This window comes from Myripristis murdjan, chromosome 6 (genome assembly GCF_902150065.1).
Source record: "Myripristis murdjan chromosome 6, fMyrMur1.1, whole genome shotgun sequence".
Classification (NCBI taxonomy): domain Eukaryota; kingdom Metazoa; phylum Chordata; class Actinopteri; order Holocentriformes; family Holocentridae; genus Myripristis; species Myripristis murdjan.
The window spans coordinates 21,750,190-21,966,877 of NC_043985.1; the positions used below are offsets into that span (position 1 = coordinate 21,750,190).

The following is a 216,688-nucleotide window of genomic DNA, read 5'->3' on the forward strand; positions in this document are numbered from 1 at the left end:
ATAGATGAACATACCAATTATAATGAAACGTGTTCAAAAAAAGAAGTTGCCATCAGCCTTCGTACTGAATATGCCAGTGGTTTTGATTTCACTTTGCTTTTCCCTGTTCAGCACTAATGTTCACATTGCCACAGAAAATGAAACAAGCAAAAAATAAAATTATTCAACACCAGCTTTTCCACTAAGAGGAGGAGTGCGGTGTCACCGAGATACAAGATGAGAAAAACAAAATGCAAACTGAGATTTCACCAGCCAAGCTATCCAGCATCCAAACTGCATTGAGAGGAATTTGCTTAGCGCTGCAAGGTACCAAACAGATGGTGGAAGAAAGAAAGTAAAAAAAAAAAAAAAAAAAAAGTAAGGGTTTTCATAATTGATCTAATTTTAAAAGAGGCAGACTGTTCGCCCTTTGTGACACAGTAAGAAACACTCTTCAAAGCCTCTTGTCGCACAGTAACACTTTCAAAGTGAACAAACTGCTGTTCTTCTCACGGTTTTAACTTTAGCTGTATCTTAAATGCCATACAGATCATAGGTAGTTTTCTCAGCCTCACTTTTCGCCACCTGGTTCTACCCACAATTCATTTTCCACATTGTCCTTATTCCACTAAAGCAGGTGTATTCACTGCACTGGTTTGAGATGACAGCATTTAGTGATAATATATGAGCCAGCCGTTAGCCGGGTATGAAATTCATTCTTCAAACAGAATGTCACTATTCCAGAGGCAGGATCTATACAGGGTATTTTTGTCAGCAACCTTAGTTAACAATGAACACCAACAGGCCTTTGGTGGCCATCCATTATTCTCCATGTGACGCATCATAGACAGTGAGCTGCAAGGCAAACTATTGTACGTTAAGTCCTGGATTTCTTTTGCCTTTTATTGTGTTCTACACACTACACATTGAATAAAGTTTAATATATTCTGACAGCATGATTCTTACTAATCTCAAATGGTGGATTTATGCAGTTAAAATGAACTTCATTTCAGAAGGTGCTCTTGTTGTTGTGCACTTAAGCAGGAATGTTGCCTGCGTCTTGTTCATGTATGTCAAAGTATACCGGTACACTTGTGTTTAATGTGTATTGATGATACATGCACCATGTGCACCATTTCTTTAAGGCCTGGGAATAAGCCATAAGATTGTATATGATTATCTGTTTAGCCAGATTGCATCAGCTTTATGAAAATGTAGTTCATAAATACTAGCTGTTTGATAGTGCTAATTAATTTTCCAACTTAAATTTATCCAACCACTTTTGATAATTAGGATTACTGTGGCTGCTAGTGAGCAAACAGGGAAAAAACATCAAACCTTCTGCATAATTTTTTTATACAACATGTGTATAATGATGTAGGAGCACACCATGGACATAAGGATGCCAGATAACACAACTTCAGTCTGAGGGTATACTGAGGGTGCAGGGACATGCCATGCTTTTAAATGAATTCACACCTGGGAACTGAAGCTGGAAACCAAGCTAGCTTTCATCCCAGAGAGAGATTTGTTGTACCCAGGATAGTATACTGTATGTGTGACAGCTATGCTCTAAAAACTAACAAACAAAAAAATCCTCAAACTGCACGGTTCAAATGCTTTATGCAGCACTTTTGTGAGTGAATAGATTAGGCACCAATAACACGGCAATGTGTGCGCATTATAGCAGCAGGCAGCTGGGAGCCTGTGGTTGCTGGTGAATATTTGATGAGAGAATGGATCCTCTCCCTGGGCAGGTTGAGTACAGTGTGCATACTGACACACACACACACACACACACACACACACACACACACACACACACACATCCACACACAAATGTGGTGGTACAGCTTCTCTGCTGTTCCACACCCTAACGCCAGGCAGGTGCCAGTGAAGGTGATATTAGAGTACAGTATACATCTCACACATGAAAAGCACACCAGAAAGTGATGCCTCTATTCTCCCTTCTCTCCATCTCACGGAATAATTGGGACACACACCCATGCACGCATACAAGGTCATCTTTTCTTCTTCACTGGTGTCTTTTGAGGGGAATACTAACAGAGGACAAGGACAAGTGTGCCTGTAAATCCAGCAAAGAAGACTGATTATCCACAATACACAGAAATCATTAGTATATTCATATTCACATAAAAAGTTAATCATTTTTGTTGCACTCAAAACTTAACAAGTCTTAAGTTGCTTACGGAATAATCCAGAGACATAAATTCAATAATTGTTTTTCATAAGGAGTAGCACCAAAAAAAAAAAAAAAAAAAAAAAAAAAAAATTTACACTTGTGACTGAAATTCTCTCAGCCAAGCCTCACGGGATTAATTACGGAGTCATATCTTCATAGCAACACAATGTGAAACTTTTTTTTAGTTTAATGGTGCATTCATCTAGATATTGTGGAACAATGTTGGGGACAACTTTGATTTCTTTGAGGTTCGAACTGAATGTACACTGGGAGTACAGTGCATGCATGTTGACTGAATAACGTTAACCTCTGACACTGTACACTAGCAGGGCAAGAGTCCTTGGGTAGTCTAAAACCCCATCTTCTTTTACACCTCTTCAATTATATACAGCCTGCTGTCTAGACCTTACCACTGCACCTCTCCTCTCCACAAACCTTCTAATATCCATCTCCCTGCAGAACAGCAATCAACACAACACTCCAAACACAACAACAATCTTCCGCTCCATTGCCACAACTGCTTTAGCTATTGCTATTTTGTGGTATAGGGTAAAAAAAAAAAAAAATCATTTGCATCTGTTTCAGTGTGTTTATGTCACATGGTCCAAATGCTGATTTCCAAGGCTCTGTTACTCTACCATGTAAAGGGAGGATTGGTGCTAAGAGCACACCATAGGATGTGTACACTTTCCATTTCCTCTAAATGCAGGATATTAGACACTACTAATGGCTACAAATGTCAGATAGGTCTGTCCAAAGAAAGGGCAGCTAGGATTTCCAACTCAGGACTTTTGCCACTACCACCATTACCGCAAGCATCGATTTGATATTGAAGCAGCAGCTGCACAACCTACCCCTTCCTTTCTTATTTAGAGCATAATTAAGAGTCCATTTCCCTTTGACCTCTCCTCACCCCTACCCCTCACATCTGTCTATGACTTATTTCTCTTATCTTTATAGTAATTCTTAATTTAGCACCCTCCTCATTCCCACTATCAGAATGGCTGTATTCTTATCCTATCCACTCCTTCTGTTTTAATTTCCACCCTCTCCCATCCTCCTCTTCTTTTCCACTCTGCCTGCCTCTGATCGTCCTAACTGTTGATCAGCACTGATTTCCAGCTCACTCCTGATTTGCGGGAGGATTAGGGGGCGTGGATCGTATTATCCTCAGAATTCACCAGTGAAAAGGGAGGAGGGGAAAGGGGTTGTGAGAGCAGAGAGATAGGAAAATGGGATGTGAAAATAAGGAGGATGGTGTTGAAACTGAAAGCTAAGGCTGTACTGAGGTCTTGGTGCACTCTGTTCCTTTAAGAGTATTTTTAGTATGGCAGATAGCAGTGGTCACTTGTCAGGAAAACAGATGATCTTAGGCGGCATGAAAGCCTTGTGCAGCGTCCTCACATGATGCTGAGTGATAATAGGGAGGGAGAAGGTGCTGCACAGTCCATTCAGCAACAGACAACAGGCTGGCAAGGTTTGGTAACTCTACCTGTATATTATGCACATTCTGGCACACATATCAGTCAACTCAGGTTATGTTTATGTATGACAAAGTGCAGGGCTGCATCCCTCCAGAAATAACCAGGGCATCAGTAAAAATGGATGCACTGCCATACTTCATTCTCTTGTCTCCACTTTTTTTTTTTTTTTTTTTTTTTTTAATTTAAAAGCCAAGCAATCAGACAAGATGGACAGTTAACAGGATGCCACAATATCACTCCTTTTGTAAATCCCTTATTCTTAAACCAGATTGTCAGCTAAGTAGTTTCGGTTCAAAAGACATGGATGTCTTTTTCTTTTCTTTTTTTCTTTTTTTTTTTTTTGGTCTCACTAGGCCACTGGAGAGTAGTGTTGTGGGTCCATATTTTCCCTCCTCGGGGCAGATATGTAAATTTAATGACGCTGGCAATGTGTGTGTGATCAGGTTACTGTATAGATTACATGGTGACCCTGCCGAACACACAGGCACACAGACCTAGAGACCCAGAGAGCACAGCCACACACCTCAATGCAGGTCACTACTTCACACGGCTCCCGTGCTGCTCCGGGGAAAACCATGCCGGGAAAAAACTGCTTTGCCTTCCTTAAGAGTCAACGTCAGAGGTGGGTCACCCTTGCAAAGGCAATTTAATCCCTACTGCAAATGAATTTGAAACAAAGCATTTTTAAGTGATTGGATGCTGTTTTGTTGAAGTTTCATCAATGAGAATTACAGCTGTGGGAGTTAGAACTCCTAGGCTGCATCATGCTCCAATGTTTCAACTTAATTAAAATGGCTGAGAGATAAGTGCTGCTTCTGAGCTGTTAGTTTGTGTTTGAGAGAGCGACAGATACAAAAACAGAGAGAGCGAGAGAGTGAGAAAGAGAGATAGTAGGAAGAGGGGGGGCGTCAGGCAACACAACAGTGCTGAGAGGAATACAAATGTGTACAAATGAAATGTCTTTCTGCTTGTGTATGCTTGAGTGAGCAGAAAAGGCACTGCTGCAGAAAAGAGAGCCATGAAACCATGTGGTCAACAGTCAACAGTTAGACAGGACAGACCCTCTGTCTGAAATGATGATGTATTTGGAAAATAGTGTTCACAGCTAAGTAGATTAATAGTTATGATAAATGAACTCCAATTTTGTCCCTATGGAAATAACTGCCGATTTAAGATATAATGTGCAGGGTTTCATTTGTATGCTTCACTTGCTGTAGTGCAAAGTGCAAGCAGAAATGATGCAGTCAAGCTTTAAGGCCTTGGCGCTGAATGGGTGATTATAACACTCATCATGAATGTTCACTCAGCTGCAATTGTGAGATCATATCACGTTTCCTGTGTTGAAGCTAAAAGCCTTACTCTACCTTTTCTGAATCCTGAAACAAATACACACATAATAGCCTGGAATTACGAAGTCATGTGACTTGAAATGTGAATGTGGAAAACCCTCTGAAACTCACAAAACCGGCTACTGGAAAGACTGACACATATTTTTACAAGGTAGTTGCAAGCTCAAATGTGCCATTAGCACTGCTAAAGCACACCACTGTGCAAGGAGTAAGGAGACTGATTCTAGTTATTTCTTGGCTTTGCTGTTCTTAGCAAAGCTATTTTGACCATACATTGGTGAAGGGTAATATTAAAAGGCTTTTATGGGAGATTTTGTCTCAGTCCCTCATGTGAATTTCCCCTCAGCATATTGAATATGTGAGCACACAGCTCATTCTGGGGTTCTTCTCTCAATGAGCAATACTCCTAAGGTCTATCATATTCCATCTGAATCCGGTCTAGCATGACTAAAGAGTGTGTGGGAAAAAATACAATGGTGACAAGTCTGATAATGGAGAAAGATATCATTAAACTGACAAGCTAAGTGAGAGAGAGAGAGGTAAGAACTTGATGGTACTGTGTTTGTTGATTGCTTGCTGAATTGTCTTACATGTTACAGGCTGATAAGCATAGCTCACTTGATTGTCTGACACCGAAAACGCTCACCACGCACATACTTTTGTAGACGGTTTTTCAAAGCATCTATTGTCCTCTGATTCTCCTGTAAAATTACAAGCCAAACAGCCACTATTATTCACACTGTATTTTTCTTCTTCTTCTTCTTTTCTTTCTTTCATAACCTACACAAAATATACTTTTTATCACTGCCTGTGTGAAAGTTCCTTTCTAATTCACAAATAACAGTAAGAGGATAGCAGGATCATCACTCAAACAAGATGTGATATTTTGAACCACCAGATTGTGTGGACGGGGTAAATGTAAGCAGCCCTGGATTACTTTAGGATTTCTGTCTTCTGCACGGATCCACAGCAAAGCAACAGCCTATACGCCCAGATGGAGATTGTGCTGATGAAACTATCCAGTGTGTGTGTGTGTGTGTGTGTGTGTGTTTGTGTGTGTCCTCAGTGAAGCCAAATCCGGTGCTTTCCAAAGAGAGACCCTCGCATCCTGCTGCTCACACATCACACATGACGTAACTATTCCTCACACCCACACACCACTTGCTCTCGTTCCCTCCCACACACTTCCCTCTCACGCACACACACACACACATACCACATACATGAGTAGGAATGAGTCTGCTCTGTGCAAATCTGTATGAGTGTATATGTGTGCATGTGTGTGTCTGGATAAATCCCTTCCCTTGATGATGCAATAGTCAGCACTGGTGAATTATCTCTGTCATACCAGATGAGTGGTCTGTGCTGGTGAGACTGACCTCTTGATTTTTTTTCCCTCACAATCTCGTGTTGCAGTAACTTCCCTTTTCATGATCAGCTGGAGCAGGAAGTTTGTTTACCGTCAACAATTTCACCAAGAAGGTTTGAATCAAACATATTTGTAATGGACTCATTCGACTGGATATCCAGCATGGGATTGACATAACTCTTTTCCTGGAATTTTCACCTCTAAAGAGCTGAATAATAGACACTGTGATGGACTGGTGACCTGTCAAGGATGTTTCCCTGACCTTTGCTTCATCCATGCTGGGATAATCTCCACATCTGACAACCCTGAATAGGAATAAGGGGGTATGGATGGATAGATGAATGTATTAGACACTAATATATTTCAAAAAGGAAATTGTACCTAAAGAATCATGGCTTGACCGTGGTGAGACGCCACTACTGTTTGTACTTGTATCAAGTCTATTCATCTGCCTTGATGAGTAGGGACGAAAGACGGCAGCCAACAACAGTTTCTCATCACAGTGACAGAGGCATAGGATAAGATAGTCCAGATTGTCTCTTTGCATCACATCTGCTCTATGGCAGAAAAAAAAAAAAAAAAAAAAAAAAAAAAAAAAAACTCCTGGGATAAGTGCCAGAGTAACAGGGCCAATGCAAGAGGAAGAGAAGTTAGGCTAGTCAGACTAGGGAGTCTCCGGTGCTTTGGGGCCTGCAAGTGTACTCTTCCTACAATTGTACATCTTCATTCTTCCTTCTAAAAATTAGAACAAAGCTGCCACACAGCCTCTTAACAATCTTTCAGTTCAGGCCCAAGAGGAAATGTCTTGCCAACTAATGCACAGCAGTGCTCCAGTGAACATTTTGCCCCGTCATTCATACATCAGTATGAACTCACTGACCAGTGAATTTGCTCAGACATTGTTGAGTTATTGTGATCACAGCTGAAGGTGTATGAAGCCAATTGCGTGTGAACAGACTGTGGATCAGTGTGAATCAGAGTGTTTAGTGAAAGTTAATAAAAATCTGAGGTTGGAAAATAAGTGAAACTGACATGCAGAAGGACAAATCAAAAGGAGATTACCTTAATGATACAGATATTTATTTATTTATTTCTTGCTGGCGTGGTCTGTCATGCAATCTTACATGTCAGTGCATTCATATTCACATTTAGGTTGTCTGCCAGCTTTTAGACAGGGCTCCCGAGCGAGTCAAGTGTTTATTTTTTGTAAGATGGTTGATCCGTCAGGGAGTTTGTAGATAATACTGCCTGGAGAGCCATTGGGCATGGACTTTGTAAGCATCCTCACAAAGCCAGGGGGGACAAATGGTCAGCTCTTTGAGTGATGACCTGAATTCACATGCAGCTGCACTCTGCGTTTGTACTGTGTGTGTGTGTGTGTGTGTGTGTGTGTGTGTGTGTGTTATGTAGGGGGTTACATGGGTACATTTGATTCAAAGATTAAATCGGCTGGTGAATGTCATTTGTTTGACTTTCCAGTGTTTTTGTGCATCAGATTCTGAGGCATTAAGCCTACATTTTCATGAAACTAAAGTTGTGCTGTTTTTGTTAGAATACGCGATGCAATCTCGGAATAAATCCAACTGGTATCCCTCTGTGGCTCAGACGGAGCTGAAATCACATAATCCCACAGTCACTACATTGACATTTCAAATGCGTCAGCGGTCGCACAGAAAATGGCAATATTTTCCGCACGAGGGTGAATCTTAAGGTCTTCGCCACAACACGTGACTCTGGGGAAATAAATCGCCTTGTCCCCTTTAATTTCAATTTCCGTGCGTGATATATATTGTGATCACCTGTCAGATGCGGCGCTTGCGCACTGGTGCGGGAGGCGGAGTGGATGCTGATCGCTGTCTCTCCGCTGCCCCGTGCCCTCCATCCCTGGGCGATTAGACAGAAACGGACAGGGGATATCCGAGGAGACTGGAGCGAGGATGGGGAGATAGATCTGCTACTGCTGAAGGTATAATTTGCGTCAGGTTTACTGGAATACCCCGCTGTACTGTTTGACATTGTGACCGTGGAGGGTGAAGGATGCTCGGCTGCAGGATGGGAGGAGATGAGCGGGGGGACGCGGACACGGAGCGGATAACAGATGGTACTGGGGGGAATATTGCCGATGACAGGGCTTTGCTTGGTTTCCACGATGATTTAGGATGGTTTCAAATCATTCAGGATGGTTCAACAGTTATTATTCCGAAATCAGTCAAGGACACGCAAATGTGGTAATGTGGCTTCTACATGTCAGCTCACCAGAGCGTTTGACTGCTTGTCATCAGCTCGTCCCCTCTGCAGACTGACATGATGTCCGGTTTAAAGTGATTTAATTTAATGCATGCACTTCTCTGGATAAATCACGATGAAACCCTGTGGTTATATCGTGTCCACCTAACCCGCCGTGGACCAATCCTGATTGTAGTAAGCTGGTTGTAGCAAACGCTGAAAACAGCTGCTGTGGGCTATATCCAGAGACAAATGCTGACCAAAGTCACAGGCCTACATTTTCCTTCATGTGGCTTCTTAAAACAAAATATATCAGCTTTCACTCCTCATGCGTTATTTGACGGGTCCCTACCCGGATGTGCCTGCAGTTCTTCCAGAGAAACCGCTAGACTGATGGTGTTGACTCGTCTTGTAAACACGTTCTGCACGAGATTTCTCTCTCCACGATATGTAAAAGGTGTCTGAGTGACAAGAAGAAGGCGATGGGATTAATCAGGGGAAAGTACATGGATCAAGGGGATGGAAAACATGTTAATGGCTTTCTAGACCAGATATTCTAGCTTGAATGGTAACTTGAATTGTCTGTGTAGTAACCCAGTCTGTTGAGGGCAGCGTCCGCCTCCTGTATTGGTTTGTATAGTGTTGGTGGCTGAGCGGGATCTCCGGTTTGAGGAAGTATAACGCTGAGATCAATAAAGCGACTCTGACCCTGTCCATGGTGCTGAAAGCAACAGTCGGAGCGGAGTAAATCAACCCGAGACTCAATCATTAGTGGCTTTCTCTAATTAGATGGGACAGTTACGGTGCAAAAGATGTTAGCCGAAAGTAAAATTTATTTTTTAAGCACTCTGGTATGCCACAGACGTTGTATATTCATGTATCCTCGCACCTCGTTTATAAAATGTGCCGGTAATGAATTCAAATACAGACATAAGCATATTTCAAAGAGGAGACATGTAGAATTAACCATATGATAGGCTATTACATAACGCACCGATGCTCTCACATGCGGGGTCATAGTGTAGGTTGCATTTATTTGTGAGATCTACATTTAACCAATTTGCGGTCTCAAAATGTATGAGGAATATCAGAAAAAACAACTTTGGAAAGCTGATTCACCATATTATGTTTCTGCTGTTTTATTCATTTTCAAGTATTCTACTGCAGCATGTTTTCATTTTGTGTACGAGTCAGACAATATTTTAAAAGTGGTTTGGAAATTCTCACGCTCTTTCTCGTTCACCCTCCCCCTCTTCTTGTCATCTCACACTACTACCCTCTCCCCCTCACCACTCTACTTTTCTGTTTCTCTGTGTCTCACGCCTGTAGGAAGTCTGATGTAGATGCGGAGCCAGAGGAGAGCCCAGGGAGCAGCAGCAGCACTAGCAGCAGCAGTGGGGCTGTAGATGCCCTCTCCTCAGCCCCAGCCTCAGTCCCTCCTCAGGCATCTGTGGGAGAGAGAGGACAGACAGGAGATAGCTCCTGCTCTGTCTCCGATAGTCCTGTAGATTCCACCTCCAGTGAGGAGGAGGAGGAGGAAGACGAGGAGGAGGAAGAAGAGGAGGAGGAGGGGGAGGAGGAGGACGAAGAAGACCCTACTATGTTCTCCTCTAATTTCCTTAGCGGGGCCAACCCCCTGAGTGCTGTGTCCTCTGCAGTGAATAAGTTTAGCTTATTTGGAGAGGATGGGGAGGGGCATCAAAAACAGAAAGCGCCTCCCAAGGAGGGAGTGAAAACATCTGGAGAACAGCAGCAAGGACCAGGCTCTGGAAAAGGCCCACATCAACCTCAGGGGCCCCAGAAGTCAGGCCAGGCTCCCCCTAAGCAGCAGACCCAGGCCCCTGCTAAACAAGGAGGACCCCAGCTGCAGGGGAATGGACAGACAGGACCCCCAAACAAGCCTGGTGGGCAACAAGCTGCTTCCAAGTCTGCACCACATCCTGAAGGCCAGCTTAAAGATGGACCACAAAAAAATCCACCCAAGGGTCCAATGCAGCAAGGTTCACCTAAACCTGGATCTGAACAACAGACATCAACTAAGGGTGGAGCACAACCAGAATCTACAAGGAAATCTCAACAACAGGTTCCCCCTAACACTGGGACACAGCAACAAGGGTCCACAAAGACTGGGCCACAACAAACTGGACCACAGCAAGGCTCACCTAAAGCTAGACAGCAACAACAGGGTTCACCTAAGGTTGGAGTACAACAACAGGCTTCACCTAAAACTGGACAACAAACACAGGGCTCACCTAAGGTGGGGCCACAGGGCTCCAGTAGGACTGCACCCCAGCAGCAGTCTTCGGGTAAAGTCCCTCAACAGCAAAAGCCCAAAGGACCTGTCCCAGCTAGCCAGGCCAAGGCAGGGTCTACATCACAGGGTGCTAACAAAGCTCTGTCTCATTCCAAAGGAGAAGCTAAATCCCTTTGCCCAGTGTGTAACATGACAGAACTCAATATGCACACCAAGGAGCCACCCAACCATAACACCTGTACACAGTGCAAAACTGAGGTGTGCAGTCTGTGTGGTTTCAGCCCTCCAGACTCAGGTGTAAGTAGATCCTTAATCTTTCACTGTATTTATGTGTTACACTTTTTTATTATCTTAAAAAAAAACAAAAACAACAACAACTCATCTTTACACACTATTGTTTGTCTTTTTTGTCCACATTTGTTTATGTATGAGTTTTCTATGGCTTCCATTTGTTTCTATCTCACTGACAGCTGTCAGTTCTTTAGCCATTGCAAAGACAAATTGATTGGTCATTATATTGACTTGTGGTCACCACTGCAAGTCTATTGAAACAACATGATCTTATTTAGTGGCAGTTCATTCAGCATGAAACCTTACTGCAGTTAGAGGAAAGTTGTGGATAAGATAACATAACATAACATAGCACAACATCCAGCTGATTGTTTAATCTTGATTATATGAAATAAATAAACAAATACATGAATGAATTAAACAAACAAACACACAAACATATATACTTATGACTATATTGTTGTTCTTATCTGTGTCTTTAAGGCCTCAAATTTTTGTTTGTTATTACTGTGTGTGTATGTTTTTGTTGTTGTTATTTCTTATAATTACAATATAGCAAAGTAGTTAGTGATTTGTAAGACTTTGTACTTTTTTATAGAATTTTATTTTTCTTATTTTATCCATATATTACTTTGTATGCCACTGTTGTTTTATGAACTGAGAATGACTAAAATCCCTTTTTGGTGCACTTTGTATATTCTTTTAGCACTGTAATCTGTCTAACCGTCTATCCATCTACCTCTGTACAGGGTAAGGAGTGGCTTTGCCTTACCTGCCAGATACAGAGAGCTCATGGAGCCGCTGAATCCCCAGGACCTATCACAAAAAAAACCCAGCCCTCACCAAACAAAGTGTCTGCTGCTCAAAAGCAGACACCAACTCCTGCTGCATCCCTCAAAAAGGACATCTCAGCACCAGGTTCACCTGAGAGGACAAAGTCTACATCGGCAACAGTGCCAGCCAAGGCTGAAGCTGCTAAAGTACCAGAAAGTCAGAAACAGGCCAGCCCAGCTCCCAGTCAGAAAATGCCACATGAGAGTGGAAGAACAGGTCCTCAGAAACCATCAGACCAGACCAGTCAAACTGCACGTAAGCAAAGTAATGCAACTGCAGCTCCAAAACAGGAGTCAGGAAGCTTTTTTGGCTTTGGTGGACCTAAAACTCAACCTGACACTGCAAAGCCTACAGAGTCAGTGACTGGGAAGATGTTTGGCTTTGGTTCCTCTATCTTCAGCTCTGCATCCACATTGATAACCTCAGCTGTTCAGGATGAGCCCAAAACTACACCACCAGTTTCTCCCAAACTGCATCCTGCAAAAGAGTCCAAATCACCTGCTGCTCAGACGCAAGGGCAGGAAAAGAAATCAGAGCAAGCGCAACAGGCCAAGGCTTCTCCATCAGCAATGCCCAAAGTGGACAAAGTTACATCAGAGCCTCGAAAGGCAGTAGCAACCTCCCAAGCTGCTTCCAAGGCAAGTCAGTCCACCTGTCCCCTTTGTAAAGTGGAAATCAACATTGGTTCCAAGGATCCTCCAAACTACAACACCTGCACTGAATGCCAGAATACAGTCTGCAACCAGTGTGGATTTAACCCTATGCCAAATGTTACTGGGGTAAGACACTTTTTCTGATATTGCATGCGCACACACACACACACACACACACACACACACACACACACACACACACACACACAAGCAACTATACTCAACTATATTCAAACATTCTTTGACATTCTTTGACATTCTTCCAAACAAAACAAAAATCCGAGCCCTGTGTCCTGTTCCTTGACAAAAAAAAAAGGGTTACATATTTTATTCTGTTCTCGATAAATGATGTAAAAATACTATATTTGTTAGGTGTGAGAGAGTATAAGAGTTACTGCCGATATATTTATCTTCAGGTCATGCACACACACAGTCACACCTCTCCTGTAGGAATTGTCTCGTAGGGAATACCACATTGGGTGCTGCTTGAAATGGACACTGCATCTTCTAGGTTATCTTCGGCACAAAGGACTTGACATTTGACTCTGTAATTCAATGCATAGTGTTAGTAGGCTAGTTTGCCAAGGACAGTCCAAGACTATTTGATCCTGTGCTGCTGATATGTTCTGTTGAAACAAAATGGCTAAAACCGTAATACACGAAGATGAGGGAGATCCTCTAGTAGATCCTGCAAATTTATCTGTGAAAGTGGGAATTCTAGCATGTGTATTGTGGACCTACCACTGCATCATCAAGTTTGATTTGTGGACTTAAATAAATACATCACACAAAGAACTGCTGGATATTTTGGCAAATTTTACAACAGCATATCCTCCTCACCTTCAAAAAAGATTTATGACAACAATTAAGATTACATGATGTGGATGATTTTCTTGCCATTTACCAGTGCCTGGGATGCACTGGTATCATAGTGACACTATACAGCACAATAAGCAGTCCCTCAAAATGAAATAATGACCACAGCTCTAATAGGCATTTAGCCATTTCGTCTCTGTAGAGAAAAGTATACACAAACAAACAAACTTCACACAGTAGAAAAATGACATTACTTGTATTTCAGAGACCTGAAAATTTCTTGTTGGTCCAAGAGAACTATAAATTCTCTGAGCATAAAAAGGAGGCTTCCATGACCAGCTCAATCTGTTTAATATGATGTCAGAGATTGGATCTTTTTATTAGCGTCACTTGGCTTAATACTCTACAAGGAAAACAAGCCGCAGATGATTTTTTTTTTTTTTTGCAGCCCTGTAACAACAGATTTTTTAAAATGGTTTTATTAAAAAAAATGATTAAATAAATGTAGTGCAAATGTGATTCATAAATTATCATTTAGAATGTTGTCAACAGAGACAACAGTTGGCAGAAGCACACAAGGATCAACCTAGGAGATTTGTTTCTAGCGCTTTAATACAGCATACTGTATAAAGATTACAGGTGCCACATCAGTCCCAATATTTGGATGCTTTGATCAAAGAACATCCTTTGTCCCTGTACTGACACCAGCTAAGTTGATAAAACTGTTCGCTGAAACAGAGTCTACATATTCTGTATACACCTGACACAGCAGCTGACCCCCCACCCCCCCCCCCCCACCCCCACCCACACACACACACACACACACACACACACACACACACACACTATTTTCCAATATAAGACATGACATTTTATTGGCTTTCATTGTAGCCTTTTTACTTTAGAGTTTATGTAAGATATTGCCAACACTGCAATTACATGTATTTATACTTTGTTTTGTTTGTTTGTTTATGTTAATTTTAAAGGAAAAGAAGTGGCTTTGTCTAAACTGCCAGGTGAAATGGGCTGCCGGAGGAATTGAACCTCCTGGACCTCCACTAATGAAACCAATGGCTTCATCCAAAAAAGTCTCCACACCACAAAAAGACACAGATTTGGCCAGTGCATCAATAAAAAAGACAAGTCAATCGGAGCCTGCATCACAAAAAACCTCTGCACCAGGTTCCCCTCAGAGAAAACCGTCTACACCAGCAGCACAGCCAGCCAAGACTGCAGCTGCTATAGAACCAGACAGTCAGAAACAGGCCACACCAGTTGCTGATGAGAAAACACTAGACCAGACTAGTCAGTCTGGACGTAAGCAGAGCATAGCCACTGCAGCAACACAGAAAGAGTCAGGAAGCTTATTTGACTTTGGTGGTCCTAAAACCCAGCCTGATCCTGCAAAGCCTGCAGAATCAGTGACTGGGAAGATGTTTGGTTTTGGTTCCTCCATCTTCAGTTCTGCATCCACATTGATAAACACAGCTGTCCAGGACCAGCCCAAAACCACACCACCAGTTTCTCCCAAGATGCCTGCTGCAAAGGGAACCAAATCCCCTGTTACCCAGAAAAAAGAGCAGGATAAGAAAACAGAACAATCCCAGCAGTCCACGGCCTCTCCATCAGTACAGCCCAAAACGGTCAAAGCTCCATTACAACCTCGAAAGGAAGCAGCAAGCTCCCATGATGCTCTCAAAGCAGATCAATCGACCTGTCCACTTTGTAAGGTGGAACTCAATGTGGGCTCCAAGGATCCTCCTAACTACAACACCTGCACTGAATGCAGAAACATTGTCTGTAACCAATGTGGATTCAGCCCTATGCCAAATATGAAACAGGTAAGATAAGATTGATTTACTTTTTTTTTTTTTTTTTTTTTTTTTTTTATTTCCACTGTTACATAACATGATAAAATGCCATTCATGTATGCAACATATAAATATACACATCCTCTCTTTAACTTAATTGTGTAAGTTAATTGTGTATGTATATATATGTGTGTGTGTGTGTGTATATATATATATATATATATATATATATATATATATATATATATAAACACACACACACACACACACACACACATATTGTGGTGTAAAATAATTTTAATATTGATTTGTTTATTTGTTTACTTGAAGTATAATTAATATCTTTTAAGAAAATAAAAAAAAAAGAATCCCATGGTGAGGCAATATTGATTAAAATGTCACTGATAAACTGATTGCATAATTTCAGGAAAAGGAGTGGTTATGTCTCAACTGCCAAATGCAGAGAGCACTAGGAGTATCAGAGCCCCCAGGAACTCCCATGATGAAACCACCGGCCTCACCAAATAAAGTCCCTACACCTGTTACTGCTCAAAAGAAGGATAGTCCCAAATTAGATGAATCTCAAAAGAAAAACACTCCCATGACCTCTGAATCTCAAATAAAGGAGACCTATGCTCCAGGCTCCCCCCAGAGGAAAACATCTAGTCCAGCAACACTGGCCAAGGATGAGGCTGCTAAAGGACTTGGAATCCAGAAACAAGCCAGCCCAGCTCCTGATCAGAAAAGACCACAAGAGGGCCAGAGCAAATCAGGTCCTCAGAAGACACCAGATCAGAGAAGTCAAACTGAGCCTGAGCAGAGTAATGTTACCTCGGCTACAAAACAGGAGTCGGGAGGCTTTTTAGGCTTTGGTGGTCATAAAACTCAGCCCACAGAGTCAGTAACTGGGAAGATGTTTGGCTTTGGTTCCTCCATCTTCAGCTCTGCATCCACTTTGATAACCTCAGCTGTTCAGGAGGAATCCAAAAACACACCACCAGTTTCTCCTAAGTTGCCTACCAAAAAAGAGACTAAACCATCTACAATTCAGAAGTCAGAGCAGGATAAGAAACCAGAACAACCTCAAAAGTCCAAGGCTGATCCATCACCACAAGCCAAAGTGGACAAAGTTCCATCAGAGCCTCCAAAGGCAGTAGAAGTCTCAGAAGCTACACTCAAAGAAGGCCAATCCACCTGTCCACTCTGTAAGGTGGAACTCAACATGGGCTCCAAGGATCCCCCAAACTACAACAAATGTACTGAATGCAAGAAAACTGTCTGCATCCAATGTGGATTTAATCCAACACCAAATGTGTCTGAGGTAATAAAAGCAAATAGTTTATATTACTTGTTAAGAAAAGGACAGCTTAATTTCCACATAAAACCATATGCATTTTTTTTTCCACATAAAAATATGCACGTTTACTTTTAAATAATTTGAAACGTCAATTTGAAATGTTGAATACAATGAGACATTATATCATTGCACAGTCTTGCTGCATTAACATTACTAATTTTATATTTTAACATTGTCAGCTGATTGTATGCAGGTGTTATTTTATTTTAATCCATCATTTCTTTTGTAGGTGAAGGAGTGGTTATGTCTTAACTGTCAAATTCAGAGGGCTCTAAGTACATCTGAACCACCAGGACCTCCTGTGAATCCAACACCTGATAGACTTCAAAAAAAGGATAAGTCATCACCAGCTTCCCCACAGAAGACACAGTCTACAATTGCAAAACAGGGAGCCCAGGAACCTACAAACGTGCCAGAGACTGAGAAAGAGGCAACCCTAGCTCCTGGTCAGAAAACACCACAGAAGATCAGGAGGATATCAGATTCTGAGAAACCACCAGAAAAGACAAGTCAAACTGGAGTAAAGCAGAGTAATGTCACCCCAGCTGCAGAGCAGGAGTCTGGAAGTTTCTTTGGTTTTGGTGGTCCTAAAGAGACCAATGCTTCAAAAACAACAGAGTCAGGCACTGGGAAGATGTTTGGATTTGGCTCCTCCATCTTCAATTCAGCCTCTACTTTAATAATGTCTGCTGTTCAGGACGAGCCCAAAACAACACCACCAGGTTCTCGCAAGACGTCTATAGCTGCCAAAATTTCTCCTAAAAGTACACCACCAGTTTCTCCCAAGATGTCCCCAGCAAAAGAGCCCAAAAAACTTGTTGCTCAGATACCAGAGCAGGACAGGAAACGAGAACAAACTCAGCAGCCCAAGACGCCCCCACTAGGACACGAGAAAGTGGACAAAGGTCCATCAGAACCTACAAAGGCAGCCATTGACCCCCTAACCACTTCTAAGGGAGGTCAGCCCACTAGCCCACAAGTAACAGCCTCACAAGCTACACCCAAGGAAGGCCAATCCACCTGTCCACTCTGTAAGGTCAGCCTCAACATCAGCTCCAAGGATCCACCCAACTACAACACCTGCACTGAGTGCAAGACCACTGTCTGCACCCAGTGTGGATTTAGTCCTATGCCAAATGCATCAGAGGTAAGAAAAGAATAAATGTGTTTGTGACAAAAAGAAAATTGTAATTGTGAATCCACTTATAATTATTATATGTATATTTGAAAATGATTCTGTTAAGATTTTGTTTTATTTTTTCTTTTCTTTTTTTTGCTTGAACTTTCTACTGTGTAGAACTGTAAAAATATTCTTCTCAAATACTAAAAGCACATAACCCGGTGTCGAATACATTGCTGTTTTAGGTGAAGGAGTGGCTCTGCCTGAACTGTCAAATGCAAAGAGCATTAGCAGCATCTGAGCCCCCAGGGCCTTCCACATTGAAGACCCAGGCATCACCCAGTAAAGCCCCCACACCAGCTGTGGTCCAATTGAAAGACACTCCCAAACCAAATGAACCTCAAAAGAAGACCACTACAGCAGAACAAAAGAAGCAGGAAACCTCAGATAGAGTCCCCCCTCAAAGTAAACAGTCCATATCAGCAGCACAACCAGAGAAGGTTGAAACTGACAACAGTCCAGGAAGTCGTCAACAAGCCAGCCCGAGTCAAAGTCCTAAAAAAACACCTGAGAACAAGACATCAGAGCCCCAGAAACCAGCAGACAAGCCAAGTCAAACTATACGTAAGCAGAGTAATGCCACCCCAGCAACACAACACGAGCCAGGAGGCTTCTTTGGCTTTGGTAGCCCTAAAGCTCAACGTGATGCTGCAAAGTCTGCAGAGTCAGTGACTGGGAAGATGTTTGGCTTTGGTTCCTCCTTCATCAGTTCTGCATCCACTTTGATAACTTCCTCTGTTCAGGACCAGCCAAAAACCACACCACCAGTTTCTCCCAAGTTGTCTCCAGCAAAAGAGATCAAATCCCCAGGTGCACAGAGGGCAGAAAGAGAGAAGAAACCAGAACAAGCCCAGCAGGCCAAGGCTTCTCCATCAGGAAAGACAAATGTGGACAAAGCTCCACCAGAGTCTCCAAAGCCAGCAGCCACATCCCAGGCTGTTCTCACAACAGGCCAGAACACCTGCCCACTCTGTAAAGTGGAACTCAATTTGGGCTCCAAGGATCCTCCCAACTATAGCACCTGTACCGAATGCAGAAACACTGTCTGTAACCAATGTGGATTCAACCCTATGCCAAATAAAGCAGAGGTAAGACTAGAGAGTATTATTTTCACTCAATATTGTAAAGAGCTGCACATGATTCACTACTTTACTTGTATACCTATCTCTTGATGCTATTTCATAATGCTCAGATTATGTGTGTCTTTGTCCTTAAGTGGTGTAGCCAAACATGGAAAAAAACAAACAAACAAAGAAAGAAACAAAAAAAACTAAAGCTACATTAAAATTAAGCACTCCATCCTCAGATGAAATAATATTGTAAATTCAAGTATACTGGCAACCAAGCAGACCAACACAAATCAACTCTAAGTCATGACTGGGGTCATGAGACCAGTGCCTTAAGTTTTTTTTTTCCCCCATGGGTTCACCTACCTTTTTCACCTGCTTCACTAAAGAGCACCAAAGCCATCAGAGCCATGCAGTACTTGCTTCTTCCACTGTAAACTTATGTATGTCATCCTCTGCCTGAAAATATTAAATATTTTCATGAAGCTACTGAATTAAAATAGAAGAAAAATCCCAGTGCACAGTAAGACAGGCTTAAAAACATGTATTAATAGTAGCAGGTTACTTTACAATAACCACAATGTTTAAATTTTCAGGTGAAAGAGTGGCTGTGTCTAACCTGCCAGATGCAGCGAGCCCTGGAAGTATCTCAGTCCCCAGAAGCCATCTTGGCACCACAGACACCTGCAAAGAAGGATATCAACAGTTCAACTGAATCTGACAAGAAAGTGTCTTCAGCATCACACTCACCTCAGATGAAACAGTCAGTAGCAACAGTACAGTCAGCCAAGGTTGAGGCTGCTAAAGAGCAAGAGCATCAGAAACAGGCCAGCCCAGCATCCAGTCAGAAAATGCCACATGAGAGTGGAACAGGTCCTCAAAAATCATCAGACCAGACCAGTCAAACTGCACGTAAGCAAAGTAATGCAACTGCAGCTACAAAGCAGGAGTCAGGAAGCTTTTTTGGCTTTGGTGGTCCTAAAACTCAACCTGACACTGCAAAGCCCCCAGAATCAGTGAGTGGGAAGATGTTTGGCTTTGGTTCCTCCATCTTCAGCTCTGCAAGCACTTTGATAACCTCAGCTGTTCAGGATGAGCCCAAAACTACACCACCAGTTTCACCTAAGTTGTCTGCCACACAGGAGATCAAACCATCTGCTGCCCAGAAATCAGAGAAGGATAAGAAACCAGAGCAAGCCCAAAAGCCCAAGGCTGATCCATCAGCACAAGTCAAAGTGGACAAAGTTCCACCAGAGCATCCAAAGGAAGTAGCAGTCTTGGAAGCTGCACTCAAGGAAGGCCAATCTATCTGTCCACTCTGTAAGGTGGAACTCAACTTGGGCTCCAAGGATCCTCCAAACTACAACAAATGTACTGAATGCAAGAAAACTGTCTGCAACCAATGTGGATTTAACCCCATACCAAATGTTGCAGAGGTAAGTGACACATAGTGTAATCATTATAAATGATGATAGCAATCACCAGTTGAAACCCACGTGTGTGTGTGGTGTGTGTGTGTGTGTGTGTGTGTGTGTGTGTGTGTGTGTGTGTGTGTGTGTGTGTGTGTGTGTGTGCGTGCGTGTGTGCGTGTGTGGGTGGGTGGGTGCATGTGCGTGTGCGTGTGTGTGTGTGTGTGTGTGTGTGTGTGTGCATGTTTTACAGAGTCCAAATGACATTTGTAATATCAATTCAGACACATCCATTCAAAATCGTTCTTTTTTTTCTGTATTTCTGTAGGTGAAGGAATGGCTGTGTCTTAGTTGTCAGATGCAAAGAGCTCTTGCAGCTACTGAATCCGGAGAGCCTCTCCTGACAAAATCCCAGGCATCACCCAACAAAGTGTCCACACCTGCTGCTGCCCACAAAGAGACCACTGCCAATCAAAAGAAAGACATCATTTCCACACTAAAAGCAGAGGACATGCCAGATAAAACTCAAAAGGACAGTCCAGCACCAGGTGTACCACAAAAGAAAGAAGAAGTCTCACCACTATCTCAAAAGGATGATGGCACCACAGCATCAGCCCCTGCCTCATCACAACCAAATGAGACTACAACTAAAGCCTCATCCTTGCCCAAAGACACCACATCTGGTTCACCCCTTGCCAAGCAGATTCCAGTCTCCACTTCACCTCAAACCAAGGATTTCACTCCACCAAGCTCCCCAGCAATTAAAAAAATATCAGACAAGGAACCTTCAGCAAAAGAAACAAAATCTGACCAACTGGTTAAAGCCCCCGATGATGTTCAGCCCTCAAACCAACCTGCAATGCAAGAAAATAGCCTTCAGGACGCTGGTAAAAGCAATATAGTGCGGCCTCAACAAACACCAAACCAAAAATCCGACGCTCTTCAAAACCAAGATCTTCACAAATCTCCACAACAGTCTCCAAAACATCAGACTCTGTCCACCAAATCTGCTCCTCCAGAAGCTCAGCCAACAAATCAGGAGTCAGGGAGCATTTTCAGCTTTGGCAGCCCAAAATCTAAGCGTGCTGCATCAAGTGCTGAAGCAGTAACTGGAAAGATGTTTGGCTTTGGTTCATCAATTTTCAGCTCAGCATCTAATTTGATAACATCTGCTGTTCAGGAGCAGTCCCACATCACACCACCAAGTTCTCGTAAGATGTCTGCCCCAGCACAATTTTCCCGCAAGATGTCTACAACAGCACAAATCTCTCCAAAATCTACACCCCCAGATTCTCCAAAGATACCTTCTACAAAGGAGTCCAAACTACCACTTGCCCAGAAATCAGAGCAAGACAGGAAACCAGAGCAACCCCAGCAATCAAAGGCTCCTCCATCATTACAGGCCAAAGTGGACAAGGATCCATCGGAGCCTCCACAGGAACTAGCAGTCTCCAAAGCCAATCCCATAGCACAGTCCACATGTCCACTCTGTAAGGTGGAACTTAACATTGGCTCCAAAGATACTCCCAACTACAACACCTGCACTGAATGCAAGAACACTGTGTGCAACAAATGTGGATTTAGCCCCATGCCAAATGTAGCAGAGGTAAGCAAACTGATCAAAACTGTGCTTGATGTAGAACAATTAAAAAAAAAAAAAAAAAAAAAAAAAAAAAAAACACAAAACAAAACACTAACTGCAGCATGTTTAATTAACAGGCACCTTAATTTAATACAAATATTAGCTTACTTTAGCTATGCCTATTGACCATAAGGAAGCAGTATTTATTTTTTTATTTTTTTTTTTTTCATTTTTATTTTTTAGGATATAGTTTGGGAAAGATGGCACTGTCAAGCTGATTCAGTGTTAAGTGGTTTCCACATTATTCTCATTATTCTAAACAATAAAAACACTGGTGAACCTTCTCCCAATGTGTTACATCTGAACATAAAGTATATTTGAACAAAACTGAAGACTGTCTTAAGAATGCCATATTTTTATTTATTTATTTTATTGAACAATGGTATTAACAAAATTCAAAGCATTAAAATATTGTTCATTATTATTATTATTGCTGTTTTATTTTAGGTGAAGGAATGGCTATGTCTCAATTGCCAGATGGCGAGAGCTCTTGGAGCATCCGAGCCCCCAGGGCTTCCAATGATGAAAGCCCAGCCTTCTCCAAGGAAAGAGGCTCCTGTACCTGCTACACCTGAGAAAAAAGAAGCCCCAGTGTCAGTTCCTCCACAGAAAGAATCAAGCTTACCCAAGGATGAGCGTATAACTTCTGCCACAGTCAAAGAACCGCTGACGCCTGGATCACCGAAGAAGCAAGTTTCTCCTTCAGCTCCTACACAGCCTGACAAAACTGTTCCATCAACTATCACACAGAGTGATGTGACATCTTCTTTAAAACAGCCTCAACCACAGAAGACCACACAGTTAGGCCAACCACAACAGCCCTCTGGGGGGACACCAAAAGGACAACCAGGAATATCCCAGCAACAGACTCCAAAAGCTGAAACTCCTCCTACTAAGCCTGCTCTTCCAAAAGATGATTCTGCTAAACAAGAGTCCGGCAGTTTCTTTGGCTTTGGTGGTCCAAAAACACAGCCTACTCAAAAACCTCCAGAATCTGTGACTGGGAAGATGTTTGGCTTTGGTTCATCCATATTCAGCTCTGCATCCACTTTAATAACCTCAGCTGTTCAAGATGAACGCAAAACCACACCACCAACTCAACGTAAGATGTCCACAACAGCCAGTGTTTCTCCTAAAACCACACCACCGGCCTCTCCCAAAAAGCTTCCTGCAAAGGAAACTAAGCCACCTGCTGGTCAGAAAGCTGAAGAGAAGAAACCAGAGCAACCTCAGCAGGTCAAAGCTCCTCCATCAGCACAGGCAAAAGTAGACAAAGCTCTATCGGAGCCTTCTAAGGCACCAGCAGCCACACAAGATGCACCAAAAGAAGGCCAGCCCTGTCCACTCTGTAAGGTGGAACTCAACATGGGCTCCAAGGATTCCCCCAACTACAACACCTGTACTGAATGCAAGATTACTGTCTGCAACCAATGTGGATTTAATCCAATGCCAAATGCAGAAGAGGTAAGTCAATCTATCTCCTAGGATTTTGTGATTGTTGTGAATTGACACATTTTCGTTTATGGAAGGTAAAGTAAGGGATCAATAATTATTCATTAATTTATTTATTGTGCCATTTTACTACACTTTTCATCATTGTTAACTTGTTTATGTGATAAGTTAAACTACTTTAGTATTCAATATGTTGCAATATTGCATGGTTTAAACAGGTTTAAAGGTTTAATCATATGCTAATTTGGATATCACTCACTTTATCAGTCATGCATTACCAGTTATTTTCAAGAATGCCAAACAAAGGCAGTTATCAATATGTAATTATACAGTACTTGAATAAACTCTCCAATCAGAACATCTGTGATGCCGAGGAATAACTCCTTAAGACACAACAATTGGGTGAACTCCTGTTTAGAATTTTTCCCTATGGTCATCTCACCATGAAATGCTAAAGTCAGACCCTCAGAATTTGAGAAGAGATTTTATAATGGAAATAGTCATGAATATATTTTATGATCAACATAAGTTATGAATGAAGAAGCCTGATGTCCTATTGTTTTTTTTTTTTTTTTTTTTTTTTTTTTAGATTAAGGAGTGGCTTTGTCTGAACTGCCAGATGCAGAGAGCTCTGGCGGCATCTGAACCCCTAGGACCTCCCAAAATGAAACCACAGCCCTCGCCAGCCAAGGTTCTCACACCTGCTGTCCCTGAAAAGGAAGATACAACATTGGTCCAAAAAGAGAAGTCTAAAGAATCTCCAGTAGTCAAAAAAGAGGTTACTCCAGCAGCTATAGACAAAAAGGAGACCCCTACAACTGAGGCACCAATACCAGCTGCAGCCCAAAAGGGAGACAAACCGGTACCAGGTTCTCTGCAAAAGACACAGGTCCTCACAAGTAAAATGGCTAAGGATGAGCAAGGACAAGCCCAGGATGTATCTAGCCAGAAGCAGCCTATGGCAAAACATCCACAAGCGCAACCTTCACAATCTCCAAAGCCAGAAGTAAAGGCAGGTGCTGTGAAACAAGAAACTGGAAAACCACCACAACAGCCTTCAAAAGCCGGGATCTCTCCAGCCAAAGCACCACCAGCTCAGCCTGCTAAACAGGAGTCAGGGGGCTTTTTTGGTTTTGGTGGTGCTAAAACACAGCCAGCCACTGCAAAGCCAGCAGAGTCAGTGACTGGGAAGATGTTTGGTTTTGGTTCTTCTATTTTCAGCTCTGCATCCACTTTGATAACTTCATCTGTTCAGGACCAACCCAAAACCACACCACCAGTTTCTCCCAAGTTGTCCCCAGCAAAAGAGATCAAATCCCCCGTTTCACAAAAGACAGAACAGAAGAAACCAGAACAACTCCAGCAGGCCAAGGCTCCTCCACCTGGACAAGCCAAAGTGACATCAGAACCTCCAAAAGCAGCAACAGCCATCAAGGCTGAACCCAAGGAAGGCCAATCCACATGCCCACTCTGTAAGGTGGAACTGAATGTTGGCTCCAAGGATCCTCCTAACTACAACACCTGCACTGAATGCAAGAACATTGTCTGCAACCTTTGTGGATTTAACCCAATGCCCCATACTTCAGCAGTGAGTAAACTATTTCATTATGAATGGCATTTTCATGCTGTTTTTAAAGTATTTAATGTGTTTTGGTCTTGACTATGAATGCAGTTTTTATCCCACATGATCAAGTTTTAATTTATGGCAGGTCATATTATTACTTTTGTTTAAGCTGATGAGAGCAACAACAGTTGAATAACCCAATTGAGATTTTGTTAAAACAAGCTCAGTGGGAAATTGTCTTTTCAAATCATCCTGTCTTTACAGAGTAAGAACGTGGTCCTTTTGACCAAGGTTATTCACTTTAAGGGCACTAGTTGTGTTTTTAGCAAATGACTAGTTGTAAGTGGCAAATGACTAATAATAACAGCAGACTATGACTTCCTGCTCTGGCAGGTCTTTATTCATGCAGCTGTGTGTGAGCTATGGCGCAAGCTAAATTGTATCTCAATTTTATGAAACCTCCTACATAGTTTCCTTTTCAAAGTAATGATTCTTCAGTGTTAAGGATGAAAAGACGTATTCTTAGTCAGAGATTTAATATTATTATAGTAACTATATTATTACAAGAGGTATTATCCAGGCATTTGTTTCTATCAAAATGCCATTAGCTGGGGTACATAAGACAATACATTGCTTTTTACTCAGCTGTTATTTTGATCATTTTGAAAACAACATGGATTTTAAGTGTGATAGCATAATAGATTAAAGGAAACATCTATACAATGAAAATATAAGGAGAACTTGCCTGAATAGCTTTCAAAGTGTGCTTTAGAACAGAAGTTTAGGTGCTGTTGTAATCTTTTTTAATCACTGATCCACTTTGAGGGGACTCAAAGTGAATAACTCACAATAATGCAGGCTATGAGGTAGCTGACTGTTGTAGATATCCCTCCAAAGGAGTGGCCTGAGTGAATGTGACATTACATAACAACTCATGATAGGTGTGCTTTGGCAGACCAGCATTGAAAATGTATTAACGTGATTGAGGGTTGTGCAACAGCATTAGTGAGATGGGATCTGCTGCTGTAGCAGACCAAGGACTCTCAGCCCCCCATGAGAGATAGGAGATGGCAGAGTCCTGTGATATGCCAATAAGCAGAGGTGAACCGGATTATGTTCAACACAACACTGTGATAGTACATTATAGCAGCACACATTTCCTTTGTGGCCATCTGCTCTCTCACAGTTCAGCTGCTCCATGCATATCAACAGTTGTCCCTTTATTTTACCCAGTATTGCAGTGGTACGCACATGTGCCTGTTTTTCCGATTTCACAGGCAGCATATTGTTTTGGATGTGCAGATTAGATTAGAGTGCATCATTAAAAAGAAAGAATATGTGAGTTATTCACATGAATAGTTAAAACACACAAAACACAGTGCTGTTATGCACAAAAACAGAATGCACCCAGCTCCTCTTGAGTTCAGCCCATCTTGTTCCATGCCTGTTTAGACGGCTGATGGAGTGGAGCATAAATGAGTTTTCCATCATGTTCAGTTTGCAGTGTGGGAGCCTGAACTTTTTTCTGATGGTAGCAGCTCCAACTCTGAGTGGAGGGGAGGAGAGGTGTTTGTTATTTTAGGAGCCAAGCACAGAGTGGTTGAGATCTATCTTGGAAGCCTTGGATTATGGGTTTGCCGATGACCTTAGAGGCCATTTTGAGCAGGTTTTTCACTCTGACTCTTGCCTGTACCATTACACTGTTGTACCACACAGTGATGCAGTCTGTATAGTGAAGTAAAAACAAGTGGTGCATTTCTTGCCCAGCCCTAAGAGATCCCACAAAATGCAAACATTGCTGTATTTTAATATTCACAAAATCCATGTGGGAAGGGTGTGGTTCACCTGTATCCCCCAGGTATTTGTAGGATTGCATCTTCTGTATCTGAATGGGGATGCTTACTGGGTTGCAGTTAGCATTATATCTTGGGTCAAATATAGGGACGCCCATCAATGTATGCCTGCTTGCCCTCCCATATATTGTTGTTCAATTATTTGTGAATTATCTTCCCTTTGTCCTTGTTCGTGAATGCAGTTTTCTTTTCCTTTAGCACATTTTTGATGTCACCTTTTATGTTGGGCTTCCTGTTTGGATATACTTTCACGTTCTTTGTGGATATTATTCCTTCATTCATTCCTTCATCTTTCCATATTCATTCCTTCCTTCATGTAGTCAGTGGTAAGTGTGACTTTGTAGTCAGTGCTGTCCATTCCATGGAGGACCTCCTAATCTATGCAGAGGTAGCTGGCCTTCAGTGCCTTGTTGCCCTCCTCTGACCACACCTTGACTGTGTTCTCCATAGTCTGTTGCTCTACAGCTTGGTCTTGTAGACTGGGATAAAGAGGGTGTTTTTGTTTTGTTTTGTTTTGTTTTGTTTTGTTTTGTTTTGTATAACACTCTTCCAGAATGTTATTCATTCTAGTGGTGCAACTGACATCTTGTTCAAAGGCTGGCATTGACCTCCTCAGACTACACTAGTATATACTATATTTCTCCTTGGGCTGAAAATGAACAGTTTTCGTGGCAAACATTTTTGTTGAATTTTGTAAAGACCCAAGAGTTAAAGACCCAAGTAATTGCCTTTTTTGTATTTCATGCAAGCTTGGTCTTCTAATGAATCTCTATTGTTTAACAATTCATCTAGTTGCTTAAGTACACTGAAAATGTGTATGCATGTAATCTCTGGAGTTAGATAAATGCTTCCATCTGAAAGCTTAAAGCTATGGTTTTGAAAGGTCAACAATTTATTTTAAAACTTTGAAACTAGTTTTAAAAGTTGGAAAAAAAATGTAAATATTTGCACAACTGCATTACCACTGCATTAGTCTTATGAATTGTTACCCAACGAAACTGTAAAACTTTATACACAAATCTGCAGAACACCTTTCATAAAGGTTCAGTGCTTCATTTTGAACAGGGACGGCTTGCGCCTTGTGCTTCGGGAAAGGAAGGGACATTTTTGACATTCTAACACAGCGTTATGCTAGCTTGGACTGTTTGCTGGGATTAAAACTTTTTGTCCTGCCTCTGAATACCATTGTCCAATCAGTGTCACGCCATGATACGTGGAGTATAGCTGGTAGGCCAGCCAGCGTTGTAGTCACATTCAAGGCCACGGTCAACATGATGAGTGCTAACTCATCCCATCGCTTCATTAAGAAAAAAAAAAAAAAAAAATCATTTGTTATAGTAGTCATAGTAGTCAGGCTGCATGACAACGGCTGAAGCTGAGGGATGTCTCTCAACCTTAAAAAGAATCAAAACATTTCTGCAAAATGCAATGGGACAGGAACTTCTGAATGCACTGGCCATGCTTTCCATGGAGATGGAACAAGTTAAGAACATGCCTGAAATATTATAACTGAATTTGAATCTATCCTGTAATCTATATGGGTTGAAATCTATGAATATTCATATTAATAATAATAATATTGGATAAACATCAAATGGAACAATTAAATGGTTTAAAAACTGTGCATGCTAATGCTATCTAAAGAGTAGCAATATCACTATCCTTGTTCAGTGGGTCCTGTTCATTCATCAGAATTTAATCTGGGACACTGAACCTGTGTGTGCAAGAGCTATTGTGTAGAGGCTTAATGTGCCAGGGCTTTATTGAGACAAGCCATGAATTGGGAGGTTCACATGTTACAGTCAGCTGGGAGGCACATGGAAACACATAGGAGGATTGTGTCGATAGTTATGCATGCCTGTCATTGTGCTCCAACCTCTTTCATAGGGCTGAGCATAAAGTATTGAATCGGCTCACCGTGGTTAGCAGAGCACATGCATGTAGATCTTCAGTGCATTGAGAACGAGATCACTGGCTAAGCCAATATAGCCCTGTTAGAGACTTCCACAGGTGATCACAGAAGTAGAGTTACTATGCGTAACTATCATAATGTCAGGCCAAGTCTTCTCTAAATTGACTGGTTAAAGCATTTTTTCGCTTTTTTTCACATTCATTGCAGTAGTGTAACATAGTCAACAAAACTAACGCAATTACCACAGTGCATTTTAAGTGTTCATAGCATCCAGTGTGCGTACCAATTTAATAATGCCTCATGTCAGCTCACATTGTTAGTCATATTACCGGAGGCCTTTGAATTAGGTCATCTTTGATGCTAATATGTTAATAATGTGAGACATTTTTTTTTTAGATCTCCACAAAAAGGATACAAGCTCTGTCACATTAAATCTAAAAAGGTACAGTTGCATTCATAGAATTTATGTTACACTAATTCATTTTTGGCAATGGTAAAAAGTTTCTTTAATGGGTATTAGAACAGCAAGTTTCTTATTTACATGCTCCTGTATGTTGAGTGAACACATCATCACATACATCTCTACTGTACCTGAACAACTGAGGAAAGATATATTTGTCTTTATCTTCTTTATTTTTGCCCAATTCTGCATCAAAATATTCAGATATATTTACCACACAGCTCAGCCCAAGAGGCACATCATTATACAGAAATAATGCTGAAAGTGATGTGGCGCTTATGCAATTGACACTCCTCACATCTTTCATGGAGAGCACAGAGTGAGAGCCTTAGGGTAGGGGTTGGATGGGGGAAGGGACAAGCATGGATGATTGCTGCTGTGTACAACACAGATTCATGCCTCTTAAAAGCTGAGGGAAGCAGAAATAGCTTGGCCGTAATGCAGACAATGGATGGGATGAGCAGCCATACTCACTGCTGTCCTACGACATTCTTTTTTCTCAAAAAATTACGCTTGCCAATACTCCAGCATGAAAAATGTGTGGTTTTTACAGTGAGTAGGAATGCAGAAATGCCTTTTTCAGGATTTGAAAAGGACTTGCATGGTTAGAAGGCAGAGGATAGGAGGGCACTTTAGGGGGAGTGAGTGCCAGCAGCAAGTCTATCCATTTTCCCCTCTCCTGTTCTGCTCCAGCTGATGTTATCAAAAGCCTGGGAGTGACTGTTGTCTGATATCTAGGGCACACGTGTATCGTGCTTTGCCAGCCAAAGCTGTGCATATGACAAACTAAGCACTATGATTGAGAGACACTAGGTGGTAAATTGATAATAAAGTAAGACTCTCAAATACTGGTGGCTAAATGGTAAAGGTACTATGCTTACCAATCTAGCTGTCAAGATTTTTGAATGCCTTACTATTGAGATGACCTTGGAAACTTTAAAGCAATTGCCAAACATTTTACACAGCTTCCATGAGTAACTGATTCATCTCATGGCACATAAACTCTGACTGCAGGCCAATCAATCGGCATTTTCATCTAAAGTCTGTTGTGATTGAAGTTGTAATAAGCCCTAAACTCCTTAATATTCCTCACCAAGGCCAGGCCCGTGTAAAGACAGCGATGGGCTCTGCTGTAGGCCCTAGACAGCCACAGACTGTTGGCACTGTGATATGGAGAGGATGCACTCTGTTACACCTAGTGACAGTGTTAAAAATAGTCGGTTTGAGGCAAGCACAGCGTACCTGCTGCATCCCTACTCTTATTTCACAGCCTTGAGCAATAAGGCACTAGTATGGTCCTGGTATAGTTTGAGCTAATATTGATTAGGCTAATGCTCTGCTCCTGATCCTGCCTTGAGGGAAAAATGAAATAGAATTTATCAGAATGTGACACACACAAAAAAAGAAATTTTTTCATGTGTATTTATTGCAGATATTTTCAGTTCTGTAACAGTACAGATTAGTGTAATAATCTATCAGCTATTTTCAGTACAGATGATGTTTCATGTCTGAGGACATTTGAAGGGTTGTGAGACTCATCCTTCAAGCTGCAGTGATCCCTTGCAAATGAGGAAGTGACTCCGGTTGCTATTTTAATACTTGACATGTCTGTCAGAGAAGAGGGAATGGGATCTCCCCTCTGTGACCTGGCCTTGTTGGTGCATCTCCCAGTGCAGCATATCAGAGTACTTTCACTTTTCATGCATCCCCCTACATCCACCCCATCTTCATCACCCTGGCTTCAAAGGACAGTTTGCACAAGTGTCATTTGTTAGATTGGAGAGAGCATAGTGTGCAGTTCCTTGTCTTTAGAATGAAGCACTCTGCTCATTACAGATTAGTGGGTCAACATCCTCTATTATCAGAGGGCTTGATTTATGAGGAGTTCTGCTCTGTGGGGGCTGCTGAAAGCCAAGTATATTAGCCAGCTACAGTAGTTGCCAATGGCGTCTGCCAGAAAATCAATAAGCAACCTACCAGCTCCAGTATCAACAGAGGGGCAGCAGTGAAGGCAGCCTCCGAAATACTGATGTAGTTTAGAGCCCAAAGGCCATCCCAGATATCCAGTTTTTATGTTCCAAAATGCAAATTTCAAGACCACTAGGATGCCCAGTAAGTAGTGCCTTCCAACAAGATGTAGCTTTGTCCAAATAATGCAATACAAGTGGATGTTTGTGCACCGAAATTTCCCATTTGATATGCAATATATCTTTTTTTTTAAACATCTCATCTGTAGTATGTAACACCGATGCTGATGCTATGGACTGATTTCCGCTGTCATCTACTATCCATTAAGACACTGCAAAAAGTCTTGTATATGGATGTACATGTATGCATCCTGTATATGCAGATACAAATAAAAGATTCTGTTTTAATTCATCATCATCATCATCACCATCATCATCTTCATCATTATCATCATCACCATCATTATCGTTTAAAATATAACTGTTTGTTTTAAGGTGAGCCTGTGTACAGAGCTTTTACCTGACATGCTGGTTGAATGCAGGGTCTTTTGCTGTGTCTCTGTGCTGTGAATAAAGTGAACTGGCCAATAGAGTTCAGCAGATCCCGCCTCTTGTGACATGGCTGTGTGTCAGCAACACAGCTATCCTGACTACTGTCATTGGAAAGGTCTGTTAATCCAGCTCACAGGCTAATCATGGTGAGCAGCCTCTCCCACAGCTCTCTGCTTGGAGCTCCTGCTCTTTACTCATAAACAGATTTAATTAGACAAAGGGATGATGGCTACTTTCCAGACCTTGTGGCTCTGATGCAAGGCTCCAAGACCAAGTCACTGTGAGGCAGACTGGAGCTGTAGGGGAATGTGATGGCACTGAGTCTTTCTGTTGACGAAGATGATTTTAGTGCTTTAATATATTAGATTAGATAAATTTAGATTGAGACAAAGATGTAGTTACTATATTATTTCTCCTTCTCATTTGCTGTTTTTGAACAAATGCATAGTGTAGTTGTTTGGTGGCCAGACCCTACTGGTGCAGGAAAAACATAATGTCATGCCGAAGGAAACAAAAAGCCAACCAGTATTTCATGTGATTAAGGTTCAACATTTACAACTCAAAAAAATATGTCAACTTTTTGGGAGACTGGCCCGTCAATTTGCCTGTTAAATGAAGAGAACATATACACCAAAATCTTCAATGTGTCCCTGGTCTGTCATTCACTCCAGTGCTCTATACTAATGCTGACTCTATATTAACTCTTCAGCATACATTATGGTATTTGAGTGATAGCATGTGACTTGAGAAAATATCAACTTTTTGCCTCTAAAATGGGAGGTAACTGTGAATGGTACACAGTTAATTCTGTACAGACACTGATCAAACTCACATAAATAGGACACAAAAATAAAATACTGTTTTGAACTAGCAGGAGGTGCTTTCGATCTTTACAGGTTTTGAATGTCACTGTTTATGCTAAACATAAACTGTGACATAACTTGTGGATGCAGTGGATGATGGTTGATCACCTGAAATTGTTCCAAAAAAAAAAACTCACAGCTGCATTGAGCTATGTATATTTAATTTTAAAGTTTAGGAATATATACAACAAAAAACACTGACACTTTTTTTTAATCACTCTGAGATAATATTGCAAGTCACCCACCATCACTTGACACAATGGGTCACATAAATGATTTTAGTGTCTACATGCTCTCATCCTTTAACAGATAATGTGTCAAAAATCTGGCACATGCTTTCAAGACTACCCCTCTATATGTGTAATGTAGAACATGTTGGCGTGTTTGTTTGGCATCATCTTAACATATTACACAAAGTTAAGTGCAGACCCTTCATTTGCATGCTTCTGTAAATACACTCTCCATCTGTTTTTCTATTTAGGCTATCAGTGATAAAAGGTCAGTTATCATAATCAGCCTTGAACCAGTGCTAGACCCGCACCTGGAGAGGTGTTAGGAGCAGGGCCATATTTAGACAGGAGCTGGGGGAAAAGAGACCAGGTAGAGCGAAGGACTCAGGAATGCATGGCCATGGCTCAGCCATCTGTGAACACTGCTGTTTGATCTTTCTCTCTCATTTTTTCCTGATGATTCCTTTCAAGTCTGTCCTCTTAGACAGAAGCAGGATTTGAATTAAAAAATAAAATAAAATAAAACAAGATAAAACATTGGGTTTTCATGAATGTGGCAAAGTTGTTTTTTGAGAATCTTGTGGTTCCTAAGGAACTTGGGAAATGTTGCAATGTGGTTATTTTAAGTATAATTCATTCAATTCAAATTCAGTTTAAATTCATTTATTTTTATCCCGGCCAGGTTTAGCCTGGAGGGGATCATGCATTCAGTCAGGTGTGTGTGTGTGTGTGTGTGTGTGTGTGTGTGTGTGTGTGTGTGTGTGTGTGTGTGTGTGTGTGTGTGTGTGTGTGTGTGTGTGTGTGTGTGTGTGCGTGTGTGCTGCTAATTCCACATACACTGGGTCTGTCAGCCTAAAAGAAAAACTATGCACAGTTTCCACTACATGATGAAGAACCTCTCATCGTACATTATTACTGATTCAATTGATACTTCACTTTACATTCAATTGACAAAATTACTCAAAATCACTTAAGACTTAGTACTCTTCAGAAAATAAATAAATAAATAAATAAAATAAAAAATCTTAGTCTCCATCAACAACAGTTTGAATTTGGAAATTGGAAGTGGCTAACCAATTGAAACAACAAACTGAAAAATCTTAACATCATATCACTGGAAGATATCTCCAGAAACAATACACAAGACCACACTGCGATAAATGAAACATTCAGGCATTACTACTACAAACTATATACCCTGACCATGATAAAACATCTACTGGAACTTTTTTGGATACTTTTCTGAGGAATGTCTCCCTCCTGAAACTCTCCACAACCCATGAAAAGAATTTGGATGAACTGAGGAAAGCAGTACTACTCAAGGCTAACAACAAGTCCCCAGGCTTAGATGGTTGCTCAGTAGAATTTTATAAACTTTTCTGGTCCCTTCTTTCACCCTTCTTCTCCAAAATAATCTGAAATCTCCTATAGATGTAAAATTCTGCACTGTATGAATACTGCCCTGATTAGACTTACCCTTAAACCAAAGACCCTACACACTGCTCCAAATGCCATCCTATTTCTTAAATAAACACTGATGTTAAAATTATAAGCAAAGCTTTAGCATTAAGACTGGAATCAGTAATTCCATCACTTGTGCGCCCGGATCAGACTGGTTTCATCAAAGGGACACATTCCTCAGAAAACATGCTGAGATTATTAAAAATAATACATCTATATAAAACAAAACTGATACAGCAATTAAATAACCTGCTATTACTTTAATTCTAGATGCTGAAAACTTTTCACAGGGTAGGCTAGCCTTTTATCTCTTCATATCCTTAAAAATTTTGAGGTTTGGCAACTACTCATCAAATGGATAAAAATTCCATATAACAGACCTTCAGCATCTGTCTTCACCAATGAACAAGTATTTAAATCATTCAACCTAAAAAGAGATACTAGACAAGGATGTCCATTATCACCATTACTTTTTGCACTTCATAGAACCACTTGCCTCAGCCATAGGATAGAATGACAGCATCTCAGGCATTAAAATCAATTTAACCATCATAAAATCAGTCCATATGCTGATGTCTTCTTCTTACTGTATATGTAACTAATCCTTCAGCCTCCCTCCTGTCAGTCCACAATCTGATTAACAGCTTTGGCAAGATTTCTGGCTACTCCATTAACTGGTCTAAGTCCAAGATTCTGCCTCTAAGTCATTTTGACTGGGATGCTGAGGTTGGAGACCCTACCCTATAGCAACAGGACTGGATCTACACTCTACTGAGTTCACTCTTCTAGTTCTACTAGAGACTTCATCATAAAATATAGTACAAGCACATATATAATGCATGTCACAGAAGAGTCATAAGACTTGACAAGTAATACATACATTAGGTCTCACTCACTCTCACTGCATTACATACATAATGAGCTAAAAGTTAAAGTGTCAGACCATATGGTTGGAGGAGCTAGGCATTCAGAAAGCAGATGGAGGCAGGCACAAAGCTGGACAAGACTAAGAGGCAGGCTCCTTTCTACTTGTTTGTCATTATAGCACCAGCATAACTCTGTAGGTGATTATGCTCATAGGCTAAAAATGAAAGAGCATTCTGGTTAACCGCTACTTCATGTAAATAGCAAGGGCTATGAAGCTGCTGGTTGGTGGTATGGTGATGATAGACATTTTAGGACTGTGAGATCCTACTGTATTTATGATATGGTTATTTACACAGTAGTGCCTTTGAGAATTGATTTAGTGTCTAATTCCACTGTAATCTATTATGGAAGCAATGATTGACTGATATTTTGTTTTCTTAATTAATATAGTATTTTCACATAGTATGGATATGAATGTATCATGTTTCAACAAATAAGACATAACAGATTTTGAAACAGCTTTTAATCCAACCTGGAAATACACTGGCATTAATCCATTTATCATCAGGGCTACAGGGCTGACATCTATCAGTGCACGTGAGAGGCCGCTGATAAGGCCATTGTGTTGGCTGTATAAGGTGATCAGGAAAACATGAAGTGCTTTACTGAAGTTTCTGATTACCAATTAATTGCCTGATTGCCCTCAATAGTGACAAGACTTTGCTGATTAGCATATGTATGAGACAGGAGCATTTCTGGTTAGCTGTGATTACATCCTTTATGAATGTCAGAAGAGCAGGAGGTGAAGGATGTGGTGGATCTGTACCACTGACAGATGTTTAAGGCAGGGGCTGACAGTTTCATCCAGTAACCATTTCACAAAGTCTGTAGCACTGTTTTATTAGTTAGTTAGGGTTACACTGTAATCTATATTATGGTAATATTGAACCATAGATTTATTGGGTTTCAGGCCTCCTACAGCAGGGTTGACTGAGAGAGTAACAGACTTTTTTGTGTGCTTACAGTTTGATGTTTCTCCAACTCGCAGTCAGTCTCAGTGAAGCAGAGCCTGTTTTCACACAAAACTGATGCTTGTATGATTAAATAGTTGACACATGAATGTTATGAGCATTATGTGCTATGTTGTTAACGGTCTGTTCATTATTACCAGGAAGTAATCTCAAGATTATGAGATTACTGACTGAACCAAGCCCAACAAAAATACTAGAATTTATCTAAATTGTAGTCAAAGTTGGAAACATCAGTATCAGTTTAGTCTGGTAGGTTGAGAAATGTTTCTGACAATTATGACTTCATTTGTAATCTTTCATGAATGAAGTGATAATTTGTACATTCATTCTGTAATATTATTTGTTTTCATTTGTTTTAGTAATTTGCATTCTATTTGCATTCTGTTAAATATACATCAGTGGTCAAATCCTTTCAATAGCAATTGAGTTAACTGGGCTATTGTCTTGAGGTGTTGCTGTTTTCCACAATCTTAGGATAGCATGAAAGGAGATATTTTCATTCTCTAACAACAGCACTTAAACCATTTCAAATCATTCTGTTTTTATTGTGATGGCCTTTGTTGGAATGGTTTGTTTTGCTCTCCAAAATATTTAATCTATATATCTAATTTAGTGTAATTAGAATATTTTGTTAGCTACACCTCTGTGATGCAATTAACCCAAAAAAGGTTTGAGAAAAGAAATCAATCATTGGTAGGAGAGAAATATTTTGGTAAGTCATCTTTGACAACAAATAATGTTGTTGCTTTGCATATATGTTTTGACAGTGTATGTGCAGATGTCCCCTTTGTGCTGGTCTTCCTGTTTAGTTGTGCTGTCATGACATGACATGTGAGTGTGGATATTTAAAGCTTGTTTCTGAGAATGCAAACAAGATCCCCAGCACAGCTGGACTGTAAGTGCAGGCCAAAGCCATGGTATGACAGAGGGTAGATTACATCACTCACTAAAGCCCTAGTCAGCACGTGTGCATGAAATATTATTCATTTACGTCAATGGATTCTGGACCAGCACTAATCTCAAAGAGAAAAGTGGTCTATGAGCGTGTGCCCGTGTGTGTATGTGTGTGTGCGCACACGCGCGTGTGTGTGTGCAGTGACACATAGATACTTGTCCTGTGTATAAAGTGAACATTTAAGTATGCACATGTTGCCCACATGCTTCCATGAGTGGCAAAAATGTGTGTAGATGTTAACATCTCACATGCACAGCAATTGAAAGTTGGCGCTATTCAGTAAACGGTGTATGTGTGCAATGTAATCTCCTCCTCTGCCCAGTGTATTCAAAGTCCTCTCCCCAGCTCTGCAGAGGCAGGCGCATTGCTGTGATTTGGTCTGCTAAGATGCTACAGGCTCACTGCTTTATCTGTTGACAGACAACGCTTTTTTCCTCGTGCTGAACTGTCCAATCTAAATGGAGCTTAGATGTAATAGGAAATGTTTCTTCAGAGGATTAAATGTTAAAAGTAATAACATTGGCTCTAAAATGTGATAAGCTTTTTTGCAAGGTAAGCATTTTTTTTCTTGCTCACGAGTGTCATAAGTTGTAGCTTAATATCGGTGAGCATGTTTATAATGGGGAGTGCATAATTACATAGAACATATGTATGATGTTTTGTAAGTGCTTTGGATATTTGTTGTCAAGTAAGGACATCACTAGATGAAGATTAAATGTGGGTTACTTTGAGTGCTATGGTATTAATCTGCGCAACAGACTGCATTGCACTGTAGAGTGACTTTGTTGTCTATACCAGGGGATGATGGCCTTAGATGGCCTCTAGAGTAAAACAATTGTAGCACCTATTATTCACTACACACTGCAATACCTAATTTCTTCATATGTTCTGATGTTCTGAATGTTGTTTTACTTTTTTTTTTCTTTCTTTAATTATTCCTTGTATAGTGTGATTCCTAACCAGCTGTATATTTATGTGATTACAGAAGGAATGGCTTTGTCTGAACTGCCAGACACAGAGGGCTTTGTTGGGACAACTCGGAGACTCAGGGAAAATGTCCCAGCCTTCAGTCATGCCTGCCAAGCCAGAAACCCAGCCCACACCTGCACCCACAAAGGCAGAGACCACACCTGGCCCCACCAAGGCAGAACCTACAGCTTCGCCCCCAAAGACAGAGACCACACCTGCCCCCACCAAGGCAGAGCCCACAGCTCCACCCCCAAAGACAGAGACCACACCTGCCCCCACCAAGGCAGAGCCCATAGCTCCGCCCTCAAAGACAGAGACCACGCCTGCCCCCACCAAGGCAGAACCCACAGCTCTGCCCCCAATGACAGAGACCACACCTGCCCCCACCAAGACAGAACCCATAAATTCACTCCAAATGGCAGAGCCCAAACATGCACCCTCAAAAATGGAACCCATAGCTCCATCAGCAGCATTCTCAGCCAAACCCAATACATTTGCCATGGCACCTATGCAAGAGACAGAGACATCAAACATTGAAGTCCCAAAGGCAGATGTCCTCAAGTCAGTGACAGTAGAGGATAAAGAACTGGCAGTTAAAACGGAGCTGCATGTGACAGAGGTTCCTAAAGCTGAAGAGCCCAAGCCTGAGTTACCAAAAGCCCAGGCTGAAGAGGATGTAGCTCCCCCAATCACTGCAGAGGCAGCAACTGCTGGAGTTTCTTCAGAGACTGATTTGAAGCCTTCTCAAGCTACGGCAGAATTCTCTGCCCCAGGGATACTTGCTAAGGAAGTACAGTCCGAAGACCACATCAAACTGACAGAGTCAACAAAAGAATTACAAAAGCCACTTGAGGTGAAGCAAAAGCCACCGAAACCACAGCCAGTGGTGGATCTAGAGCCAGCCACACCACAAGTCATAGCAGCTGATAGAAAGGAAGTGGCAGCTATGTTGATTAAAAATGTCGAAGACACCTCATCTCCACAGCCACAACCAATAACCACTAAGAAGATCGTCATAAAAGTAAGAACAACATATCTATAATAACGCAAAAACTTTGAGTATTAATAATTTCTAACTTGATAGCATTATAACTTACATTAAGTCACTCTGTGATTATTGCTCATCTCTTGGCTATATCCTCACTACATTACAAATCATTGAGTATAATAGCTTAAAAATTAAACAAAACAGATCACTAACTTCAGTATTGACAATTCAGGAATGTACTGTTCTGATCATAATTTATATAACAAAATGACTTTTAAGTAGTTCAACATTTAATTCTTAATCACACTACAAGTGAATGTTTTGACTATACACCTTATCCACTGTGTATACTATGTGATGAAATCGTTAGCGTCTTCTAATTCATTACACAATGTAAATTGTATGTGATGCTCTGATGCTTTCTCTTACAAACAGTTAGCATACCCTGCCTAAAATGAAAAATACACTAAATCAGAAAAAAAAAAAAAAAAAAAAAAATCTAGTCAGGGTGAGCCCTTTTTAGAAAGAGACATTTGATCAAAAGCTGGTTTGGGTTTATGGATGCAGACTATAGAACTTAGTTTGGGAATTCCCACAGAGTTTTGTTTGCCAGGTTTGTGACCTGGTAACTTTTCTCCTGAGAGACACCAAAATTACTGTCCATTAGCAATAAAATAAGAATGTGAGAATCAGCAGTCTGTGAAAGCATGGCTCAAGGCACTTGTCAATGAATACATCTTTTGACATTGCAAAGATGGTTATTTGAATTCAAATGTGCAAGGCATACATTACAGTTGAAACAGTATTTCATTTACTTAAATTTGTTTTGGATGTATATGTCTATTACCACTCTGTAATAGTACTGATTCAGCATGAGCATTCACACAGAATCCCAATTCACATATTAAAGAAATGATAGACCTAATGCTATAGTTGACATCTAGACATTAAATGGCTAGACAGATGATTGTACTTAGGTTCCATGCATGACAACATAGTAAATTTCTTTGGTGGTTAGCTATTCTACTCCAGCTGTTCCAGAAACTGGAACTGTCTGGAATAATTTTTGAGAACAGACCGAAGACAACTACATCAAATAACATGCTGGGAGCTAGCTACCCAGCTAAACTGTTTCACTGTTTACTCACTAGGCCTAACTAGTAAGTAATTACTAATTTATTGATGAGATAAATTAGTAATTACTTGCACATGCATACACATGGTCATGACATTCAGTAGTTTGTGGTTAGTTGAGTTTTTTGCTCATTTATATTCTTGTTTTCTGTCCATTTAATGTGGACTCTATCTTACATGCATGTGCTACAATTAAATCATGTTTGCAAGAAGGCTTCAGATAAGTAGTTCAGCATTTAAGTGTGCTGTTTTATGTATAAATGTTTTATATTTTTTAATTGCATATTATTACATGACAGTGGGTTCTTACAGATTACACCCTAGTTAATTGGTCTCTTAACCTCTTGCCATTCTATTCTGACATTTTCAATATTACAATGACTAAGCCAAGATGGTGTTACATTTTGTGCTTGTTAACCATTTATCAGGCATAATATCTCAGACACCACTAATTGGATTTTAATTGGACAAACTTGGGGGAATGAGGCATCTCATAGGGGAAGCTACTTCTTTTGTTTGCCCATCCATGTGTCTAAGCAATATTTAAGATACCACTGATCTGTCATTGATGAAATCTTGGAAAATGATGTCTCACCCCACTTCATTCCAGCATTTTCAAAAACATTGTGAATGGCCAAAGGGGCAAGCCACTTATCCAGGTCAAAATAAACTGCCATGTACATTTACTATTGCTTGCAACATTCATGAGGGACAACAGCTTTAATGTTGCCTTTTTTCTACTCTCTTGTAGGAAGATGATAAAACTGACATGGAGCCTGCAAAAGAGAGGAAAGCATCCCTCCCTGCTACCAAGGTCACAGAAAGTCAACAAGCCAAACTGGAGAACACAGCTGTTTCTCTGACAGCCTTTGAGGCTAAAGCCGTGGCACAAGAGTGTAATAATAAGGATCAACCCCAGATTTTACCCATATCACAAAAATCTCAGGATGTTGAGAAAGCTAGTGATACTACTATGACAGATAAAACAATAGATTCATCCATGCCAGTGAAAGATGGGGCTAAAGCTGAGAGGAGGCGACTGAGTTTCCAAGCAATGGAAGAGAGCAGTGAAAGTGAGCTCACACCCTCACCTCAGGTTCAAAGGAGGAAGCTGAAGGTGAGCACCATCTCATCTAGCAGTGAGGACATCAAAACTGAAAGTGCTGACTCCTCTATGGAAGATGAAGAGTTCATCCGCAAACAAATCATGGGCATGGGGGGTGAAGAGGAAATGTCACTCTCAGAAGATGAAAAAGAGAAAAAATTGACATATGAGGAAGGAATAAAAGAGGCTGAGTTGGATAATGTTTTGACGACAGCTCAGCCACTGTTTGGAAAAGGTGGCACTGATAATGAAGACAGTCCAGCCAGGAGAGAATCACTCCCAAAGACTACAGCCACTGAAGATGCTCCTGAAACTGTGACCACCACTGTTTTCAAAAAAGCTATTCCAGCCATGAGACAGAGACAAAGCACTGATGAAGATGTAGAAAGCATGACTGAATCTCTGTCAAAGGGATCATCTAGTGTTCAGGCATCTAGTTTCACTGCAGGATCTTCACCCACATCAGCCTCATCTTTGGAGGAGGATAGTGATAGTAGCCCCAGTCACAAGAAACAAACAGAGAAACAGCATCGCAAAGCTAAGCACAGGCAGCCAGGCCAATCACTCCCCACCATTGAAGACTCCTCTGAGGAGGAGAAGACGAGAGAGGAAGACTTAAAAGAACAAGAAGCTTTGAAAGATGGTGACCAGTCAGAGAGAAGGAGCTCCAAGAAGTCTAGGAGAGACAAAGATGAACCTGTGTCACAGACAAGACAAGACCAACCACTTCCCTCACCTGGTAATCTGTCTCCAATTGAGGATGCTTTCCTAACAGAGGAGCTGAGACAGGCCAAGGTGGTGGAAGTCAATAGAACATCTGGTTCAGAATACTCTGCTAGTATAGAATCAGAATCAGAGTCTAGGCAAGCTGTACAGAAGGGAGGAAGGCCTTCACCAACAGTGATACCTTACTCTCCACCTGATCCATTTGAGGTGACAAATACTGTGACAAAGTCTTTGAAGAGTGCTGATGAAGCATATGAGGCGATTATTCAGAAGACTAAAGCTATACCAGGAGAGAGTCCCCCTGATATTGAGCCCCTGTACGGAGGAATGGCAATAGAAGACTATCTTTATGAGTCCTTGGTTGAGGAGCCTGAAATTAAGATAAGTGAAGCTGAACCTGTTGAACCCTGTAGGGACACTGGCTCCGAATCCATGAAAAAACTCAGATCTCCTGAGGAGGTTTATGAGGAGATGATGCAGAAGAAGAGAGAACTAATGATGATAGAGCAAGAGTTTCAGCAGGCCCAAACTGCCATGGAATCTTCACAATTAGGGGCTGTAGTTGCTCTGCCATCCTCAGTCACTGAAATTTGTGTAGTAACCATGCCTACAGAAGAGGTATCTGTCACTGCAGAAACTGGGAAGTCTGTGCCAGGCACTGAAATTTCAAGTGAAGTGCCAATGAAGAAAAAGAAAAGGCCAGCTCCACCACGTCCCTCTGAACCTCCTAAGCGTCCTGAAGTAGCTGTTGTTCCTAGCACTCCAAGTGGATCTATAGGTTTTGTTAGGCCAATGGTTCCTCAAGATCCTTCACTCAGAAGGGCACTGTTCCCTATACCAGACCTCAAGATTACCCAGTGTTCATCAGGGGAGGAAGAGGATGACAGTCTTGCAGAGGAGTATGGTGTTGGTGTTTCCTCTGACATTACACCTAGTGATGATTCTGAGACTAAGGAGGAGCCCTCCATTAGTCCGCCATTGTCTGAAACTGCTGATATGGAGCCTATTAGTGTGGTGTGTGAAGTTCCAGAACCGAAACCTATTCCTACCCCAATTTCAGCACCAGAACTAACCACTACTCCTCCTCCAGTATCACCAGTATCCCCTCCAACTTCACCAGCAACTCCAGATTCCAGTTTAGCCTCCAATGCTACATCTTCCTCTTCTTTCCAGGCTCAAACACCTCTTTCATCAGATTCAACCCCACTGTCTACACCAACACCTCCAACTTCAGCTACAACCCAACCACCACCTGACATCTCTCCGCCATCAATTGCAGCAATTGCAAGTGTTTCTCCTACTGAGGGCTCAGTCTGTGCTCCTACTCTTGCCACAGTTGTAGTCACAATACCAGATGTTGTGTCTGACCCAAACAAAGATCAAGCAGCTGTACCAGCTCCAGTGGAAGCCCCTACAGCTGAAACCCCAACTCCAGATGCAGCACAGATATCTTCCCCTGCAACTACTGTGGTTCAAATGCCAGACTTGGTGTCATCTCCATCTCAAATGTCTGCTGAGGCCCCAGCTTCTATGCAGGTCTCAGCACCAAGTCCAGCACCTGTTGTAGTCTCTGTTCAACACACAGTCACACCTACACCTGTTGCAGCATCAGTTGCTCCAACACCAACCCAAGCTGTTGCTGCTGCTACAGCACCATGTCCTGGTCCAGTTACAGTTCAAATGCCTGACCTGGTTTCAACTACATCTCCTATCATAGCTCAAATCCCACTACCAGTCTCTGCTTTCATAACAACCCCAGCTCAATCCCAGGCCACAGGTGTACACTCAGCTCCTGTTCAGTCAGCTGTTCCATCACCAACTCCAGTAGTGGTCCCAGCTCCAGCTCAAGTAGCCCAGGTGCCTTCACCAGCTTCAGCATCAACTACTGTAGTCAAAAAGAAAGTCCCGCCACCACCTCCTCCTCGATCTACTTCAGTTTCTCTGTCGGACAGTAACACAGAGCCCTCACATATCAGAGCTGTCCAACATGTTTCCCCTACTGTGGCCACTACCGTAGCTATGGAAACTACAGTGGCTGGCCAGCCAATGCAGTCTGTAGTTGTGGATATACAGCCACGAATGGAAGACTTGCGACGTGATAATGCTGCCGTACCTCAAGTGGTGACCCCAACCAGACAAGGACATGTTGTCATCATAGTGCCCAGTGTGGAAAACATGTCTGTGCTTGGCCAGACTACACAGGATATTGCTAGCACAGTGTCAATAGCTCCCACTGTTCCTTTGACACAAGTCAGTCAAATGGTTGCAGGCCCTGTGGTTGTGAGTGTTTCTCCTTTTCCCACTGCTGCCACTGGTGTATCTAGCACAGATACAGTCTCACTATCCACCATGGTGTCAGCAGTTCCAGTTAGAGTTTCAGGTCCCATAGTTCCTCCTAAACCAGTGATGGTGGCAAAAGTTGCAGACACAGTAGAAGATACACCTCTACCTCCACCCACCACTTTACCGAAGCCGGCTATTCATTCTAAGCCACCTGTTTCCATTTTATCATCAGTTCCCACTGCTGTCCCAGTTGCTACTGCAACAGTGGCACAAGCTTTTGTTTCAACAACCAGCTGCAGTCAAGCGGTCAAGCCTCCTCCACCCATACCACCTAAGCCTGCATCCATTCCAGCTGGGCTGGTTTTCAGTCACAAACCAGGGGAAAGCGTCAAACCACCTACCCCTCCTGTGGTTCCCAAAGCTGCAACACTGCCGAGGACCAGGGAACCTCCAAATGCTCTATCACTCAGTTTGACCCGACCTGTAGAGTCTAAGATGAGTGCGACATCTCCGAAATCTCCTTTATCTCCTAGACATGCAAAATGTTTGCAAACCTATGTGGTGATAACCCTGCCATCTGAGCCTGGCTCACCAACAGAGGGTATAACAGTCCAGGCACCCGTCAGACGAGGCTCCATCCCATCCACAAAGGTTTCAGGAATAAGGATAACACCTTCAGAGCAGAAAACACCCACTGAGGCATTCTCAGCTCAGGCTACAGTTAGGAGAGCATCAGTCCCCACTGTTAGGCATCCACCCCCAGTAGCTGTGGCTCCAACTGTGGCAAGAGAGCAAGTAACACCCTCTGAGACAACTGATGCTAAAGCCCAAGCACAAGTCCAGTACATGGCTTCAGCAGTGCACCCGCCACAGTCTGTGGCTGACATCATGGCAGTGTCATCAAGTCAGGACACCCACATTCAGGCATATAGTGTACCTCTTCCAATCAAGAAACCATATGTACCTCCAGTGGCTCAACAACAACCAACACTGCCAGCCATCCAGCCACCTCCAACTATGTCTGAAGTAATCACAATGCCTCGAGAGCCAGAGATTCCTATTCAACCACTTGCTGTCCAAGTCACAACTAGAAGACAACCTATAACATCTGTAACTCAGCATCCAGAAACAGTGCCAGATGTCATGGCACAAGAGGTTTCAGCTGAAATATCAGTCTCTCAGCCCCCAATATCAACTGAAACTGTACAACCATATTCTGTGGCAGAAGTTATCATACCACTGCAGCGTGATGTACCTCCAGAGGCACTAATTCCTCATGTTAGGACAGCTTCAGTTTCTTCAACTGTCCTGTCTCTACAGAATGAAGCTGAAGTAGTAATGTTACAAGCAGAACATGATATGCCTACTGAAGGTATTACTGCTGAAGCAGTTAGTGTCTCACCAGTGCCTCAGTGCATTCTTGAACAACAGCCACTTCCAATAGTTGATGTTGTGACCCTCTCTTTAGAGAACGAGAGGCTTACAAGGCTCAGCAACGCTGACACTGTTGTTGAAATTCCACCAGTACCACAATCTGTTCAGCCACTACAAGCTTTGCCTGAAGTCATTCAGCCATCTATGCAGCAACCACCTTTTGCAGCTGACATGGTCACCCTCCCTATAAATTATAAAATACTTGCAGAGGCTCCTACAACTGATGATTCTGTTGTTAGAATGCCATCTGTACCAGCAGTGGCTCATCCTCCACCTTTAGTTGCTGATGTAACCTCAATACATGAAGTAGTTAGGGTGACACCAGTACCTGCAGTTGCTAAAATAACGCCAAGTCCTACAGTTGCTGAAGTAGCATCACCTGTTGTGATGGAAATAACACAAATGCAAGTACCACCAGAAACATCCACTGTTACTTACATTCCACAGGTCTGTGGAGCATCTCTACCCTCAGTTATCCCACAGTCAGCAGCTCTAATGGAGGTCATTTCATTGCAGCCTGAACGTGAAACAACCACTGATGTTACAATAAAGGAAGCTATTATGAGAAGAGCTTCAGTGCCATCAGGAGTGATGCAGCCTCCGGCAGTGGCTGAGGTGGTGGCTTTCCCACCGCAATATGAGATGCCAGTTGGTGTTGTTACCACTGAGGCCACCACTACTAGGAGGAGAACATCTGTATCTTCCACAGTGCAACCAACAAACACAGCCAGTGAAATATTTATCCATCCCTCACAGTATGAAACACCCACACAAGTTGTTACAACTGAAGCCTTTGCTACTACCAGGAGGGAGTCCATAACCATGCAACAGCCACTTCCTGTGGCACAGGTAGTACATATGCAAGCTGAAAAGGAAATCCCTATAGAAGTTCATGCTGCCCAAGTCCCCTACAGAAGAGAATCTGTACCATTAGCAGTACAACCACAAGTACTAACTTATTCAGCAGAGTATGATAGCCCATTGGAAATAATAACCACTGAGGCCTACACCAGGAGGACCTCTGTACCCACTGCCCCCGTTCCCACTGTCCAGGATATACCACAGTCTGTACCTGTGGCTCCAGTTACCATCACAAAAATTCAGCAGGAGTCAATTGAGAGTCAGGAGATTCGTGGACCAGAGAAGGTGGTCTCCAGTATGAGCCACATGTACTCCTCTTCTATCTCCACCTCAGGTCAGCCTCCTGAAACAATGCCAAGCTTGGTTACACAGGTGGTCACTACTGAGGTCCAGAGGACCACTGTGTCTGTTGTTCATGAAAGACTACCACAGGTTCCTTCACCTAGTGTAGCAATCACTATACAACCAGACATTGCTAAAGTTCAACCCCTTCCAAAACAGAATGGGAAGGTAATCTACCCAGGTGATGTTATTGATTTACGAACAATGAAGGTTGGTGTAAAAATGACTGACCAAGGCATGGACTTGACACCCCCTGAGTCATGTCGGCAGTCTCTATCTGGTGATTCTAGTGGACGGCAAATCACAGCAGTGCAGCCTGAAATAGTAAACCTCAGTGCAGAAGTCACGCCTGCCAGCACACTGTCTGTTGTCACTGACAGTATCACAATAGTCACCTGCACAGCCACCATTGCTTCATACAACAACACTCTAGCAGAAAAGCCTCTAGATTTGCAGGGCCATGTCACCTCATTGCCTCTGCCTCTCACCACATACAAACCATTTGAACCTCTAGCACAGATTGTATACAGGCCGGTCAATTCCCAGCCTGCAGTCAGTGCTTTAGCATCCACTGCTCAGGACATACCCATGAATCTCTCTTTTGGAGCTCTCGCCTCCCCAGGAGGTAAGCAACCAGTGACTTTGGCCCCAGCAGCTATCACTGATGGAAGTCCCATCCTCTCACTAGAGGCCACGGGGGCCATGGATCTGTCCAACTATAGACCAATGAGGGCTATGGTAACTTTGTCCGGCACAAGTCCAGGAGTGGTGACCACTGTGGTGGAGGATGATGGTACTCCAGTCGATTTGACGGCTGGAAGGAGAAGTGTCTGCTGTGATGTCATCTACAAGCTACCTTTCACAGGAAGCTGCAGAACACAGCCCCCAGTCACCACCCAGCCTGACAGCTTTAGCTATAGAGATGACCACTACAAATTTAATAATGCTGGAGTGTATGGTATCAAAGGCATGAATGGTATCACAGCCCCATTGTCTGAGACCAACCTGACAGAGTCAGGACTGTTCCCCTATGAACCGAAGAATGAGTATGATTACCTCAATGGATCTTCAGATGGAGCTATAGACCTCACTGCTGCCAGTATTTCTGCTGGTGAGTATGGGAGAATTGCTGTATGTCTGTATGGAATTTGGCTTGCATTACCTTTGTGCTTGCTTCATGGGACTGTATAGAGAGATTTTAAACCTTGAATTATGTTATTACATTAAGTGCCCACTCCATTCCCACTCCTGCGATAATTAAATATTGACAGTTGAATGTTTTACTTTCTGATTTTTTTTTTGTTTATTTTGTTTTTCCCCCCCCTTTACGTTCAATAATCACAAAAAGTTTAAATCCTCTGTAGCATAATTTGTTTGTTTGTTTGTTTTTAAATATTTAATTTATAAATTTGCATGTTTTCATTTATTAATGTGCCTATTTTTTCCTTTCTCTCTCTTTTGTTTTCATACAGATGCATGTGTGTGCCTGCGTGTTCTTCCTCAATATTTTGGTTATGCATCATGCTAGCCAAAATGACTGCAGATATGCATGTATAATGGATTTCTTTTTAAATGCAAAGCGCATGACCTTTACTTTGACTTATATGTATAGATATATTTCATACCGTCATATATTTATCAACTAAAACCAATACTTCGGACTTCTTCTGGCAGGTAAAGCTCTAGACTACACAAGCAAAGGCACTGGAGCCTACGCTGGGATGACTACTGCTCCATACTCCCAGGCTCCTGCAGCAGGGTTTGGTGTAAATAGTGTCCTAAAAACTTCAGATGGAATAGTGTACTCCTCTGTAACAGCCCCGGTGCCATCAACGTACGCTATTACCACTCAGCCAGGATCGATTTTTAGCACCACCTTACCACCAACAACAATGGTCCAAAATCAGACATTGCCACACCCGTATGGTTTCATTCCCACAACAAGTCCAGGTCATATTATTCCTTTTGACACAGGGCTGCCTAAGGAGATTCTTCCCACAGCTTTGGCAGACATCATAACAGGCTACCCTGACATGTACTCAGACACCACCCTGGAAGCAATTGCTGCCTCTCTAGATGCTCTAGCTTCCTCCCCTATATTCCCTGGTTTAGATAACACTAAGATGGCTCAATATCAGATGGAGAGGGAGTTCCTGGAGCTGGAGAAGCTTAAGCAGTTGTGTCTTGCTGAAGAGCTTGAGTGGGAAAGGCAGGAGATCCAGCGTTACCGTGAACAAGAGCAGCTGATGGTACAAAGGGAGCTTGAGGAGCTCCAGGCCCTTAAACAACAGCTCCTCCTGCAGCAAGAGGAGGAGCACCATGCCCACATGGTGGCCCAACAGGAGACCTATGCCCAGCAGAAAGAACAACTGGAACAGATTCAACAGCTCCAACTGCAACTCCAGCGCCAACTAGATGAACACTATGGTAGCACTGGTACTACAGGGAATCTCTTAGATGCCAAATATGCAGGGGTAGGGGATAGTGGCCAGTACTGGCCTGTTAAGGATGAATCTACAACTCCTTCCATTGGGATCCAGTTAGAAGTAGGTCAGGATCAGCTTCAGTTGGCTAAGAAGCTTCCATTTGTATCTAACCAAGCTGATCAGGACACAGGGAAGAAGATAATTGATAGTGGGGTGCAGACAGATGATGAAGACTCAACAGATAAGCAGTATGTGGGACGGAGAAAGAGAAGCAAGAGGAATGCTGATAGCTGTGCTCAGTCTGATGATGAGGACCAGGATGAGTGGGATGCACCCACAAGGGCTAGACGCCGCTCTCGAAAACATAGCAGTGATGGGAAACACAGCTCCAAGGTTTCTAGCATTGCTATCCAGACTGTAGCAGAGATCTCTGTCCAGACTGATCACTCTGGAACTATCAAACGACCTAATGTGCAGATGGACACCAAAGTGGAAATTGTGAAGCATATCTCAGCCCCAGAGAATTCCCAGAGAGGAGGCAGCCTGAGCTGTCAGACAGACTCAGACAGGAGGCACACACCCATTGAGGTGGGTTATAGCACACACCTGACAGCAGATGTCCCTTCTAAATCTAAAGTTATCTACTCTCCAGTCTCTCCCCGGTCTCCTGAGAAATCAGTGGGAGGTCAGAGGATGCTGACGGCTGATCCAAACAGATTTTCCTCTGGCCCTCGGACGCTAAAGGCAGGCCAGAAGTCTCTATCTGACCCCAAATCCCTCAGTCCTACCACTGAAGACAGGATGGGTGGATATCACGCCGACAGCTACTCTGTAAGTCAATGCAAAATATAGACTGCAAAAATACAAACCAACACACAGTTTTTTTTTCTGAATGATGAAAATAGCTTCTATAGAAAAGAATAAATTAACATAAATTTCACTGAGTCCTCAACATGATTAGGGAATTGTATGTAAATTTCATTGTGTGTTTAATCTTATAAATGTTTAATCTTCACTTAATGATTTACACTTTCCCATAATTTTGTACTATATTCTAGGGACGTGGCTCTCCCTCTGGCACGGGTAAGAAAGTAAAGCGGACTTTACCAGACCCACCTCCTGAGGATGACTCTCTGACAGGTCGGTCAGGCTACAGCACCAATTCTGCTCGCCGTCGTCTTGCCCGCAATACAACGATGGCCCGTGCCAAGATTCTGCAGGACATTGACAAGGAGCTAGATCTGGTAGAGAGAGAATCCTCTAAGCTTCGCAAAAAACAGGCTGAATTGGATGAAGAGGAGAAGGAGATAGATGCCAAGCTGCGGTAAGTTTTAACATACACAGAATATAGGATACAGGCTCAAACTTATCCAGACCAATGACATCAATTCATTAACAGATACATATACGCTTTAATGGCTCAAAGTCCATGTTATTGAATCTTCCCTGTCAAACAATCATAATTCCTAATTCATCTGCATGATTCACCTCTCACCTTTCCACTCTGATAGCTTATGGGCTAAATGGCTGCCACGACATCACTCAGTGAGACCTCTCCATACTCACACATAGTAAAAGGTAGTACTGTGTGAGCACCCGGAACATCATTTGCCTTTTTGGTTGTTAAGTTAATAGAATCATTAGTATTTAAATCATAAAACATATGCATCCTTTTTGCTCATTACTGTAGATACTTGGAGATGGGTATCAACCGGCGCAAGGAAGCCTTGCTGAAAGAGAGAGAGAAGCGAGAGAGGGCCTATCTCCAGGGAGTGGCTGAGGAGAGAGACTATATGTCTGACAGTGAGGTCAGTAACATCAGAGAGGCCAGGGGTGAAGGTCTGGAGAGGCCTCGGACAGCTCCACAGTCTGAGTTTGACCAATTCATCCCTCCACAGACGGAGGCTGACTCCCAGTACAACACATTAACAAGTCCCTACTCCCACTATTCCCAGTTTGTCCCACAGACCCAAACCACCAGCCACTTCTCCCAGCAGGGCCTATACCAGCAGCAGTCACTCTACCACCAACAAGTCTCTCCTTATCAGAATGTTCCAACCCTCTCCCTCTCCCATGCCCAGGCTCAGCCTAGCAGCTACCAACATGCTCTGCTGTTACAACAAGGAAAGCAACGACAGACGACTCTGTCTGACCTGGAGCCGAAGATCACCACAAACTATGAAGTCATACGAAACCAGCCTCTGCTCATTGTACCAACTTCAACAGAAAGTGGCTATGGGGTGGCCCACCTAGGGGGCAAGTATGGCAACTTGGACTTGAGACTAGGGCTAGAGGAGAGGAGCATGGCCTCTAGTCCGATGTCAAGCATCTCTGCTGAGTCCTTCTACGCTGATATTGATCACCACAATGCCAGGAACTATGTGCTGATTGAGGACATAGGGGAGCTTACTAAGGGCTCTGCAGGGCTGGGTACTACAGGCCTGGGCTCTGGGTTCAACCTGCCTGATAAGGAGTTGTCCAAGGCAGATAGACTGCTCAGGGCAGCAGAGGTCAGGCGCACCGCTGAGGTAAATACTGTATACATATTTTTCTTCTTTTTTTCACTTTCTATCTTTATTCTTAATGTAAATTGACTATACATGTCATAAACTGCTTATTGTTGAAATATGTGTAAAACAAACAATAAGAGTGGTTAATTATTGTTGGTTATGATTTTTGTTGTTTTGAAAACAGTTACTAATTTAAATCAATTTATTTTTGCCTTTCAGGTGGCAGACTTTTTGGGCTCATCTCGACTGCAGGGTTATGGTAAAGGAGAAGATGACACCATGGAGGAGCCCTATGAGCTGAAACTACTTAAGCAGCAGATCAAGCAGGAGTTCAGGCGTGGAACTGATGGACTAGAACACCTTACAGGCCTGGGCATGTCCCAGTATCTCCCCAGTGACACCAGCTTTCGTCATTTCCCCAAAGGTGAAAAATACAGCATTGGCAGGCTAACCCTTGAAAAACAGGCTGCAAAGCAACTCCCTGCAGCTGTGCTTTACCAGAAACAGGTGAAGAACAAGAAGGCCCTCATAGACCCTAAGGCAATCACTAAATTCTCCCCAATCCAGGAGAGCAGGGATCTGGAACCTGACTTTGGCAGCTACATGGGCTCTGGAGCCTCCTCTGTGACCAATCTGGCTGCCCGGGCCAGATTGCTGCAGGATGAGATCACCTTTGGGCTTAGGAAAAACTTATCTGAGCAGCAAAAATATCTTGGCTCTTCCCTGGGGGCCAGCCTGGCTGGATCTCTCAATCTGGGCCACACCCTTGGTCTGGGGCCCACTATTAGGTCTTCTGTCCAAGATGATGGCACATACCCCAGTGGCAGTCGCTCCCGACCCTCATCACGCCCCTCCTCCCGCCCTTCATCTGTCTATGGCTTGGATCTATCCATGAAACGAGACCTGTCCAGCTCCTCGCTTAGACTGAAAACAGAGGGAGAGGTCTTGGATGCAGCATTTGCCCCTGGGGTAGCCAGAACCAAACCAACCAGTCTACCCATTAGCCAGAGCCGGGGTCGTATCCCCATTGTGGCTCAGAACTCTGAGGAGGAGAGTCCTTTGAGCCCGGTGGGGCAACCTATGGGCATGGCTAGAGCCTCAGCTGGGCCTCTCCCTCCCATCTCTGCCGACTCCAGGGACCAGTTTGGATCTAGTCATTCCCTGCCAGAGGTACAGCAACATATGAGGGAGGAATCTCGGACGCGGGGCTATGACCGAGACATCGCTTTCATCATGGATGACTTGCAGGGGGCCATGTCTGACAGTGAAGGTAAATGGAGCCTGAGACTGTCGCAGCAACTCGGCTCTCTGGACCTGCTTGTCATGCATGCTAATGCTGAGTGTTCTTACTGACTTTCTGCATCGATTGGTTCTTTTTCAATCATCAGCACTCCAGATAATTGTTGTTGGTTGTTGATTGCTCTATTTTATTACTCTTCTATTTTCCTCTCACACTATATAATGTTTGCATGCTATTCTCTTTCTTTCCATGTCTTGCTCACCAATACATAATACTCTTGTCTTGAGTTTATGTATGTCATTAATTACTTGTATCCATGTTTATTCTTTGTTGTCATTAGCATGTGTCTTTGTTTTATTTTACTATAGTTTAACTTTCTTTATAGTTAAAAGGTTGCTCTTATTGATACTCAGCTCAGCTCTCAACTTAACTAACTCAGTGGTAACAGAACTACAGTTCACACAGTCTCATTCATAAATTTTGTCCATATTACTGCAGCCTTATTCACAGTGATAACCCAAGTGGACAGCCTATGAAAATCTACAAGTTAATTAAACGTTCCATATTTTACACTTTCCCTAACTGTCCACACCTCTTTGCAAGTTCAGTGCACTGCCTATTAGATATGTCACTGTGATGGCAGAAAAAAGCCAAAATTCTACCCAAAATAACTCTGTAATGTAATACAAAAGGTTGGGGCATGTAATTGGTTGAATAAAGCTGAGAGCAGTTATTCATAAACTTACTGGCAGGGCGAGAGTGGTCGAAGAATGTTTTCTAATTCATAAATGTGAATTACCATTCTAAATATACAGTTAACCAGAATAAGTGGTATTTCTGATTTACAATTTACAATTATTAATAAACCCTAAATTGTATATGACTGGACATAGGTCTTCAACAACATACAATTGAGGAGAGGAGTGAAAATATAAAATATAGAGTTTAAGTAATAATTTTTCCACGTACACACAAAGTGCCTTATAAACACAATAAAATAATATCACGTCAGAATATGCAGGTTTGAAAGGCTACTGTTTTAGTTACTGATAACTAAAAGCAGAGTTTGCAATGCTGTCATGACCATCTGGAAGCTGTCTCAGCTTTGGTAAATGGTAAAGGGCACTTTGCAACATGAATGTTTAACAGGGAGTGTCTGGGGGCACTATTTTGTGTTTCCTAGTACAGCGGTGGAATTTTTTACATTTTGGATGGTCATTTTGGTGTATTGGTTAAGGTTAGTGTTAGACATAAGTTGAATGTGAGTCGATAAGAAATTCCGTTGCTGTACACGGAAACTCTCAGGACACTCAATTTCTCCTCTCCACCCTTTTGCTACCACTCTGCACAGCAAAATAGTTCTTTGTGAGAAGTAGGTCATTGCTTCTGAAAACGTATATTTACTTTTCCATGACAACCTTACAGCTACTGTGGAGAACAATTCACTGGCAGCAGCCATTTTTAAAGGAATACTGCTGAATCATGGTGTCTGGATATACTATAATTGTTCTGGAGATGCAGGCAAGGCATTCAGTCTGAGCAGCTCTTTCTCTCCAACTCCTAGCTAGTCAGTGACACATCTGCTGATGCAAAAGTAGTCTACTCTTAAGGAGTTTACACTTAAGTCTATATTGCAATGCAATTGCTCTTTCTCTCGAGGATTAATGTGCAGTAGTACACTGTAATAGTTCTGAGATTATAGTGGACCATAAATTTTAGATCTACACTTAGCACCATGTTATTGTGTCTCAGTGCTATGTTTACTCAATGTCTTATTCTATCTTTGATTTTCTATATCTGCTTTTGATTTTGCATCTGTGCATGTTGTGCAATGTTTTCATTTTCGATCTCAATAAAGTGAATGTTTTCTGCCTGTTGGTTGTTGCTGTGGATGTCTTCCGTTATGTGAGATGTCCATTTCTTCATGTGATTGACAAACTTGACATATACTCTCTCCATCTCCTTTCTGGGGCGTAAGGGTGGGATTGATACTGTTACATCAAATATACAATGCTAAGAACTGTAGAGCTATACTGATTTAATGTCCAGAAGGAATTTTGTTTTGTAGATATAAATATACATATCAAAAGTTGGTTCACTTTTCTCAAGATTTGGTAATTCCTGATTTTATGAATAGTCAGGTAAAAGAGACACTGCAAACAATACATTATGAAAGGATAGAGGAACTCTAATTGGCAAAACTAGCATGTTGCCTCATTAGGGATAAAATTCAAGTTTTTGTTGTTTATAGTATTATCTGATAAGCATTAATACAATGCATAATTATGAAACCATAAGCAAGAACAACATGCTTAGATTGCATCTTGAGTTGTTTTTCTTGACCATTTACAAAAATCAACGTAGAGAATCCTGATGAGAAAATGATATTTGTCCTGACCACACATAAGAGTGTCCATCTGCCTTGATTACAGCACTAACTGACTCCATGCTGGCTTTGAACAGAGATGAAACCAGAATCTTTCATGAAAGTATCAGACACGGTAGAGTATCTTACTAGCTCAGTTCAAAACCACCTTTACTCTTCTACTTCTATGGCTCAGCTTTATATTATCTGGCAATTGGCTTTGTATTTTTAATTTATTTATTGTTTCCCCCATTGATAATCTGTATATTTTTAGGCCTCTCGTAATGTTTCTCTTTTGAAATGTTAAATGTCTGGCAGACTAATGTCAAACTTGCAGTAATGCACTAACTACTGATTTAAATGCATGTGCTGAAGTATATTCGAAATGCCAACCTAGCCCTTAGTACAGATGATGTAGTCTGTAAGATTAATGGACTTGTGTTGAACATATTTCTGAAAAAAACATACATATAATTTTGTATCCCAGCTGGAGGCCCAAACTGGAATATAGAAGGTGAGACAGCATTCCAGCTCCCATGTAGGTACACAGAGACTGTATGCCTCCATTCTGCACATCATGGTTCTGAATGATCCACCTCTCTGGTTGGTTTCGTAAGCATACCAGACTCATTCTGGAATGACCCACATTTCAATGGCACCGCACACAACACATGCCATTTAGTAGGTCTCTAGTAGATGACATATCAGACCCATTCTGGAATGAACCCATCTTGATGGTACTGGATATACTGTATGTGTCATATAGTGACTCCAATTATACATCATTCTGGAATGACTCCACATCACAGTGGCTCTGTAAGCATATCAGATCATTTCCAGTATTCATGTTCATGCACTATTGCTGAGATTGCAGGTAATCACATGTGCATATTGTGCGATCATGCATAAATGTTACCACAAAAATAATAAGTCTCAACATAATGAGTGCATCCTTTCCCACTGACAGTGTAATTAGATCACTTTAATAGTACAAAGAGAAACTTCCAGTGCTGAGCACACTCAGTCCTTAGTGATGATCTATAGTATTGCAAAGTGATGACTCACATTTTGAATGTACTGTAATGTAATGTTTTACCTGGCAGGCTGAATTGTTAGTATGGTTTGGGTATTTTCTTTTTCTATACATTTATTAAGTGTGGTAGATATTAAAACTTTGGCGCATGACATGGCAACAGCCTGTGATCAAAAGAAGCAGATTAACCATGCATAAGAATTGTTCTATTTAACACAAGCTTCACCTTCTAAGGGGGCTGTTTTTCTACTTGGGGAGTAGAGCCTGATGATAGCCTCTGCTGTGACATGATAAGTCAACAAGTCGCAGGGCTGCTTGACTGTCAGTGTGTACACATGAGTCAGTCAGGGTCAGTGCTCCTTTCTTTCACTTGCAAAGGAAAGGGAACTAACCTCATGTTGTATCCTATCATTGCTTAGCACTCAAGTCTAACAGCATAGCCAACTCAATGATGAGTTTCTTCAGTGTTACTACACTGTAACAAAACAATCACTCTCACACCTGGGTCACACTGTCTACCTGAGCAGTGCATGTGTACCGTGGAATCTCTTGATTTTGGTAACAGATTAGAGCCATGTGTCTCAGATGCCCCTTGAGCCTTGCTGAAGCAGCGTGTGAGATAAAGTTTTGATGTGAAGCCTATTTTCTCGGCATGCAGATACTTAATTCATGCAAGTGAGGGATGTGCAAGTACCCTCTCCAAGAGGTGTTGGAGAGAAGAAATAGACCGAACTGAACAATTGAGTGGGTCAGCATCCATTTTTTCTACACCATTTTAGGAAAACATTTTGGTTTGTAGCTTGAAATGATGGATTGCGTTTGAGTACCTTGGATAGTCTATACCACATCTGCAGACAATTCTGTGTGCATCACACTGTCCTGTTGAGGAGCCACACCTTGAGGTGTTGGTCCAGAGAAGGCATCACTGGAACTGCTCCACTTGCCTGTGACCGTGCTGTCCAAACATAATAAACTGTCCACAAGTCCACTGTCCACAGTTACATATTTCTGCATACCACAGAACCATCATACGGTACAAAGCTACCAAAGTAACCATCAGGCAGGCAAGGTAGACATCAAGTCTGATGGAACAGATCGCTCGCTGAAACTCAGCTGGTTGTAGCCAGATATCAGTTACAGCAGGGAGGCTTATTAAAATAAAAATTAAAAAAAAAAAAAAAAAGCCCAGACAGTGGCAGGACCTGCCAACAGGCTTTGCTATCATCCAGGCTGGCTGATCAAGGATGCCAGTGGGATTTCCCCATGATTCTCAACAAGCTGCGTTCCTTGCCTTCATGTGCTGCCTGGTCCATGTCAGCAAGCTCCCCATTCTCAACACTCTCGCTCTCAGGGCGGTGGGAGAGAGGGCTTCAGAACAACTGCATTCTGTTCCTCCCCATGTCGAGTACAGACAGAGGGCAGCACTGTGACAACAAAGGTTCTCAGTGAGAGCTCATTGCACTCAACACTAAGCCTAAATGGCCTGCAGAGTGTGGACTGATGGTTAGACCACCTATGCTGGGCTCCCTCTCTGTACTATAGAGCAGCTTCACCAGGGAGTCAGACTTTCTTACCAAAGAACCACTGACATACAGGCAGCTGTTGTTGCCAAGTTTACATACCAGAACAAGTGAACATACAAGCATCAAACTGAAACGCAAAGGCAACAAATGTACATCAATATTCACATAGGTATTTGCCATACATAGCAATTTCTCTGTCTCATCTTTTCAGAGACAAACACTAATCAAAACCAGTGTGCAGGAAATTATAAGATAACAGTGAACAAATGTTATTTGCAAAACTGTGGTAATACATTACATTTTTACATTAAGTATTACTCAACATGTTGTTATAGCAGGAGAACTAAGGGAAGTATACATAAATTCATGAAGACAGGTTATATTCATGGTTACAAGGTAAGTATTTTCATTAATCACAAACCTAACTCTATAAGTAGCTGTTTACTCGATTATTACTATCCTAAGCTAAGTATGTAAATAAATTACATAAGATAGAAAACATAGGTAGAAAACAGTTAACTTTAACCGGTAATTTAGGTTTGATGGCTTAGATCAGTATATCATGTGTGGAGTGCAAAAAGGTATTTTTCTCTATACAGAGAAAAGCAAAAAGTATATTTTACAACTTGTAACAAAACAAATTAAATGCTTGCAAACCATAACAAGCACTTAACATAAGGACAATGTCAACTCTAACATCAGTTGTGAAAAAATGTTTAAACAATCTTTACACAGAGCATGGCATACCATCTTACAGGATTTTAAGAGTTCACACAAAATGCAATATACATTATCTCTTTCCTGCAGTGTGATCTTTCTATCTAGATGTTTTCTGTGTGATTTGGCAAGGTTCCCAGTCTCCCGTGTTCTTCGTCTCCAACACAGTGGACTTGATGGACATTCATATGTGGCACTCAAGCCATCAAAAATTAACATGAAAAAAAAAAAGCAAAAGCTCTTTACAAAGACAATGACATGGATACCTTGCATAATGCATGGCTGTCAAGTGTGAAGAGCTTCATTGAGAAGTATTTCCTGCCGAAGAGCCTCCTTTTTGTGGGGAAAGGGCCTTTAAGGCATCAACTTTAAAGTGTCATTCATGCAAAAATCCCTCTGAACATATCTCCTTGCATCACTGCCAGTCGCTCTGCTCATCTTTCGTTGCTCTCTACAACTCATACATGGAAACAGTGGACAAGGGTGTCACCAAAGATATGGGCTTTCATGCAGCAGTCTATCATGTCACTTTTCTTCTCACTGTTTCAGAACCACTCTGTGTTCTGTCTTGACCACAAAGCACTGGACCAAGTGTTAAATGCCCCTCTTGACAGGAACAGGCTCTTTCCAGAACTTTGCAACAAGCCCCAAGCTATTACAAGTCTGTTTGTGATATTCCTTTATTATATTCAATTGAATGACAGACTATGTCATTGTGATCTGGCTTTCTGGGGTGGTAAAAACCAAACGATGCAAGATACCGGCTTAGCTTTCTAGAGGATCTGTTACAGGACAGGGTAAGGCAAAACCTGGGTCAGGCCTGTTTTTTCCTTTATTTGATTAAGTTTAAAAAGACACAGAAGGAGAGATCTGCTACATTGTACTCATGTTGAACCCTGAGCAGGACATCATTTTTTTTCTTGTGAGTTGTCAGATTTTTTGTTGTTACAGCGCCCCAAATTATGCATCAACTCCTGCCCTTTCTGCTTTGATTGTGATTTCTTTCTGGCTTAAAGAAGATCTGGTTTCCGCTGCTTTGGCCTTTGATTGTGCCATGCCTACAGCTATTATTGTTCTTGAGCTGATGGGTGACTCTGATGACCGTGATGAGCATGATGAGTGTGAGCACACATAATGTATTTCCAGTCGTTTAAGTCAGTGTCACAATGAGCTTGAAATTCTGCTGCTTGATGGCCTTCCTCTGACTCGATTTCTCTCTCGGTGGTTAATAATGAATGGATGAGTTGTGACACTCTTGTAATTTACTGCAGAAAGATGTTTCTTCCACTTGAAGTGCTGCGAACAAATCCTTTCACTATGCTGACCTCTTTGCCTGTGCTTTAGAGCAATTCATCCAAATACTTAAATCCTTCTATCAAATTTTTGCATAAACAAACACATTACACATCACATATACACATTACTCAATATATTTTTATTGTAGGAGAATTTACACATATAGATAGAAAATCATTAAGAAGAAATGTTTCACTCAATATTACAACATAATTAGTGAGTATAGCGGTAAGTATTGCGGTGCTTATTCTTAATTAGTATGCATATAAATAACGATGGGTATTAAAGTTAAGTATAAAATGTATGATTATAATAAGCAACTAATTCATTTTGCTTACTACGTAATACATGTGTATAGAATGTACACTTAACATTCACTGCAAATAGCAGTGAATTAAATGCTTGTCAAACATAAAAAAGTACTTGACATAATTTGTGGACATAGTCCTCCTTAACATCAAGAGGAAAAAACTGTTAAAACAATCTTGATGATAGAAGCTGTCACACTGTGTAGCAGCACAGACATCTAAAACACAAGAACTGAATATTCAATTCGCAGTTTAAAGAAGCACTGAGAGATGACAGAAACAAGTCCAAATCCTGATTTAAGACATATAAACTGATCCACTAATTAAAACTCCATGGCACCGCTTACGTTAATCTCTTGCTTAACACAGAGATGACATGGCACAGGCAGCAGAAATGAGGATGTTGAACGAACAGTCCACTCAAAAAACAAAATTAGCTATTTCCTCACCTACCCCTTGTGCAATCTATCGATCCAGATATCTTCTGTGTAATTTTGAGAGGTTTCCAGTCTGTTGTGATATTCCATGTCTCCCGGCATCCCAGTACAGTGGGGCTGGATGAGTATTTCTTTGTGGAGTTCAAATCTTCAAAGCTTTACATATGAAAAACTCAACAGTACCAGCTCCTTCCCCAGGCAATGACAGGGATATCCATAATCGTCTACAGCCCTTGGAGCAACAATTTCCTTTAGGAACTATTTCTTGCTGAAGAACCATCCATCATGCTCTATTGCTTTGTACTTGTATAGACAGAGTTTGTTGATTTTGGAAGAAGCCATTGCTGTTGAATTTTTATAATGTACATTTTTGATGGTTTGTCCTTTTCTGTATTTTAGGTGAACTGTTCCTTTAAAAGAATGAGCTCTTTTAGTGAAGATGTAAGATGCTTATTGTTATCAGCATAACACTGATGCATATGCACTCCCTTAGACACTGAACCAGCTACTCATATCTGCCTCTTCTGCAAAGATATGACAGAGCACAGAAGCTCTTTGCAAGTTGCCTGAGCAACAAGACTAGCCGACGGTGAACTTGACAGTGTGCTCCATTGAGCCGGGCTGATTGTTCAAATGTGTCACAGTTTTGCCCATGATTGCTGCATGGGTTGGAGCCTAGCAAGAGAGCCCACTGCTCTCAGTACTTGAAGTTATGTGACTGGTGGAGAGAGATTTCTGAGAGACACAATGTTTCACTCGTGCAGAGTGGAGACAGAAAGTGGGCAGGATAACAGAGGAGGACACTGTCTGGGCAGAGCAGTGGAAAGATGAGAGGTCATTGTCATTAGCATCATCCAGGATTCGGGAATCAGTTACCCTTATGTCTCAGCTGGGATGGCTGGCAGTAGAAAATTAAGACTGAGGGAGACTGGCCAAGTCTGGGAAGGCCCTCAGTGTATTCTGCATCACTGTTATCACATTCCCACTGCAGCTCTGGGAAGCAGAAAAGGCTCTGGTGTTGCTGCCCCTGCCCCTCCACACAAAAGACCCTTAAAGTCTGTGCATTCCAGCACGCCGAGAGCTCGCAAAGAACAATGGTGGTAACCAGTCCAACACACGTCAGGCATTTGAGTGTCAAACAATGCAATCCTCAGCAATGTTGTCATCTTCACATACTGAAGAAACATGGATGTAGAGCAGTGGTAAACTCCCGTTCTATAGGGCAAGACGCCATAGGGTAACTAGATGAGTGGTTAAACAAACAAACCCTGTTAGCAGGTGGAGCCTGTGTGAAACAGAACATTCAGGTATTAGAATACCATCCCTAAAACGTATTCAATGTAAAATTCATGAGGAGCTGTGGAGCTGTAGGGAGGATTCATGTAGCCTAGCACTTCTTGAAATATGTTAGAACTACAGTACAAGCCACAGTGGACGGTAAGAACTTAGTGTGGGTAGGCATTATTTTTTTTCTCTCTCATCTCATCAAAACTTATTGTGGAAAGAAAGAACAACATGATCAAAAGAGAAGAACAGAAACATGTAATCAGTCATGATAAAAAATAAAATCTGCATTTCAGTGTTTTTGACTGAGAAGAACAAATGCTGACCCAATGTATACTATAAAATGTCAGGTTTTGTTTTTGACAATAACGTTTCTAATATGACATGTATGAATAGGTGAACCCTCATTCAGACGGGGAGCACTGCATGACATCAAAAGCATGCAAAGCTGATTAAAATTCTCTTGAAATGCATTCATTCTTCATTCAGTGTTTGTAGTGATCATTTGATCTCACAACAGCTATGGATAGGCTGGAACAAAGTTTATGTGCCTTTGCTTTCACCTATCCAGTCAGGACAGATCAGAGATCTTCCTGCAGCTGAGAGAAAGAAGGGATGGATGTGTGATGCACTCTGTAACTCATACTAGAACCTGCATCTCCATCAAAGCCTGTTGGCGAGATTGGTCTCTGCCCAAGCCAAGCCTTGTAGGCATTACTATGGTTAGAGCAGAGATAAATCAAGCTATCAGGGTTAATGATGTGTTCTTGTGTGCAAGTTTTTAACCAGTGCCATGTCTTGTGTAGCTTACCATCTGAGGAGAGAGGACACAGACTGGTTTGATAAGCCAAGAGAAGGACGCCCACAGAGTGGTCACATGATGGACAAGAGACAGGTGAGATCCACGCTAATGCATTCCACCTCAACCTCATAAGTACTGTAAACACCCTTATTCTGGGATGTCTTTGATCATCATGCTGTAAATTCTCTTAAATCTTTCTCAGATGAAGCTGGTTCCTTATACCTTCCCTCACACTCGCATCAAACTTCAGAGAGACCTAAAGGACACCAGTGTGTCAGGTATAGAAATAGATAGATAAATAAATAAATAGGCTAATGGAGAATACATAAACAACATGGACACATGGATTTGGTTTGCTAATGAAGAACTCTATGCTTAATTTTTTCCTCAGGGAATGGTCTTGGAATTCGGGTGGTAGGAGGAAAGGAGATCCCAGGGAGCCGGGGAGAAATTGGAGCCTACATTGCCAAGGTTTTCCCTGGTTGTGTCGCAGAACAAACGGGAAAAATTGTAGAGGGTAAGACGAGGATGAGAAAAAGATGTGGTAGCCCCTCTAGCGACTAAGAAAAACAATGAGTAAATCCAATTTGTTACATGTTTTTGGCAAGTTGGTGCTTGTTATAAATTTTAAGCATGGAAACAGAATATATCCGGAGAGCAAAATGCAAAATTACATTTGGATAAAAAAAAAAAAAAAAAAAAAAAAAAAACTATATATGAATAACCTAAAGATTTATGCTGTTCCCTTTAAAAAAAAAAAAAGTGGATGTTTTCATTCTGTTAAAATTAAGTTGTTTGAGGTGTAATCTATTGATTTTGCTAGCAAGATATACTACTTCTCAGTGCAAACTCTGGGGAAAGAGTCAGATTAATGGTTTAAGCAGAACTCTTAAGACGATTATTAATATCAGGACATTCTAGACCTTCTGTGAAATTTCGTGCCTGAATCATTAAATTCCAGATGAAGATGTGAGAGGCTGCTGTAGCCATCTGTGTTGTGGTCTGTCATGTCTCATTCCCAAACACTTCACATCCCCACACGGACGAAGCCTGTCAGCTCACCCTGGCCCTCCACAGGACTGGGCTGCGTTAGTCATTAGGCTTTATTTAGCATCCTTAGAGACACACAAATGCACACAGACAGGACAGGCACACACACACAAACACACACACACACACACACACACACACACACACACACACACAGCCCTGGACTGTAATCCAGCCCAGCCCTCAACAATCGTGTGTGGAAACGCATGAGCCCCTGGCAGCGGTGTCATGATGCCTTAATCTTAAAGTTATGATATTATCCAGGATATCACAATACCACTGATGTTGAGGTCTATGGTCAACCTGCATAAACAAATGATAGAATGATAGAATTAAAAAAAAAAAAAAAATGTAACCAACTGTCTTAAAGCACCTTAAATCATCTATTTCATGCATTTTTCCTTAATATTAGGCCTACTTTACTAAAAAGTTCAAATGATAGATTTTATAGGATTTATTTGCTGAGCTTAGGCAGAGAAAAGCCTTGATATTTATGGTAATTCCTACAGTTCAGGGATATTTTTGAGGGTAAAACTGTTTCTGCACAGGCTCTCTTCACTGGTGATTCCACCACAAAGGATTCATGACTTTATATCACAGGAGGAATGAGCCAGTCAACAACAGTATTTCCTGACAGTCTGATGTTACACTACTTTATTTATTTATTGTCTTGAAATACAAATAGGAATGGTTAGACTGGGTTCTTGTGTCATATAAAACCAGATTAGTTGCAATAAAGGAATAGGATTAGTGGTCTGACTGGCTGTATTTACAGTCTAGAGTATGCTGAACTGTATTTATGTAAATGTAATGTTTATGTTTTGTTGAAACAGCTGCAGTGGAACATGCCTTCAGGTGCATTAAGAAATAAAGACATGAAGAATAAAGGGAATACAGGAGAGAGAGCTGGGGAAAACTTAAAACGAGTATTGGCTCATGCAGAGGTCTATTTAAAGCCTTTATTAGTGGACTGTTGCTATAAGCCACCAACTCTCAGTACTTGAATGATGTTTGTGTTATGTTGGAATGGACAGAATTTCTGAGCACTGCATTCACATTGTGAGATCTATTGATGAGGTGATTTTAACACTGAGTTGTTCTGACTGTCCTTTGAAAAACAAGCTTTTAAATATGTCATCCTGCGCAGACAGCATCTCAAAAAACAAGAATCTCCACTTACAATAGTCTCTCAGTGACATTTATTGATCATATTTTTTAAAACCACTGTCAATTCATGCACTAAAGCCATGTCTGTCCCGACTGGTTTTGGTGATAATACTAAATCATACTAAATCTAGAAAAGGCTGAACCCAGAAAGTAACCCCAAAGGTAGTTTACAAAAAGAACATTTCAGTGTTTCTGTGTTGACTCATTTATAATAAATAAATAAATAAATAAATAAATAAATAAATAAATAAATAAATAAAAATACTTTGCACATGATGATCCTGAAACAACTCTTATAGTATTAATGGATTCTTTTGCAAGAGAGAAATAAACAAAGAATGTTTGTCCCAGAAACATATTGCAAATAAGCAACACAGTCAACAGCAAGGAAAATAAACTATTTGACAAAAACAGGGTTGTAAAATTTAAAAAAATAAGACTGCAAATACTTAAGTTTTAAGAAAGTGAGCATTTTTAGAGATACCTATATTAAAGATAATGATATTAATTTATTGCCTTGTTGTCACAGCAGCTGATGAGTTACTCCATAAGCAAAAGTCTAATCTGAAGGCCAGGTTTCATTTGTGTAAGTTGAGCCTCATGCAGCTCGTACCTTGGAATGGAAGTTTGAGTTTGCTGTGCGCTTCTAAATCTTCCCTCAGTACTTTTCCCTCTGACATGTCAGTGTCTTTACAGTGGTAAAGATGGTTTGATGATATGCTTTCTGTGTAAAACTGATAACAATTGCATTTTAGCTCATATCTAAAACATGTATTGTCTTGCATCTGTATGTTTGTGCTGTGATCAGCTTCATGACTTCATAACAAAATGCAAGTATATGCTACTATACGTAGTTTGTGCATACTATTTCATTTTTTATGTTGTGTGGACCCCAGGAAGAATAGCTGTTTCAATTAATGAGAGTCCACATGAACAATAAACAAACAACAGACATATTAATTTATTCCTTTGTTATGATAGCAGCTAGTAAATTGCTTCATAAACAAAAGTCTAATCTGAAGATAGCTTCATTTGTGTAACTGAAGCTCATGCAGCTTGCACTCTGAAATGAAAGTGTGAGGTTGCTGTGTATTTCAGCAGTTGTGGTTTTCTCTCAGCACTTTTACTTCCGACATGCTTGTCTCTTTACAGTTTAATGGTTTGATGCTCTGTTCTCTGCTGCAGCAGTGTAACTTGTAATCCAACAGAAAAACAAAATGGGATATCAAGCCATGTTTAAGCTTTTCAGCTGACTGCGCTACAAACTGGAGCATTACCTCGAATTTGAGAGGATGTATGAGGCACCATGCAAGTTTGATAGCTAGAGAGGTGACATGTGTTTGCCCACAATTTATAACATATTGTGTGGGAATTGATATCTCCCTTTTCTCTGTTTGTCTGCCTGCTTGTCCTTCTCTCACCACAGGAATGCAGGTGTTGGAGTGGAATGGAGTACCCCTGATGGGAAAGACTTATGAGGAAGTGCAATGCATCATGGGCCAGCCATGTGCTGAGGCGGAGCTCTGTGTGAGACTGTGAGTCACAACTGTCATCATTCATCCCTCTGGCCCACTGAACCTCCTACATGCTTAGTAGCAATATGGTGACTCTGCAACTCCCTACGCTGCTCTCTTCCTCTCCTCCCTCCTTTCCCTCCTACCCATTCCACACTCCATCATCCAATAAATAGGATATCACTGTATGATTTTGATTACTACTAAGCTACACTGGTTGATATGCCATGTTTCAAATTTCCTCTGTGGATCCAAACAGCGACCTTAATATGCTGTCTGACCCTGAGCACCCACAAGCCCTGGAGCACCATGTCCAGCTTAAGGCTGGTATGTACAAGGAATTGTGAATATGTAAACACCAGCCTGCGTGTGCATGCATGCATGTATCTGTGTACCAATTATGTGTATACATGTGCATTACCATGTTTGTGTGTCTCAATAGGTGGCCAACGCTCTCCTGGTGTAGATCCTAAGCAGCTGGCTGCAGAACTACAGAAAGTCTCCCTGCAGCAGGCTCCTGGTGTGGCCGGGACAGGGCTTGGGCCTGGGGGGATTGGGGTTCTCTCTGCGCTGGAGCGTTCAGCCCTCCTCCACTCGGGTACTGGATCAGCCGTGTCCAGTGGTGTGCCGAGCCCTGGCCAGCCTGCCTCTCCTGCCATCAACAAAAAACAGAGGCATAGTGCAAAGGTAGTGGCTTTAATTTGTTAGCATGCCACCTGCTGGCTTATTGCAGACACTTGCTAAAGTTGTTTGTACCAAATATTCAATCATACAATGTAACTTGTAAGAAAGACACGGATAATGTTAGGGCATAATGATGAATCCATAAATCCATTTTAATCCACAAGGTATGGAACCTCTGCTGTGGCTTCACCAGTAATAACTCATACAACATTGCAAAGGAAGGTCAAGGTCAAATGATGTGGCTGCTGTGTTCATCACAGAAATGTGGCTGGTCTGTTATTATGGAAAATGAAAACGGTGTGTTTCAGTGTATGTTCATACATGTGAGAGCATGTGTGTCTGTGTGTATACATATATAGTACGTGTAATATGTGGTTTAAATTAAGAATTCTTCAAAGGATGTACAGTTGAAACATAAAACACAGATTTGATAAATAATGATATAAAATATGAACAAGAGGTTGAACATATAGTTGTACACTGCAAATCCAGATATAAATACAGTTTAAAGTGGTTTTATTTCAAGTACAAATCTATTTTTAATTATCTCCCAGGTAATTGATTAACCTTCTCAAACTTCACTGAAAGACTTTTCCAGTCTATTACCCCACTCAGATAGTCAAATCTCTCCTGAGGCTCATAGTTCCAGTGAAAAAAATCTTTAGTGTCTTCCCTACAAGGACAACCCATTCATTCTTTGCCTTAAAATATATACACCAGAATGGAATCAGAGCATCACTTTCTGATAGCTAAACTCAAGGAGATGGCTGACCTGTTGAACTTTTACACTGCAGATCAGGGTTGAGTCAGTTTGTCCATCTATTTTGCTAATCATGGGTCAAATAGTTTAACATCAGTGCACTCATTTTTTTTTTTTTTCCCCTTAGCCAACCGATGTGCTGAAGACACAGCCTCATCCTATCACTGGAGAAATACAGGTACAGAATACACTTCCTCCAGAAAGCACAGTACAATCATTTTCTCAGCAGTTACAAAAGCAATGCACAGTCTGGCAGTTCTGTCTTTCTTATGTAGCCTCTGTGCTCTGTGGCTGTCCACTCTGCTTTCTTTAGCTCCAGATCAACTATGACAGGAACCTGGGCAACCTGATCGTCCATGTCCTGCAGGCCAGAAACCTGGCCCAGAGGGACAACAACGGCTACTCTGACCCTTTCGTCAAGGTCTACCTCCTACCCGGGAGAGGGTGAGCGCTGAGTGTGTCTGAGTGTTCACTGTCTGTCTTCCTGCTTTTCTGTCTGTCTTGTTTACTCTTCCCGGGTTCCTTTCAGACTCCCTATTGACTGTGGTGTACTGAATTAGCTGATTCCCTGTGGGTGAAAAATGAGATAAAATTTGTGACTATTCAGTTTATTTATCCGCATTTCATTGCTTAGATATTTAAACTTAAAGCTATGTCGTGAGAATATATAACAGCATATTTTTTAACCATGTAGTATCTTACTCCATTATTTCATCAACATTATTCTGAGTTTTTTGTGTTGTGGTAATGCACTGAAGCTCTGCCCACATTTGAGTGAATGGCTCTTTTAGTGTCATCCCCTAGTATCAACTCCCAGGCTTCCTCTAGTAATACCTCCGTGCACTGCTCTCTTCCTAAGAGCCTGTGAATAGCAGGAGGAAGGATCGATTTGGCCGTTATCTGGTCTGTAACAGTATCTGCTCTTAGCTAATGGCCCTATCGGACCTGTTTACAAGACTATAAGCCTTCTCATCCTACACACTCTGTAGGCTGGACAAGTGCTTTCATTCACCTACAGTTTCATTCTAAGGAGGCATTTTAAATGTATGTTTCACATCTGAGAATTTGAGCGCACAACCACAGTGTACAGTATATCAAGGGTATATATTTGGGATGGTGAATTATTTATTCACCCATATGCCAACTGCTTAGGCACAAACAGCAACGATACACCCTGAAGTGATGATTGATTATGTCAGCTTTCTCTTCTTTATTGCCTTTCCTTTTATCTCTTTGGGCTTCTCTGACTGTTTTTGTGTTTTTGCTTTTCTTGTTTGTGATATCTGCCCTCCTCTCCCTCTTCTGGACTGCCTCAGCCAAGTCATGGTTGTCCAGAATGCAAGGTAGTGTGGTGCTGCTCTTTGCTTTTAGTTTTTATTTATTTATTTTTTCCCCAACACCTAAGTGGTTTTCCATCCTTTCATCCCCTGTCCAATTATTATCTGTTCTATTTCATGATAAGAAACAGTGGCGGTTGGCATTAATTTATCTAGGTGGGGCTCCTCATCTAACCTCTATCGTGATTATAATGTGAAAGGTTTTGTAGTGTGTGTCTGATGCAAATAGCCTGCCAGTAAAATGGATCCATCTCCTGTCAAATGCACTGTCAGAGGTGTACAGTGAGCTCACATTCAGTTTGAAAAAAAGCAAATGTGATTTCTCTCATTACAGATATAAATTCAAAATGATCAGTAATAAAACAGCTACGCTGCGCAGTTTTGTTTGACCTGTCAGCTCACCCCTCATGTTTATAAGCTCATGAGAGTCTATCTATCTCGATGGCTGCAGAAATTATTCATTTGTAGTGGCCGTGTTTATCAGAAGTTGACACATCAAAGAAACAGGTCAGTCACCCTGCAGAAAAAAAAGCAACAATGATGGCTGATTTACTGATTGTAAATCAGCCATCTATAACAGACATACTGGAAAGTATAATTAGAACAGCAGCAAAAGCATCATCTGGAGAACATATAACCAAATTCACGTTTATTTATAGTCCAAAATCCCTGTTACAGTTTCAAAGGGCTTTACAGGTTTGTTTACAACAAGCAAAATCGCTGCTGACGTAACACTCATGCTGGGAAAGGAAAAACTCTGCAAAAACCCACAGACGATAGGGAAAAAAACTGAGAAAAAATCACCACCATGATCAAGTAATGCTCATAAATGACATACAAACAGACATGGCAAACACACAGTCAGGACACAGGATTTCAAACATTTATAGTACTTTTAATAATTTTGACTTTTAGACTAGCTATACTAGTGCAACACACTTACCTTTCAGCAACTAACAATAGCACCTAACCAAAATCACCATTTCCAGCGAAATAACCACAGCAAACGGTGCAATGGCCGTTCTACATCATTTAACTTCTGTGACAATGAATAACATTTGGTTGGCTACAGTCTCCCATTTGTGTGGCTTGAAGGATTAAATTATGAGTGTGCCAGATGTTGTCGCCCTGTGTAGCCCTTTCACACTCAACAAAGTAACAACTATTTTATTTTATAATTGTTTTATTTATGTATGTATGTATTTATTTATTTATTCTGTAAGTTAAGGTGGGGCGACAGCATATTGTCCTCTATGGATCAACCGCCACTGAGTCACAAAAACTGTTTCTTTCAGGTCTTCTCCTCTCCTTCTCTTCTCTTTCTGAAATAATCTGTGATTTGATGGAAGCAATGGCAGTCTAAGTAGGCTGGTTCAAACAAGTTTTCTTTACAATTTGTTTGGAGTCTGACCTTTTTTTCCTCTTCATTTTTTTTACCTGTTTCTGCATTCTCCACCACAGGAGTTGAATCATTTTACAACCATCTATTTATTCCACATTTATTGAATATAGTCACAGTTTGGTGGCCATTTGCCATGGGTCGGGCAGGGAGGAGAGATATTGAGTTGACTGCCAACCTCTCTGAATATCATGATTTCTCAGTGCTGATAACAAGAGAAGGACCAAGTATGCGCAGAAAACCATGAACCCAGAATGGAACCAGACTGTCATCTACAAGAATATTCACCTTGAGCAGGTATGAAATGACTCTCTCTCTCTCTCTCTCTCTCTCTCTCTCTCTCTCTCTCTCTCGCACACACACACACACACACACACACACACACTCACACACAGACATGGAAACTTTGACTCGGCTGTGCTCATATGTGCTGCAGGCCATTCTGGGTAAATGTGGATATTCTCATTTGGATTCTGTCCTCGTGGGCTGCTCTCAATGTCCCTATGTAGCCTCTTATCAACACTCCCAGGATTCTGGTTAACAACCTTCTCTTCTGCTTCCCTCACAGTTTCAACACAGACAGACTGACTTTTGGTCATTTAAACAATGAGTGATAGAAACTTGGCAATTATGTGCCTGCGTGTGTCTGTTTTTCACTGGGTGTGTGATTGTGTGCACTTGTGCATTTGCTTGTGCGTCAGTGTGCATCATATGTGACAGAGGCATCCATGTTCAGCCCAGTGGTACCATCTGGGCTGTAATTATGACACAGGTTTAAGTGCAGATGCAGTGGCTTTAGTGCTCTGAGAATAGCGGCCGCCTGTAAAGGCAGAGGATTCATTGGCTCCTCTGGGGCTGACTAACATTAATCACGTCTTTCTCTGTTGGCCTGGGCAGCATTTTAAAGGCTTCTGCATCATTCATTTGCTCACTCAGCCCTGAGATCAGTGTCCTTCTACACATTCCCATACACATGTATACAAACTGACTGCATACATGCGCACACTCCTGTACATGCATTAAACACACCATAGCTAATGTAGCTCCACTGTGCCAGCTCAATGGTATACCTAGGTTTTATTCATGAGTTGCACACATAGTGCACCTAAGCTGCCACCCGACACATGAAGACACACAAGCAACTGTCTAGAAAGAAGAATTTCTGTCCTTTAGATCGAAATGCACCCACAAAAACTTCAATCAAAGTATCTGTCCTCTTCCCTTCTATACCCTTTTTTAAAATTCCAGTTGAAGAAAAAGACGCTGGAGGTGACAGTGTGGGACTACGACAGATCTTCCTCAAATGACTTCCTGGGAGAAGTGAGTGCCTCTGGAATCTGAATTGTGCAGTATCAAATGTCAGATGCATTTAGCATTTATTATCACACCCTAAAGCCTTCTGTTGGTCTGTTTGACCAGCTTTTGCATATATAAGCAACTGTTATAATCATATCACTTCCTTCCCAAAAACTCAGAAGTCAGTGTTTGTTTCATGCCTGTAATGTGCATAGTGAGTGATGCTTTTAATGCCACATGCAAACAGCATGGTAATTATGTAGTGTGTCATAGTGTTTGCACACACACCAAACTGTGAATTGTCTCACCTACCTTCATTCACAGTGATATTTTTTTTCTCTTTTCATGTGTCAGTTAGATTTTTCTGCTTATTGTGAATGGCTGGCTTGGCTTACAGTGTCTGTATAATGTGTCCATCCTGTATTCACAAAACCTTGCATCTTTTTTTTTTCTTTGTTTGTTTGTTTTTCCTCCCCATGTCTCTTCCTGTCTCTGTCTTGTGTGCATGTGTGTGTGTGTGTGTGTGTGTGTGTGTGTGTGTGTGTGCGTTTGTTTGTCAGGTGTTGATCGACTTGGCAAACACAGCCCAGCTGGACAACACTCCTCGCTGGCTGCCTCTGAAGGAGCAGAGTGAGAGCATTGAGCACAGCAGAGCCCATCATGCTGCTCAAGGCCCTCCAGGGTCTGGAGCTGGTCAAGGTCAGGGCCAAGGCCAGGGCCATATGTCAGGGCCTGGGATGGGGCCTGGGCAGGGTTTGGGACACGGTCAAGGGCATGGGCAGGGTGAGGGCAGTCATGAATCACCTAAGAACTCCGTTATCAAGAGCAGGAGCCATGGAATATTCCCAGATCCAGCCAAAGGTAAGAGATTTCAATTAAATTCACTTCACTTTATTGGCCCGACAAAATCAACATTTGTGTTGCCAAAGTGTAACAAGGACAAGAACAGAAAAAGATGTAGTTCAACAAAGAGTAGATATCAAACAATACAGCTATCACAGTTTCACTGCGGACACAAATATGAATATTCATTAAGAACTGAGAATCCCCCTACAGGTCTGTTACTGGAACTTTGTGCTTGAAACCCTCAATTACTCATACACAACATACATTTCCATAATTTGCCTCAATGAATTAATTATGTTAGTTAATCTGAATTGCAACAGTGTTTACTTAGCTTAGCTGGTTTGGTTTGCTTTCCTGCCAGAAACTGTAATTTGAGGGATGGTCACAGAGTTGTCATAGAGATAGAGCCTGTTGCCATGGAGAAAGAAATACTAATTATTTTGTGACCGCTGTAATTACACTTCATGTGTATATCACACACTACAAGGGATAATGGGAACCCCTATGCAGTAGAAAATACAAACACTTAGAAGAAACTGTGGTGATATTTTATGTGATCCTAATGTGTATCTTTCTTGTCACTGGTATGAAAGTAATTGGCTCTTGATTTGGCTGAAATCATTGTAGCAAATTGTATCAGTTTATGAATAACAACTGGATTTTTGTCCTCATTCTTGTATTGCATATTAACTTGATACTGTGTCCATTTGTTTTTGTTTTTTTTATGATGTGACACTTGTATTTATCTCTGTGTTTACTGTTTACTGTTGTAACAATGTTTATGCTGCCCTCTTGGGCCAGTTCACTCTTGGAAAATTTTAATCAAAATGAGACTTTTACCTGGTTAAATCAAGGATAAATATATAACACCCCTCTGCCTCTTCTTCCCCCAGACATGCAGATGACACCTCTGGAAAAGTCACACAGCAGTCCAGGCAGCTCCAAGTCTTCCTCTGATGGCCAGCTGCGCTCCCACGGCCCCTCCCGCAGCCAAAGCAAGAGCAGCGTCACTCAGGCCCACCTTGAGGATGCCGGGATAGCCATCGCTGCTGCCGAGGCTGCCGTGCAACAATCCCGCCTGCAACCAAGTAAACCCCGCCCCTACCCATAACACGCTTCCTGTGATATGCTTCCTTCTTCCTGCGCATGCCAACATTTTTCGAAATCTTTTGATGAAACCTGCCCTACCATTTGTTCACTCCTTAACGGTTTTCCTTTGCCTTCTGCTTTCCTCATCTGACTGTTTTCTCTGAGCACAAAATGATTTGTTTTGATAAATACTCTTAGATTAATTTGCGCTTGCTGCAGGTGTGATAAATTCTCCAAAAGTAAAGTCATAAACATAAACCTAAGGCAGATAATGAAGTTAAATAATTGCAGCACACTGTAAATCAAAACCTAAACTCAATATTAAACTTTTCTAATCTTACCCAATCTTATTATCTAATTATTCAGTCTATAAATCTGAAATTACTTATCTGTAAATATTGCATTATATTATATTACTGCATTAAATATACTAACCATTTGTTATCTTACTTCTCTCTAACGTCACTCTGATAGCTACAAGGACATCATAATTTTGACATAAAGCAGTTAGACTAAGCTACGGCTACATCAGCAGTGCACACAAAATCACTTAAGCAGATCGATTTTATCAGCAACAAATATAGTATTCCAGAGCCCTTATCCCCTCCTGTGTGTCTCAGTGGACTGTGCATGTGCCAATCCCAAGCATATGGTTTCTACAGACCCCCAGTGTGGAGATCTCCAAACCCAAGTTTAGAAACCAAGCAAGGATGGCAATCACTCACACATACCCATGGGTCCTATTAGCCTGGTTTACATAATGTAATTCTTCTTTATTAATTTAAGTCCTACTCTTGAGCATTGTGACTGAAAGATAAAGATAAAGCGCTATTGTCATCCCTGAGAGATGTTAGCCCAGTGCCATAGCTATTTGAGCATGCACTCTCAGCTTCCCTGGCTACCAATCCCTGGCCACTGAGGACATTGTGATGCTATAGTCTCTCTGTGTGTGTGCATGTGTGTGCCATCTGAACCCTTAGAAAAGTCAAGAAACACACACAGAAGGTGAGGCACACTTGCTCCCCTCCCTACCCAGCTCCTATCCCACTCCCACACCCTAAAACAAAAGGGACACAAACGTGGTGTGAGACTGACCAATCAAACCAGGAAACACAGACACACCATGGGGTTCAAAAGGCAGCAGGAGTCTCACCCTACACTCACCGGCCAGTGAGACTAAAGCGGTCAGCTAACCATGAGAGGAACAGAGGTGTCAAAGGGAAGGTGAGATAACAAAGTAGAAATATAATGATAACTAGTATTAAACCTATATCATTAGCCCTAATGCAATAAAACTATAAAGCAAAAGATAAAATGACCCAAAATTAAATCAAATATGACTAAATGTGTTCATAAAATCAGTGACCAAAGTAATGAATCTGTTTCTCATTTAATATTGTTTCATGTCCTTCAGTCTGTGATGTTCTGTGTGTGTGTGATTTTTTTTTTTTTTTTTTTTTTTTTTTTTTTTTTTTTTTTTAAATCATTGTCATTGTTACACTTATTGTGGCTGGATTAGGGGTTTCCAACACTTGTCAGCATCCTGCTGAATTTCATTCTTTCCACGGACTGTTTGTCCTTCAAAGGGAATCTAGTTGCTAGCTATTGCTCATCTTTTTAAAGCAAATATAAAGCAGTGGACACTGTGGCCATGAAGCCAAAGAGGTATCCACCCTTAGTCTAGACAGAGACACTTCACACATACCCTGAACTAATCATTCTCTTTCATAGTCTGAGTGTAACTCAACAGCAGCCAGGAGCCAAGGACAAACAAATGAGTCTGTGAAAGAGCACACACATAGACTCAACATGAAATGTACCTCTGATCTGTATTAAAACCCAATGACTCTCATTCCTTCCAGTGAAGGAATCTGCAGTTATCATTATGGGTTGACTGATGTATTGTACTGCAGTGCTAGATGCAAGGACAAACTGCCATCTAAGCTGATCTGCAGCCCCTGCCCCCAAGTGTGCTGTTATGCCATGGTCAGTCAAAGTTGTGTGTGATGGACAGCCCCAGTCTCAGTGAGTGATGGTCAGGGGTGTGAAGTGTTTCAGTCTGTTCTGTTAAACATGCATGTGTCTGTGCTAAAGGTTGTGTCAGTGAAAAACAGTGTGGTCGCTGGTGTTTCCATGTCATTTCCTTTTCACAAACACACACAAAAGCATCACAGAAGATATTAACTTTTTGTAAAGAATAGGCATATTCTTGGCCACACAAACAGGGACCAATCTGTAAATGTATATTCTGAATATGCAAACAGCTTGATTTTGAAAAGATCATCCACAACAATCCTTTTCTCGAGTTAATCTCCTTTGCACATCTTATCTTAACTATTTAATTCTGTTCTCCACCAATATTTACTCGTTCTCCATCATTTCCCTCCACTCTTGCACCTGCAGGACCAGGACACCGGCTGGGTGATGTCTCAGGGTCAGTGGTGCTGTCTGCCCCCAGCCTGGTGGGAGATGCCTATGGAGGCCTAGATGGGGAAGAGGCGGCTGGCACTGGAGTGGACAGTGCCATTTTTCAAGTGCCACGCATGTAAGGGAATCATGGACTCATTTCAATATATTGTATCTGGCGAATGTTAAAGGCTGATTATAAAGAGCATTTAACTGTGAAGCTCATTGACTAGAAACACCAAGGTGCTGAAAAAGATATGTAAGACTAAGCAACAGAGAGTTACTTCTTGTGGACTTTGTTGAAGGTGTATTTATTAATTAAAACTAACATGTATGCTGCCACTGGCATGCGTGAGTGGTTTTTATTTTGTTAGGTCAATCATGTGTGCAAGAAGTTTGTCTTTTCTGAAATGTTAAAGGCTGGCACTGATGCTCGGTACCACTCTATGTGATTTGTGTAATTTATTCATTTCTTATTTCACAGTGGAAAGCCTATGCCTAACGGCACGGACAACAGCCGTCTAGGGCCCCCAGAAAATGAAGGCAAGTGACACGGAAATTTCAGTGGGATCCATTGTGAATGCTGTGAATGTCTCGAGGCTAGGAAAGACAAATACAGGGTGTCGACTGTTCTCTTATTTGATTGTGAGCCTCCACCTGCTGGGCGTTCTCTAATATGACAGTCAGAAGGTTTCTTTTTTCTTTTTTTTTTTTTCTTGTTCGCTTTCCTGTTCCACAATCGCCTATTTAACTACCTTTAAACCTTGCACTCATGATAAGTCTATTCAGCTGTGGTGCTAAGTGCCCTGCTAAGTGTTTACTGTCAATGAACAATGATTTACCCCACATAATGATTTAAAGCAAGGCATGTATAACAGGAGACAAGTGAATGTCACACTATCTTTCCCTCTGTCATAACTATATCTAGGTTTCATGAAGCTCAGGTGTCACGGGCCTCTCTGCTGTATCCAGTTTCACGTAATAACAAAGAGCCTCAGGTCACCTTAGGCTGTAGCCTGGCAGCCGTTACACACATGAGGGTCAGCAGGTCACTGTCACGGTGCCTGACAGCTCGGGTGCTAATTAAGAAAAAGAGCTGGCATTTAACTCAGCATGTCCCGGTATAACCATTAACCTTAATTATCGATAAGGACAAATAATGGTTTATAAAGTGAGATCTTTGTGAAACAATAGAGAAATACTGATCACTAAGCTTGTTTAAGCCCTCGTCAATATATAACAAATACACATAATTTAGCCAAAAGACACCCAAATAAAGAAATACAGCAATCCCTAATCCATATTTTTAATAATGACCATGTCTCTCTCTCTCTCTCTCTCTCTGTTTAGGTGGTAAGACCCAAGTAATGGGGGAGATCAAAGTGGCTCTTAAAAAGGAGGTGAAGACAGAGGGGGACCAGTTGGTCTTGGAGATCCTCCAGTGCAGAAATATCACCTACAAGTTCAAGAGCCCAGACCATCTACCAGGTCAGGAAGTGTGAATACGTTTATATGCACTTGTGTGTGTGTGAATTTCGGCATGTCTCTCTATTGCCTTTAATAGCTTGTAACACCGGTAATCAATGTCCTTCATTTGTCTGTTTTGTTTTCAGACCTGTATGTGAAGCTGTACGTTGTGAATGTGGCCACACAGAAGAGGATCATCAAGAAGAAGACCCGAGTTTGTCGACATGACCGGGAGCCATCTTTCAATGAGACCTTCAGATTCCCTCTTAATCCAACTGGTCACTCCATACAGGTACAACAGAAGCCTGTGATATGCTGAGGCTAGCTGTGAACTGGGCTTTATCTGTCTTGCCACCTGCAAACCATCTCACACCTGTCCCACACCAGAAGCGAGCGATAACTTGACAGTATGGCCTTGGGAAGTGGGAGTCATAGTCACAAAAACAGGACCCAGTCATGTTGCATTTGGGAGTTTACTTATTTTCCCATTTTCACCTGATAAAAATAAGCACCCATCTAGTGTGAGTAAGGTTAATTACTTCAAATTTAAATCTTCACAGTTCCCACCCATGCCTCTTTTTTGTCCAGGTCCTTGTAACTTGTGCTGGAAACATTATAGAGAGGCAGAGACTTCTCTACTGGCAAGATAAGCCTCTCTAGATCAATTGAAGGAAACAACTAGCTTTTTTAGTTTAAAAAACCTGATGCTCACTGCAAATTTGGACATCTTTACTGAAACTACTGGCTGCTATTTATTTTTTCATGCCACCCCTCCTCCCGCTCACTTGCTCGGTGTTCAGTGTCATGTACCACTGGTCTAGTTTTGATGAAACTGGGAGACATGATGCTCCTTCATGCTGTGTTTCAGCATTTAAAAAAAAATAATGATTGACCTAACTGGGGATTCAAAATTCCAGGTCAAAATTCTTCACTCAAACATGACATCTAAGACACTACTGGCCTGATTTTGACAAAACTTGGAAGGATCATAAATTTTAGTTCTATGTTTTTCACCAATGGGCCTGACAGTTACACTTCAATCAAAGGTCAACATTTCCTATCATTACATTAAAAAAAAAAAAAAAAAAAAAATCCACTGGATGTACAGAGAAACAGGGACATAAATAAAAAAGAGACTGAAATAAATAAGATAAAAAAGATAAATAATTAATATGTCAATATTTATTGATTTATTGATTTATTCATTCATTCATTCATTCATTCATGTTAAACATTTGCATATTTTCAGCACATACTGAAAGGTATGTTAATCAAACCCCTTGTGGGTTGTATGGTCCCTGACTCATGATTGGTTGAAGTATTTGAGTGCTTAAATCTATTGCTTTTGTCGCGCTCTCACAGTGTTTACATTGTTAACAAAACAAAATAGCTAGCCAGCTCACTAGTAAGGGCAGGAGTGATGGCTCAGTAACGGCAAATGAAAGCTAGGAATTTGTCATGACTGGTAAACAAAGCGGAAAAAAACCATGTCCCATTTTTTTACGGCTGAGCATTTAGTCAAGTGAGCTTCTACAATGAGAGCTGTCTGCTGGCTTATGGAGCAGTCTGGGAAATTGCCTGCCTCTTGGATTATGCCTCACACAATCCTCTGAAAGTGGTCATAAGTGGGTGAACCTTTTTAGAGAGTGCTATTTTCGTTATTATTCTTTAAAGTTACAATATGACACGAGCCAGCTCCCTTATTATGCTCACAACAAAATAAATCAAACGGTGTCACTAAATGCATAAGTGACATATAAGTGGATTTAATTTGTATTTGTAGATATAACATTTTCACCTCTCAGGTTTTAGATTATTCATTCATTTATTTCCCCTGTTTTCTGTGCTTTAAGTTACTGAATAATTGATTGACCAGATTGATCAGATTTGATCCTCCATACCCCATTGACCTGATTTTGAGAAAACTTGGAGGGACGATGTATCTTGTTACCAGCTGGTTCGGGGGCTGTCTGCATCATTCGTGGGGGATGAGATGTTTATTTGCTTCATCTGTCCAGTTTCTCAGATGGCATGAGTCCATGACCTGGTAAAGCCTGGACACTCAAAGTGACAGTCATAACAGAATTAGTAATACATGACAATCTGCTTCTCTGTCCCTGTGCATCCAGCTGTTCCTGGTGTCCAATGGAGGAAAGTTCATGAAGAAGACTCTGATAGGGGAGGCTTATATCTGGCTGGATAAGGTGGACATGAGGAAGAGAGTGGTGAGCTGGCACAAGCTGCTGGTCAGTTCCACTCAGACCAACCCCTGAGCACCACATCAGATGTGGCCAACAGGCATCGATTAAAAAAAAAAAAAAAGGTGAAGCCAGACTGTTCTTGTTCAGAGAAATTACAAAAAAAGATGAAGATGAGAAGGAGAAGGAGAAGGGGAAATAAACAGGATGTGAACAGGTATCCATGTAATTTACTTCCTCAGTTTATATGTTCAGAAAAAGGGAATTAGATTCAAGTATCATGCCAACTGTATCTTGATCAGTCTGACACTGCCAGCGCACACGTTCACCCCCGGCCCACGTCTACAATTCTCTGGCTGTGGACTTTGCCCTTGGCGTGCAAACACCACAGCAGGCAGTAAAAAGGACTCAGCAGCAATATGGCTTTGAGAGCAGTGATGTCACCATGGTTCCCCGTTTACGATCCACATATGACTTTTTTTTTTTTTTTTTTGGTGCTGTGCCACTGAGCTAACACAACTCAGAACGTAGGATACAGAATTATGAACCTATTAAATCAACACTGTTCGACATTGTGTTTTCTTCATATGAGAATCATTGTTGCAATTCCCACATGATAATCGTGATGTATGTGGATTTGTCCATCAGTGGATCTCAAGTTTTCAATGCTGAAGGATTGCGTCATGTATTTTGTATAATACTCCTTGAGTTTCAAGTAAAAAATAAAGACGGCGTATTGGATTGTAGAAAAGAGCCAGAAAGTTGATTTTGGCTATAAAATGAAGATAAAATGTACAGTGCTCAGATTGTAGATATCACAGGCAGATTATACATCATATCAGAGAGTCACACTTTACAGTGTGATATTTATATAAGATACAGAGATTTCAGATGTAGAGTATATCTAAATACTATATGTAAGAGCTGTCCTCTTTATCAGTCACTGTCTGATAGATTATATATCATGAAGTATAGACATATATTCTCTTTCAGGTTGAAGCTGTGGATGGTGCACTGACAATCCAGTAGGCTACTCTTGTCTAGGGTGTTATGCAGTCTTTTTAGCTGTTATGTGAATGTGGACCTAAAGGAGTGCAAGGATATTCATGACAAGTAGCTTCTTTGGTCCTCTGATCACACAGTGTTACACCACTAAATGTTCTGTGGAGCTTCGATAGATTTAAATTTTAAAGGTCAGGTTCCTTGTGAGAAAAATGCCTGTCTTATTGGTATGCTACGACATGAAGCAGGTTGGAATTACAATAAAATGAATGGTATTTTGTGCTCTAAAGCAGATTCTCATCAGCCTAAAGCACATGCTGTGCTGAATGTTACAAGCCAATCGTAGAGGATGACAAGAATTAATCACATTTGTGTTGTTTGTAGACCATTTTACTTTTAGACAGATGTAGTTGTTGATAGTATGTTAGTATTTCCTTCTGTGTAGCCTATCATGTAATTACGCTGCTATTCTGGTTTGGGATGGGTATGTAATTCACACCAGTTGTGTCAAAACCACAGGTAGATGTTCAGCTGTCTTTACCTCAGTGTGACGGCACTTTGTTTTTCCGTGTGTTCACATTGTCACCCCTGGTCTGTGTTATATCTCAACAAGAATTTAAAAAAAAAAAAAAAAAAAATGAAGGAAAAAAGAACACAAAATAAGTACTCAAATGGCAACTGATCTTGTCGGTCAATTGATGGGATTCTGGTGTGAGCGCTGTAAGCTCACTAAAGCTGTTCTGCGTCAGTGAATCCAGTTGCAACCCAGTGAACCAGCCTCTTTCACTGCCTGTGACCAAAGCGCTCGAGCCCACTGGGGTTCAGTCATATTCTTCAACTGAGGGCAGAGGAACATGTCAGTGCTCACGGGGCTATGGCCCAGTACTAGTGTAGAGTGGGATACCCCTTTATTCATCTATTAATGTGTTTTTTGCCACCATATCTACAATATGAGACCAACACTATCAGGTGACCCTCAGATCTGCTGTTAACGTATTTAGGTATATCACAGGGCTGATGCAATTTTTTTTTTTTTTTGTATTTTTTTTTTTTTTTCTAATAAAATGGAGGTAATAGAGGAAACAACAAACACAGACCTTGAGTCAAGATGTCACTTGACTGTTATAGCAAAGTAAAAAAAAAAAGAGAAAAAAGAGAACATATATAGGAAGAGACATGGATGATGTTATAGAAAATTATTTTGTTGTGCCAACCTTGACTTTTTTTTTTTTTTTTTTTTTTTTTTTTTTTTACAAACTTGTTGGTTCCTTTGAGGTAATTCTATGCAACATATATGTGTTTGAATGCATTTTTTTGTCTTAATTAAATATATCTGTGAGCATACGGTCGGAAAAATGTGTATCTTATAGAAAAATAATTTTAATTTGTACATCATTGAAGGAAAATATGAAATATATTAATTTTTTTACTGATTTTAAAATATATTGATGTTAACATGTACATGGAGCTCGTGTACTTTAGTGTTACATTGTTTATTTTTCTGTCTCGTTTCAAGTGTCATGACATGCAGATTCACGTGCTTGTGTTTCTATGTTGAAATTAGTTGAATCATGGTGTATGTAGTGGCAGAAAATACTGTAGTGTGCATTTTTTATCTATGTGACAAAAGAAAAAAAACAAACAAACAAACAAACAAACAAGCAAAGCACTTGGGGTTCCTAAACACAATGCACAGTCTGAGGAGAAATCACCCTTCCTATGCCATGCTCATAGTCTACTGAACAGTCTGTGTACAAAATACGGTAAATAAGACATTCTTCTTTCAAAGCTCATTCATGACTGTTTAACCCCTCGTGTGTCATTAGACTCCCGTCATGCTAACTACTGTTTGTTCGGACCAGATGTTGCTTGTAATCGTGAAAACAATCCATTTGTTGTTGTTCTGAGGGTGTGAATGTGACTCGAGTCATTTGATCTGTGTACATAGTGTTTATTTTCTACAAAGATTGAATGTTTATATTGTCCGAGGTTTGAGCATGTGAGTGTCAAAAAAAAAAAAAAAGAAAAAGAAAAAACACACAAAAGACATACCACTATAATTGTACAGCAATGCGTGTCTATAGTTGTATAAGGGGAGTTGACAGTGTAATCAAAATGTGTGCCGTCAACCAATGACTATCTGTGCAACCATGTCGAGTAAATGGCTGAAACAACACAAAGGGAAAAAAATCTATTCAACTTCAATAGTTGTCTGAGACTTTCTGTTTTGGATGTTGCATGTTTTGTTGATGGTTTGTCAGTATATTTTGCTTCCAGATTATGTTTAAAAAGAGACAGAATATGTATAGATTTATCTGTATGCTGACTGTATAGAAATATGCTTGTAAAATTGTCTTGTTTTTCACTCAGTGTAAAAACAAAGAATCTAATGTTATGGTTTTGTGGTTGTACACAGGATGTGTTGAGATATGCAAATTGTGCTGTAAAAATCGGCTGTTTCCCCTGAGTCTAAAGAATAAATATTAAGAAGAGCTTATATTCCACATGCCGGAGTCAGCTTGGTTTTGTTCTGTATTTTTTGAGGAATGCACAGCAAACAAGTTATATGCATATTTTAATCTTTACAAAGTGACTTAACAGCCTTTTCACAAACAAGTGCAACTTAGTTCAGGACCCACCTTAAATTCATGGCAGAAGGTTTCCCATAAATTCAGCTCCTATTATAGCGCAGCATCCAAAATAATTGTCAAATGGTGATGTTATTGTAGTGCAGCTTGCTTGCCAGTTGGCGACTTTTGCACAGAGTGGTTTGTGGTCCGTAAAAACAAGTGAAAACTAGGTAATACTACAGTTTCAAGATTGCCATCTGTTCCCACCACCTGTCTGTGAACCTGACTGAACCACGACATATCAACTGATATCAACTACACAGTCAGCTGTGGCTTAAAAAGGGCACAGCGCCTGCAAAACACACCTGTATAGCCTATAAGGTGTGGCTGTATAATCACATAAGATTGCATTTCAAATGCAACTATGTGTAAGCATTAATTTCCTAAAAGACAATATGTAGACAGTGCAGCAACAGTAACAAAACCATGACAACAGTGAGTGTTGTCTATTTCAGCATTTAGGCCTGCATATTGAGCAGCCTTTACCACGTAAACATTTTCTTCTCCCTTTTTCTTCCAAGAGAATACACAAGGTGTGGGAACAATACGTAATTCTATCATAGCTAAAATCTTAATTTATCTTACTAACTCAAAAACAAAATGAAAAATGTAGGGTAATTTATCTGAGGTAAGCAGCAGGGTGGAAAACCATGTCTCCCTCTGTGTGTGGCCTATTTAGTTTGTTTGTTAGGGAAAGGGCAAGTTGGTGTGGAGGAGGTGAGGGGGCTCTGGGCTTTCTGTACATTAGGGTAGATTTGAGTATGAGTCATGGTACTGCTGAATCTTTAACTCCACATAGGGTTATAACTAGCTGGCATAAAGTCTATGCTTATTTACAGTGTTGCCAGGTTTTTGTGTGTTGTGCAAAAAGTAAGCTATTTTTAAAGAAAGATGGAGAGAGAAAGTGAGACATGAGGGATAGGCTACCTGACATGAGTACCTGGCAACCTTCAGCCTGCACTACACAGCTGTCGGCTAGAGGCAGCACAGGCAGCAACTTTTGTTCTGCAAGGTGAAGCTGGCAGCAGGGTATTTGAATAAAACAGTTTGTATTAACGGTTAAAATATTAGTATTAAATGATTCAAACATCACGGCATTAAAGAAAAGCCTCGTTGTCTTGTCTTCACTGGATAGAGCTCACATCAGTGAATTTCATTTTTAAGTTTTAAGTGTAAGATGTTTGCTAACTTGTGCTGATTGCTTAAAAATCATGGTTTTAAAAATGCCACCCAAAAAGAGGACATGGGTGGATGAAATCAGGAATTAGGAAAGTCCCGGATGCAGCAGCTGGACCAGCACAGAAAATACACAGGCAGGTGGAGCTGCAGAGTCTCAGGTGAACTCTCTGGCTGTGAGATCATGAGTTATTGGAAATAAAAAAATAATAGTGGAAGTTTATGAGAAAAACAGGCTAATGTTTGAGCCGTGCTGTGGCTCTGTCATGAATGCACTATGGAAGCTACTGTTAAAATACTTTGGAAGAGTGCAAATTCATTTCTTGGTTTGATTTAGGGAGGCTTACTTACTTGTGCTGTACTGTACTTTGTCTCCATCACACATCAACTCATTGTATCACCTGCAGGACACACCAAATCTATCAGGACAGCAGACAGGAGAGAAAGTGGCTGGAGCTATAGAGTCTCAGCTGAGATCTGACACTGTTTTAGTGATCAAGTATTTTACTCTTCTTTGAAGTACACAGAGGTAGGAATGCAATATATTTAGAATATTGGGCGGCATAACTTGTTGTTTAAATAGTCTCTATCCTGTTGCTGTGATTCATATCCATGAGGCAGTGAGTGTGAGATTGACCAGGAGGCAAGAGAGGATAAGTTAATCTGAAGTGACAGGGACACGGGGAATGAGCCAAACCAGCCTGAGCCAAAATGCACTGAAGTACAGAGACTTTCAAATATCCATATTTTGGGCAAGCTATGTAAGCAGATATATACTGAATAAAGTGAACATTTGCAGAATCAAGCTCTTCATGTGTGTATGTTCACATGTGCATGTGTGTGTGTATGACAGAGAGAAAATGAGTGTGAGCATGTACACACACACACACACACACACACACACACAAGCATACAACTGTGCGTATTCTGACAAATGGCTAAAAATGTCCCTACCAATGCTAAATCCAAACCTATGCCCTTGTTTTTGTGACGTGACAGAAACTAAATTAAAGTATGGCTGTGCCAGGTTACAGGTAATGTTGCCTTTCGGCAGTGAGCTTTCCCCCCCTTTTTAACCTTTCTGTAATTACCTCTGCCAGGGAGGTGAAATCTCTGACAGGGGGTTATATGATCGCTCCTTTTTGGCCGTCAGCAGGATGACTCAGAAAGTACTGGACAGATTTGCACAAAACTTGGGAAGGTTGGTCAGAGGCCAGCGAGGAAGTGATTAACTTTTTGGGCTAATCCAGGGGCAATGGACTTCACAAACTTCTGGCCCTTGTGTGTGTGTATATGCATTTGTAATATCAAGTATTAATAATTAAGAAAAAATAGGACAGAAGATTTAACTATTTTATCTAGCATGTCAGGGAACTGGGAAATTGAAACAAAAGAGACAAAAGAATATAACAAACAGAAAAAAAATGAAGAAAATATGGCAAATAGAGAAAAATTTAAATTTGCTTCACTGACATGACTTTTCACCATCATTACATGGAGGCAGCTAATTATTGTGATTTCATTGTATCACCTCCAGATGGCAGTATCTTCTACCAAATAATCTCAAGGTTTACAACTGCAGCATACAGCACAGGCATTTGCATACATTATTACATTAGAGATGGTTGCCATTCATATCCATGAGTGCGGGTGGCTTCGTTGTCTGGGTTAAATATCACTGATAGTCTGCTTTAAAAATGGGATTTTCTGGGCAGATGATTTGGGGCGTATTACATTAAAATAAATATCTTGTATGCTATTTAGGAAATCCCATGTTCTATGGTTGTATGTTGTAAGACATGATATTCCACGCTAATTAATTTTATATCAAATGTATGGAGGAATTGTTGCAAAAATTATGGTTTACCACAAATTAAATTAAATTAATCTTCCTGCCATTAGCAATAGTGGTGGTAGTGTGGAACTGTACGGACTTGATAGAATATACTGATGCTGTCAAGTAGGCATTAGAGTTACACTGTATGTCTATCTTTGACAGATGTAATTACTTTTTTTTTTTTTCTGCTCTCATTCTGCATTACTTTCACCGTGTGAGGCAAAGAGTTGTTGGAGTGTAGCAGCATGAACATTAGTCTGACACCTCTTAATGTCTAGACGTCAGTGTGAGATGCTCCTGTTAAATAAGAAAGTTTTGGATGCTATTATCTGCTGAGAAGTCCTTCATCTCTCCATTTTTCCCCCCAACACTCTATACTCGGCCATTATATTCCTCATTCTAGTCCTCATGTTTCATTTTCTTTTCCTCCTCATATCACTAAGGTGCATCTGTCACCTCGCTGGAGAGAATGAGTGTAAGAAGTATGTGTGAGAGAGAAGGTAAAGAGAGTGATGTGACAGGAAGTCAAGGGGTGAGAACAGAGCAGAAACCACGGGGGAGAAAGCAACAGTCAGAGCAGGGCGAGAGGTGGGGATGAGAGAAACAAAGAGAGTGGGGGAAAAAGAGAGGAGGGGAGGGGCAGAGGACAGGAGAGATGGTGTGTGGTTGCCAGGCAACGATTGATAACCAAATCCCCAAGCATCCCGCTTGTGCTGCCCTGCCCTCCCTCCAGGCCTAAAATCTCTCTCTCTCTCTCTCTCTCTCTCTCTCTCTCTCTCTCTCTCTCTCTCTCTCTCACACACACACACACACACACACATGCACACAACACACACACACACACACACACACACACACACACACAGAGTAGGTTTATGCTCTGATTACCCTGTTATTCAATTGAACTGTTCAGACTCAAATGATGACATGAGCCATGCCGTATTTGTTTACCTCCTCTGTTGCAGAAAATACTCTTCACTATACCATCCGTGGCAGGTGGCAAAATATATAATCTTGTAAAATATGTATGATTGATGGCACTGAGAGAGACTGCATTTTAACTGAGTCTCTGTCACTTTTCCCTTTCTCAAAAGACTGTGCGTTTTCCATTGAAAGTGTGAAATCAATAGGTCTATCACCGTGGCACCGGTTCCTGTGTGGAATAGTTTCTCTGCCTGCTGTCACTCACCCTTCCAGGACGACAGATAGAGACTGACAAAGACTGTGCCATCAAAGCCAGGAAAAATTTCCCCTGACTCTATAGGGTCATAGTGTAGGTTGAACCGAGTGTGCATCTGTATTCAGTGAATGAGTGTGTCTGTTACGTTTTTCTTTCTTTCTTTCTTTCTTTCTTTCTTTCTTTCTTTCTTTCTTTCTTTTTTTGTATAAAGCAGAGGTTTAGAAACACTTTGTGGTTCCAAACACAAAATAACACCCAGAAAGAAATATCAAATTTTTAACTCTGCACACACATTACAGCAAAATACCTTTTCCCTGAGGAATATTACATAAACCTTAGTATTGCACTGGAGGTATAAATACCCTGAATTAGCCAGTGTGATACCGGTCACTATAAACTCACCTTTACTATCGCAGACACATGAGAAGCCTCTAGGAATAGTAGTGTTTTTTTTTTTTTTTTTTTTTTTTTCGAGGGCAAGAGAGAAAGGAGGGGGAGGGAGGGGAGCACGAGAGAAGTAGAGGTGGATAGAGAGAAAGAGAGAGAGAGAGAGAGAGAGAGAGAGAGAGAGAGAGAGAGAGAGAGAGAGAGAGAGACGGCCTGAAATATCCAGCCCCAGTAGCCTACCTGTTAGAGCGCTGGATGGCCGGTTGATCAGATTAGAGGTGTCAGGGTTGGTTAATCTCTCAGAGAGCGACACACCGCTACTCACGCTGCCTCGGCACACCGCTCTCATTCAACGGTGGCGAGAAGGAGCAGTGCTGAGCGCATTTGGTGTTGACGCGCGTCGGGGAATCTCCCCCCTTTGACAATGGATACCTGCAGGGTACGAGCCTTGGTGGTTCTGGTCCTGTTATGGCAGGACGGGTCTTGGGCATCGCAGTTTCCGACACAGCTCATGTAAGTAGCCCGTAGCCTAATCCTATTTCCAACATATGTTCCGGTTTGCAGACTCCTCTGTACAAGTGCCCGCTGTTTGGAGACAAGTGATCGCTTATGCGCCATGTATTGTGTGTATGGCTGTATAGGGGGCTACGTGCGCGCTTGGGTGTGAGTGAGTAGGGAGGGCTGGTCATCTCCGAGATGGTCAAATCACAGATGCTCATCTTGTGGATACATTTGTTTGACGGCATATGATACTTAACTGTACCCCGGGCGTGCTTTTCCTCGAGACGGTGATTAAATTTAGTTACCCTAATCAGCTGTTACTCGCCGGTAGACCGATGACTGTGGCCACGGACCGCTGTGACAGCTCTTCTATGAACTTGTTGAGAAGAGTTACAGCAGCTTGGCTTGCATTTATATCCTTGAAGCGTAGCAAAAGGGGGGACAATAAAATAAAATAAAATAAAATAAAATAAAATAAAATAAAATAATAATAATAATAATAATAATGAATACAAATCAATCAGCTGGCCCAGTAAAACGAATGTTCCTAACAAAAGCTGTTCCCTTTTCAGCAAGGATTTGTACGGGATTTAATTTAAAGTGTGTCTTATTATAGTGTGTCTGTAGTGAGTAATTAGTTTGTATCTTCATTCCTAATGGCGTTTTTTTTTTTTAATTCCCAGTGATATTACTGTAATATTCCTACAGTGTGTCTGTATTATTCCTATAGGCACTTTTTGTTCCCTCAGTTAAAAACATTAAAATAATGTGTGGTGCTTAAATTACAAACAAGCCACAGCTCCCCTTGACTTTTCTGCCATTACAGAAAAATTATCATTAGTTATTAGGTGTTCAGAGTTATCAGGTCTTGTATATTTGGCATATATAGGAGACTCCACACAAGGTCCTGTTGGAATCCTGCAGATAAACCGCACAGGGTTTTTGTATTATCTACCTGAACACATCCCTCTAATTCAGAGCAATACTGCAGCATTACCGCACAAATACTCTCTTAACCAGTATTCTGTTGCCCAGCAACTTACCTGAATGTTATCACATTATAAAAAAGTCACATCTTTTATTTATTTAAATAATACTTGCTTTTACTCAAACTGAAAGTTTTCAGTGTCTTGTAAATTCACAACCATGGCTCTGAAGAAACAACACACACACACACACATACACAAGTTAATGAACGTTAATGGATTTCAGAGGCTATAATGTTTCGATCCTGATAGTGATGTTTGCAACTAGCTGAAGTGGCCAGTGTTATACTGTACCGAGAAAACCTGGAGACAGGGCAGGAATTTGAACTAGGTAGGCAGTCTCTTCAATTGGACGGCAATGTGTTTGATCACTGAAATCATTTTGATTTATGTTGGAAATGATCAACATGATTTTGATCTTATACATAAACAGAATCTAATTAATTTCCACTGGGAGTCCGACTTTGAACAGTGCCATTCCATTGGTCCGAAAGCCCATTATTCCGACGGCCTGTTATCCTGAAAACAAACACTCATTGCTCCGAAAATACACACTGTGGAGTGTTGGAGTTCAGTGACTGCTGCTGTTATGCCGAGTTTTACATCTTTGCTCAAAAATGCATCCACCCCTATTTACCCCCTTAACCTGAGGAAACATCTCCCTAAATTTAGGGAGTGGACATTTTTCAGACTGCCTGGGTTTCAGAATAATGGACATTTGTTTTGGGGATAACAGGCCATCGGACTGATGGGCTTTCGAACCAATGGGGTATTTTTCGGACAATTGGGGTTTTGGAATAATGGGTCTTCAGACCAATAGGCAGACCCCATTTGTACTGCAGAAACTCGCTCTGTTTATCAAAGTCACAACTGCTCTTCTAATATTTGGTTGAGTAAGTAGAATAATGCAATAGGAGTTGAAACACAAGGATCCGGTGTTGCCATGTAGTGCTGAAGCATTTGCTTTAACAGCTAAATACAATGACACCTACAGCTAGACAAGGGACATACAGCAGTATCTATAGTTCAGCAAAGACAAAGGAAATTGACTAGATACATCATGGAATTCATTAAGTACATTATACTGGATTCCACTGATCCCTCAGATTATAATACAGATTATGCTTATGATTTTAAGTAGATAATCAGTTACCTATAATTACATTTTGAAAGTAAAATAACAAACTGCAGAAAAAAATGATTATATAAAAGCAGGTATTAATATTAGAAAATGTTTGCAATCAGATGCTTTCATTCTGCCTTATGAACCTAAGTAGCTCTGTTGTTCCAATAATTACTCGGGGGGCACACTATAATTGGATGCAACGCAGAGAAAGTCCCACTCAAAATGTCTGTGTCCTTGCAGTAATCCCAGTTTGATTCACTTTGAATAGTTTTTCATCGGTGGTGTTTAGTAAAATTCAAAGCTGCTGAATTGGTTTGTTGTCTGTAACCACTGCATTAAGTGTTTTGATTATATTGTGTTAGTTTTTAAACATGCTTGTCCAAGAAATGCATTCCTTCAATGAGATGGTGTTACATGGAAACGTGTGCAGGACCCCCAGACCAGCTGTCAGGCTGTGGTGGTGGATAGATCCGGCTTACCAACTCTTTTGGTAGTAGAAGAGGATGGTAGAGTTGGTATTTGTCCAGCAGCTAACTGTTTTCTATCCTGAAGCTTCTTACCGCACTATCAGCACCATAAATGGACTTTTGAAAAGTACAGACTGAATTTGCGTCAGCTAACATCAGCTCTTCCCGAATGTAACAGTTGTTGTGGTTGCTAGAAATAAGTTTAAGCAGTAAGTATACTTTTACTGCCAAGGGAATGCTGTTTTGAAAGTCTAGAACCACCAATTAGAACCATTCATCTATGAAGCTGACTCAGTAACACATAATAGGTCTATTTTACATCTCCAAGGAGAGGCACAAATCCCCTGCTGTGGAGCTAGTCCCCCAGCGGGGGTAAAAATGCAGGGTAGTATCTGTATTATCTGCTTAAGCAATAAATCAACTGTTTCGATAATAATAACAGGAAAAAAATGTAAAACTATGAGGCTACAAATCTTAACTTGAAGAAAGGGAGAGAAATAGAGAGAGAGGTTTCCACATCTAATCATCAACCCTTTATCAGACCAAAAAGGATCTAAAGCAAAAAATCTGCTCAATCACTATATCAGAAAGAATTTTTGTAGGTTAATGAGTCTCCAATGAAGTGTGTCACAAGCCCTATTATCCCATAAAGGTTGCCAAACAGCTCAATAAAAACAGGGGAAAAAATACATACTGTATATTTGGTTATCCTTACCCAAGTCATTGCATGTTGCACATAATAATAAAGGTATACAGGAAGGGTAACAGGGTCATCAAAATACACTTACCAATGAATACTCTTACCAAATATCATAGCCAATCATCACATTTCAAGATATCTTGCGCATAAAGTTCACATTTTGGCTTAAAGGTGGCACTAAAGGAAAGGCTGTGAGACCACCAAAATTGACAGGGTTAATTCTCGAAGGTGAGTATGAATACGCTCACCAAATGTCATGGCTATCCAACAATAGATTTCAAGAAACTGTAGGTTGTCCTTGAGTAAAGTGTTGAACGGACATGCGGACGGATGGAGGGACCAGTCGACCAGCTGGCTGACACGGCCATCCTTAGAACAAAATGAGTTCATGTTAAGATCACAAGTGGAAGGGTCCAGAATGTTGAAGGACTGTTTCTCAATTCTCACAGACTCTTCTAACTCACTGGTACATTAGTCACTCGTTTTTTTCACTTGCTGAATTTTTCACTGACACTATCAATCACTTAACCTATTATCCTCATTATAAGTGAGGCACAATGAAAGCTACAATCACCACTTTATGACTATCAGACAAAAGATTATTAAACATGACTTGTAGCTTGTGGTTATGCTGTGTAATAATTGTTAAGTATCACCCCTCTTTTAATGTATAGCTTAATGTGATTACATTGTGCATAACATTACATCATATCTTTCTTACTCAAGAAAACAACCATATTTCCCCAGTTCAGGTTCCTCTCCCACTGGGTCCTCTTCTTCCTTGACCTTGACTTCCTGCCTGATGTCCTGTTCTTCTCTTCTCTGATGCCACAAGCAGAGAAAATATTGCCATCACCTCTGTTCAGCTGCCATTGCAACAGCTTCTCCAACTGGCATGCCAGTGGTCAAGCAGGACGGGTCCTGACTTTGCAGATTCTGCTATTTCGGGGTCTGCTGGGGTTGAAGTAGTTGGAGCCCTTGGCCTATTCTTCCAGTTATTGGTCATACAAGAGGGTAAGATATGTCTGGTGGTAGGAAAGAGAAGATATACAGTGGAGGAAATAATTATTTGATCCCTTGCCGATTTTGTAAGTTTGCCTATTTACAAAGAAATGAACACTATTATAATTTTACTGGTAGGTTTATTCCAACAGTGAGAGATAGAATATCAAAAAGAAAATCCAGAAAATCACATTATATAAAGATATAAACTGATTTGCATTTCACTGAGTGAAATAAGTATTTGATCCCCTAGCAACCATTAAGAATTCTGGCTCCCACAGACCTATTAGATACTCAACTAATAATAGATACTAATCTCAACTTGTTACCTGCATAAAAGACACCTGTCTCAACTTGTCACCTGTATATAAGACAGCTGTTCACAGAATCAATCAATCAGACTCCAACCTCTCCATCATGGGCAAGACCAAAGAGCTGTCTAAGGATGTCAGGGACAAGATTATAGACCTGCACAAGGCCGGAAAGTGCTACAAGACCATAAGCAAGAAGCTGGGTGAGAAGGAGACAACTGCTGGTGCAATTATTCGAAAATGGAAGAAACACAAAATGACCATCAGTTGACCTCGGTCTGGGGCTCCACGCAAGATCTCACCTTGTGGGGTATCAATAATCATGAGAAAGGTGAGAAATCAGCCTACAACTGCACGGGAGGAGCTTCTTAATGATCTCAAGGCAGCTTGGACCATGGTCACCAAGAAAATCATTGGTAACACACTATGCTGTAATGGATTAAAATCCTGCAGTGCCCGCAAGGTCCCCCTGCTCAAGAAGGCACATGTACAGGCCCGTCTGAAGTTTGCCAATGAACACCTGAATGATTCAGAGAATGCTTGGGAGAAGGTGCTGTGGTCAGATGAGACCACAATTGAGCTCTTTAGCATCAACTCAACTCGCCGTGTTTGGAGGAAGAGAAATGCTGATTATGACCCCAAGAACACCATCCCCACCATCAAGCATGGAGATGGAAACATTATGCTTTGGGGGTGTTTCTCTGCCAAGGGGACTTCACCGCATCGACAGGAGGATGGACAGGGCCATGTACCGCAAAATCCTGAGTGACAACCTCCTTCCCTCCGCCAGGACACTGAAAATGGGTTGTGGATGGGTCTTCCAGCACGACAATGACCCAAAACATACGGCCAAGGCAACAAAGGAGTGGCTCAAGAAGAAGCACATTAAGGTCATGGAGTGGCCTCGCCAGTCTCCAGACCTTAATCCCATAGAAAATCTGTGGAGGGAGCTGAAGCTTCAAGTTGCCACATGACAGCCTCGAAACCTTAAGGATTTGGAGATGATCTGCAAAGAGGAGAGGACCAAAATTCTTCCTGATGTGTGTGTATACCTGGTGATCAACTACAAAAAATGTCTGACCTCTTCACTTGCCAACAAGGGTTTTGCCACCAAGTACTACATCATGTTTTGCTAGGGGATCAAATACTTATTTCACTCAATGAAATGCAAATCAGTTTATGTCTTTTATATTAAGTGATTTTTTGGATTTTCTTTTTGGTATTCTATCTCTCACTGTTAGAATAAACCTACTGTTAAAATTATAGAGTGTTCATTTCTTTGTCAGTAGGCAAACTTACAAAATCGGCAAGGGATCAAATAATTATTTCCTCCACTGTATAGAGGAGATTTATTTTCATATGGAGGTTGAACAGTGGAACAGTGGCGTGAGCTTTGCATAGCTTGAGCTAGACAACATGTCTGGTCTTTTGACAATGGCAATCGCTTATACATTAACATTAATATTACTGAATCTATATTGAGGAACCACTCAAACTGAATGAAATCAGTTATCCACAATCCCATGCTTTATCAAAAGTGAGATCTCACGTCATTAGAAAAATCTTTTCAGTTTGTAATCATGGGCTTATGCTGGTTGCAGTCAGAAAAGGTTCAGAAAATTGAGCAGTTGGACCATAAATATCCTTGCACCATAGCTTTCCAGTATACCAACCTGAACTGCAAAGGGTGATTGTTACTTTAAGGCTGATAAAGTTGAGTTGGTCAGAGCTTGGACCAAATACTTTCCACTGCATATCAAGGCACATATCTGCTTTAGTAACTGGGCCAGACTGAGGAAGGACTGAGCTGGCCACTTGGGTGTTACTGTGTAGTCTACAGAGTGTGTGCAGCACACAGCGGGTTGTTTTGGTGCATTACTGTTGGTGCTTTGATGCCACATTGCACTAAGCTGTCAGGATCCAGATTGCTTCTGTCTTTGCCTCTGTAATGATGTGTAATTAGACTGTAGTTCAACATCACCGTCCACTGAGAGACACTCTGTAGGTCAACTCATTACTCTCTCTGGCTCTAAAGTGATGGTATCACAACATCTCTCTCTCTCTCTCTGTCTCTCTTTCTATAGCTCTCTCACCCTTTCTGTCTTTCTCTCTGTTGCTGTCTCTCTCTCTCTCTCTCTCTCTCTCTCTCTCTCTCTCTCTCTCTCTCTCACTCTCTCTTACTCTCTTTTGCTTTTCCTGTCTTTGAAAAACAATGTAGGGCAGTGTCTGACCCAGTTGCCATTTGTATCTGTATGTGTTTCTGTTTACATGTGTGTGCGTGTTTTTTCTGTGTGTGTGTGTGTGTGTGTGTGTGTGTGTGTGTGTGTGTTTAATTATCCAGCGCTCTACCAGAGGCTACAGTAATCACAGCTCAACAACCAGAGCAGAAAAATTTTGCTGTCTCAGCTCAACAACAAATGACTTTATCACTGTTTGAACATTTCTCTCTGTTATTCTAGCCATTATTACCTAACCTAACATTATTACCTATAGCCTGGTAGCAATAACATAATGAGCATCACTGCACTCTGTGTGGTAATTTCTATGTGTGTGGAGTGTGCAAAAGACTACATATTTAGGTCTCTTTCGCATGAAGTGATCTGGCTTCAGGTGGATTAACCGTGACAGGCTGAGGCCAGGCATCACTTAATGTCATGGCATTTATGAAGCCCAGCCATTAAACTAGGTTGGAACCTCAAGATGTGGTTTAGAATGCATGATTTAATGATGTGCAAGTTACCTGTAAAGAAAAGATTTATCTTCATGCGTATGAATAATCGTAAGAACCCAGACATCTGATGGTTTAACGCTTATTTAAGCAGGCAGTTTGACTAAGAACACATTTTCCCACACGACTGTATCTACAGAAACAACGTTGGGGCGTAGCTGCATCATTTTCTATTTAAGGTCCTTTGCTGTATGCAGTGAGTTGAGAAGTGTGTTCTATAGCCAACACTTACATTTCTGCAAATTTATTTTGGTTAGAGCAGTGATTATCACCTACTTTGGCTTGTGAAACTTAAGATGGATGCCTCTTTTACCTCCTCCAGTAAGAGTCTGCATATTCAGAGAAGTTAACGGTTAAACTGAGGAATGATTTTCCTTTCCTTTTTTCCTTCCTTTTTTATTATCAGAGGAGATCTAGAGGCTGGAAACTATTCACTATTTCACAAGTAAAAAGCAAAAATCTGAGAGAATTTGAAAAACAGACATTATAATAAATTTGTACAGTGTAAATGTTTTTTTTATATTCTATCTCATAAATCATCCTGCAATTCCCCTAAGTTATCTTGTAGCCCTCTGGGGTTGCCAAACCACTGGGTTAGATGACTATGAAAGACTTATAGATATGCTTCATTTTTTTTTATGTGGGATGCCAGCTTCAAAGCCTGGGGAAAATGATAACCTACTTTGTGTGATATCTGAGGATTTTTTGGAATATGTTTGTCATGCCCAAACTTCAACATGATGTATGAATGTGTTTTGCAAGCCCATGTGGGCTGGGCACCAACTGTGGAGTGCATGGCATGCAATACAGTTATCAGACAGTCACAGAAGGTTTGCACACATTCACGACTAATATCTTTCCAGTTCTACCAAAATGTTCTATGTGATTCAAACTGGCAAAGTGGAGACTTTCTGGTCACAAGCCCATGTGTCCAACAGGCTACCACTACTGCTATTAAGCTTATGACAAACAATGTGGGCTGCTACTGAACCAAGCATCTGCACCCTTGTTCTACAGAAAGAGATGCAACCAGGATGAATATGTTTTTTTTTTTCTTCCTCTTATTCTCTCTCTCTCTCTCTCTCTCTCTCCCTCTCTGTCTTTCACACACACACACACACACACGCGCGCGCACACACACACACACACACACACCACACACACACACACCACACACACACACACACACACACACACCACACACACACACACACAACCGTTAATATGATCAGCAGAGAGCAGAGATGGGAGGTTGAGTAACATCTGCTCTAGGGACTATAGAGCATCTCTGATCATATCATAGCCTCTGCTCATTACTGTGTTACACTGACAAACACACACACACACACACACACACACACACACACACACACACACACACATACATGCACACACAATCAAATGCATCCTAGGAATTCAGTATCAAGTAAGAATTGGGATGAGCTATTCTGCAGATCAGACACTGTTATTTAGCCTTTGACAAAATATTCTGGAGAGATTTATTTAGGAAAAAGAAGTAGTGCAAAGTCTGTCATGCACATGCAAGCACAAGCACAAATACACATGCACACACACACACACACACACACACACACACACATGCACACGTACACACACACACACACACACACACACATTATTGGTTTTTTAGTGCCTGAGACTTTTTGTTACAGAGATTTACAGTGCATTAGATTGCATAGAAGCTAAACTCTGAAGAGACAGACCTCTGCTTCTCTGAATATGAAGTTCCTGAGAGTGTGCGCGTGCACACTCACCCACCCACTCACCACACACCACACACACACACACACACACACACACACACACACACACACACACACACACACGACTGGTGAATGCTTCAGGGTTTTAGAGCTTAGGCATTCAAGGTCTGCTGAAATACCTTGCATTTAGTCTGCTGTTTGTCTCTCTTGGGACATGAGAGGATAGGACAGAAGAGAGGAGAGGAGAAGAGATGAGATATAAGACGGGACTGGAGAGGCGAGGAAGAGAAAAAAGGAAAATGGATAGCAAAAAGCGGAGTAGAGACCAAAAGGAGATGAGGTGTGGCGTCATTCCAGTTGTGTCCCCCAACAATATTATCTTGGCAGTATTTCTTGGACAAGGTACAAGGCAGGAAAAAGCAGGCACTATAAACTGATTGTTTGGACATTTATTATGTTGCTGTTTCTCAACTCAGCTTTTTTATGGAGACATCATATGCAGTGGTAGTCAACATAAAATTTCACCATAATGCATCTATCCACCACTACTCTTGTAGCAGCCATTTCAGTGTTTTATTTCCCAGTGTTATAAAACAGGATATACATACTGTAAAGCAAAACTCATGCTGCTTAAATGGTTGCCACCCTTGTCATCTACCCCTGATCTACCTGCACCCCTGTCAGCTAAAAAGACGAAATTACTGTTATTTTCTGAAACAACACCTTTTTATGGCTCTAAATCACAGCGGCAGTACAGTAAAAGAGATGGACTTCTGTGTTAGTTTTCTTTCAGACTGCCATAAGACTCTGCCAAAACTCAGTCAGCACTGTTGTCCACAACCCCTTAGCCATCTGGCCAGGGGAATTAAGGGATAGCTTCCGAATTATGTCTGACCCTGCTCTAATACTTCCACCTACCCTCACTTTCCCTAAACAATTTCACACTGTGCAATCCGTGCTGCTATTTCTTCTCTTGCAAATTGCCTCATTCTTTCTCTACAACTATGTATTTACTCTGAATTCACCCCATCCGCTATAGATTTTTTTTCTCCCCTGATGCTTGTTTCCCATTTCTGTTCTGGCTTCTTGATCTTCTGTACCTCACTCTTTGCTTGCATCTTCCCACCTCCCTCAGTCGCATTGAAAGTCAGAGTAGATGCCTCGCACACATAACTTGAATTATACTCATTACGTTTGGAGCCTACGTGCATAGCTGCCGTAAATGACACATTTTTTGGAATAGTTTGTAGTTGTGTGTGTCTCTGTGTGTGTGTGTGTGTGCCAGTTTATGTTTGTTCCACTGTGTGTGTGTGTGTATGTGAGTGGAATATATCTCTTAGCCACTAGGGAGTCTCATGGCTGGGTCTGTCTGAGTGTGAATGCATGGCAATGAGAGCATCTGTATCCCACTCGAAACCCCTACCAATCTCATACAATATTAATGTCACTGTGCATGTGTGTGTGTGTGTGTGTGTGTGTGTGTGTGTGTGTGTGTTTGCATGTGTGAATGCATGTATGCGCATTTAGGTGAATTTATGCATCCGCATGCACAAGAGTATTTTGCTTCTGCACGCCTCTCATACCTGGTGCGCCTCTAGATGGGTCCAATTATTCTAACAAGCCACCGTGTCACTTACTGCCGTTAGCCTTATATCATTCTCATTCTCCTCTCACCCGCCTTCATCTGTGGACAATGTCTTCAGGTGGCACAGAGTAATACAGACTATGCTGTTTTATCATGCAAGCTGGTAGCTCTTTGCACTCTGACAAGACGATTGGAGAAAGAAGATGAGATGAAGGTGTCATCCAGTCAAGTGTCAGGAATGGTATCACGTGTCTGGACGTGATGGCTGACCTGCTGGCTGGGGAGCTTTTTGATATGGAGAGGAGCACGTCTGTCCTGGCCACCTCCCACCTCTCTCCACACCGGGCCTGTCCACTCACATCACTGTCACTGCCAGCCACACCTGGTGACACTTACCACATTGGATGACTTCATGTTTGAACTCTCAAAAAGTAATCTTATTGGCTGACACTGTGATCGAACCCAGTGACACGTGTGTGATTGGATGACATTGTGTTTGTTCCCGGTAATTCAGGCTTGATTGGTTGAGGCTGTGCTTGACCTGTCAGAGTGATCTTATTTGACTTTGTTTGTTTTGCCGCCGCATGACAGGATGGCATGATTGAACTTGTTAGACGCTATATGTCAGATAACATGATTGACAGTTCGATTGAGCTGTGCGGCGCCTTGTGTTCCCTTCTGCAGTGATAAGATCAGAATATTATGATTGGTTGTTTGCATTCTTTTGTCCAATAGGATCAAAGAGTGGGTGGATCAGATGCAGAGGGAGCTGGTCAACCTGGCGGACACGGCCAGCGCTGGGAAGAGTCTCACGCAGGTAGAAACACTCAAATATCACATACATATACATAAACAATAAATTAGAGAAGATATTCACACTTTACACTTTACAATAAGAGGACAACAATTAACGTTAGTTAATGCCATAATAAACATTAAGTAACGGGCAATAAACATTAAGTAACAGTTAACTAATGTGTCTAAGAATCATATACTAATGCTGTTCATGCTAAGGTATTAATTTATATGTTATTTAAGGGTTATTGTAGATATTATTAACATTAGTAAATACCATAATAATCATTAACTAACAGTTAATTAACCATTACGGTATTAACTAATGTTAACTAACGTTAATTGTTGTACTCTTATTATAAAGTGTTACCGATATTCTAAATTCAGGTGTGTTACACCTAAAATATACTAGTAACAGTGTATCAGGGAGGTTGGACATTTCCTCTTGTTTGTTCTGTCTTAGTTCGCCTTTGTATGTATACATGATTATAAATGATATCATTCTTCTTTAAACAAACTTCCGTCTGACCTTCAATGGGCTGTAATGTGAAATAAACTTTTTTATCTGCAACCAATCATTTATTTAATCACTAATTTTCTCTGTGGCCATAAAAAATATCTCATCTCTTTGTAGATTTTTCTGGAAAACCAAACCTGTACAGCGTGGAGCCAAATGATGCAGAGGAGCTGGTTGCCAGAGCAGCGAGGAACATCGAACAGCTGCTGCGGAAGAGGTCTGCCGCCCTGAAGGTAAGACTTACCCCACTTGGAGGAAAAGACCATCAGTTACATTTTTATAGTCCTGGTTTTAAATCTGCAATGGGTAAGATTTTTATGTGATGTAAATGTCAAAATACATCTGTCTTACCACATTAGGGCTGGAACAGAAAATAAAATCCCATCCAGACCTTGTTTAGATACCATAGCTTTGTCTAATTTGCTGAAATTAATCTTTGCGAGGTTAGGTGTTTGGTCACTGGCAGGAAAACGTCTCCACCTGCAGTACAAAAAAGAACAAATCAAAAGTTAACACACAAGTCACTCCTGAACAGCAGCAAGGAATTGCTCTGTGGGGATTTGTGAGTATAAATACCATATTCTCCAAAACATAACAAATGTGTTTTAAACGAGTATTTGCTCCTTTAGAAATGTTCAGTGTTACTCTGATGTTTCTAATAGTCTTCCTAAAGTCATGGAGAACATCTTTTCACCAGGAAATAGCTTCTCACCACTGAATTTAGATGAGGAGAGGGCAGATTTTGTTTGTTTTTCTCAGTCAGTCTTCTTGTGTTATTACTGATTGTCACACACACAGCTACAAGAGAGGGAGTGTGTGTGAGCATGTGTGTGTGTGTGTGTGTGTGTGTGTGTGTGTGTGAGAGAGAGAGAGAGAGAGAGAGAGAGAGAGAGAGAGAAAGAGAGATACACTTTTAATTTGTGATGGGAATAATCTAATAACTTCTTTTACACGTAGTTCCACGTATGTATTTTTGATACTGTATCATGCATAAAAAATCTGTGGTATTGCTACACTTTAAAATTACATTACAAATCAATATTCAGCAATACTGAACATCAATCAAGCCAGGCAAACAGCATTCATGTTCTCATACATTCACATTTTTGTGGCCATTTATTGGCTTACATATACTAAAGAATGTTTAGGATTTTTAGAAGATTATCCTAGTGATGTAGTACCTATTTTATTTATTTGTTTGTTTGTTTGTTTGTTGACATATTTAAACCACAAAGAGCACTGTAAACCCCACAAAATATTATAGTGCTTTAGTCAAACTCTGGCAAAAACAGGAAAATAAACTGGATGCACTTAGTTTCAAAAGATTCAGTGACCACGCGGAAATCGGTTGTAACAGGACCTCCAGGCCTCCTTCATGGCATTTGTGCTTCCTGCAAGGGAAAACAAACATTAGGTAGTTGCTGAAGTCAAAACATTTGGTAGCTAACTTAATAGCAAAGTACACAATGTCATGCCATAATGATAATATGTTGAATGCCACCTAGCTTAAGTCAAGAAATACCCTTCTCTGAAACCCCAAACCACATAACTTTAAATTAGTGAATGTTGTAATGCAGGCTCAGCAGATGCAACATACTACACTGTAGATGTTTGTGGTGCCACCAAAACTTGTGTGCACCCCTCCAAAAATGTATCGACAAGAGCAAAAGAACTGTAATTAATCTTTGGCCACTTTGTGCTTCTTGTTTATTTCCACTGATTGTGAAAAGAACATGGAGCCACTCAAAAAAAGACAAGCTGAAAGGTTTGCAAATATGTTCCCCTGTACAACACCTCATCCCCACATTATAAATTCTGCCAGATGTCACTGTGAAATGTTGTTTGGTGGAAAATATTCTGAACACTAGTTTAGACACTACCCAATCTGTCCAACAGTGGACTTTTCCGAGAATGTTAAAAATATTTTTTTTCGTGCTTTTTTGTGTACATCTTTTTAACATTGTAATATAAACTAATGTTGTGGCAGTCAACACACAGACCCACCAATGCAGAGTTGCAGAGTTCATGCTTGCTCTGTCGGTGCAAGCACTTGTGTAGTGTTGCTGGAGCTGCACACAGAACTATAAATCAGCCTTTAATCTCTCTGATATATCATAATATGGCAGATTGTCTTGCCGGTGGCAATGGCTCAGAGGCAGTTTGCTACAGGTTTCAGTACAATATGATGTCACATGCCCCAGATTGTATTATTACTATATACTTATCATTGTAAAAGGACAATGTGGGCTAGAGCAAGCTCAAAATATGCTGCAAAAGATTTCTGCCAATCAAAAATGTATCCAGCATGAAAAAACAAACAAACAAACAAACAAAAAAACAAACAAACTAAAGTAACAAATTCTATTTAACTAATACAGCACTGAACTCTAGTTTTTACAGTGGCACAACAGCAACTTTTACAAGTATAGACTGTTTTTTTGCAAGAGGCCTATCTGTGATATGCAGTGTTTTTGAATGTTGCGTTTTGTGACGTGCCAAGTTTTGGTCATTTTACAACAGAAGGACAGCATCTCAGTGGAAAGGAGATACGTATGAAACAGAACTGCTTGTGCAAAAATATAGATAAAAGAGACAATTTATATGAGAGTGCAAGAATGGTAGAGGAAGTGTGTACACAAAAGAAAAAGGACTCAGATCTCTGTTCTGCAGTATTCAATGCGATAATGAGAGCTTTGACCCTGGGGAGGTCCCCCCCCCACTCCCCTCCCCATTTGAGAAGAACTGGGTCAGAGACACTCGGCTATATCAGCAGTTTGAACTGTTTTTATACATACAGAGGGAGTTCACTGCACCCCTTACACTGCCTTTATAAGGCATTGCCATTGTTTTCTTATTAGTAATGGAGAGGTAGTGTTTATGGACACTCATAAACACATCTCCTTCCAAGTGTCTGCCTTGTGTATATAAAGTAAACACCATGGTGTTCTTATCATTTTTCCATGTACTGTGCTGATGCCATGAGATGCCTAAGCAGCAAAGGAGAATATTGACCCCAAAGCTATATTAGGGCTTATATTTTTCCCAACAAGTACATATGCTCTTAAAAAAAAAAAAAAAAGAAAGAAATGAAGTGAAAAATGGTCAGGTAACTAAGTTTATTAACAAACAACTCATTACATTATACTGATTTTCCGTGTGTGTATGTGTGTGTGTGTGTGCTCCTCCTTATATGTAATTATGATGTGAAGTGGAGGATGATGGAGGTAGAAGACCCTAGTGTCTAGACACTAGGCATGGGCCTTAGAATATATATTTCAAAATGTCAAAACAACTCTTTTTAAATAAAATATTGCAAGAACTTTTAAAGGTTTTTTTTTTTTTTTTTTTTTTTCCAGCAAAGCACTGAACAACTTTTGGAACATTGGAACAGTTTTTTTTAAAATACTGACACTATTTTAACAGATGTATTGGTTCTGCAATACAGTTTTTTTTGTTTTTGTTTTTTTTCTTTTTTACTTACTCTGTGTGTGTGTGTGTGTGTGTGTGTGTGTGTGTGGTGTGTGTGTTGTGTGTGGTGTGTGTGTTTGTGTGTGTGTGGGTTGGGTGTGTGGTGGTGTGTGTTTGTGTGTGGTTGTGTGTGTGTGTGTGTGTGTGTGTGTGTGTGTATGCATGCGTGTGAAGGGGCACATATCTGTGCAATAGCACTTATTACCAAAACTGGTCCATGCCTACTAGACGAAAAAGGATTTTGGTGCTCCAGCTGATTCTGTCCGTCTGGCATGCTTAGAGGTCATCCAGCGAGGAGTGGGGTCCTGTGCCAGCATGGTCCCTCACAGGCCATCGTAGGGCTTGTCCTTGGCATTGTGACTGACCAGGATTTTCAGTCCCTGCCACTCATCCTGGATTGCAGCCATGAAGTGATTTTTCAAATATACAAACATAACATTGTCTCATGGCAATGCAGTGTCAGATAAATTCATACCTCTGTAGAGACTCCTGAAATGCCTCACCAGATCTGCCACACTGTCATCACACAAGGTGATAAGGCCGGTCATTGTCTTCTGGCCATGTGTCAGGTCTTAGCACTCTGAAAGACTCCAGTGGGGTCTTCCTTCAGCAAACCACCAAATCTGACTTAGAGATCATCCACACCAATGTTGATGATTGTTCTATTGTGCAACAAATACATACAAACATACACACATAGATCACTGATCACTTACATCCTAACAAACTCTCATCTTGACACACCTGGAATGTCCTCTAATCACCCTGCTGCCATGCTGTCACCTTTTCCAGCATGCCACCTGCCTTTGCCCTAAACTTTAGTGCATCCAGTCTGGTCACTGTTTTCCTCAAGTCTGATGTGGCTTAGGGGAGAATCAGGTCATTCCTTTGCAGGAAGAGGCTATGTGAGGATAGCTCCTCAAACAAGTCTGAGAGAAAATGTCAGAATACACACAAGAGTGCTTTTTCCATTTCCCTCTTTTTATAAGTAGTGAGTAAATAAACACAGAATAAAAATGTTAAAATTGTATTCCTCAACCACATGTCAATTATTTGATTCTGAAAGTACATTTGAGTGTTGATCCTAATTTTTGTTTAAAATAAGTGGAATTAAATTTACTGAGCAAAACTGACCTTGAACCCTTGAACTTCTGCTCCTGTGGACACTATGGCCAGGTGCTCCATGTGCAGAACAGCAGCGTATTGGCCTTCACCAGTCACAATGTCCATGCTACAGGAACACTTCGAGGGCTCTGTAGACATGGCGATCCAGCGAATTCTCTTGACATGAGAGGGTTTGCAAATATCCACACCAAGCTCTTGCCTGAGATCATAGAGATTTTGTTTGGATTTTCTGCTGAAGTGATATGGCTTACAAATCAGATGCAAAGGATTGTACACAATAGACACAATAGACTATAATGAGAAACAACTTAACAATGGCACAGGAGTACTCAAGTGTCTGTTGTCTGACCAGGAGGCTGACTGGCTCCCCATATTCCAACAAGAGCATGTAGAAAACCTTGCATATGCTATATGGTATATCAGTGTTTCTGTCTATTAGAATGGCTAGATATTTTATGGCTTTCAGGCTCTCATTATGTCAGCCATTTCACTGATCATCTCTGCACATCTTACATTATTGTTGTATGTGAGATTGTCAACTCTATTAACTCTTTTTTTGTGGAGTCTGATAAGCAGCCCAAATTTGAAGACAGGTTCTTGATTCGCAATGAAGTATGCACTGTTTATCTTTATTTTCAGCCGCCTCCTCCTCTTCTCCTCAGACAGCAACACTTGATTCCTCAAGGCTGATGACACTGTCCTCACTGAAAACACTGTCAGGCAGACTAGTTCTATTTTGCCTGCGATTTGCATGATTCAGTATATTATCTGATTTAGACAAAATGTGTTTTAAGTCATGTTTAGTGAAGCTACAGAGAACATTTCTCCATTTCTGTGCGCTCAAGGTTGGCAAGTATGCTGATGACTGTATGCTTTATTCAGTCAATCTTTATTTAAATCAATCAATCTTTATTTAAAGTGTAAAATCACCATGTGACATGGTCTCAAAACACAATTTATTGCAACATGATATGTCAAAAAAACATACATAGATGAGTCTGGGTCAGTGCTCTCATCAGCTACCAATTGAAAGGAAACTAACCTCTTGCTGTCCTCCATTAGTACCTTGCACTCAGGTATAATGGCATTACCAACTCTGCGGTGGATCTCTTCAATGTTGCTACACTGTAAGACACCATCACTTAAAGGTGGTGACCATGGTCATGGTGATCATGGTGAACAACTATGGTCAGAGAGCATTCTTTTGTACACACACTTAAACACTAACATTATCTGATGTAAGGAAACACTTGTAACCACTGATCACTGATTCTTCACTATTTCCTCTCTGTTTGTTTGTTTTTGTTTTTATTTTGCATTATGATGTGACTTTGTTTTTTATGTGCTGCAGAACAGGGACCTGCTGCAAAACAGTTTTAACTTAGTCAGACCAGTAAATTGCGACACCTGTAAAGTTAATTTTAATATTTCCTGTAAAATGTAGTCAAAATGAAAATTAAATGAAATATATTATAAGTCCTAAGACAAACAGATCCTCCGCACACTGACGCAGACTTCACTTAAACACTTTATTTACACGCCTCAGCGTCTTCGAAGACGCTGAGGCGTGTAAATGCGTTGTTCTCTCTAAATAAAGTGTTTAAGTAAAGTCTGCGTCAGTGTGCGGAGGATCTGTTTGTCTTAGTTTGTTGCAAGTTCCTGCTGCCTTCCAGCACCTGTCGACCTGTGGCTGTGCGAGGAGTTTGCACTGATCACAATATTATAAGTCCTGTTTTTTTTAGATTCTGAAAATCATGATTAGTCAGATCATGTGTGACATTAATGAGTGCAGCATTTCAGCCTCAAGTTTAATCAAGTTCATCTCAAAGCATTGTGGAACACTTAGATGATCAACCGTTGCTCTCCCAAAACATAGTCAGTGGGATTTACCATTTACCGTTACCATTTTCTCCATTGCATGCCAATATGATCACCGCCTTCAAGCCACGTTCTGTGTCCCCAGTTGAGCACAGACCCGCAGAAACAGCCAGACATGTCAAACAGATAGAATTAAACATGCAGGGTGTCCACCCTCACACAGCTGTACAGATCTTTTCTGCACTTACTCTACTGAATAAGGCTGACACTGTGCTTGTGTAGAATGTGCCTTTATAGCCACTGGAGGGTCTGTGCCCACTGATACATAAGCTTGTGAAACGCCTTCACAAAGCCAGCTGGAGAGCCTCTGTTTTGACAGGGGTTTTTGCAAGCCACTTTGTCCCCACAGCACACAAATACTTACTGTGTCCATCTCAGTGTAGCTCTGTAGAATTTGATAGCCCTTCTCCAGCAGGCCTTAAAGAATAGATCCAAACGAACATTTCACTAGGCCAGTATCCCTTACTTTAAACTAATTTTTGAAACCCAACCATTTTGCTTTAATGCCAGTCAGTGCATTCTAGCAGCTCTACCCTGAGATTTAAGCTTGGTGCTGAGGCAGCTGGAGTGGTGTCTGCAGGGATTGACAGTAGTAATGAGGAGCATCAGGCAGTACTTCACAAGTTAAGTGTCTGATGATGCTGTCCTCAGCAATGTTGTCCTCAGGCATTGACGAAGAGTGTATGCAGCATTTGACATTAACTCACCCTATATATACTAAACAAGTCTTTGGGTGAGCAGGCTCATCCTAATTGAGTGTGAACATTTATGAAAAAAAAAACAGTGAGCTAAGACAAACTAGATAAGTGGTTAAGACAACAGAGCCGCCTGTTAGATGGTGAAGCCTGTGTGCAATAGAACCAAGTGATAGTAGAGAGAGATGCTGTGTGTGCTGTTGTGGTGTGGATGGGAGTTCACACAGTCATGTGACACGCTGACATTGATCACTTCTCATTCTCAGTTGCCTTTGTGTGTCTCATCCTCTCTTACCTCTGTGAATAACCTTAAGGAACACTGATATTGGATTCTTTCTTCTAAGATGTATGGATGGGAGTATAAAGGGACGAATGGGAGATTGGAAAGAGGGACAGATACTTGGACATGTTGGATGCAGTCTGAGGAATGGATACACTGAATGTAACAAGATGGGTGTGATGGATGCAAAGGCCCACTGAGAAAGAAAATAAATAAATAAATAAATAAAATATAACTCAGATTGGAAGGTTTTTTGAGTCTCATGTGGTATTAATACAACTAATATACTTTGAGTTGAATTTTTAAATGGCATCACCCCTCAAAAATTTCTCATAAAAGACTTTATTTTTATATTTATTTTTATTTTATTATTTAGTTAGTTGTTTTTATTATTCCTCCTATGTTTCCATCTATCTTTGCTGACCAGTTTTCCAAGTCAAATGAATGCACTTGGCTCTAAATTTTATTGGACAGAATAAAGGAAAAGACTCTTCAGCTGGGAGTTCCTTTCTTGTTCAATGTCTTTGATTTAAGGTAGGGAGTGACTCTCTTGATGTCAATATAATTGGAGATAGCCTAAGGCTATTTTGAGCCGCTTTCACTTCTCAGTTCTCAACTACTTTCAAACTTTTATCCTCTTTCTATCTTTTTCCTCCTCTTGTTTTCTCTCTCCTTTGCTCTCTCTGTCTCTCTCTCTTTTTCTCTGTTTTTTTCTTTCTCTGTGTTCTCTGACTGGGTGATGGATGACCTTTGAAAGGCTGCAGTTTACCTAGTTACTGGTGTAGGAAAGGTGTGTGTGTGTGTGTGTGTGTGTGTGTGTGTGTGTGTGTGTGTGTGTGTGCATGAGCGCACAATATACATTATTAATGGGTACTTACTGGCACACTGTTGGGGGTAGCTGATTCTTTATCAAAGCATTTACAAAGAATACCAGACCTGATCTCTACAGGATGTACACACGTACACACTAACTTGGACACACATGTTTTTCCCTCAGCATGTAAATCCAGCAAGAGCTAACAGTGGAAGGGATTGAAGGGGAGAGAGAGAAAGGACGACTCTGAAAAACTCAATATTGCCAAAAGTAGTGAAAGTGTCTGAAGTGCCTGAGGCTACATCCAATTACTTTGACGCCCCACCACCCCAGCACCTCCTCCCCCACCACCCCTGCCCTCATCACCACCTTCCTCTCCCTTTGTCTTGCTTTTACTGTAATTAAAACAGTAATTATTGATGCAGATCTGTTAATGCAAAAGGCAGAGTGATAAAACACTGGGGACAAAGACACATGCGCGTGCACATACACACACACACACACACACACACACACACAAACAGTGCAGAGGGACGTGTGTCCTGTAGAGTTTTAGTGGTGCTGGTTGAGGTATTACTCTAGGTGATGTTTCAGACTGGCCCATTAGTCACTGGATAGAGCCCTTCACCTTGGGAGCGGAGAGGAAATTGCACCAACACCCACACTCAAGCACACATACACACCTGATGCAGATTGTTCAAACAAAAGCCAACAAACACACTGGATGTAATGATTGCTGGTTGTTGGTAAAGAGAGAAAGGCAATAGTATGTGCACAAAAGCTGGATGTTTTGTGTGTGTGTGTGTGTGTGTGTGTGTGTGTGTGTGTGTCTGTGTAAGAGCAAATGAAGAGTTATCTCCCAAAATGAGATAGCCACCTTTTGAAAAATGTGACACCTAGACTGACAAAATGATTGCTGCCGTGATATGCAAATACAAGTTGCTGTTGAATAATGTTTGTGCTACTAACTACTAACTGGAAGCCTTTATTTATAAACTAGGAACATTTTATAGGATGTAATTATCTGTGTTTTTAAAACATATGTGGCCCCTTTATTAGGTACACCTGTACAATCCAATACACCTGCTCTGCCATAAAGTTTCCTTTTCTGATGCCTATAATGCTCAGGTTTTCTTTTTGTCACAGTAATAGAGGTGTTCATTCAATTCTATATTTGGCATTGAGGTCATAGTTAGCACTGCTGTTGTACTGGCTGTTTCTACTGTTCTATCTTCTTAATGTAAATAAATAGGGAGGACAAAAAAAATAGAAACAAAGCACCTCAATATAATGTAGTCCAGCACAAGACCTCTGCAAAATACAACCTAAATGATAAACATATAATTAAATGTACACATTCTCCACAATGTCAACAAAAACTGAACATTATAAACTTTGTTAAAAGGTAGAATTTATGGCAGAGCTGTTGCATTGAACTGCATTAGATTGTAACAGTGTACCTAATGTTTTGTTTCATTTTGTTATTTTTCCCAGTTTTGATACATATATTCATCTCTTGCAATGAACATGGACTGCATAGAAACTTCCTTATTTGGTCATTAGTGAACACATTATGAAACATGATATGTGTTTGACTGTTATTCTTGTGATATGAGATATGTGTTTGATTAGGTGACTGTTTAATGCTGTGTGTGTGTGTGTGTGTGTGTGTGTGTGTGTGTGTATGTGTATCTAATAGACTGTGTGTGCCCCAGGTGTTGGGCTGTACTGTTATTGCAATTTCTGATCTGTTGCCTGCTGTCACTATGTTATGTTAATGAGCACAAGATGTGATATGACGTGTGTGTGTGTGTGTGTGTGTGTGTGTGTGTGTGTGTGTGTGTGTGTTTGTCAGTGTAATGCAGTAATGAGCAGAGGCTATGATATGATCAGAGATGCTCTATAGTCCCTAGAGCAGATGTTACTCAACCTCCCATCTCTGCTCTCTGCTGATCATATTAACGGTAGACAAGAAGTGTGTGTGTGTATGTGTGTGTGTGTGTGTGTGTGTGTGACAGAGAGAGAGAGACAGAGAGACACCAGGGCAGATGGGGAATTCTAACTAGACTCATGGTAGGCCAAGGCCGAGTGTTTAATACATCATGAGAAGAAATCCAAACTGTGTTGGAGGATAACAGATGTGATGTGATGCAATCCAAATTTTTTTGTTGTAACATTTTCACTGATGTCAATATGCTGGTTTTTAGATTTCAATAGCTGATTTTACAGACAGTTGTGACCTTTTACTAGTAACAGCCAACAGTAGTAAAATGTGTTACATTTAGCATTTTCCCTATAACAATATGTCAGTGTTACATTAATTGAGATGCATTGGTTTAATTTCTGTAAACAAATGAGACAGAGGTACAGAGACCCTTATCTCACATCATTTGTGTAGCTAATAGAGTTTGATTCTGTCCCAAATTTTCAAGCCCAACCCATTTTCCAATTTTCTGCACAAACCCAACCTGAACCTTGAAAATATCAAATTTTTCCCGTCTCTTAACAAATGTACTTTGAGCCACCATAGCCTATTATAGGATTTAGAATAAGTTATCAGACAGACCACCAGCCTATAGGAAACTGCAGGAAACTGCTGCTCACTGCTCTCTGCCTCTTCCCTCAAATGGTACAAAAAAAAGTCAATATGTGCACCACTCAGCCCAAACCCTACCCGAACCAAGCAACAAAGAAATTAGGCCTGAAGTGAACCGACATAAATGTTCAGCTCCAGTGTTAGTTTCTCAAAGACTACTTGTCTCATGACTCAATTTTTTTCCTGCTGCTTCTACTTCTCCCTCCATTCCCTTGTGTGTGTGTGCGTGTCTGTGCGTGTGTTGCCTTCTCTTTGCTTTACTGAACAAGATAAATGGCCTGTAAGTGATTCTTCCATTGGCCTATAACTCATTCCATCTTCTGAAATTGTGATGAATTCTAAAAGTTTTAGATCCATTTGCACTGGAACAACAACAGCTCCCTCCCTGTTTTGTGCTCTTAGGGATTTAGTGCTGTAAAGCAATACATCAGACATCCAGTGAAATCTGAACCAGTGGCAAATGTAAAATGCAGTATGCAGTCCGATAGAGGCTGCAGATCTTCTTGGTGATTATCTCATTTAATTACAGTAATACTTGTTTACAGGCTCAAAATGAAAATGGTAATGATTTGTTGATTGCCACACATAGCACTTTAACAGCATCAAGACTTTGTCTTTATAATTGACAGTTTGCAACATTTCTTTTAACTGCTCAGTTGCTGTTGCTGTGTCTGACAAACTTTCAAAGATGGAGCCAAATCTGTCGCTTCTTTTAAGTCCTCTCTCGAAACCTATTTTTACTGGAAAGTTTTTAAACAATGTACTGTACATAATGTTCTGTTTTGTTTTATTCCCTTTGGTGGTGCATGGATTCTCTATCTCTTTTTTTTTTTTAGGAGAACTTATGATCAGAGACTCTGATGAAGATGCAGTTAATACCAAAATCCTCATTGTACCTTAAATAAAAGGCTTAATCTGATTGTGTTGCTCCAGTGACCTCCCTTTTTCAGCTGCAGCTTTTTTTTTTTTTTAAACTTTTCTTTTAAACTTTCAAGATGGATGGTACCACAGATGCTACTCTTTGCTTCAGTGGTTCCCTGACAACACATTTTTACCGTCTTAAGATCTTATGAAACATCAAACTGCTGCAACAAAAGCTGTACTCCAGTACTCTCAGTGTGATGCTGGATCACTGTCGTTCTCGCTGTCAGAGCAGCAGTGTCATAAGAAGTAGTGGCCTAGAGGCAGATAATAAGCAAGTGGATCGGCTTGTCTATCATTATTTCATAAATGGCCAGTTGTTACTTTTGAGGATGCCCATGAACCCAATTTCCCCTCGGGGATCAGTAAAGTATCTCTGATTCTGACTCTGTAGGGATCAACATTTACTCCCTGATTTAAATCAGGCGCAAAACTGATTCACTAACAGCTGACATTTAAATGAGCTCCATGGCATTGGCAATTAGCCAATTAGAAATCCAGATTCCTGATTTAAACTGGAGGATTGCAATATGCATGGTGTTCTTGTTATAAGGTATAAAACAAATTAGATCATATTGGTTCTGAATAATCCAATCCAAATGATTAAATATTTTGAGTACTTTCTGTTCGAAGATGGCCCACAATAATTAGATTTTATTTTAAATAATCCTAATGGCGAAGAGGCATTTCATGAAAAAGTCAGAAGTAAAAAATCTCATATCCCTCAAGCCTTGATGTCCTCATCCTCCTCCTCCTCCTCCTACTATTCCTCTTCCTCTGCATCATCATCCTCATCATCGCCCTCTTTGCATTTATCTACCAGTGAATACTGCGGCAGAAACAGTCATGATGCCTTCTCTTGACTGTACAGCAGCTCCACGTGTGCAATTGAGGAAGCGGAACCACACCTTAAAATGTGCATTCTACCACATTTCTGGTTCTGTCGTGGCATTCAGAAGTGTCAGCAGACAGGAGTGTAAGGTGTATGTTTAGTCTCCTCATGAAATGAAATAAAACATCTTGAAATCAGGTAATAATGTAATTAAATCCCTACCTCTAATTAAGGGGGGGGGTGCTTTGTAAAGTCATGTAATGGGAACTGACGTTGGAAACATAAGCCTCAGTAGGCTATTAATAAATAATTTTCATGTGTCATGTAAATTAAAACATGGTTTCACTGGGCGCAACTGCTTTTTCTTTAGTAAATCAGGCGTAAGGAGCTATTGTATCATAATAATTTGAGTTATTCCCTCCATCATTTTTGTGCTTTCTGGCTTGCACACCTTAAAATACATATTCATCAGTTCGAAGGTGCTAAATGATTGTAACCTGATGTCCACCTTCAGTTACACTCACAAAATCAATCTGTGCACCTTTGATGAATCACAACTGTACCTTACTTTTTACACACGCAAAGCCTGTAGCGGCGCCGCAAATCTTCGGAAAATGTCAGGGAGCACACCTTTATTGAACATTGTGTGGTGTGTGTGAGTGTGTATATTGGTTTATGTGACTTTGTAAGTGAGTGAGGGCAAAAGAGTGAGAAGGAGCGAAAGAGACAGGGAGCAGCTGTAGATTTACTGTTCCCATCGGAGGGTTTGGCCTCTGAGAGAGGCCACATGGAGCAGCACTGCTCTCCCCAGGGCTCTTACAGCTGCAAATACCTCCGCTCTCTGTGTCTCTCTACTGCTCTCTCTCCCTTTACCCCATCTTACCTCCTTCTCCCCCATCCCTCCATCCATCCACTGTCTCTCCATGTCGCTCCATTTTTCTTGTTTCCTTTCCTGTGGTGTTTACCTCCTCCCTCTCCGTGCACTCCACATGCACTTTTCCACTCTCTTCCCTTCCCTTTGTGTCTCTCCTGTCTTCCCTCCCCCATCTCCATCTCTCCAGATTTTTCCGCACCTTTCCTTTCTTTCCACTCCTCTTTTCTTATCTCTGTCTCCTATTCCCTCTTCCTTCCTCTATTCTACCTTTCTCTGTCTCTTTCTCCATGTATTTAATACACATCCACACAGGAGGGTGCATTTGACTGTCCTAACTAATGCACTGCCAGATAAAATCTCCATCTTCCTCCTGCTGAACGACCCCCTCTCATCTCCCACCCCTCTCTCTCTTTCTCTCTCTCTTCATCTATTCCCACTGCTCAGCCTCATAAGCTAAGTTTTAATGAGATCTAGGAACACTGTGATCACACTGAGTGGGAGTATTGTTTCTCTCTCTTTGGAGTGTCCTCATAAATCCATCTGCTCGTAATTCATGTCTTTCCTCGCTTCTTCTGTCAGTCTCCTCTCTCCTCCGCTTGCCATACCCACCCTTTCACACCTCCTCCCCTGTACTGCCTCGCTATCCCTTTGAGTTGGGGCTCATTATGGTGAATAGATAACCAGCAGTTGAGCATGTGCACACGTCAGAAAAATAAATAAAAAAAAAAAAGAGGAAGTAAGATAAGAATGGGTGTGCGTAAATGGTCTTTTAGGGTGTTATTACTCTGTTGTGTATTGCTTTGTTGTCTGGGGTTGAAGGCAGTATGCTGTGAATGGGCCATTGATTTCAGGCCTGTGGAGACTTTAGACACACATGTACACATAAGGAAACACACACACACACACACACACACACACACACAGAGTCTGGGAGGCTCTGTGAGGTTTAGCAGAGCCTGTCTCATCTTCCCTTTCTATCCTTTAAGCTGTGCTCTGCTTTCTCACTAAATGCATGGTGGGCTGCTGGGCTGCCCTGGCAGAATGACAGCTAAGACTGGTGAGAGCAGGGCAGAAATAACTCTCTCTGGGGCTAGCAGGTAAGATTCTAATGCCATCCAATACTCAGGCCAGCCTAAACGTTTCTCTGCTCTCAACTGCTGCAGCATAATGATCTCATACATCAGTGCGGGTTGTGGAAGGCACATGAAATGTGAAATACAATATTATGTGCCCTAACTGGCTATTGGTATATTGATGTGCACCACAGTTGTTGCAGTTATCATTAGGTCATTTTTAGGTTTAACATGTACTGTATTTAACCAACTTGGATCAGCAATGCTGGCAGCAGACAGTATTGGATGTTCTAATATATTGCCCCTCCCAATATTAGATATCATGATTCATATTTAATTTCTCCTCTTGCTCTCTCCTTTCATCAAGCTGCAGGCGTAATCGCTGCATCCACAGTTTTAGTGCTTCTAAACTGGTTAGAGATGGTTAACTTTAGGCATGGGTTTGCTCAGGTTAAGGTGAAGGTGTGCATCTGGGCCCGTCGGAAATAATTTTGCTGTTTCAGAGCCAATTTCAGCTCTGTCTAGAATTTCCGGTCCAACACTGTGGTGTTCTCTGCACCTGCAGTTTCATGCATTTCTCTCCTTTTGCTCACTGAACCCCCCCATCCCTTCATCCTATCTTGTCTCTTGTTTCTTTATTTCTCTCCTTCTCTCTATCCTCCTTAGTTTTATCCCCCAGCCTTTTCTCCTCTCTGCATCCCTCCTTCCCCCATTAGGGCTGCAGGGGAGTGGTGGCTCTCACCAGGTTTCCCGTGGTCATCCAGTGACAGAGTGGACTCATTATAGTGTGGAGTTTGCTTATTTATCCTATACCGAGTGAGAGGGAGACTAATGAGCAGTTAGATCAAGCATGCTGTGGGGATTTTGTTGTGCGCTCCCATTAACCAAACGGTTGTAGTGCTAAATTCGTGCCTTTCAACACTGAGAACTGACGATGGCTTTTAATCAACTGGCAGAGCTGGCAACTTGCAGTCAAGCAGTAATGAACTGTTATGCCAGTTTAGAGTGGTTAACTGTCAGTCAGGAAGCCGTCTCATCTAATCAAGGCTCCGTAGTCTGTAGCAAATTTGATCGCAGTGTTGCTTTCTTCTTTGGATAACCTGGTAACCTGTGTGTGCATGTACGAACGCGACATAGAGATATATAGACAAGGAAAAAGAGAGACGTGTAATTAGGTATCTTTCCTAACACACCCCTCCTCTCCCGCCCCATATGTCCCCGAGGGGAGAGAATCCTCGTCAAAGCCCTGTCATGAATTTTTAACAACACCCTCGGTCTGCTCTCTTAGGAGGTATGTGTGTGTACTTGTGAATGTGTGCATATGTGTGTGTGTGAGAGATGGCTATTTAGCCGCAAAATGCACGTTGGATATTGCCATATATTCTTCATTTATGCCACACACAGTACTGTGATGTGTAGAGCTATAACTTAATAGTCGTCATGTATCATGCGTTAATACATTTTACAAGATTAGCAGTGCTGAGGGGAGCGATGATGCACCAAAGGAGGCACATACATACATATCCATAATCAATATCCATATGTTCATGCATGAGCGCATCTGTGTGTATGTGTGGTGTTCCCATCCATTATGCATCTGCGACCCTGAACAGGTTTTGAGCGATGGTCTGGATTAAGTATGTAAGAGTGACCTCCACACCATTAGTTCAATGACGTGACATATTACATGAAGTGACGTTACATTGACATTAACTGACATTAGACATTACCTCAATGACAAGACTTCATGCACTTGGCCTTTTCAGCAGGGATATGAATTGCTCCTCCTGTTTGCCCTCAGGTATCATATTATTACAGTCTTAAATCTTCTCTTGCTGTTTTGGCTCATCACACACTTATGGCATAAAACACGCAGTACCAGCTTTTTGTTCAGGAAGTTGTCGGGTTGTGATTAGCTGCTGGATTGAATAATGAATGAAGAAAAAAAAAAAAGCCTTGTATAGGACCATCCTGTTCCATCTGGGATGTCTATATTTCAGTTTTTTTTATCTCCAACTTCAAAACACAAGATCAGAGGAGATTAGAGAACCGCAGTGACACCATTTGTGAAGGGTTAAATCCTTTTGGTGCAAAGGTGGTGCTAGCACACACACACACACACACACACACACACTTGCATGACCAGCACATGATTTCAAGCAGAATGGAGCCACTGTCCTTGAGTGCCTCAGAAAAAGGGCCTTAGAGTGGTGAACAAGAAGGCTCATATCCGTAGGAATTTTGTGGTTCGGAATCAGATGATTTTCGGTGGGAAAGTTATAATGATGTACTTGATATTTCGAGGTCCTCAGAGGAATCAAGGAATTGTAACAATTTGTTAATGGCTTCCCCTTCCAACGTGATTCTCCAGCCTGAACACTGAACAGGCCTAATGATGGTGGCTAGTCTTAAATGCTTAATGACTCAGATCCCTTTATGATCGCTGTTTTGTGCGTATGTCTGTGTATGTGTGTGTGTGTGTGTGTCTGTGTGTGTGTTTGTGTATGTGTCTGTGTGTGTGACAGAGGGTATATTTAGCTGCTGACAGCCAGTGCAGAGGAGGTGGAGACAGGTCTGGAACAGAGCCCGGGACTTGAGGCCAAAGAGATGGGATTGTTGATCGAGAATGAAACTACTGCAGACAGCATACACACACTCACACACACACACACACACACACACACACACAATATATTTATAATAAAAAAGCACAAAATAATATGTACTACGGACACCCTGTCCAACTATTTCTCATTCACAGATCCAGTACCAGATCTAGTGCTATACATTCCTACATGAACTACCTCACATATCTCATATCACTTCTGCATTTCTATATCATCTCTGATTGCGGATGTACCTCCAAACACACCCCTGCAATGGAGTGAGTATCCTGGAGGCTGCTGTAACCTTGCTGTTGTGAGGGAAGACACTGTCAGACAGCTGGGTTTTTGTTTAATGCTGCCCAGAACAGATCCCTGCCTCAACACGGCTCTCTTTACCCAGACTGTACGGTTAGAGCAGTGCAGAGCCGGACCAGGCCCGACTCAGGTTTGATCTGTGTGGAGCCAGGGATATACACAGCCTTGTAAATTAGTGTTTTTTTCTGTATGTGTGTGTGTGTGTGTTTTTTTCTCAGCATCTCTCTTGTGATATCTTTGTTCTTTTACTCTAAAGCCCTTTCACTCCTTCATATATTTAAGTTTTCATCGGGATTCTCAGTTTTGTCCTCATTTGCTGGAAAAGAAACCAATCAAAAGAAACAAAGAGACAAAAACAAACTGGCAAAAGAACACCTCTACTAGATGTGATATTGAAGCCCTAAATGTAATGCACAGTAGAAGAGCGAAGTGCCAGAGTATCCTGGGCAACACAGATCAGCCATTTCACAGTGTAATGATTGAACACAGGTTTCAGTAATGGGCTTCTACCTCCCAAAAGTGAAATTGTGAAACAATCATTATAGATTTGTGCCTGACCTGTCTGCTCAGTATAGCCATGGTTGCCTGTGCATTTGTATGCAGAGTTTGGTTTGTGTATGCTCTGCTTGTGTTTGGCACTGTGTCTTGCATTGCTTTTGATGTTTTGATGATAAAGTAACTTCCCAGAATCTGACTAATGAAGTATTACGGCTACTACAATTCTGTGCACGTACTGTTATGTTCGTGTGTGTGTATGTGTGTCAGAGAGAAGTGCACAGCGGAGGTGAGGAGATTTAAATTTTATATCAACCTGATATTTAGAAGTCTCTAGCTTGATTGACAGCCTCTCAGATGGTAATCCCTTCCCTCTTGACTTTATTCAGTGATGTGCTGTTCCTTGCACTGCTGACCAAAGGATTCTCTTTCCCTTTTTCTCTTCATCTCTGTCTCTGTCTCTCCCTCTTGCTCTCTCTCTCTCTCTCTCTCTCTCTCTCTCTCTCTCACACACACACACACACACACACACACAGTAACACACTATTCTCTTGTCGTCAGTACAACCTTTTCATTCTGACATTATGACACTCCGTGGTGTGTCCTTTAGCGAGCAGCGCTATAAGACCATGATAGCCTTGTGGTTTGAGCTGTGCAAGTGAGACCATAATTATTTCTCTGTTTCTGGGATGGTCTCCACTGTGCCTTTTAACGTATTCTCTTTTGCTCAGGTTTTCTATAATTAGACTGAAGCTGTGGAGAAGGCGTACCTTGTGTAGTTTCCACTCTAAATCCCTGTCATATTTCTCTCCACAGAAACTGGCCACAGCTGCTGAGAAGTTCCAGATGGAGCATCAGTGGAAAGACGAGTTTGAGGTAACAGACGGAGAGAAACACGTGCACACGCATACACACACACACACACACACACACAAAGAGGTATAGGCATGCATGCACAAATGCATGTACTTCTTTATGCACACACTCATATTTTGTACACACACACATACACACACACAGCCGCAGTTTGGATTTGCAAGCCATGAATTAATTTCAGTGTCTGAAACAGGTTCAGTCTGTTTTGCATCTGTATGCCATTAGCAGTGATTAAGCTCCATTAGAAATAGGGTTATTGCACATTATATGTTAGGGTGCATTATAACTCTCATTCGTTACAGATGGCCTCTGCTTCCTAAGAATCACAGTTGGAGACAATTAAAATATGCAGTAAAGCGGTGGTCAGGAAAAATGCCCATCGCAGAGACAGTTATGGGCATCTTAGCTGTGAATTAGCATATTGCTTTCTCAATGGAAAGGAAATGCATCCCTTGAGTGCTGTAAATAGCTGTAGGCACATAGACACAGATGTAAAGCGGACCACACTGCACACTCAGCTTGGACTATAAACTCATACAGTATTAATTTGATCGGTTTGCACAGTCCATAATCTCCATTCACACAAAAAAGGAAAAATAAATAAATAAATAAATAACCAAGATAGTAACCTGTCAGGAAAATAAAGAATTATCTTGGAACTCTATTAGAAAGTGTGTTGATTAGAGAGCAGATGTTATGCTTCTCTGGGCAAGATCTTAGCACTTAGCATTTGCTGAGCGCTTTTTGTGTCTCTGTGCGCGGCTTGTTTATAGGATGACGACATCGCCTACTACAACGCAAAGGACAATGTGAGTGTGTTTTCTCTTTCCACCCATTTCCTCTCCTTTCATTTGAGCTCTGGCAAACACAGATGTCACACTTAGATGTGGACTAGTAATGAGGTCATGCTACATGGCACCCTTTCTCTCACTTCCACCTTCTCTTTTCAACCCCGCTCCTCCATTTTCCTTCTCCTAGTCACCACATTTATGTCTGCCCCCCCGCCCCGACACCCCCCACACCCATTTCTGTCTTGCCTCAGCCTTTTTCTGCACTCCTTTCTCTATTGCCTCTTCCACAGGCTTTTCTTCCTCTATAGCTTCCTCTCCGTCATCCCTCCTCCCACCCTCTCTCAGGTGAAGAGGTTTCTGCCATGTTTCTCCTCTAATTGACAGATGAGATGTATGAGCTGGCTACACTGTTGCTTTATTAGGAAGCAACTGTTCGCGTGCTCTCTCTCTCTCCCTCCCTCTCCTTCTTTTGCTATTTCTTTCTCCACCTCACTGCCTTGCTCTCTCTCTCCCTCTCTCTACCCCACATTTTTTCCTCCATATCTCATCCTGCCTCTTTTCATATATCTCCCTGTCTGTAGCTCTCTCATTGATGTAAATTGGTGAATGCACGGTAGGAGTTATAAATCTCCACAAGGGGCATAGGCAATCTGAGTGTCTCCTGTTATTCCACCAAAGTGAAAATGATAAGGAAAAAAAAATATATATATATCAGGCATCCAGTTGATGACGCAGTTAGATTTCCTTAGGCAAGGTGGGAGGCCGTAAAAAGTGCAGAAATAAAGGTATCATGTAAGATTTAGTAATGCTGTATTTTGGGCTCCGTGTTTTTGAATAAACCCTTATACAGCACTTACAAGAGGCTGTGTTGTTTTTTTTTTTTGTTTTGTTTTTTCAAACCCATAGTCAGCACTGCAGTTTTGTGTATTGATATGTTTTTTTTTGTTTGTTTGTTTTTATTTTTGTTTTTGTTTTTTTATTCCAGCTGGAAGCAAATGAGACAGATGGGAAAAAGTACAGGATCCGACCAGACTTTAAAGAGGACCCGTTATTTAGACGGCTGACTGATCACAACCACACAGCTGTCCACATACCCACCGACATCTATGATGGCTGTGAGTGCAAACTAAAACACACACACACACACACACACACACACACATTTTTAGACACATACACAGAGGCCAAGACATACATGTAAACCACAAATGTGTAACCATGGATACAACTGACACAAGTCGATATGAAATGCTATTCACAAAATGTGTTCCTAACAAATCTGACTGTGAACAAAGGTTAAAAAAAATGGTACAACCTATTAACATTTGTTTTTACACTCCTCGTGTCCTTTGGCCTAGCAATGTGTCCTTGGGATGTGAATGGACTGCAGTCGCTCTCATGGAAATGGATTGTTGTGGGCAGTCAGCCTTTGTCAGACATAACCAGCAAACATGAGCAAGGCAGGATGAAATAATTTCAGTGCCTCTGAATTGCAGGAATTTTTTAATAGTCCTTTACACATTTAAGGGAAAATCTCCCTTTTCTTCTTTTTTGAGTCATTTAAAAAATATTTTTTTAAATTAAATCAGATTTTGATAGCAGTATTAATTCATGTTTTATTATTATTATTATTATTATTATTATTATTATTATTATTATTATTATTATATTCATTTATACTTATTTGAAAAAGTGATTAAGCTTAGTTCACCATTTTTTTTATTTGTGTGTTTGTTTGTTTTAAAAATGGACACCATTAAATGCATAAATGTGGTGCTGCTATTGGATTGGATTTATTATTTCAAACTATGCTTTCACACACTTAAAAACCACAGAACCAATGATATCGATGACTAAGAAAAGGCTGGTGCTTGTTACATTATCGGTGACTGCACGGCACAGATTTTGAGCTTTTATAAGCAAGTCATGTTGGTGTTAAAACAACAACAGCAACAAAACAGAATATGAATGCTTACACACGTTGAATGTTCATGGCTTTGAAGGTTATGTTGACAAATCTAGATTGAACTGTCAAAGATCACAGGAAAATCATGTGTGCATTCTGTTATAGAGTGGATTTGCCCTTGTCATAAAAGTACGTTTATGATTGTTTCATCATTATGTGGTGACATTTACCTAGAGAGGTTTAGTTTAATTTGATTCTCTCGAGTCTCTCTGACATTAGCCCGGCTCACATAAAATGGCATTGACTTAAGGATGGTCTGTTGAATGGTTTAACCATGACCTGAATTATGCATAGTATTTGAAAAGTTTTCTTTTTTTTTTCTTTTTTTTAAAACATTTTAGGCTTTTAGGTGACACTTTATCGAGAATGAATTTCAATGAAGGCTCCAGTGCCTTGCTCAAGGCCGCTTCAACAGGATACATGGTTCATGCTGGGATTGAACATGAATCCTATTACAGGACAGTTTTTCTAACCACAAGGCTACCCTGCTGGCGCTTTGCTTGTGTTTGTGTATTTATATCTGTGTCTCTATGAGTCGCAGTGTGCGTGTGTGTTAGTGAGTGCGTAATTATATATGCAGTAATTAACGTGCAGTGGGATGTGGTGCGTCAGCAATCACTTCGAGCGATAGGAGGATGGAGTGACTCCTTCAGCATGGCTCTCAGCCTGCTGGGGAACCGTCTGGCCCCAAGGTTACACACTTCACCTTTCCACTGACCCCAGAGAGAGGGCCAGGAAAGGGGATGTGATGGGCAGACACTGATGTCAGCTTCAGTTATGTGCAAAATTGCAAGCCCAGTTTATTACCATGAGTTTGAAGACGCAGTGACTTTGTCATTTATTTTTTTTTCCTAGACAATTCTCTGGCCATAATCTGGGCTAGGTGCCATGACGCCCCCCGCTCCCTCTTTCTCAAGGATGCTGTTTATTGGTAGCCTGTAATGAGTATGCATAGGTATACTACTGGGACATGTCCAGGGCTGAGATGAGAGCAGCTATAGGTGTGTATACGTGTGTGTGTGTGTGTGTGTGTGTGTGTGTGTGTGTGTGTGTGTGTGTGTGTGTGTGTGTGTGTGTGTGTGTGCGTGCGTGCGTGCAAGAGAGAGAGAGAGAGAGAGAGAGAGAGAGAAAGAGAGAGAGAAGTGAGAGCACGTGCCCACATGCCTGCACTCATACATACAGTAGACACATACATACATACATACAGGAGTATGGATTTTGTATGCCTGGAGAAAAAATCAGAAGAAGAAGATTCATATGATATTGAGGTTTCAAGTCTCCAATTTGATCTCAACCCTATAAATGTTCCAGGAATAGCCCATGCTCAGCCGGAGAAAATTGGATTTTCTGGGTAAAGTGGGCGGCAAGTTTATGGAATCACCTTCCATAGGCAGCAGTACGCCGTGTGTGAGACCAGCGTGAGATAGGAAACTGACATTCAGATGACAGAAAGCTTGCAATAACATTTACTAGTCCAATAAGGTAGATTGAGCATTTGACAGAGAAAGAAGGAGAGAGAGACAGGAAGAAAGAGAGCAAGAGACAGGGATAAATTGATGGTTTTTATCCATTAACTCACCCACAGCTTTTCAGGCAGCTAGAAATTCGTATATGCAATATGTATGACATCCCAGGGCTAGACACCCATCATGAAAATTCATTTTGAAAAGTATATACATGATATTGCTTGCCTTCAGGATATTATACTTGCACAGTTTTTCATAGCCAGTGGGTCAAGGCTCAGCAGCAGGTTGGTGCTGAGTCTGTTGTGACAGCTCCATGGCAATGCACCCTTAATAATATCTCACCAGGTTTCTATAAGTTTTGACAGCACCAAAACTGATTTTATGCATGTTCTAAGTGCCACTTGATGTCCTTTGACAGATGTATGCAGCTTTCTCCTACCCAACTTCCTGAAACAGTCCGTAAAACACCTACAACTCATGCAGAATGCTGCAGCCTGCCTCGTCTTTAATCTTTTCAAATTCTCATGTCGACCCCGCTCCTATACTGCCTCCATTGGCAGCTTGTATTTAATTCAAAGTCCTGAGTTTGGTGTACAGAATCTGCACCTCCAGGCAAATGTCCAGCTCTGTACACCACACTGTTCTGTGTGCTCTGCCACTAATAATGCCTTCCCTGCACCAGGCTCACTTCCTAATGGTAGACTGACCTTCCCAAACCAGCCAGAGCAGCAGGGTCAATCCCCGTCTTTTATCATACTCTGACAGATCCTCACGTCATTCTTTCCACTGAATGAGTCCCTCTCTACTCACCGTGCTTTCTGAAAATATCCCTTCTAGCCTGCTCTCTTTATTTTTTTATAACTTTGCCGAGCCATTTGCTCATCATTGTTTATTGGTAACAGGAGCATCGTCAGGATGTTAAGGCCCTGACCTTTGCACTCCTTATTGTTAGCTGCTAGTAATTTTGTAATGCATAAAATAAAACTAATTCCTCTTTTGCATTCATGGTCAGTGGTTCTGGATAAAGCACTGTAAATGAAACTGTGATAATGAACTGCATTTCAGTGAAATTAACACAGAGGTCTTTGTCAGAAATTAGCGTGTCCACAGTTCCCTTGAATAATACTGTAGCTTCAAATGTCCTTGCCTACACCCTGTGTTCATTTTTAGCTCATTTGACGACTGGGAATACCATATATTGAAGACCATAACATTTTACATGATAGCTACTATGTACTCCTGTGTTAGATGGGTGAATAGGATCTTAAATCATTCAGTTTTACCAGTTTAAAAAATATATCTTTCATGTCCAGGGTCAAATTTAAACTGAGGAACATTTGTGAATTGAGGAGCGTTTAAAAAATGAAATAGAGCCTGTTCACTGAAATGTTCCAACATCCTGTTTATTGACATTTTGAGCGTAGAGGATCTTTATCAGGACAAATTTTAGATATGGGTGCCACCCACATTCTGCATCGCGAGTCATCAGAGAATATCACGGGGAGGGGCAGTACATGATAGATTTGTATGTACTGTGTTACTGTCAGTGGTTAAAGAATACTGGTTTAGCAAATATGTGATCAGACACAACCACATGCAAAATTATTTACACTGTCCACTTAAACATATAAATCTGCACTGTATGTATAGGAAGATATAAAATATCTAAAATCAGTGTGGACAAATCTAGCATCTTGCTAGGAAGAGCCCTGAAGTTGTGCATGCCACCAGCTTATCGACTATCAGCTGCCCCATCCAAACAGCAGGTCAGCTGATCAGTGTCGGCTCACTGATTCACTGGCCGCATTCAAACACATCAGCGAGGTGCTCTTCATAACCTGCAGCTCATACTGTGTCCATTATTCCTGCCACTGTTACTGTTGACTGTTATTGCAAACTCCCCCAACAACCCAAACCTCCTCCTGCTACTATCTGTACACAGCAAGTGTGTAAGCAATCTCAGAAATATGTCTGGTTTTATGTTATGGTTTTCATATACGTCTACTATGCCTTGGGAGTTTTTTTATTGCATTGTGCTACCCACAGAATCCCTTGTGTGATGCTTGGATTCATATGGCGAGCATCCTGAAGAACAGAGCTCTTTCAACCAAATGCATTTGTTGCAAGAATAAATGGTCCAACCTCCTTGGACATTAAGTATTTCTAATGAGCTCATCTCATACATGAAATTACAGAATATACCACTTTGGGAATTTTAGTATTAATTCCTATAGGAGACACGGGGTCCAATTTATAGTTCCTATTGAAGTAGCAGTCTGATGGGTTTTCACCTGTTCTAGGTCTGTGTATTTTAGGGAGGACTCATTGTGTTTTACCTTTTTTGAACAGTTTAATTCAAACATATCATGTACTGCCTCTCCTCATAACATTTTTTGCTTACTCTGTATAGCAGTATATACTGTATGGGTGTGGTGCACTCAGGGTGCACTCAGCATATGTTTGATCCGAGTAAGAGCCTCAGGGCTTGAAATGTTGTCAATAAACGGAGTGTTGAGCATTTTGGCACATCTATTTCTCAGTTTAGTGGATTGCATTTTTTTTCTGGTGTTTTCCAGCCTGTTACCAAATGATGAGCACATTCTTTGATGCTGTAAAACATTCTGCATCAGGTATGAGCATTTGAATCAACACTAGTGTTTCTGCTGTGATGATGTCTTCTGTTGTGTGTGGTGATTTGTTTGAAAGAGGGAGCTCATTAGTTCGGTGTTGTCTTTAGTGGAGCATAACCTAACAGCGCAGGGTTCATGTCATCCTTTTCTACACTGAGTGCAGCATATGGGGGAAGAGTAACTTAACCCTCTTGAAAGCACAATTAAAAAAACAATGCACTCTTTAGTGTTCCAAGTCAAGAAAAGCTAATCCACGATGTATTTGTCAGCGAATTATATGGTATCCGTGATATCCCATAGAGATTAAGTCATCATTGGGTGTAGATTTAGTGTGGCATCAAAGCCATGCTGACTGCAGCCAGGGAATTCATTAGTGTCAGTGGCAATATGGGCGACAAGAGAATATTCTCTCCCTTATGAAACAGCTGTTGAGCTGAGCTTATTAAATATTATTACTAACTCAGAACTACTCAAAACCATTTGGCAACATTAAAAAGCAACATATTGCTTTTACTGTGGAGGTTTTCTTCATCTTTTTCATTACGTGGTATGTCCATGAGCTGTATATAAATATGTAAAATATATATTTATATATATGTGTTTCTCAGTCTTACCTGTCATTCTATTTGAAAATCTTACATTTTCTGTCTATACATTCACAGTTAGTAGTTTTCTCTTTATCTTACAAGGTCTACGGTGTCATTATTTGCCCTATTTTCTCCTCAAAATTCTACACTTAATGAGGGAGATGCATTACTAAGTGAATACACATGCACGCACACTCACATGCACGCACAGGCACGCACACACACACACGCACGCACAAACATGGACTCCTGGCAACTGAGGCTTCATTAACTCTCCCCTCTAGAGGCATGTATGCAAATGAACAGTGTTTGCTGTGCACATCAATGAGCCACGTCACACTCAATACAGGGCACCAATCTATCTCTCGCACGCATGCGCACACATACACACACACACACACACACACACACACAAACACATACACACACGTACAGACATGCACACACACACACACCCCAAGTGTAGTGGGAGACAAAGAAAGAAAGAAAGAAAGAGGAGAGTAAAGTAAGAGCAGAGTGATTGAGAGGCGGACACAGAGAGAAGATAGAGTTGGGGCGTCATGTGCTGTGTCTCCATCCATCATAGTGAGTGCACTGTGACGATAGTTTGGGCTCTGAGCTGTCTAGGTGCTGTGTCATTACATCCATAATGCCTGTTGCCTCTCACAACACATGCCATCAATCACACGCGCACACACACACACACACACACACACACACACACACACACACTTACATAAACATACAGACACATATTCACAGATTATCATAGGTGTTCTAGGTGAAATTTGAAATTTGTCAGTGCAAACCATTACCTTGCAGGATACAATTATCCAATACTTGACGCTGTAGACCCTTGTGCTGCTGGGTGTGGTGGTCTAATATTTGCTCATGGGTCCCAGTGGGTGAATAGGATGACAGTGAGCAGGGCCTTTGTCTGAATCTTAATGAATGTTTTCATCTGAGACGTTCACATATCTTTGACACGCTACAATGCTCTGCTAAGCTGCTCTGTTGTTAACCCTGATTGCTGTCATTGAACACACGCACACGCGCACACACACACACACACACACACACACACACACACACACACACACACACATACACACACACACACACACACACACACACACACACGTACAGTGCTTTGGAAAATCAACATAAATCTGTTTAAGATGCCTATGCAAAACTACATTACCCTTAAGCTTCTTCAGCCCTCCCTTTGGTGGGTTTGTCATCACAGATATACGCTGCTTTGTTTGAACCCACAGAACTTTATTTGAAATTCTGAACATTTTCTATTTTATCGGATGGTTCACCCATAAAACCTTGCATCTCAGTTTTGAATATTTCATTCAATGTAAGTGTGTAGTATACAGTATGTGACATTGTTGTGCAAAATGATTTTTTTTTTCCTTTCTTTGAAACTACTTCAGGGGAAATTTAACAGGGAGAAAAGGGCTTTAAGGGTTTTGCATCACTAGTCTGAATTACTGATAAATTACGTGCCTATTCCATGTTTTATGTCAGCTGAGTCAACCCACAATTTTGCATATAGTGCACCTGTAATATCTTATTGTTATTTGCAGTTCTGCTCAGGTGTGTCATAGATGATCTCTCCTTTCCAGTTTCCACATGATATAGATATTATATAGATATTGACATTAGGTGTGTGTGCTTTTGTGTGTGTGTTTGTCTGTGCTTATCTAGCCACCATTGTGCTGAACGAGCTGAACTGGACAGAGGCGTTGGAGGATGTGTTTAAGAAGAACAGAGAAGACGACCCCACCCTTCTCTGGCAGGTGTTCGGCAGTGCCACAGGGTTGGCTCGCTACTACCCAGGTAAAGAAAAAAAAGAAAAAGAAAAAAAAACATCTGACTCCTTCTGACCTTAAACACAAAGGAAAATCCCAGACTGATTATCTGGCTTTTGTGTGTGATTGTTTATTTATGTATCTGTCATATCACCCAGTTGTGTTTTTCTGTTTTTTTGTTATCAGATCTGAGGTCCCAGAGTATTTGCCTCACTCAATACAGCATGCAGCTATTAATCATAACTACAAACAGCCAGGGAATATATGCATGAGTTTGCTTTGTTCGCACAACACTGGGCACATAAGCTCAATAAATAATCTCTATCGCAGGCCTTGCACCGATCTTGTGTGTGGTGTCATAGATATTGTCATACTGTCTTTAAATGCGTTCGTGTAGTGCTGCTCTCTATTGCGAGTGTTTTCTCTGCCAAGCTATTTCTATTCATGAGATTCTCTGTCATCATAGACTCTATATTGCATTATGGGAAAAGTTTATGTGTAATATTCATGAATTTTCATTGGCCCTGAGTTTTCGCCTCTCTGTTCCCATTTTTTACCTCTTAGCATGCATGGTAGGCAGTCACTCACTCTCACACTGGCTTGCTTTCATGGCTCCCCTCACTGATGGCACACAGATAGAAAGCCAGTGATTATTGTCAAAGCAAGTGGATCCGGTCCTCTCCACTTTGTGTCTGAGATGAATATTTTATCTTATTTTCCTGCTATTTACCTCCTTATAAATAATTCCAACTAGCATGAAACATGTTATAATGTAGGTGGTGTAAAAAAGATTGTAAGACTCTATCAAACAAAAGCCAGTGTCATAATTAGATAAATTTAGGGCTAAATTGTGGCCTTTTGTACCCACTCAGTCTCACTGTCTCAGGCGTTTGGTTTTGACATTGTCATATTGCTGAATATGTGTAGATCAACATGTTCGTCTAATGGTCAGTGTTGTGAGTGGCTGTTTCATAAAGTTTCATAGTTTGATCTGTATTTTTTTTCCTACTGAGTACATGTTCAAATCATAAATATTTTGGATTTACTGACACAAAGTGATATGACTTACTTGCTCCTAGTGATGTCAATGCATGGACATGTCTCCATGGCTGATCCCGTGGTTGCACTTGTGGTTAATTACTGAAGCAGGCAGGTAGAGCTCAAAAAGTAGCAGTCCACAGGCTTCCAAAAGCCTTGCGAAAATTTTTGAATCATCTGCAATAAAATGCAACAATAACTAATTTATTCCAAGTCTCATCGCTCCCATTGGACAAACACTATCTTGGAACTATTTTGCTAAGTAAAGATTGCTGCTGTATTACTACACACTGGAGCCTCTTTACCTACCGTATATCACCGCAGCTATCACTTCTGGGGGAAGAGGAGGAATTTGAGTTGTTCAGTAATAAAAAGGTATTATTCAGTGAACAAAATACAGCATAAGTGTAATGGCAGCATTAAGCATGGAATTGAATAAAATGTTGTTGTGGTATGTTGTTGTGGATGGTTTAAGTATTTTATGTTTTTTTGTTTGTTTGTTTTTTCTAAAAATATTAGTTGATCATTGACTTCAGGGTTTGTATGCATGCTGGAAATCCTGGAAAATGATTGAATTTGAATGTGGTATTTTCAAGGTTTGAAAAGTGTTTGGATTTTCCAAAAAAAAAAAAAAAAAAAAAACACTTTCAATTTCTGGGTCAGTGACACATTTTGAAACTTGAGACTTGAAACTGTATTTTGTTTTTAATTTGTGTCCCATCTGTAGAATGCTCTCAATAAATATCCTCTTGGCTGTTTGTTGCACAGTACCATCCGATTTAATTTAAGTTCAAGTTCTCTCAACTCTCTCCTATAACTTTTCTTATCATATCATATTCAATTTACCACAGCCATAAGGTGCTGGATCACCTCACAGGGATCACCTCGGGAGATAATGTCCATGCATGATATAACTAAGAGTCAAGTGAGTCATACCAGCTTGTGTCAACATATAAGAACTATACCTTTAAAGTCAACGCATGAACCTTCTCCCCAAGCCTCACCGTGGATGGATCCTCGCAAGACCCCTGGTAAAATTGACCTGTATGACGTACGCAGGAGACCATGGTGAGGGAAATGGCACAAACACACGTACAAGCACAAACATAGTTCATCAGCATTGGTTTTAAGTTACATTAAATATTGATGCATTACAGTACATAAAGCATAACAATATGAGTACATAAAGCTAAATGAGCTCAGCTTCAGAGTTCTTTTCCATTGGGCCTAATGCGTCATATTTTTCATCCCATTACTTTTGGATTGCTTTCACAGGCACTCAAATATCTGCGGAAAATGAGGCATGTTGTTCATCAGTCAGTTTGCAGTAATAAAATACAATTCTCTTTCTTTGCTATAAACTTAAAATTTCATGCATAATTTACACACAGAAAAGATTACAGTAATAAGAGTGACACCACATCTGCTATCTTTGTTTGATTTGGGCTTTATGACAACAGGAAATGGGTGATAGAATGAATTCAGCTGTCTGGCTTTTAGTAGATGTGTACATAACAGTCTGGGAGAAATATTTCTCTAAGTATTGTCTTCAAATTGTGCTTGGTGACTTGGAAACATAACCTATTATCTCAAAGTAATATGATCATGGAAGTCAAAGTCATGCTGCTGATTTTCCCCAACTCTGCTGTTCAGTGTGTGTCTTTGTGTGTGTGTGAATGTGTGTGTTTGTGTGTGTCTCTCATTCTAACTTGTGTTCGTATTGATTAATATCCATCTAGGTACATCCAGGGAGCTGCCTCACCCAAAGATATGCTAATCCTCGTGGATGCGTGAGTTACTTGATAACCTTATCCTCCATTGATCCGTAGCCCTGTCCTATCTCAGCCAGTGATTTCCCCTGATTACAATGCATGCCCTTATTTTCTACTTTTGTCAGATAATGTTATGTATTTCCCAAGGCAGAGAAGCCCTAATTACAGCGGGTAAGGTCTCACAGGAGGGTGACTGAAACAGATAGATGATGGGAGGTATGTCTTGTCTCGCAGGAGTGGGAGTGTGTCTGGCCTGACTCTCAAACTGATCAGGACCTCTGTCAGCGAGATGCTGGAGACTCTGTCTGACGACGACTATGTCAACGTCGTTTATGTAAGTATTAATATCGAGTGCTGGGTGGGCCATTTGTGTGGTGAAATGAGAGGAAAGAGACAGTGAGAAACGGTGCGAAGAGCAATTCAGAATGCACACACACACACACACACACACACACACACACGTGAATGAACATGCGCTCACCCATTCATGTACATTAACAAATGCGAATGCAGGCACGCATGAGAATACACACACACACAGATACGCACAAAGACACAGAGGTAAGGCAGAGAGATGGATGAGAAGTAATGAAATATGGATTTCTCGCAGGCTGGCCACCCTGAAACAGGCCTTTAATGAAATACCCACTGCTCTATTTGGTGGCCAGGATTAAAACTCTGCACCAAATGCCCCTACCTCCTTACCTGTGTGTGGCAATGTGTTTGAGAGTATGTGTGTCTCTCTCTCTGTGTGTATGTGCATTCCCATTGCCCCAAAAGGGATTAAATTTCCCCTGCCCTCTGACTAGAGTGCCTAGTCAGTGAACCCAGGGAAACACTCATCTATCACCCTCTCAGCCTCTCCATCACTTTTTCCTTTCATCACTCAGTCATACAGTTACTCTCAGTGTTTCACCATATCCTCCCATTCATCTCACCATGTCAATGAATGGTTTCCCCATACCTCTGTATATCCTTCTCCTCTGCTATACACACTATCACAACTTCCCTTTATTCATCTCCCCACCTCTCTCTTTTCTTCACCCTCCAATATCTTCTGTCTCTTTCTCTTCTTATGCTCTCTCATTCTCTGCCCGTCTATTCTAGGCCTTCCACGCTTGTGATTACACTCAGAAAGAGGGTATTTGTGTGTGGTGGAGATGGCCGCCTGTGGAGGTGTTTATCAAGATGGGTCCTTACAGAGATTGGAGTTGTCTCCATTCTCCTAGCACAAAAGCGAGCCGTTCAGACTCCCCATTTCCCCTCCCTGGGGATGCTTTGTCTTGGACACAATGTATTCTGCTTCACGGTGGACTTCTGATTCTGCACAGATGTGCAATTATTGGAATCTGTCATGGAGCTCGGTCTGTGCGTGGAAATGTGTGTGTGTGTATACGAAAAAGAGATGGGACAAAGAAGACTAGTTTAAAAAGTGCTGTCCCCCCTTTTTTCTTGAAGAACTTGCATTGTCATTTTTTTCTCCTGACCTTCCAAAGTATGATGCAGCTGGGAGGAGTGTGGTGTGTGTGTGACCCGCTAGTCAGCAGCAAGGCGCCTTGCATGTGTTGCGGGTGTTTAATTGTCTTCCCACTCAGAAGATCAGTCCAGGAACTGTAAACAATAGGCGCTACCTTTTCTACCCCCAACAAAACTCATTATTCTTTCTTCAGCCCTCTGTCAGTCTCTCTCTCATTCACTCAGTCGCACACACACGCACAGACACACAACTCTATGCCCTGAGGGTGTTGTAACCTGACACTAAATCATTAATCTCTGATATTACCCATAAATCCTTCCTCATTAACTGTAGCCCAGGGACTGAGTTGGCATTTGGTCATAGAAGATGCTCACACACTTCCTCAACAGCTGTGGTAGGTCAGAGGAATGCTGATGGCGGTTCCTTCCACTATATTTCTGTCTTATTGCCTCTCTATCCCTCTGTCTTTTTGTCTCGATCTCACTTGCCTCCTTTCCTCCCTTTTGCCTCTCTCTCTGTTTTCTCTGTCTACCCCCCATCCCCCCACCCCCATCTCTCTCTCTCTCTCTGTCTGTCTGTCTGGTCTCATTCTCCTTCCTTGCTGCGCCTCCATCACTTTTATCCAGTGAATTCAGCCATGTTAGTCGGTGTCAGTGCTGTTAGCCAGTGTCAGTCCAGTGGGCATAGTGGGATATAACAGAACCAAACCAGAGTAGCACGGAGTCCACTGGGATTAAGACTTGGAGATTAGCCCTCTCTCCTGTGTCATCGCTAATCCATTCCCAAAGCCTGGACCATCACACACAGAGATACAGGAGCTGCTGTAATAGGATCACAAGGGAACAAGGGAATTTGCACTAGATTGTATTCGCATTTGCCTGTAACCATCAGCACACCCAATAGCAGTGTATTTTATTTCATAAAGCAAGAATATGCTTTTCAGAAACTAAACGATGTGTATTTTTTGTTGCATAATTGACTCTTCTAAGAAATGATACTAATTAGTGTGTGATTGATGTGTCACACATATGGCAGTTCAATATTTTTTGCAGTACATCAGACACGCACTCGCGATATCTTGCTTTTAAACCCCGTATTCACACCCTCCTCATTTTCTTTTTCTGTCCCTTTTCCTCTCACTTTCTGTTCCTCACCTTCCCACACTCCCCTGTCACCTTCCTCTCCTTTCCTTTTAATAGATTATGTGATAAAAGATCCCCGTCTGGTCTGTGTTTGCAATTATGTGAGCTTCCTTTGTGTGCGTGTGCGTGTGTGTGTGTGTGTGTGTGTGTGTGCGTGTGTGTGTCTGTGTGTGTGTCTCCTTGATTCAGTTTTTTTTTTTTTTTTTTGGTTGTTGTTGTCAGACCAGAGACCAGAGCCATAGTGATATTGCCTTCCAGTCCAAAAGAGACGTGTATGTCTGTTATTGTCAGTTTGAAAGGAACTTCAAGGCTGTCAGGCTCATTGCAACACACACACACACACGCATACACGCACACACACACACACACACACACACACACACACACACACACACACACACACAGACACTCACACACACATATGGTCAGGGTTCTTTTCGCCTCCCTGCTTGTCTCTGTAGATCAGTGTTTCCAGCCTCCCCATTGGCCATCTCACAGAGACACATTGATTAGTTGAGATCGATGAGCTGTGGTATTGTTTCAGAAGAGTTCTGCAACACAATAGTGGTTCTGGTTCAATCTGCTGTCCCATGTCCTTCATACACCATTATTACATACTCTATTCTATTCTAATCTATTCTATGCTGCTCTATATTCCACATTATAATATTGGTGTTAATTATTTTCATGTTAGTGTGAGGGCTGTCTGTTGACACACACCCAATCTACCATGCAGTTATTCAGATCTTTTAACAATGAATAGATGTAACATCTGCTGACTTGGAGCCCAGCTCAAAACCAAAGGGGGGTAATGATATGCAGTGTTTTGGTTAATTATTGTTAGGCGTGTGTGAGTGTTTGCGCGCGTGTGAGTGTATTCATGTGTTTTGTGGGGTGGGAATGGGGTGGGGGGGGGGGGGGGGGGGGGGGGGGGGTCTCACCTTTAATAAGATGATGTTGCTGCCTAAACTTGTTCTAATATTGTGGAATCTTGTTTCCATGGGTACCAGATCATTGAGCTCCTAGGCTGCAGAGCAATTAGTGGGACTTGATGAATGTGTCTGTTTACCACTGCCTGATAATAGCCAAGGCCAGCTGTGTGTGTGTGTGTGTGTGTGTGTGTGTGTGTGTGTGTGTGTGTGTGTGTGTGTGTGTGTGTGTGTGTGTTTGCGCGTGCGTGCATGTACATCCTTGTGGGAGTTATATAGAAAACCTAGCCTAACCTTGTTGCATATTATTTGTATACATAAGCACATTTATTGTAATTTTGAACAATTTGCAGGTTACAGCTCCTTGTCTCTGTTTCCCAGTTCAACACCAGGGTGAAAAAGACGGCGTGCTTCGACCATCTGGTTCAAGCCAACGTGAGGAACAAGAAGCTTCTGAAGGATGCTGTCCAGAACATCACCGCCAAAGGAATCACAAACTACACAAAAGGCTTTGAGTTTGCTTTTGAGCAGCTCTCTGTAGTAAGATTACATTTTTTCGCTTTTTTTTTCCCTTTTCTTTTGCTCATGCAAAAATATGCCATCATATTATTCTTCTAAACATGTTCGTTAAACTGAGAGGACTGAAAGGGCTCGAACAAGTCATGAATGAATGAGTGTTACCTGTGATACTTTCATATTTTCCAGCAGCAGAATATTATCTTTCACTGCCATCTACTGGTTGAATATGTTACCTCATGTTGCCCTAATAAGATTGTCTTAGCATACTCTCTCCTTAAAACTGTTTCAGATTCACTGGAGTGGCAAAAGCAAAATTGTTTGAATGAAGTTATATTGCAATAAGAGGCTGCTAAAAGTACCATGATTCAATGAGAAAGTATCAGTTTTTTGCAGAATTGTAGTGTTATGGTGTTGTGTGTATTTGTGTTGGGTCTGGTTAGATAAGGACTGCTAATGGTAAAAATGAATCACATGTTTGCTTTGACTAGACAAATGTGAGTAGAGCCAACTGCAACAAGATTATCATGCTGTTTACTGATGGAGGAGAGGAGAGAGCTCAGGCCATACTGGAGAAATACAACGCTGACAAGAAGGCAGGTTAAACACACAAATACACACACACACACACACACACACACACACACACACACACACGCACATACACACACACTGTGGTTTTAACACAGTAGAGTGAATTGTTTGCTTTCATCTGTGGATGCGCTCCCGTCATAGTTTTTATTAGACTCAGCTTTTGGGAGCTCCCTTTGGATTTCAACTTCCGTTTGCATATCCTTTTTACCTAAAAGTTTACACAGATGGGAGGCAGATGAGGCTTCTTTTTTTCTTTTCTGCTTTTTTTTTTTTTTTTTTTTTTTTTTTCTGTGTGCCATGGGAGGCAAAGGCCCTCTGCAACACGCCAGTAATTCACAAACAAGGTTTCTGGAGGGTATAAGCAGGTTACACACATACTTAAGCATCAATCTTGAAATGGCATATTAAAACAAGCAACAACCAACAGCGGAAAAAATGTGGATTGAGAGTAATATCACATACTAGTAATACTTAATAGAAGGGCTGTTGCCTTTTTTGAAAAGTACATCACATGTTTCCTCTGCATTTTTTCGGCAATATAACGCAGAGCTGAAAGCAAAGACCTGTTGATTAATCCCCCGAGGTGATTTATTCAAATTTAACATGAGGTGATGATCAGGTTAACATTTCCCCAGATCTAGTTAAGATAGTTGTATTGAATCACTTGCGCTTGTTAATGGGAAGTCATACTGTGTTCTCCTTCACTGCAGCTTTATCATTGGATAAGTAAATATTATTTGTAGGTATTTTGTTGGTAAGGTGTACATTAAAAGTCTTTTTTTTTGTATTATCATTTTGATGTTAATAAACACACAGCTGAATAACTACTAACAGCAAAATTTACCCTGTTTATTAACATTTAGTTAATCATCTGTTCAGCATGATGCACAGTACAAGATAAAATGATATGGGGAAACAAAGAAATCCTAAAGAGATTGGAAGTTTTTATACAAGATAGGGGACAAAAGGATGAAAAATATTACAGTTTCAAATATAATGAAGATTCTGCTTCAGCAGTGTCCCAGGTCAGTCTGAATAAATGCTGTTGGATGTGCTTCTGTTTTCCAGGTGAGAATCTTCACTTTCTCTGTTGGACAGCACAACTATGACAAAGGACCCATCCAGTGGATGGCTTGCTCCAACAAAGGTACATCACCAATCACAACAGATATCAGCACAGAGGACTACTGTTTGTTGATTACAGAGCATGTTCTTTATATAGTTGTGCTCCATAGTATACTAGGTCTCAATATTGCTATTATCATTTTAACCTACATAGAGGACTACATCAGGCGTATTCTGACTTCTTGTCAGCAGTCGTGACTGAATCTGTCCATCACAAAAAAATGGATTGTGTGTGCAGAATATTCCTTAGTAGCTTAGAAGTCAAGGCTACCTGATCCCAATTCACTCCCACTGATGTTCAAAAAATGTGAAAAACAGCTCTGTGAAATGTGAAAGTTGCTGTACAGAGGTAATTCTATCTTGTTAATACTTGAACAGCTTGGTGCTGCCCTGTGAGCTGCCAATCACAAGCACTCACAACAAAGCTGAAGAGCGCTGTTAAGTAGAATTTGAATGTGCCCAGAAAAATCAATTCCTCTCAAATGTGCAGATTTTAACAGGGGCCGGTACCTCACAGCTGTGAGCTGTTGCCCCCTGTTGTTAAGATAAGGTAACATAAGATAACATAAGATAAGAAAAGATTGTTTTATTGATCCCACAGGGGCAAATTTAGTTGCTGTATTGGTGTACAGCTGTGGTCTGGGGTATAAGCATGTCATAAATGATAGTATGTGACAATCTATTCACTCTTCCAGGTTACTTCTATGAGATTCCTTCCATTGGAGCCATAAGAATAAATACACAGGTGATGTTTACATATGTTATCCATTTCAGCATCCTTTATTTGTATCCTATACATTCAGTGTGCCTGGAAGTGTTAGTGTGGAAAATATCTTGATGGTGTTACTGTGTGTGATTCAGGAGTACCTGGACGTTCTCGGAAGGCCCATGGTTTTGGCAGACAAGCAGGCTAAACAAGTCCAGTGGACTAATGTCTACCTCGATGCTCTGGTATGACATCACTTACTCCTGTGTCCCATTTCACCAACCCCTTTCACCAATTCAGTGACCTTTGAAGATGCAATCAGTAATATTTATGTTACCTAGAGCACAAAATGACCATAATATATCAGCAGGGGTTTGCAAGTGGTGATCAGTGGTAATCACTCCACTGTTATCTCGATGGCTGACAAAAATTCAAGTTTTAAAACTGAATACCCAGCCTGTACTGTTTTGTTTTGGTAGAAGTCCTCTGTACTGCCAAGGTTTATGAACAAAGCTCATTTGCAAGCTTGTTGCAGCTTGTTGCAAGTAGCAAAGTGATTAAAAGTATTAGGCAGCTGAAGTTAATTAGCTATATCTACAGCTTGGACTGCTAGGCATCTTGGTTGAATAATAAAGGGATATTTTCCTTCTTTGGTAGACATTTCCAAATGACAGCCTGTAGAACATATGAAACGCAATTTCATATGTTGCCACTAGGTGTAACTAAAGAGTCCATATTACTGATTGTTCCTTTAACTTTCCTATTGTTTTGTCTTTTACTCCTCTCAATATAATGACATGAGTGTTTCAGCATGGTAAGGTATCAAGAGTATCAAGAGTTTAAATTATATTATATTTTTTGTGTGTGTGTGTGTGTGCGCGTGTGTTTTCTCCATCAGGAACTGGGTCTGGTCATCACTGGAACATTGCCTGTCTTCAATAAGACCGAGACGAGAGATGACAAAAATGGAGAGGTGCAGTACATAGCCTACATTAATTAGTGGGTAGGGTCAAAGTGTGAGTCCTTGCATATGTTCCTCTCATTGTTTTTCTGTCCTACTTTCTCTCAGCACCAGAATCAGCTGATTCTTGGGGTAATGGGGATCGATGTGTCTCTGAATGATATCAAGAAGCTCACACCACGCTTCACAGTGAGTTTAGCACCCACATGTGCCTTCTCTAACACATTTATCAAACCAAGTTCTGTGACTGCTCAGTTGTGATATCCTTGCACAGTGTGATTTTTTTCCCCCTCTGGAGCAGTTAGTGAGTGATGTGATTCTATTAGATGTGTCATTCTGTTTTGACATCTTTCTGAAACCATTCACAAATTAAAAAAAAAAAAAATACTAATAGCTCAACACCTTTTTGCTTGCAAGTGTTTTTAAGACAACTGATGCCAGCTCACCATTACACACACACACACACACACACACACACACACACACGTGTGTGTGTGTACATGTAGATATGTACATGTACATGTACGTGTTAGATATGTACATGCCAAGATGTGGTACTTCTGCACATGAAGAGAGTTTCCTCCTTTGCTTGTTGTTTGTCTCAGATTGGCCCTAATGGATACTACTTTGCCATTGATCCCAATGGTTATGTGCTACTCCACCCCAATCTCCAGCCAAAGGTATGGCATGTGCCCCCGTGCATCATTTTATTTGACTCTGCACATCTGTCTTGAAGAAGAATCACATTATTATTCTGAATATTCCACTAACTGCCTGGATAAGACGTGTAGACTGTATTAGTTTCCCACTCAGCGAATAATATGCAGGCCAACAGATGGTCCAGGCTCTCTTCAAACTTTTCCATGTGCCGTCACCTCATCAATCTTTGTAAAGAGAATTCATTCTCCAGTTAGAGTATGATTTGATATCATCAGTCCTCAGAAGTCAGCTAAAAGGTCTCTCATTACCATGTGAGATACAGTATAATAGTTATGGAGACTTGGCAGTCAACTGGCATATATGTTTTAGAATGAAGCACAGAAATAAGCTCTGTGGCGCACAGTACAGATAAAGCATTTAAAAGTGGAACAGAAAGCCTAAAACACAATTCACATTTGTTCCAGCTTGTGACCATGTCATGTTATTGCTTGAGCTATGTCAGATATGTTTTTTCTTTCGTGTTCATAAAACTAGATTAAGCCATTGGAAGTTCACTGGAAGCATATGAATTCTTGTTTTTCAACATTGTACTGGTTTTATGATCATAGCGGGTGTGTTTACATGCACATTCATATTCTGTTAATGCTCAAGATATTGAAATAGCTCATTTATGACCTGGCACATGTATATGCAATATTATATATGTTAGCCAGGATTAGGCTAGTATTCAGAATATTATTTGACATGTAAATGCCCTCAGTGAAGAGCTTCTTTCCATATGTCTCATGTGTAGCCTAACACTTCACCGACACACTCTAGCTATAATAAAATATCAGTGTTACCCACCTTTATGCTGCATGTCTTGACCTACCAAAGACCTCCAAGCGTTCCTACAGCCTGACAATGAAATGTTACAATACCTGTAGCCACTGGCAAGAATTAAGATGCAACCCAGTAGGAATTGGCCATGACCCGGCACGGGGTCACAGCCACCTTTCAGTACGCCCCCACCCCAGCTCACCACCCTCAGGCCTAGGCAAGCTCTGACAGGCTGTGGAGTGGCCATGTGCTGCCCAGGCCTGAGTTTTATGTTTAGAGTCGTTCTGCTCTGAGGGGGCCTCTCTGGATCTGAGAGGTGGATCCCTGAGGACACACACTCACATCCCATCCATCCAGCCACAGCTCTTCACACTCTAATCCACAAAGACACACACTCATGGATCCAATCTCTTCACCCAGGCTGGGACACTTAACCCTGACCAATGCAGCACACTCTCAGCCAGTATGTGTGTGTATGCGTGTGTGGCTGTGTGTGTATGAGTGGATGTGTGGATTGTTGTACATGAATGTGTGTTTCTGTAGTAAATGTGCACATGTGTGGTTGTTTTTAAGAAAATACCTTAAAGGAAGATTTTCAAAGAAGTTTGGGAGTCCCAAGTGTATTTTGAATATGGCTGACTTCTGTGGTTGTGACTGTTGAGACAGGCCTTAACCTCTTAAACCCCCCAGTGTGAAGTCAATTCTGAATGACTGAACCACCCCATGCACCTTTCTATGATCTTTCTACTAGAAAAGGATCCGTAACAGGAAGCTCAGGGTCAATAATAAATACGCTGTCACCTTCCATGAGGTGAGACAAAGTAGAGCTAGATTGCAGAAATAGCTATAATTAGTTATACTAGTTACAGTAGTTATAGTAGTTATAGTAGTATATTGTCTATATATTGATGCTATAGATGGAATTCCAAATAGAAATAGTCATCATCATAGGTCCATAGTTGCCATTACTTCATCTGTTGCCCCTATGATTACTTTTATGTTTGTTTCTTTGTTTGTTTATTGGTTTGTTTTGGGGAAGTGTCCAAAAAACAAAACAAACAAAAAAAAGCAAAAAGCTCATTTGTTCTTGTGTGTGTGTGCAAGATGGTGGTGCAGCTGCGAGGAAGTGGCAGATGTTGGTGATCATTTTTTTCTCAGAAATTAGCCGGTCTGTCAGTCTCTCTTTGTTTCACTTTGTCTGTCACTGTCACTGTTCCTCTCCCTCTCACACACTTATTTGCATGCGCACAAACACACATTCAACCTCCACTTTCAAGGATAAAGATCAGGGAGGCTTTTGTTGTGAAGTGTAGGTTTATGAAAATAGTTTAGAGTGCAGATCAATACAGCATGTGGATGTGAGATTATGTTATGTGGTTGATAGTACTGATATCATGGCTAATTATTCAGTCTTGCAAAAGTCCATTTAAGCCATTCACATTCACCTGTGGCCTCTACTAGTATACTTTGTAGTGCACACACACACACACACACACACACACACACACACACACACACACACACACACACACACACTGTTTGACAATGCAGAAGGGCATTGTCAAACTCTCTCAGTACAAGGCAGCCTTCTTGTGATACAGCGTTCATTTTTTTCCATCAACCCTCGGGGCGGCCTGTGTGTGTGAGAGAGGCTTTCATATGGAAGTGCCAGCTGTCAATCACTCATCGTCTGATTGGCTCATCCAAATAGGGGCGCTTATGAATACTGATGGTGACCTTGGGCCCTTTGAACATGTTGCCCTCTCTTTCCTTCTTAGCTCTTTCTGTAGTTGATTACGTTTGCACAGAAAACACATTTCCTATTCATCACAGAAATCCTCCTCTCTCACTCCAGCCTATCTCACTGAGTCTTCTCCCTCCCCCCATCTGTCTTTCTTTCCCGTCACATTGCGTTCTTTTTCTGTCACTTTTTTTCTGTTTGCTATCCTCCCTACTCCCATGTTCACATTTTCATTCTTTTCACATTCTCTCGTTTTTTTGTGTGTTATGTGTGTTTGATGTTTCACCCTGTGTTGCCAGTGTTGTATCTCTTGATCTTTTATTCTTTCTTTTCTCATTTTCATGTTGAGATGCTTCATATTCGTCATCTCCCTTTGCTGCTCCATACTTCCTTTCATTAACCATCAAATGTAAGACGTTCAACTCTGCTCATTTAATTCATTCATTAATTTATTGTTTTCCTCGTCCATATACCGATTCACACTCCCATCTTGTTCATTTTGAAATCACAACTTGGGCCTTTGCTGAGAAATGAAAATACAATTTGCAAGATCCAGATGGTGCACAAGGTTGTGTCCCTCCTTCCCTTCCTTGGAAAGCTGAAATACATATTCATTCACTTTCAGAGACACTTTGCTTGCATATGTACAAATAAAAACAGGGAGCGCAGCATCTGCTAGACACACTGTGTATCAACACCAATATGCACTTACTGTGTCATCCAAAGTTTGTCTTTTAGAAGGGAGTTAGTGAACTTTCTCCGTAAGGTCTGGTGAACAAATGCTCTGGAGGACAGACTCATATCAGATTCCATGTACTGCTGTTTTATAGAGAACCACTATATTACTGCTACCATTTTATACCGCCATAAACCCACTCAGACGTATAGGATTTTTAAGAGACGACATTAATAGGGTCTAGTGTCAGTTTGTATCAAATCTGATTCATCTGGGTCTAGTATCACAGATCTCTTGTCAAGAAGCTATCATCTATTACCTTCTATTTTCCTACATGCTGGAGTTGATTAGATCTGGGGGGTTAAGGGGAATGATTGGCATTGGTTCTGAACACAACTGGACATTGTGGCTCAAATAAGTAACGTCTACTTCATTTATTTGATTGAACTGTGCTAGGAAGATGTGGAGTCTTATTTCTCCCTATGGCCGATTGCCACTGTAAGCACTCAGCCCTGCATAACGGCAGTTAAACGGTCTGCTGCCTTTTGTAACTTTTTACTGTAACAAATCGGCAGGCTTCAGATAGACTGATACGAAAGCAATTTATGGCATTGTAACTTTTGTCTTCAGCTAAGTGGCTTACATAAACCACTTGAGCTTGTGATAGATCTCCAGTAAAGGGCTTTTTTTCCTGTTTTGTTTACCTTGTTTATTTCTAACTTGTTTATCTAATGACTAAACTGTTATCATTCCCCCAGAACCCTAAATTCCAGGAACCTGTTACCCTAGACTTCCTGGATGCTGAGCTGGAGAATGACATCAAAGTGGAGGTATAGTACACATAAACAGATGGGGCCATCCACTCACATGCACATACGCACACATATCCACACTCAGGCAAAGGTACAAGGGTGGATGAGCTCAGCCAGGTGCTAAATGTCTCATGTCTCCTCATAAAGCCATCATCATCAGTCCCCTTGTGTGATTTACTTACTGCCACTGACTAGTTATGACACAGACGGTTTTCATATCAGTGGATACTCAATGAATCAGACCCAATGAGACTGAGAATTTACTCTTATTCTCTCTCTTTCTTTCTCTCTGTAGATTAGAAGAATGATGATAGATGGTGAGACCGGTGAACGGACGATTCAGACACTGGTGAAGACTCAGGATGAGGTAAGAGAGGATATAAAGCTTATATAGCACACATATCTTAGGTGCCCAAGACCTTTAGTGTTGTTATGATCCGTCTGCAGAAGTCTCCCATCTAGCTGGCCTATTCTGCACCGGTGTTGCAATGTACCGTAATTTGCTACATCACATTTGAGCTTTGCCCTCCCTCTGATAGGGGATTAGCATAACTCTCTATCTACAATGAAATATTGCATGCAGTTATGCATTAAAACATGAGACTTGTATGACAGCAATATTAGCATACTGCATCTCATCACCAACATTAGATGTGGCAACACTGCATTTCTCCAGTTAGTTTAAGCCTCTTGCCTGCAACTGTTTTCCTCAACATATTAAAAGTGTAAGTGTCTATTTAAATAGTTAATATGTAAATTGTCTGGATCAGTTGTTTTCAAAGTGGGGTCCTGGTACCCCCGGGGCTTCCACATGGTCATCCTCAAAATAAGGAATAGCTTTATGTCACTACAATTTAATCAATTAATAATTTAAGGGATTGTTACAATAGAAAACAAAATGAAAAATGAAAAAAAAAAAATAATAATAAGTAAAATATAAATTCTATATCAGGGTATCTATAGCAACATTGCCTCAAACCAGGGTCCAAAAGTGAACTAAATCAAAATCTGGAGCTGCTAGTATTGTTCCTATGTTGTGAAACACTGCATAACTATCTTGTGAACAATTCTGAACATCAATGTCTCATGACAGAGGTACATAGATAGAGGAGTCAGGACCTACACCTGGGCACCAGTCAATGGAACAGATTACAGGTGAGTCACATGGGCACAGTAGTACTGTAATATTATCCTATGGGTCATAGTACTGTAACATCACTGCTGGCTCTAAAGAAAATGTGCAATGTCCTTACTGCTACTGAGAGTTCTCTAGTCGGTGGAGGACACCTTTTAAACCAATAGGGGTCACTCTCTATTTTCTAACATATTATGGTCTGAAAATTGTTCAGCTCATGCTTGCCGAATAGGTACTACATATGTAGTAAAGTAAGATTTTTTTCACTGTTTTTCATTGAATATGTTGAACAATGTGTATCTAATGTGCATTTGCAGTTTTGTCATAACATTTTTCAAATTAGCTTTTATCCATATCTATATGTGTCTATCTATCTATCTATCTATCTATCTATCTATCTATCTATCTATCAATAGATAGATATTCCAAATATTAGAGCAAATTGTACTGTGTTGCTTTAGCAAAATTGTTCTTTTAATTTTCATACCTATAAACTTTTTTTTTATTGTATTTATCTTAAATGTCTTAATATCTGACACAAAAGGTATTTAAACTACAAATTGGACTGTACCTAACAGAAAGCATGTGCACATTTTGTATTTTAAATTTCCATTGAAGTAGAACTTCATTGACTTTCAAATTTCAGAATAAATCACTCTCCCAAACAACCTCCATCACTAGAGTTGACTGTTGATTGTGATGTTTTATTTTTTTTCCCCAGCCTGGCCCTTGTTCTGCCAAAATACAGTGAACACTTCATTCAAGCTAAACTGTCGGAAATCAAACAAGCTATGTGTGAGTATAACATATGCCATCATGTTGACACACAGCCACCAGTGTGCAGACAAATTAATGGGAAGTCATTTTAAAATGAGCTCTCCATTAAATAATGCACACTTTCTCAGGACTGTATCCTTGAGTAGCTGCACTTACTTTCTAGCACTTGCTCCTAGCTGGAACCGCTCCTTTGAATGCGCTCCACAGATCAGTGGGGCTCTACAGTTCTTTTCTTTTGTAGTGCAACCCGCTGGTCAGTTGCCCTGCACTCCCACACACAAGTATACATGCTTTCCCTCTCCCAGCCCAAACACTGGCTCTTTTGATCTTCCTCTACTTCTTGCTCTTTCTGTTCTATCTTTTTCTTTTCCCCTGATTTGGCCCTTCTCTTGGCTTTGGAGAGGACAAAACCTCCCTTACTTCCTCCCCTGCTCATTATCGCCTCTCCCACCAAACTTTTTTGCTGTACCCTGCCCTTTTTACTATGGTTCAGTTGGCCAATTCTATATCTCCACCTTCCTCTCTTCATCTTTTCTTTCTGAAGGCTAGCACAGGATAACACCACAGCGGATAGCAACTCTCTCTCACTCTCTCTCTCTCTTTCTCTCTGAGCTGTAAAGCTGTCCTCACCTCTTTCTCTTTCTTCCTCCTAGTGCCCCTCACGGCCTCCCTTAATTCCTTCTCCTCTTCTCCAATTTAAATGATTTTTCCCCTTTGGTTGTTCTTCCTAGGCTATCTCTTTGTGTGTTGCAGTCTGCCTTCTTCTACTGACAGCTCTGAACGTAGCTAATAGTTGCTCATAACTCTCAAGGAGACAACCAGTGCATATACACAAGCAGGTGTGCAAACAATCATACTTATTTCTATGCATTCCAACTTGATTCTGATTCAAGTTACTCTCCCTTGTGTCTCCTCCTGTCCTGCTTCTATGTTGGAAACGTACAGCTTCTCCTTGGGGCAAGTAGTTGCTATTCTGTCTTCTCTATATTTCCTGCTACGCAATGCTTCCCTTTACCATGCTGCACAATCTTGTCTGTCCTCCTGTTTATTTTTGCATGATTACATGTCATATATATACTGTGTGCATGCATGTAATGTATTGCAAATGGATGGATAGATGCTAAGTTGCCTGTGCGACTGAATGAATGACTCTTGTATGAATGCTCAGTGATGGCTTTGGAGATGGATGCATAGATGGGTGCTATGATCAATGAATAGAATTAGTAGAAAAATACTGTGTTCAGCATATAGCCATCTGGCTTTAGCAATTTTTTTTTTATAACTCTGATGTGATGCCATGAAGCATAAATGGCTGATGGAGCAGTTATTTGAGCAGATGAGATTTTGACTGAATGTTTCTGCCTCTGTATCATTCCCTCTCCACCATAAAGAGTCTGTCAGTGTGCCATAAAGGCTGTCAGAACGTTTACAGGCCTGTTAAAGAAAGTAACACACCATGCCTGGCTGCCACAGACTCTGATAGGGAGAGTGGGACACTAAAGATCTCTGTGCAGCCATCTAGAGTTTCACTCTGGAGCCAGACTTCCAATACCTCAATTCATCTCACGGCTTTCCTCCAGTAGGTGGTTCCTGCAGCCACTTGTCCTCTTAATGCATTAGGGATGTTTCCTCGCCAAAGATGTGATGGATGAATTCAGATCTTTCATCCACATAAACGGAATCCTCTGTGTTTAGGAGACTGAGCTATTAACGATGTTGTATTAGCCCAATCCATCTGTGTGGGTGAGAGATGGTGACAGACAAGTGCGGATCAGGCAAGAGGAGTAAATATGGTGTAGAAAGCAGTTGGCCAGAGAGACACCCTGCCCAGTCTATAGAGAGATGGAGGGACAATGAATCTGCCTGTTATGTTTTATGTGAAGGACATTGTTTCATCCTGCACCAGATTTCCATGACCCCATTGAAACTCAGCCCTAATAGGTTTTGCAGGCGGCATAGCACGACTGCATACATTTTAATGGCAATGTCCAAGATGTCTTTATAGTGAATGATGGTCATTGATGCTTTTATGAGATAAAAAAGGCTAGGCATGGTTTTTGAACGAAATCCAAAGCCAGAGACAACAAACTGCAGAAGAGAGCGCCATTTACTTTTAATTGTGTGTCACTGTGAATGTTTTTTGAACATACTGGCTCCTTGCTCAGCTATGTTCCTGTCTCCCTCTGGTCACTTCCTATTGTGCATTTCCAAATGCATGTGTCTACAAATCTCAATAAGCACTCTGTTACTGTTTTTCAGCATGATCTACTTTGGGACATATTTGCTTTCATCAACACAGTTGCTAAGACCTTGCTCAGTCATGTGTTAGACCAATGGATGGCAGATTCTTTTTATCACATTTTTCACTCTGACTCTATAATTCCTCTACCTTCTCGTCCTCTCTCTCTGGGGTCACAACAGTACAAGAAGGCAAGTATTTCTTGGCTCCTTATTTTCTCATGCCTTTCTACTGTAGCTCCATTCACACTTTCTGCATTTATCCAGCACCTCATATCTGTCCAGCAGTATGTGTGTTTGTGTGTGTGTGTGTGTGTGTATGTGTGTGTATGTGCGTCTGTGTATGTGTGTGCGTGTCTGTCTGCACATGCATGAGCCTAGTGAAGATAACTGCACCCCCAAACAGATACTCACTGTGTGTGTGCTACTGAGTCCATGTATTTTGACAACCAGCATTTCATAAAATTCAATACAACCATCATGATTAAGTTATTTGAATTCATAAATCACTCTGACAGGTAGCGCAACCACCGTAATGCTGTTTTGACATTTTGTATATGTAGATAACAGCTTTCTGAGTACCAGAGTAATTTCTACGATCATGTATTATGGAATATGCCACGATATGATAAATGATGAGCCTAAAGCTTGTTTGTTATGTTTTCAAAAGCCATGGAAACTATCCAGCTGGAGAATTTTGATGAGTTTGGCCACACCTTCATCGCTCCCAGGTGAGTGACCACACTATAGTGCAACACTGTGGCAGTGTGCAGAGATCATTATGGTAATGCTGTGTACTGTCTCTTCAGGGAGTACTGCAAAGATCTGAAGTTATCACAAAACAACACCGAGTTCCTCCTTGACTTCAACGAGTACATTGACAGGAACACTCCAAATGCATGTGAGTCATACATCATTTTTTTTATTATGATTTACTGCATACGCCTTGGTTCTAATGTCAGCTTGCTGCAGGCTATATATCAGGTATCGTAATGCCACAGGCCCACTCAAGGTCACCTAAATCAATATCACTTGCATCATTATGGGAGTGAAACTATTTGTGTATGTATGCATGCATGTTTTGTTTTGCTGTTAGTCGGAGTCGATTTTCTCATTCTGATATCATGATGCTCAACCTCTAAAGGTCACAGCGTGAGTTTGATTATTATGGTCTAAGCAGGGTGACATCAGCCTGATCGACTGGCTTTCCTAGAAGCCTGATGTGGTCATGCTCCACAGTGACTCATGATGTTTGATGCTGTCATCATCTAATGGAATCTTACCCCTAATACCCTCTGACTAATGGATCAAGGTATCTTTGATCCATGTTATCCAAGGTCAAGTCATATAACTGAGGCATTAATGCCTTTCTGGCTGCTGTTTGTGCAGCGTGCCCAATTTTAATCAAGGAATGCTTATGAAAAATTATGGAATTAGTTTAACCTCTTCAACTCCGCCCCTCTCACAGGTGGGTTTTTCATTGCAGTGTGGCCGAGCTTTGTTCAAATCCATAGAAATGTATTGTCAGTTTTAGTGGAGATCTCAAATTTTCCAAAGATAGCAAATATGTACCACTCATTAGCAGGGGAATTTGTGGAAGTGTGTATAAACTGATGCGTAAGACCTTTAGATATGTTCTATTTGATGTAACAGTACAGCCATAAAACAATGTCATCCTGGATTTGATTATTTCGCTTGATATAATTGTGATGTTGATTTAATGAAGCATTACAACCAACAAATTCTGGATATGTCTGTGGGTTTTATGTTTTTTTTCTAACTTTGAAACTAAGTTAAAGGGAACCTCAGAGTTCAAGGGGTTGACAAAATTCTTTGGAAAAGCTGAGAAAAGATCCTTCCTCAGCTGCAAGGGTTATTTGATTGTCAACTCAAGTGTTAGAGAGCAACTTTGCTCATACTTCTAGTTTTTGAAAAGATCCTCCCCTGACAGTACAGGTTGAACTCATTACGTCAGCAGCTTCTCTCACCTAATGCTCCACCAGCCAATCCCTCACAAAACATTTCCTACCATTTGACTCTAATGGTTGCTCAGTGGGGGCCTACAAAACAAGCTTCACTGCTGAATGGTTTCCTTACAAGTTCCATGAGACCAACCTGCTGTATTTTTTTTAACCTCCTTTGCCTGGGGAAAGGATTTACTGTAGCTGAACTGCTGATTTGCCTGCTCTTCTTCAGCCTCCTACTTCACATTCATGAAACTCAACATTCACATTTGAGCCTGTTCAGAACTTACTACTTGGTATTCTGTTGGCCAGCAAACAGCTCCACTTGAGCAATTATGGGTCAAGTGCTTTGCTCAAGAGCAACCCAGCAGTAGTGCTCAAGCTCTCAAATTCTAGAGAGGATTCATTTTCGCTGCCCAAATGGTGGGACTTCAGCTTCAACCTTCCGGTCACAATGATAATCTATCCTTAAGATACCATTGCTCCCATCAAAACACTTCAAGAGTTTTAGAGTGATGCTGAAGTGTCCTTCTTAAAGTGTTCCTTATCTTGTTTAATCTGTAGGCAATGTGTCCCTGGTGAATAGGCTGATCCTGGATGCCTGGCTGACAGCTGAGCTGGTGAAACTTTGGAGGGAGCAGCCAGTGTGAGTTCACAGCCAATTTGTACTGCACTACACACACTGTGGGCTTTGTTTTGAGAAATGCAAATAAGAGAGTCTCTTATTTTACCTTACATCATAATTATTAAAGAATGAATAAATAAATAAATAAATCTCATACATAAAAATCTCCACTGCATCCATACAGTGTTATACCATAGGCTTTGCTTATTTCACACACCATTTACTGATTAACTGAACCATATTTGTTTCTGCTCTCTCTGATTTGATCATGCTAAAAAAAAATGTAAAGTGATGAAAGAAAGGCACAAAATGCATAATATACTGTGCATTGCCAAAACATGCCGCTTTAAGAAGAAAGTTATTAAATTAGTCTGTTTCCCTTTATGACAATGTGCTGATAATCTGTACTTAGATTTTTTAGATTTTTTTTTTTTTTTTTTTTTTTTTTTTTCACACTTGATACAGACCAGCACATGCAGGCACCAACACGTACTATATATATAGGCTAAACTTGCAAACTCGTCCAATATGATGATCTTCTCCCTCTGTCATTGCGTTTGATGTTTGATTGGTTTTGTTTTCCATATTCTCAGGGAAGGGATAGCGGCCAGGTTTGTAGCCACAGATGGAGGGATTACAAGAGTTTATCCGAGAAGGTACTCTCCTTTCCTACATGTCAATTTCAGTTTTAGTCATAACTTGACACTGTATGTTCTGCACATTCTGGCAGCTAACTGTGATCTAATAGTGTAAATGCGTGAGATGAAACTGGATACAGACTCTGATACTCTTAAGTTGAGTTAAGTTTGGCTGCTTTTCTCACCTGTTCCACTGGGTTATTTTCCAGAACATGAAGGATTAAACATTTTCAAATGAACTCCCAGAGCTTGCCAGGCCAGTGCGGGTCATGGTTCAAGTCCACACACCCAGCAGCCAAAATGCAGATCATTTTCCCCAATTTCCTCTTTGCTACCTTCATCTGTGCTGCACTCAGCCTTTCCATTTGGTTAAAATACAGCATTCCAATTGGAAATGAATGGATATTCCTCTTGACTATAAAACATGAAATACAATCTCTTATTATTTTTGCTGGATTGCGTCCATTTCATATATCCATTAATTTGGGTGTGACTCATGTTTTGATGACTAAAGTTTGGCTATAGATTTGAAAGTAAATTGCCCAAATATATCTGCTTCAAACAGATTTTGTCAGTGGTTAATGCCTATAATGGTCCATATATTATTTTACGTGAGTGTGCTAACGCTTTCAGCGCTGGGGAAGAGTGGACTGAGAATCCTGAGACATACGAGTCCAGCTTCTACAAGAGGACCCTAGACAATGAAATTTATATTTTCACCGCTCCACATTTCAATAGTAAGTTTCCCTATAGGTTCATGTGTTCGTGTGTGATTTTGTGTGCGTGAGCATCTTCGGTGTGGTCTGGCACTAAGCCCACCCTTCTTTCTCCCTCTGGACATCGTTCCAACTCTGCTGCCAGTGATCTCACTCCTGAGGCCTCTCTGATACCATTCTCTCGGTCCTTCTCCTTCTCCCTCTGTCTTCCACAACTCATCCCCACCCACTCCACCTCTTGCCCTGTGCAATCCCTGTTATCTCCACTGATCTTTCTAGCAGGCATTAGGACAAGCCAAACTCTCTTTTCTGTAACTTAGCAGTAGTTATACTTGAGTGCATTAACACATGTACTGGCTTCATGGAGTCCACTCACTTACTGTAGTGCATGAAATGCAAGTAGATAAAAATGTAAGGAATTTCCTACAATCAGGTTCAGACTCTTCCAAAGTAGTGCAATTCAGATGTGTAAATGTTCACTGCCATGCCATGTACATTTAAACCTGAGTTCATCACAATTGCCATGATTACGGTTTCTTTTCCCTCCATTGCAACAGAGAGCAGGGAGCCTGGCTCTGAGCTAGGTATCGTGGTAAGCAAGGCTGTGGATCTCAGCATCAATGAAGTTAAGCTGAAACCAGCAGGTCAGTCTTCCCTGCACCACAGATCATGAAATATACAGTGAAAAAAAGACCCAATAACCATTCACTGAAGTAGTATCTTTCCTATTTTTTTACTATTTTGCGGTTTATTTTGTAGTGGTTGGAGTGAAACTCAACGTCACATCCTGGATGAACACCTTCATCAATGCAACATTAAAACTGAATGTAAGTCTTGTTTGTAAATTTTCTCCACCACTGTATTGTATGCACTCACAATCATCATTGTTCTTTACATCATACTTTTTGTTGTATAAGTGGACAGCATCTTATTGTTTGTACTGTGCTTTAATTTCCCTTCAGTGTAAGGAGGAGATCTGTGGGTGTCTGAGGAATGATAAGGTAAAGCAACAAAACTCCTTTTTTACAGTAGTACTTTTTTAATTCACCATATGTCAGAAGGCAGGTCTGTTTTAACTTTGTGGAATCCCATAAAAACAAATCCTCTTACAGCCTCAACATACGTAATGAATTATAACATGTGTACGTGCCATGCTCTGTCTGTCTAGATATGGACAGCTCTTTACTTATATTAAATTATGGTCTGTGTTCCAATAAATCACTGTCACTGAGGAAGTGATGGGGAGACGTTAGTTCAACAGGTGGGAGTACAGAGCAATCGTACAAATGTGGTACAGGACCATGGAAAGAGCTTCAGTCTAAAATTAAATCTTCACGATTTGAAAAAAAATCTGACACTGACACATTTACTTTAACTGCATACATATATGATAAAATGGTGAGGTCGTGTTCTATGTATTTCTTACTCTTGAAGACTGAATAATTTGTTTTCAAAATAGACTAGATAATAATAATACAAATAATAGAAAACTAGTCAAATAATTTATATAAGATTTATGATTTGAATTTTTTTAATATGACTATTTGTTTATCGCCTTGCTCTGCAGCATGTTGACTGTGTGATCCTCGATGATGGGGGTTTCCTTCTCATGTCCAATCAGGATGAGTACATTACCCAGGTGAGTCTGCAGCATTAGACGTTCTTCTCTACTTATCTTAGTTTGTCTATTTTGGTAAGGGTCCCTATCTGTTGGCTATCCCCAAATGATCAGTCAAGGAAAAGTTATAAATCATCAAATAACATAAATCATGGTATGACAAAGTATATATTGTCAGGAAAGTTTAAATCAAAGTCTTTGCCTGTGATCACATTTCCTGCCTCGCTTTACTTCCCTCTATACCTGGCTCCTCTAACCTTTGCCACAGCAATCCATCAGTCACTTCTAGAGGTCACATAAAGGGCTTATGACTCAGCTAAGTTATGAGCATGGTGTGTTGGCTTGGAGCTGTTTCAAAGCTCCTGTAGGACAGTAGTACATCCATGTCTCCAATAAAGAAAAACACTAGCCACTAGAGGAGGATCAAAGGGAAGATCTTCATGGGTTTCTAATCAGTCATAGTAACTGTAGTGAAGTGGGTCCCTGTGTGCGCAAGCGGTCATCTCCGCTATGATAACTCCACTGTTACAGTTCCCTGTGTGTCAATGAGAAGATATACAGTGAGTTTGGAAACATTTCACGTCAGAATAGGACATCTGCTGTTTCACTTTTGACCCTTTTTACTATCATGCAGTCTTAGGTTCTCCAGGCATACAAAGAAGCATCCTCCAATGTTCTTTTCAGATTTGCAAAAGATACATTTTGTACCTGATGAGATTAGGATGTATATTTTGACTGTATTTGTAAAATCATCATCACTCTGGCCTTACAAATTGACTGCCTGTGTTTATCTTTCTTTGTGTGTGTATGTGTCTTTGTGTGTGTTTGTGTGCCTGTTTGTGTGTCTAGATAGGTCAGTTCTTTGGTGAGGTGGACCCCGTGGTGATGACCAATCTGGTCAACAGCTCTCTGTACTCCTTCAACAAGACCTATGACTACCAGTCAGTCTGTGACCCTGAGAAAGACAGCAAGGCTGCAGCAGGACCGCGCTCTGTCTATGTGGTGAGATACTCACTCATACAGCCGCTCGGGCATTTTGAACTAGGGTTCATGATATGAGTTGTTTAAGACCAATACTGTTATTGATATATATATATCAATATACTGTGCGTTTTTTTTTTGTTTGTTTGTTTGTTTGTTTGTTTGTTTGTTTGTTTGTTTACTGATTGCTCTTTTAATCAATGAACAAAATTAACAAAGAATATTGCCAATGCAAAATGAGATGGGAGAGATGCAATCAAACAATATTAAAATTCTTAAAAAGGAGCCATAGGATAACCTCGCGCATATCTTTGATTAAAGACATGGACACATCAATATCTAGACAGATATCAGCCTGATATATTGATTAACTAATAAATAAATAAATAAATAAATAGTCAAGATTATGATTGTACTCACAGTCATGCATTCACTTTTCTCATGATTGTGCTATCCAGATTTTTTAAATTTGAACTCTCCATGACTTTCTTCTGCCATTTCTCTCCAGCCTACCATAGCAGACTTGTTGAGTATTGGCTGGTGGGCCTCCAGCGCTGCCTGGTGAGTGTGCAGGTGTGTGTGTGTGTGTGTGTGTGTGTGTGTGTGTGTGTGTGTGCATGTGTGTGTGTGTGTGTGTGTGTGTGTGTGTGTGTGTGCGCACATTTGTGTATTAGAGTGGGAGTGCATTTGTACTTTAGGTTAGGAGTTTCTCTGGGAGTGGGTTTATGTGCTGTCAAGGGACTGACTGACTGGGTCAGTCTGGGACAAGGGCAGTTATATAACAGTACAGCATCATTTCCTGTATGACTGTCCACCTGCATTATGGCCTGCTTTTTAAAATAGATACATCCCATGACATTTTCAACAGCAATGACTCTCGCGTTAGACAGATGTCTGCTTGTTATTAAACAATATTTGGCCGTTGAATGTGGATTAGTTAAAGTGGTGTATGCTCCACTGACTCATTTTGTCTGACTCATTTTATCTTTCTCATTCTCTCTGCTTAGGTCGATACTCCAGCAGCTCTTCTTCAGTCTCATGTTCCCCAACCTTCTAGAGGCAGGTGAGTAACAAAGTGCTGCTATCAGATGAAAACCACAAATCTCAGGAGCTTAGAAAAACACTGGACCCTGTGCTTTTTCCAGTTTAACTGATTGGTTTTGAAAGGTTTTCATAAAACCAAAGGTTGTATATCTTTTTCGACAAAGAGAGGCTGAGAAAGTTAAAGCAAGAAATTCACCAAAACGACAGGGTTTTAACATGACAATGGCGAAACACCATGATCATGTAAACTGCATTTCACATCCTTCCATGTATTTTAATTTCAACTCCTCCTTTCTTCTTTTTTCCTTATCATGCCTGTTCTACACCTTTACTCTTCCCTCCAGTGGACTCAGGGGAAGAAGAGATACCAGATACCATGTTTAAGGAGAGCTGCATCACAGAGCAGACTCAGTACTTCTTTGACAATGAGGACACTTCCTATGCAGGTTTAATGGACTGTGGGAACTGCTCCAGGTATATGTGTGCATGAGTGTATGTGTATGTGCCTGTTAGATTGCTCGCACGCTCATGTATGTGTGCATTCACGCTATATATGGGTTTTGTTGTTCAAACAGAAGATTTCCCTCCTCTTATCGTCTTCCTGGATAAGTGTTCATCCTTGGGTTTAATGGTCTGCAGGGATTGGTCCAGGATGGTGTTAGTTTCCTGGTCTCTCTCTGTTTTTCAGCCTGATCTCAGGCAGCTGCTGTCTGATGGTTTTTGATCAGACACAGATTACCTTGATCTGTCAGTGGACGGAATTGCAGAGCAAAGCACAAAATCTCTTTTATCTGACTTTCTTCCGTTGGTGCTTGGCTATACTTCAAACTCATTGATACGGCACATTCAGGGAGCACTGGACATTTACTTTACTCTAGCCTCCCTTTGTGTCAAATCAGGATGTCAGGCAGGTTAAATATGGCTACAATTACTGAGTGTTATGAGCACCACGTGCCTGGTGCTTTACTCTCCCACGTTAACGACTATAGACACAGAAACTTTAATGACCACAATAAAAACACCAGTCCATAAAGCAGAGGAGAGGTGTGTGTGTGTGTGTCTGTGTGTGTGTGTGTGTGTGTGTGTGTGTATGCACACATGCAAACATACTTATGTGTGAGCATATGTATGTGATGTATGTAAACTCTAAATGTGATTTATCATTGTAGGGTGTCGTTTCCAGCTGCACATACAATTATATTATCGCTATAACCCGTATACCCATAATACAGACTCATTATTTGACTGATTGTATCTTAGTGTCTGTGTCTGTGTGTGTGTGTTCACATCTGTGTGTGTGTCTGTGTTTCAGGATGTATCGTGCTGAGAAGCTGCCCAACACCAACCTTGTGTTCCTGATCGCTGATGCCAAGGCGACATGTTTGTCATGTGACACCAGACCGCTGCGACAGGCTGAACAACCCTGTATCCTTTCCCTCAGCTCGTAAAAAAGCAAACATAGACATGCACTTCCTTTATACTCTCCAGCCCTCCATCTATCACCTGCATGACTGGGGGCTTTAAATTTGGGATACAAGGACGCACACCCAAAGAGTTTGCTGTGGGTCCCCAGAATGTTCACAGGTGAACAGTAAAACAGATGCACGGCATATGAATGCTGCTCTCGTGTTACTCCCGGATTGGATTTCTTTGTTTAAACTCATCTGGGCTGCATGCTGCCATCAGGTTGGATTAAGGTTAAGGGTAGGTGTTTGTGTCTGTGTGTGTGCGTGTGTCTGTGTGTGTGTATGAAAGAGTGTGTGTGTGCACATGCATGCACAATCTGTTTGACAGATGTGTCTTGAATGTAGCTCCCTGCTGGTGTAACAGTTAAGGTGTCATCATCAGAGGCTGCCATGGGGTAACAACAGGGGCCTCCAACTCAATATGTTGTTAATGAGGACACACACACACTACCTCAGCAATCCAAACCCATAGAAAGATAAGGATGAATTTAAACATCTTTCTTAGAGTACATTGTCACTGTATTGATAGCTATGAGCTATTCTGAATTACTAGCTATTAGATATTAATAGCTTAGATTAAATTTAATAGCCATTAATCAAGTCCTCTGTTTTATGGCTGTGATTTATGCTTGGCTTCACATTCAATCATGCAGACTTATGGCTGAGACTGCCTTATTGACTTCTTTATCTTTCTTGGATATTAGTAAAAGTGCAGCAAGTAAATTGAACCATTTAATAATTCATCTCCATTCATACACACACACACACACACACACACACACACACACACAAACACATATGATAAGTGACAGAAACTGTACTTTGCTGACGGGGAGAAAAAAAAAAAAAGAAAAGAAAAAAAAAACACCAGTAGTAATTGTCATGATTACCTGCAGCCCACTCCACCTGCCATGTTTGATAAAGATTTCGATGCGTCTTGCAGATCTGTGCTCAGAGTATCTGTACCCAGAGCTGATGGGTTGAAGCTGCGTAAGGCTTTTTCAGCAGGAAAGTCCGAGTCAGCTCATTTAATTATCGCCATTAAAATTGTTAAATGTGCTCTTGTGGTGGTATGGTGCTTGCGATGGACTGTGTTTTCCTGAGTGTGTGTGTTCAGCTGAGGGACCAGATCCATGCGAGCTGGCTCAGAACCCCAGATACAGGAAAGGACCGGATGTGTGTTTTGACAACGATGAAAACGTAAGACACAGCCACACATGTGCCTTTTTACAGGGGATACTGATGGAAACAGCTCTATTAGTGAAGCTTCACAGTCGGCCCCTATCAACCTGTCTGGTCTTCATCAGCATTGTGCATTCTTGCATGAATTCATAACCACATTTGCTGCCTTCTCTTCCATTTTGATTCATCTTTGATTTATTCATTTTATCACCTGCTGTTGCTCATTTTGTGTGTCATAAATTTTGCATGCAATTCTCACTGCTTTGTTTGTGTTTCTCTCTCACTTTATATCATCTTTTTCACTCATTATCTTTTCTTGTTTCATGGCTCTGCATCACAATGGCTGCTGGTCTTGTCCATCATGGTAGGATGAGCCCTTGTGTCCAATCAGCAGAGGCTCTGGGTTGAGTCCCACACCTCTCTTGACACTTCTGGTGCTGGTGCTGAGCACAGGGTTAGTGTCCCGACACAGCCCCATTTCTGGCTGGTCTCAACCAGACAGCGCAATGACATGAAACCCCTCTCGTATGGAGTTTCATCTCTGCTTTCTCCATTTTCTCAGCTTCCTATCACCATTTCAATACTGTCGACCAGTACATTCTTTACCATTGCAAATTGAAAAGTATGATACTTCATTGATCCCTGTAGGGAAATATTTTTTTCTTGCTTCCCTCCACAGGGAGGTCAGAAGTCAAGGTTAACGACAGAACAGCACTGGGACTGATAGAGATTCAGTGTCTTGCAGTACACTCTAACAAGGCAGATGTTAGCTGCCATTGGGCTGGAACCTGCGTTATAGACTCGAAAGATGGTCTGCTTCAGCACTAGGCCAGCCTGTCATCAAAATACTAATTGTTTCACTGCATTACCTCAGTCCTAACATCCCAACTTGGCCTGAAAGTTGTGACTGCTGTATTTGGATAAATATGTCTGGGGTTAGCGCCACACTTACTCGCCTTAGGAACATTCAGAACCATTTTCTTTTGTTTATTACTATATTATTAGCCAGTTTGATGACAAAAGTAATCATCTATGATCAGTGATGTTTGGATGTTTTGTTTGGATCTATGCCTCTTCAGTCTATTTTACAACCATTCAAGGCCTGTCCATCTAAGATACACACATCTGCATGGGTCACTTTCAAATCCATAAAGTGACATACAACCAGCCGCAGTGTGCCAAGTTAACATGTTCACTGTAGGTTGCTCACTAAGGCTGGTCCACCTGAATTATACTCAGGTTCCCTGACAAACACAGATATTTACCATTGCTCACATACTTTTACATATAGTAATATTTTTTTATATCATACCTGCGCAGTTGAATCAGGTGTTAAATCAGTCTGATATAAACCGTTCTGTGGGTGATAACAGTCCCAGAAAACTGGGGGGAAAAGATAAATAAAATAATAAGAAAAATATGCTGGCAACCATATCAAACTGTTTAGTTCTGATAAATGTTTTTTTTTTTGTTTGTTTGTTTTGTTTTGTTTTGTTTTTACTTAAAACAGAGATGAAACCAGTTCAAAGTCATCTTACTTTTTCAGAGATTTGTCACTAATTTTCAATCTGTGTTTCAGCCACAACATAATTTTTAAAATGGAAAGCAGTATTCTTACAAAAATATTACGACAGCATCTTTTTACACTCAGACACATTAGCAAACATGCCTCTATAGCTTACCTCAAAAACAACATGTTGTAGGTTCATGGTGCTCAGTCCATAAAAAAGGAGCAAGGTAGAGAAACTATGGGTGAGAGCATGGCATCACTTCCCATTTTGAACAGTTCATAAGACATCTAAATATTTAGAGTGATATTTCCCATATCTTTGTGAACTCAGCCTTTCATTTTGATATCAAGGTTTAGATCACACAAACATACAGACCACTGGTTCAAGTGTGTGTGTGTGTGTGTGTGTGTGTGTGTGTGTGTGTGTGTGTGTGTGTGTGTGTGTGTGTGTGTGCATGCGTGTGTGTGTGTGTGTGTGTGTGTGTGTGTGTGCGTGTGTGTGTTTATACTGAAGAGGGTGGACTGGGAAGCAAAGGGAAGGGAAGGAATGGCTGAGGAAGTGGATGAACAGAGAGTGAAAGTAGGCCACAGCCCTTTCCCCCCCTCCTTCTGTCCCATTACCTTTCTCTCTAACTATGCATAGGAAGAGAGTTTGTGTCCAGGCCAATCCATTTTCTCACTGGGGTAAACAGAGGAAGCTCCACATGGCTTTCCTGCCCTTTGAATACAGAACACTCCTACCTCCTCTGCCTAGGCTTAGATGCATGCACAGATATCCTGAACACTGCCATCAAACAGAGAGCGGCTAGACACACACAGGCAGGTACATGTGCATACACAGTCATGCACATAGAGAATAATGAGGTCTAAGAACACCTTTATAACTTAAACAGGGCAGTTAAAATGACAGTCAGGCAAATGCAAGAGGAAGTACTTGATATGGTTTAATATGATAAAATATTAATGATATGATACAGCACGATATGATACAATAAATTAATTTTAATCACACTTGTGTCTATGGTGTGTTAGTAATCGTGGTAGTAATAGGAAAAGCAGTAGAGGCATGTAATATGCTACGATTTACCTAACTGATTGACAACTGATCTGTCCAACAGGAGGATGATTCTGACTGTGGAGGCGGGACCTGCTTAAGCCCCACCCTTTGCCCAATGCTTGGACTCCAACTGCTGCTACTATGGCTCATCACATCATTGCAACACTCATGACCTTTACATACACCCACACTCACACACACACACACATACTAATCATCATCTCGTTTCACAACCACCGACCCAGAGAGCACACCACACTATCATCCTTTTCAGGATGTATGCAGAACATTTGCTGCAAGACAGTTTTTTTTTTTTCTTTCCTGACAGACAACCACATCAGCAACTCTTTCAATGTCATCACTGATTTGTTAATTCACTGCCAGTATGTAAGAGGAGCTTTTCTCCCATTCTCCAATGCCAAAGGGTGCTCATTCATCTCTTCTTTGTCAGTTTCAAGGATTGAAAAGCATCTACTGGGCTCAACTGCACTCGATTCCATGGTATATTACTTTATACTATCCTATGGTGCAAGAGTAAGAGCTAACCAAACCCTTTAATTCTGCCTCATCTGTTTTTCAGTGATTTATTTGCCCTTAGTCAAGGGGAAGATGAAAAGTTGTCCCACTATGCCAACTGAATATTATTCAAAGACTGTATGTTCACTGACAGCAATGATTTGTGTAGTTGTCGATATTGTTTGTTGCTTATGATATATGTTGCATATGAAACAGTATGCTGTATTCATTGTTCATATAGGCAGTCGATGCCCCTATGGAAAAAATCCATTTTGTTTGAGTGTTTTTTATGTATCTACCTATTTATCTATTTCATTTTTGTACTCGAAATCAACTAGCATTTAGTGACTAGGTAGGTGTTGTAGTGTAGCAGCATGTGCTCGGTACAGAGCTGAAGACAACACCGGTACTCTGACACCAAAGCTCTAGACAGTACCAAGGACCATACAACTACACATACCTACAGCAAATATTCTACAGGCTAGGCTGTATCATGAAAATCCTTAGATGTGGGTGTGCATCAACAGGCCAGGCTCAGTATTAGCCTTTATTCAGAGACTAATGGGTACCACTTTACAATAAGGCCAGCCTTACAAAGGGTTTATGAATGGTTGATAATTAGTGTAGTAATTTGGTTGTAAACACTTTATAATCAAGTTATAACACAGTTTTATACATCAGTACAGGCTCACTATTTGGCAAGATCAAGTTACTGCTGCACTGCATCTATTTTGTTGTGTCTCAGCTCTTGCTAGTTGCATAACTCACTTCATCCTGTCCCTTTATCAGCCAGCCATCCTTGGTGTCTGCATCAGTGTCTGAAAACTGTGCTATATCTTGTTTATAATTATTTATTAATTCTTTATAAAGTGTTTACAATCTTATTGTAAACCATTAATAAATCCTTTATAAGGATAGCCTTACTGTAAAGTGGTACTAAATATTGCTATAATAGACTGGATATGGGAAACATTGTCTGGCTCATGTATTTAAGGTGGTCTAAGTTACCTCACTGAGAATTGTTGTGTTGATTAAAGCAAGAAAGCACCAGTATGAACTGATGTAGATCAGAACCTGTTAGAATAGCACAACTCCAAACATGTTTGTACTTGGTCTGACAGCTTTGGTTGTCCTTGATTTGATGCATCAAATTCCCAGTGCCTACGTAGCTTGAATAGTCTGTCTGGTATTTGAATGAAACACCAGTGCATCACAGTTGTACTCTCATGTATGCTTCTACAATGGTGTTCGGTACAATAGCAGAAAGAGTAGCCCTTACAGTAATATCTTAAGTTGTCAAAGCTGTGGGCCAAAATAGCAGTTAAGCAAATGTTTCTGCCCAGACAACAATAGAGACATTCATCAATTTTGATTGCGGAACTGGAATTTAAAACCTGGACCAGACGTGAGCTTGTGTCCCAACACTTCTCTTTAATTAGTTGTCCTGCTTCTGTTCCCTTTCTGGATCACCAGACTCAGGAGCCCAGATGACTTGTGAATGAGATCAGCATATCAAAACGACTGTTTCTTTGTTTTATTCTCCTCCTTTTGCTTGTTTCTTCCTGTGTTGCTCCATAAGTGCTGTGAAGCAGGCACTGAAGGCTCAGTGTCGAAATGCTGCAATGTATTGGGATGAGCTTGTTTTGTGTTTGAACGCTGCCTATGCCCCTGGTCAACATCAGGACCTGCTGGAGAGGACTTTGATACCATTGCAACTTTGCATAGCCTTAGCTTTCCCATAGGTCATACAGGTCACACAGTGCATAACGCCACAGTTTGTCTTTTTTCAAATGACAGGTCAGTCCTCTCCACCATGTCCTCATGGTGACCTGTTGGTGCTGAGTGTTCAGGTTATGCCTGTCTATCAGAGTTGTGTGTTAACTTGTGTTTTACCCCGAGGGTCCCGTGTCTATGTGCAGGCATGTGCGTGTCCCTCTGATATCTGATTGTGCTTTAATACATGAATTACTCTTTTGTGGAATTTGACAAGCCTGAATAAATTTTGTATACATTTGTACACTAATACTATTTACTGTATAAAAGAGAAAAAGAAAGAAGAGAAATAATGTTTATAATATGGTGTTGATTATTGTGCAAATATAATATATTCACAATAAAAGTGTTGTATTGTTATGACCCGAGGTGCACCTCTTTGTTCTGTCACGTCCTGCCGGTTCCGCGGGCTCCATCCCGAGGTCAGAGATCAGACCAAACATGCCATAATATCCCTCCTTTAGCCAGAACAAAGCAAGACCTCTGCTGAAAGTGAGAGGAGTATCTGTGTTTCTGTCTGTCTGGGTCTCTCTTTTTCTGTCTCTGTGCTTGTGTGTGTGTATGAGAGTGTGTGTGTGTGTGTGCCCTACTTGTTTTATCAGAAAATTGGCCTGAATAGAGGTGAATAGAGGGGGGCAATTCACTTATTTACTTTAAATACTTTGGAATTATGAGATTGTTTTTTTAATGTTTTTTTTATTGTTATTTAATGTATTCCATATTCAGGCTTAATGAAAAATCTCTGCAAAACTAATGTACTTTTGCTGTCAGTTTTGCATCTGCCAGTGGAAAAGCTGCAGACAAACAGAACAGAGCAAAGTGTAATTACATTTAGTCCCCAGTAATAAAATGCAAAATGTACATCAAATCATTTGTAATGCCTCTGCATGAACTACAGCCATTTTTTTTTTTAATGGAATGTGATGTTAGCATACAAAGACACCCATTAAGTTACACAAATGAGTGCATGCAGCACACACGCGCACACACATGCACACAATGATTTTGTACATATGCCTATACCCTGGAGCATACCAAATGGCTCTTTTAAAAGAACCATGAACTAGTTATTTCCTGTTTGTTGTGGTCCTACTGACAAATGCCTTCATTTTGGCCTACTGTAGAACACACACACACACACACATTTACACATACACTTAATGAGATGGACTAGGGGGACAGAATCTCCCTCTAGATGAAAGACTTGGCTGTATGAATGATGACACAGCGTAGCAGACTTTGTCCCAGTGAGTACTGATGGCGGTCTCATCCCTGTGTTTCTGATTTTGGGATGCCTCTGAGATGCTTATTAACACAGACAGTCCTGCCAACTCCTGCCCTGAGCAGGAGCAGAAAGCCAGATGCTCACACCATCAAGCCCGGGTTACAGCATGGTGTATGTATGTGTACTTTACTTGATGGTATTTTTGTTTATGTGATTGTAATCTCAGGATCAATATGACCACAGTTTTGAGTGGAGAGGTTAAAGGAGTTTGTTGTTCTTGGCGATGGTTCAAACTGGGAGGTCTACGTATGTGTCTTACACGGCGATACTCTAAAGGGGAGGTTGTAACGGGATACCCTTGTAAGTGGGGATAGGGTCACCCTTTAACATGCCTGGCTTAAGATCTTACAGACGCGGGAAAAAGCAGGGACACTTTCGACATCTCTTTTCAATTTGCATGAACGACTTTTGTGTGGAAAAAAGAGCGAGAGAACGAAGGAACTCTATTTTGAATAAAAGTGCCATTATTAATCTGTCTGTTCTGACTTAATATTCGATTTCGTTCAAGATGCCGATGCAATTATTCTGGTATTGTTTGAAGTCAAACAGAACAATGACAGATGCATAAAGGCATTTTCTTTTGAGTGAAGGGTGCCTTGGTTCTCTCCTTTTTTATTCTTTTGAAAATCACATTACCAAAGACCACTTACCAAACACTTTTTTGATGTCTTACTGCTGCAGTACCATATACTCAGTTTTTTGAGTATAAATTCTCTTCTTTTTCCTCCTCTTGATGCAGTGCACTCATTTCTGTAGCTAAGCAAGCTAGACCTTCCTTAAGGCAAGGCCACTCTTGAAGGAACATTTCACACAATGTAGCGTCCTTAAAGCTGGAACGGTCTGACTCATATGTGGGTAAGTTAAATTCAAAGATATTCAACTCTGCAGGTCCCATCAGTAGGCTCTTCATTATAAATGCACTGCGCTTTGTTCAAACCCACACACTGTTTTTTTTAAATTCTAGTGGGGATCCAATGGTTTCCCAAGGTACCAAATATGTCCTGCTAAATTACAAGGAAATGTCTATAACATGAGTCACAAGACATCTAGATATTTCCTGTTTGATGAAGTGGTGCTGCCATAAAACAATATTTGGTTTGGATATTTCACTGAAAATAAGCGTGATATAGCATAAATGAAGTGTTGCAACCAGCAGAAACATAATATGTAAATGACACTGTTGTACACGTTTTTTCACTAATTTTGAAGCTACTTAAAGGGAAATTTAAGAGAAAATCATGTTTAATACAAACTCAGATGTGCAATCTACATCAAAAGTCACTCCAAGACTTGACTTGCTTTAGATGTGGCCGACCATCGCACCATGAGTCATCCCCTGTAAAGTTCATGAACATTGCTTTGTTAGTGATATCTTGTTGAGTACAGTAAGCTTCTACCAGTGTATTCTATTTCGGGAACATACATGCATCTCAGTGATATTTTGATTTCACTAGCAGCACTAAGTTTAGCAACAAAACTCCCTGCAGCCGCTTGGTCATATCACCCCAGGGCAGTCAACCCTAACATGAATAAACTTCCCTGATTCTGGTAAGTATAATTTTCTGGACAGTTGCTGCAACCTTTTTTACAGGCGCCATTAGTTTTTCCAGTTACTGACGAGAGAGACCCTTCCCGTAAACAGTGACGGAAAGGTCACACTATGTCCCTGAGTGTGACCTGTGGTATAAAAACAGAACAGGACAAGGTCACCAGGGTCAATAGGCTTTATGTGTTCCTCTGAAATCCTGTTGAAAAAAATAAATAAATAAAAAATAAACAATTCCTTAAAATATATTACTTTGCATTACAGTTGGAACAGCGATAACAAAAAGCATATAAGTAAATGTTTAGTTGAATAACACCTTTACAAAGTGCTTCACAGAACAAAAGGAACAGCAGCAATAAAAAAACAACTTAGAGGAATGAAATCAGATATAAAACTTTAAGAAATACTGACACACTCACATACTGACACAATAAAACCTGAAAACACATAAAAAAAATAAAAATAAAAAAAAGGTTGTTGCTGCCTTTGTGCAAATGATCTGTTTGAGTCTGGGTGTGTGTTTCTGTGTGAATGTCTCTGTATGTGTTTATGAAAGAAATTCTCTCTTCCCAGACTGGGATCAAATAGGGTTTTGTAGATAATTCTTTATGTTTGTATTAACCTGCATGGAGCACCAAATGGGTGGGCTTCGTCTCAGCAGGACAATACAGATAGCGTCAAATAAGTTGTTAATCACAGACTTATACCTTCCTGTGATTGTTAAAACATTTTTGGCACCTGATCTGACAAACCCCACTCATCCAGCCACGGCCGGTCAAAGTAAACCATAAAATGTTTTTGCAAATATTATTTGTACCAAATATGGTGAGAAAGAAAGATAGGAGGAATCACACTGTTACAGTGGAATATTGCAAAATCATTTCTCACGATACTGTGTCTACTCATTTACCCTTTGCGTTGTTTGCGAACTTTTAATTTGAGCTTGAGAATGTGTACTGTGCGTTGTAAGTATATTATGCAAATTCAGATTTAAACTGGAATGAGAATGTTTAAATAAATACCCAACAACACTGTATATTTCATTAGTCTACCCAGGTGTTTAGAAGTTGGCTGTATTTTAAGTTCAATTTATACTTTTTTGGTCAATTCTTACTAGTATTTCATGTATCATGATACTGATTGTATTGTGGCCCCTATTGTTTCCAAGATTCAAGATAACTTTATTTGTCCTGGGGGAAATTTGTCTTGTACATAAAGGCTACCACAAAAGAGTTACAGAGACAGTGTACATCCAAAGGCATTAAGTGTATTGTGGAGTCCTTGCCAGTACCCAGCCCTATTAGACACACTGAGAATTAGAAAGAACGTGAAACTCAGGAAATGCCACAGGCTTTTCCAAAGCCATAAACATGACCACAGAACTCATCTCACTAGATTGATTTCTCTCTCTCTCTCTCTCTCTCTCTCTCTCTCTCTCTCTCTCTCTCTCTCTCTCTCTCTCTCCCTCTCTCTCTCTCTCTGTCTCTCTCTCTCAAAACCAGAATGTAGGTGCACTGTGTGTGCATCGGACTGTGTGTGTGCTCACTGTGATTGGCAGGCGTAACACAAGTAAAACTCTCTCCAGGTGAACAGTCTCAACGGGACACATTCCTTTCCAACCCAAAATTGGGCTTGATTTGTGGATTTTCTCTCTGTTTGGAGTGGGGCCTAACACACACTTTAACTGGTAACATGAGGTGTTAGATTGGTGGGGGGGCACCCGCATTTGCCAAGCTGAGGAGAGTTAGGTATTTTGTTAAGCCCCTGTGTTAATGAATTTTGTTAGAAGTTAATACAAAAATTAAACCATAATTACGCTCTGTGCTGTGTGTGTAAGTTGTTTTCTTTTTTCCAGAACCTTTCCATGATCCATGCACCATCATACAGCCCACAAAATGAGAAAATAATTGAGAGAGAGAGAAATAAAAACAAGATAGATCAACAGAAAGAGAGACAGAGACAGAGAGAGCGAGAGGGAGAGAGAGAATGAGTCACCTGGTTATGGTTGCAGGCACACAGCAGTCATCAGTCTGGTGAGTGTTGTGCCACTGGCAACTGTGTTACGAAAACCCTTTTAGTGTGGGGGGGAATCGGGGTAAAACTTTACCAGCTGCTACTAAAGCCCCCGCAGAACATGTTTGTGGAGGTGCGCGTGTGTGCGTGTGTGTTTATGCATCAAATTACCTTTGTGCGTGTCTGGCGAATCGTTCAGATGGACTCTAAAGACTCAGGCTGCATGCTGCCCCGCCTGCTCCACACCATGTTCACCGTCAACACACTAATTACACGTATGAGGTCTGACACTGACACATATGGGATGAAATGTACCTGCTGCCCCAGAACAGCTTTTTCCCCTCTCCATTCTTTTATTTTGCCCTCCCCCACCCTCCCCTGTGTGTCTCCAGTTCTACGTGAGTCATACGGGGGTAAATTAGCAATAAGCAGCAGACAAGACAAGCTGACTGCTAGCAGATGTGTAAGAAGTGAGGAAACACAGGTTTTGGCCTCTATTTTAAGACCTCTTCTCCCCTTTCCCTGCTCCTGAGGCAGGGTTTGGTTTTCGCTCTTGGCTGCGTGTTGTGGCCATGCAATAGTTATTCTGCTGAAGTGATGGATGCTTGGAATTTTACAAAGTGAAGCACTGGAGGCCAACTTCCTTTGAAAATAAATAAATAAATAAATAAAAAATTGGATTGTCTGATTGCGTGTAAGAAAGATGTTGAAACATTATAATTTACTGAATGCCATCAAGAATTAGGCTGAATCTGATCCAGCGCACACCAGAGCAACAACAAATTTAATTCGCTGTGGGTGGCCAAAGCCAAATTTTATTTAGTGGAGTTCTAATGGTGTCCCAGCTCTTATTGAGGTCACACTGGAACGTATAGGTACCACAACAGGTTGCCTCCCTCAGGAAAGTTGTTTCACAAATAAGCATCTTTGTCTGACAGCCAGACAATAATGGAAGAGTATTTCCTATAGAATCTATACGTTGTGTATGTAAACATGATATATTTAGTTGTGTAGGTGTGTTTGTGTGAGTGTGTGTCATATGCTGTTGCGATGTACTGACATATACTGTCAAAGGGACTGTCACAATGGGGTGTGTGTGGGATGCTGATGTGTTTGTCTGACGTGCTTCATGCGCTCTATGCTAAAGGATGTGTCATTTAAACAGTTATGGTTTGTGTGGATATACAAACTCACCAGGCCATTCTGTCCATGAATTGTTCCAAGGTTCTCTCTGAAACGTTCACGTCAACACCCATAAACACAGGAGCAGGGAAGGACAAAAGGCTGGATGAGGAGCGCTGCTGCCTGTGTAAGGGACTGGGTCTTTGCTGGATACACAGAATATGAAATGCTCAGTGTGTGTAAGTTCCAAAGACTGTGAGCGGTGAATTATGCGTTTGCATGTAAATCCTTACATCTTTATGTTTGCGTGCATGACAGTTTTCTCCTAAGGCGATACAATGGAAAATGAAATTCAAAGAAATGTGCAACAGTGAGCTGCTCTGTTGTGAGAAACTGAATATCCACTGTATGTTTCTAGGCAACACGTACACTACCGTCCTGCTGCTTTTGTCTTTCCACTTCCGGCACAAAGAGCGTCTCCAGTCTGTCAGTTTTGAATGAAAAAGCGCAAGCCACTTTTTAAATTCTTTCTTTTCTCTCTCTCTTTACACTTAATTTTACCACAAGGACAATGAGCTGAGTAGTTTTGTGCATACATGAATTCTTTATTTGTTTTGGGATTATTCACGCCAGCTATTATATTTGAGTAACTTGAAGTACAAACACAACTCCAAAACTTGACACAATACTTAAGGTCAATAGACATAAAATGTTTTTCTCTGTAATCTTTTACGCCCCAAAATCTTTATTGACAATGGCGTCATCAGAGTTCTAATAAACCACATTTACTTTACTCAGGAAAGTCATTTTTGGTCATTTTTTTGGTGGATGTGTCTGCTAATGTGCAACTTACAATAATGAATAGATTAAATTTCCATTTTTACATTTCTCTCTGCCAATTCTCGAACTTTTTTTGGGCGGGTTGCAATCTGGACATCTTATGACAATATCCTGAGACAGGCAGACGGTATGCTCTTTACATCGACATTATTTGAATTTGTTAAAAGGGTTACACTGAAGTTCTGTCATTCACAATGACACCATAGTGGAAAAATAACGCTTTTTTCACAAGTTTTGGCAGACAAGCCGTGTTTTAAAATTCCTTGTGGGGACTGAGTGTGTCTGCTTGTAGTTTATTTGTGTTACCCGTAACTGTCAGCAGGCTTTAATTACGAGCGGTGACTACACTCTCATGCACTGACAACAGGAAGTTTGTGTTTGTTTAGAGGAGGATGTCTTGACACAGTATCTGTGTTTACAGCATCTAGGCCTGCCACTGTCATCACCAGCCACATCACTGTCACACACGTATGCACACACTCACACACACTGACTGTCACAGACACATACACAGCCACAGCCAAAATGTTTTCCTTTCCTCATTAGAGTCAAATACCTGCACCACCTCTTCTCTGTGCTCCCATAATTCCCTGTCTTAGTCATTTTCCAATTTCCTTATCTTTCCCTCTCTCAGCAAAGCCATCACATTGCCCCCTGTTCCCTCCATCCATATCGCTCCCTTCACTGCTTTTTCCATTCCATTCCACAGTATCTCTTGTACATTTGGTCATGTGGCTGAAATCTAGTGGAGGAGAGCGTGGGCCGATCATGGGGTCACCATGAGGTCCTACTAATTTGCTGCAGATGAAAACTCGCTCATATGGACACACAGACAAACTGCAAAATCTAAACTTTAGACAAGTCATGTAATGTCAAATTCAGCATTAAAATTTTGCTTTTCTTAACGCAACTGGAAAAAAAAAAAAACAAAAAAACAGATGGTGGGATATGATATTCCCACTTGTTTCCAAGCTAATCAACTTATTTCCAGACTTTTCTGATCTGCCTCATTCTGACTTGTTTCAACACACTTGTTCCCAGAAAGAAATCCAGAAACAAGTGAAACCTCATTGAAAACAAGTGTGATTACTTCATCTTACTGGAAGTTTTTTTTTTTTTTTTTTTCATTTCTTTCATGAAAAACAAAATTTTCAGGACTGAATATGAGGCGAAATTGCGTGTAAAAATCGAGGTTTATTTTCCTGTACACGCCTACACAAACACACATATGTACACATGCAGATGCATAAAAGACCTCCTGCTAAGTGTGCATGAAATCTACAGTATGCTTACACACTTCCACACACTCGCATGAGCCTTCATTGCACTCCAGTCACTTCTGCTTTACATTGTTGCTCCATGCAATATCCAGCTCTCTCACGAAGCTCCTCTCACTGCTCCTGACACACTCTCAATTTTATCTCCTCTTCACTCTCCATATCATCTCCATCTCCCACTGAACTTCCTCCTTCCATTACCAGCTGCATGAAGATATAAGTTTCTGTCATTAACCAGTCACAGATGTGGGGAGTCTTGAATGGTGACGGCACTCATATGAGCGAACAGTGGGCTACCGATTCTCTCTAATTTCCATCTCATATCAGAGTAGATTTTAGATTTCAGACGCAGAGAAAACACCCACTGGATTCTTGGAGAGTCAGTAATGAGACTGCGGTGATGAGGGTTTTTTTTGCAACTTAAAACTGGTGAGTGTTATCCAGTCATCTGCTGCTCGTTATAAGCATGCATGCATGCATGCATGTGTGTGTGGTGTGAGCATATGCGTGTGCATGTGTCTTGTGTCTGAGCATTTGATGTGTCTGAAAGTTTGATGCATGTTTTCTTATACGTGTGCGAGGTAGGGAGAGGGGATAGAAAAGAGAGAAAGAGAAAGGGGGAGAAAGAGAGAGAGAGAGAGAGAGACTTGCATGTTGTCGTAGTGAAAGTATCTGACTCATGGCTGATTGTTTATTATTGCGAATGACTGTGCGGTTCCCCCTCAGGAAGCCACAAGAGTGTTAGTCACTGAAAAAGAGTGAAGACATAGATGGAGTCTGTCTTCTTCTACATATCTATCCATTTGTCTCTGTTTTGGTGTGTGCACATGTGTGTGTTTGAAAAACACTGGGAATCCACAAATAAATCCCATCAGAAGTCATTTAGTCTTATATTCAGTCTTAAAATTGTGTTTTTTGTCAAAGCAAGGGGGATGATATAATCCCATTTGTTTCCAATGCAGTTACAGGATTTTTTTTTTTTTTTTTTTTTTTTTTTTCTGGCAACAAGCATAAATATGCTGAAACACAACTGAGCATGGCAGATCAGACCACAACTATCAAGAAAATGACACTTGATTATAAAAAGTGTGGAAACAAGGCAATTGACAAAGAAAAAAACAAACTGTGATTATCTCATCCCACTCATCATCACTTCCTTTAAAAAAAAAAAAATATATACTGAATCTGATGGAGATTTTTTGCAGTGTGCTGGGATTTCTATTTACTGAGTAGCCATAAACAGCCTCACAGGAGGAATGGAGCGGCACTGTGTGTTTGCTGGATCGCAGCAGTTTAGAGAAAATGCTGAGGCCAGCTCTGACTAACAAGTGTCACGTCTCCTATCTCATGCTGTCATCGCTGGAAATAGAGATGACACTCACAAGATGGATTGGGATGTCTTGTCCACCCCACCACTCCCCACCCCCTCCCTCTTGTAACTTCACCTCTTATCTGACACTGGAGGGAAGAAGGAAAATAGCATAAACAAACACCCCCCCTCTTTCTGACCTCCCCACTGGGTTTCCCCTTGCTGAAAGGGGCCTGCCAATATATCTGTTTCATTTCTGACCCTGATGTGCTGCCAAGTTGTGCTTGTTGGTGATCTTAAAAAAGATGAAAAAATAAGATGGAGTGGGATGCTTCTGTGTGAGACAGGCAAGGACTGAAAGAGAGGGGGGATTGGGGGTGGCAGCAAAAAATTGATTATAATCCTTAAATTTTTCTACAGGGACTTATTATATGTCTATGGTAGTGAATGTGCAGTGTAACCTTGTACTATTCCATTTTTCCCCCTTTTTTTAATATATTTTATGGTGCCATTTAAACATTCCTATAATAATTCCTGCAGAAACCCATAGTTTGGCAGGGGTATGTTTTACAGTAGGATAGGTAGTATGCAGTTTATTAAGGGATTATTGCTAATGTTTTTTTTTTTTTTTTTTTTTTTTTTTAAGAGAGGCATACACGGAGTGGGAGGGCAAAGGGAGAGAAAGGTAGAGAGGGGAGAGGGAGAAAGTAATGAGAGAGAGAGAGAGAGAGAGAGAGAGAGAGAGAGAGAGAGAGAGAGAGAGAGAGAGAGAGAGAGAGAGAGAGAGGCAGGCGAGGAAGTACTTAGAGAGGAGACGCATCATCTGTGCAGTGGTTGAAGCAACATCTCCAGGTTGCTGCCCGACAGCACAACAAGCAGCGTCTCAGTTGTTTGTCAAACTGTTGTTCCCCACCAGCGACACAACGATGTGGATTTACAAGATCATCTGCGGACTCTTCATCATCTCTTGCTCTGGTAAGTTTGGTGGAAACTGTTTGCAGCTGCTTGTTTTGCTCTTTTACAGGCTCGTGTGTAGTGGTGTTCCTCCTTGAGTAGCCTATCATGCATTGGCTTGCGCTCCGTTTACAAAACTGACTGTCATCCCATGAGTTTATAGTGGCCTTATCTTACTTTATCGTATTCTTCTTAGCTCCTATGGTATCTATAATATTCCTGCTGCGCCCCTACATGATTTTAGGCATATTATTTATAGTGCTGTGATATTTTTACAGCATCCTTCTATTAGAGGATTATTATATCTTGTTAAAGCTCGTTATAGCAAGATAGTCCCTTTGAAGTGGTGTGTGCTGTCACAACACAGTCGACAGAACATTTCTTAAGTATTAGCCGACTGAGTGAATTTCCAACATTATTAATAAGGAATGAAAACAAGACTCCACAGAGCCGATGAAGCGAGGGCTTTTCATCTCAACTCTTGCTGTAGTATCGTCGCAACATCTCTGTGCCAGAACGCATTACGCCGCATAGGGACGCATTAAAATGTAATGTTTGACTGGAGGATCATATGAGTTAAATTCGATGATCAAGTGAACAGATATAGCCCATTCTCTCCCAAATGGCCCGTATTAAAATCTAATTAGTGATTCAGTCGCCCTTTAATCCTACCAGAGAGCGATTTCGCGCCTCATTGCTCTTAGGCACTCAGGCAGGGAAACTGTCGAGCCGGTGAAGTGAAGTTGAGGGGCGGACATGACCCTTCTGACCCTCAGTTTGCATCTCCAAACAAGCAAAAGCTGCAACTGCAGCATTCAGTTTCTCCTTCAGATTATCCAGTGTTTTCATTGTCAATGTGCAATCTATATACTTATGTAGCAAACCTTCCAGAGCCATTATGCTTCCGTTTTAGATCTCTTTGATGAAGTTTGTTGGTTTTGCTCTTGCATTTAGAATTGAGTACACAATGGGCAGAGTTTCTGCTGGAATGGGTAGGAGGAGGAAGAAGGAGGAAGAGGAGGAGGAGGATGAGGAGGAGGAGGAGGAGAGTTCTCTCTCTGAATGTCTAACAGCCTCTCTGATTTTGCAGAGATACGGAGAGAACCTGCCAACAACAGAGGCAATGTAAAGGCACAGCACTGGTCCTGTGTTAATATGTGTGGTCAGTCTTGGTCTCGTTGGGCAAGTTGCTAAGGGGACAGTGATAAATGACTGCATCCCATTAGGTCCTGTAGATTAATAGCAGTCAAAGCAGGCTAATTAACACATTGTAATGCTGTTGCCCAATTGTTCTCAGTCTAGCTGGGCTCATTAGCAGACCAGCTAGACTGCATCCCCCATACCACAGAGGTGTAACATACTCAGGTCTTTCTCTGTGTATGCAGATTTATATATTTGTACGTGAAATCAAGTGATTCCTTTCTGTAGTAGAGATGAGTTTTCTGAATATTAGACATGTTTATCATGTTAGCCTTGTTACAGTTCTTAATCAGAAAGGCCAAAGAGTTAGAACCTGCATGACAACAGCCATGTGTCCTGTTGATGTGCCCTTGTGTAAGAAACTAAAAGCCTACATTATAAATTGTAAACAGCTCTGAATAAGGTAGGTAATTTATTTTTCTATGTGTCATGCTCCAAAAGGTACCCAGCCTACATGGGCGTACACGACACTGCAAAACGTAACAGACGAGCAATAAAATACTGAGAGCAAAAGGAGAACTATAATACTCCTCAATGCATGTCAAACAATGTCCAAACCAAACCAAATATGAAGACAAGTCTGCTCCACAGACATCACAGCTTTGAAACATAACTTTGGCACATCTGAAGCACCGACTGTGCCTTTAACACCTTTAAACATAAAGTGTCCTCATACCCTGTTGTTAAGCATTTAACACAAACTGAGCTTGATGAAACACATTGTCGGTAAACAGGTACTGTAGAATGAGGCTTGGGCCGATGTCTGGTAATATCAAATAGTGATATTTGTGGCCATATAGGATATATTCTGCACTGTCAACAATACAGACTTTTATTTCTGACTACTTATTTTATATTGTTTCATTTATTTTCTAATTTTTAATAAACACTGAGTTTAGGAGATTTTACATGAAAGAAAATGAGACCAATACTGAGAGGTAATTGGGGGATAATATTGACCACTATGATATTTTGACGGGACAACCAGTCATTAATATATTTCTGTAATCGTGTATCAGAAAGCAGAAGAAATGCACTCCAGGACTACCAGAGGAGTGACGGCGTCCGACTGGTTGTGCTGTCTCCTGATGCCTCTCACCTGACCAAAAGCAGGAAGTTGACCATGGCCAAGTGTGCCAGAGCCTGCAGCCGCAACAAGAGGCTCCCCTTCACCTGCAGGTCTGTCAGCTCTTACGGCACAAACCTTTCAGCACCTACGTTCGTTTAGCACTATGGAAGAGCAATTCCTCCACCACATGGATGGCAATTTTGATATTCGTATGTAAGATGTCAGACTCATTGTCAAGTGATGCTCCCTCAGTAGGTATGTTTGTCACACTTTGATAGTGCTCTTCACATGTACTTTGCTGTTGTACCCTTCTGCTTCATCAGACCTTGGCTGGTGTGCACAGTTATGTAACATCTTAGCATAAGCTGCGTAGAGTTTTCTGGTCTGCCTTAGACAAATTGCTTTGATTAAGGAAGTTTAGAAAAACTGACCATCATGTACGTCACCCTTTCCCGCACCCTCTTACTGTCTCTTTTCCTTTCCTTCCTCTCTCTCTCTCTCTCTCTCTCTCTCTCTCTCTCTCTCTCTCTCTCTCTCTCTCTCTCTCACTCCAGAGCGTTCCTCTATGATCATAAAAACAGGAAATGCCAGTGGCTGTCCTTCGACAGGAACTCACCAGGAGCCCAGAGCCAACAGGACTTCAACTACCAACTCTATCAGAAGAAAGGTGCCCCCCACTGTTTAGCAGACAGTGAAGCTGTGTTTTCCTTACGCCGCATCTCTCCGTTATGAAAACTTGCTTTGTCTCACTTCTAATTAGATGTGAGCTACAATTTCAAACTTTTTTAGGAGAACGAGAGCTCTTTCAGAACATATATACAGAGAATTTGATGATACTCAAGTACAGTGCTAAATTTCACAGGCGCTTCATAATGATGACACCCGTGAAGAGGAAGGTGATGCAGTGTTTATTGGGTTGCTGTGCATTATGGTCAACCTCTGTCATTAACGGGTTTTGTGCAAACACTGGAACCTCACCCCCCCCTTTCCCTGACTGCCCATAACAGCAAACATGCAAGCTGTGTTGCCTTGTTTTACTGGTTCCAAATGTTTTGCAGAAGATTAGGAAAACAGATTTGGATTTTGGCTTTGTCACATCCTTGTTAAGCTAAGTATTATAACTGAACATCTCCTTCTGTCTGCTTTCTACATCATCCCCACTGGCTCTGTATACACAACACTGTGTGATCACGTTGTTGGCTCATGTCACTCTCTCACTCTGCCTGTCTCTCTGTTTGTCTCTCTCTCTCTGTCTCTGTCTCTCTCTCTCTCTTGCAGACTATGTGAGAGAGTGCATTGTGGGTACAGGTCAGAGCTACAGGGGACGGAGGTCGGTGACAGTAAGCGGGATCCTGTGTCAGGCCTGGGCCTCTCCTATTCCACATGAACACAAGTACGACCTCAATGTGGTTTTCACTACCCGTGCCTACATAAACACTCTGAATTTTTACAAGCTGAAAGATGTTTATGAATCGGCTCACGTCCCTTTATCTCAGTCATAGGAAACTAACAGCGCTGTCATGTTCACCGGTGGTTCTTTCTTACCGTAAGCAATGTGTTAGTGTTGCAATTAGCTGGTAGCAAAAGGCCAGTGTGTGTTTATGTGTGTGTGCGCGTACGTGATATATTAGGGGTTGATTAGGCTCTCGGGAGTAGTCATTCATCAGAACTGATATGCTCTGACCTCATTGCAGTGCTTTACAGAGTCACTGATCATTTCCTGCCATGGCCTGCTGTTTATCTAGCTGTGTGTGTGTGTGTGTGTGTGTGTGTGTGTGTGTGTGTGTGTGTGTGTGTGTGTGTGTGTGTGTGCATATGCATGTGTGTTTCAGGGGGATTAGGATCATATCTAATATGCAGCTCCTGGTTAAGCCTTGGGTTCATCCCCTAGCGAAATTCCCAGATTATGCACATTTTTCAACTTGTCATACTTAATACCCTTTTAATAAATTATCCAGCCTTCAATAGTAAACAAAGCCAGTTAAGTGGAGTTATAAAACAAAATACATAAACTGATGCAGTGGAATGACTACTAATCTGTGTGTGTGTGTGTGTGCCTTAATTAATGTGTTAACTACATAGTACAAAAATGTCCAGCTCCTGCCAATGGGGTGAGATAATTCCACTTGTTTCCAGAGTAGTTTAGCAGTTTCACTTTTCCATAAGTGTCAAAACCTTCAAATGAGGGAGAATTGGTCAGAGACTCCATTATTATCAAGAAAATGACACTTGATTCAAGGTAATTGTATAATGAAGCTGAACTAAAAAAAAAAAAAAAAAAAAAAAAAAAAAAAATCTCTCCCCATTGGCAGCAGTTTTCACTTGATTGAAGAAAAATACATGCACACACACCTTACCTTCCAACTTTCTATTCTTTGTTTCTTGTGCCATTTCTTTCCTTCTATCATCGTCCATTCCCTGCTGCACAGAGGTAATAGTATGTCTTTGAAAGGCTTTGTAGTGAGTTGTCACTGTAGCACAAGAATCAAAGAGACCAATGTACGTTTAGACCTCCAGTGAACTTGCTTTATCAGACTGCTGTGAATGTCTCTGTAGGTCAGCTAATAAAAGCCAGGCGGTTTGTATGCGTTATCAGTCAGCTCACAGGCATGGGAAAACCCGAAATTACAGATACACACACACACACACATGCGCAAGAACAAATTGCATCTTTATCAGTGAAAGCTTTCTCCCTCTATTGTGATTGCAAAGACCTTCTCTTTTCTAATTTACTTGTCATTTCCCACTTGACTGAAAGACCACTTCTGAACTCCGTCTTTTCATCATTATTTGGAAAAACACAATTCGACTGTAAGACTACACCATGTTCGTCATCACAACCGGTGGCCGCAGCCATGTGCTTGCCCGATGTAGAAAAGATATGACTCATGTGGAGATTTATCACCATGTTTACACTACATGCAGAGCCAGCCTCATGGAAAAGTAATGATGCCTGTACATGGATTCTTCAAAGAGTCCATGAGTCTCCATCAAACTTTCTTCCTTCTTCCAAGGTTCAATCCTTTTGAATCTCCATAGTGACTGTGGTTAATTTTCACTGGTTATGGACAGAGGCAGGTTGCAGCCCTCAGCGTCTGGCAGCAGCTCTCTCAAAATGAGCGCCGGATTCTTGATTCTGTCAGTGATAAAAGAGCCAACAGAATCTGTGGCCTTGGGCATTTTTGCAAGTGTGGTTGCTGTGCTTGCTAGCTAGAATTTTTTGGCAACCAGGCCTTGTACATGTGTCTGTTTGCGTAACTGTGGCTTTTTGCCTCCTGACAGATTCATGTCAAAGAGGTACAGGAAGAAGGACCTCAGAGAAAACTACTGTCGGAATCCAGACAACTCCACCGTTGGACCATGGTGTTTCACCACTGACCCTCGCCCACACCTCAGACACCAGGAGTGTGGCATACCACAGTGCTCACAGGGTAGGCAGCACTCTTGCTTTCACACACACACACACACACACACACACACACACATACAAACACACACACAAAATGTATCTGTTTGTATGTAAGTGGACATTCATCTTGAAATAATGCCCATTCCACTTTGCAAATTGCTTCGCCAATTGTGGCTTGATAGTCTGGTCTGAGCTGCAGCAAATTAGGCAATCACACACCGCCTTGCACTAAGTGATGTTGGCTCTAACTGCGCCGGGCTGTGTGTGTGTGTCTGTATGTGTGTGCGTGCACAGCACAGATTTTTTTTTTTTTTTTTTTTTTTTTTTTTTTTTTCTGAGGCACGCCAGCTGCAGCAATTTCCAGGTGTGTGGTTCAGTTTATGCTGTCCCCTCTCATTCCATCAAGCTGCAGTTTTGTAAATGGTTTGAACCCAATGAGGCTGGTGTTAGGACCTCAGAAGAGCTTAATCCCCCCAACCTCTCCTATGGATAAAATGCTAGCTATTTTACATGGCAATCCCAATGGTGCTCATACACAGCAACCATTTGCTTAGAGTTATAGGCCTATAAATAAAACTCTTATATTTATCCTGTCAGGATGAGAGAAAAGCACTTTCCCACCAGTGTTTCAGCCTCAATGTTATATCACACAATATTACTGTCAGGCACTGATCTCTCCCTCAAGAAGGGGATGATAATGACCTCTGTTATCTAATCCCTGATGATTCATGCTGTCAGTGGGGATGTTCCCTGTGTGTATGACACTGGTTCATGTTAATGAGAGAGCATGCTGTGGTTTCCCGATGTGGATTACTGTTCTGATAAGACAGAACGGGAATCCACGTCACTCTCCAATTCACATATTGGATCCCACTGGGCTGTCGCAAGTTGCAAAATGGAGCTGATGACTTTTTTTTTTTCCTTTTTATTTTGATAAAACACATGTATTTTGTTCCAAATAAAAATGACTGGAAGGGTTTATCCAGAAATTAGCAGGATTTAATGGGAAACATACACACAGACACATAAACATGTGCATGCATATAAACACAAATACACGCAGGCCATGGTGCAAAAGGTGCTCTGTCATGGGAATGGCGGACTCATAAACATCTGTTTTTAATCTGGATGCTTTCTGTTGTTTACACAGGACAATGTGGGCTAAACACCATTCTAGTCAGCTAATGTTACCTTTTCTACATCAAAGACACCCTTATCCCATTAGCTTGACATATACTACATGCTACCATACATTAAGTGCCTATGTCTATAATGTAATTTCTGTGCCTAAATTGGGTATGTAATAAAGTATGTCTGTACTTAAAGGAAAATTCCAGCCTTAAACACATTAACACAATTTAAAACCTTGGCATGGTGATTTACATTGTGTCTCTGGTCCTGTTTGATCTTGTGTTATTGCTATTTTGCTCTAACAAGACAATAGTTAGTCCACTGACATGTCATGGAAAAAGTTTGCAAACTAAAACAGAGGCGTCACCTGTCAGGTTTTAGTATCAGCCCACTATGTGAAGAGCTCCGGCTTTGTCAACCAAGGAGCTAACTTATTATTAACTTACTTTACTTGGCATCTTTTAAAAATTCGAATAAAGTAATTAAATGTAGTGCTGTTAATCATTTTGTTAGAATTGTTGTGGCTTTTAAAATCATGAATGTGTCATTTTGAAAGAAAAAACCCTTGTGTTCCTTTTATTTATTCAAATCACAAATATTTTCCATGTTGCATCCCTAGCAAAGAGGAGGTAGTGAATTTTACTCAAAATTCCCAGGGTTGATTTGTGTGTGTATGTGTATGTGTATGTGTGTACATGTGCATATGCTTTACAGTGGAGTGTGTCCACTGTAATGGAGAAGATTACAGAGGACCTATGGACCACACAGAGAGTGGAAAGGAATGCCAGCGCTGGGATCTGGATGAGCCACACAAACACCTGTACCATCCCAAGAGGTAACACACACACACACACACACACATACACTTAGAAACATCTGCATACCCACTCACAGTGCAATCTGCATGCTCAATGATATAGACGCCAGCACTCACAATGTCATACATAATGCAATGGCAACTGCATGGCTTATATAACCATCAGCTCATAGAATGCTTTCATATGGTTGTGGGGAACCAACTCTAATTTTCTATATTTGTGGAGTCCACATTACTCTCTTTACTGGAGATGAAGTGATTTGGAATCAGCCAGCGTATCTGTCCCTGGAGAAATGCTATCAGAGTGTAATGTGTAATTGTATGTTTTTAGCTGGGCTACACTGAGAAAACACCTCATTTTGGCTTAATGGGCCTGAATTCCTTAACGCTCTCAGCAGAGCATAGAGCAGACTCATGTCCAGCCTGGAGATAGGTTTATATCTATTTTAACTAGGCCCGATCTTTGGATAACATATTAGTATTCCTTGCATGATCTGTGCATGTGTGTGTGTGTCTGTATTGATGTGTGCAAGCGTGTCTTCCAGCTAGTCAGGAGGCAGGTGGTCTGGATTAGTGTGGACTCGTTAACACATCCTTAATCATCCCAGTGTTTGTATAAACGAGGTCCCAGACTGCACATAGCACTAATGTAATGAGGGGGTCCCACAGCCTGACACTGTAGGCCTGCTGGAGGATGCAGGCCTGCAGGGATGGGGGCTTTGGGAGGAATTTGAACACCTGTAGTGGTGCAGCCTGTTGTCTGCTGCATTCCCTCGAGCTCTGTGCAGATTCACAGATGGAGACGATGCAGTATCCTGGTTATTGTCTGTAAAACATTTCTTCACTGTTGCTCCATAGTCTCCATCTGCAATCCTTTGTAAAATAAATAAATAAATAAATAAATAAATCTCTTTTCAGGTTTCGGAGGGCTTAAGGATTTATGCTGCAATTAGTTTTTTGTGTCAGTTTTACTTCAAGACAGAAATCTGTGCTGTGTGCTGTAGGTCCAGGGGATAATTTATGCAGTAAGGGTGTGATTATTTGGCTGAACAGTGATTCAGCTCAATTCACAATACACTAATAGGCAATTTGATTTAAGAACAAGTTTTATTTTTTGGAACAATTCAGTTCAATTCAACTTTGTAAACCATGATCCCGTTCAACAATTTTATATCCATTAATAAGCATGTGCAATAATGTAAGACTATCCTTTCTTCTTTGTGGAAAAAAATAGGGCAACAGAGTGATTCATTCTATAAAAAGAACTCTTGGCAGAAAGTTGCAATTTATTTTTTTTTTTTAGATCACCACAACAATAATCTTTTTAAAGGGATCATGAATGATTGGAAAGCATTTCATGAATGTTTCTCTTTATTGCTTTTTGCAGATCGATTCAGTTGAATTGGCAGAATTTATTATTGATGCATCAATGCAGTAAATCAGTCTTTATGCAACATACGTTTATGATTGGTTTCCACTGTTGTGGCTACTGCCCTGTGCAAGATACCCAGAGCAACGATGCATTTTGCTCTTTTTGCAGGTTTTTTTCTGGCTCTGAGCTTGTTTTTTTGTGTGTTTTGTATTAGGTACCCTGACAAGGGCCTGGATGATAACTACTGTAGAAACCCAGATGGACGCCACAGACCCTGGTGCTTTACAACAGACCCACACACACCCTGGGAGTACTGTAACATCAAAGTCTGCGGTAAGTACGCAGGCACGTGTGTTTTTGTGCGTGTTTACGTGTCCAGTGAAAATCTGTGTGTGCATTTGTACAGAGGCATTTGCATGCATAAGGCCCCTTTTAGTGCAAAGTATGATCGAATGCACAAGAATTTACAACTTTCAGTATCTTTCACTTTGCCAGGTGTCTCCCTGTCATTGGGTCGTGCTGCAGAATATGCACACACTCAGACGCACACACACAGTCCTTCTCTGCGGTTTAGTCCTCTGTTATGTCTTCTCTAACAGCTAGAATGTTTATTTTCCTCCTGCACCATTGGCTTGCTGTTTGTTGTTCTATGCCAGCTCTTACGTGTGGTGGTCAGCCTGCACGGGGCTCAGTTACTGCTGCACATAAACCTCCTGTTGGAGCCTCAGACACAACATCAGGATCGCTCACACACACACACACACACACACACACACACACACACACGCTACAAGTAGATCGCTCACATTACACTTCAAACACATACAGAGTTGAGAGAGCAGTATGAGTACTGTGTAAGAGGGGTGTCTGTGTGTGTGTGTGTGTGTGTGTGTGTGTGTGTTTGCGTGCATGGGCGTGCCTGTTGGCAGGGAGTTTTTGCAGTTGTTGTAATGTTCAGATGTATCCAATATGCTCTTAAATGCAGCTGAGTGTTTTGTACATTTGACTGCGACAGAGTAAGCCGTCAGCTATGTCCTAGTTGACCCCATTATCAATATAGAGGTGAGACAGCTACTGCGGTCTTCAGGAATAGAAAACAGAGAGAATACTTGTGTTGTTGTTGGGCTCAGCTTCTCTCTCCTGAGTCTGCAACTGGCCCGCTTGCCTGCTAGAATCATCAGCAGATCTGGCACCATGTTTACTAGATGGCAGTCCTCCATGTGGGCCCAGTGATTCACTGTTCCCCCTGCTTTCCCTCTAAAAATTGTCTCCCGCCCCCTGCTCTCTCTCTTTCTCTTGGGTTCTCTCTCTCCTTCTTTCTCTCTTTCTCTCTTTCTCTCCCTCTCTCTCTCTCCGTCTCTCTGTCACTCTCTCATTCTCTCCCTCTGTCTCCCTTTCTGATATGGGAGTTTGTTGGGAGCAGACCAAGTTTACGACCCAGTTAGTCTTAATCAAAACAAGGCAGAGAGGAGAAAGCAAAAGACAGAGAGAGACAAAGTGTTCCTTTGTCCAGGCTAGCTGCTTTGTTTACTGTCAAAACCACTGCATATCTATTTTTAGAAGTTACTGTATGGACGGAAGCTGTTTCAGATACTGGAAGAGCCAAAGTTTACACATTGTTGTGCATAGTTATGCGTAACATTCAGGCTAATGAACTCAAGGATAATGAACTAGAGCTTGCACATTGCTTTGGATCAGCCCTGGCTCGGACTTGTTATGCAGAAAAGCAGAGAAGAAGTATTCTCTGCCGTTGTTTTTGAAAATGTGGCTATAGTAGCATGATAGTATAGCCTTCTGAACTCCTAGATCAGAGGTGGAGGCTGCTTGGCCAAAATCAAATTGCCAAAGACATGTTCACATAGCTCATTTACTCCACTTTAGCCCTTGTTATTTTTTAGATGTTCTTTTTAGTGGTCCTTTGATACTCAACCCCTAACCTCTTACTCTTCCTACACAGACACACCCATTAAAAGAAATGTAGAGGAAACAACCGAGTGTTACCATGGAAAAGGAGAGGGCTACAGGGGTACAGTAGATGTGACGCCCACAGGACTCACCTGCCAACGCTGGGACTCGCAGTATCCTCACAACCACACATTCACACCGCAGGCCTACCGCTGCAAGTGAGTCAGACGCGCATAAAGAAAACATCTACTCACACACCTACCCACCCACCTTCACCCCTCCCCACACACACACACACACACGCACATAGACAAATACAGATAGTAGAATGACTAACTCTGTGTTTCCCAGAGACCTGAGAGAGAACTACTGTCGAAACCCAGATGGCCAGGATTTCCCATGGTGCTTCACCACCGACCCCAGAGTGCGAACAATGTTCTGTACCAACATCCCTCAGTGCGGCACCCAGAACACACTGGATGATGGTGAGAGGAAGGAATCTTAATGGCTTAATTTCACACTCTAAACCATTCCCAGACAGTGTCTTTTGCGCATGCAAATTCATTAATCATAATGGAGGCGTGCTGCAGGTATGCTCATGCATGCTGTCCGGCGTGCATGTGTGTGTATCTAGGGTGTACTGAAATAAAAATACCTGACCTTTTTGGAAAGCTAATCAGTCAGCTCCACAGGTCTCTTATGCCTCTCACATTCTGTCCTGGTATGTCACAGTATCCCGGCTAACAGAGCCTGGCTTGTGTGGAAGAGCCACTCATAATAGACCCGCTAGTTACCTGGAATTATTTGACATTTCAGGTTGTTGTTATTTTGACACCAGTGAACAAAGCAATGCATGGAGGAACATCAGCTCTGAGCTTGGGATGATTGGAGGGCATCTGCACTGTACTGAATGCCAATGAGTCAGTTGGTTTCCTACTATAGGATACTTTTGGTTTCTTAGTAACGGCAGATGTGACCGGAGAACAACCTTATTAGTGTCTTGGTAAAATCATGTGTGCAGCACGACTGTTGTTTTCTGCTCTGTCCTCACATGTGAAGCAGGGAAATGGAGTTCACATGAGACCTTGTAGTAAGATCTGCTGAACCACTAATAGAGTAACCACACGTATTGGTTTGAGACCATGTTTTCTGCCTCCCTGTGGAGAGCTGTAGCCCTTTAGGACTGTGGGAAGGCCTGACCACCACACGTCACATAAACCATCTTTGACAGCAGCCCAGGATCGTCAGGTCTCTTTGGACAATGAAAGATGGGGAAGACGGATTAGTGCTGGATGGGATTTTTTCTGGGGCAGCAAGAGATTTGGAAGTAAAAGCTGTGAATCCATGGCTGAACACACAAATTCAAAATTCTCAAGAGGTCTGCTATATTGCTAACAGTGGGATTACAAGTCCAGAGGTTGTGTTTTGGTCTACCCTTGAGGTTTGAATGTGTTCCCACATGCAGATGAAAAGCAGGGTGATGGACAGTTTTAAGAACATATTTATGACCTGTGTTTTTCTTAGGCACCATTGAGGGCTTACGTGTGTTTCCAACTAGGCGTATTACAAATCCCCCAATGAAATCTTGGAATTCAGAGCTTTCATCAGTTTTCACTAGTCTTTACAGATTTTATCACATGATTTAAAATGTAACACACACTCTATGCTACAGAGTATAAAAAACTATTGTGGTGGTGCAAATTTTTCTAAGCTTCGTAATCTTGAGTAACGTCTGTTTTCCATGGTTGTTGGTGTAGTTGTTCCATGTTCGTATACAGATCGACTTTCTCTTTTCAAACTTCAGACTGCTATGAAGGCTTTGGAGAGACTTACAGAGGAGAGCAGTCAAGGACAAGATCAAACCTGCCCTGTGCTCCCTGGAGAGACCACAGCAACAGGTCAGTGCACTGGATCCGGACTACTCGCTAACTTAATAACTTTCCCAAATCCTACCATGATGTACAAAACAGGACTGTGCTATCAGTAATTTGCCTGCATTTCAGTGCACACTAAACAAGCACCTTTCCCCAAAATATGGATCAGGATGCCATACAGCTCTTGCACATATAAATGATCAGAGTTTGGAGGAGCCTTGCATCAAAACAAAACACTGATAACAGGGTCCGATGTTGACAGACTATCAGTATCGGACAATATCCAAAAATGAAATCAATTAATGTGTTATTAGTACAATTTTTAAATTAGCAACAGAACAAAACAAAAAAAAAAACATAGTCTTTTGTTTATGAAACAGTTAAATTATTTTAACACAGGCCTGTCTTAAAAGCTGAACTTGTTTTGCACCTGCATTCATATTCTGATTCTTACAAAAATTCACATTGATATTGTAGCGCTATTCAGCTGTTATGGGAGGGAAGATATTATATGTCTCATCTGCCTCGAAAAACACACGTCGTTCCATCCTACACTGATAATAGGCAGAAATTATCTAAATTACATAAATGCCAAAGAGAAAATCATTGCCTGAGAAATTAGCTTTTTGAGATATAATGTTTCTGCAAGGCGGTGTTGGTATGCAGGAGAGCATGTTCTTGTGTTTTCCAGAACCATGTGTGTGAACCTGAGAGATGAGGGTGCTGGTTGTAAGGGCAGGGGGGTGAGCGAGCTATTATTGACCTCTAGTTAAGTCATTTTGTTGTTAACAGATCAAGAGAGACCCTAAGGTTTCTCAGAGGAGAAAGGGCTCCTGTGGGTGCTACGATTAGCCTCCACAGCGTCTCCTAATGTCCACAGACGTGTTTCCTTGAAAATGATGTAACTCAGCAGGAATGACTCCCAATGATAACTCGGTTAGTGGGGAGGTGCACGTCACACCTCACCTCTGACCCTGGCCACTCCCTCCTAGGAACACTTCAAAGCCAATCAGCTCCATTGCTTGGCCCCTGCTTAGGGGGTGAAAGGTCAGGGCCAGGGAGTCAGTGTGTGAGCTGGCAGAGACACAACACACGCACAAATACATGAGGCCTGCACATGCACACTTAGCCCAATGCTATCTCTGTCTCTCGCACACAAAAACACACACACACACATAATTTTAACTGTGCAACTCCATGTGGTTGGGTACCCAGCATTCTCTCTCCCAAGTCTCCTTTTCACCTCACATTTCCTTTGTCTTATCGCCCCAGGAATTCAGTCTGGGAAAGATTTCTGCCTGTGGTTCTTAGGAGAATATCCCCATGTGTGGGATATGTCTGCATGTGCATGTATTAGATATGTGAGTGTAGGTGGGTGCATACTGTCTCAGTGAGTAATTCCTCTGTAGATCACCTCCTTATCTCCTCCTGTGGGAGAGAGTATACACAGCTGTGTGCTTTGACGATCCAGATCCTATCTGGTTAAACTGGTGAAGCTTTAGTAATACTGTTAGTTGTAAATCACCGGATACTTTTCTCCTTTCATCGAAGAAACAGTAAATGTCTGTGAAATCTCTTTTGTTTCTCATATAGTCTTCAGGGATCGCTGAATAGTCCTGAATGATGCAGTTATTGGATTTCATGGGCAATGCTGTTATGGTTATGTACTGTGTGTGTGTGTGTGTATGTGTGTGTATCCAGTGGTGAGAGAGGCATGCTGATGGTTGGCCTGGATGGAAACTACTGCAGAAACCCTGATAAAGACAAACACGGCCCCTGGTGTTACACCAACAGCTCGGCTATATCCTGGGACTACTGCAATGTCAAACCATGTGAGTGACATGCGCATGTGTAAATACAGTTCACACACACACAAGTGCTCAAATGGTTAGTCGAGTCGATCAACATAAATTAATCGGCTCTAATTTCAATAATCGATTCATCCTTTTAGTCATTTATCAAGTAAAAATCTGAAAACATTCTAGTTTTTCTATCCTGAAGATTCCAATATTATTTTACTTTTCTCCATTCATGTTATTATTAAATTAATCAGGTCAGACTCAGCATGCATTTGTCATTGTTTTTGACACTTCATAGACTAAATGACTGTTAATTAAAAAATCAGCAGATTAATCAACTATTAATTGAAGCCCTAACGTGCACACACACACACCCACACACACACAAACAAAGATGGACGCAAGCACTCATGTACACACATTCAGAGAAGATGATGACTGTGTGAAACTGCCTGTTTGTTACGTTTGGAATAAGTCAGAACTCGCATATATCTGTCTGCACCCTTTGCATCTATCTTTCCCTCTCTGTCTCTCTTTCTCTCTCTCACACACACACACACACACATACAGACACACACACACAGACAGACACACAGGCTTTATTGGCTGCATGTAGATCTGTCTACACTCGCAGGTCATTGTGTCAGAGGAGATTCACAACTCATCAGGAAGACAGGGGGGTCTGTCTAACCATTCCCACATGGAGCAAGAGCTTGGGACTGTGTGCATGTCTGTGTCCTGTCCTGTGTCTGTTTTTCTGTGGTTTCTGCTCCTTTGTAAATATGTGCAGCATGTACAGTATGCATACATTTTGAGCTGCAGTGCCTATACAGCGCACACACAAAATGTCAGTAGATTTATTTGATAATGTGCAAGTTTGTCTTATCTTGTACCAATTATTGCTCACTCACCCCTTGTTTGTTTCTCTCCTCTGTGTAGGTGAATCTTCACAGAACACCATTCCACAGGGTGAGTGTCTGCATCTGACAGCTTCTCTGTCTGACTGTGTTTGTGGCTTAGATGCCACTCTTCTGTGTTTGATAGCCTCCAGGGCGCGAGTTCGCAAGTAGCACCATTTGGTTTTCAGAAGGCAGTGGAGTTCTTTTTTACGTCCCGCCACTAAGGTGCCGTGGCCCAGGACATTATGTCATCATGTTGATATGCGGCTGTGCGTCTGTCTAGACACATTCTTGTGAACACAGTCACTCATGAGCAGTACATGACAGAGACATCATACTAACATTGCTTTCATGGGGTGAACAACCTGACTGAATTCTCAAGTACCTTCCTGTGTAAATTTGCATATCAATGAAAAAACAGATTTTCTTGAAACTGTTGTAACTCTTTAATCTATTAAGATACTTTATAATATCCACATCATCTGTGCGCCATGTTGAAAAAGGATATTTACACGAGAATACTTGTTAACCAGCTCATTAACTTAATTGATGATCTCATTAGCATAATGTATGTTTAATATATCATGGTGATACATTAGTTAGGTCAAGTGCCTGTAGTGTGACCCATTACTCTCATAAACAGCATGTCCCCAGTGAATATGGCTGCACCTTTTAACGCATGTTAATTTCTTTAATGTTGATGGTAAATGCTACATGACATGAAATGTATATGAAACGTGTGTGTGTGTTCTCTGCTTTTCCAGGTGAGCAATCCTCTGTGGTGTGTTTTGTCCATAAGAGGCCCAGGATAGTGGGGGGAGGTCCAGTCAACATATCTGACGGCAGCTGGATGGTCAGCATACAGAGAGGGTACAGCAATACATCCATATATCACACTGTAAACAATTTATTCTACAAATGAAGGGAAAAGGGTGGGAGATGAAAACTCTGACCTGGCTAGCCCACCCTTAAAACTGTCATTAGTACTGTGTTTGTTGCTTGTTTGTTTGTTTGTTTGTTGGCTTGTTTGCTTGTCTTTTTCTTCCATTCCCCAGTGGAGAGTCCAGCTGCTGTTTCCGTGGCCTTTTCCATCTTGGCCAAAACACTTAATAGAAAAACACTGTCACATGCATTTAGAGCAAATGTGTTTTTCCATTTAGTTTAAATATAGGCAGCCTTGACAGAAGTACCCAGTCATATGCAGCTATGTATTCACTATCATTCACTCATTAGAAGCCTCAAACAACCAACAATGTAAGCATACTGATTGGGCCTAGCTCTACCACAACCTAAACATCTCTTATTCTGCTCGATGGCAGATAATTGTTTGTGATTGCTGAAAGAAATATGAAGCCATTAATAAAACAGTTCAGTTGTTATTCACTACAGTTTGTGCAGAGCTATTCTGAGTTCTGCAAAACCTAAGTCTACATTTCACATTTTAGTTCGTCATAAACTGAAAGGTAAAGATCAATAAGTCCAATAAGTCTGAGGTCTGAAGTCTGATATTCTGTGGCGCTGAACTAGCAAACACTTCCAAGTATCATTAACAGTGGCTGCTGCATCAGGAACACAAATTAAATTTTACGAGTGTCAATATTTTCTGTCCTTCTTCTTCTTCTTCTCCTCCTCCTCCTCCTCCTCCTCCTCCTCCTTCTCCTTCTTCTTCTTCCGAAATGTATGGAGCTTGGAATTACAATAAATGTATGACTTACAATGTGTGACTGGAACACAGCATTAGTGAATGCATGCCAAAGTTTTCAGATGACTTGATGATGTATCATGTCTGTTCTGTGCTCTTTCCAGTTCAATGCACTGGTGTGGAGGTTCGCTCATAAGGGAGGAGTGGGTACTCACTGACAGACAGTGCTTCTCCTCATGGTAACATCATGTATATAGTAGTTTGTTCTCTTTGTCACATTGTTTTTCTATTTTTTATATCATGTTAACCGTGTCTTGTACCTCTCCAGTGTCCCAGACCTCAGTGAGTATCAGGTGTGGTTGGGAGTTTCTGATCTGCGAGAGGGATCTCCTGATTGGTCCAGCAGACAGGAGATCAGCATAGCTCATGTGATATGTGGCCCTGAGGGCTCCAACCTGGCCCTTGTAAGGCTGTCTAAGTGAGTGCCTGGAAAAATAATCTCACTGATATATTGGTATATCTGTTTGTGTGTGTGTGTGTGTTTCATTTGAAGCACAAAGCAAATAATTTTTTCCCCTCTCTTTTGTCCAGGCCTGCCCTTCCTGCAGATAATGTCCACACGATTCAGCTTCCTGTGGCCGGGTGCTCAATCCGAGAAGGAACGATGTGTAAAATGTATGGATGGGGAGAGACCAAAGGTACTGATACTCTGTCCTATAGTATATATAGCTATTTTACTACCTGCAGTCTGTATCTGTAGATATATGAATGATATTTACATATGTGTGTCAGGCCATAAGGTTCATGCTCAGACACTGCCCGGTGAAATTTAATGAGCCTTTAGGGGGAGATGTATTTTTACATCGAAACAGTATCCACAGATTTCCAAACAACTGCACTGAGATGAGGAGGAGGTAGTAATTATACAGTATGCTGAATAAAATGGATGCTGCAGAAAGGATGTTTACAATTGTTGCACAGAGCAGGCGAGTTTTAACATCTCTCATAGGGAGGATATTTATCATTTCAAACGCACCACAAAATTTAACAGACCACTTTCGAACACTGGACACAGATTATGGAGTCCATTGTATCAAGTGGCTTAAATGTTACCTGCTGGAGCTTTTTAACATCACAAACTACAAAGTTTCACAACCGCTGTCAAGGTGTTGATCTTGTAACAGCCATGATTGCAGGAAGCTGTCCAAGATACTTTGACTGCTCCTTGTTGCTCATTATTGCAGATGTGCAGATTTTAATATCAAAGTTACTGTAAAAAGCCCACCTGCCCACTCACCTGGACTGTTACACAACTGCACTGTGAAGATAGATAGAACAAGCCAAATTTTTATCTTTATTTTTACGCCAATATTGGCTCCGTTCTAATTTTTTACTGTAATAGCTGCCAACAGGTGGGGGGTAGATCCCATTTGGATGGTGGGGCCTCTCCACCTTACTGGGGCTGCCTGGATATACTTTCCAGCAAAGCATCTCAATGTGCTGAAACAGAACAGCACCAGTGAACAGCTGATTCTCCCATCTTTCAGGTAGCGGCCATGACGACGTGCTGAAGGTTGTCGATCTGCCCATAGTCAGTAATGAAAAGTGCAGAGAGCAGCACAGAGGGAGTCTCCACATCACCAACACCAAGATCTGTGCGGGTGGCAAGAGGAACGAAGGAGTATGTGAGGTAAACTGTCTCTAGTATCTCATTCTTTTCTTTCTCAGGCATCTTTCCATCCAAGTAGGGGGCCAAATAACATTTTCAGCGTTCAAAAGACAAGCTCCACAGGAGAATCCACATAGTGTTTTTATGATCTTGTGCAGTTTTGGCTCTGTTTTGTAAACAACCAAAATCTTTTACTTTTTGGATCAAGTGATAGTTCTCAGTGTGTGATTTTATAAGAACATTTGTTTTGTGGTTCAGCACTGCAGTTTCTTTTAAAGCTCAGCTTTATCTAATCTCAAAGAAGTGTTCATTGAGTTTGCCAGCTTAGTATCCATTCTGTTTTAAATAAAGAAGTCTTTTTTTTTTTTTTTAAATAACATCTAAGATCAGAGTCTCGTCAGCTTTGGAAGAGGGCTGCCCATGTTCACGCCATTTCTGAACTGTTCACATGAGGAAAAATACTATCTTTATTTTCTTTCTTGCAGAGGGATTACGGCGGCCCTCTGGTGTGTCAGGATGGTGAAATCAGGGTTATTGTAGGAGTTAGTGTCCATGGCAGAGGCTGTGCTCGGGCCAACCAACCTGGCATCTTCATCAACGTGCCCTTCTACACACAGTGGATCCACAAGGTCTTCAAATACTACCCCAACCCTGAGATCATCTAGAGACTCAACACAAAATAAAAACATAACCTCGAGTCAAAAGCAAAACCTAGAGCCTCTTCTTCTCCAGCGGTGCTGTATGAATGACTTTTTGAACCCAGATACCAATTAGACACTCAGCTGGGGATGAGTCATTGTTAGATGAATGGACTGGGAACCACCATGTACTTAGACTTAAACACAGCATTAACAGATACCACATTGATTGTTAGAGTAATTGATGGCAATTATGAAGGGTAAAAGGTAATACTAGTCCAGGTGCTGGATGGAGGAAAAGAGCTGCTGAAGCAGCTGATTATAGAAGATCTAACCTGATACAACCAGAATGCAAGACAAAAAGGATGACTTTGAATGAGATCAGACAAACAAGTGCAGTTTTTGGTTTTCATTCATCATTTCCTATTTCATTTTGTAGCAAAACTACCAGAGTGGTATGTGCGCATGTGAAAACTCTCTTGATTCCTGGCATTACTTGAACGTTTTGGACACCAAAGTGCAGTGGTTCAGTGGCTCCCTCGGTAGAGTACATCAATGGGCCACTTAGAAAACTATCCAGTGGTAGGGCACTGTTAAGGGCACTCTAACTAGGCTCCCTACATCCCTAGGGGCTTGGATAAAGTGGTCCTAACTGTATATAGTATTTTAATGAGTGTATTTGTGACACTCTAAAGGCGATTTGGGTCTTATAGATCTGTGACAAGAGAACGTGAATGTGGTGGTAGGTAGATAAATGATGTACAATGTGTTATCTACATCTAAGCTTCTATTTCATAATGATGTCAGCTATACTGAAACATCAAACTGAACTCCAATATCCTAATGTTACTGCAAAACCACCAACTGTATATATGAATAAATGTGCTGTTGCATTATGTATGGATACAAAGGAATGTATGGCAGGTAAGCCTCGATATGTAAAAAAAAACAAACAAACAAACAAAAAAGAAAGAAACAAAAAAAACTGTAATGTTGTTCAATGTGTCGACACAAGTTCTCTCTTTCCTGTACCTGTTTTTTTTTTTTTGTTCCAAACACCTCATTCCTATTTCATAATGTGTATGTGTACCTGTGTTTTTCTTTGTGTGCATCAGTGTGTGTGGGTGTGTGTGTGAGCAAGAACGAGACAGCAGTGAATGAAAGAGATAGAGAGTGTTGGAGTGTGAGCGTTTGTGTGTGTGTGAGCTTATGCATGTTTGAACTCGAGCTGAATCCCCACACTCAGACCTTGGCAGACCTCCAGTCCCATTGCACTCTGGAGATGAGCTTCACAAAGTCTGTCACTTCAAACTCTGTCTGGGAAGAGGAGACGCTCTTCATAACTGCATTGTCTGCTATGGATGCTCCAATTGGAAAACTCAATGGCCCTTCAAGCATATTAATGCACCTGTTTGACCAGTGCAAACAACTGAAATAGCTTTATTTTATAAGTACATGATCTCTGTATGAGAGAGAAAATGTGTACTCGTTTGTGTGAGTGTGTGTGTGTGTGTGTGAGTGTATGTGCACACTGAAAGTTGCTGCAAGCTGCTATAGCCTTCAAGTTGTACAGTACTGTTATGTCCTCTGTACGATGTACATTCACTATAACTTTCATAACATATTAACCAGTATTCTGTATGTTTAGCTCAATCTCACTAAGCAAGTCAATGAATTGTTTATTTGTGTACTTTAGGATGTTTGCCAGCATAATAAATGACTTTTTTAATCTATGACAAGCCTTTTGATTTCATATGATTATAAATGTCTCAGATGCTTATTAATGTGTCTGTGAGTGTTTGTGTGTGTGTGTGTATGTACTGGATGCAAATGTATGGAGTATACGAGCCAATTCACAGTATATAAATAAGTCAATGCTGTTACCTATACCTACCAGTAGATGGCACTACAGTTGCATAGAGAGCATTAAGATGTCTTACTCTCTCTTTCTCTCGCTCTCTCAGTCTCACTCTCTCCCTGTCTCACTCTCTCTCTCTCATGCACGCTCCCACAGCTATATTCACACTCACACATCCACCCACATGCACACGTGTGCACATACACACAAACACACAAACAACACAAATGCTGGAGATGCACACACACACACACACACACAGAGAGAGAGAGAGAGAGAGATACATATATAACTCCTCTCAACCTTGTAACTATGATCAAATACTGACAAAATGGCAGTATTCTGTCTTTGCTCTGTTTTAAATCAGAGCTCAGAGACAGGGAGCAAGGGGTGAGGAAGGTGTTGTGGTGGGGTAGGTGGGTGGGTGGGTGGTGGGGACCGAAGTGTGAAGCGAAATGACTGAAGGTGAAGGAGCGGAGGAGAGTGAGGCCTTGGGACAGAGCTGGAGATTAAACGCTGAATCCATTGATGTTGTGTTAGGGAACTTAAGGAGCAAGCAGAAAATACACAGGGATAGACATTTTCTGTTGCTATGCACAGTGCGAGCATCGTGAGCTGACGCTGACACACACTACACGAACTCTCTCTCGCTCTCTCTCTCTCTCACCCTCTCTCTCTCTCACACACACACATGCACACACACACACACACACACACACACACACACATAGCTGTCTCTGATAATACTTACAAAGATACTGTAGGGGCATCAAAGGCAGTTGAAGTGTATGAAGTTTGCTTTTATCTGTAGGTCAGATGGATGGATGAATGGATAGACAGACGTAAATACATACAGGCAGACAGATAGAAGCACAAATACACACACACACACACACACACACACACACACTGACTGAGTGGCTGACTTGACCCTGGCTCAGTGCACCGTGAGATCTACAGCGTACATGTGGCTAATGATCCATAGAACATGGCTTGTGTCAGGGCTGTTCGTGCTGCCGTGAAAGCACTTGTTTGTGTGTGTGTGTGTGTGTGTGTGTGTGTGTGTGTGAGACAGTGGAGAGAGAACTGGCTGAGAAATGCATATGTACTCTTGAATGTAAAAATAAAGGTATGTTCTGCCCCTTAGAGCACGATTCACCGAAGTGGCCTGGTCACCCATGTAAGCTATTCCAGTTTGAAAAGATCTGTTTTGTTTCAGATTGACTTACTGTGCATTAAAATTCAAAGAGTTAATCTGCAAATCCAGATAAATGTCATTCCTGAAAAAAGGGAACTGACTGTTGTATGTAATTCTTCACATAACACACTTTCTGAATCCAAAATCAAAAAGTTTGTGACAAAGGCCAATATGACTATTTTGATTTATATGACCTGGGGAAAAAAAAAAAATCATGGTTTATAGAAATTAATCCAATTTGAGATATCTGAGTATGCAAATGAAATTCAGGCTAAGGCTTTAGTTCTACTGGTCACTGAAATTAAATAAAGTTTAGCTGCAGAATTTGTTAAAATTAAACTGCATAATTTTGTTTTGCCACTAAAATATGCACTGTACTGTCGGCTTTTTGGTCTTTAACACAACAAGCTGGTTTAGCATAATGGATACAGAATGTGGGGTATTTCCTTATATGTTTTAAGCTAAATCTCTGTACACTTGGCCATTTAAATTCCAGCACTGTAGCAGGATGCTCTCCCATGCTGTCACAGTTGGCTGATGATTGCATGCAAAGATGTAAGTACCAGAGGTGGCGCCTTAGTCCCTCTTTGTGTGTGTGTGTGTGTGTGTGTGTGTGTGTGTGTGTGTGTGGATGGGGGGTGGGGTGGGGTGGGGGGGATAAGTGTATGGGTGTATGGGTGTGTGCATGAAAAAAGAGAGAGGGAGAGGGGGAAAGTGAGAGAGACTGATTATTCTAAGGAAAAGCTCTTATAAGCCACAGGACTCCCATTACAGACCATTGAGTTTCGGACTTAAGAATATCTTTCATAATCTAATTGGGTTGTCTTTGTAATGGCATTTAACCTCTCTTTTCAAGCACTTTCTGGGCTATCTCCTCTGTGGACTTTTGCTAGCTCTCGGTGGTGTGTGTGTGTGTGTGTGTGTATGTGTGCGTGTGTGTTTTCAAAGCCCCATGTGTATGATTATTACAATTGAGTTTGGGGCAGATGGGATAGATGGTGCATGAGATAAAAGTAAAGCTTTTAAACTCATCCTGCCCTTTTCAATATTTCATCCCGTAAGTTGATGCACCACAAGATCCTCATAGTTTACCGTCAAGGTCATTTTTAGTTTTTATAGCAAGTAAGATCCAGTCAAATATATCTTGAGGAGAGACAGATTTTCTGATACACTTTTAAATAGAAGAAATATGTACAATTCTAATATGGTGTGTGTAAAAATAATGTCAGTTACATCAGGGGCTCAGACTTTATCTCTGAAGACTGCCAGAAAGAATTTTTTATTAGACTCTAAGCTGGGTTCACACACTGTAGTGCAGATCCATTTACAAAATTTGACTGTTTTTAGGCGTCAAACCAACTAACCAGCAGTATTTCATTAAGCTTACTATAAATTGCAGAAAGTGGGGAAAGCTAAAGCAATTCATAAATGCATGATAGAGAAAGTTAGTTCCTTGAAATTAATTTTTCCAACCAAAGCGACTGTTCAATCCAACTTTTTTTCCCATCTTCATTTGAAAGCCCATTTTAATGTTGCCCCAACTCAACTTTAGGTCCCTACAGTTTGCAAACCACTGAACTATATAACTGATCATTAGAGGGGGATGATGGATGGATAATGTACTATGATGTGGCATTTACCTAATGGTTAGAAAAGCTAATTTGTTACCAGAAGGTCTCTGCTTCAAATCCCTGGACTGACTTAGAAAATCTGCCAGAAGTAAGTGTGCATAAAATGCTCTCCCTTTGCTCAGCAACTACACTGCAAACGCCCTGGAGAAAAGCACTTAATCCCCAACTGTTCAAATGGAGCTGCTCATTGCCCACAATGTGACACTACAGCAGTACTGGGCAGCACCTAGGTGTGAATACGTTTGAAACCCTTCACATATACTATTTTTCTCACCATGCCTCGTTAAACAAGGATTTGATCACTAATACCTTCAACTGAGTACTTTCTCTGCAAAGACATTGACTGTTTTTGGTGTCAAACTCAGGCGATTTAGTCCCACAAAACCTTGCCAGTGGTACAATATGTCTTTTTTTGATGTTATCCCAAGGTTAGGATCAATGGGCACAGGAAATCAGTTGCCGTGGCAGTGGCTGTGTTGATATTGATCATTAGTTATTCAATCAGGGCCGCGGGAGCCGGCAAGACAGACGGAGAGACAGACAGGCAGGCAGGCAGGCAGGCAAACGCACAGCGGGATGAATCATCAGAGGGGGGAAAACGGCTAGGGGACATTAAACAGCAAAACAGCTCACAAAGTCTCAAAATGATAACCAACTTCCAAGTTTGTGCCCAGAAGTCTTTTTAAACCAAAGATGACTTTGCATCCAGAAAATTCGATGCATTCTTGATTGAATGATGATTTGATTCGCTATGGCTGCGGCTCACTGGTGAGAAGCTGGTTGGAAAATACATGTATGAAAACCAGATAGATTTTGCAGCAGCTTATGGCAGTCAGAGGTGCAGTCAGTGGGATATATTCCGATTTTCTTTGTGTTTGAATTCGCCCCCTTCTTTTCACACAAATTTGCATTGTGCCAGACTGAAACAGCTTTAAAATTCACATTGTACACCTTCATGTGCCTAGGAGGGAAGGCTTCCTTTACAAATTACCATACGCAAAGGAAATTGTTTGAAATTGAGTATTGTACTGCTGTATCAATGTTTTAACACCACAACGGTCGGGGGTTTGATTTCTGCTGGGGGATCATACTACAAATGTATTCACTGACTGTCATGTACTGTAAGTAACTTTCATAATAAAAGCTTTTGCCAAAATGATAAACTTGGCACATTCCATCCGTTATGCTCTATCATGCATTTGTAAAAGGGAGAGATCAACTTCTGTTCCGGCAATCTTTTGTCTGTCAATCTGTCTGACAGTCTTTCTGCCTCTCTCCCTTTCACCTTGCCACTATCTGTCTGAGTCTTTCTATCAGAGACACAAGGGATGTTTTATCTGGGTAAAGTACACCACAGTGCAGTAATATCTCCCGAGACAGCCAGGGAGCTGATAGGTATCACTCTACAAACAGGCTGTTCCTCCCAGGACTCTACACAGAGATAATGTGCTGCTTTCTCTTCCTCCTACTTTCCCTTCTGACTCTCTCCATCTTGGTCTCTGTCTCGGCCTATGTTTTCTTTTCTCTCCTTTTTTCCCCCTCTCTCTCTGTCTGTCTGTGTCTCTTTCTGCCTCTCTCCATATGTATCTGTCTCTGTGTCTGTCTCTCTATCTATCTCCCTCTGTCAGGATGATCTCATGGGGATAGAGGTGTGTTACCTCTCTCAGCTGGAGATGCAGCAGATATTAGCCTTCTGTGTTCTCACTAACCCAGGATGGAATTAGAAACACCTCCCCCTGTGCTAGCGAGACGTTGGCGCTTTATCCAGGTACAAGTGGGGATGGCACTGGTGCGGGTAAAGGTGCGCTTGTGTTTGCATGCATTTGTGTGTGTGCCCTGTGCCAGCTGTCCTGCAGTGAATGTGTGTGTAGTGCGTCACCCTGCTTTCTCTGTCCCAGGTTCCCAGTGGTGCTGGGCATATGGTAACCATGGGATACGGGCTACAGATAATGCTATGTATGCCACCAACCACATACCTTTGACGTCATAGACCTCCTCTCCTCTCCTCTTTTCTCCTCTCCTCTTTTCTCCTCTCCTCTCGTCTCCTCTCCCCTTGTCTTCTCTCCTCTCCTCCCTTCTTTGCACTCCTGACTTTTTCCTCATGACCCACTGCTTTTTTTCATTCAGTCTTTTTCTGAGACACATGTATTTGCAGGAGGCCTTTTGCATCTTTTGTATCTCCACCTGCCCGCCTCACCATAGGAAGAGTTTAATGGATGCAATCCTTGATTAAAGCATGCTGTCAAGACAGGCGTGCTCATTAGTTTTCATTTGGTGCACACACAAACATAATGTATTTCAATTATGTCTCATGTTGAGCGGAACAACATGGCGGTGTACATTTGTGTAAGTGTGTGTTCATCACTGGACACGTTTTTGGACCCTCCTCACTCTTGTCAATTATTCCTTTTAGATAAGGTCAGAGAGTGCTGGCCCAGCACTGACCTTTGAATTGCCCAAGGCAACACACTTACAGTAATTTGTGTTCTGCTCATTTATCGAATGGTGGCAAAGAAAACGACTTCTTCTCTGTTCCTTTCTACCCTCTGCCTATAGTCTTTCTCTCTGTTGCGCTTTCTCTCTCTCTCCCTCTCTCTGTATCTCAGATTGAGCCCTCAGGCACCATGAATAATGTTGGTTGGTGACCTTTGAACTTGGGTAGAGAGAAGAGCGCAATGCAAGGGCCATCTCTCCTCCCTTATAGCATTATATATAAGCCCCACTCCTCAAAGGGTGACAGCGCACTGACTGGGATAAGTCTCTGGAGCAGATTGCAGGGCAGAGATAATTTTATAAAAAAAAAAAAAAAAAAGCACAATATTCTGGTCTTATGGTTAAAATGCAGCTTTATCTCCAACTGAAACTGAGGGATGAGGCTTATGGATCCAGCTGCTCTCTGCTATTATGCACACTGTCTGTCCCGACAGCCTAAGCAAAAGTGAATGAAATGATTTTCACTGTTAATATGGTAATCAATTATACATGTGTCAGAGCTAATGGCCTCAGCCAACACAAAAGGACATCAATGTTGAACTGAAAGACCAAAGGAATTATTAGAGAAAGTATTATTTCCCTTGGATACTAGAGAGGATTAAACTCCAGGGCTTGTGGGAGAGTGGAATTGTTTTTCTTCTCCCTGGGGTTATCTCAGGTAACAACTATTCAAGTGTTATTAAAGAGCTAAAAATGGCCCATGCAGTTATAGCAACCTGAATGCAGTTGCCAAGGAGTATTTGTGTGTGTGTGTGTGTGTGTGTGTGTGTGTGTGTGTGTGTGTGTGTCCTGTGAGTGTGCATGTTTGTGTGAGCGTGCCCTTTCAGGCATCTGTTTGTGTGTGTATGTGTGTGTGTGTGTGATGATGTGTGTGCTGACTGTGGCAGTGGGATGTTGGGATATGTGTCTAAGAAGAAAGCAGGGTGAGGAGACCTCCTTAAATGCGCACAGCTCTGCAGAAAACAACTTTGGCATTTGTGCTGGAGCTCTGCAAATAAGCACCCGATAAGTAGGTCTATTTTGTCACTGCATACACTGCATATATTCCACTGTGTCGAGCAGTATTTTTCAATGATATTTTGTTTGTTGTGCACTGAGAACCAGTACTCCGCTTTAAATGTGGTTTGTGTCTGTCACAGCACATACTATCATATCAACTATTTTTCTCGCTGTGCAGTTCCTCCGAAAATCTTGTCATTGCTTTTCTTTTCTTTTAAAATATGGGAGTGCTAACAGGCATATAAATACACAAGCACACGCATACACACACAGGCACGCACATACCCCTACACACACAAACATAGTGAAAGTTTCAACAGCACTTCACTACAGGGCATGTACATCCAGAATGCATCATTTCATGTGGACTGACCTCTTTCAATTCCTCTCTGCTCTGCTCTCTCTTTTGCCAGCCTACACTTTCATTCACCCATTCACTCTTTCATTACTGCATTCACTGTGCTCTCTGTAAATGTAAACAAGGTTTAATGTCTCTTTATGCATGTTCGTGTGTGGTTATACTGAGAGGCAGAGTGCTCTGGTCATGGTGAAAAGCAGGTCAATCACCAATACTTCACATTATCCTTTGCTATAATGACAGAGATCCACAGACTTGGATGACATTTATTGCTACTCTGATGAAAGTTAGCACAGCAGCTGTGTATGTGCCTGTAGAAGCCTGTGGGATCTATGAATGTGTGTATTCACATGGATAAATATGTCCTTATGAGCATACAGTGAATTTATGCACATGCATATGCTGCAGCATATGTGTATCTGGAAGTCTTTTGTGTACGTTTATTTACTGTACTTGTTTGTGTGCATGGTTGTGTATGTGCATGCACCCTTGCAAGCGTGTGTGTATTGCATGCATTTGCATGAGTATGCCTATGTGCACCCCCCACCCCCCAGGCTAGATTCTTTGTAATCTCTTCCCCACTGATCTGATGCAGGTTGACTGCTGGTGACCTTGTAGAGTCTCAGTCAGAGGACTGTGGTGCTTACTGCCAAACATGCTGCTGGCTGGACTCTGATCCCAGCCACATTCACACTGCTGGCTGCTAACTCCTCAGGTCTGCTCCATGTCTTCCACCCATGGCATCAGTATTCGGAAGACACTCCAGCATATGCTGTGTGCCAGTGATTCCCCCGCTGCTGGATGCAAGACCTTCTCATCTGTGCTAAACATCTGTATTTTTGTTGGTTTCAATGGAAGCTTAAGGTTTAAATATTGTGTCAAAGGTCTTTCCATGTTGCAAAGAAAAAAAAATTGCCGGTCGGTCCTTATCATTCAAAGTTATGTCCATGACGAAAACGAAATGTCTTTCTGATTTGACTTAGGGAAGAAAAATCAGTCAACTATTAGATGAACAGACTGGCTACTATTTTCGTTTTAGATAATATTTTTCTGATTCAGGACATAGACCAAGAGTCGAGGACAAATGCATCCCACCGAGTGCTAACTGTATGTGACTTAAGTGGATGTGAGTATTACTAGACAGCTCTGCCGCTACCTGTGTTCTGTCCCTGTTCCCTGGCCTGTCCCCAGGCGGGAGCCGCTGGGTTCACCTGAAGTTCGCTGCGCTTTGTGAAATCTTGTCTGTTGGCGTTTGTGTTGCGATTAGCTTGCCAGGCTGCAGAAAGACACAGGCCCTCTAGTGCTTGACTGCATTCCAAATCAGTCCTTCTCTGCGTTGCTTTCTATTTCCCTCAACTACTCTACTTCCTCTCATAATGTTAGTTCTGGTTCCACCTTTTTTGTGTGTTTGTTTGTGAAAGGGTGTCTTCTTTCCCCCATGGGCACCGTCGATTTAGTTCACTCACCACTGATGGATCAGAGAAAGTGGCTAGTTATTTATCTCTCTTAGGGAATGGGTGGGGGAGAAAGGAGGGGGATATGGGCAAACACTGCTTAGACCTGCTGATTCCCATGCAGATCAGATCTGTGTGGACTTATCTCCGCAAAGGAAATAAATGAGTGCCTCTTTATTTACTCAGGATCACTTATTCAGGGTGGTTAGCTATGAGTGCCAACGCTATCTAGCATTTATGAGGTATCTAGTGAATATATGGGATCACATAGCATTGCTTATCGCATTTGCAATATCAGCTTATGTTTTTATTTATTTTTTAATAAAAAGCTCACAATCTAAGCTTTACAGTGACAGCAGAGAGAAAAGTACTGATTTTTCCCACATTACTTTTGGATATTCAAAACTAGACATGGTTTGGTTTTTGCATTTGAAACCCAGTCAAGCCACACTGAGCATACAAACAATGTTGAGAGACTGGCAAGAATCCTAACTGCATGATGTACTAATGTAAATATCATCAGAAGTGCAATGACAGCCATATACAGTGCTGGATATCACAGTGTTAGAGGACTGTCCAGTTGTGCATTTGGTTAAGCAGGCTCAGCTAAATGGCTAGTGTGTGAATATGATAGATCTGTTACTCTGATTGGAGACTGTAGCATCATCCACATGTATGTCAGGTGCTGCTGCGTCCTTCTGGTACACTTGGATGTACCTGTAACCTGCCGGAGTATTACTATGAGACTCTAGAGGCAGCTGTGCCTTCTACTTGTCCTTTGAGTCACTCCTTCACAATGGCCTCTTTATCTCTCTCTCTCTCTCTCTCTCTCTCTCTCTCTCACTGTGTGTGTGTGTGTGTGTGTGTGTGTGTGTGTGTGTGTGTGTGTTGTCTATTGATTGGGATCAGGCAGTTCTCTCAGCTTGTGTTTATCATACTGCTGCTGGAGGACTCACATTGGCCCACTTCTCTCCTCTGTCCAGCCTGCACCCTGTTGGCCATTTGCCTGAAATCTTTGATGTTGTGTGTGTGTGTATGTGTGTGTGTGTGTGCTGCTGTCACTCTCTGAAAATACCCACTGCACTAGCCCAGTATACACATGTTACAATAGAATGTAATACTTCTGTTAACAAATACCACACACACAATTACATCTGACCTTCAAAAAGTGAAAGCGAGAGAGCGAGAACGAGAGAGAGAGAGAGAGAGAGAGAGAGAGAGAGAGAGAGAGAGAGAGAGAGAGAGAGAGAGATGGCGATGGGACATGGAGAGATACAGAGAGGAAAAAAAGACTTTTAAAAGATCATGCTTCATCCCATTTTTCACAATTCACACGTAACGCACATAATTACCGAGCAGTTTCCAAAGCATACCAAACTATTTTAGATTTGAAGGTGCTTTCCCCGCCTTCTAACTGGCCATTAATTTTCATTTATTTCAATAAGGCATGAAAATTTACTTGCAGAGATTTAAAACTTGCTTGAAATAGGCAATCCATCACCGTGAACATCCTGCCTGGGTTTGTTTTTTGTCAGAGTTAATGTATTGTTGCAGAGCAATTTAGTTTAAAGCCCACATTGAAACCAAGATAAACGATAAGCAAACATGGACAAAGGATGATGCAGATTTGGTTTCAAGTTGCTTTAAAGATGTTGGGAAAGATAATCTAGTTAGCCATCGAGGGGGAGAATCGATGGCTGGGGCACAAACCAGGGCATGAATGTTAACCAGAGCAGCACAGAGTTTTAAGGCAGGTCAGTTTTATGTAACTGAATGTTTCAGTTACATAAAACAGGCAAATCCAGAAAATATTACAAAATCTAAAAAATAAGTACAGAAGTTATATGAAGTCATATGTTACATTTACAACACAATTGTCTCCTGCCCCCCTGGGATCTTTTCTCATTGGTCCTCTGTATCACCTCCTCTGTATTGCAGAGGTCTTACTGTCCTGGGACCCTTCTCTTCCCAGTATAAAAAAATAAATAAATAAAAAAAAAAAAAAATGAAGAAAGCAGCCATGCTTTTTTCTTTGGGCCACAAAGCAGCAACAACACATATTTAGCATATTCAGTCTTTTCTATGTTTGATTTACATTTCGTTAATTAATTAAAGCCAGTTTTGTTTTAATGATTCACAACAATGGCACGCTTCGAAAACAGTTGTTAATAATGTAATGTATAGGTGTGGTGTAGTAAATTATCTAAAAGAAAAAATGCAAAACTGCCAGTACGGTCCTTGAATGCCAGCAATTAACATTTCAAAAGTGTTAAAATAAGCAGACCATGTTCCCCTGCAGTGGGACTCACAACTGTTTGGGGGCAAACATCTAACAGTCAGACATCACAGCTAAACTTCACAAATACACTGCATCTCCCATCTGACCTCGGAAATACAGATGTAACAGCTGGGCTGTTCAAATAGAGGGGGTTACCTACTGTGTGCATGCAAAGAGTTGAAAGAGTGAATAATAATATCAATAAAAAAAATCCTTGTAACAGTCATATGCAGCTATGTACCTTTCTTTATTTTTTCAAACTTAAATTAGAGGTGAGACTCAGGCAACAGGGAACATTTTATATAGAGAGAGATTTTTTTTTTTTTTAAAGGAATAAATACATAATTGCCCAGGGTTGTATACGCTCCTGTTACCAGTGCCTCCTCACCCCACCCCACCCTGACCCCCTCCCCTCCCAACACACACACACACACTCACACATACACACCAGTACTGTCATCTGTGTCATGCCTGGGGGCAGTGTGATTGGGAGGGATATGGGGTTGGCTACAGCGGTTGCTTAGTAACGATGTGGTTGATCCGGGGTGTGTGCGTGTGTTTGTGTGTGTGTATGTGTGCGTGTGTGTGTGTATGTGGGGAGGCTGGTTGGGGGAAGGTGGTTGAAATCAGTCAGCACCGAGGGTCAGGTCATTGAGATAATGAGTGTGCTCAATAGTCTTTATTGTACTGGGTCAGTCAATTCTTGTCAATTACCTCCTATCTGTGCTTCAACACCATCATGTAACATTTTTATTGAATCGCTAACATATGATTGAAAATTCTTGGAGCTGAAACTGAGCTTTTTTACAGAAGAAAATTAAACCTTTCTTCCTGAGCATCACAAATATTTTCTTTTACACGAGCTTGCTGCAAAAAAGAATCTATTCATCACTTGATTCATTGAATTACTTCCAATGCACTGAGGTACAATTAACTTCAAGGGAAGGTAAATCCAGTTAAAAATGTGAATTTTCTTCGCATTACTCTTGAGTACGATCTTCATCATCCACCACAATTTTAGAGTTCAAAAAATTCAAATAACTAATAAAAAGGAGCTTTAGGCGGTTGCACTTTCCACAGTAATTGTCAAGTGGACCAGTAAGCTTATGAGTCTCAACTCAACCTATCAGTTCTTTACTCCTCGCAGCTGCAGCGTAAGGTGAGCTCTATTCTTCAGGACTGTTTCCATCCCTTACAGTGAATTCCCGCTCCATTGCTCCGGCTGTTGGTTTGTGGCCCCTCGGTGCAGTATTAAAATGCACAAATGAACCTTTTGTATCAGTGATTGCACTTCTAAACAACGCTAGCACAAGATGATGCACTTCACCTATGCATGGTACTTTAAACTTTGAGTGAGTGGGTGAAGCGCGCCCATGTGTTTGTGTGTGTGTACAGAAGTACTTTGTCGTGACCTTCTGGGGAGTTCTTTTACTTTGATACTATTTTTGATACTATGATGATACTTGTTTTAATGTATTTTGTGTTGATGCCTTTTGAATCTGTATCACTGTGATGTCTTGTTTTAAACTCTGGAAGGCTGAATCTCCTTTCTGCACAAATATACCCTTGGGTACTAATAAAGAAACCTTGAACCTTGTAACACATTTTGCCAAGACTGGGTTAAAAACTGAGGTTGTGTTCTGACTGAATCAGCTCGACAATGTAGCTACAAGTGAAAGAAGCTTTTAATTCCCCCATGCAGAACTGCTTGATTGAATCAGGAAAAAGAGAGAAAACCTCAGATTTCTACAGTTTGATGATACTTTATACACCCTGTGCTGCCCTCATTGAAGTGTCACAATATCAGCTTGGGCAGCCAGCCAAACTCCTTACACAAGACACAGGATGTAGCGTTCCAGCTCCTTATTCTAATGTAGACTCAATGTGTGTGCACAGTTGTGTTACAGGAGTGAAAATAGAAAATAAAAAATAGACCACAATTCGAATGATGCCCTCTACACAAAGAGGATAGGGTCTACTAATCAAAAACATAACCATATATACGCTATTGTTACGCATACGATAAGCTTACTGAGCAGCAGTAGCATGCTACTAAACTTACATGTCAAAACTAACATTAAATCTTCAGCTTTCACAAAAATATTTCCTTAAACTTAAATTAACAACTGAATAAATATAAATCTGACTTCCAAAAGATGCTTCAATTAATGAAGTAACAGATGGCTTTTGATTTATATTGGAGCACCCAACACTGATTCCACACTTCTTGTGCTTGCTACACTTACCTCTTCCAGTCTAAAAATGAAGTGATGTAATACTGCAACCACAACAGGAAGCACTACATAACATCAAAGCTATGAAAAGTAACACAAAAAAAAAACAAAAAAAAAAAAACAAATACAGAAATTGCCTAAGGGGCAGAATACACCCAATGAAGACAATAAAATAAAGACTCAGGTATATTGATGCTCCTAACAGTCAATCAATTCTGAACAAAAGCCAATATTGCCCTTAGATTTTTAAACAATGAAGGAGACATTCCTCATCAGTGAGGACATCTGTGGTTTTGCACAGATCAATGGGCGGATCGTGCCACTAACACTGCCAGGAGGAGCGATTTGATTCCCCCTGGGACCAACCATGCCATAAACGGACACTCTTATTATTGAGGGGTGGAAGCAACTAATTACACTGGCTCATGGTTCTGGTCATGTTTATTTGTCTTAAGTATATTTTTGCTTATGTACTCTCTACATAAGCATCAGAAATTGGACAATCACAAAAAGAAAATTTGTGGAGCCTTTCACAGAGAACACATAGTCATCAGTGACATAAAGTGGAATCTGCCTTTACTTTGTTGCTCATCTGTTTTTGTCATTTCCAATTAAAAGAATCTAGTTTGCTTTTTAACTGTTAACTAATCCTTACTCTCGCCCCCCCATGCTTGGTTGGATAAGCTTTACACAGTGGGATTCAGTGGCATAGGCTCTCATAAAATATAATCTATAACTTCCAGAGACAAATGAACTAAATTTAATGAAGAAGCCACTACAAATGTTTGATGTCAGTACACCATGGAAGTGTAAGTGAATTTACAGTTAAAGTGGATGAATAAAAAATGCAATATGAAGAACGAATTAGCCTCTTGTTGCAAAGCAAGAGGGAGAAGCCCCACTTCCCATTAAACATCATCCATGCACTGCAATAATTTGGATGTCATGTAGCTGTTCACCAGCTCCCAGTATTTTTTGACTTTTACATTGCGGGTCTGCTGGTGATAATATAGCTGCATGTTAAAACACTAGGGTGATGCAAAGTCACCTGTCCAGCCAATGTTTTAGCAAGGAAAGTAGGGCTTCAGGCTAAAGTTACATTTGCATAGCCTACAACTGTAATGCTTACTCTTAGTTTGATCAAAAAAGTGACTTTCATTTGGCTTTTTGCTCAGCTGCACAGTTGGATCCATAGGATACAACTTGGTCTGAATTTGGTTTTGGAGTTGGGGTTACAGAGTGAAAAAAGGACACTGTGAACAGTGTTCAGTCTCCCAGGATACTGTGAATCACCACTGCATGCACCTAAGGCACAATGCTGCACCATTAAAAAGGAAAAAAAAAAAAAAAAAACAGCAGCAGTATAAACCACTGAAAACACCTTGACATTGAGAGAAACTTCATTCAGTTCATTCAATTGCATGGAAAAAGACTTCATCTAACATAGACACTCACAAACTTTTACTTTGAATACATCTCAAATTAGCTACTTATTTTTTATTTTTTATTTTTACAGTACTTCAGGAGATTTTTACATAAGTACCTCTACTGCTATGAGTAACATATCGGCAAAGTAACAAGTAGCAATTTCTAGTTCTCTCCCCTCCACTGCTCTTATTTCACTTGCGGTGCTTTGGATCCCAGCATCCTTCAAATGGCTTATTATACTCTCATCAAATCATTTCAGAGCTTTCTTTGTTTGTGAACAGCTGAGGTAACACACAAAGGAGTGTTTGCTTTCTGTGATCAAACAGATAATTTCTTAACAAGTAATGGCTACAACATTTCTTTTGGATTTCAAGTATGCCGAGGACATCTCCTGCAGCGATTCACAAAGGCACATCCAGCAAACCCTCAATTTTTTTAAGTAGAGTTTGAGACACTGAAAAGCCATCAAGATCAGGGTGACTACACTTGGCGCTTGTCTGTAGTTGGGATCTTGTTTCACAGCTGAATCCATGTGTCCTTCAGTCTGTGTGTGTCTATGTTTGTGTTTGTGTGTGTGCATGTGCAAAGGAGTGTTTGACAGGGAGTGTGTCTCAGCACCCTCTTCTGAGCTAATTGAGTCGGAGCTGCTGTAAACACTGTCTGTGTCCTTCGCTGTGTGTTTGCGGGTTTGGTGGCAGTTGTGTTTGAGGTAGTGTAAGGTGAGTGTGTGTGTCTGCATGTGTGTCATTGGCAGAGGTCATGTCAGAGTGGTGATCTTTATCTATGTGTGTGTATGTGTGTGTTTATGTGTGTGTGTACCTGCGGGTGTCCACTAGTCTCTGTTTCTGTGTCCTGGCTCCCGACCGTGGCATATCTGATGCCTTAAGAAAGACGCTGTGACTTCTTAGACTGCATTTCGAGATGGAACAACAGATTTATCAAGACTTCATAAATGCATGTAAGCCTGTGTTTAACCTCCACTTATCTCTGACAGGACAAAGCCAGAGTCTAGGACAGCAGAAACATTTTGGAGATAACACTTCAGACAGTATATCACAACAGTAAAGCTACTGTCAAAGCTGCAGAAGTGTTCACACTATGCTATATCACACACACACACACACACACACACACACACACACACACACAAGTAACATACAATGCCACTGACAAAAACAACATTGTCATCCATTTGGAAGTGTGTATGTGTGTGTGTGTTGTGTCTGTTGCAGGATTTCTCCAGTCCTCGTCAACGTTAATGAAGAGATACGAGTGCGTGAGTGGCAGTAATGACTACAACCAGTGATAGGCTATTAGGCCACCAAATGACCAAGTGTAATATGAATACAAATACAGCCATCAGCCCCTTGTTAATACAATGTAATCATATTAAACGTATTACCAGTGCATTAAACAGACAGAGAGCCGTCCCGTATTCACCCAGTGAGCGATGACTGGGTCTCAATGATCAACCTGCGTGGAGGAAAACTCATCGTTATTCATATCAGGACAGGTCAGCTGAAGCAACCAAACACTTCTGAGAAATGTGTAGGGGTGTATGTGTGTGTGTGTGTGTGTATGTGTGTGTGAGTGAGTGTGTATGGGGGAGTATTGGTGGGGGGATTGTTTTCAATGAAACAGAAAAGCTAAATTACAGCTGAGCCTTTGAATCTGGTGAGTCATAGACAAACACATACAAACACACACACACACACACACACACACACACACACACAAACGCAAAGACGGTGGGGGTTGGGGGTGGTGGAGGGGGGTTGAGGAGTATAGCCTTTCGACTTTTAAAATAAATCTGTGATCTGCTCTCTTGGGCAGCACTCTCATTTTTTAGGTCCATATAGAGAAAGAGGAAAACACACTGCAACACACACACACACACACACACACACACAAGTAATGAAATTAAAAAAAAAAAAAATGCATGTATTAACATTCCTATCCAACCTGTACTATTTTTCTTTTTAGACTGTTCATTAACTTAATCTTACACATTTTTCTGTGTTTGTTGGCTTGTCATGATAGTAGCCATGTCAGCTTTGGCATTTCTGAATGTCTGCACTGTCGATAGACTGCAAAAGGGTAAGAATTAATGACTTTCCAGTGCTAACAGGCTCGAGAAGAGAGGAATGGCTCGGAGACCTCAATTAGGTAAGTGTCCTTTAATTCTATGAAGGCACATTTTAATTTACCCTTATAGAGCATAGCAATATATTTAGACTTGTTCAAGTTATTGTAAAATAAGAGTAGCACAGCTTTTTATTTCTCTCTCTCTCTCTTTTTTTTTTTTTTTTTTTTTTTTTTTGTAATGCCACACTTATGAAAGGCATGCTGAAAACATATGCAAGATAGTGTGTGACTACCCTCTCTGTTTAGGAAAATGCCTTATTTTCCAGCTCACTACTAGAGCTGGCAAGTCACACTGAACTGTGGTTCAACAAGTGATTTTCCCCACATGAACCTCCTGTCTAACTTAATTCTGTTGTTGATTGCAGTCGATGGGAATCAAGTAGGGTTATCATCTACTGCGGGGTGAAGCAAGAATGTTTCAAGCTTTTTGTTGATTTTTTTTTTTTTTTTTCATTCTCAGACACATACGTTTCCATGACATTCACTACAATGCCCATCAGCCTCACCAACTCCTGACCGATCACACAATCACTACAGCTCCTATTGCGTTCGTTCCACTGTCACTCTGTCCTCGGCACCGATTTGATTGATTGTTTTGCTTCACAATAGCGCTGGTATTTTTCTTCCAGGATGATGAGAAAAGTATTAGCAGAGGAGGAAAAAAAACTGAGTGGTAGTTACACTCCAGGACAAAACACTGCACCATTTTTATCACAAAGAACTGTTTGATTGAAAATAGCTGCTCGACATAAAGCACTATGCAATTTGTAATTCATTGTAGACTGTACCTGTTTTTTTAAGTTGCTTGTTTTTCTATAATTTCAAAATAAAAGTATCCATCACGCTGTCTTTCTTCTTTCCTCTTAGATGACTGGAATGAAAGGGACCATCTAAAACAAAGGTGTTTGGGAAACTGGATGTTACAATGAATTGCTTAAACATTTCCAGAATCTTGTTGATGTCAGGATTATGGCACAACTAGCCATATATATATATATATATATATATGTACACACATACATACATATACACACACACACACACACACACACATATATATATATATATATATATATATATATATATATATGTGTGTGTGTGTGTGTGTGTGTGTGTGTGTGTGTGTGTATATATATATATACATACGTATATATATATATATATGTGTGTGTGTGTGTGTGTGTGTGTGTAGAGAGAGAGAGAGAGATGTTATATTCAGTGAATATATAACATATATTGATGTTATATTCAGTTTCTTTCACTGCAATTTGTTTAGGTCCTCAATTTGTTTAGATCCAGAGAAACATTGTATATGTCCAAAAAGTCTTATTTTTCACTTATTTTTGTCACATTTGTACCATGTTGCACTGAAATATACTTCTTAAATAATTTATTTTCTGAGTTAAAATTTGACACCCAGTTTACTATGTCACCTACGAAAACAGCATTTCAGGAAGTTCTAGAGAAACAGACTGTGTGTGTGTGTGTGTGTGTGTGTGTGTTTGATATGCTACAACAGTTGGTAAAGGGAAAGTTGCTTAGACAAATAATTTTTGTGTCACTGAGATATATATGTGATATATGGGTAGGAGTTACTTTGTACCACCCCCCCAACTCTCTCTCTCTCTCTCTCTCTCTCTCTCTCTCTCTCTCTCCTAGTGATCGTGACTGCACTGACAAAAGCTCTCATCTGGGGAAGTTGCTCTCCATGTGCAGACACCCTGGTTGCCTGGGAAACCAGTCTAAAGTTGCGAGCAAGAGGCGGCGCAGGCCTCTGCAGTGCAGCAGAAAAACAGCAGCACAAGCCTCAACTTGGAGTGATGGCATACACAACAGCACTCATCACAACACACACAGTTAGACAGGGTGAGGAGCAGAGTTCTCCGAACTCTCTGCCCCACTGTCTCTCTCTCTCTCTCTCTCTCTCTCTCTCTCTCTCACCTGAAGAAATAAAACACACACTTGACAACTCCATTTGGTGCGGGGGGCAGGATTCACTGTGGCTTGAGTGGTTTGCTGGTTACCATCAACAAGCCAGTTGGAAGAATAGCAGGAGGAACTCCTAGAGGAAGAAAAAATACACCTCCTGGAAAAAAAAAAAACAAAAAACAACCCCCCCCCCCCCAAAAAAAAAAAACAAACAAACAAAAAAAAAAAAACAAGCGTGATGTTGACTCTACAGTGTGTGGCTGCAGGAAAAGCTTTACTGTTACACAAGAGCCAAGCCAAATAAAAACCAGCAAATATACAGGAGACTAGATGAATTTTATTTATCCAGGAGAAGTTGAGCAGATTCGCAGGAGCAATTACAGGTTAGGTGTTTTGCTCAAGAGCACCTTGATGGTACTGCAGTTGCTCCCCACACATATTTTGCAAGGCATTCTGGGATTAAAGTTTTTTTTCTAAAATCTGTACTACTGTTACTATACAATTTATGTGGGCTAAATATTAATATTGTATATATTTTTTCAAATGTTCTTGTGGGCATTTCTTCGATCCTGGTGGGGTTGTGATTACAAATGCATGCTGTGCAGCTGAGCTTTGTCCCAACCCATATACATTTATTTATTTTGTTATTTATTTTAACTTTATTTTAACTTCTAGTGCAGAGATCGATGTTTTAAAGACACTGAATGTGCCATGCTTAATTAATGGGAAATTCGTATAAAATGATTCAGAAGACTGGATCTAGATATTTTCTATTTGATGCAATGGTGCAGCCAGGAGACAATGGAATATTGGGTTCAGATATTTCACTGGAAAGGCTTTCTACAAGATTTTGGTGTGTCTGTGGAAATTTTTGCCCATTCATCCAGAAGAGCATTTGTGAGGTCAGACACTGATGTTGGACAAGAGGGTCTGGCTCATAATCTCCGTTCTAGTTCATCCTAAAGGTGTTGGATGGGATTGAGGTCAGGACTTGTGCGGTCCAGTCAAGTTCTTCCACACCAAACTCGCCCAGCTTTGTGCACTGGGGCACAGTCATGCTGGAACAAAAAAGGACCTTCCCCAAACTGTCTCCACAAAGTTTGAGGCAGAGAATTGTCCAAAATACAAGCCCATAGCGTTATCCCACCTCCACCAAACTTTATAGTTGGCACAGTGCAGTCAGGTAGGGAATGTTTTCCTGGCATTCGCCAAACCCAGACTCGTCCATCAGACTGCCAAATAGAGAAGCGTGATTCATCGCTCCACAGAACATGTTTTCACCGCTCAGAGACTCAGTCCAGAGGCAGTGTGCTTGCTTGCAGTTGAATCAGCAGAGTGTTGGTGACTTTTACACACCATTTGCCTCAGGACTTGGCGACGCCACTCTGTAACTTTACCTGGTCTGCCATTTGAGTTGCTGTTGTTCCTAAATGTTCCACTTTGCAATAATACCACTCACAGTTGATTGTGGAATATCTAGGAGAGAAGAAATTTCACAATCTGACTTGTTACAGTGGTGTTATCCTATTACATTACTGTTACAGTACCATACTTGATTTCAGTGAGCTCTTCAGATCAACCCATTCTTTCACAAAGGTTTGTAAAGGCAGACTGCATGGTGAGGTGCTTGATTTTATACACCTGTGGCAACGAGACTGAATGAAACACCAGAACTGAACAATGGTTAAGAAGTGTGTCCCAATATCTTTGTCCATATTGTGTATGTAAATAATATGGATGGAAATTTAAATGAAAATCATAGTCCAAGGGTTTAAAATTCTTCCTCCCTATGTCAGCGTCTTACCTGTCAGTCACCATATGATTCTCAACTTTCTGTTTATGTCCCAGGTGCCATTACATTTGTCCTGTGGTCGGAGGTTGGGTTGTATCCTGCTGTCTCGTGAACATTAACGATATTTACCATGACAAGTGTGTGGAAATAATGTTCATCATTGGATGAAAGATTCATACCTTATCACTCTGCTTGTCATAATAGCCCCTGCATGTTTCCTGACATGTGTATATAACCATGTCATTTGGTGCTATGGATGGTCTAAACCATTGGCGGAAATGCAACTCTGCATACATTAAACGATTTTTAACATTGTCACATTTGTAACATTGTCACATTGTCAATAAATTTGAAATGAATTCAACCAGATATGATTGTGATATTGTGCAATCATGTTGGAAATGTTCTATTTGGTATTTAGAAGATTTCCATGTTAATTTTATATCCATATACACCAATCTCCATTTTTCTGTTGTTGTGCTATTCCTATGGAGAAGAAAAATACATATATATAGAAATACAGTATATTTAACTGCTCGATGGAATGGTGCATTTAGTATTTCTCAGTGCTTGTTGGAAAATTCACCTCATGTCACCTTCTTGTCCTTGTCACACCAGCCAATCACCAGAGCAATCTACTGTCAGATTCATAACCGCCTTGTGTCAAACCACCTTAAGTTACTGTCTGCCATGTGGAGAAAAATAAAAAATAATTCACTGAAGGAATCATCATCTGTCCTGTATTGTCAGCAGTGCATCCATGGTGATGTTCAAGTGTCCATAATGAACCAGAGAATATATATGTGTGTATGTGCACGTGTGTGTGTGGGTGTATATGTGTGTGTGTGCGTGTATGTGTATATATATATGTATGTATATAATGGCTTACAGACATTGTATCAGTTTAACACCCCCACCCACCCACCCACACACACACACATACACACACACACACACACACACACACACACACACACACGCACACACACACTCCTCTCCTCTCGTTTCCTATGCCAGCTACCTTTCCCTCTTCTTATTTCTCCTCCCTTCCTCTTGTGTGTGTGTGTGTGTGTGCGGATGTGCATGTGTGTATGTGTGTGTGTGTGTGGCATAGGGCTGTATAATGCTGACGGGCAGAATGAGAGCAGAGGGAAGCTCGGAAAATGAGAGAGGAGAAAGAGAAAGGAAGAGAGGGGGAGAAGATGCAGGGAGGTTGGGTCGCCTGTCAGTCAGAGCCTAAACCTTATCATTAGAGAGAGAGGAAAAGAAAGCGAGAGAAGGGAAGAGAGAGTGAGAGAGAGGCAGCAAGCAGTCATGGTGGTGTGTGTGTAAGGGGCAAGGGGGAAATTAATCATATTAAAACAGAGTTAGATCTAAATGAAGTCTTTATTTGTCACCAAATGCCGCTCGTAGTGTATGGCCCTTGGTGCTGTTATCGTTAGGAACATTACCTCGCATATTTAAGCCGAGATTGATACTGTTTGGGGTAATAAAGATATATTGGCATCGTTAACAAGGCTGTATACACGTCGAGGTTTGCCTCCCTCTCTGCTTTTTCTGTGTGTTTACATGATCGTTCAAGTAGACAATAAGGGATATCAGCAGAAACGGAAGAAAGAAGAAAGAAAGCACAAGAAAGAGAGAGAGAGACAAAAAATACAGGGATGATAGAGAAGAGCTGCTCTAAGCTGGCTTTAATAAGTTGGATGTGTGCTTTGATTAATGGATCAGGGAACTCTGACATGTATCAGCACTTTCCCTTAAAGAGGCAGTGCTCAGAGCGCAGACACTTAACAGCGCTGCTTGTACCAGCTGAAACACGGAAGATTTCTGCACTTCTGAGTCAAGGTGAATGATCATTCATGTGTCAGCCTGGCTTCCCCTTTGGTGCCTGACCCCTGTGTGACCTTTCCAGTGCCTGGCTACTGTTACCCACTCCTCCCCTCCTACTTAAGAGGGTTTGTGGCCTAAGCAGGACATGAGTGGCTTGTCCTTGACCTTTTCTTGACTGTTAACATCCTCTCCTCCTCCCATTAAGGACGGGGGGGGGGGGGGATGGAAGAAAGG

General features: G+C 41.2%; 3 protein-coding genes across 3 annotated transcripts; all 3 read left to right on the top strand.

The window, feature by feature from the left end:
- The first annotated feature begins 17,253 nt into the window (after window positions 1-17,253).
- On the top strand, window positions 17,254-83,096 carry pclob (piccolo presynaptic cytomatrix protein b). Its single transcript, XM_030053554.1, has 30 exons — window positions 17,254-17,773; window positions 17,992-18,894; window positions 19,500-20,309; window positions 20,611-21,888; window positions 22,372-23,388; window positions 23,966-24,964; window positions 38,077-39,081; window positions 40,934-48,044; window positions 48,608-50,190; window positions 50,418-50,683; window positions 51,050-51,887; window positions 52,089-53,139; window positions 62,879-62,967; window positions 63,077-63,152; window positions 63,266-63,391; window positions 66,518-66,626; window positions 66,865-66,932; window positions 67,048-67,292; window positions 68,177-68,227; window positions 68,363-68,493; window positions 69,366-69,392; window positions 70,989-71,082; window positions 72,034-72,105; window positions 72,642-72,942; window positions 73,821-74,024; window positions 76,420-76,561; window positions 76,907-76,965; window positions 77,773-77,910; window positions 78,036-78,181; window positions 80,019-83,096. Exons 1-30 carry the CDS (start codon window positions 17,261-17,263, stop codon window positions 80,160-80,162), a joined length of 19,596 nt encoding a protein of 6,531 aa, XP_029909414.1. The 5' UTR covers window positions 17,254-17,260; the 3' UTR covers window positions 80,163-83,096.
- A 5,502-nt stretch (window positions 83,097-88,598) lies between these two features.
- Window positions 88,599-163,417, top strand: LOC115360248 (voltage-dependent calcium channel subunit alpha-2/delta-1). The gene is given in 41 exon segments (XM_030053007.1): window positions 88,599-88,812; window positions 100,165-100,246; window positions 100,859-100,874; window positions 100,877-100,974; window positions 119,530-119,589; window positions 120,363-120,398; window positions 121,366-121,495; window positions 128,743-128,874; window positions 130,883-130,952; window positions 131,624-131,674; window positions 131,891-131,990; window positions 135,586-135,744; window positions 136,212-136,316; window positions 137,383-137,461; window positions 138,135-138,184; window positions 138,301-138,390; window positions 139,044-139,118; window positions 139,215-139,295; window positions 139,712-139,786; window positions 143,761-143,832; window positions 144,110-144,181; window positions 144,908-144,969; window positions 145,671-145,744; window positions 146,672-146,683; window positions 148,148-148,156; window positions 148,635-148,695; window positions 148,774-148,865; window positions 150,493-150,574; window positions 151,147-151,209; window positions 151,825-151,928; window positions 152,465-152,551; window positions 152,667-152,734; window positions 152,870-152,908; window positions 153,475-153,546; window positions 154,375-154,527; window positions 155,015-155,067; window positions 155,514-155,569; window positions 155,895-156,024; window positions 156,863-156,975; window positions 158,134-158,216; window positions 160,827-163,417. Coding segments are annotated over 41 exon segments (3,246 nt in total). The 5' UTR covers window positions 88,599-88,723; the 3' UTR covers window positions 160,938-163,417.
- Window positions 163,418-173,280: 9,863 nt separating this feature from the next.
- On the top strand, window positions 173,281-194,557 carry hgfb (hepatocyte growth factor b). Its single transcript, XM_030054635.1, has 18 exons — window positions 173,281-173,421; window positions 175,620-175,779; window positions 176,224-176,336; window positions 176,948-177,062; window positions 178,952-179,100; window positions 180,924-181,044; window positions 182,613-182,731; window positions 184,356-184,521; window positions 184,655-184,788; window positions 186,108-186,201; window positions 187,879-188,009; window positions 188,916-188,945; window positions 189,640-189,745; window positions 190,682-190,756; window positions 190,846-190,995; window positions 191,109-191,215; window positions 192,065-192,207; window positions 192,672-194,557. The coding sequence occupies exons 1-18, from the start codon at window positions 173,373-173,375 to the stop codon at window positions 192,849-192,851; spliced, it is 2,142 nt and encodes a 713-aa protein (XP_029910495.1). The 5' UTR covers window positions 173,281-173,372; the 3' UTR covers window positions 192,852-194,557.
- The last annotated feature ends 22,131 nt before the right edge of the window (window positions 194,558-216,688 follow it).

Coding starts and splice junctions, on each gene's coding strand:
- pclob (XM_030053554.1), top strand. CDS start 17,261: ATGTTTGGATTTGGCTCCTCCATCTTCAATTCAGCCTCTACTTTAATA. Junction 66,627..66,864: donor GCGGAGCTCTGTGTGAGACT/GTGAGTCACAAC, acceptor GGATCCAAACAG/CGACCTTAATATGCTGTCTG. Junction 68,494..69,365: donor TACCTCCTACCCGGGAGAGG/GTGAGCGCTGAG, acceptor GGACTGCCTCAG/CCAAGTCATGGTTGTCCAGA.
- hgfb (XM_030054635.1), top strand. CDS start 173,373: ATGTGGATTTACAAGATCATCTGCGGACTCTTCATCATCTCTTGCTCT. Junction 188,946..189,639: donor ACAGAACACCATTCCACAGG/GTGAGTGTCTGC, acceptor CTGCTTTTCCAG/GTGAGCAATCCTCTGTGGTG. Junction 190,757..190,845: donor AGACAGTGCTTCTCCTCATG/GTAACATCATGT, acceptor GTACCTCTCCAG/TGTCCCAGACCTCAGTGAGT.